Consider the following 288,358-nt stretch of genomic DNA (forward strand, 5'->3'; position numbering starts at 1 on the left):
TGCTCCAGTATTCAAGCCCTACAGAGCGCTTCTGCCAAGCACCAGTATCCTGCTCCAGTACCCAAGCCCTGCAGAGAGCATCTGCCAAGCACCAGTATCCTGCTCTAGTACCCAAGCCCTACAGAGGGCATCTGCCAAGCACCAGTATCCTGCTCCAGTACCCATGCCATGCAGAGGGCATCTGCCAAGCAATAGTATGCTTGACATTTTTTAACTTATGTCTCCAACTTCTTCAGAATTGTCCAAACCTCTTTATTACTAATAACATTAATATAAGGGAAAAAAATGATTTATATATATATATATATATATATATATATCAGCACAGTCAAGAAGGCACTCTCCGTTTAATTCAATCGTTTAATGGTAAACGTTTTCGGGGTCTCCCCCGTCCTCAGACCACTTCACTTCACTCAGACCTTCTTGACTGTGCTGATATTTGATTGTTTGTAAGTGCACCCCGGCAGCTGGATGATAAACAAAGAGTGCTGGTTCCCTGCTTCTGTTTGTATATATATATATATATATATGCAGCCACCAATCAGCAGCTAGAACCTAGATTCTTTGCTGCTGCTGAGCTTAACTAGATAAACTATTCAGCAAAGGATAACAAAAGAAAGAAGCAAATTAAATAATAGAAGTAAATAGTGTTAAAGTAAAATAACGTGAAGACAGCTGGTCCAAATTTTAAAAGGTTATAATTGTACAATTAAACAGGATTACAACAAAAATGACAACAGGTCATTTCACATGGTAATACAAGTGTGGCAAGCCCCCTCAGATAGTAACAGTTTCTTCTTTTATAGCCCATGTGTTGTGCTTCTGAGAATTTTCACACATAGGCACCTTGTGGTCTTTCCTTATCTTATCCATACAGACTTGGGTGTTATTCCTAAAACTTAAAGACTTACGGCTAGATTTAGAGTTTAGCGGCCAAAGGGGTGCGTTAGCTACGCGTGCTTTTAATCTCCCGCACCTTTTAAATACCGCTGGTATTTAGAGTTCACAGAATGGCTGGGTTTTCACTGCGTTAGGCTCCAAAAAGGGAGCGTAGAGCATATTTTAACGCCACTGCAACTCTAGATACCAGCGGTGCTTACGGACGCGGCCAGCTTCAAAAACGTGCTCGTGCACGATATCCCCATAGAAAACAATGGGGCATTTTGAGCTGAAAAAAAACTAACACATGCAAAAAAGCAGCGTTCAGCTCTTAACGCAGCCCCATTGTTTTCTATGGGGAAACACTTCCTACGTCTGCACCTAACATATACCCCGAGTCTAAACACCCCTAACCTTACACTTATTAACCCCTAATCTGCCGCCCCTGCTATCGCTGACACCTGCATATTTTTTTTAAGGCCTAATCTGCCGCTCCGTAAACCGCCGCTACCTACATTATCCCTGTGTACACCTAATCTGCTGCCCCTAACACCGCCGACCCCTATATTATATTTATTAACCCCTAATCTGCCACCCCCGCTATTGCTGACACCTGCATATTTTTTTTAACCCCTAATCTGCCGCTCCATAAACCGCCGCTACCTATATTATCCCTGTGTACCCCTAATCTGCTGCCCCTAACACCGCCGACCCCTATATTATATTTATTAACCCCTAATCTGCCCCCCACAACATCGCCTCCACCTGCCTACACTTATTAACCCCTAATCTGCCAAGCGGACCGCACCGCTACTATAATAAAGTTATTAACCCCTAATCCGCCTCACTCCCTCCTCAATAACCCTATAATAAATAGTATTAAACCCTAATTTGCCCTCCCTAACATCGCCGACACCTAACTTCAATTATTAACCCCTAATCTGCCGACCGAATCTCGCCGCTACTGTAATAAATGGATTAACCCCTAAAGCTAAGTCTAACCCTAACACTAACACCCCCCTAAATTAAATATAATTTTTATCTAACAAAATAAATTAACTCTTATTAAATAAATTTTTCCTATTTAAAGCTAAATACTTACCTGTAAAATAAACCCTAATATAGCTACAATATAAATTATAATGATATTGTAGCTATTTTAGGATTAATATTTATTTTACAGGCAACTTTGTATTTATTTTAACCAGGTACAATAGCTATTAAATAGTTAATAACTATTTAATAGCTAAAATAGTTAAAATAATTACAAAATTACCTGTAAAATAAATCCTAACCTAAGTTACAATTAAACCTAACACTACACTATCAATAAATTAATTAAATACAATACCTACAATTATCTATAATTAAACCTAACACTACACTATCAATAAATAAATTAAATACAATACCTACAAATAAATACAATGAAATAAACTATCTAAAGTACAAAAAATAAAAAAGAACTAAGTTACAAAAAATAAAAAAATATTTACAAACATTAGAAAAATATTACAACAATTTTAAACTAATTACACCTACTCTAAGCCCCCTAATAAAATAACAAAGCCCCCCAAAATAAAAAAATGCCCTACCCTATTCTAAATTAAGCTCTTTTACCTTACCAGCCCTGAAAAGGGCCCTTTGCGGGGCATGCCCCAAAGAATTCACAATCAGCCAATCAGATCCAAGTTCAATCCGATTGGCTGATCCAATCAGCCAATCAGATTGAGCTCGCATTCTATTGGCTGATCGGAACAGCCAATAGAATGCGAGCTCAATCTGATTAGCTGATCCAATCAGCCAATCGGATTGAACTTGAATCTGATTGGCTGATTCCATCAGCCAATCAGAATATTTCTACCTTAATTCCGATTGGCTGATAGAATCCTATCAGCCAATCGGAATTCGAGGGACGCCATCTTGGATGACGTTATTTAAAGGAACCGTCATTCGGCGAGAATGCGTCGGTTGAAGAGGATGTTCCGCGTCCCCTTGGAAGAAGATGGCTCCGCTCCGCTCCGGAAGAAAGAAGATTGAAGATGCGGCTTGAAAGAAGACCTCATCCCGATGATAGACTTCCGACTTCAGCCCGATGATGGATTTCTTCAGACGCCGCTTGGATCCAGACTTCAGCCCGAGGATGGACGTCACTCTTCAGCCCCCCCCTTGGGCTTGGATCAAGACTTCGGACCCTCTTCTGGACAGATCGGGACCCGGTGAGGCGAAAACAAGGTAGGAAGAGCTTCAGGGGATTAGTGTTAGGTTTATTTAAGGGGGGTTTGGGTTAGATTAGGGGTATGTGTGTGGTGGGTTGTAATGTTGGGGGGGGTATTGTATGTGTTTTTTTTACAGGCAAAAGAGCTGAATTCTTTGGGGCATGCCCCGCAAAGGGCCCTTTTCAGGGCTGGAAAGGTAAAAAAGCTTTGAACTTTTTTATTTTAGAATAGGGTAGGGCATTTTTTTATTTTGGGGGGCTTTGTTATTTTATTAGGGGGCTTAGAGTAGGTGTAATTAGTTTAAAATTGTAATATTTTTCTAATGTTTGTAAATATTTTTTTATTTTTTGTAACTTAGTTCTTTTTTATTTTTTGTACTTTAGTTAGTTTATTTAATTGTATTTATTTGTAGGTATTGTATTTAATTAATTTATTGATAGTGTAGTGTTAGGTTTAATTATAGATAATTGTAGGTATTGTATTTAATTAATTTATTGATAGTGTAGTGTTAGGTTTAATTTTAGATAATTGTAGGTATTGTATTTAATTAATTTATTGATAGTGTAGTGTTAGGTTTAATTGTAACTTAGGTTAGGATTTATTTTACAGGTAATTTTGTAATTATTTTAACTATTTTAGTTATTAAATAGTTATTAACTATTTAATAGCTATTTGTACCTGGTTAAAATAAATACAAAGTTGCCTGTAAAATAAATATTAATCCTAAAATAGCTACAATATAATTATAATTTATATTGTAGCTATATTAGGGTTTATTTTACAGGTAAGTATTTAGATTTAAATAGGAATAATTTATTTAATAAGAGTTAATTTATTTCGTTAGAATAAAATTATATTTAACTTAGGGGGATGTTAGGGTTAGGGTTAGCTTTAGGGGTTAAAACATTTATTAGAGTAGCGGTGAGCTCCGATCGGCAGATTAGGGGTTAATACTTGAAGTTAGGTGTCTGCGATGTTAGGGAGGGCAGATTAGGGGTTAATACTATTTATTATAGGGTTATTGAGGCGGGAGTGAGGCGGATTAGGGGTTAATAACTTTATTATAGTAGCGGTGCGGTCCGCTCGGCAGATTAGGGGTTAATAAGTGTAGGCAGGTGGAGGCGACGGTGAGGGGGGCAGATTAGGGGTTAATAAATATAATATAGGGGTTGGCGGTGTTAGGCGCAGCAGATTAGGGGTACATAGCTATAATGTAGGTGGCAGTAAAATAGCTGAACACAAGTGAAATGTAACTGCTATAGTCAGCCCATTCTAACATTTGAGAAATATATACAGAATTAAAAATATTTTTCCTTAACATTTCTCACCCTTTTGATAATTTTATTATCACATGTATTTATCTATTACCTTGCGTTTATTATCACGCCATTATTACTTTGTGTTTCTCATTAGACTAACTAACAGCCTTCCTACCTGGAAATTACCCCTTAAACAGACTGTATATCACTGAGTATACAGATAAGCTGCATAGACAGTGGGATGCTGAGCCTCCATTCCAGATCTGCCTACATAGTTATCATTTTCTCTAAGCATTCACACATCTTTATTGGTAACACACAAACACAAAATATGTAATCTCTATTTAAACAGATAACAACAGCAGCCAGACCTGCATCCCTTCAGAGGCCTAGGTCCAAATCCTGTAGTAGGCCCAAAGCTGATAAGGTGCAATTGTGGGACCCCCTCGCAGAGATGAGATCTTCCACCTGTCTCCTAAAATGCCTGGAGGGTCTGCAGGGGAGGCAGGTAGCTGAACTAGGTTATCAGTCGGTCATCTCTGTGGCTGTTGTATCATCACCCTAAGCAATCGGTGTCTTCATCTATTTGCTGCAACGAGAAACACAAATCATTAACAATTTCCAACCAATTAGGCACATTAGAATTACTCCTATCACAACCACTATGGGTTTTAAAAGATTTGTAAGCATATTGTTAAACCAGGTTCCAATAGAACCCATCCAAGAAAATGGGCTCCATCCCTCCTTAGCTATATCTCTAGATCTCTGTTGTAACTCTTTTACTTTATTCATGTGTTCTTCTATGGGATCATGGGAATCCTCCACCCAGGTACAACATTCTGAACCAATAATCTTACATGTCCCCCCTTCAATGGCAAGTAGGTAATCAAGAGCCGTCCTATTCTGCAGAGCCACGTTTCTAACTTGGGCTAACTCTTCATTAAGGACATGTATAGAACTTGTAATCTCATTAATAATCCCATCCATAATACTAGCATATTTGTTAATTCTATTGGCTAGCTCAATTCCCCAACCTGTCCAGGCAGGGAACCACATCCAGGCTTTATCTGCAGATGAGAATAATTCTCGCTTATACCTTGTTTCCTCTAGGGATGTTTCAAACACTGAAATATTTGAGCGTATTCTGATGGCTGGTACAACTCTTCCTATGGTACAATTACCCCATGCTCCCATGGGAAGCCATGAGTAGGCTTTATTACCACAAATGTAATAGAGTCCTTGTTTCAGGACAATTGGAATAATCTTACCATGCTTTCCCAGCCATAGTTGAAACCATCTCATATTGTTATATAACTGAGTTTGACAGCTCAATTTGTCATTGTCTGTATGTCCAAGACAAGCACACCTAGGGGCACACAAATCTTTTAATGTTGGACAAAAACACAAACTATTACAATCAGCAGTTACTGTATCACATGGTTCTTCGTTAGGTTCCATATTAAATGTAAAGGTAGCATTTCTACAATCTGTTTCCCCCACATATACCTTGGGCAAACTAAATATGCGACCTTTCATGTTTGCTATGTAATTAACATACATTGGCCCTATACACATTGTAGGTGTAGAAACTATAACAGCAAGTTCTAAGTATGTACCTTGATCTGAGATAGCATTATGAACAGAGTGATCTATATCTATTTGAACATCATAGCTGTAATCTGTCACATTTAAATCATTCATTGATATTGGTACACCTATTAAAGGGATTCCTTTATGATTGGCAGGAACATTAGAGCATATCCAACAGTCTGTGGCATTCAGTTGCTTGGCGGTTTGTTGGTGTAAAAGCCAGATGGAATTTGTCCATTTGTCACCCTTCACTGGTGTATAGAGGTAAAAAATACAAAGCAAAGGACAAAGAAAAAAACAGGACAGTATATACATTTTGGCAGTTAGTGAACCCTCTTTGTCCCCAGTGGTCTCACTCTTTTGACACAGGTTTTTATCACCGGCCTGGAAGTTCACTTTATTACAGTGAGAGGCGTGTATCCAGTTTGGTTTCCCTTCCACTTTGACTGAGGTGGGTGTTGTCAGTAACACCTGATATGGGCCGTCAAACCGGGGGTCTAAGTGTCTCCTCACGTATCTTCTTATCACCACCCAGTCTCCAGGGTGCAGGTGATGAGTTCCAGTTATTTGTTCTGGATCTGGTAATGAAGAGAAAACTTTTCCATGCAAATTAGTCAGTTGCTCATGCAGCTGAACAACATAATCAGTTAGAGAAGCATACTGCCCATGTAATTCTTTGTGGAAAGAAAAGTCCTGTTAGTGGTGGCCTACCAAACAAAATTTCAAATGGCGAAAGGCCATGCTTTCCCTTTGGGGTGTGTCTTACTGCAAAGAGGGCTAAAGGTAAGGCTTGTACCCAAGTAAGTTTTGTCTGTTCACAGATTTTAGCTATTTTATTTTTTAAAACACCATTGGCTCTCTCTACTTTCCCAGATGATTGTGGGTGGTAAGGAGTATGGAGATGCTGGTTAATCTGCAACCCTTTCATAATTTCTGCAAACACTTGCCCAGTAAAATGAGTCCCTCTATCAGATTCTACTGTTTCAGGTAAACCATATCTGCACACAATTTCGGTTATCAATTTTTTTGCTGTTACACCTGCTGTTGCCTTGGCAACCAGCCAGGCCTCCACCCAAGAGGAAAACATGTCTACACAGACCAAAACATACTCATACACACCACATTTGGGCAGCTGAATATAGTCTATTTGCAGTCTTTGGAATGGGTAGTCAGGTTTTACAAGGTGTTTCATCTCCACCTTTGTCAATTTACCTGGATTGTATTTAGCAAAAATCATGCATTTCTTGCACCATTCAGTTGCAAATTGTGAGAAACCTGGTGTAAACCAAAATGTATTAACACTTGCAATCATTCCCCCTTTGGAAAGATGGGAAGCGAGATGAGATAAACTGGCTAAAACAGGATATAGCACTGTAGGTGCACATAATCTACCATCACCATGTTTCCAAACCTCATTTTCCAGTGTACAACCAGCGTTTTTCCACTTGCTCTGAGTTAGGGAACCTGTTTGGTTTTGGAGGTTTTTCAAGACATCCATTGTCAAATTCTCCACAGTTTCAGAGGACTGTTGGAGTATCATGAGAGCTGCCTTCTTGGCTGCTTCATCTACCCTATTATTACCCATAGTGATAGGATCTATTGCTCGCTGATGTGCCTGGCATTTCATAACAGCTACAGCTCTAGGTAGCTTCACCTCTTGTAGCAAATCCTGTATGAGGTCTGCATGTTTTACCGTTTTGCCACTAGAGGTCAGAAAACCTCTATGTGCCCACAGAAAGCCAAAATCATGGATAACTCCATAAGCATAACGGGAGTCTGTGTATATGTTCACAGTCTTCCCTTCTGCCAATTCACATGCCTTAGACAAGGCAAGCAACTCAGCGTTTTGTGCTGAATGTAGGCCTGGATCAAGGGACTCAGAGTACAGAATGGAGGCGTCATCTGCTATGGCAAACCCAGCAGCAAAGCCTCCCTCTGGTCTCTGCAGTCTAGAGCCATCTACATAGAGAGTCATTTCAGCATTTGGGATAGGGTAATCCAGGGCAGAACAGGGAGGAACATAGTATAATTCTATTTCTTGCTCACAGTCATGTCCTGAGTGCTGTTCCCAATTGTGATCCTGAAGTGGCAAAAGGGTAGCTGGATTCAAAACATTGCACCTGAGAATGACAATGTTGGACGGTACCAGCAAGGAAATTTCATATTTAGTTAGTCTAGCTGCAGAGAGGTGTCTGGTTGTCAGGCTGTGGAGCACCGCTTGTACAGCATGAGGGACCATAAGAAACAACTGGTTCCCAAGAACAATGTCAGTTGTTTTTTCAACTAGCATTGCTGCTGCCGCAACTGATTTTACACATGCTGCTCCTGCTAGTATTACAGAATCTAGCTTGGCACTGAAGTACCCCACTGGTTTCTGTTTTTCCCCATACTTCTGAGTAAGCACTCCTGAAGCCTGTCCCTCCTGTTCATGACAGAACAAATAGAATGGCTTATTATAGTTTGGGAGTGCCAATGACGGGGCACAGAGTATAGCAGCTTTGAATTGGTCCACAGCCTGTGCTTCCTCTCCAGACAGCTCTATGTGTCCAGTCTGAGTGGTTAGAGCATATAGAGGAGCAGCAATTTGAGACATATTAGGTATCCACTGTCTACAGTACCCAACTAGTCCCAAAAAGGCTCTGATCTGTTTAGCATTCTGGGGGTATGGTGCCCTCTGTATCACGGAGACTCTATCTGTAGTGATATGTTTCGAGCCCCGTGATATACAGTGCCCCAGAAAAATGACTTTTTCCTGGCAGAACTGTAATTTACTAAAGGATACCTTGCATCCCTCATTGTTCAAGTGGGAGAGCAGTGAAGCAGTCGCACTGGCGCACAGCTCTTTCGAGGAGGCTGCCAGCAGAATATCATCAACATACTGCACAATAGTCACCCCAACTAATGCCTGCCACCTATCTAGGACCTGTTTCATAACTTGACTAAATTCAGATGGCGAAGAGACCATCCCCATTGGCAATCTTGACCAAGCATACTGTTGTCCTTCGAAAGTGAAGACAAACAGGTGTTGGGAGTCAGTATGTACAGGAACACAAAAGAAAGCGTCAACCAAATCTTTCACACTGAACCAGGAGGCGTCTGAAGGAATTTCTACTAGAATAGTGTGCGGATTTGGGACAAGTGGGGCATCTTCCTGAAAAATCTTATTCACTGCCCGTAAATCATGAACTAGTCGGAACTGACCTGGTTTCCCTTGCTTAGCCACGGGATTCAGGGGTGTATTTACTGGTGATTTTGTGGGAATCAGGATCCCCTGATTCACAAAGTTTTTAATTTGATCCCTTATGCCATTTATTTGTTTCATACTGAGAGGGTATTGAGGGATCCTGGGTAATTTAGCTCCGGGTCTGAGCTTGATCACCACTGGGTCCGCTTGTTTTATCAGGCCCACTGGACTACCTTTAGTAGCCCAAACATCCAGGGGAACATCCCTCAGGTCAGGTGGAATATCCTGCTCCACAGGAATGTACACTGCCATCAGGGGTACCAGACTCTCCAGAGTGTTGTGATCATCAGATCCCACTCGGGTAGTCACTATTGGTCCATCCTCTGTATATTGGATGTTTGCTTTCAACTTCATCAGTGCATCTCTTCCCAGCAAATTGCAGGTAACAGTATTACTGAGAACAAAGGAGAGGGATGTGTTAACCTGACCTATAGTTACAGGGGTTTCTACAGTTTCCTTTAGCATGATAGTTTTACCCGCTAGTCCTATAGCATCAATTTGTCCAGAAATTTTCAAATTTTGGGCTTCTGATCTTTTGAGAACACTGCGGGCTGCTCCAGTATCCACCAAACACTCCACAGAATGATATGGCATGTCAGAGAGGGTCAGACAAACAAAGGCATCACCCCCTCTGCTCTCAGATATGATTGGTAGTACTGGAAACCTAGCCCGTCAATTGCTCTCTTGTCTTCCCCATTTTGGAGCTTTGCAGTCTCTTGCAAAATGACCCGGTTTGTCACAGTTATAGCATTTGCCTTTTCTGGGTTCCCCCTTATTTGTCCCTTTAAACTGTTTCCATTGGGGTTTCCCAGGAGTACTTACTAGCATTACTCTTTGTGCTTTCTTTTCCTGTACTTCTTCTATGTTCCTTTGTATTGAGCTCGCTAAGCTCATTAGTGCTGGGACTGATTTATCTCGCCAATCAGAATGGGCAGAAACCAATTTATCATGGATTTCTTAATTCAGTCCGGACACCAATGTGGCAGTGAGCATTTTTCCCATACCTTGGTCCTCAAGGTTACCTCCCGCCTCCTCCACAGCTTTCATAAACCTTTCAAAGTAGTCCTCTACAGGTTCTTTAGCCTTTTGTTGGATAGTTGTCACCCTAACCCAAGACTGTGGAGGGAACACCTCCGTGATTTTATGCTTGAGCTGGTCAACATATTCCAATGCCCTCCGTGGGGTATTCTCTACTTCTGATGGGTTAAGTGGCAGAACAAGTTTAGTACATATGGCAGAGGTGTCTATTTGTCCGGCCACAACCCTTATTATCTGCAACAGATCTCTCCATGTGGGATTGTAGCTGACAGTAATATTGTACAGCTCATTTACAAACCCATATGGATTGCTCCGTGGCTTAGGGACAGATGAGAGAAATCCCTTCATTTCTCCAGGTGTCCATGGGACATGCTGGGTAACATTACAGTCTGCCTGACCATCTGTGCCTGGGATAAATTGTTCCCTGACGGGGTAAGCAGAGGCCCGAGGTGTAAAAAGTTCCCCAGTCATTCTGCCCACCTCCTCAGAGTCCACCTTGGGAGTAATTAGGAGTTCTCCCTCCACCCCACAAAATACTTTTCCTCCCCTTGGGGCATACAGTTCTTGCCATGATGTGGTATGAGACACTAATGTTGGGGCAGTGGCCTTAACTCGGGGTTCATCATATAAAGGGGGGTATAAAAGAGGAGATTGCAATCCTCCAGTGGGGGACACCGTGGTTAGGCTAGCAGTCTTTGGTCTGGCCCCTAGTTCTACTAAGACCTCTGCATTGCCCACGGTATGCTCCACCAGAGACACTGCAAGCTGCTCTATCTGTTCTACCTCTTCCCTTTCTGAGTCTGACTGACTTCCCTCTCCTAACTGGTCTTTTCTCCCTGACTTGGTTTCTATGGTAAAAATACCTTGGCTCTGTTGCTGTCTCTGATAGGATTCTACAGTCCATCTACTCCAAGCTGCCTTCTCATTAGGCTATCAATTTTTTCTTAAAATTTTTGTAGAGATTCTGCCAGTGGGATAATTCAAAGGTTCCCCCTTTGGGAATCCCAATATCCATTCCCTTAGTCAGCTTGCACCATTTAGGCAGATGCAGGCTAACCCACGTGCCATATTTTTTATTAATTTCCTCCTGTGGGTTAGAAGGAAATTTTGGACGCCCATTTCTTAAGGATGACCTTGTGTCATCCTTGCTAAGATCGTTGCCCATAATCTTTTTTATGATGGAGGGGACTCTTACCCTTCTCTCTCGACTCTTAGCAATACTGTGACTGTGGCTGCCAGGAAAGGTCTCACTCAAAATCCCACTTTAAAAATCCCTGCTGGTAATCCCACCAAATTTTATACCCAGCCCAAATAATAATCAGTAGGGAGATAAACCCAATAAGTATCTGAACTCTTATATTATTAAAGTCAATGTCAAACATACTGGGGTGCTTATATCAATTGTTTTATATATCAGGAGAGACAAGTCTGCTACAGCTCAGGGATGTGCCCTTCAGTATAGGAGTGTGCAAACTCAAACCAGTGTGTCCAAGGTTTTCAGAAACAAAGCCAAGAGGTGATCAAAAGATCAGAATTCGCCCTTGTTCTCTGGGAATAGCACTATGCCCAATAGCAGCAATGGACTGAAGCTGAACTTAATCAACGATGTCCATAGGCCGAGCATAGGGGGTACCCAGAGACTTTGTACTGACAGACCAAGGTTGACTAGTAAGGAATTCTGCAGCTACCCACACTTAACCTTCTATTGTCCCTTTACTGTACAGACAATATTAGTAACAGTTTACTTGACAAACACAGAACTTTTGTGTCTGAGGACAGTAGGATCCTCTTGCTTAACACACTACTGCTCCCACTTGCTTTCTCCGCAGAGGGGCGTCTTGGAGCAGTACATTCACACGCCATAAAGGACCTCTTACACTCACACATTCATAACAAAAGATGTTAAAACATAAAACATAAAATACAACTGACTCAGAAACTTGGGAGTTTGTACTCACGACAGGACAGAGGGTTTAGGAATTAGAGGATAAGAGAGCAAATTGAGAAACAAAGGTTATCACCTTATTTTGGCGCCTGTGGTCTCCTGTCCTCAGAGTTCTATTCCTGGCTCCGTCCGCAATCGCTTTCAAACTCCCGGGTTTCGGCACCAAATTGTTAAAGTAAAATAACGTGAAGACAGCTGGTCCAAATTTTAAAAGGTTGTAATTGTACAATTAAACAGGATTACAACAAAAATGACAACAGGTCATTTCACATGGTAATACAAGTGTGGCAAGCCCCCTCAGATAGTAACAGTTTCTTCTTTTATAGCCCATGTGTTGTGCTTCTGAGAATTTTCACACATAGGCACCTCGTGGTCTTTCCTTATCTTATCCATACAGACTTGTGTGTTATTCCTAAAACTGAAAGACTAGGGCCTAGATTTGGAGTTTGGCGGTAGCCGTGAAAACCAGCGTTAGAGGCTCCTAACGCTGGTTTTAGGCTACCTCCGGTATTTGGAGTCACTCAAAAAAGGGTCTAACGCTCACTTTTCAGCCGCAACTTTTCCATACCGCAGATCCCCTTACGTAAATTGCGTATCCTATCTTTTCAATGGGATTTTTCTAACTCCGGTATTTAGAGTCGTGTCTGAAGTGAGCGTTAGAATTCTAACGACAAAACTCCAGCAGCAGAAAAAAGTCAGTAGTTAAGAGCTTTCTGGGCTAACGCCGGTTCATAAAGCTCTTAACTACTGTACTCTAAAGTACACTAACACCCATAAACTACCTATGTACCCCTAAACCGAGGTCCCCCCACATCGCCGCCACTCGATTAATTTTTTTTAACCCCTAATCTGCCGACCGCCACCTACGTTATACTTATGTACCCCTAATCTGCTGCCCCTAACACCGCCGACCCCTATATTATATTTATTAACCCCTAACCTGCCCCCCACAACGTCGCAGCCAGCTACCTACAATAATTAACCCCTAATCTGCCGACCGCAAAGCGCCGCCACCTACGTTATACTTATGTACCCCTAATCTGCTGCCCCTAACACCTCCGACCCCTATATTATATTTATTAACCCCTAATCTGCCCCCTCAACGTCGCCTCCACCTGCCTACACTTATTAACCCCTAATCTGCCGAGCGGACCGCACTGCTATTATTATAAAGTTATTAACCCCTAATCCGCCTCACTAACCCTATAATAAATAGTATTAACCCCTAATCTGCCCTCCCTAACATTGCCGACACCTAACTTCAAACATTAACCCCTAATCTGCCGACTGGAGCTCACCGCTATTCTAATAAATGTATTAACCCCTAAAGCTAAGTCTAACCCTAACACTAACACCCCCTAAGTTAAATATAATTTTAATCTAACGAAATTAATTAACTCTTATTAAATAAATTATTCCTATTTAAAGCTAAATACTTACCTGTAAAATAAACCCTAATATAGCTACAATATAAATTATAATTATACTATAGCTATTTTAGGATTAATATTTATTTTACAGGTAACTTTGTATTTATTTTAACCAGGTACAATAGCTATTAAATAGTTAAGAACTATTTAATAGCTAAAATAGTTAAAATAATTACAAATTTACCTGTAAAATAAATCCTAACCTAAGTTACAATTAAACCTAACTCTACACTATCAATAAATTAATTAAATAAAATACCTACAATTACCTACAATTAAACCTAACACTACACTATCAATAAATTAATTAAATACAATACCTACAAATAACTACAATGAAATAAACTAACTAAAGTGCAAAAAATAAAAAAGAACTAAGTTACAAAAAATAAAAAAATATTTACAAACATAAGAAAAATATTACAACAATTTTAAACTAATTACGCCTACTCTAAGCCCCCTAATAAAATAACAAAGCCCCCCAAAATAAAAAAATGCCCTACCCTATTCTAGATTTCTAAAGTTCAAAGCTCTTTTACCTTACCAGCCCTGAACAGGGCCCTTTGCGGGGCATGCCCCAAGAAGTTCAGCTCTTTTGCCTGTAAAAAAAACCATACAATACCCCCCCAACATTACAACCCACCACCCACATACCCCTAATCTAACCCAAACCCCCCTTAAATAAACCTAACACTAAGCCCCTGAAGATCTCCCTACCTTGAGTCGTCTTCACCCAGCCGAGCCAAATTCTTCATCCAAGCGGAGCAAGAAGAGGTCCTCCATCCGGTAGAAGTCTTCATCCAAGCAGGGCAGAAGAGGTCTTCCATCCGATTGAAGTCTTCATCCAAGCGGGATCTTCTATCGTCAACTATCCGATCTGTTCCGATCAGCCAATAGAATGCGAGCTCAATCTGATTGGCTGATTGGATCAGCCAATCGGATTGAACTTGATTCTGATTGGCTGATTCCATCAGCCAATCAGAATATTCCTACCTTAATTCCGATTGGCTGATAGAATCCTATCAGCCAATCGGAATTCGAGGAACGCCATCTTGGATGACGTCATTTAAAGGAACCGTCATTCGTCGTTCAGTCGTCGGCCAGGATGGATGTTCCGCGTCGGAGGTCTTCAGGATCCTGCCGCTCCGCTCCGGATGGATGACTATAGAAGATCCTGCTTGGATGAAGACTTCAATCAGATGGAAGACCTCTTCTGCCCCGCTTGGATGAAGACTTCTACCGGATGGAGGACCTCTTCTTGCTCCGCTTGGATGAAGAATTTGGCTCGGCTGGGTGAAGACGACTCAAGGTAGGGAGATCTTCAGGGGCTTAGTGTTAGGTTTATTTAAGGGGGGCTTGGGTTAGATTAGGGGTATGTGGGTGGTGGGTTGTAATGTTGGGGGGGGGGTATTGTATGTTTTTTTTTACAGGCAAAAGAGCTGAACTTCTTGGGGCATGCCCCGCAAAGGGCCCTGTTCAGGGCTGGTAAGGTAAAAGAGCTTTGAACTTTAGTAATCTAGAATAGGGTAGGGCATTTTTTATTTTGGGGGGCTTTGTTATTTTATTAGGGGGCTTAGAGTAGGTGTAATTAGTTTAAAATTGTTGTAATATTTTTCTTATGTTTGTAAATATTTTTTTATTTTTTGTAACTTAGTTCTTTTTTATTTTTTGTACTTTAGATAGTTTATTTCATTGTAGTTATTTGTAGGTATTGTATTTAATTTATTTATTGATAGTGTAGTGTTAGGTTTAATTGTAGATAATTATAGGTATTTTATTTAATTAATTTATTGATAGTGTAGTGTTAGGTTTAATTGTAACTTAGGTTAGGACTTATTTTACAGGTAATTTTGTAATTATTTTAACTATTTTAGCTATTAAATAGTTCTTAACTATTTAATAGCTATTGTACCTGGTTAAAATAAATACAAAGTTACCTGTAAAATAAATATTAATCCTAAAATAGCTATAATATCATTATAATTTATATTGTAGCTATATTAGGATTTATTTTACAGGTAAGTATTTATCTTTAAATAGGAAAAATGTATTTAATAAGAGTTAATTTATTTCGTTAGATAAAAATTATATTTAACTTAGGGGGGGTGTTAGTGTTAGGGTTGGACTTAGCTTTAGGGGTTAATACATTTATTAGAATAGCGGTGAGCTCCAGTCGGCAGATTAGGGGTTAATAATTGAAGTTAGGTGTCGGCGATGTTAGGGAGGGCAGATTAGGGGTTAATACTATTTATTATAGGGTTAGTGAGGCGGAACTTTATTATGATAGCGGTGCGGTCCGGTCGGCAGATTAGGGGTTAATAAGTGTAGGCAGGTGGAGGCGACGTTGTGGGGGGCAGATTAGGGGTTAATAAATATAATATATGGGTCGGCGGTGTTAGGTAGGTTAGATTAGGGGTACATAGAGATAACGTAGCTGGCGGCGGTGTACGGAGCGGCAGATTAGGGGTTAATAATAATATGCAGGGGTCAGCGATAGCGGGGGCGGCAGATTAGGGGTTAATAAGTATAAGGTTAGTAATGACCACTAGGTCACCAGAGGGCGCTCGTGCGAAACTATTTGTAAATTAAAGTATACATTTTATATACACAACTTGTATTATAACAAAATGTTTCTAATATATCAATGCTGGGTCATATAAAACAATCTTGCAATATTAAAAGAAATGAAAAGTGGAACCTCATTAAATGATGTTCGATTGGAAGTCCGTGATGGAAATGTCCCAGTGTCAAATGATATATATGAAGTCCTGTGGATCCGATTCAACCCCAGGATAGAATCACTTGAACACTTTTTTCCTTTCTTTTTTTCCCTTTTCGGCTGCACTCTCCAAACCGATCCCAAGTGGAACACGTATTTTCTGAAAAACGAAGACAAAAAGAGAGGCGCACAAATGTGTGTATCGATAGAGATAAGGGAAGCACACACTTCAGAGGATTTGTACACAGGGTACTCACACTTTATCACAGCACACCAGTGTGCTTGTGGAAACGTGCTGGCAATCAGAGCTGGCCAGCTTGCTCTCTCCGGCTAATCTTCAGTTGCTGCGGCTCTCCGATAAATGAACTGTCTGGTAGTGGTATGCTCACAATCAATCTCCAGGCTCAAGTTGGTTAAAATAAACTTAAAACTTTTATTGCACAGAGTTGACAGGCATATATAAACAAGTTTAAAATTGCTACGCGTTTCTCGGCCCTCCTGGCCGTTTCATCAGGCATATCAAATCAGTTTTAAAACCGGCTTTTTATTGCCGCCACTACCAAACATTTCCACAAACACACCCCTTTCTTGATGGGTGTGTACAGGTAAGTTGAACAACATAGGTGAATTCTTAAAGGAACATATCCGGACCTCTATTTGTTACAACAGTTTCAAGAATTTACAAAAAATATCTATTTTATTTTGCAAACAAATTTATCCTTACTTGAACTGTGTAATGTGATGTGAACATAATACAAACACTGATAATAACTTATAATGGTAATACCCCTGGTCTCATATCGGAGACCTTCTTTTTGGATGGGACCGAAATCCGACCAATCACAGAGCTGCATTTTGATAACTTCCATATGACACACATAACAGTATAACAGTACCACCAATCTATCTAACATACTAACAACGAGGATATTTCTACTGTAGTCTCCTAACAGTTCTACATATGGATAAACACTTGGTTGTGAATTATAATAACACCACTGGTCTAATATCGGGGACCCTTCTTTTTGGATCGCCCTTCAGTAGATACAGGATCGGACCAATCCCAGGACTATATTCTGATGACTTCCATATAAAGTACATATTTGTGGTTCAGTATTGTAAACTGTACTGCCAATCTATTTTTCATACTTACAACCTGGATATTTCCACTTTGTTCTCCTAACGATTCTGCATGTGGGTAAAACACTTAGTTCTGTGACTCCCTAAATCTTAACTAATACCTCTAATATTGTGACTAACTATGATTATGTGATTCTACTCTGATCTGACGATCTAGTAATATATTAGTGAGGTCATGGTGATGTGTATTATGTTAATGGTTATATGATGTGATGGTGTGCTAATAAATACTTAATGTGAATGATGTGAATATTATTTAGGACATATGTGATTTGAGTGGATAGTCTATATCCATTCATCATATTTGTGATTATTAATATTTTGGAAATTTTAACATTATTGGCATATACGTCAAGTGTTAATGTAATTGTGTTGTGTACTATGTTATAAATTACATCATATAATAGAAAACTAATATATGGTTTGTGAGGGCTTGATAAGTGACTATGTGCTCGTATATGTTAACAAATTCGACATCGATTATGACATAGTTTATGTGATATATATGCTAGTGGAGATGGATTGTGTAAGACTAGGTCTGGTACCAAAGTGGATAGCATTATCAAAGTCTCCTAAGTGTGGAGCCCTTAATGTCCCTTTTGTGTTTCCCTAACCGGACAAGGGGGTTTTTTTAGAGGTGAGTCACCTAAAATGCGGCCGAGTCTATTACCTCATTAAGGCCATTAGGAAAAAGTGTACCAAACCTATATCACATAATCGTAGTTAGTCACAATATTAGAGGTATTAGTTAAGATTTAGGGAGTCACAGAACTAAGTGTTTTACCCACATGCAGAATCGTTAGGAGAACAAAGTGGAAATATCCAGGTTGTAAGTATGAAAAATAGATTGGCAGTACAGTTTACAATACTGAACCACAAATATGTACTTTATATGGAAGTCATCAGAATATAGTCCTGGGATTGGTCCGATCCTGTATCTACTGAAGGGCGATCCAAAAAGAAGGGTCCCCGATATTAGACCAGTGGTGTTATTATAATTCACAACCAAGTGTTTATCCATATGTAGAACTGTTAGGAGACTACAGTAGAAATATCCTCGTTGTTAGTATGTTAGATAGATTGGTGGTACTGTTATACTGTTATGTGTGTCATATGGAAGTTATCAAAATGCAGCTCTGTGATTGGTCGGATTTCGGTCCCATCCAAAAAGAAGGTCTCCGATATGAGACCAGGGGTATTACCATTATAAGTTATTATCAGTGTTTGTATTATGTTCACATCACATTACACAGTTCAAGTAAGGATAAATTTGTTTGCAAAATAAAATAGATATTTTTTGTAAATTCTTGAAACTGTTGTAACAAATAGAGGTCCGGATATGTTCCTTTAAGAATTCACCTATGTTGTTCAACTTACCTGTACACACCCATCAAGAAAGGGGTGTGTTTGTGGAAATGTTTGGTAGTGGCGGCAATAAAAAGCCGGTTTTAAAACTGATTTGATATGCCTGATGAAACGGCCAGGAGGGCCGAGAAACGCGTAGCAATTTTAAACTTGTTTATATATGCCTGTCAACTCTGTGCAATAAAAGTTTTAAGTTTATTTTAACCAACTTGAGCCTGGAGATTGATTGTGAGCATACCACTACCAGACAGTTCATTTATCGGAGAGCCGCAGCAACTGAAGATTAGCCGGAGAGAGCAAGCTGGCCAGCTCTGATTGCCAGCACGTTTCCACAAGCACACTGGTGTGCTGTGATAAAGTGTGAGTACCCTGTGTACAAATCCTCTGAAGTGTGTGCTTCCCTTATCTCTATCGATACACACATTTGTGCGCCTCTCTTTTTGTCTTCGTTTTTAAGTATAAGGTTAGGGGTGTTTAGACTCGGGGTACATGTTAGGGTGTTAGGTGCAGACGTAGGAAGTGTTTCCGCATAGCAAACAATGGGGCTGCGTTAGGAGCTGAACGCGGCTTTTTTGCAGGTGTTAGGTTTTTTTTCAGCTCAAACAGCCCCATTGTTTCCTATGGGGGAATTGTGCACGAGCACGTTTTTGAGGCTGGCCGCGTCCGTAAGCAACTCTGGTATCGAGAGTTGAAGCTGCGTTAAATATGCTGTACGCTCCTTTTTTGGAGCCTAACGCAGCCTTTATGTGGACTCTCAATACCAGAGTTATTTTTATGGTGCGGCCAGAAAAAAGCCGGCGTTAGCTACGCGGGTCCTTACCGACAAAACTCTAAATCTAGCCGTAAATTTGCACACACAGAAGTAAAATAGCTGAACACAAGTGAAATGTAACTGCTATAGTCAGCCCATTCTAACATATGAGAAATATATACAGAATTAAATATATTTTTCCTTAACAATAGGAAAGCTGTTTAAAATTTAATGCTCTTTCTGAATCATGAAATAAAAAAAAATTGGTTTCATATCCCTTTAATACAGGTACATGCCATTATATTGTATTTAAGATCTGTCTAGATTGCCTAGCTATGGGCTGTTTTGAACTACCAGTGTTCAAGGCTACCCTAACAGCAGCTCAATGATTAGCTTAACAAACTATTAGGGTGCTACTTGACACAATGCCATCAAAAGATGTATATCTCCAAAGGTTTTCAAATAAAAAATCTACCTAACATTTAACGGAATAATCCTACCTTCTGTAAGGAATGGTGTGGCATTTTGAATATTTTTTTCCCCCTGATTTTAATGTTATTAGTAATAAAGAGGTTTGGACAATTCTGAAGTAGTTGGAGACTAAAGTTCAAAAATGTCAAGCAAGCTATCTCCCTAAACTTGAAAATTGGCTTGAGAAATAGGCAACAATTTGATGATTATGAAAAAGAGTTAATCAGCTTTAAGGAGTAGAAATGAGAAGCAGTAGTATCTGTTTATGGGGAGAAGTGAGCATACTGTTGGCTGTTAGGCCCAGAAGAGAGGGTATTTCTAGCTAGATCAAGGAGAACAAAATTGTACAAACCACATACACTTACTGCAGATGGAAGCTCAGATAACAGCTCAAATAAGGGTAATAATGTCATTGCTAGTGGTAAACAACCAGCAGGCACCTAAGAAATGATAAAAAGATCAAACAATTAAAAAGGCACAGATCACATAATGGAAGAGTTAGTTTAATGGTTCAGTCACATGTTTTGTATGTGTCTAGGTAAATAACCCTTGTTTGTATCTGTTCCTTTGATTGTTTGATTGAAAGCATGCACTGTGTGATTACAGGTAGGGACCCAGGGATGAAAAGATCTTGCTATGGTTCTAGGCTTAAACCATTTCTTCAAATGCTGTAAATAACTCTTCTATTTGTCTTGCCAAACTTTCTTTGTGTTGTGTTAACACATTGGGGCATATTTATCAAGCTCCGTAAGACCGCTGCTCCATAACTTGTCAAGCCTGCTCTGAGGCCGCGGACAGAAATCAACCCAATCAAATACTATCGGGTTGATTGACACCCCCTGCTAGCGGCCGCGAAACTGCAGGGGGCGGCATTGCACCAGCAGTTTACAAGAACTGCTGGCGCAATGATAAATGCAGAAAGCGTATGCTGTCGGCATTTATCGATGTGCAGTGGACATGATACGCTACTTCATATCATGTCCGCTCGCACATTGATAAATATGCCCCATAAAATATATCAGTATCAGACCTGAGAAAGAGAGGACACTCTTGCAAAAGTTTGTACTTTGCTATGTAATGTTAGTCAAATAAAAAAAAAGTATCACTGCATACTGCAATACTCTTGTTATTTTGATATTTAACTGCTGGACTAATACAGCTACTACAATCTACCTATATATAAAGCAAAGTTTAAATGGGAAGAACAACACTATTTGACCCTTGACTTAGCTCTTGAGCAATAGCCTAAAAGAGGTTTTCAGTGCACCCCCATAGAGGTGTATTATGTGAAGGATTTAGCACACCGGCTCTATCTGACATTCAGATGTCAGTGTGCCCTAAGGTTTTGCTCAATCGCTATTTTACTTTGAGCTTGTAATATGAAAGTAAAAATAGAATCACAATGGAATGCACCATAGCTCTTACATTTTTGAGCTCCACTTGTAATCTTGGCCTATATGTAGAATGCAGTATCACAATATGTATTTCCATTACTTTGTCTATTTCAGTATTTGATATTTATTGGATTAGAAAACCTTACTGGTCATATCCTAACATAATGCTCACAAAGAACAAATTACCCATCTCAAACAATGCACAAAACATGGCTGTGATCAGTCTTAATCCAACGTTAATCTATCTGCAGTGGAGATGGATAAAACAAGGTTAGTATTCTAATGGGGCTGCTAATTCCCATGCAGAAATAAACTAATGCTTTCCAGTTAACACAGCCGTGATGTAGATTATGTTGACAGCAAATATAAATGTTTGGTTTTTCAGTTTGATTTATATTTGTTTCTATTAATGATACATTTATTAGAAAGAAATAGGGAATAAACCCAGTAAGTTGCAGTTTGTTTGCTTCTATCAAATGATGAGTACAGAAGGGTTTATTACCATTAGTTAGTTAAAACTTTCTAAATTGATTTACAAATGTATATCCAATCTACTTTATTTACTGGAGCATATTTTTGTGCTGCTCTTGGCACTAGGAAATCTGGTGCAACCAATAGCATTGCACATATTTGCCTCATATACTTTATATATTTCATTAGGAAGCCAGTGACAACTGGAGGGTCATGTACCTCCGCTAGACTATCAACAAACTATGCATACAGTATAAGAGTGAGAAGGCGTCATACCATAGAACTACCCATGCACATTTTATGGTTTACACCTCACCTGCACTGTTCAGCACAGTAATCTTGACACAGACCTGTACCTTGCCTGTACCTCTAAACTGTATTTCTATCCAGGACCTGTACCCTATTGGCACCTCTGACTTGGAATTGTATCTTACCTTCATCATTGAACGGCTTTCCAACTCAGGACTTGTACCTTGCTGGCATCTTTGAACATAGTGTTCAAAGTAGGTAAACTTCTTATTATGCCTAAGGGGGATAAGACCATGAAGGAAGTTTCTATGCCTCTAGAGACTTCAGTTACTACTGCAAATGAGCTTATACCTACAATAAATGAATCCTAACCTTAAAGTAACTGGGGGGGAGGCAAATAGCTACCAAATTAAGACAATATAATGCTAAACTAGGGGTAATCTAAAACTTAAAATCTAGAGGACGCAATACATTATTGAACACAGTTGTGGTATTTAGTGGGATAGTCAGGGTGGGTCAAGTTATAAGTGTTCATTATGCATGGCTAATAAGTCCATGGGTATGGCTAGGTGGTATGGTACAGGGCTAGACAGTGCCTGTTTTAAAGGGACAGAGGTAAGTAGGGCCATATTTGCCCTTCTTGATGGCTCAGGGTCACCTAATTGAAATTTGTACCTGTTATTTGCTTCTGGAGCACAATGGGACTACCAGTCCTGTTCTGTATGTAGTGTACATAATGGAAGTGCACTTAAAAGACTTGGGGTACTTTGCACCCTATGCACCCCATAGAGTTACCACTGGGCAAGAGAGCTTTGATTTGAGACAATGCAACAGTACAAGGTAAAATTAATATAATTCAAATACATTCTCCCATTACCACAAATGCTCTTCATGATTTCACTTCAGACATCTACCATTTAATAAAAATCATATTTATATCAAGCTACAATGCTTAAAGGGTCACTGCACTGTAAAACATGCTTCCATGTAGGGCTAGATTACGAGTGGAGAGGGTCAGGTAACACACATATTATAAATTGAAATTAAAACGTTTTTTGCTTGCGTACTAATATGACACAAGGAAAAAGGTGTAGTTAGAATTTTGCGTTAATGTATTTCCCAATAGACTTCAATGGAGCACAAAAAGTGGAAAAAACCAACAAGTCACGCAAACTTTATTGCATTTTCTCAAATGCACTAACCCAATGTGAAATATTAATATTTCCCATTCCAATGTGCTTCACATAGCAGAATGTTATATTTATTCATAAATACATATTTTTATATATATATATTTATATATATATATATATATATATATATATATATATATATATATATATATATATATATATAAGTAGATTCAATAATAAGCACTCTCTGGATTTAAACACAGCAAATTTAATAGGCAGTGACGTTTCGGGGCATTCACCCCTTCCTCAGACCAGGGGTGAATGCCCCGAAACGTCACTGCCTATTAAATTTGCTGTGTTTAAATCCAGACAGTGCTTATTATTGGTTCTACTTGAAAATTGTTTGAGAACCCTGTTTATACAGTATATATATATATATATATATATATATATATATATATATATATATATATATATATATATGTGCGTATGTACTACTAGCAGGTGTCCCAGCACTCCAGCCTAGGCAATCTATCAGCCACCTGGGTGCAATCCTCAAAAAGTCATATATAGGGGCCAGCAGCCGTTGGAGCCAGACGTGTTTCACTAGAGCTCCCCGCTTATGGCCAAATTAAATGCATTTATTTAACTAAAGAAAACGCTAGCATGGGATGCTGATCATTAAGGACTACTCTATAAGTAAAGGAGCACTTTTAATTGTAAACTGAAAATTGAAGACTTTTGGAAGATCAGTTACATGATTCAGTTTACACTGAAACTGACTTGTCCTATCTAAAACTGCAATTAAAGATACGTTCTCACTAAGCATGGATGAGATACGGGCATTGCTCTTGGAATTTGCAGGACAGATGCAGGCTAATTATTCTGACCTTATCCTTGGAATTCAAGCACCGTGCGCTCAGACAGAGAGCGATACAGGCAAGATGGCGGAGAGTGAGGATGTCTCGCTACAGGCCCAGGTTATGCAGGGCACACTCCTCAGGTCTGCTAAAAACAAGAACCATGACCCACAGCGTGAGAGAGTAACCCACATTGAAGTGGCAAGTGACCGTAAACCAGGTTCGCCTCTCAATGCTCCACAAGCTCAAGGGCTGCAATCTAATGCTGCTAGCAGAGAAGTTCAAAGTATGACGGAGCGTGAAGTGATGCCTAAACCCCGCCATATTTCTGTAAGTGAAATGGATATTATGGATGCCGGGAGATGTGCTCTATCCTGTGGGATGAAAATTGGGAGCCATATACAGACGGTGCCTATCAAGAACATTGTCACCTTACCGGCACAGGCCTGGCAAAGCGCAGAGGTCCGTCAGTTTCATAAGCCCAAGCCTTTCCTCATGATGGGGGAGACCCAACGTTTGATTCTAGATTCTTTTTTGTTGTTCCCGGTGGATGAATTGAGTGGCCAACAGGTACGGTACATCATAGACTTAGACCCCATAATTACTGGCTCGAGACGGATACACAGGCCCGACGCAATATGTATAGTGCTATTACCCACAACCGGTCCTATAATAACAGCTCCAATGAAGGCAGAGGCTGAGCTGCAGATGAGTCGGGCTGACAATTTCCCACAAAGTGGCAGGGACTTTCTTGGCCAGAATCTGAACTCTGTTAAAATCCCTAGACAGCCATGTCTCAGAGCTGGAGTGGGCTGACATTGTCAAATGTATGTTTAATACCGTTACAGGAGACTATGATAAGAGCCCTAACCTACAGCATATTAGAACTGTTTTGCACTGAAAACACTCTTGTTACTGTTCTCAACTTCCACTGACTATTTTATATGTTATGTGTTCAAAACCCCTTATTTGTGCTTTAGTTTATACATTAAGATTGAAAGAAGCATAGCTATCCATTTACTTGACTAGTGGTGGCTAGGTGGGTATCTTTCACCATGCCTGATTACTTTGTCCATAAGCTAACCTTGGCTATTTGCTAATATTATGGAGTTGTGGCACAAACAATTATAACTCACAGCTTCATAGCTTCAGCTGATTCATGCGCATAGCATGCTTAATGTTATTGTTATGGCTTTTATGCTATTCTTTTGTAAGCCATACATACATGAGTTACCCTAGATCATCTTAAATGTATAACTAAGATAGATGTTCTCTTAAACCTGGGATATAAGTTTCTATTGTTATGTATGTGGTTCATTTTAACTTAATTACTTTATGTCCTGTCATCTGCTTTAACAAGCTCATTGTAATTAAACTGTGTCTCATGGATGTGTATGGGACTATTACCTGTAGCTTGTTCTGAACTGCCTTTTGGGTGTGGTCCCATGTATATGCCTCTTGGGATACAGCCGCTATCCCCCCCATCATCTGTGACATTATTTATACGTATCAGACATGCTGGCTTGTTAACTGTTGACTGTTACCAGTTCTTTGAGTTTTCTTTTTAATGTGCTTTAGTTTTAGCATGGTGTTTATTATTGACTGTTCATAGATATCTCTCAATATGTACACTGAATTTATGACCCTATTAGACTGGGTGGTCAGTTAGTGATACTAAGTATGTAGTCCAGTATATTTAATTAAGAAAAAGTTAGAAAAGATAAAATGTTATTGCCTAACATCACAATCCCTAAGTGCTGGGGGTAACTAAGACACTATCTATTTACAACCACCTGTACTCTTTTGTTAGTGAGGATGCAGGATATGTCTTGCCATGATTATATCTACAATCCAGTTTAGTGTCTTATTTTGATTCTTAGAAAGATGAGAGGCCATAGATGTCTTATAAATGGCCTGTATTATATGCTACTCACTACACGCTCAATAACAAGTATGTATTGCATTATTTCAAACTTGATAGAATCCTATCAGCCAATCGGAATTCGAGGGACGCCATCTTGGATAACGTCCCTTAAAGGAACCGTCATTCGTCGTTAGTCCGTCGGGCCAGCAGGATGTTCCGCGTCGGAGGTCTGCAAGATGGATCCGGAAGAAAGAAGATTGAAGATGCCGTTGAAAGAAGACTTCATCCGGATCATGGACCTCTTCAGCTCCCGCTTGAATGAAGACTTCATCCGGATCATGGACCTCTTCAGCCCCCCGCTTGGGCTTGGATCAGGACATCGGAGGAGCTCTTCTGGACAGATCGTTGAACCCGGTGAGGTGAAGATAAGGTAGGAAGATCTTCAGGGGCTTAGTGTTAGGTTTATTTAAGGGGGGTTTGGGTTAGATTAGGGGTATGTGGGTGGTGGGTTGTAATGTTGGGGGGCTTGGGTATTGTATTTTTTCTTTTACAGGCAAAAGAGCTGAACTTCTTGGGGCATGCCCCGCAAAGGGCCCTGTTCAGGGCTGGTAAGGTAAAAGAGCTTTGAACTTTAGTAATTTAGAATAGGGTAGGGCATTTTTTTTATTTTGGGGGGCTTTGTTATTTTATTAGGGGGCTTAGAGTAGGTGTAATTAGTTTAAAATTGTTGTAATATTTTTCTTATGTTTGTAAATATTTTTTTATTTTTTGTAACTTAGTTCTTTTTTATTTTTTGTACATTAGCAAGTTTATTTAATTGTATTTATTTGTAGGAATTGTATTTAATTAATTTATTGATAGTGTAGTGTTAGGTTAATTGTAGGTAATTGTAGGTAGTTTATTTAATTAATTTATTGATAGTATAGTGTTAGGTTTAATTGTAACTTAGGTTAGGATTTCTTTTACAGGTAAATTTGTAATTATTTTAACTATTTTAGCTATTAAATAGTTCTTAACTATTTAATAGCTATTGTACCTGGTTAAAATAAATACAAAGTTACCTGTAAAATAAATATTAATCCTAAAATAGCTATAATATCATTATAATTTATATTGTAGCTATATTAGGATTTATTTTACAGGTAAGTATTTAGCTTTAAATAGGAATATTTTATTTAATAAGAGATAATTAATTTCGTTAGATTTAAATTATATTTAACTTAGGGGGGTGTTAGTGTTAGGGTTAGACTTAGCTTTAGGGGTTAATACATTTATTAGAATAGCGGTGAGCTCCGGTCGGCAGATTAGGGGTTAATAATTGAAGTTAGGTGTTGGCGATGTTAGGGAGGGCAGATTAGGGGTTAATACTATTTATTATAGGGTTAGTGAGGCGGATTAGGGGTTAATAACTTTATTATAGTAGCGCTCAGGTCCGCTCGGCAGATTAGGGGTTAATAAGTGTAGGCAGGTGGAGGCGACGTTGTGGGGGGCAGATTAGGGGTTAATAAATATAATATAGGGGTTGGCGATGTTAGGGCAGCAGATTAGGGGTACATAGGGATAATGTAAGTAGCGGCGGTTTACGGAGCGGCAGATTAGGGGTTAATAATAATATGCAGGGGTCAGCTATAGCTGGGGAGGCAGATTAGGGGTTAATAAGTGTAAGGCTAGGGGTGTTTAGACTCGGGGTACATGTTAGAGTGTTAGGTGCAGACGTAGAAGTGTTTCCCCATAGCAAACAATGGGGCTGCGTTAAGAGCTGAACGCGGCTTTTTTGCAGGTGTTAGGTTTTTTTTCAGCTCAAACAGCCCCATTGTTTCCTATGGGGGAATCGTGCACGAGCACGTTTTTGAGGCTGGCCGCTTGCGTAAGCAACTCTGGTATCGAGAGTTGAAGCTGCGTTAAAAATGCTCTACGCTCCTTTTTTGGAGCCTAACGCAGCCTTTTTGTGGACTCTCAATACCAGAGTTATTTTTATGGTGCGGCCAGAAAAAAGCCGGCGTTAGTTTTTCGGGTCATTACCGACAAAACTCCAAATCTAGCCGTTAATACTAAAATAACTGAGGGGTTACTTAGCTACCTCCTCTTCCTTACAGATTCTGTAAAGGATTCTCTATATCACATATGCCTTACATTCCCCTACACCAAACACTTAATTCTTCAGGAGGAGCAGAAGAGATTTCTGCTTTCTGATGGGGGATAACCCTTTCCTATACACATTTTTGTGACTAGGGGAAATAATTTTTTATCTTTATAATTAATACTTCTGCATCCCATTCTTTCTGGCTATGATATATTTTACTATTTGGCCGTATAGCCAAAACAACAAGCTGACCATTAGATAATATTCAAGTTGGGAGAATTTACTTTCTAGGGCTAATCCATTCAGTTATTAGTTATGGATTCCCTTCAGTAGTATAATTTATGATCCCTCCAGCCAAAAGTCTACATATATGGTAACAACACCCTGATCATATAATTTTTCTTATATGCCCTTTTATTCATTGCTGCTAAATGTCACATGTTCTTTTTCAACCCTGTGATTTACCCCTAATCTCTCAGAAATCATCTTGTAGGCTCCATTATATTTCTTTTGTAACCCTTACATATGGCTCCGCCCCCCCCCCCCCCCCATACCATCCTATATTTGACAAGCGGTGCTTATCTGCTGAATTTTCTACCCCCCTCCCCTTATATTTTTGAAAATAAAAATTTCAGTTGATAATTTACTCTTTACATTATATGTATGGGACCATAAGTGTCCAATACATTCGCTATCTTTCCTCTAGACAACATTTGCTTTTACTGGTCCAAATGTGGCCGCTTGTGCTTATGAGGAAATAATTGAAGAATATAAGCAATAAAAAATAAAATAGAGGTTCTTAATTTATACCTAGTTTTCTACCACATTGTTATTTCATGTATAAGAATAACTATTGTATATGTGACACTGATGTTGTACTTTTTTTTTCTTATGTTGTATGGTATTTTATACATATTGTACTCACTAACATAACCTCAATAAAAAAAAAATTCAAAAAAAAAAAAAAAAAAGTCATATATAGAGATTTGTGAAGTGAAGGGCACGCTCAGGTTTTTTTAGAGAAACACGAAATGTTTTTATTTAGGACCACAACAAGTCATCAAGGACAAAGTCAACGTTTCGGCTCACATCAGAGCCTTCTTCAAGACAAAGAAAAAAAAAGAAAGTATACTAACATAATAAGCAAAATACAGTGATAACAAACACCCAACACCATTATTAACCTAAATTAAAATCTTTTTGAAAGGATAAACTTTAACTCTGAACCGACAGAGAGGCCGTACTAAACACCCAATCACACTAATATCCATCCCACTCCCAGAGCCAAACTGATATGGAGCCAAAATACTATTAGGGAAATTCACCCGAATCAATGACAACCGTTACACAAAAAGGGGGTATGAACCTACATTGCATGACTCAACACTCAAAACACAAATTCATGCAAAATCTGGGATGTAACTAAACAATTCACTAAATCTCAATCGTAGGTAACACACCGGTATAGCAAATAGTTATCAAACAATATAAAATAACAAGATGTACATATGATACAGTATAACTATTCTGTCCTTTAAACTAGATCCAGCAATACATAAGCGGAAAACAATGTATTAAATACATTATGATCTACCAATATGACCACAGCTGAGATTGAAAAATATTATGTGAACAATCATTAAAATAACAAGCCTTGTATTTAATCAGAACTCAAATATGTTACACATAGAAGCATACATCCAACCATCATTAAACTGTCGACCAATTAGCTCAAAACTTTTAGTGGTTATCCAATACATATGTTAATGTGAAAACGCAACTAGCGATATATACAACATATTTAAAGCCTAACATACAAAGTGCAGTTACATTATATATGGATAACACAGTAAAAAAATATAATAGCTGAGAGGAAACACAAAAAGTCAAAATCTATACTCAAATAGACAGGAACAAAGCCAAAGCTCTTATATGCCCAGGCTAGATTTAAAGGCTGATGCCACTTTGCTAGATAACTAAATCATCATTATACAGGGTACATACAATGCCGGAGCCGTTCACTGGATAGCAGAGCATGAATCAAACATTAGCCGGAACTACACTCGAAGATTAGAAAATCACCAAAGGAAGGCGTCTGTTGTGTATCGCATAAACAGCCTATGCTTTAACAACCACATAACTACATAGCAATTTAAAAAAAAAAACTTAGAATAGAACCAAAGTGTTACAATACTGTAACAAACCACAGCTCCTACCTCAAGTCGGCGCGTAGCCGTGCTCCCAAAACAGGAAATGTGTTCATACAGATTATACACCTGTGCAATCTAATAAGGCTTAGAAAGTTCATCCATTGGTCTAGGCGTGGGGTGTGTAAATACATAGCAAGAACAGCTGATCAATCGGGGCAACACGCAGTCTGGCTACTGACACTTCAATATTTATGTGTTTCGAATGTACCTTTAAAAAAAAAAAAACAGACTACTGCTTAGACCACTACGGTAAAGGGCACCCATAACTTAAAACATAAACTCCAAATGTGCCCATATATCAAACCGATAGACAGTGCCAAAATTACAGGGAACCGCATCATATCAATTATTACACAGAAGGGCCAACAAATCACTTAGACATAACAATCAGAGTGGAAAGGGAATCTACAATTATGCTGAGACCCAGACTGGGGCCCACAGGCAATGCCTTAACCGTAACAAAGTGGTCCAAAAAAGTAATACAGAAAAATGTAAGCATCAGTAATCAAACACATACATATATCAGTAGGCCAAACCTCCAAACTGGGGAAATAATGAATAGCTTAGAATCCTCCAAAAAGCTAAACAGTGGGGAAAGTGTCATCATTAATCTAAGCAGTAGAACTTTAGACAATGATAAGAGTAATGTTCTGAGTAAGGGCTTGAACTTTGTACCTACCCCTAAGGTTAATGTTTTTAATCATTTGGTTGAGCTACATAGACCACAAAGGACTCTAAAGTTGAAAGATTTTTTGAAGCATTCTGTTAACACCAAGTCAAGGTCGGGACCTTCCTAGCTTTGAACCTAAAAATGCACACCCCACCATAAAAACATTTACTAAGATTTTGCCTCAGAGACATTGAACACGTGTGTAAGACCTAAGCCCTGTATAGAACTAAATTGAACAAGAATGAATGGAGTGCTCTAGAAAGACTAAAACAGGATGATATGATCATAATTCGCCCGCTGACAAAGGTGGAGCCATAGTGATTCTAAATTACTCTTATTATAGGATTGAGTTATTGAAACAATTGGAGGATGACTTCACGTACAAGAAACTTGCACATAACCCTACAACCCTGACTATCCCATGTATCCTATAATTTACACCATTCCTAAGATACATAAAGACCTATATATATATATATATATACATATATATATATATATATATATATATATAATGGTATTTTTGGTAAAATATAAATATATATATATATATATATATATATGATTATATAAAAGTATAGATATATATATAGGAATATCTATTTAAATTTATATTCCTCTATGTGAAGAACTTTGGAATTTGCAATATTTAGAGTAAATACACAGTTAAACATTAAATATGAATATTGCATAAATATGATTTTACATGTTTTCAGCTACTTAAAGGGACATAATACTCATATGCTAAATCACTTGAAACTGATGCAGTATAACTGTACAAAGCTGACAGGAAAATGTCACCTGAGCATCTCTATGTAAAAAAGGAAGATATTTTACCTCACAATCTCCTCAGCTCACCAGAGTAAGTTCTGTGTAAAAAGTTATACTCAGCTGCTCCCAGCTGCAGGTAAAAAAAATAAAAAATGAAGAAATGAACAGCAGCCAATCAGCATCAGCAGTGCTGAGGTCATGAACTCTTTTACTGTGATCTCATGAGATTTGACTTAACTCTCATGAGATTTCATAGTAAGCTGAATAGGGAAATAATATGAGAGTGCACGATGCTCATCCCCTAAGCTGTCCCAGGACAGACATACTAATATGCTGCTTAGAAATCCTTTACAATGGGAGGTGGCTACTGAGAAACTTTTGAGGTAAAATATCTTTCTTTTTTACATAGAGATGTTCAGGAGATATTTTCTAGTCAGCTTTTTACAGCTATGCTGCATCAATTTCAAGTGTTTAAACATTTGGGTTTTATGGCCCTTTAACTGAAAAGGTTCCAATGCACAGACACACATATATATATATATATATATATATATATATATATATATATATATATATATATATATATATATATATATGTATATATAGGAGCAAAAAAGAATGCAGACAACTTCTCCAATATCCAAAACTCGATTTTATTTCTTTTAAGAATCCATGTTGTACACGATCATATGAAGTTCACACTGCATACTTGAAAAACGGCTGCTGCTGACATGTTTCGCCACTCAGGGCGTAATCATAGCTGCAGTTTAAAACTCAATCACCCTATTTAAGGTAGATGAGAATATTCTATTGGTTAAAAAAACCTAATTGATTAACAAGATATGCTGTAAGGGTATTTAACCCTGTATATGCCTATAAACATTGATGCCCTATCTAGACTTAAGTTATAAAAAGTTAATAACTTTTTAAAATCATATAGATAGACATAGCCCTAAGTGTTAAAAACTACTAGGCAGAAGTTTGTTAAATGCAAGTAAAGTAAAAGATACGGTAAACATTGAACAATATACTCTAGATTTAGAACAATGTATACTAAAAATAACCATAATTCCAAAGTACAATACCATGTTAGATTAACAGAAGAACATAGTAAATGACAAGGTTCATTTGCTCCAAAAAAACTCTGCTAATAAGTCATCCAATCTTATGTGTTTCATCCATTCTACAGACTTATGAATTACATAAATTTTATAAATTTTAGATGAATTAAATAGAAAGAGCAGAAAAAAGGTTACAAAGAAGAGCTTAAAGGTTATTTTAATCTTATTGTATATAGAAACTTTTAATTATGAATAAAAATGGGTGTATAGATTCATAAATAAGATGTTAGATTATGGATACATGTGCAATTCGTGCACTTAATCAAGAGATCCTATGCTGCATGAGAGGGAGATGTAAGGAATGACCACTTATTTCCAAAAATTTATCAGGTCATATTCTGAATTCAGCCCCAAGGGTACTCTATTTTGAAGCTTAAAAATCCAATACATCTCCCTCTTCTGCAGCAAATTATCCCAATCGCCCCCTCGTGGTGGGCATAACACCTTTTCTATTGCCTGCCATCTTAAACTACTGATGTCTTTGTTATGACAACGCGCAAAGTGTTTAACAAGTGGTGTACTTGCTTCACCTGCTTGAATTGTGGATAGATGGTTACGAATGCGAACCTTTACCTCATTGGTAGTTAAACCTACATATTGTAGGTGACAAAGTATACAGGTAAGAAGATACACCACATAGGTTGAAGTGCACTTCAAACAGCTGTTAATTGGAAACGTGTCACCCGTAACCTCTGATTTGAAGATGTTAGACACCATGATATACTCACAGACTCGACATTTCTGCCTACATTTAAATAGGCCTTTATGTATTAACCAAGAACTGGTCGGTCTATTGGTATCAGGTAGTGATGATGGTGACAAAACGTTTGCCAAAGTTTTGGCTCTCCGGTACGAACACCTAAGGCCAGTTCTGACACAGTCCTCAAGTTTGTCATCCGCTGAAAGGAAATTGAAATGTTTCTTAACAATCTTACATATTTCAGTGTACTGTGTACTGAAATCTGTTACAAAAGTAACACCATGATGTGTATCAGAAACTGTTTATCTAGGGGGTCCCTGTATAAGGGTATCTCTGTCAAGTTTTGAGACCTGTTCCCTAGCCTTGAGGACAACTTGACTTGAATAGCCACGCTTTTTCAGCCGGTTACCTAATTCAAGTGATTGTTCACAGCAGGTATCATTGCGGGTACAATTTCTCCTAACCCTGACAAACTGCCCCTTTGCTACTGCAAACGGTACATGTCGAGGGTGGCAACTGCTAGCGTGTAACAGTGCATTACCTGCTGTCGGTTTCCGATAGATACTGCAGATCATTTTTCCTTGTTTAGTGCCTTCCAAATGATATCCAAAAAATTGATGGTGTTATCACTTAAAACAGAGGTGAATTGTATAACAACTGTGTTGGTGTTTAAGGCATCAGCAAATTCTGAGAATGCTGCGCTCCCACCCTCCCAAATGAGGAGAAGATCATCAATATAGCGTCCATAATAATGGATCTGATGTCTATGGGAGTTCCTATCACCATAGATGTGGGACAGCTCCCACCAACCCATAAATAGGTTGGCATAGGAGGGGGCAAACTTTGCCCCCATAGCTGTCCCACACCCCTGAAGATAGAACTCCCCCTCAAATTTGAAGTAATTGTGGGTAAGCAGGAAGCGCAGCACTCTCAGAATGTAATCTTGAAAGTTCGAATTGAACTCAGAATAATTCCTAAGGAAAAAAGAAATTGCTTGTAAGCCTTCCTCATGGGGGATGGAGGAATACAAAGCAACCACATCAATTGTGGCCCATCTGAAAGTACCAAAGTTCCATTCCTTTGATTCAAGTATCTTTATGACATCTTTCGTGTCACCAAGATAGCTGTTTAGGGACTGTACAAATGGTTGGAGGATTCCATCCATCCATTGGGATACATGTTCAGTTAGTGAGCCAATCCCACTCACAATGGGGCGTCCCTTTACTTCAGTGAGGGATTTGTGTATTTTTATCCAATAATGTTTTGAAAATATCAAAATTGTTAGCAGGGGAGAAATTCAAACCCAAGCTCAATACAGACAATTGTGCTGATGTAAGTACATAACTGGATAGGTTAACAACATTGTCAATTACTTGTATTTGTGTTGTCCCCTGTTCCCTCTGTTGCCTCGGTTGCCCCTCAACTGGTAGCGATTCTGGCCCTGTGTTCCTAGTCCTATCCCTGTTTTCTGAGGAGGAAGACAAAAAACCTGAGCCAAATTTAATTGGTCCTCATGAGAGGCATTAGTGCCTTGTATCTGTGTACTTACAGTATCACTGACATAAATGTATTTGGAATTGGCAGAGGTGGAGCCCTGGTTAAAGGTTTTAGGTTTAACCACCTGTCCCTGTAGTGTGTCCTGCAACTTAGGTTGTGTTTGTGTAAATATAGTTGTAGGTTTAAGGATACCGTTAAGGGGTTCCTCACCACCTGAAGCCCCATTATCCTCTCCAGATTCGAATTCACTATCAGAATAGGTAACTGTTTTCTGATTGGCCTTTAGATTCTGTTCACCTTTATGTGTGTTTCTATTACTTGATGTCTGGTTATGTCGCCTATTTCTAGATCTGCTTCTTCCACGTCTGTTATTAGACCTATCAGAACGTTTCCAGATATATACACAATTATTAGTGTAATCTGATTGATCTCTGATAAACTTGGTGTGTTTGATTTCTAATACATTTTGTTTTGCTTCAGCTACACCACTTTTCAGTATTACATCAAATCTTGGAAAATTGATATCAGTAAGCCTATTATTCATTTCAGCTTGTAAAAGGCCAATTTCCTCTCTAACATTGGTTAACAAATGCAATTTGTAAGAATTCAACAACAACATTAAACAAATAGAACAATCTGAGAGTATATCATTCCAAGAATTAATGAAATCTGTATCAATAACATCAAAAGTAGGAAATTTGTTGATGCGTAGGCCACGTGGAATTATTTTCAATTTAGCATAAGTATCAAGAGTCCAAATGTCCCATTGCAGTTTATGTTCCTTAATTAAAAGTTTCTCCATTTCCTCAAAAAAGGCTGGGAAGTGAGTAGTTAACTTTATCAGTAGAAAAGACTTTGGTTATATCCGTATCAATACTGTCTCTTGCTGAAAGAGGCATCAATGAAAAGAACTGTGAAGCTTCCATGATAAGAATTGGTAAGTTCCTTTAAAGGTGAGCTTAAGCAAAAACTGTGAAAAGGTATTGACAGGCAAATACCCAAAAATATTATCAAAGAAAGGGGATCACAGTAAGAGCTAAAACAACCTTAATGTGCAAGTGCCAATTAGATAGACACAATGAAGTAATGTCCCAAGTTGAACAGAGTTTACAGTTTTAGTAAATTGCTAAATAACTGTAGAGTTAATCAATGTGTGTGTTGTCACTCCGTCACGCCAGCATATTGAAACAAATGTACCACATATTACATATTAAACATGTTGCGGAGACCAGCAGAAGTTGTAAACAGTTAATGTGCCTAATATCCCGGTCAAGTATAATGCCTTCCTGAGTGCAGTAATATTATGCTCAAGGTAAGGTCAAAGAATGACTGACTCACCCATCCAGGCAACTTTAGATCCGGTATGGATATATTCTGGGCACCAAGCAAAGGAGATGAGCTGTCCCCAACAAGAGCTGTAAACTGACGCTCCGACTGTGAATCTCCGGTCGACGATGACGGTAAACTCTGGCATCCTACGTGTGCAGGGGGAGTGACAAACACCACGTGATTCCTGGAACCAATCCGGACTGGGCAACTTTCCAATGTGGCTCAAACCTCCGTGGGAGCCACCGATCGCTTGTGGATCATCTGTGGATGCGGGACTTGAGGAACTTGATGGGGGAAGTGTAGTCTGCTGCCTGAAGGTATGATAGGAGCAAAAAAGAATGCAGACAACTTCTCCAATATCCAAAACTCGATTTTATTTCTTTTAAGAATCCATGTTGTACACGATCATATGAAGTTCACACTGCATACTTGAAAAACGGCTGCTGCTGACATGTTTCGCCACTCAGGGCGTAATCATAGCTGCAGTTTAAAACTCAATCACCCTATTTAAGGTAGATGAGAATATTCTATTGGTTATGCTGTAAGGGTATTTAACCCTGTATATGCCTATAAACATTGATGCCCTATCTAGACTTAAGTTATAAAAAGTTAATAACTTTTTTAAATCATATAGATAGACATAGCCCTAAGTGTTAAAAACTACTAGGCAGAAGTTTGTTAAATGCAAGTAAAGTAAAAGATACGGTAAACATTGAACAATATACTCTAGATTTAGAACAATGTATACTAAAAATAACCATAATTCCAAAGTACAATACCATGTTAGATTAACAGAAGAACATAGTAAATGACAAGGTTCATTTGCTCCAAAAAAACTCTGCTAATAAATCATCCAATCTTATGTGTTTCATCCATTCTACAGACTTATGAATTACATAAATTTTATAAATTTTAGACTGAGAAACTTTTGAGGTAAAATATCATTCTTTTTTACATAGAGATGTTCAGGAGATATTTTCTAGTCAGCTTTTTACAGCTATGCTGCATCACTTTCAAGTGTTTAAAAATTTGGGTTTTATGGCCCTTTAACTGAAAAGGTTCCAATGCACAGACACATATATATATATATATATATATATATATATATATATATATATATATCTACAGTATATATATACATATATGTCTACAGTATATATATATATATATGTCTGTATATGTGTACATATATTTCTATGTGTTTTTATGTGTATATATGTCTGTAGATACATATATACACATATAAATAAACATCTCTCTCTCTCTCTCGTATGTATCTATATGCTAAAGCTCTATGCATGCCTTTTTTGAAACAGCGTCATAATGGCATGAAATGCGTCAGTTGACATAGCACCCCCCTCACTGAAAACGTACTAATATGGATTATTTTTAACCTTTGTTTAAGTAACATACTTATTTTAATACATCCCTAAGGAACTCTGCTATAATTGGTGGAGACTGCTTATTTTTCTTTATACATGTCGGGAAAGGTAAAGTCTATATACAGCTGCAACTGTGAAACAGGTTCAGCAATCATCTTTTGGAATCAGCAACCTTAGTCCCAGAGAGAAAACAAGACAACCCAGACAGGTACATTGTCATTTGGCTAATTTTATTGTCAAATATAAATACATACAAACACATGTAAATACATAAATACATCTGTACGCACATATACACACACACACATATATATATATATATTTATATATATATATATATATATATATATATATATATATATATATATATATATATATACTGTATACATATAGATTTTTAGACATTTATATGTACGTATCTCTTTGTTAAAGGCCTTTGGATGCCTTTTTGTTCCTAACACCTGAGACCTCATATCTTTGAGCCCTTAACTTTTTCTTGCAATTTTAAAAACAATATTTTTTATCAGGCAGTGTTATTATGAATGTAGCTGTATTTTTACATGTAATTTAAATGTTTTTGTACAACTTTTTTGTCTCACGTAGCAGTTAACCAGGCCTCTAAAGTGGCGCTATCCCTATGTGCGTTAAATTCAATTGCGCAGGAGCGAAGGCGTTTTCTTTCTACTTGTAATATGCTAATTACTTCCGATTTAAGCAAAGAACCATGATAAACCCCTTTTTCTTCTGGCACAACAGTTAGCGTGAAAAGTCAGTGTTATCCAGCAATCATGCCCATGGTGTAAGCTTCAGGGAGTAACTACCAACCTCCCATGTATCAATGAAAGAAATAAAGGATTGAAGCTCACCAATATGCCAAAAAGTAATTCACTTTATTGTAGAGACAGGCAGGGTCCAAATGGTATTTGGACCCTGCCTGTCTCTACAACAGTTAGCGTGCCACCCGTAGTCTATTTGACTATTTGATCTGATAGAGTATATTAAATGGTTTACAAATAGTCCTTTTACCTTTAATTGCTATTTAAAACAGCTACATTTGAAATGCCTCCAATACTGAATATATTAATACTGCTCTTTTTATACATAAGATATATATTTTTTAGTACAATGTCCTTTAAGCAAAAAAATATACAAAACATGTACAAAGGCTAATTGATTAAAACAATTGTAATGTGATAGAGGTAACTGTAGCAATGTAAACCTTATTTGAAACCACACTTGTATTATGCCCAGCAGTGAAGGGGTTAATTAGGTAGCTTGAAGGGAGCTTGAAGGGTTCATTTTAGCTTTAGTGTAGAGATCAGCCTCCCACCTGACACATCCCACCCCCTGAGCCCTCCCAAACAGCTCTATTCCCTCCCCCGCCCCACAAATGCCCCCACCATCTTAAGTACTGGCAGGAAGTGTGCCAGTATATATAAAAAAAAAGTCTGTGTTTTTTTTTAATTTTTTTTAATATATTTTCTTCAGAGTAGGATCCCCCCTTACCACCCAACCTCCCTGAGCCCCCCCCCCCCCCCAAACAGCTCTCTAACCCTCTCCCCTCTCACTATTTGGTGCCATTTTGTGTACTGGCAGTTGTCTGTCAGTACCCACTTTTCAAACTAATGTGCATTTTTTTTATATTTTTTTTATTTTTCTGTAGTGTAGCTGGCTCCCCCTCTCCCAGATCCCTTTTATAAATAAAAAAGTCCCCCCCCTCTCCCACTCCCACCCCTACCACCCGCTCCCATCACAACACCACCCGCTCCCACCACAACACATCAAACGGTGTAGATCGCGGGGGCGCCCATTCAGCCCCGCCCCTGTGCATGCTCCCACATGCACTGGGGACTAATCCAGTGGAAGTTTCCCAGCAATGGGCCACCCACCCTCCTCCCTGCAGCTGCTCCCACCCACAGAGTGACCCTTACTGCATCGGTGTGCCAGAAAAGGTATTGCAGGGATGCCTCAATATCGAGGCATCACGGCAATACCTTGAAAGTGGCTGGAAGTGATCAGGATCACTTCCAGCCGCTTTAAACACCTACGTTGTACAGGGTATGTCGCTGGTCTTTAAAGACCAGTTTGTGTAAGACGTACCCTTTACGACATGAGTCATTAAGGGGTTAAACCAGGCTGGGTGGACATGATTTTCTGCATGAACATGTCAGCCAGACCTCACATTGCCACTCCTTGTACACTGGCAGCCAATCAGCCATCAACAGGAGCTGTCAATCATCAAATCGTATCTGGATGATTTCACTCCACCACATTTTAGGTGGCGGAGAGATTAAAGGGACAATCAACACCAGAATTGTTGTTTTAAAAGATAGATGATCCCTTAATTACTAATTCCCCAGTTTTGCATAACTAACACAGTTATAATTATACACGTTTTACCTCTGTAATTACCTTGTATCTAAGCCTCAGCAGACTGTCCCCTTATTTCAAAGCATTTGACAGAATTGCATTTTAGAGCTGACTCCATGGTAAATTGCTGTGCATGAGCTCAATGTTATCTATTTGAAACACATGAACTAATGCCCTCTAGTGGTGAAAAACTATCAAAATGCAATTAGATTAGAGGCGGTCTTCAAGGTCTAAGAAATTAGCATATGAACCTCCTAGGTTTAGCTTTCAACTAAGAATACCAAGAGAACAAAGCAAAATTGGTGATAAAAGTAAATTGGAAAGTTGATTAAAATTACATGCCCTATTTGAATCATGAAAGTTTTTTGGGACTTGACTGTCACTTTAAGCAAAATAGAGAAAACGAGCAAACCAGTCTCTATGGTTCAACAATAATGATGATGTTCTATACACTCTGTGATATGTACAAAATCATCTAAAACCTCTTCAGAGGCTAGTTGGAGGTGTAGAGTAACTCACCAGCTCACAAGGGCTTGTCCGCCATTGAACTTAATCTCCAGCAGTCAGTTTAGCCGTCCTCAGCTGTGAACGAAGCGGGAATACCTTCTCACTCACTTCAACTTGTTCCAGCTCACAGGTTCTTTCCTGCTAGCCCCACAGGGAGTACATCCACTACCTCACGTCGCTCCAACGTCACCGTCATGCAAATCGTCCACCAGCTGATGAGAGAGTGCACATAGGCTCCAAACAAACACTTGCAACAGCCGGCGTAGTCAGGAATACTGGATAAGAAGCGAAGATACAAAAAAAAGTGGAATCCGACTTATCCGTAAAAGCAATACTTTGTTATGTCCACATAGGTAAAAGCATATGGGAAACATAGCACATTCTGATTGGTGTAAAGGGCACAGCACTGACAGGCTTACGCGTTTTGGAAATACATCCGTAGTCACAGGCTGTAAGCCTGTCAGTGCTGCGCCCTTTACACCAAACAGAATGTGCTGTGTTTCCCATATGGTTTTACCTATGTGGACCTATTAAAGTATTGCTTTTACGGATCAGTCGGATTCCACTTTTTTTGTATCTTCTCTTTTTTTGTCCCTTTAAGCAGCCTGAGACGCTGGGGCCCCAGAAGCTGCTTGATAAATGGAGCCCAATTAATTATTTAATCTTAATGCTATTCCAATACATTTTCCAATATTGCTTCAAAATATCCAACATATTAAATTCTCAGCAAGTGATGTATCATGCAAACAGGTAAGTGGAACACTTAACAGATACTAAAAATATGACCAAGAAAATGCAGACGTTCTAATTGCTTGTTTGAAAAAGTTCACTTGAGGACATCTATAAATGCTTCTACAGTGTTTGTGAACTTTTATTCATTCTAATTGCTTCTAAATTCTTAAACTACATTAGTTTTGAAAAAATTGCTGCAATTTAAAAAAAGCAACATTTTTTTTAGAAACATATTAGTTTGCTAATAATAAATCAACCAGTAGGTATCACTATATGTATTTAAAGCTATATATGATTAATATAAAATATAATATAAAAAACACAATCATACTTCAGTCCTAATTATGAAATGTTTGATGTGTGAAGTAATTCTAACAAATCTGTCTCATAGACTTGGCAATTTGTTTGATTCAGTGTGTTTCTCAAATAAAATGAACTGATTTGATTGTATAAGGAAACACAAAGGGCTAGATTACAGTTAGAGAATAAAATAGCATTTACACAAAGCGTTAAAATTGCGCTGGCAAAATGTTTCTATTGCGAACCGATTAACAGCCAATGAGAATTTATAACACATTGTAATAAAAGCATGACAAAAAAATATATAAATTGGACCACTTCCTTAAATCTCATTATTCTGAAAATATTGCCATGATGGCATCACATTTTACCATGGAAGAAAATGAAGTGCTTGTGGCCGCCTTAGAGACACAATGGGGCTGATTTATCAATGTCTGTCCGACATGATACCCTGTAGCGTATAATGCCCGACAGACATCACAGAATGCCTACAGTATACACTGTCGCATTTAACATTGCACAAGCAGTTCTTGTGAACTGCTTGTGCAATGCTGCCCCCTGCAAATTTGCGGCCAATAAGCCGCTAGCAGGGGGTGTCAATCAACCCGATCATATAGTATTAGGCGGATTGATGTCCACAGCCTCAGAGGCAGCGGACCAGTTAAGACCACTGCTTCATAAATGCTGTTTCTGGTGAGCCTGAAGGTTTGCACGGAAACAGGGGCATAAGGGGCCATTCGGCCCTTGATAAATTGGCCCCAATATATGTAACTAATTAGATTGCAGAGGAGGGAGAAGAACCCACATGAAAGGGATGTCATGCAGAGTGACATTGCAGATATTCTCAACTTGATTGCGCAGAATGAGAAATCTGTTCTGCAACGTTGTAAAAGAATTTCCATCATCAAAAGGAAGGTTTTAAAGAAAAGAAAACAATTACGCAAATTTCAAAAACTAAAAGCTCAGAACATAATTGGATACATTAGGCAACCAAAATTTAAAACTGTTTGAAAAAGATTTCCTGAACCTTTTGAGGTCAGAAAATTCAGTTTTTGACATTTCTCAACAAATTAAAATTTGTACTGAGGACCCTTCATATCCCTTTCATTTGGTTCTATGTCCCCCTCCCATAAAAAATGTACATGGCAAAGATGAGCTTTCAGTTGGTAAGAACCTTTTTTTTTAAAAAAATGTCCATTGTCAAATTATTTACAAATTGTTTGGCTACAAAAAAAATGTAATTTATACTTCAGACACTCTGTATTATGGCAATATTTTTCAGGACTCATTTGAGCCAAAAATGCCAGATTTCACTATTCTGATATCTGATTCTTAAAGTAACTTAATAGTTAATTAATTATTTGCAATGTAAAATGTCAGAGATTAAAGAATAAAAATAAAAATGTATTTACAGATAAAGACATATTTATATTTTTATTTGTGAATGCAGATTTTTGGTAATTAAGACTTTGTTTAAAAAAATTATATTTATATAGATGAAAACATATCTGAGCATAAAGAAATAACAAAGAATGAAGGTATGCAAAATACTAACTATTAACAACTATATTGTACTACCTATGAACTACTTACTATTAACTATTTACAAATCTAACTTAATGACTATGAACTATTTCTTATTAACTATGAACTACTTGCTTTTAAGACTTGACTATTTACTAATATCTATTAACTACCTAACCTAATCTTTACTACATATATCCTTCTAATAACATATAATTTAAGGTACTTTTTCATTACTGGACCGCCACTGCCAGCATATTGTGCTATAAATATTTGTCCATTATTGCCAAGATACTGTAGAAGCTGAAATTCCCCCATCTCCACTCCCTGGGGCATTCAAGGGGGAAAAATTGCAAATTCATGAGTTTTACATGGGGGTGAAGCCAGAGGATTAGTGCAGACCACTACCGATCCTCATGAGGATATGGTAGTCATGAGTGGATCCAGGATACTCCACAAATACATTCATAGGGGTATATTTATCAAGCTCGGTATAGAGCTTGAGACTCCTTGTTTCCAGGCTTGCCAGAAACAGAAATTATCAAGAAGTTATGAAGCAGCGGTCTATAGACTGCAGCTCCATAACTTGTCCACCTGCTCTGAGGCGGCGGACAGAAATCAACCCAATCTAATATGATTGGGTTGATTGACACCCCCTGCTGTGAATCTGCAGGGGGTGGCATTTCACCAGCAATTCACAAGAACTGCTGGTGCAATGATACGCTGTCGGCATTTATCAATGGGTAGCGGACATGATACAATACTTTGTATCATGTCAGCTCGCACATTGTTAAATATGCCCCATAATGTGCATGTTGCCATTTCATACAACATGGACATTAGTAGAGTGTTGGTGGATGAAGAATGCCATCTGCTGGTTCTATGGTTGCCACAGAGGAAGATGGGTGCAGTGTATTGTCCCCCAACATGTTAGGTATGCCCTCCAAATAATATTAGTCCCTCTTGAGGTCAGGCCAAGCATCCTCTGTGTGAGGGAATCCTATGACAGGATGTCACTTGTTGAGGATGGCAGTCCTTAACATCCCAATTATGACAGTGAAAGTGCCTTGAGTCATCCTTTATGATGTGGTATAAACTAATAATTTGCTGCGTATAGATGCTGTAGATGTCATAAACCTCAACATCAGTGAATGTACACACCCTGCACGTATGGGCAAGATGGCTGGTACATATGATTGTGTTGAGAAAAAGTTGTTCAAGAGCAAGTGAACAAGCAAACTTGGGATTCATATTTGCATAGCTAAATAGCGAAGCTAATTAGTCAATCAAAAGATCAGTGCTGCACAATGGTGATAAAAAAGGCAAGAATGGCCTGATAAGCCAAGTTGGTCATCTGGGACAAATTGACTGTAATGTTTGTTTTATTTCTAGTACACTAGACCTATGCAAGCACCTTAGTAATGATTCTTGACCATATGCGAATGAAATGTATTAAAAACATAGCAGCCCAATTATTTAACCAGAGGTGGCAGATGTGGTTAAAAATTTTGGAAATGCTCTCAATATCATGGCCGCACACATATTACCCAGCAACTTGTAGTGCAGAATAGCGTTTTCCACGGCCTATTGAAAAGATAGGACATGTAATTTTTCAAAGCTTGTGAAGCGTGGTTTTAGCACCCACTCATAATACAGGTGCTAAAACCACAACCGTGAGCTTGCAAACGCATGCGTAAACCTTGTGCAGTCGATAGCAAGCCACTTGTAAACTAGCCCAAAGTGACTTCCATTTTAAGATCTATATTTCTCAATCTTAGAATATTCAGAGATGTTTAAAGTTGTTAAAAGAGCATTCATATTTATGTTATACTTTTCATAAGTATTTAAAGGGACAGTAAGTACCTTGTAATTACAAACATTTTGCTCTCTTCTTATAGAATAGTAGCCAAGTCTAAACATTTGTTTGGAGGAGCCTATCCAGGCTAAAAGGTTTTTTTGAAGTCAAAATTAAACTTCAATTATTCAGATAAAGCATGCAATTTTAAACAACTTCCTAATTGTTTTCTATTATCACTTGTGATTTGTTCTTTTGATATCCTTTGTTGAAGAGAATACTAGGAAGGCTCAGGAGCAGCAACTAGTTGGTGATTGGTGTATGTTGCCATTAGCTCATAAGATGTGTTTAGCTATCCCGCAGTTGTGAATTTCTGCTCCGGAGCCTACTCTTTAACAAAATGATACAAAGAGAATGAAGCACATTGGCTAATAAAATACATTTTTAAAGTTGTTTAACATTGCATGCTCTATTTAAATATTGATAATTTGATTTTGACATTATACTAACTTAATGACATTGTTCTCAAGGTTAGCCTTGAGAAGTATGATCAGTGCATTCCCAGTTCAGAGAATTTGAAAATACACAATTTTCAGAGCAAAATTAACATGAAGAGGGGTCAAAATAAACAATGAAAGTATATTACAAAGTTGTTTTACTATCTATGGTTAAATATTTCCTCAAAAGTGTTTACTGTCACTTTAATGATCATATTTGTAAGCTGAAAAGATATTATGATTCCCTATATGGAAAATAATACATTAACATTTAAAGTTGTTTCTCTAGTAAAAAAATTATATAGAAGTAGAGAAAAATGTGTGAAGATGTACAAGTCTGGTACTCTAACTTGTTTAGAGAGCAGGATTATTTGTGCACATTTTTCTAAGATACTAGTTACGCCCATTCAATGTCTATTTTTACATTTTCACAATTTGTAGAGAAGAGCATTTGGATCATGTTAAAGAATAATTTAATATGAAATATAGTGTAAATAAATGTGTTCAAGTTTTTTTATGATTACAATGGAAAAACAAAGGGCTCGTTTCCACTGAGGTGGTAAACTTTGGAAACTGATGGTAAAAACATTTATCTCCACTAAAGTCTATAGAGAAGCTTTATGTTACCACCAGTTTCCAAATGTTACCAACTCAATGGAAACTAGGCCAAAGTATGTAAAGAATATTGCTATAACATCACTATTGCTTTAACCAAAAATAACTGTTATAAACAGTTTGCAACATAACATATAGGGGTAGATTTACCAAGCCAGAATCTTAAAGGGACAGTCAAGTCCCAAAAAACTTTCATGATTCAAATAGGGCATGTAATTTTAATCAACTTTCCAATTTACTTTTATCACCAATTTTGCTTTGTTCTCTTGGTATTTAAAGTTGAAAGCTAAACCTAGGAGGTTCATATGCTAATTTCTTAGACCTTGAAGGCCGCCTCTAATCTAAATACATTTTAATAGTTTTTCACCACTAGAGGGCATTAGTTCACATGTTTCATATAGATAACATTGAGCTCATGCACGTGAATTTACCATGGAGTCAGCTCTGATTGGCTAAAATGCAAGTCTGTCAAAAGAACTGAAATAAGGGGCAGTCTGCTGAGGCTTAGATACAAGGTAATTACAGAGGTAAAAAGTGTATTATTATAATTGTGTTGGTTATGCAAAACTGGGTAAGGAGTAATTAAGGGATTATCTATCTTTTAAAACAACAAAAATTGTGGTGTGTACTGTCCCTTTAAGTTAAGAAGCAGTGGTCGCAAATCGGCCCCATAGAAATGATCATAATATATTGTTTAATCATTTCTGGCATGAAAATGACTGCTAAAGAGCACTTTCAATTTTACAATTAGTCATTTTCCATAGTTATCGGTCACCAATAAGTTTTTATCCAATCATTGAGAAATCAATATATATTTAATATGGGACAGTCCTGTTTCAGGGGATTGCAATTCAGTTTTTCATAAACATATTTTCAGGATCAGGACCATTTTTCAATTATTGAATTCAGTTTCCTTAAAGGACTTAATAAAGCCCCAAACTCCCCTTTATAACTTATTGCTGAGTATCTCAAGACAACTTGAAATGTAAAATTTGTTTTGCACATGAGCAAAACAATCTGAAATCACCTGACACCCAATTGGTTAAAATTAGGAACCAATGGTCCATTTTAAGGATAAAAGGGATATGAAACCCATAATTCAGATAGAGCATGCAATTTTAAGCAACTTTGTAATTTAATTCTAGGGGTAGATTTATTATGTAGTGGATGCTGCATTCTATGCCCATTGTTTCAGGCTTGCCTGAATCAGAAGACCGCTGCTCTTTAACTTCTCCGCCACCTTTTAGGTGGCAAACTGAAATCATCCCGATGCAAAACGATTGGGATGATTGACACCCCCTGCTAGTGGCTGATTGTCTGCAAGTGTGCAGGGGGCGGCATTGCACAAGCTTTTCACAAGAAATGCTTGTGCAATGTTAATTTAGCAAGGTCGAGCGGACATAATTCGCTACAGCTCAACCTTTGATAAATCTACCCCTATAATACATTTTCTTTGTACTCTTGGTATCTGTATTTGAAAAGCAGGAATGCATAAGCTTAGAAGCCGCCCATTTTTGGTTCAGCACCTGGGTAGCAATTGATGATTGGTAGTTAAATGTATATACCATCATGCAGTGTGACATGTATAAAAATTATACATTACATCTCCCCCTTACACTTATTCTATTTTTTGCAAACTTGCATAGACATCGACTCATGGGGGGGTGACTGTAAAATTAACTAAATAAAAGACATCCAACTAGTAAACAGTAATATAAATGACAAAACTTACCTAGTTACCACCCCTCAGGCATAATTTATTTATCAATACCAAAACACTGACAAATAACTTCATGTTGGTCTGTATGTACACTAAATATAATACTTCCTAGTACAACATTTAATTTGTTTTAAATCTAAGAATAGTAAAGTATAATTGTACATACAATTCACCATAACATTAATTTTTTCTAAACTGGTATACACAGCAACACATAGGGGACATTACAATAACATAGACTAAATATAAGACATTCAGTAAGTAAACATTTATATAAATTATAAAACTTACCAAGTAGCCAATCCCTCAGGCATTTCACTGGTCTCAAATTTTGTGTGAACTCAGATTGGTGCAGAATATAATATTCATGACGTGATTCTGGAAAACCTGCATGAACACTTTTTGCACACTGAGGAAATAGGAATAATACTTTTGATTGCGTGACATTTCCTCTCTTTCTTTGGGGTCTCAATGCAATATGTGTGCAGTCTATTGCCCCTAACACATTTGGGATACAAGGAATTCGGAAAAAAAAATAATTCTACTGATTGCCATTCCTCTGTGGTTTCTTGGAGACAAACATGATACTTACAAATATTGTACATTGCATCTAAAACAGTTTGTAGGTGCCTGAAGAATTTTGTTAACACTAGTTATGACTTTGATCTAGGGTGACTCATTTCAGACAGACTTCCAGACTACTGTGTTCTATGGCATTGTTTCTCAACCGCGGTCCTCAAGTACCCCCAACAGGCCAGGTTTTCATTATAGCTGAACCAGTGCACAGGTGAAATAATCAGCTGATGGATGAGAACAGGTTAGTAACCTGGCTACTGCTCAACAGATTACTTCACTTGTGCACTAGTTCAGCAATAATTAAAACCTGGCCTGTTGGGGGTATTTGAGTACCGTGGTTGAGAATCACTGTTCTATGGTTTTTGTGATAACAAAAAATGTGTTGAATACACATTTGCTATAAGGGGGGATTGCTAGAAGCAAAATAGGCTAACATTAGATGTTGCTGATCCACATGGTAATTAAGTGATGTATTTAAGTCTTTTACTCCAAGAGGCCTATTTATCAAAGGTCTTTCGGACCTGATCCGACAATGCGGATCAAGTCTGCAAGACCTCGCTGAATGCGGAGAGCAATATGCTCTCTGTATTCAGCATTGCACTAGCAGCTCACAAGAGCTGCTGGTGCAACGCCGCCCCCTGCAGACTCGCGGCCAATCGGCAGCCAGCAGGGAGGTTTCAATCAACCCGATTGTACTCGATCGGGTTGAATTGTGGCGATTCCTGTCCGCCTGCTCAGAGCAGGCGGACAGGGTTATGGAGCAGCGGTCTTTAGACTGCTGCTTCATAACTGCTGTTTCTGGCGAGTCTGAAGACTCACCATAAACACGGGCCCTCAAGCTCCATTTGGAGCTTGATAAATGGGCCTTCAAGTATCAAGTCAAGTCTCTACCTTCAAGTCTCAAGTCCTTACAAGTTACTTTCAAGTGAAGTCTCAAGTTGGGTCTCAAGTCTGGGAGCCAACTTTAACAGAAAAAAAGTGGTGGTGGTGGTGGGGTATTTGTGTGTGGGTGGTTTCAATAACTAAAACAATCAAGAGGAAGTGCACAAAGTTAGGTAAAAGAAAAATATTAAAGGTATATGTATAAGTCTCCAATTTACTTTTATTATCAAATGTTAGGAATTGTTAGCATGACCGGCGCCATTTTGTTCTTAACTGCCATTTTGTCTTAAGGCATCCATCTTGTTTAAGAAACTCTTATTATAGCAGTTATTATGTAGTGAGAAATATGCTGATGTTAGTAAGAATTGTATTAGTTTTATTGTCCTTGCAAATGTTCCTGGCAATGCACCTGGAAGTCCGTTATCTAAGTAAGAGGCCCAAGCGACCTTGCTTTGGGCTGAGCTATGTGCCCAGATGTATTTTTGTTGCCGTTATAAGAAATACCCCTTCATACTCCTCTTTCACTCAATTATTTCAATAAGCTTCTTTTTTTCATGAAATATGGTATGATATGACATGGTTATGAAGTGTCATCATGTTAACCCTATATGCTGTCATGACTGCCTATAAGACATGTTGTTTATCTTTCAATACATAGAATGGTTTTTAGACTCATTGCTGCATGGTCTGAGTTCTGTTCTCTGGATATCCTAATCAAATACATTAATTTCCAGCTGATAGGGTGTGCTCCAGGCCAAGCCCTGACTGACACGCTCCCCCTCTGAAAACAAAACCAATTCTGGTGTCAGCTCGTGGGATTCGCACTGGGTAAGTAGATGAGTGTTTTTTACTCTACTTTTCCCTCTGTGAATCTGAACCTAAACTTATTTTTGGTAATAGGTGTTGGTTATATATGATAAAGGGTAAAGCGGTTCCTGCAGTAAAAAGGATGTGATAACCCCCTCTAGACAGGTTTACAGTCCTGTGCTAGTTTAGACAGGTGTGCAGTCCTGTCTGGTGAAGCGTGCACGAGATAAAAAGTTAGCATGCATTTGACGGGAGGTTTAAGTCCCCCGTGCAAGTTGGCATCTCTATGTTGTGGTGAGTTTGAGTCTCATCTGTGTTGAAGTTTTCCCTATACATTCCTATAGTAGAGTTTTTGTTACCTATCACTGGATTTGAACTGGTATTTGGTGCTTTTTGCTTGCTTGATTGCTTTTATTGCTATATGATTGTATTGTGCTGTGCTGTGCTTAGAATATATTAAGTGACTGTGCATTTTATCATTGCTGCTGTTATTTTGCTGCTATTATTGTGTTGTTAAAAAATGGGGTCTGCTCATGGTAAAATATTGATAATAATGCATAGAGAAAAGGAGAATGTTATTGCATTTTTAATGTCTACTAAGGGGTTAATAGTTTCATTTCAAGTCAGGGAGCTGTGCATGCTGAGTTTTCTCCTGCATTCAGAGAAGTTATGAGTAGAGAAAGGGGGGGGGCAGTGCTGTGTAATGAGTGTTGGTCTGTCGGTTCTCACTGTGTCTTGTATGACGTGTAAAATATTTACTCTAAACCAAAAAATCTGAGGATGTATTATCCTGTTTGAAATCTGTCTCAATCTGTTGGGAAAATGGCCATTCCTTGCAAATTCGGATACTTTCAAATACATTTTAAATTTGGTGGAAAGTTAATCTTATTGTATTTTTAAATGTCTTTGGTATGTTATGAAATATATATTTTCCTGAAAGAAAAGAGACTGTTAATGTGTTTTCTGTGTTACTAAGAGTTTGATGTAAGTTGAAATTGCTTTAGAATAAATGTTGGGAGTGAATGTATGGTAAAAATGACCTTGGTGCATTTTTCTTTCTGAATGGTAATTATTCAGGCTAGTTTCTTAGCTAAGAAATCAAACGTTGTAATGAGGTATTTTGAAATGTTATTGTTGTAACTTTATTTTAAAGTCATATGTATGTTCTTAATTAGGTGTGTTATTAATAGCAGTTTTTAGTTTTAAGTGATATTTGTTGTATGCAAATAAAGACTGTCCACCTGTTGCGGCATATAAATATATTGTTTTTGCAAGTGAACTAATTAAGGGATTTGTGAATGTGCAGATGATTGTGTGATTTTCGGTCACGTTCTGGTAAATGAAAAAAGGTTAACAGGTTGATTCAAGTATGTTGTATTTACAAGATGTGTGCAAGGAGTTAGTGAAAAAGATAAGATAAAGTTATAAGCTGTATATCATTACATATATGTAAAGTATTTGGGTCTGTTTCTGTTGCACGTAAATTAATTCAGTAGACGCTGTGATGGCTCTCATTTAAATATGCAGGTCATGATACAGTAAAGAAGTAGAATTTTTATGGTAAATAATACAAGTTTCCTAATCATGGCTAGGTATTTACATGATAATTGGTTAGTCCTTAAAGGGACAGTACACTGTAACATAGTTTTTATATTAAAGTATTTTCAATGACTTGTTATACAAGCTGAATAGAATGAAATATAGGAGAAATTGCATTTGCAAGTTTATTTGTATATAGGAAGTAGCTGGTTTTGTGCTTTCAAAACACACACCTAGATTTAGAGTTTTGCGTTAGAAGGGGTGCGTTAGCTACGTTTTTTTTTTCCCCGCACCTTTTAAACAACGCTGGTATTTAGAGTTCTCTGAAGGGCTGCGCTAGGCTCCAAAAAGGGAGTGTAGAGCATAATTTACCGCCACTGCAACTCTAAATACCAGCGTTGCTTACGGACGCGGCCAGCTTAAAAAACGTGCTCGTGCACGATATCCCCATAGGAAACAATGGGGCAGTTTGAGCTGAAAAAAACCTAACACCTGCAAAAAAGCAGCGTTCAGCTCCTAACGCAGCCCCATTGTTTCCTATGGGGAAAAACTTCCTAATTCTGCACCTAACACCCTAACATGTACCCCGAGTCTAAACACCCTTAACCTTACACTTATTAACCCCTAATCTGCCGTCCCCGCTATCGCTGACCCCTAAATATTATTATTAACCCCTAATCTGCCACTCCGTACACCGCTGCAACCTACATTATAGCTATGTACCCCTAATCTGCTGCCCCTAACATCGCCGACCCCTATATTATATTTATTAACCCCTAATCTGCCGCCCCCAATGTCGCCGCTACCTACCTACACTTATTAACCCCTAATCTGCCGACCAGACATCGCCTCTACTCTAATAAATGTATTAACCCCTAAAGCTAAGTCTAACCCTAACACTAACACCCCCCTAAGTTAAATTTTATTTAAATCTAACGAAATAAAATAAATCTTATTAAATAAATTAATCCTATTTAAAGCTAAATACTTACCGGTAAAATAAATCCTAATATAGTTACAATATAACTAATAATTATATTGTAGCTATTTTAGCATTTATATTTATTTTACAGCCAACTTTGTATTTATTTTAACTAGGTACAATAGCTATTAAATAGTTAATAACTATTTAATAGCTACCTAGTTAAAATAATTACAAAATTACCTGTAAAATAAATCCTAACCTAAGTTACAATTAAACCTAACACTACACTATCAATAAATTAATTAACTAAACTATCTACAATTATCTACAATTAAACTAAACTAAATTACAAAAAAAAAAACTAAATTACAAAAAATAAAAAAAGATTACAAGAATTTTAAACTAATTACACCTACTCTAAGTCCCCTAAAAAATAACAAAGCCCCCCAAAATAAAAAAATGCCCTACCCTATTATAAAATAAAAAGTTAACAGCTCTTTTACCTTACCAGCCCTTAAAAGGGCCTTTTGCGGGGCATGCCCCAAAGAAAACAGCTCTTTTGCATTAAAAAAACATACAATACCCCCCCAACATTACAACCCACCACCCACATACCCCTAATCTAACCCAAACCCCCCTTAAAAAACCTAACACTAAGCCCCTGAAGATCTCCCTACCTTATCTTATCACCGATCCATCCAGAAGAGGGTCCGAAGTCTTCATCCTATCCGGCAAGAAGAGGTCCAGAAGAGGGTCCAAAGTCAACAGCCTATCCGGCAAGAAGAGGACATCTGGACCGGTAGACATGTTCATCCAGGCGGCGTCTTCTATCTTCATCCATCTGGTGCGGAACGGGACCATCTTGAAGCAGCTGACGCGGATCCATCCTCTTCTTCCGGCGACTCCCGACGAATGAAGGTTCCTTTAAGTGACGTCATCCAAGATGGTGTCCCTCGAATTCCGATTGGCTGATAGGATTCTATCAGCCAATCGGAATTAAGGTAGGAAAAATCTGATTGGCTGATTGAATCAGCCAATCAGATCCAAGTTCAATCCGATTGGCTGATTGGATCAGCCAATCAGATTGAGCTCACATTGAATTGGCTGTTCCGATCAGCCAATAGAATGCAAGCTCTTAAAAGGGCAAAAGGCCCTTTTAAGGGCTGGTAAGGTAATAGAGCTGCTAACTTTTTATTTTAGAATAGGTAAGGGCATTTTTTATTTTGGGGGGCTTTGTTGTTTTTTTAGGGGGCTTAGAGTAGGAGTAATTAGTTTAAAATTCTTGTAATCTTTTTTTATTTTTTGTAATTTAGTGTTTGGTTTTTTTGTAATTTAGTTTAGTTGATTTAATTGTAGATAATTGTAGGTAGTTTAGTTAATTAATTTATTGATAGTGTAGTGTTAGGTTTAATTGTAACTTAGGTTAGGATTTATTTTCCAATCAGATTGAGCTTGCAAAAGGCCCTTTTAAGGGTTGGTAAGGTAATAGAGCTGCTAACTTTTTATTTTAGAATATGTTAGGGCATTTTTTATTTTGGGGGGCTTTGTTGTTTTTTTAGGGGGCTTAGAGTAGGAGTAATTAGTTTAAAATTCTTGTAATCTTTTTTTATTTTTTGTAATTTAGTGTTTGTTTTTTTTGTAATTTAGTTTAGTTGATTTAATTGTAGATAATTGTAGGTAGTTTAGTTAATTAATTTATTGATAGTGTAGTGTTAGGTTTCATTGTAACTTAGGTTAGGATTTATTTTCCAGGTAATTTTGTAATTATTTTAACTAGGTAGCTATTAAATAGTTTTTATATTTATATTAAGTTCTATTATTTATTAAGGGTGGCACCAGAATTTCAATAGTCAGCAATGTTTCCACTCTCTCTAACACCCCCATTTGTACTATTAAATAGTTATTAACTATTTAATAGCTATTGTACCAAGTTAAAATAAATACAAAGTTGCCTGTTAAATAAATATAAATGCTAAAATAGCTACAATATAATTATTCATTATATTGTAGCTATATTAGGGTTTATTTTACAGGTAAGTATTTAGCCTTAAATAGGATTCATTTATTTAATAAGATTTAATTTATTTCATTAGATTTAAATTATATTTAACCTTAGGGGGGTGTTAGTGTTAGGGTTAGACTTAGCTTTAGGGGTTAATACATTTATTAGCGTAGCGGCGAGGTCCGGTCGGCAGATTAGGGGTTAATAAGTGAAGGTAAGGTAGCGACGACGTTGGGGGGGGCAGATTAGGGGTTAATAAATATTATGTAGGTGTCGGCGATGTTAGGGGCAGCAGATTAGGGGTACATAGGGATAATGTAGGTTGCGGCGGTGTGCGGTCGGCAGAATAGGGGTTCAAATTTTTTATTAGAGTGGCGGCGATGTGGGGGGACCTCGGTTTAGGGGTAAATAGGTAGTTTATGGGTGTTAGTGTACTTTAGAGCACAGTAGTTAAGAGCTTTATGAACCGGCGTTAGCCCATAAAGCTCTTAACTCCTGACTTTTTTCTGTGGCTGGAGTTTTGTCGTTAGAGTTCTAACGCTCACTTCAGCCAAGACTCTAAATACCAGCGTTAGAAAGATCCCATTGAAAAGATAGGATACGCAATTGACGTAAGGGGATCTATGGTATGGAAAAGTCGCGGCTGGAAAGTGACAGACCCTTTCCTGACTGACTCTAAATACCAGCGGGCAGAAAAAAACAGCGTTAGGGGCCCTTAACGCTGGTTTGGACGGCTAACACAGAACTCTAAATCTAGGCGATAGTTTATTGCAATGGATTGAATTTCGGATAATAAGCATATCTCATTGTGTTGATTATCTTATATTTGTCTGTAAAACCGGAGCTCAGGGCTTAGACAGAGCAATGGAAAATTGTAATTTTATTACTTAAAGGACCAGTTCACTCATGTGAGAGGAGTTCATGAGCAGAAATAACACTGTATTAACAAGTGAAGGAGATAAAACATAAATGTAGTAGTTTGCAAAATATATATTTTTTTAATTTTGCCGTTTAGATAGCAGACAGTTATGCAGTGTAAATCAATTCCCTTTTTAATGCAAACTGAACTGATCCATTGCCTGCAATCTTTGTGTTTCAATCTGTGAGACTAGCAAAAAAAGAAAAAAGAAAATATTTAAAGGGATACAGGCAAACTGATATAAAATCTGAGATTTTAAAGAAATATTTACAGAGAAAGAAGATTAGGTTTATTGTAAGCCAAACACTAGTATATTTAACTATGTCAGCAGTTTCAATTAAAGATATTTTTTTAAATTTGGGTAAAATGTCCCTTTAACTATCCTGCACCCCATTGTGAGTGTGTTTTTTTATATACTGACTGTGTTTGCTTAGGCTATCCAATGGACGTCAGTATATATTTTTATTATAAGTAAACACAATGGATCATTGGGAACAATTTAAAGGGGAAATTTTTGAACAAACTGTCCTTTTAATCTATTAGTGTAAATTATTATTATTATTATTCTTTTAGAAAGCTCATTTTGTTGCATACAATTGTTATATTTAGTAAGAAAGCTGCAAAATGGTGAATATCAAATTAAAAAAAAAGTTAAATCAAATAATTGTGTATTTAGTAAAATCTTGGTTATGTAAACGTATAGACTGGATTCTAGAGCTTTTCATAAATTATTTGTGCCACACATGAATTATTTAACAGTGGATTTGCACTGTGCATGCGAGCAGGGGCTATATAGAACAGTGGCTGTACTATTATTATCTGATTTTTCCCAAAATATGGTACCTAGGTGTTTGTGTGTTCCTTTGTAAATTTATGGTTAGGGATTTTATTTGTAAATATGCAACTGGAGTTTATTGATCTTCTGAAGTGATTGCATTATTAGTGTGATCTCATAGTATTGTGCATGGTAGAATTTGCAGAATCTAGGGTATAGACGGTTGTTATAGGATTTTAATTATTTGTAATGTTTTGCGAGTGCTGTGTTTCAGTGAATGTAAGTATATGTATTGAATTTCAGGTTAAGTCTGGTTGTTAATAGTTTGTGTAGGATGTTATTGTTTTGTTTTGTGGAATGGACAGTTGGTTTTAAGTGTTTTCTAAGAGAATGTTATGTTTTTATTTTTAGTGAAAGGGTGCTGTATGAATGGAATATTGAATAGTGTTGTGTATTTGATTTTGCCTGATGTTAAGAATAGTATACTACATGCATGAGTGGAGTACATGAATTGTCTTTTAGTTTATTGTTATATTGTGTTTGCGTGACACATAGGGTGTTTCTCGCAAACAAAGGGGGAAGTATTGATGAGTATCTTTATGTGATTTGGGTGATTGTTTTAAGTAAGTAAATGATCCTAAAATGTTTTTATTTTTCTATTTTGTTCTTAACACAATATTTGTATTTACAGGATGAGATCATGAAGCTGTATCCAGAGATTAAAGACACTAACTGAATCATTTTTGAGATTTTCATATTTAGGTAAAATCTGTACAGATAAAATTCCATAGTGCACTCTCCAAAAGATTGAAGATTGAATGCAAGTAAGCCTTTTAAAGAAAGAAACAATGAAGATAAAATACCTTTTGTCAAGCTTGTTTTAACCACCATACGGCAGTAAAAGTTGCTGAACTATCTTTGGATCCATTCTTTGATTTGCATGCTGGTACCAGCCCCAGAACGGGACTCTGGGTAATCTATGACTGTTTCCTATGATGTGTGTCTTCAGAACATAAAGACTATCCTTCTCTGGACAGTGCCTTGCCTCTTACGCTGTTGCAGAGTCAACCACAATTAAATTAGGGGAGTATTGTTTTAACTTGTTTACTTATATTGCTTGTTTTGTATTCTCTTGTATTTGTGTTATTTTTTGTTGATCATATTAGTTATAAGAAGTCATATAGTTTTGTCTGCAGACAAGTATGCCTTATTGGTATTAGATCACATTGTAGTTTATGTACTTAACAAAGTAACCCTTTAAATAAGTGTAACTCTAAACCTTGCAGTATTGTAACCTATTGAATGGCACACTGAGTATAGAAAATATGTTTGCACCTTTATAGTTTAAAGAAAATGCTGCAATTTATCAGAATATTTTGGACCTTCACCCTTGTGGAACACAGTGAGGACAAGTCTCAGCTAGAAATGTATATTAATTATACAGAGAAATATTTGTTTAGGGAGTAGCATAATTATAGTTAAATTGATGGTATATTTTCTACCTACCATGGCTCTTATTGGAGCTGTGTTATGAAAGCAAATATATTTTTCCCTTTTATTAATTGGTATGGTACCTGCAATTTGAATTTGGTAATGTCAGATGTTTGTCAATGAAAGGAATCATCTTACGATAAAGATGTGTTTACATTTAAAAGATTTTGTAGTTTTAATGATGCTATGATTGTATTCCTTCTTCATACAGGAGTGTGAGAGAATTTAGGTTGCATAAAATAATTAGTAAACTAGTAGTGTTTATATCAGACAAGATTGCTGACTATTAATATCATAGTTTGAGAATTATAAACATTACAGATAGTAGCTTTGCAGAATAAAAGCAACACTAGGTTCTTTTATTTTTAATAGTTCTAAGAGAAAGTGTGAAGAAAAATATTTTTATTGACTGTTTAATTTTTCATTTCTGTTGCAGGGCAGGCCTTAGCATAAGTTTCTTAGCATAGCCATTCAGCCTCTTGATGAAGTCTAGCAGTTTTCACTTGCTTAGTATTCATGAAGCATCATTTAAATTGCATAGAGAAGCTGTGAGTTATTCTCTGTAAAAGTTTCAATGTATTCAGTTTGTATTATATATCCATAATGTTTTTCTGGTTTTAAATGACATAGGATAAGTTAAGCTAAAGGAATTGTGATGTTTACAAAAAAGGTGAAAGAAGTTTTATTTGGACATAATTGTGATTGTATCAGGGTGTGTGCTCATCTTGTGCTGTTTTGTTTCCTTCTTAGACACCTTCTGGCTCGAGTGTCTGCTTGCTATGAGTATCCACTGGCTTTCCTTGTCTACCCCATGAACAAACCATCAGACTTCCAGCATCTACCTGCAGAAGAACACTGGATAAGCACCCCTACTGCAAATGGACTATGGTATTGAAGCAGAGTGTCTAAGGAAGGTGGAGCGCTTTAAGAGGACAAAGACTGTTCTTAAAGTGATCAGAGGCCACCTAGAGACATTTGTGCTGTTCCCATGTCATGCTTCACTGTGGAGAATGTACAGGGCAAGGAACTGTTGGAAATATTGGGGGGTGCTAGCAATGCAGGTGGAGAAATAAAGATGCAGCGTTGTTTGGTGGTAGATAGGGGGCTGGTCTTTGTGCAGATAGACAAGTAGTTTGAGGATGCTGGGAGGTAGACAGAGAGAATTGGAGGGGCCGCACCTATGTGCAGTGACAAATTGTGCCCTATTGGCCTATAAAATTATAGCACTACATGTGAATACCTTTCTCTACAGTATTCTCACATAGAGTTAAATTACTGGCGTATTAGGCTTATATTGTTGTTAAAAGGATTTACTAATTTTCTGTGCTTTTTTGTTTTTATGTTATTCTGTTAGAATAAAAGGGTGGTATTGTAGGAATTGTTAGCATGACCGGCACCATTTTGTTCTTAGCTGCCATTTTGTCTTAAGGCATCCATCTTGTCTAAGAGACTCTTATTATAGCAGTTATTATGTAGTGAGAAATATGCTGATGTTAGTAAGAATTGTATTAGTTTTATTGTCCTTGCAAATGTTCCTGGCAATGCGCCTGGAAGTCCGTTATCTAGGTAAGAGGCCCAAACGACCTTGCTTTGGGCTGAGCTATGCGCCCAGATGCATGTTTGTTACTGTTATAAGAAATACTCTTTCACTCAATTATTTCAATAAGCTTCTTTTGTTCATGAAATATGGTATGATATGACGCGGTTATGAAGTGTCATCATGTTAACCCTATATGCTGTCATGACTGCCTATAAGACGTGTTGTTTATCTTTCAATAAACAGAATGGTTTTTAGACTCATTGCTGCATGATCTGAATTCTTTTCTCTGGATATCCTAATTAAATACATTCATTTCCAGCTGATAGGGTGTGCTCCAGGCCAAGCCCTGACTGACACGTTCCCCCTCTGAAAATAACATCTAACATCAAATTTTTTTATTCCCATGATATTTTGTGTTGAAGAAATACCTAGGTAGGCATCTGGAGCACCAAATGACAGGTGATAGTGCTGCCATCTAGTGCTCTTGCAAACAGAAAAGATTCTTGCACAACTGCTGCAATATAATGTTCCAGAAATGGTCAGACTCTTAAGCATATGTCCCTGCTTTTCAACAAAAGATACCAAGAGAACAGAAAAAATTATAATAGAAGTAAATTAGAAAGTTGTTTTTAATCACGTGCTCTGTCTGAATCATCAAATAAAAAAATTGTGTTTCCTGTCCCTTTAATGATCATAAGCAAGTTTAGTAAGGCTTAATTTAAACAAAGTTTGAATATATTTTTCCACAAAATGCAAGTCAGTCGCTAAAAATACACAAGTTGAGTCAGTGCATCATTCATTTCAAGTCAAGTCCAAATAAGTAACGTTAACGTTTGAGTTCTATATATACTCTTAAAGGGATATACACATGAGGATTATGGATACTTAATACATGGGACCAAGACAACTTTAAACTTTTTTCTTTTGGAATATTATCCTTATGGACAATTGTGGATCACTTTTTCTTTCATGTAATTAGCAAGAGTCCATGAGCTAGTGACGTATGGGATATACATTCCTACCAGGAGGGGCAAAGTTTCCCAAACCTTAAAATGCCTATAAATACACCCCTCACCACACCCACAAATCAGTTTTACAAACTTTGCCTCCTATGGAGGTGGTGAAGTAAGTTTGTGCTAGATTCTGCGTTGATATGCGCTCCGCAGCAGGTTGGAGCCCGGTTTTCCTCTCAGCGTGCAGTGAATGTCAGAGGGATGTGAGGAGAGTATTGCCTATTTGAATGCAATGATCTCCTTCTACGGGGTCTATATCATAGGTTCTCTGTTATCGGTCGTAGAGATTCATCTCTTACCTCCCTTTTCAGATCGACGATATACTCTTATATATATACCATTACCTCTGCTGATTTTCGTTTCAGTACTGGTTTGGCTTTCTACAAACATGTAGATGAGTGTCCTGGGGTAAGTAAGTCTTATTTTCTGTGACACTCTAAGCTATGGTTGGGCACTTTTTTATAAAGTTCTAAATATATGTATTCAAACATTTATTTGCCTTGACTCAGGATGTTCAACATTCCTTATTTTCAGACAGTCAGTTTCATATTTGGGATAATGCATTTGAATCAATGATTTTTTCTTACCTTAAAAAATTTGACTTTTTCCCTGTGGGCTGTTAGGTTCGCGGGGCTGAAAATGCTTCATTTTATTGCGTCATTCTTGTCGCGGACTTTTTTGGAGCAAAATTTTTTTCTGTTTCCGGCGTCATACGTGTCGCCGGAAGTTGCGTCATTTTTTGACGTTCTTTTGCGTCAAAAGTGTCAGCGTTCCGGATGTGGCGTCATTTTTGGCGCCAAAAGCATTTAGGAGCCACATAATGTGGGCGTCTTATTTGGCGCTAAAAAAATATGGGCGTCACTTTTGTCTCCACATTATTTAAGTCTCATTATTTTTTGCTTCTGGTTGCTAGAAGCTTGTTCACTGGCATTTTTTTCCCATTCCTGAAACTGTCATTTAAGGAATTTGATCAATTTTGCTTTATATGTTGTTTTTTTCTATTACATATAGCAAGATGTTCCACGTTGCAACTGAGTCAGAAGATACTTCAGGAGAATCGCTGCCCGGTGCTGGAGCTACCAAAGCTAAGTGTATCACTTTGGGGAACTGTTCCTTCAGCTGTTGTTTGTATTAAATGTTATGACAAACTTGTTAATGCAGATAAAATTTCCTTTAGTACTGTTACATTACCTGTTGCTGTTCCGTCAACATCTAATACTCAGAGTGTTCCTGATAACATAAGAGATTTTGTTTCTAAATCCATTAAGAAGGCTATGTCTGTTATTTCTCCTTCTAGTATACATAAAAGTCTTTTAAAACTTCTCTTTTTTCAGATGAATTTTTAAATGAACATCATCATTCTGATACTGATAATGGTTCTTCTGGTTCAGAGGTTTCTGTCTCAGAGGTTGATGCTGATAAATCTTTGTATTTGTTCAAGATGGAATTTATTCGTTCTTTATTTAAAGAAGTATTAATTGCATTAGAAATAGAGGATTCTGGTCCTCTTGATACTAAAACTAAACGTTTAAATAAGGTTTTTAAATCTCCTGTAGTTATTCCAGAAGTGTTTCCTGTCCCTGATGCTATTTCTGAAGTAATTTCCAGGGAATGGAATAATTTGGGTAATTCATTTACTCCTTTTAAAACGTTTTAAGCAATTATATCCTGTGCCATCTGACAGATTAGAGTTTGGGACAAAATCCCTAAGGTTAATGGGGCTGTCTCTACTCCTGCTATATTTTTAGCGGATGTTGCTGCAGCTTCAACTTTTTGGTTAGAAGCTTTAGCGCAACAAGTAACAGATCATAATTCTCATAGCATTATTATTCTATAACATGCTAATTATTTTATTTGTGATGCCATCTTTGAAATCATTAGAATTGATGTCAGGTATATGTCTCTAACTATTTTAGCTAGAAGAGCTTTATGGCTTAAAACTTGGAATGCTGATATGTCTTCTAAGTCAACTTTGCTATCCCTTTCTTTCCAGGGTAATAAATTATTCAGTTCTCAGTTGGATTCTTTTATCTCAACTGTTACTGGAAGGAAGGGAACTATTTTACCACAGGATAAAAAATCTGAGGTAAATTTAGGTCTAATAATTGTTTTCGTTCCTTTCATCACAACAAGGAACAAAAGCCTGATCCTTCATCCTCAGGAGCGGTATCAGTTTGGAAACCTTCTTCACTTTGGAATATATCCAAGCCTTATAGAAACCCAAAGCCAGCTCCTAAGTCCCCATGAAGGTGCGGCCCTCATTCCAGCTCAGCTGGTATGGGGCAGTTTACGTTCTTTTCAAAGAAATTTGGATCAATTCCGTTCACAATCTCTGGTTTCAGAACATTGTTTCAGAAGGGTACAGAATTGGCTTCAAGTTAAGGCCTCCTGCAAAGAGATTTTTTTCTTTCCCATGTCCCAGTAAACCCAGCAAAGGCTCAAGCATTTCTGAAATGTGTTTCAGATCTAGAGTTGGCTGGAGTAATTATGCCAGTTCCAGTTCTGGAACAGGGGCTGGGGTTTTATTCTATCTCTTCATTGTACCAAAGAAGGTCAATTCCTTCAGACCAGTTCCGGATCTATCAATATTGAATCGTTATGTAAGGATACCAACATTCAAGATGGTAGCTGTAAGGACTATCCTGCCTTTTGTTCAGCAAGGGCATTATATGTCTACAATAGATTTACAGGATGCATATCTGCATATTCCGATTCATCCAGATCACTTTTAGTTTCTGAGATTCTCTTTTTTAGACAAGCATTACCAGTTTTGTGGCTCTACCGTTTGGCTTAGCATCAGCTCCAAGAATTTTTACAAAGGTTCTCGGTGCCCTTCTGTCTGTATTCAGAGAACAGGGTATTGGTATTTCCTTATTTGGACGATATCTTGGTACTTGCTCAGTCTTCACATTTAACAGAATCTCATACGAATCGACTTGTGTTGTTTCTTCAAGATCATGGTTGGAGGATCAATTTACCAAAAAGTTCATTGATTCCTCAGACAAGGGTAACCTTTTTAGGTTTCCAGGTAGATTCAGTGTCTATGACTCTGTCTTTGTCAGACAAGAAAAGTCTAACATTGATATCAGCTTGTCAAAACCTTCAGTCACAATCATTCCCTTTGGTAGCCTTATGCATGGAAATTTTAGGTCTTATGACTGCTGCATCGGACGCGATCTCCTTTGCTCATTTTCACATGCGACCTCTTCAGCTCTGTATGCTGAACCAATGGTGCAGGGATTACACAAAGATATCTCAATTAATATCTTTAAACCCGATTGTACGACACTCTCTGACGTGGTGGACAGATCACCATCGTTTAGTTCAGGGGGCTTCTTTTGTTCTTCCGACCTGGACTGTAATTTCAACAGATGCAAGTCTTACAGGTAGGGGAGCTGTGTGGGGGTCTCTGACGGCACAAGGGGTTTGGGAATCTCAGGAGGTGAGATTACCGATCAATATTTTGGAACTCCGTGCAATTTTCAGAGCTCTTCAGTCTTGGCCTCTTCTGAAGAGAGAGTCGTTCATTTGTTTTCAGACAGACAATGTCAAAACTGTGGCATACATCAATCATCAAGGAGGGACTCACAGTCCTCTGGCTATGAAAGAAGTATCTCGAATTCTGGTTTGGGCGGAATCCAGCTCCTGTCAAATCTCTGCGGTTCATTTCCCAGGTATAGACAATTAGGAAGCGGATTATCTCAGTCGTCAAATGTTGTATCCGGGCGAATGGTCTCTTCACCCAGAGGTATTTCTTCAGATTGTTCAAATGTGGGAACTTCCAGAAATAGATCTGATGGTTTCTCATCTAAACAAGAAACTTCCCAGGTATCTGTTCAGACCCCGGGATCCTCAGGCGGAGGCAGTGAATGCATTATCACTTCCTTGGAAGTATCATCCTGCCTATATCTCTCCGCCTCTAGTTCTTCTTCCAAGAGTTATCTCCAAGATTCTGAAGGAATGCTCGTTTGTTCTGCTGGTAGCTCCAGCATGGACGGATTCTTTTTCGGATGGCCTCTTGCCAACCGTGGGCTCTTCCGTTAAGACCAGACCTTCTGTCGCAAGGTCCTTTTTTCCATCAGGATCTCAAATCTTTAAATTTAAGGGTATGGAGATTGAACGCTTGATTCTTGGTCAAAGAGGTTTCTCTGACTCTGTGATTAATACTATGTTACAGGCTCGTAAATCTGTATCTAGAGAGATATATTATAGAGTCTGGAAGACATATTTCTTAGTGTCTTCTCATCATTTTTCCTGGCATTCTTTTAGAATTCCGAGAATTTTTTTTTACAGTTTCTTCAGGATGGTTTAGATAAAGGTTTGTCCGCAAGTTCCTTGACAGGACAAATCTCTGCCCTTTCTGTTCTTTTTCACAGAAAGATTGCTAATCTTCCTGATATTCATTGTTTTGTACAAGACTTGGTTCGTATAAAACCTGTCATTCAGTCAATTTCTCCTCCTTGGAGTTTGAATTTGGTTCTGGGGGCTCTTCTAGCTCCTCCTTTTGAACCCATGCATTCATTTGGACATTAAACTTCTTTCTTGGAAAGTTTTGTTTCTTTTGGCCATCTCTTCTGCCAGAAGAGTCTCTGAATTATCTGCTCTTTCTTGTGAGTCTCCTTTTCTGATTTTTCATCAGGATAAGGCGGTGTTGCGAACTTCTTTTGAATTTTTTCCTAAGGTTGTGTATTCTAACAACATTAGTAGAGAAATTGTGGTTCCTTCATTATGTCCTAATCCTAAGAATTCTAGGAGAAATCATTGCATTCTTTGGATGTTGTTAGAGCTTTGTAATATTATGTTGAAGCTACTAAGTCTTTCCGAAAGACTTCTAGTCTATTTTTCATCTTTTCTGGTTCTAGAAAAAGCCAGAAAGCTTCTGCCATTTCTTTGGCATCTTGGTTGAAATCTTTAATTCATCATGCCTATGTCGAGTCGGGTAAAACTCCGCCTCAAAGGATTACAGCTCATTCTACTAGGTCAGTTTCTACTTCCTGGGCATTTAGGAATGAAGCTTCGGTTGATCAGATTTGCAAAGCAGCAACTTGGTCCTCTTTGCATACTTTTACTAAATTCTACCATTTTGATTTCTTCTTCTGAAGCAGTTTTTGGTAGAAAAGTACTTCAGGCAGCGGTTTCAGTTTGAATCTTCTGCTTATGTTTTCATTAAACTTTATTTTGGGTGTGGATTATTTTCAGCAGGAATTGGCTGTCTTTATTTTATCCCTCCCTCTCTAGTGACTCTTGCGTGGAAAGATCCACATCTTGGGTAGTCATTATCCCATACGTCACTAGCTCATGGACTCTTGCTAATTACATGAAAGAAAACATAATTTATGTAAGAACTTACCTGATAAATTAATTTCTTTCATATTAGCAAGAGTCCATGAGGCCCACCCTTTTTGTGGTGGTTATGATTTTTTGTATAAAGCACAATTATTCCAATTCCTTATTTTATATGCTTTCGCACTTTTTTCTTATCACCCCACTTCTTGGCTATTCGTTAAACTGATTTGTGGGTGTGGTGAGGGGTGTATTTATAGGCATTTTAAGGTTTGGGAAACTTTGCCCCTCCTGGTAGGAATGTATATCCCATACGTCACTAGCTCATGGACTCTTGCTAATATGAAAGAAATGAATTTATCAGGTAAGTTCTTACATAAATTATGTTTTTTTCCATGACACTGACAGCATAATTTTTTCCCTAGGGACACCTAGGGTGTTTTTTTCTTTTTCTTTTCTTTTTATGGTGAGCATGGTCTGTGTGAATGGAGAGTATCTAGAGCCTATATTATCATTTCACTTTTTAGATTATATGATAAATAAACACAAGTTTCTTCATTATAAGAGTGCTGAGAATTAATTTATTTATCAATTGTGGTAATTTGGCAATACCTCTCGTGCACCTGCAATAAAGATATTAGTTATTACGAGTAGGGATGGGCGAATGTGTTTATATCCGAATTCGAATGTTAGAACGAATGTTATTGTAGAAATTTGATTTACATAATAGAATGTTGATAAGAACGAATATTCTTAAAAATTCGATTTTCGAATGTTATTTACAGTTTTCGAATGTCACACAATTGTAGACTAGAAACACTATTTCGAATGTCACATTCGAATCGATTATCACATTCGAATCAAATGTCACATTCGAATTTGAATATTACATTTATAAAACACAGTATTAGACTAGAAATACTATTTCAAATTCGAATGTCACATTCGAATCGAATATCACATTTGAATCGAATATCACATTGAAAACACAGTATTAGACTAGAAATACTATTTCAAATTCAAATGTGACATTCGAATTCGAATATTACATTTATTAAACACAGCTGTAGACTAGAAATACTATTTCAAATTTGAATGTCACATTCAAATTCGAAATGTCACATTCAAATTCGAATATTACATTTCGAAATTGAATGAATACATAGCTAAACATTCTATTATTCAAACAAATATTTTCGAATTTTATTGAAAAATTCGAAAACGAAAATTTGAAAATAGAATGTTAGAATGATATATAAACATTCAAAATTCGATTTGAATGAACGAATGTATCAAAATTCGTTTTAAATTTCAAATTTTTAGAAACATTCGGCCATCCCTAATTACGAGTAGTGCTGTCGTTTTCACTATTGAGTATATTCGAACTTGAGTTTTATTTGCAGTGACATTTCGGGGTGTTCACCCCTTCATTAACAACCATCGTTGGTCTGATGAAGGGGCGAAGACCCCAAAACGTCACTGCAAATAAAATTCAAGTTTCAATATATTTCAAGACCATATATAATATATAGGTATAGATATATACAGATATACAAAGGAATATCTATTTAGAAATAATACACGCTACGGTAATCATTCTAGAGAAAAGTATGATTACGCTCAAGTAACCACATTTACTTTCAACTCGTAATACCAGCGGTAAACCCAGCAAGGGCAAACACCCCGCAATGTACCCCTTATTGCTCACGCACAAACTTTAGTTCTCCACTCGTAATTAGGCCCAATATCAATTGTCATGTAATTCAAAAATATCATACATTTATTCAAAATAAAATGAAAATGTTAAGCATCCATACACTTCAATGAAATAATAATTGAACATCCTGATGTCAGTAAGTAATAGCATTTAAACGTTTGTAGATACTGCAGCTGATAGTTAAGAAGTTATTTAACTCTCTGCCAGCTCAGAGCTAGTGGTTTAAAATTACCCCAGATAGGCTCAGTTTAAACTCACCCTGGATGGGGCAGCATTGCACGAGCAGCCACTTGTGCTATGATAAATACGGGCAGTGCACCGCAATACTGCCTACCAGTCGCCATCATGGGTGGACAGATTTGCCTTTATTAGGAACATGCCTGCACATTAATACATGGAGCCCATATTTGTTAAAGCAGGCATTGATGAGGTTTCAAGATGTCAAGTCTGCTAAATTGGAACGGTTCAAAAATCATGTAAAAAAGTTTTTTTTAATGGAGCCCCTGAGTGGTCAGTTTGGTATTTACTATGGTTAATGGTGTGCACAATTTAGCTAAATGTCCCCACAAAAATGACAAGCACAAATCTGTCACAGAGATGTTGTGACACACTACCCTAGATTGTTTTGTTGCAGATCTCATACAATCACACAATGAGTTCCCTTTCTACACAGAGCCCTGCACTGCCAGATAATACTGAAGTTGCATAATGCAGCATTTCCAGGAAGTCACGTGTGAAAAGCCTGTCGGGACTCTGAGCATGCACTCTCAGCTGATGAGAGCACCATATCGTCAATAGCATGGGAGGCGGTGATAATTTATAAACACAACTTTTTATTTCTGTCACATACAGAGATATAGTCACGTGTAAACATATTGTTACACACAAACACACATTAATTACAGATGCATGCAGGATATTCTTGAACGATACAGACACAATATAATGCTTAGCATCCTAATTTGCAATTAGTTACTTAGATGTGCACCATTATTTTGGCTTTCAGAAATAACAGCATCACAATTTAGCAAAATGCACGAGTAAAGAAATTGTGAGCACATTTTTCTAAACTGTGCATAGGATTTAAAGCAAAATGTGCACAATTAAATAAATCATGGACATTGTGCACGCAATTAATAAAATAAAACTTTGCAAGGCCCCGGGCTTCTTATTATTCTGATAGATAGGGAAACTGCCCTCAAATTCACACATATGGGTATATTTATCATATGCTGAGCAGACAGGATTTGCTATAGCGAATCGTGTCCGCTTGACATTGTTAAATGAGGACAGCATATGCTAGCAGGGGCTTTCGATCATTCCGATCATATCAGGATGATTTCAATCCGACACCTAAAAATGGCGGACATATGTGATGCATTGGAGCCGGCCCATTTTTGGTTGAGAACCTGGGTTATGTTTGCTTATTTGTGGGTAAATGTATCCACCAATAAGCAAGCGCTATCCATGGTGCTGGACCTAAAATGGTCTGGCTGCTAAGATTTACATTTCTGCTTTTAAAATAAAGATAGCTAGTGAACAAAGAAAAATTGATAATATGAGTAAATTAGAAAGTTGCTTAAAAATTCATGCTCTATCTGACTCATGAAAGAAAAAAATTTGGGTTCAGTGTCTCTTTAATATGAACAAAAACATCTAAAACATTACTATAACACCTACATATTTTTTTCATAGGGATATTAAAGAGTGAGTCATTCGATGTCACATTTACTTTATATCTATAATACAAAAGACTGGCAGAGGGCCAGATTTTAAACGATCACCTATTGCTGAAGATTCTGTAAGAGTGTTTGTTGTGATTATGAAATGTGCTGTTACATTTCTCTTTAGTTTTTGTACGTTATACCAATTATAGTTATGCAAGTGGGTGTCCTAGAAAAAAGCAAAATCTTTAGAATAATTTCTACTGCAAATCATATTTGGAGAAATATAATATTTGTATTTATTAGTAACTTATTAAAAGTAAATTAACTTGATGTAAAGAAAAAATATTGATAGTAAATATGTACTCTAAGGGTCCCATTTATTAACGGACGGACAAGGTTCACTACCGCAAACCTGCCCATCTGGCTTCACTGTGAGCGGGCACCAGATGCTGCCCACATTTAAAATTGCACAAGCCATTTTTTATTTTTTATTCACATTTAACATTTCACAAGCCACTGCTTGTACAATGAAACTCCCTGGTTTTCGTACAGTCAATTGCACAATAGCAGGGCTGATTTCACTCTGCCACATTTTAGGTTTTAAGACCGCTGCTACTTTACTAGTGTTTCATGCTCATTCACGCAAGCATGGAAAGTGTGGCCTCGAAGCTTCTTTTGCAGCTTGACAAATGGGGCCTTATGAATTATGGTTGTCATCTGTATTGTAATGGATAACAATATTTGTTAAAAACCATTAACATGTTATATTGAAATTTACTCTTTACTCACTGCTTTTTTCATTGTAGTGACAAAATATTTATGAACACTTATTTTACATAACATTTTATATTAATGGGATAGAAAAGTCACCTGCTGTGAGTGCCCTGTGCACAAGCATTTACACGCCACACCTTCTCAAAGAGTCAGCGGTGGCCTGTATGACACAATAAACACTGCTGAAAGTCCAAACGAAGTACAGCCCACTTCTCCTCCATGCAAGCTGGAATAATGCCACGCCAAGCCTTAAGTGTAGTATACCAAACAGCAAAAGTCAACAGCACCGTCAAGGCTTTATATTTAAAAGAACTTTATTACATAGTACTGGGTCAAAAAGTAACTTTTTGACCCAGTACTATGTAATAACAGTTGTTTAAATATATAGGGGGCGATTTGTCAAATGTCCGGCCGACATCGCTAAATTCCAACAGCATGCTCTGCCAGCATTCAACATTGCACAAGCATTTCTGGTGAAATGCTTGTGCAATACCCCACATTTGTGGCCAATCAGAAGCTAGCTGGGGGTGTCAATCATTCCAATCGGATCGGGATGATTGCAGTCTGCCACCTAAAAGGTGGCAGACGAGTTAAGGAGCAGCGGTCTTATGAGCTGGAAACATCGCGGGTAGAAAGCAGCCGTAAACATTGCGGGTAGAAAGCAGCATCCGCTACTTAATAAATCTACCCCATAGCCGTGATGGTGCTGCTGAATATTGCTGTTTGGTATACAATAAACACTGCTGCCATGATGTTCTAGTCATGCATAGCATATGTGCCTATGCTGCTGGTACAGTAATCCCTTTAACTAGAAGTATCTTTGCTAATGCCAATATATTGCAAACATGTTTTTATTGAAATTAAAATGCTCCAATGCACATGTCAATTTCTACCTTTCTATCCCTTTAAATTCTTTAAAACGATCCAAGTGCTCTTTGCAATACATTCCAGAGTTATACAAGTAGGTGTTCCATGGATGTTCCATGGGTGTTTTAAAACCAGGAAAAAAAAAAAGATGTTAATTTCAAATATTGAATTGTGAATCTATGGGGGAAGTTAATAAAGCTGCAAGATGCATAAGTGAGCCTGCAGTCAATAGTTAAGAAGCAATAGTCATCAAAGATTAAATTCCTTCATATGAGAGAGAAAAATACATTTTTTGTAAAAAAAGTGGGCACCAGAATGCAAATATATTGCATTGTTTCTGGTATTGTTATAAGATAAGAAAGTTTGTGTTCAGAGTCCGTTGCTTGCTAAGTAAAATATATCAGATAAGGATACAATTAGAAATTCAGGGTATCCTCTTTTTAATCGATGGTTCAAGGTATAAAGGATTTACTAGGTTTATAAATGTATCTATATTTACTGGTAGAAAAATCATTTTAAAATGATGGAAATCTCGGAAGGGACCTTCACTGGGGAATCTGATAATTGATCTTCTTGGTCAGGATATAAAAGGACAAGTTCATGCCCTCTTTCATGTTGAAGGATGTATAATTAGTTTTATACAGAAATGGGCAAAATGTTTTTTTTTATCTCAAGAGAGAGGGTGTTAGAAGCAGATTCTGCTCCCTTTCTTTATTTCCAAAATAATGTTGGATTTACGGTGCAGAGGACAATGGACGTTTGTGGATAATTGAGAGGGGGAGGACAGATAATTTGTGTGTGTGTATGTGTGTGTGGGGGGGGTGGGGTTGTTTTTCTCATGCAGCAAGAATTTTATTGTTGCCTAGGTTAACTTTATTGTTGTCTAAGTTAGAGAAAGATTGTCAGGTGTGTCAATGTTTGTATAACATTAGGTCCGAACAATTTGACTATCTGTTTACAAAGATAAATTATATCATTCTGATAATGTAACTCAATATTTATAAAATAGTGGTTACCAGGTTTGCAATTTAATAACACTCTGAATTATATCATTTGCAAAGGATAATACATATACAACTTGAATCCTTTTAGTTTTGATTTGTTTGTTAAATAAACTGAGACCAGATCAATAAACAAATTTACACCAAGATTACAAGTTGTGCGGTAAACTCGTTGCATACAGACCGCGAGAAATGGCGCCACAAGTACAAGTCACCATGAAACTTTCTTTTGTTGTGCGGTATGGTGCGGTAATCTGCATACCGAACAAAATCCAAGTTCCGACTTGGCGTGCTTGTGCACATATTCCCCCATATAGAAAAACGGAGAAAAAAATTAGGAAAAAAACTAACAACTGCAATTGTGAAATCGCTACTACATTTTTTTTATTCCCCATTGAAGTCTATGGAGAAAAGAGAGTTTAACAAAAACCTAACACCCTCACATCAAGCCCTAGTCTAATAACCCTTAAACTGCAGTCCCCCCACATCACCAACACTAAATAAACTTATTAATCTCTAAACAGCCATCCCCCCACATCATCAAAAATAAATAAAGCTATTAACCTCTAAACTGCTGCCCCCCACATTGCCAACACTAAATAAACTGATTAACCTCTAAACTGCCTACCCCCACATCGCGAACACTAAATAAACTGATTGGCCGCTAAACCGCCATCCTCCACATCGCTAGTACTAAAATAAACCTATTAACCCCTAAACCGCCATCCCCCTACATTGCAACTTCCTAAATTAAACTATACCTAAACCTAACAACCCCTAACTTTAAATTAAAAGTACAATATACTAACTTCATTAAAATAAATAAAAACTTACCTGTGAAAAAAATAAAACATAGGCTTAAACTACAAAAAAAAACAAAATAACATTACAGAAAATAATAAAAATCTTAATATTTCACAAAATAAAAAAATCTAACATTACAGAAAAAAACAACCTAACATTACAGAAAAAAAGTAACTTTACAAAAAAAATAGCTAATATTACAAAAAATAAAAAAACTAATATAAGATACTAACATACAGAAATTATCCAACATAAAAAAAGTTATTCCTAATCTAATACCCCCTTAACCCCCTCCCCCTCCCCCCAAAAAAAAAATCTTACCAATATCCCTTAACAGGGCCTTTTGTAGAGCATTGCCCTAAATTTAACAGCTCTTTTGCCCTGAAAAAAATATGTCAATATGATGAGAAGTTGCAACAGTAGAAATAGCCTATGAACAAAAGCTCATGGACAAATATCAATATGGTGTTTGCATTATTTATTTGAGTTAGATTTTACTTTATTTCCATATCAATGTAAATTGATTATTTTTCCTTCTTTTCAAAAAAAGTAATCTATATCTTGAGATAAAATGATGGTATAGATGCAATATAAGTATGTATGGCATGCAGATTGAATGGTCATAAATGGATACATTTTACAAGAATGATTTTGTTGAAGATTTTGGAATGGAGCGATATAACAAATATCATATTTTACTATGCTATAATCATAAAATTATATTGACCAAAGATTAGGTTACATTTTTTATGAAGATTTACAGGAGGCAAAATCAAATGTTAATTAACACCATTAAAATAATTTCAGCACTGTCATTTGTACTCTGGCATAATGTAGAGGAATTATACAGTCACTGACATCAAGATGATGCACCTTACTAAAGCAAATGAAGGATAAGGGATTGGTTTTGTTTCCGCGTGAGCCTTCAGGCCTGCCTGAAACCGCAGTTATGAAGCAGCGGTCTTAAGACCGCTGCTCCATAGCTTGTCCGCCTTGTGCGATCAGGTTGATTGACACCCCTGCTAGCGATCAGTTAGCCGTGAATCTGCAGGGGGCGGCATTGAACCAGCAGTTCACAAGAACTGCTGATACAATAATAAATGCCGACAGCATATGCTGTCGGCATTTATCGATGTGCAGCAATGTGCAGTTGACATGATATGCTACTTTGTATCATGTCCACTCACACATTGATAAATATACCCCTTTGAGTGAAGTGGTAGTTTGCACTTCAGGTCAAGAGTTAGACCCGTGGCTTTTTGTACACATCGGGTTGTACGTGTTTTACAAGTTCAAACTAAAAAGTTTTTGCTCAAGCAAAAAGCTATGAATAGTGCGACCACATTAACCTATTCGCCCAGAGAGTTCAAAGGAGCATGAAAAATTGAAAAATACCCAACACCCTTAATTGTGAGCAAACCTGATCACATTTTCTCAAGTGTGCTAAACCGACATTAAATATTAATATTTCTTTATTTTTTTCCAAGATTTTTTTTTTTATTTTGTAGAAGAAAAGAAATATAACAATGTAGTTTAATACACAGAAACATATTTCCAACAGAAAAGTGGACTTGCAGGTCCCTTATAAACAAATGTAAACAATTTGAAATGATTTTACTTGAGATTTGAAGGTTCTGGTAGGTGAGATAAAGAGTTGGGGGAGATGAAAGGGGGGGTTGTGGTGGGTGGGATAAGGTAATAATGTCTATCTTATTAAGGATGTTGCTAGAGGCAGGGTCAGGAGATTAGATTCAAGGCTGCTAATAAAATGAATTTTATAGATCAGTGTTAGGCAACCATTGGGTATTGTGGCTAGCTTTCCAGTCAGCCCAAATCAGTTCAAAAAGGTCAGAGTTTTTGAGGGAGTAAAACATGTTTTTTTTCATGGTGAAAATATAGTCCATGGTATTTACTATTGTGGTCCATTTGGGGGGAACTCTTTCTTCCAGGCTCTGGCTATTGATAGTTTGACCGCAGATAAAAGGTAAATGCAGAAGTAACTGTGATGTTTAGGTAGATTGTGTGTGCCAATGTGCAGCAGGGCCGTAGCTGGTGTCTTAGGGAGAGAAATCCCCATTTTGGATAGTGTAAGGAAACAGGTGTTCCATAGGGGTGTGAGTTTGGGGCATTCCCTCCAGATATGCTTCAGGTCTCCTCAGTGACCACAGTTTTGCCAACATTTTTGTGAAGTGTTGGGAAATATTTGGGCCAGGCGTGAGGGGACATAGTACCATTGTGTGAGAAATTTGAATTAATTCTCGTATAAGGTAATACAATGAATGGCTTTTATGTGAGCATAATGGTGCATTGCCAGGTTTTAGTGGGGATGAGTATGTTTAAGTTGTCCTCCCACTTCAATGTTTGCGGGGCTTTATCTGGAGGGAAACCTCCTTCCATTAATTTATAATGTGTAGACAAAGGTCTGTATAGTTTTCTGCCTTGCTGCCACCTAGATTCCCAGAGGGTAAGCTGTCTGGGGGCTGAAGGTTTGAATCCCCAGCTGTGCATTAGGCTTGTAACTCTGGCATATTTGAAAGGTAAAAAGGGTGGAATGTGGGAAGAACCCCTTATTTGGTCTTATGTATTGAAGTTACCCTAATGAGAAGTGGACCATAGGTCAGATATTTTCTGAATTCCTAAACGTGTCCAAATGTTAGGGTGGGAATTGGGGAGGCCTGTTAGTAATCCTGCCAAAGAGGTGATAGGAGAAGGGCATGGCGCTACTAACATGTAGTGTCTTATCCTGTCCCAAGCGGAGAGGCATTCTAGTATAATTGGATTGTTGATGGAGAGGTTTCTGCAGTAGTGTAGAGGGGTCCAGATTAAGTCTCTTGTGAATATGGAAGGGTAAGGAGGCCTGTTCGATATCTTTCCTTCTGCTGGGGGACTTTAACACCCCCATTTGGAGATATGGATGAGCATTGCAGCCTCATGATATCTTACTATAGATGGGGAGGCTGCTCTCCCATGTTGTCTGGGGTATTGTAAAGACTTGTGTGCTATCTGTGGGGGTTTGTCTTGCCATATATATTTTGTGCATTTGCTTTGGAACTGCAGTAAGAGTTGTTTGGAGACCTTAAGTGAGAGACATTGGAAGAGATATGTCAATTTGGGTAGGAAGCAAATTTTGAGGGCTGTAAGATTCGTCCTAGCCAAGAGATGGATTCAGAGTGCCATTTTTATTTCAGGGATTTCAATTCAGTTAGTAATGGGTGATAATTATCGTTAATGTTTTGAGGGATATTGTGAGATAGCTTGACTCCTAAGTGTGTTATGTGGTTGTCAGTCCATGTAAAATGGTATCTAGAACGGAGTTGTTGGAAGAGTTCTTGGGGGTGGCCTCATGTGTAAATTTCTGTCTTGGAAGCTTTCCAAACATCTCTAGTATTTCTAATAGTCTGGGTATTGTTTAAGTTGGTGTGATGGAGAAGATTGTGACATCGTCTGCGAAAAGTGCAATTTTATGTACCGTTTTATGTAAAGTTATTCCCTCCATGTTTCCATCTATAACAAACAGAAAGGTTCCGGCTCACCGTAGATCCAATATCACGAATACAAAGTCCAGGATGGTTTAAGGAAAAACAAGTATTTATTGGTGCATTTAAAAATAGAAAGCAACAGACAATGAGGCCTATTTATGGAATTTCTGTCGGACCTGATCTGACAGTGCAGATCAGGTCCAACAGACATAGCTGAATGCGGAGAGCAATACGCTCTCCGCATTCAGGATTGCACCAGCAGCTCACAAGAGCTGCTGGTGCATCGCCGCCCCCTGCAGACTCACAGCCAATCAGCCACCAGCAGGGGGTGTCAATCAACCCGATTGTACTTGATCGGGTTGAATTCCGGCGATTCCTGTCCGCCTCATCAGAGCAGGCGGACAGGGTTATTGAGCAGCGGTCTTTAGACCGCTGCTTCATAACTGCTGTTTCTGGCGAGCCTTCAGGCTCGCCAGAAACACGGGGTGTCAAGCTCTATTCGGAGTTTGATAGATAGGCCACAATATGTCAAAAATAGAAAAAAGATGTTTCTATCTAGTCTGATTTGTGCCATCAGGGTAAAATATTAATATTTCATATTCTAATGTTTTTCAGATAGCAGAATATGTTTCTATTTATTCATAAATACATATTTCTTTAAATATATATTTGTTTTTTTTTTAGTACAATGAATATCTATACATGTGTTGATATGTGTATATATGTCTGTAAATACATATATGCGCATATAAATACATAAATACAGGGAGTGCAGAATTATTAGGCAAGTTGTATTTTTGAGGATTAATTTTATTATTGAACAACAACCATGTTCTCAATGAACCCAAAAAACTCATTAATATCAAAGCTGAATAGTTTTGGAAGTAGTTTTTAGTTTGTTTTTAGTTATAGCTATTTTAGGGGGATATCTGTGTGTGCAGGTGACTATTACTGTGCATAATTATTAGGCAACTTAACAAAAAACAAATATATACCCATTTCAATTATTTATTTTTACCAGTGAAACCAATATAACATCTCAACATTCACAAATATACATTTCTGACATTCAAAAACAAAACAAAAACAAATCAGTGACCAATATAACCACCTTTCTTTGCAAGGACATTCAAAAGCCTGCCATCCATGGATTCTGTTAGTGTTTGATCTGTTCACCATCAACATTGCGTGCAGCAGCAACCACAGCCTCCCAGACACTGTTCAGAGAGGTGTACTGTTTTCCCTCCTTGTAAATCTCACATTTGATGATGGACCACAGGTTCTAAATGGGGTTCAGATCAGGTGAACAAGGAGGCCATGTCATTAGATTTTCTTCTTTTATACCCTTTCTTGCCAGCCACGCTGTGGAGTACTTAGACGCGTGTGATGGAGCATTGTCCTGCATGAAAATCATGTTTTTCTTGAAGGATGCAGGCTTCTTCCTGTACCACTGCTTGAAGAAGGTGTCTTCCAGAAACTGGCAGTAGGACTGGGAGTTGAGCTTGACTCCATCCTCAACCCGAAAAGGCCCAACAAGCTCATCTTTGATGATACCAGCCCAAACCAGTACTCCACCTCCACCTTGCTGGCATCTGAGTCGGACTGGAACTCTCTGCCCTTTACCAATCCAGCCACGGGCCCATCCATCTGGCCCATCAAGACTCACTCTCATTTCATCAGTCCATAAAACCTTAGAAAAATCAGTCTTGAGATATTTCTTGGCCCAGTCTTGACGTTTCAGCTTGTGTGTCTTGTTCAGTGGTGGTCGTCTTTCAGCCTTTTTTACCTTGGCCATGTCTCTGAGTATTGTACACCTTGTGCTTTTGGGCACTCCAGTGATGTTGCAGCTCTGAAATATGGCCAAACTGGTGGCAAGAGGCATCTTGGCAGCTGCACGCTTGACTTTTCTCAGTTCATGGGAAGTTATTTTGCACCTTGGTTTTTCCACACGCTTCTTGCGACCCTGTTGACTATTTTGAATGAAACGCTTGATTGTTCGATGATTACACTTCAGAAGCTTTGCAATTTTAAGAGTGCTGCATCCTTCTGCAAGATATCTCACTATTTTTGACTTTTCTGAGCCTGTCAAGTCCTTCTTTTGACCCATTTTGCCAAAGGAAAGGAAGTTGCCTAATAATTATGCACACCTGATATAGGGTGTTGATGTCATTAGACCACACCCCTTCTCATTACAGAGATGCACATCACCTAATATGCTTAATTGGTAGTAGGCTTTTGAGCCTATACAGCTTGGAGTAAGACAACATGCATAAAGAGGATGATGTGGTCAAAATACTCATTTGCCTAATAATTCTGCACTCCCTGTACATATGTACATTCATATAAACACACACACAGACACATATATATATATATAATATATATATATATATATATATATATATATATATATATATATATATGTGTGTGTGTGTGTGTGTTTGTGTCTGTGTAATTATATATACAGATACACCTGAGACCTCATATCTTTGAGCCCTTTTAACTTTTTTATGCATTTTTTTTAAATTATTTTTATTAGACAGTGTAATTATGAGTGTAACTGTACTTTTAAATGTATATTTGATGTTTTGTGCAACTTTATTGTTGAGTGTAACAGTTAACTAGAGCTCTGAAGTTGCACCATCCCGATGCACCTTAAATTCAATTGCGTGTTTACTTGTAACTTATAATACTGCGCCACTTCCGACGCACACAAAGAGCCTTGATAAACCCCTTTTTGCTAGTGCATAATAGTTAGTGCACCACTCATAATCTAGCTGTCCTTTACAGTAACTAAGTCTAACAGACATTTCAATATGCACCACAAACAAAATCTATGCAGAGTTTACTTGAATCACAAACTGATTATAAACAATGCTGTTAGTTTGTTTATGAACCACAGATATAATATACACAGTGCTTAATAAGATAGAACAGATTTAATAGGATGCTAGGATATTGATCTTTCAAAACATTTTACTTATATAAAGTGAAATAAAATTAAATAATGCTCTAGCAGTATAATAAAATATTCACTGCTATTATTTTATTTTGTCTAAAATGTCTTTGTTTTCTGTAGCATTGATGACCCTTCACTGGAACTAAGGGGCCTAGCCCAAACCAAGCCTAAACAGTCCCATACCATTGTCCCTTTTCCATCAAACATTACAGTAGGCACTATGGGGACAAATTATCAAGCTCCGAATGGAGCTTGATGCCCCTTGTTTCCGGCGAGCCAGAAACAGAAGTTATAAAGCAGCGGTCTAAAGAGCGCTGCTCCATAAATTGTCCGCGAACACGATCGGGTTGATTGACACCCTCTGCTCGTGGCTGATTGGCCATGAATCTGCAGGGGGCGGTTTTGCACAAGCAGTTCTAGTGAACTGCTTGTGCAATGATAAATGCCGACAGCATTTATCGATGTGCAGCGGACATAATACGCTACATCGTATCATGTCCGCTCACACTTTGATAAATATGCCCCAATGCATCCTGGTAGATAGCTTATTCTGGCATCCACTACACCAGTTCTCCAATCAGACTGCCAGATAGTGAAGCGTTTTTCTTCACTCTAGAGAACACATGTCCACTGCTTCAGAGTCCAGTGTCAATTCGCTTCACACCACTAAACCCAATGTATGGTATTGCACGTGGTGATGTGAGGCTTGTGTACATGTGCTTAACCATTGAAACCCATTTCACGAAGTTCCCAATGCACAGTTCTTGTAATGATGTTGCTTCCAGAGACAGTTTGGGACTCTGTTCTGAGACATACATTTTAAGTTTACAACAGGCACCTTATGTATTGAATGGTAACCCACTCACACTCTGATGTCAAAGAAACATTGATGCTACTTTGCAATTGGATGGTTAATATGGCTTCTAATTAGCTGTCATGCTTAGTGCAAGAAGAAATGGGCAACTATATTATTAGGAGGTAAACAGCAACAGGAAGGTTAAAAAGGAATGATACAGGATATTTTTATATATTAAAGACAGACTTTAGTATCTCATTATGAATTACACTCATTTAACTGATATGATCACCCTGGCTTCCAGATTGGACCATAATGCTTTGTGATGCAATGCCTAATAAATGAATATGGGTTTTACACTGTAGAGGCAGTTAAAGAAAGACATAATTACAGCAGTTTTCTGCAGTTAAAGTAAAATATCAGTCTGAATGTTAGTAGAAAAGATAAATAGCTTGTTTATATCTGGAGATAACAGTGTTTGTCACTGTCATGTTAACAAAATCTCCATTGTTTGGAATCAGCAGAAATGATAAGATAACAACCTTCAAATATTGCATACTGTATGTGGCAAGGTTAAGCTTGTGTTAGGACTGTTTGGATGCTCTTTAAAGTGACATGAATCACACATTTTTCTTTCATGATTCAGATAAAGAATACAATTTTAAACAACTTTCCAATTTACTTCTATTATTTAATGTGCTTCATTCTTCAGATATCCTTTGTTGAAAAAATAGCAATGCACATGGGTGAACCATCACACAAGACATCTACGTGCAGCCACCAATCAGCAGATGCTGAGCCTATTTAGATATGCATTTCAACAAAGGATACCAAAAGAACGAAGGAAATGAGATAATAGAAATAAATTGGAAAGTTGTTTAAAGTTGTTTAAAATTGCATACTCTTTCTAAATCATGAATAAAAAAAATATGTGGGTTTCATGTCCCTTTATGTTTTCAGGACTGGAAAATCCATAATTTTCAGGTTTAAATTCCAGAGAAAGGGGCAGAAAAAAACAAACACAAAAGAAACGTGTAAGTATATTGCAAGGTTGTTACTATGCATAATTAAATGAACCTTAAAGTCAAAACTTAAATGGATTGGAGAGCATGAGATGTCAAACTATTTTCCAGTTTACTTCTTTTATCAGTTTTGCTTAGTTCTCTTGGTATTCTTTGTTAAAGCGTAATCCTAGGGGCCAGATTCTTATAAAGTAAGCTCTCTGGGCTGGTGAGATTATATAAGATTCCTTCTATTTTCCTGGTGGAATGAGTTGTCATTCCTTTTCGTTTGGGAAGCAGATGCATACATTACAAAAGTGCACAATGAAAATCATAATTTAAAAATCATTAAAAAAAGAATAATTGAACCATTCACACAAAAATTGTATTGTTAAAGTGCATGAAAAATCATTGCATAATTGTAAATTACATAAAAATAAATTGTATTAAATATGCACAGCGTAATTCATAATTTCGGTACACTGGATGTGGAAAAAAAAAACCCATAGAAATTCTTACTTATTAGTACAAAATATAAGCTTAATTGTTTTTTTCGGAAATGGGCTGGACATGGGTGCTCCATGGGTGCATAGGAAATTTTCTCTCAAATCCGGTGTCTAATTCTATAAACGTTTCCGCCATACAGATCTCACAGCTTTTTCTTGCTACTTAAAAACTGGCAAACTTTTCTCAAAATACTCAAAAAACGAATTGCTCTGAAAGGAAAACCTAGGCATACGAAAATAACTACACAATTAAGGTACAGTGCACTGAAAACAGTGCAATTTGATTTGCATTAGGTGTAATATTAAAGTTTAAACAAAGAGATAGAATCACTGAGCCAAAATGTAAAATAAATGTAAACTAACACATGGATATCTCACCGTATATAATGAGCTCTGGGGCAAAAGAACAGAATCTCAATGGGGATTTGTGCACCTGTGCTGTTTTTGTAGCACTGAAAAAAACAGCCCAAGCAGGCTATATTTTATTGCTCTAGATTTACAGACAGTAAATGATGATTTTGAGGGGCCTATTTATTAATGTGCGAGCGGACATGATCTAATGTAGCGTATTATGTCCGCTGCACATCGATAAATGCAGACAGGATACGCTGTCGGTATTTATCATTGCACCAGCAGTTCTTGCGAACTGCTGGTGCAATGCCGCCCCCTGCTCTGAGGCGGTGGACAGAAATCAACCCGATCGAACACGATCGGGTTGATTGACACCCCCTTCAAACGGCTGATTGGCTGTGAGCAGGGGGTGTCAATCGACCAGATTTTATTCAATCGGGTTGATTTCTGTCTGTGGCCTCAGAGCAGGCGTACAAGTTATGGAGCAGCGGTGTTTAGACCACTGCTTCATAACTTCTGTTTTCGGCGAGCCTGGAGGGTTGTCGGAAACAAGGGGCAACACGCTCCATTCAGAGCTTGATAATTTGGCCCCTATAAATGAAATTTTATTGCCTAGCAGCAATATTGACAATAGTGCAGCAGATCATTGACAGCCTTTCCTAGATAAAATGATATGACTATAAATAACACCCCTTAAAGCTGTACAGAAGCTGAAATCATCTGAGACATTAGACAAACAGGGACGCTCTTTGAGTTTTACTACTGTACATTATGTCTTGACATCAAACCTCTGAAACAACTTACCCTGTTCAGTTAATAGCATCTGAAACACACAAATTAAAATGTAATTTCCTTTGGGACTTTTTTGCACACTGGACTAGCTAATAAATAACTGGACACATAATCAAACAGATTTTATCTGCTCTATTAATGTCTCACTTTTCAATTCCAACACTTACTTAGGAAAAAAAGACTGCAATGCTTTATATTAACTGCAATGCTTTATATTATGTCATTTATGCCAATATAATTATAGTGCAGCTTTTGGAGGATTTGTCCCTACAAACATATTGCTTTATTTTGCTTTTTATTTCCCAAGAGTTCCAATTAAAAGGTGAACCGATTTACTTAATTTCTGTTTATGACGATGCATATAAAAAAAAGTCAACTAGATAAAACGTTATAATTATATAAAAATATCATATCCTTGTAAGGTTTTATTTTTACTAGTTTTTTTTTTAAACATAATATCCGCTAATAAGGAAGAATTTTGATTTAACTGAAAGTATGTTAATAACTTTCGTATAGATTCCAAGGCCAGATTACGAATGGAGTGCTATCGTTAACGTGAGGAATGGAAACGTGATTGCGAGATTGCAGTGGTTTTTTATGCACAAATCCATATTACAAGTTGCGCTGTGTTTAAATTACCCAAACACACAGTAATTTATGCTCCCCATATGTTCTATGGGTGGTGTTGAGCGGCAATGTGCGCTCGTTTTACAAGTTGAAAGTAAATACGCTTGCTCAAACGCAATCACATTTTACGCTCAAACTTTTTACGCAATTTGAAAGTTCATGCAAAGACTTTGGCTGGAGAAAAAAGTTGCACTAAAGTTATACTATTAAATTATACTATTGACCCCTAAACAGCCACACCTTCACATTGCAAACTACCCTGCTACACTATTAACCCCCAAACTGCCACACACCCACATTGCAAACGACTCCACATTCACATTGCAAACTACTCCTAAACCACCCACCCGGACATAGAAAACCACAACACTATTAACCTCTAAACTGCCACAAACCCACAGAGCAAACCACTACACTATTAACTCCTAATATGCCATATCCCCACATAGCAAACCACTATACTATTAACCCTTAAACCACCACACCATCACATCCCAAACTACTCTGCTACATTAACCCCTAAACCACCACACCTCCACATCACAAAATGCTCCTCTACACTATTAACCCCTAAAAAGCTACACCTCCAGTACCGTTCTAACCTCCTAACAGCTACCCCTTCATAACAACCCTAACCTAACACCATCTAAGCAACAATAACAATAAAAGACCTACCATTGCATAAAAAAAAAATACATTAAAAAAAACCCTAACGTTACATTTAAAAAAATAATATTAAGGAAAATAAAAAACCTAACCCCCCTTAAAAAAACACCCCAAAATAAATAAAATGTTTAAATACTATAGTAATAGCCCTAAGAACCCCACTCTACAATAAAAGTAACCCCCTAAAAAAGCTTGTCTAAAAATTGCTCTAATAAGGGCATTTAGTAGGGCATTGCCCTAAAGCGATTTCAATTATCTAAATTATCTAATTTACTAAAGTAAAAAAAAACAACTTATCCTAAAAAAAGATTGTCCTGAAAACAGTTGGTTGACCATTGCCCTTAGAAGGGCGTTTAGTAGGGAAGTGCCTTAATGTAAACTCAGCTCTATTGTAGCCCAATAAAAAACATATGTATTCTAAAAAATTTAAAACTAACAAAAAAAAAATTGTTGCCCTGAAAAGGGCTTTTGGTTGGCATTGTTCTTAAGTGAAGATGGCTCTTTTTATTTAAAAAAAACCCTTACAAAAAAAAACTCACCCAGAAAAACCTACAGCTAAATCCCAAAATGATACTCGTAGAACTTGAATCTGTCTCTTATGTGATCGCCAACTGTTGTGCTCCTTTACATGGTTGGGAACATCTTCATTCTGGGGGACAACGGGAGTCAATCTTCATGGAGGCAGTGGCAGCGCATCTTAATAGAGGTGGCAGTCCTTTTCTATCATTATCCAATGCATCTTCTTATCTTCTTTTGTTCTCATCTTCTGATCTTCCATCAACGATATCCTCCTGATGTGGTCACCTGATGCACACTGAACTTTGAATGTCAGGTACCCCTTATAAAGGGGTACCCTTGCATTCCATTAGGCTGAGTTTAAAATAAAAATAAAAATCAGTCAATAGAAAAAGTTTTCATACTATTGGCTGATTTGAAGTTGGAAATTTAAATCAGCTAACAGCAAGGCAAGAGGGGTACCTTGCATTCATATTTCAGTGTGTAGTTGGTGATCACATGAAGAGGATGTTGTGATGGAAGATCAGAAGATTAAAAGGTGGAAGATGGGTGAAGACTTCCCCAGCAAAAAGGAGGCCAAAGTTGAATGAAGATAGACCACCACAGGCGGGGATGCAAATAGAAAAGGAGCACCGCATCCATGAAGACGGACCGTTGCATCCTTGAAAATTGCCCCCCCCCCACTACCAATATGAGCAGGAGGAAGATGGGCCCCTGCCATGAATAGAAGCACTGCAGTTTGCGATTACATAGGAGCCGGATACAAATTCATTGGGTATCATCTTTAGGGTTTAGCTGTAGGTTTTTTTTATTGTTTTTATTTTTAGTTTGGGGGGGTTATAGAAAAAGAGCTATGTTCAAATGAGGGCATTTCCCTACCAAATATCCTTATCAGGGCAATTTTTAGAGAAGGTTTTTTTAGATAGGCTTGTTTGGGGGGTTACTTTTATTCTAGAATGGGGTTGTATTTTTATGCAAAAAAGGGCTTAATTGCTTTAGAGGAATGCCCTACAAGAAGTTCTTCAAATGGCTATTGCTATAGTAAATTTTAGTGTTAGTATAGGGCATGTTATTTTGGGATGCTTTTTAAGGGGGCTTTAGTTTTAAAATAGGCATACCTGTGGTTTTTTTTATTTTTGGTAATTTTTTTATTTTCTTTAATGTTAGTTTTTTATTTTTCGTAATGTTAGGTTGGTTTTTTTCTGTAATTTTAGATTATTTTTGGTATCTTAAGGGGTTTTAGGTTAGGGGTGTGGGGAGGGTTAGCTGCTAAGAGGTTAGTGGGTACTTTGTAATGGGAATTGTGTCAGTTTGAGGGTTAATAGTGAAGCGGGACAGTTTGCAATGTGGGGTGGTGTTGGTTTAGGGGTCAATAGTATAACTGAGCAGTTTGCGATGTAGGGGTATGACAGTTTAGGGGTTAATAGTGTAGTGGAGTAGTTTGTGATGTGGGGGTGTGCAGTTTAGGGGTTAATAGTGTAGTGTGATATTTTGCATTTGGCTATGTAGCAGTTTAGGGGTTAATAGTGTAGTGGGATACTTTGCATTGGGCTATGTAGCGTTTAGGGGTTTTAGAGGCTTATTGCAATGTGGGTTAGCGTGAAAGTAAGGGTGTTAGTTTTTTTTTGTGCTTTTCAAACTAAATTGAATTCTATGGAGGAATATGTTAACGCAGTCGCGATATTGAAACTTCAGCATTTTGTGACCCGTAATCTAGCCCTGAGTGAGCAGTAGTATTTGCTTTATCACAGCTGCTTATTTTTTATGAAAGTAAAATTAATAAGAAAGGATGCAAGTAAACATTATTTTGACAAATTGTTCTGTAGCCCAGAAACCTGTCTTTAAAGAAAAGCCATGTATAGGTTTTAATGCTCGGGTGTTCACTGTATCAATGGTGATCACCTGGCATGAATAATTGTGGACCTTTTTGAAGCACTAAATGACAGGAAATAGTGCTGAATTCTAGTGTTCTTGCTAATGTGCACACTCATGAACGTATGTTTCTGCTTTGCAGCAAAAAATAACAAGAAAATTAAGAAAAGGTAATTATAGAAGTAAAGTGGAAGGTTGTTTAAAATGATCTGCTCTATCTGAATCATAAAAGATACATCATCTTTATGCCCCTGTAAATGTGAGAGGCATCTATAAACTCCAAAACAGCTCAGCATATGGGTTTGAAATGTCTCAGCATAAAAACCTTCAATATAAAATTATGTGATCTGAACTTGACCCAGAGGAAAGATATTTAATCTTACAAGTAGAAGTGGAGGGAATTATTTTAACTTTATGTAACATTTATGGGCCCAATAAATTGGAAAAAGTATTTTTGGAAAATATACAGGTGAAGCTTCTACCAGTTTATATAAAACAAAATGAATTATTGCTGGTGATTTTAATTTAGCATTGTATCCTACTTTGGGTAGGCTTAAAACCTCTCTGAACAGGAATAGCAAGCAAGAATCTAAATTCTTTAAATTTTTTAGTAATTTACTCAGCATTAAAGACATCTGGCGGGTACAGAACCCAGATCTAAAGAAATGTTCATGTGAGTCACATACACACCAAACAATCGACTAGATTACGAGTTTTGTGGTACAGCTATACAGCTGAAAAATTGGCCATTTAGCGTGGAATGGCCGGGAACACATATTACGAGTTGCATTTTAACCTGTAACGCAACGTCCAGTCCGCACTCAGAAAAATAACATTTGAGCTCGGGCGCCTGTATTACAGGTTGTGCTGGCCAGCTAAAATGCTTGCGTTATAGTCTATACCGACACGATCCATACCGCCATCTGAAAGCAGTAGTTATGGATTTTGTGTAACAAAAATGTTTCACAAAACTCATAATTAAACTATTACAAAGTACACTAACACCCATAAACTACCTATTAACCCCTAAATTGCCCCTCCCGAAAATACTATATAAAATGTATTAAACCCTAATCTGCCGCCCACCTACATTGCGACTATTAAATAAACCTATTAACCCCTAATCCACCGGCCCCCCACATCGGCAACACTAAATAAATCTATTAACCCCTAATCTGCCGCTCCCAGACATACCCGACATCAATAAAAATTATTAACCCCTAATCTACCGCTCCCAGGCATAGCCGACACCTAAATAAATCTATTAATGCCTAAACCGCCGGCCACCCACACTACCAACACTATAATAAAGTATTAACCCCTAAACCTCCAGTCCCCGACATCGTAATACTAAACTAAACCTATTAAACCCTAAACCACCGCCCCCCCCACATCGCAAAACACTAAATTAAATTATTAACACCTAAACCTAACACCCCTCTAACTTTAAATTGAAATTACAATATAACTATTTTTTTTAAAAATAAAACCTTACCTGTAAAATAAAAAACAACTAAGTATAAACTATAAATTAAACTAACATATTTATTTTAATAAAATAAAAAAGTACCAATTAAAAACCTAAATTAAAAATTTTAAAAACCTAACACTACGAAAAAATAATAAATGAAATGATCAAAAATAAAAACATTTACACCTAATCTAATAGCCCTATAAAAATATAAAGCCCCCCAAAATTAAAACACCCCCTAACCGACAATAAACTAACAATAGCCCATAAAAGGGCATTTTTTTATGGCATTGCCCTAAGTTAAAGTTAATCAAAAGGAGCGGACAGTCCGTTGTTAAAATTCATTCCTTTATTGTGTAATAATTAAAAATACAGGAACACACAGGAGTGACAGAGTAGGTGTATTACCTAAACTGGCTTACGCATTTCGGCGTTAGCCGTAGTCATAGCCATAGGTGTAGGGTGTAACCCCTGCCTTATATATTACGTGTTAAGACATCATTGGTTAACAGAAATTCAAATTAAAAGCAAAAAAGCAGAATACACTTACTCATAAATTAGGACTTAATACAGATACAATTGTTACAAGGCTTATACTCAGGAGCAACTATTGTTACCAAGTACACATAAATCGATAAAATCAGTTATATGTTGTATAGAAAAAATCATAGTTGTAATTATGTGTATCTTGGTGGAAACATACTATCTCCACTTGTCAACCATAAGACAATGTTGGAAATTGACAGGGGCCCGAATTATAAAGTAAGGTGTATACCGATATATATATATAAGCCTCATCATATACTGAACATTAATTCTATAAAGAGACAGTTAAACAATATCAGTATATGAATAGTAATGTACACACCAAGACACTTCAAAACCATGAAATAGTTAATAAATTCAATACATCTTAAATGTTCCTAAGTAATATGAAATATAAATTAGAATAGAGATGAACAATAAAACCTGTCAATATTCTATTAGTGTTAAGACTGGATGTGGGCATGGCCACAGGCCTCTTAGTATACTATAAAGATAATATGAAAATATATGCTAAATATTATATATATCTCTTGAGGCTATTTTAGCCCAGACTTTATCCCACACAGTTTTAACTGAGTGACACTAATAATTTGTTCACTTAATGTGACTTAGAGTTATTATAATGCAATATAGACTCGGTTGTAAACCTAGGTTGTAGTGTATAACATATGGGCAGTTATTCTATTGTATATCTGTAGGTAAACATCATAGTTTACCCACATAGCATAGGAACATGTAAGCATGAGAGAGATGTACTGGATTTGGTTATTCCCAAAAATTGATTAGGTCATATTTAGAATTAAGACCTTTGGGGATTCGTGTCTCCAGTTTAAAGATCCAGTACATCTCTCTCTTGGCCAAAATCTGTTCTTTATTGCCTCCTCTTTTTGGAGTTACTATCTTCTCAATAATACACCATCTAAGGGAGTCAACACTTTTATCATGCATGGTAGCAAAATGCTGCACCAAAGGTGTAGCAGCCTTACCTAGTGACAATGTGGACAGGTGTTCTCTGATCCTAGAGTTAGCATCTCTCCCAGTGAGTCCTACATATTGTTTGCAACAAAGAATGCATTCCAAAAGATACACAATGCATTCAGTGGTACAATTGAGACAAGATTTTATATCAAAACCCTCCCCTGTTACACACGATCTAAAATTAGTGGTGATCAGTGCAAAATCACAGGGCCTGCACTTTCTTCGCCCACATCTAAACATACCTTGATGTCTTAACCAAGAAGATTCCGAGTTACTGATTTGTTTCAACTGTGTGGTGCTAATCTTGAACCTAAAGTTTGATTTTTGCGGTAGGAGCATTTAATGCCTAATTTGGCCGTGTCTTGTAAACCATCATCCGCCACTAGTAGTGCAAAATGCTTTTTAATTATTGCACAGATTTGGGAGTATTGGGAACTATACCCTGTTACAAAGTAAACACCTTCCCTAGTTTCAGATTTACTAGGTACCTTATCTCGGGTAATTAATGAAGGGAGGTAGATTCGATTGATAGACAAACATTAATTACCCAAGATAAGGTACCTAGTAAATCTGAAACTAGGGAAGGTGTTTACTTTGTAACAGGGTATAGTTCCCAATACTCCCAAATCTGTGCAATAATTAAAAAGCATTTTGCACTACTAGTGGCGGATGATGGTTTACAAGACACGGCCAAATTAGGCATTAAATGCTCCTACCGCAAAAATCAAACTTTAGGTTCAAGATTAGCACCCACACAGTTGAAACAAATCAGTAACTCGGAATCTTCTTGGTTAAGACATCAAGGTATGTTTAGATGTGGGCGAAGAAAGTGCAGGCCCTGTGATTTTGCACTGATCACCACTAATTTTAGATCGTGTGTAACAGGGGAGGGTTTTGATATAAAATCTTGTCTCAATTGTACCACTGAATGCATTGTGTATCTTTTGGAATGCATTCTTTGTTGCAAACAATATGTAGGACTCACTGGGAGAGATGCTAACTCTAGGATCAGAGAACACCTGTCCACATTGTCACTAGGTAAGGCTGCTACACCTTTGGTTGCAGCATTTTGCTACCATGCATGATAAAAGTGTTGACTCCCTTAGATGGTGTATTATTGAGAAGATAGTAACTCCAAAAAGAGGAGGCAATAAAGAACAGATTTTGGCCAAGAGAGAGATGTACTGGATCTTTAAACTGGAGACACGAATCCCCAAAGGTCTTAATTCTAAATATGACCTAATCAATTTTTGGGAATAACCAAATCCAGTACATCTCTCTCATGCTTACATGTTCCTATGCTATGTGGGGTAAACTATGATGTTTACCTACAGATATACAATAGAATAACTGCCCATATGTTATACACTACAACCTAGGTTTACAACCGAGTCTATATTGCATTATAATAACTCTAAGTCACATTAAGTGAACAAATTATTAGTGTCACTCAGTTAAAACTGTGTGGGATAAAGTCTGGGCTAAAATAGCCTCAAGAGATATATATAATATTTAGCATATATTTTCATATTATCTTTATAGTATACTAAGAGGCCTGTGGCCATGCCCACATCCAGTCTTAACACTAATAGAATATTGACAGGTTTTATTGTTCATCTCTATTCTAATTTATATTCATATTACTTAGGAACATTTAAGATGTATTGAATTTATTAACTATTTCATGGTTTTGAAGTGTCTTGGTGTGTACATTACTATTCATATACTGATATTGTTTAACTGTCTCTTTATAGAATTAATGTTCAGTATATGATGAGGCTTATATATATATCGGTATACACCTTACTTTATAATTCGGGCCCCTGTCAATTTCCAACATTGTCTTATGGTTGACAAGTGGAGATAGTATGTTTCCACCAAGATACACATAATTACAACTATGATTTTTTCTATACAACATATAACTGATTTTATCGATTTATGTGTACTTGGTAACAATAGTTGCTCCTGAGTATAAGCCTTCTAACAATTGTATCTGTATTAAGTCCTAATTTATGAGTAAGTGTATTCTGCTTTTTTGCTTTTAATTTGAATTTCTGTTAACCAATGATGTCTTAACACGTAATATATAAGGCAGGGGTTACACCCTACACCTATGGCTATGACTACGGCTAACGCCAAAACGCGTAAGCCAGTTTAGGTAATACACCTACTCTGTCACTCCTGTGTGTTCCTGTATTTTTAATTATTACACAATAAAGGATTGAATTTTAACAACGGACTGTCCGCTCCTTTTGATTAACTTTATAATTTGCACCAGCGAGGATATTCCGTTACCATATTGAGCAGATATCATCTAGCTTTATCAAGCACTATTACTATCACTTTGGAGATACCGTGGATATACATCCAATCCTATCTGGAGTTGGGCAACACACCTCCATTGGCCGGTCCCGATTGGAAGTTTACAAGCCATCCCGCTGACGTCACCTTCCTCCTTTCCCTCGAAGCGCGGCTTGATTGAAGTATTACATTATCCAGCTAAGCGGCCACGCTGTGTTAGCGTGGGGAGTGGTCACGAGTTTGCAGTGCTGTGACTATCCCTGAGGCCGGCGGATTGATCAGACAACAGCCGCACAAGAGAAGGGTCAGGAGGCCAGCCTGGTTTGGATACGAGGTGAGCGTGTTTACATTTATATATGAACTTTGCTTTGCGGGTTTGATTGGCTTGTCACCGAGGGGGATTGAACGCTAACAGAGGGATCGTTTCTACACATTTGTCAGGATTGTGTGCCCAACAGTGACTTGTGTTTTGATGCGATAAGGCTTTATTTGACGAACATTGCATTAGATGTTTGACCTACTCAGAAGGTAATCGATAGGTCATCAGGGATAGCCCCACTTCTCCACTTTAACATTGCCCTAAGTTAAACAGCTCTTTTACCTTAAAAAATTGCTTAGCCCCCCTAAAAAGTAACCCCCCCCACCCAACCACCCCCTTAAAATAAAAAAACTTAACTCTAAAAAATCCTAAAATACCCATTGCCCCTAAAGGGGCATTTGTATGGGCATTGCCCTTAAAAGGGCATTCAGCTCTTTTACTGCCATTAAAAGGACATTCATCTCTTTTTCGGCCCATTAAAATATAAAAAGCCCTAATCTAGAAAAAAAAACACAACAAAAAAACTAAAACTAACCCCATAAAATCTACTCACGGTTCATGAAATCTGGACATCCATCTTCATCCAGGCGGCGAGAAGTCTTCATCCAGACGGCGAAGCCTTCATCCTTCTTGAGAACGTCTTCTATCTTCATTCCGGTGTCGCGGAGCAGAGCTATCCTGGAGGGCGATAACATCCTGAGCGGAGCGTCTTCTTCATACGATCACCGCCGTACACTGAAGTTGAATGCAAGGTACCCATTTCAAAATGGCGTACCTTTCATTCCTATTGGCTGATTTGAGTCTTCAAAACAGCCAATAGGATGAGAGCTACTGAAATCCTATTGGCTGATTGGTATGAGCTTAACTATCCCCCAATCTTTCTTAAAATAAAACACAACCTGGAAAAATGGGCCAAATTTAAATTAACTCTAACAGACAAAGTCAATTTAATAAAGATGGTGATATTCCCCAAACTTCATCTAATGGAAAATATCCCAATTATGATAAAACAAAGGGATTTAAGTGCATTTAAACAGGTATGTCTACAATTTCTGTGGGGGATTTGCACTACCAAATATTGAAATATATAACCTAGTTGGTATTGGGAAGATTGCTCTGGATTAGTTAACTGGAATTGATTATTATTATGCAGTTCAATCTCTAGAAGAAAACTTAGTTGAGCCATACTCCCTTTCGGCACTCCTTTATTGTACCCCTGATAAGTGGCCCAATGAAGTTAAACAACTACCAGTTATCCAAAACGTGATTGTGGACTGGCATAAAATTCTAAAAATCCTACACATTAATCCTTGTGTCTCTAAATATTTAATTATCACTGGTAACCCCAATTTTACCCCAGCGTTAGAATATAAATTCTTTAAAGACTGGTTTTCTAAGGGACTAATGTATGTATATCAGTTTATAGAAATAGGGTCATGGAGATATAAGACATTTTCTGATTTGAAACTGGAATTCGGTATACCGAATAGATAATTTTTTGCCTTCTTACAGGCCCGACACTTTGTTCAGGCATTTGCACATAATAATATAGGGGAGGAATCATGGCATATTGTAGAACCTGCAAGAAATACTTTCTCCTACTTTTATATAAAATAATTATGAGTTTCCATGGTCAAGTTAATGTACAAGAAATAGCAGATGCTTAGCGGGTTTCACCAGAAATTATTCAAAAAAGTCTCAAATTGGCAGACACTGCAACACTCTCCTCCTCTTGGAGAGAATCACATACTAAACTTATAAATAGAATATATATTACACCAAATATTAAGGCTAGATGGTCTAAGATGAATTACTGGGTTAACAAAATTGACCAAAATTTTACACAATTAACGGGTAACCATGCCCTTTTTTTATTGACATACAAAAAGAAAACTCCTTTAAGAATACTCTGGTAGATTAATGATTCTGAAATATTGGAAATCTAATAAAGCCCCTAGCCTGACAGATTTTCTCCATGTTAGATGATAATGGAGTAACTGGACACCTCGATAAATTCAGAAACTCAAATTAAACGTTTTTTCTATAAATGGAAGAACATAATCTTAAACTACTCTAAAGAAATACAGGTACAACTAATTGCACCTTTTAGGGGCACTGTGTATCTCAAACTGGCCATTGCAAACAATGAATTCCCTAACCGGTGGGCAGGGGGAGGTGCGGGTGAGTGAGGTGGTGTTAAGAGATGGAACTTTTTTTTTTCTGTTTTTTGTTCTATTTATTTCATTTGACATTTGCCAAATCAAGAGTTTTTATAGTTCCATACGGCATTATGGAGTATTAATATATTCTCAAATGTATTCTCTTTGCCGCATTATGTTATTTGTGATGTAAGTAAGCTTCTTAACTCATGTTTCTGGCAAAGGCTCGTGCGGAAACTGCTGCACTCGCAGCATAATAAATCGCCCCCCTTAGGGTCACATGATCTAAAGCTCTCTTCTTCTGTGAGTTTATTTAATATGTTTCACCAGTACTGTAAGGTCCTTTAAAGAATTTTAGAAAATCTAATTTTAGTTTCAGAGTTGTTTATCTAGCTATGCAAGGTTGTCGATGTAAAGAAGAGACAAATACATTGCATTATAATGCAATGTAGGGCTTAAATGTGAGATCATCAATGAACTCCAAAACAGCTCAGCACATAAGGGGTTACAAAGATTTTGCAGGGAAATTCAGAGACTTTGACAGAAAAGACCTGCAGTCAAAGGAATGATGGCTATTTGAATCAATATTGAAAAATACAACCTAATGTGTCTGAATTCTTTTTTTAACCTAAGCAAGTGTATTACTCTGAAATGCATTTAACAAAGTCATGCAAATAAATTATTAAACATTTTTTCAATTGTCCTATGATACCCAAATGCTGAAACATTTGAAAGTAATGCAGCATAGCTGTATAAAGCTCTTGTGCAACTTTTTAGTTTCAAGAGCTCTGAGGACATAGTAAACATTCTAGCGTAAAGCACAATTGAGCTTGCGATCACATTTTATTTTCAATTCGTAATACCAGCAGTAAATCCGACGAGCGCAAACACCTGCGATAAACCCCTTATCGCTCGTGCGCAAATGTTAGAACTCGACTTGGAATCTGGCTCTATTTGTGGTGAGCTGAAGAATTGTTGAGGTAAAATATCTTCCCTTCTTACATAGAGATGCTCAGGTAATATTTTCTTGTCAGCTTTTTACACTTTCAAGGGATGTAGCATATTAGTATTATGTCCCTTTAAGTTGTTTACAAGCTTCTTAAGGGGCCATTATGGTGAAATAAAGGACATGCTCTCATTTATTAAAGCATGAAATGTTATCACAACCCACCCCAAATCTATGTCTTTAACCCCATCAAAAGGGGTAAAAATATAGGTAAGCACTACAGGGGAGCTGCAGAAAATAACTGGTCCTGAGTGGAAACTGCTACAGAGCAAATCAGCAGCGCTCCCACAATCCAGCTGTGTTAACTGATTCAGTGGTAGTTTCCACTCTGGAACAGCCATTCTCTGCATCTCCCAAGAGGTACTTTAACCATGGGATAGATTTATTAAGAGGGGAATGCCCCTAATGGTTGCAGGCTTGCTTATTTGAGCCTGCAACTGTTATATATAAAGAAACAGTTTAAACCTTTACTTCCTAAATCTTCTCCACCTATTTTGAGATGATAGGTGAAAATCACCCCTGACTGATCCAACCAAGGTGATTGACAAGCCCTGCTCTCAAGCAATTGGTTGTGTGGGTGCAGTTGGGGCATTGCATGGGGAATTTGTGAACAGGTTCAGTACATGTGAACCATGTCTGTCTGGAAAATGCTAAATTTGCTCCTTAATTCTTAATCCCATTTGATTGAGACTGGTTTTTTTTTTTTTTTTGCTTTATAATAATCCAGAAGACTACTGTGATTGCCTGTGAACAAAACAAATACTTGATCCTTTAATTAAATCAAGAGTTCATGGATGTTATAAACATTAGTAGAGTAAAAGAGACATTTAAATCAAATTCTGTTATCTATGCATTGAAAATAATTAAATGCATTGTAAAAGATCTGCATGCAAAATAAATTTAAAGCTTTTACAACATAAAAAGCCTCTTAAATGTTTCTTTTAGCTGATTTTTTAATTCCTAGTTAAATCAACCAATATAAAAAGCTTTCATTCTATTGGTTGATTGTACTAAGATTTAAAAAATCTGCCAATAGAAATGCAAGGGCAACCCCTATATAAGGAGGAACCTTGCATTCAAGCTTCAGTGTGTGGTGGTGACCGCATGAAGAGGACCTCTGCAAGAAGAATTGAGACAAGAGGAAAAGAAGGATCGGATGAAGATGGAAGAAGGAAAATTGGAAAAAAAAATTGTATGCAGTATGTTTATTATGAATATAAAAAAGTCTCTTTAAGGTAGTGTGAATTTGACAATTAGCGTGCATGCATGAAAGTGTGGGTATATGGTGAACACTTTCTTTTTTTTTTTACTGTAGCTAAATGCATCCCAAAAAAAGAATATTTTAATGTGAAGTCAAAACCCTCATATGTATAACATATTTGCATTAGAAAATCTTAATCTGTTTCTTCTTTTACTTGGAAATGTAACTGTCTTTTCTACAGATGCAGTATGAACATATTTATCCATTCCTTTACCTTTTAAAATATTACATTCTGTTACTAGGTATTGTAAAGGGACTTCTTAAACAAAAACCTAATTTCTCTAGATAGACATTATTTGAATATAAATGATGTGTAAGTCTTAACTCACACCACAGTGGTTTATGTATCAGGGTTAAGAAGCACTATATAATTATAAAGCATTTCAACACCAGTGACAATTGCTCAGAATTTTGCATCTGTAGTTATGATTTATAAAACAGTATTTCACACATCTTTTTTCCTGCTATGCACATTTTAGAAAAATACATTTGAACACAATTCCATATTTTATACAGTGATTAGTGATTTCAAGTCTGAAAAACATACATTTCACTCCACAAGCAACAGCAAAAAATATTAAGACATTCATCAAGAGTCAACACAAAATATTTGACACCTTTCATATTAGTACACACACATTTTTTTTTAAGAGGAATCACTCATTTAAAAAAATAAAATAAAAAATAAATAAAAAAAAGGATTTTTTTTAGTTTATTCCAATAATTGGTTATGGGATGGTTCTGAAATTGTTTTTTAGTGAAGAACCAATTTTTGTTATTATTATTTTAAATTGAAAGTAAAATGTTTGTGCGCAACTGAAAGCTGATGCGTGCTAACATAAGGATTTCGGTTATCGCAACTGCACTAACTTCTTCTCCACATAGACTTGCATGGAGCACGAAAACTGAAAAAACATTCCATTAGACCAACTGCGCTAACCCAAAGGTTAACATTTTGGGATTGGCTGATTGATGTCACATGATACAGTGGGAAGGAAAAATTAACTTACTTTGAAATTTGTCAGAAAAAAAATTACTCATTTGAAATTCAAATAAAGGGCCAGATTACAAGTGGAACACTATCGTTAGTGTGAGGAGCTTAACACGATTGTGAGATCGCAGTGTTCTTTACGCTTAAATCCATATTACAAGTGGCGCGTTGTAAATTTACTGCAAATTTGTTTGTGCAAACTCTCGGTAATTTACGCTCACCATATTTTCTATAGGTAGCATTGAGCAGTAATATGCTCTCATATTACAAGCTGAAAGTAAATGTGATTGAGCCTTTAGGAACGTCAGAAACACAAGTTAGGAAGCAGCGGTCTAAAGACCGCTGCTCCATAACCTGTCCACCTGCTCTGAGGCGGCAGACAGACATTGCCGGAAATCAACCCGATCCAATACGATCGGGTTGATTGACACCCCCTGCTAGCGGCCAATCTGCAGGGGGGCGGTATTGCACCAGCAGTTCACCAGAACTGATGTTCCAATGATAAATGCAGACACTATATGCTGTTGGCATTTATTGATGTGCAGCAGACATGATCCGCAATATTGGATCATGTCCGCTTGCACAATGTTAAATCGGCCCCATTGTTAACTTCAGTGTATACATTTTGTGCTCAATTTGACACAGAATTACAGCGTATTCACAGTTGAAGCTTTGATAAATTGACCCCTTGATCTCCAGCAGTTTATATCCGTCCGCACATTGTTAAATCGGCCCCATAGTATGAACTCTGTTTGCACATGTTAAGGAAATTCCTTTTTCCTTTTTTGGCTTTTCCTGGCCTGTGAATTCTGGACTGTGTTGCTCGCCTTTGTTACTGCTTTTCAGATTAATCTTTTGTCCGTATCCCTTGTTTTGACCTGTTTCCTGACTTTAGCTTGCTTCTTGACTACTTGACTTGACTTGACTTCTGTACTCTCCTTGAAGTTTGATGCATGGTTCTGGTCCTGCTTTCCTGGTAATAATAAAGGCATTTTCCTGACAGTGACTACTGACTGCAGTACTTGTTCCAGCCTGCAAACAAGGTAACACTCTTTTTTTACCTTAAACATCAGTAGAACAAGGTCCATTTCAAGAGTCTGAAAGACAAATTTTACATTAAGAGCTGTGTATTTCCCAAAGGGACAATCCCTGTATTTCAATATGTTAAAGACACATACTGTATATTACATTATAGTGTTCAATAAAATAAGCAGTTTTAAAATCACATTGAAACTATAAAATACAAATCGTAATTAAAGTTAAGTCAAAATATGTATTTTTAATATTTAATATTCTCCATTCCTTTCAATAACTAATTAATCACAATCTTTCTTAAATAAAAACAGCAGAGATGGATAACTGCCACACGATTACATCTCCTTTTCCCCACAATGGCACCCTGAACAACCAGTAATGGCTGTCGATCAACAAACACCAGAACCAATAAACCACACAAAACAACCACATAAATCTAAAATGGCAAATTCATGATTTTTTTTTTTACCTTAAACCACATCCTTAGCACCTCCACAGTCAGGAACATTGGCAACATGACCAACATATTTTACTTATTTGAATTTAATAGTGTAAGTTGATTTTGCAAAGCAGCATGTTGATGTGGCATTAGAGAACCATGTGCTGCCCTTTTACGAGTGGATGGACTGTAGGAAGTAATTTTCATGTATGTACCAAACACTGGCCAAACAAGGGTCACTTCATGTGGTTAATGGTTATTAGGGTTGCGGCCATTTTGGGATTGAGTAGAATAATAGTGTACTCACATGCATAAGTTACATAAGGAATAGAAGGCTATGTGTATTAATTGTATTATACCTACTGATGTATTATTTATTTATGAACAAAAGAGTTATTTAATTAACAGTGTGGGTCCATATAGTTGGGAATGTGAGCTAACCTTTTAATGTATGGTTACATTAGTGAGAATATGTATTAATACTAGGGGCGGACTGATCAGCTGGGCAAAAAGGGCATCTTCATAGCTCCTGGTATGCTGCTTAAGCTGGGGCTAACAGCTGCCCTATCAATAACTAAGCAGTTAAGTGTGGGTTTAGTGGACTCCAGAGTGGGGGCCTTGTGCCTGGATGTGGGGTTTGTTGCTCTAAGGGCCCTAGAGTGTGGGGGTCCTCTCTGGGGGTCTGTCACTGTGAGGGCCATGGAGTGTGGGGTCTGGCCCTAAAGGTTGGGGCCCTGTCTCTTGCCCTTGACATTGGGGGTCCTGGCCCTTGAGGTTGAGGGGCCTGGTGGGGGCAAGGCATGGAGGTAACCATGTTCTTTTGCATAAATTTAAATACATTTGGGACAGTGTGAGACAGTGGGGACCCTTCCCTAATTTTTGTCCAAGGCCCTGATTGGTCTCAGTCTGCTCCTGATTAATACTTTAAATATAGCCCACCAAGGTGAATTATCTGTATATAGCTATAAGGAGTAAGTAATGTTTGTTTTTAATACATTAGGCATTGCTAGGGATATACCACCTTAATTGTGTTGGAGTATAATCACTGGGAGGAGACAGTTTTGTCATTTTAGTTTTAGCCAATAGAATGTGTTGAATATATTTTTCAAAAAGTGTAAATTGTAGGCTCACAGCTACGATTACACATCAGCTGTAAACGATGACAGAGGGGTCTCTATTTATTGTAATGCATGTATTGTTACCACTTGTGTATTGGAAGCATCTGTAATGAAAATTAATTTTTATATAACTCCCTTAAACTCCAGTGCTCTTCAAATGTTTTTTTTTTAACTTAACATGACAAACATGTCACATGGCCACTGATGCAACATCAGTGAGTTCTTCCTTTTATAGTTTGCTAGTTGGGTTAATCGAGATCATAAGTGTGGGGTTTTTTTTGCAAATGGATGACGTGGAGTTTAGTTTCTATTCAAATAAAACTTTATTGTAATTTACTGATATGTATACATTGATATTTATATATATATATATATATATATTGATTTTTAAACTGGTAATATATTGCAGATATGTTTTAATAATATGTTTTCACATTTACATTTTGATTAAGATGTATTTAGTATAATTATTTGGCACAAATCTATCATCATCAAAAAGAGTTGTTGCTGTTGCTGGCATGTGCTGCACCATCTTGTGTTTTTTTATTCTAAGCACAAACAGATCGTTGATGCAAATGTGTTAATTATTGATCTGAAGATGATAAATATTTATCAAGTGCCTTGGGCTGTTGCACTCAATATGTCTATTGTTGGTCGATATTTAGTCAATAACTTGAAGTTGAAGATGATTTGTGAAAGCAAATAATGATGTTGACTAGGCATCATGTGGGTGAATTGTCAGATAAAAAGTTGAATCCAATGCGCTCTTTTTCAAATACAGAAATAGTGTAATTGTTTGGATTATCATTGCTCCAATGTCAAAAAAGACATATCAAGAACTGTAAAACAACCAATAAACCTGTTCTGAAAGATTTAAATCAAACCCCATGTGTTTAACCCCTGTCAAGGTGTTAAAAACATAGGTAAAGCTCTAGAGCAGCAATGCACTACTGGGACCTAGCTGATCATATCTGTTGAACCAAAGCCAAAAGTCACATGTGCCTAGCCACCAATTACCAGCTAGCGTCCAGTACTGCTAGCTCCCATGTATGCTTTTCAACAAATGATTTCAAGGGAAACAGAAGTAAATTAAAATTAAAAAGTGTTTTTTTTTTTTGCATGCTCTATCTAATCCATTACAGTTTAATTTTGTCTTTTCAGTTTCCTGTAAAAAAAATGTATCAGTTCTATGGAAGGCAGCTTACCACTCACATGGACTTCAATATTTCATTTTTTTTATTTTATTTTTAGAGCGAGGTGAAGATAGCATGATGATTTCACTTCATACCAACAAGTTTTTGAGAATTCGGCACAATATCTTGGAGTGTTATATACATCAGCTTCATTACACAAAAACAAACAAACTTTATTTACTCTCTGTTAATATTGTCAGTACATACAGTACTCCTATGTCATCGCTTTTCTCCATAAGGATGCTGAATATGATCTTTTCAAAACCCTTCCTGCAGAGATAATATTTGTTTGGCTCAAACATAAAATAGCAGCAGCGTAATTATTATTTACCTTGCTGCATTACTAAGGGGAAAAAAATAATCACACTGTGCATTGTACTTAGGTGTATTTGTGAGCACTAAAGCCTGCTTATTTTGTTTCAATTAGTGGTATTATAGACCCCAAGGGGAATGTTAATCTTGCTTTTGCAGTAAGATTAACAGTAATGGTTGTGTACACCACTGATACAGATGTAAAGTAAAGACAATATTTTATAATTCCTCATGTTTTCTCTAAACAATGCTCAACATTTGTATGAATGTACCCAAAGAGATTATATTTTGAAACTAAAATAACAAAAAACTTTAGTTTGGAGACATTTAAAGGGACATGATACGCAAATGTTAAAGCAAGTGAAAGTGATGCAGCATACCTGTAAAAAGTTGACTAAAAATATCACCAGAACATCTCTATGTAAAAAAGTAAAGAGACTTTAAGAAGCCAGTTAGGATGCTTGTCCCAGGACTTGCAAGGGAATGTGCATCTGTCATGTGTAGGCAAAGTCATGTTATTTTCCTATTTAGTTTAAGAAAGTTCTATGAAATATCATGACATTTCAGTGAAATGATATCACAGCAAAGGCAAAGCATTACTTCAGCACTGCTGATGCTGATTGGCTATTTAAAAAAAAAAAAAAAAAATATCTTGCAGCTGGACAGCATCTGAAGTATAACTGTTTACACACGGCACTTAGTGAGCTGAAGACATTTTGAAGTAAAATTTATTTTTTTACATAAAGATGCTCAGGTGATATTTTCTTGTCAGCTTTTTACAATTATGCTACATAACTTTCAAGTGATTTAGCATATCAGTATTATGTCCCTTTAAGTAATATTAAGTAATGCATTTTGAAATCATAAATCTACATTTTGAAACTATTATCACAAAAGTTTAGTTTTTAAAAATGTAAGTAATGTTAAAGGAAATGTTAACTATAACACACCACTATGCAGCATCATAAAAAACATTGAAATTTCTTTAGACTTTCATTCATCATTTATTTACATCTTTACTATTAAAACTAGAAATCTACCTTTTATACCGATAGCTTCTCACGCCATAACTCAGCCTGTGTATAAAAAAAAATTGTTTTCAAATGACGAATATCTTTATAAACGTTTTTGATTGGTCCCCCAGTGGCGTCCCAACAGACTCGCTCTATGCCCACAATGAAAAATACGCATGCATGTCTGACATAATTTACGGACTCTATAGATGCACGCTCATGAGACACGCATGCACATTTTTTCCATGATCAATAATTTTGGATCGTCGTTCTGCTGCAACGATAAACAAGAATGAATCTACTGATTAATTGATTCAATATGTATCACTGCGGAAAAGTTTTTGTCTACGCATGCACAATAAAAGGATGCTTCACAAGAACGTGCAAGGAGGTACACGTAAGAGTGGGTGGGACCACTCTTACGTGTAAAGGAGATAAAGCAGGAAATGAGCGGGTGGGTGGAGGAAGGACAGAAAACTATATGGTATTTATAATATAAATGTCTACAAAAGATGAAAGATTAAAAAAAATTAGCGACTGTACTAATCTAGATAAGATTACTGAATGGCATTGCCTGATGACACGACCTCAACATCGTCTCCTACGCCGAAGACACCCAACTAATCATCTCACTCACCAGGGACCCCACCACCGCCAAGAGAAGGGGTGACAGCAGTCGCCACCTGGATGAGCTACAACTGCCTAAAGCTGAACGCAGACAAGACCGAAGTCCTCCTCCTTGGTCCCACCACATCCACCTGGAATAACTCCTGATGGACCACAGCCCTGGAACACCCTCCAACCCCCACCAACCATGCACGAAATCTAGGCGTCAATCTGGACTCATCGCTCCCATGGACCTACAAATCAACGCCGTCTCCTCTGAATGCTTCCACACCACGCTTCACCTGCTGCAAAAGATCTTCAATGGATCCCAATCGAGACCAGTAAGACTGTAACCCACGCCCTCATTAGCAGCCGACTGGACTACGGCAACGCACTCTACACCAGCTCCACCATCAAGCTCCAAAAGAGACTACAGCGCATCCAAACTGCCTTGGCCAGACTAATCCTTAACATCCTTTGTCAATGCCACATCACAAAACACCTGCGGGACCTGCACTGGCTCCCCATCAACAAAAGAATAATTTTCAAGCTTCTCACCCATGCATTCAAGGCCCTCCACAACCATTGGTCCTGAATACTTGAACCACCGCGTTACCCTTCTACACCCCCACCAGACAACTTTGATTAGCCAACCAAGCCCCTCGCAGTCATCCCCCGCATCAGAAAGACCACAGCGGGAGGCAGATCCTTCTCTCATCTGGCAGCCAAGACTTGGAACGCCCTCCCGCTACACCTCAGACAAGCTACCGCCCTAACTAAGTTCAGGAAAGGACCTCAAGACCTGGCCTCTTCGACTGAACTGCAACCCTCAGTGCCTTGAGACCCTTACGGGTGAATAGCCGTGCTTTGCATGAACCCAATAGATAGATAGATAGATAGATAGATAGATAGAAGATTAATATGGAGATAGAAAAAATGTACTTTCATTTTATGTAACACATTTTGAAATTGTAAATCTACATTGTTAAACTAATTATAACGCTTTATTTTTTATTTCAAATTATATGGAAGAATAATTTATAAAATTACTTCTTACCAGCTTTTACATCCTCACTAACCTTTGGTGTTATGTAGTGTACTTAGATAAATAAGCGCACCCAACAGCTCATAAACAGAAAAAATGTCATTGTATGAAAAATTTAGAAAAGCAGAGTTGTTTAGGGTATTGATTAGGTTTAATGTTTATATATCGTGGATGATTATAATTAGGGTTACCATATTGCCAGCCTTAAAAAAGGGACACATATGAAAAAAACATATGTCAGGGACTGTTTTTAGGGCTGTGTTTAAAGAAATGTTTTGGTATAAAACACTACATGATGTATTTCTTTTTCATCTAATTGGCAAGAGTCCATGAGCTAGTGACATATGGAATATACAATCCTACCAGGAGGGGCAAAGTTTCCCAAACCTCAAAATGCCTATAAATACACCCCTCACCACACCCACAATTCATTTTTTACAAACTTTGCCTCCTATGGAGGTGGTGAAGGTAAGTTTGTGCTAAGATTTCTACGTTGATATGCGCTTCTCAGGCATTGTTGAAGCCCGATTCCTCTCAGAGTACAGCTGATGTCAGAGGGACGTGAAGGGAAGTATCACTATTTCATAGGTTCTCTGTTTATCGGTCTTAGAGATTCATCTCCTACCTCCTTTTCAGATCGACGATAAACTCTCAATTTACCATTAACTCTACTAATAATCGTTTTAGTACTGGTTTGGCTATCTGCTATATGTGGATGTGGTGTCTTTTGGTAAGTATGTTTTTTATTACTTAAGACACCTCAGTCTATGGTTTGGCACTTTATTGCATTTATATAAAGTTCTAAATATATGTATTTGTACTTATATTTGCCAAGAGTCAGGTTCAGTGTATTTCCTTCAGCAGACTGTCAGTTTCATATTTGGGGAATTTAAACTTTTTAAGAAATGTATTTCTTACCTGGGGTGTTAGTCTTTTTTTCAATTGACTACTTCTTGCTATTTGCGTGTATAAGGCCCGCGGGTGCGTTCAAATGCTAAACCTTATTGCGTCATTCTTGGCGCGAAATTTTTTTTGGCGCAGAAAAAGACGTTTATGACGCAACTACGTCATTTCCGGCGTCATACGTGATGCCGAGACCTTTCACATGGCGGTGTCATTAGTGACGCGAGTGTGTCATTTCCAGTTATTTTTTGCGCCAAAAAAGTTTACATTACGTTGTGCATCATATTTGGCGCCAATTTTTTTTTCCCATTATTTCAATACCCCATTGATGTTTGCATCTTGCTTTTTTCTCTATCAGAGGCCTATGTTTTTGCATTTTTTCCCATTCCTGAAACTGTCATATAAGGAAATAGATAATTTTGCTTTATATGTTGTTTTTTCTTTTACATTGAACACGATGTCTCAATCTGATCCTGCCTCAGAAGTTTCTGCTGGAACATTGCTGCCTGACATCGGTTCTACCAAAGCTAAGTGCATTTGTTGTAAAAGTGTAGCAATTATTCCACCAAATGTCATCTGTAATAGTTGTCATGATAAAACTTTTACAATGCAGATAGTGTTTCCATCAGTAATAGTACATTGCCAGTTGCAGTTCCTTCAACTTCTAATGTTCATGATATACCTGTAATTTTAAAGAATTTGTTTCTGATTCTATTTTTGAAGGCTTTGTCTGCAATTTCAAACCTTCTAATAAACGTAAAAGGACTTTTTAAAACTTCTCATTTAGCTGATGAAATTTTCAAATGACCAGCAACATAATAATTTATCCTCTTCTGATGAGGATCTATCTGATTCAGAAGATCCTTCCTCAGACATTGACACTGACAAATCTACTTATTTATTTAAAGTAGAAAGAGAAGAGAGGCGCCCAAAACCATAAAACAGTATCGTGATGTGATGAAATATGAGCCCCTCGCTACCAAGATATCCCCCGCTGATCCTGATAACTCACAAGAATGGCGGCGACGGATGACGTGCCTCAAAGCGCAGGTCGGGACTATTGAGTCGTCGCCCGACTGACACACCTCCGTGGGCGGTACGTCACTCCCTGTCCGCCAATCGGGTAAAACACCTCTGTTGGCCTCGTGTGTTTTCAATAAACCCGAACACAGTCACAGAGGATGTCAGGTATACCGCTTCGAGCTCAGGCTGCAGATCTTGGCTTGCAAAGGGGGATATTACGTAGTGGTAAAAACAACAGGATCCGACAGGTATATAAAATCGTCTGTATTTATTTTAAAAGAAAACAACATTCCATACATCTATCACTTGTCATCACCTGCGCACCCTCTGAGGATTTTTTTCCTCCATCTACTTATTTATTTAAAATAGAGTATATGCGTTCATTATTAAAAGAAGTGTTAATTACTTTGGATATTGAGGTAACCAGTCCTATTAACGTTCAGTCTAATAAACATTTAAATGCTGTTTTTAAACCTCCTGTGGTTTCTCCAGGGGTTTTTCCTATTCCTGAGGCTATTTCTGATATGATTTCTAGGGAATGGAATAAGCCAGGTACTTATTTTATTCCTTCTTCAAGGTTTAAAAAATTGTATCCTTTACCAGCAAAATCTATAGAGTTTTGGGAAAAAATCCCCAAAGTTGATGCGGCTATTTCTACTCTTGCTAAACGTACCACTATTCCTATGGAAGATAGTACTTCCTTTAAGGATCCTTTAGATAGGAAGCTTGAATCCTATCTAAGGAAGGCCTATTTATATTCAGGTCATCTTCTCAGACCTATTTCTTTGGCTGATGTTGCGGCTGCCTCAACTTTTTGGTTGGAGAATTTAGCGCAACGAGAATTGGATCCTGACATATCTAGCATTACTCACTTACTGCAACATGCTAATAATTTTATTTGTGATGCCATTTTGATATTATCAAAACTGATGTTAGATCCATGTCTTTGGCTGTATTAGCTAGAAGAGCTTTGTGGCTTAAATCTTGGAATGCTGATATGACATCTAAAACTAGATTACTATCACTTTCTTTCCAAGGTAATAATTTATTTGGTTCTCAGTTGGATTCTATTATTTCAACTATCACTGGAGGAAAAGGATTTTTTTTGCCTCAGGATAAAAAACCTAAGGGTAAATCTAAGGCTTCTAACGGTTTTTGTTCCTTTCGTCAGAATAAGGAACAAAAACTCAATCCTCCTCCCAAGGAATCTGCTTCCAGTTGGAAGCCTTCCTCTAATTGGAATAAATCCAAGCCATTTAGGAAACCAAAGTCTGCCCCTAAGTCCGCATGAAGGTGCGGCCCTCATTCCAGCTCAGCTGGTAGGGGGCAGATTAAGCTTTTTCAAGGATTTTTGGATAAAATCTGTCCAAAATCATTGGATTCAGAGCATTGTCTCTCAAGAGTATCGAATAGGATTCAAAGTAAGACCTCCTGTGAGAAGATTTTTTCTCTCACGCATCCCTGTAAATCCAGTAAAAGCTCAGGCTTTTCTGAAGTGTGTTTCAGACCTGGAGTCTTCAGGGGTAATCATGCAAGTTCCTCCTCAGGAACAAGGTTTGGGGTTTTATTCAAACCTATTCATTTTACCAAAGAAAGAAAATTTGTTCAGACCAGTTCTGGATCTGAAAATTTTGAATTGTTATGTAAGAGTACCCACTTTCAAGATGGTGACTATAAGGACTATTCTGCCTTTTGTTCAGCAAGGACATTATATGTCCACAATAGACTTGAAGGATGCATACCTTCATATTCCGATTCATCCAGAACACTCTCAGTTTCTGAGATTCTCTTTTCTAGACAAGCATTACCAATTTGTTGCTCTTCCATTTGGCCTAGCAACAGCTCCAAGAATCTTTTCAAAGGTTCTGGGTGCCCTACTATCTGTTATCAGAGAACAGGGTATTGCGGTGTTTCCTTATTTGGATGATATCTTGGTACTAGCTCAGTCTTTACATACTGCAGAATCTCACACGAATCAACTAGTGTTGTTTCTTCGGAAACATGGTTGGAGGATCAATTTACCGAAAAGTTTCTTGATTCCTCAGACAAGGGTCACCTTTTTAGGTTTCCAGATAGATTCAGTGTCCATGACTCTGTCTCTAACAGACAAGAGACGTTTAAAATTAGTCGCAGCATGCCGGCACCTTCAGTCTCAGTCATTCCCTTCAGTGGCTATGTGCATGGAAGTTTTAGGTCTCATGACTGCAGCATCGGACGCGATCCCCTTTGCTCATTTTCCCATGAGACCTCTACAGCTTTGCATGCTGAATCATTGGTGCAGGGATTATACAAAGATATCACAATTAATATCCTTGAATCCCAATGTACGACACTCTCTGACATGGTGGATAGATCACCATCGTTTGGTTCAAGGGGCCTCTTTTTTTCGGCCAACCTGGACTGTGATCTCAACAGATGCGAGTCTTTCAGGTTGGGGAGATTTTTGGGGATCTCTGACAGCACAAGGGGTTTAGAAATCTCAAGAGGCGAGATTACCAATAAATATTTTAGAACTCCGTGCAATTCTCAGGGCTCTTCAGTTTTGGCCTCTGCTAAAGAGAGAACCGTTCATTTGTTTTCAGACAGACAATATCACAACTGTGGCTTATGTCAATCATCAGGGTGGGACTCACAGTCCCCAAGCTATGAAAGAAGTATCTCGAATACTTGCTTGGGTGGAATAAAGCTGCTGTCTAATCTCTGCGGTGCATATCCCAGGTGTAGACAATTGGGAGGCAGATTATCTCAGCCGCCAGACTTTTCATCCAGGGGAGTGGTCTCTCCATCCAGATGTGTTTTCTCAGATTGTTCAGATGTGGAGTCTTCCAGAGATAGATCTCATGGCCTCTCATCTAAACAAGAAACTTCCCAGATACCTGTCCAGGTCCAGGGATGTTCAGGCGGAAGCAGTGGTTGCACTGACACTTCCTTGGTGTTATCATCCTGCTTACATCTTCCCGCCTCTAGTTCTCCTTCCAAGAGTGATCTCCAAAATCATCATGGAACAGTCTTTTGTGTTGCTGGTGGCTCCAGCATGGCCACACAGGTTTTGGTATGCGGATCTGGTGCGGTTGTCCAGTTGCCCGCCTTGGCCACTTCCATTACGACCAGACCTACTATCTTAAGGTCCATTTTTCCATCAGGATCTCAAATCATTAAATTTGAAGGTGTGGAAATTGAACGCTTAGTTCTAAGTCATAGAGGTTTCACTGACTCAGTGATTAATACTATGTTACAAGCTTGTAAATCTGTCTCTAGAAAGATTTATTAAAGAGTTTGGAAGACTTACATTTCATGGTGTTCTTCTCATAAATTCTCCTGGCATTCTTTTAGAATTCATAGAATTTTACAGTTCCTTCAGGATGGTTTGGATAAGGGTTTGTCTGCAAGTTCCTTGAACGGACAAATCTCTGCTCTTTCTGTTTTATTTCACAGAAAGATTGCTATACTTCCTGATATTCACTGTTTTGTACAGGATTTAGTTCGTATTAAGCCTGTCATTAAATCAATTTCTCCTCCTTGGAGTCTTAATTTGGTTCTGAAGGCGTTACAGGCTCCTCCATTTGAGCGTATGCATTCTTTGGACATTAAACTACTTTCTTGGAAAGTGTTGTTTCTTTTGGCTATCTCTTCTGCTAGAAGAGTTTCTGAGCTATCTGCTCTTTCTTGTGAGTCTCATTTTCTGATTTTTTATCAGGATAAGGCAGTTTTTCAGACTTCTTTTCAATTTTTACCTAAGGTTGTGAATTCTAACAACATTAGTAGAGAAATTGTTGTCCCTTTTAAGTGTCCTAATCCTAAGAATTCTTTGGAGAGATCCTTACATTCTTTGGATGTGGTAAGAGCTTTGAAATATTATGTGGAAGCTACTAAAGATTTCAGAAAGACTTCTAGTCTATTTGTTTTATTTTCTGGTCCTAGGAAAGGTCAGAAGGCTTCTGCTATTTCCTTGGCTTCTTGGTTGAAACTTTTGATTCATCAAGCTTATTTGGAGTCGGGTCAGGCCCCACCTCAGAGAATTACAGCTCATTCTACTAGATCAGTTTCCACTTTGTGGGCTTTTAAGAATGAAGCTTCAGTTGATCAGATTTGCAAAGCGGCGACTTGGTCCTCTTTGTATACATTTACTAAATTCTACCGTTTTGATGTATTTGCTTCTTCGGAAGCAGTTTTTGGTAGAAAAGTTCTTCAGGCAGATGTTTCAGTTTGATTCTTCTGCTTTTGATTTAAGTTTTTTTCTTTCAAAGATGAAATAAACTTATTTTTGTTTTGGGTTGTGGATTCATTTTTTCAGCGGAATATGGCTGTTTTTATATTTTATTCCCTCCCTCTCTAGTGACTCTTGAGTGGAAGACTCCACATCTTGGGTATTGATATCCCATATGTCACTAGCTCATGTAATTTATGTAAGAACTTACCTGATAAATTAATTTCTTTCATATTGGCAAGAGTCCATGAGGCCCACCGTTTTTATGGTGGTTATGATTTTTTGTATAAAGCCCAATTATTTCCAAATTTCCTTTGTTGATGCTTTCTACTCCTTTCTTTATCACCCCACTGCTTGGCTATTCGTTAAACTGAATTGTGGGTGTGGTGAGGGGTGTATTTATAGGCATTTTGAGGTTTGGGAAACTTTGCCCCTCCTGGTAGGATTGTGTATCCCATATGTCACTAGCTCATGGACTCTTGCCAATATGAAAGAAATTAATTTATCAGGTAAGTTCTTACATAAATTATGTTTTTTCATATGTTTCTTTTTTTTTTTTAAAGCGGCAATATGGTAACCTTATTTATATTGATATCATAAATATGGTTTTAAACAATTCCAGTAAACAATTCTTTGGATGTGGTAAGAGCTTTGAAATATTATGTGGAAGCTACTAAAGATTTCAGAAAGACTTCTAGTCTATTTGTTTTATTTTCTGGTCCTAGGAAAGGTCAGAAGGCTTCTGCTATTTCCTTGGCTTCTTGGTTGAAACTTTTGATTCATCAAGCTTATTTGGAGTCGGGTCAGGCCCCACCTCAGAGAATTACAGCTCATTCTACTAGATCAGTTTCCACTTTGTGGGCTTTTAAGAATGAAGCTTCAGTTGATCAGATTTGCAAAGCGGCGACTTGGTCCTCTTTGTATACATTTACTAAATTCTACCGTTTTGATGTATTTGCTTCTTCGGAAGCAGTTTTTGGTAGAAAAGTTCTTCAGGCAGGTGTTTCAGTTTGATTCTTCTGCTTTTGATTTAAGTTTTTTTCTTTCAAAGATGAAATAAACTTATTTTTGTTTTGGGTTGTGGATTCATTTTTTCAGCGGAATATGGCTGTTTTTATATTTTATTCCCTCCCTCTCTAGTGACTCTTGAGTGGAAGACTCCACATCTTGGGTATTGATATCCCATATGTCACTAGCTCATGTAATTTATGTAAGAACTTACCTGATAAATTAATTTCTTTCATATTGGCAAGAGTCCATGAGGCCCACCGTTTTTATGGTGGTTATGATTTTTTGTATAAAGCCCAATTATTTCCAAATTTCCTTTGTTGATGCTTTCTACTCCTTTCTTTATCACCCCACTGCTTGGCTATTCGTTAAACTGAATTGTGGGTGTGGTGAGGGGTGTATTTATAGGCATTTTGAGGTTTGGGAAACTTTGCCCCTCCTGGTAGGATTGTGTATCCCATATGTCACTAGCTCATGGACTCTTGCCAATATGAAAGAAATTAATTTATCAGGTAAGTTCTTACATAAATTATGTTTTTTCATATGTTTCTTTTTTTTTTTAAAGCGGCAATATGGTAACCTTATTTATATTGATATCATAAATATGGTTTTAAACAATTCCAGTAAACAATGCATCACTACACTCGCAAATGTACATGCACAGTAGATCCTCTGGCAGAGTTTAGTATCAAGAGTGGGATTTAGTTTTCAGTAGACTGTGCCATGTGGTTTTACCTTGGCCATATATCCTGTTACGTTTAGTCATAAAAAAACAAAAACAAAATTTAAAGGTATTTTTTTATATACAAACTATGGATTTCTGAAGTTGTGTTTTTTAAAATAAAACATCAGGAAGAGCCCTTAATAACTATTTACTGTCTTTTTAATCTGACTGTATTAACATCTTTCAGCATTATATTCTATGCAGTGCTGTTTATTATCTATCATTTGGACAGAATTAATTGTTTTCAGAAGGAAAGGGATTTCCCAAAATGTCAATAAATTGGTAATGTGATTTATCATGGAATCCCTTGAGTGCTCCTGTTTGGAGTATTTATGTTTGTGGGAGGAAGCACCCAGGTCATTATCTGGCTTCACTGTAGCCTTTAACTATAGATAGATAGATAGATAGATAGATAGATAGATAGATAGATAATCACATCATATCAAGAACCTGTCTTTTTACTGTTAAAGAAGCAGAAGATGAATTATAGTGTTCTGCGCCTCGTCACAAGACCGCACAGACTCACTGAAGTTGAACGATAACCCAACACAATCGTTCCTAATATAATTATACAAAGTGCAAAGTAGGAGCGCCGTCGTCATAAGAAGAGTGGTTAAAGTGTGGCATAGAAATGTATTATATATGCAAGTGTAACTTTATATAGAACATGCATACAGTACCTGGCAAAAAGTTATACACAATTCAACAGAAGGTGCAAAATCAAAAAATTAAAAAAATAAAACAATAGAGAAATGAATCATAAAGGCTTCACTGTGTGCGATCTTGCACAGTGTGCTAAAAAATAAGTCGTTTGTGAAATAAATGTGACTAATCTAGAAGTCAAAATATTATAGCTACTTGTATATAAAAAAGTAACATATATAAAAAGGAAAGAAAAAGAATGCCTTAGGGCTACTTTGTAGCAATGTGAAAAATGCAACACTGTCTATTGTAGATCACTGCATGTGCTAACAAACATATAATGTTATAAGAAATATAATGTTATAAGAAATATGTTATTGCAAATAGTGGCTAATAAGAGCTGAGATGAGAATAGAAAGTTGAAAAATAAATTAAGCGTGATGTCTAAAAGAGTGTAATGTCTCTTGATCTAATATTGAATAATTGAGTCACAGCCGGAAGAAGCCCCATTCCGTTAGGGGTGAAACGTGCGTAGCAAGGAAAGGCAGCTACACGTTTCCTACTACAGATGCTTGAAATTTAGAAAGAACTCCAGCAAGGGACCCTAAAAAGTATTGAGGTGAATATTGTCTGCGCAGTCCGAGTAGCAGCATTGGATCTTCACGGTAATCGTATACAGCGACTGGCAACCGGCCACCCAGTCATCGGAGCAAGTTGTTATATCGTCAGGAGGGTTTGGTGAGTAACTTACTCAACATTCACTATGGTGATAAGGATCATGAGCCCTGAACAACTGTGGGTGAGAATAACATGCCTATGTGACTAATCCTGCCTATGCTAGCTTCTGCTTAAAACGGACAGTATTGTGAATTACTGGGGGAGACTGCTATTAATCGCTGCTACCTTACCGCAACAATTGCTAATTTACTAACCTGGGCTTACTGCTGTTGCCATAGACACTTATATTGACCACTGAAGGCTTTATTTACCATCTTGGGAGCTCCTAAGTAATTCTCTTAAACACCCGCAATAAAACTCTTTTAGCTCACGCTTAACTATTAGATTGCCACTCGTAATCTGACTCTTAGTGTTAAATGTCCCTTTAATATTTTCTACTCCTATTACAGCTGCTGCACAATGAATTAAAGCAGCACAGATGTGTCAAGATAGCCATGAAACTTATAGGTCTCTGCAGGTTTGCTAATCATTCATAAGTAATATTGGGACTTTTTCATTGGAAACTAATATGTTTCAAAATCTAAATAATTAAAGATGTAGACACACAAATCTGTTACAAAGGTAAGTATAAGTTTATCTTAAAGCAAATGTTGATTTATTTGTTGTAAACCCTATTTACAACTACCTAAAGCAGAACAAATAGAAGCAAGTAAATTAATTATAGATAGATTAAATTTAGTGCAAATGTCGTAAAAGATTAATTGCTTGAGATATACTAATGAAATTCCTGCCATGATAAATTTCTAATTTAAATTATTTTTAGAATCTTTGTGTGGTTGGAGACAAAGGCTGATTACCTTAAAAAGCTTCTATGTTAAATTTGTATATAACTTGTTTAGTCAGCACAGAGGAATGAACTAGTGCTATAAATAATACAATTCCATTGTATTTTTTTAAATAGAAACTGTGGATGCCAGAAATTTCATTATTCATAATTTTGATAAAAGAAAATGAATCTATTGTACTTTCATTATTATAAATTACAATTAGGTATTTAAATTATTTTTGTAATCCTGGTATATATCATCTGATATAATGATGGACATATTTATATTCAAATATCTACCCAGCAGGTTGAATTTTAACAAGCTCAGTGGAATAAAGAAAAATATTCTTTATAAAGTCAGGAATAATATGAGAAATTTAAAAATGCTTTTTGTTCATCATACATTTTACATGGATTATAACAATACAAAAGTGTATATGGAACAAGAATGTTTTAGAAGCATAGCAAGATGAATTTAAGAATAATTTGTAAACATTTTACATTTAAAACTTTTGGCTAGATTACGAGTCTTGCATTATCCTTAAAAAGCAGCATTGAGAGGTCCCAACGCTGCTTTTTAACTCCCGCTGGTATTACGAGTCTGGCAGGTACAGGTCTACTGCTCACTTTTCTTCCGCGGCTCGAGCTTACCGTAAATCCCCTTACATCAATTGCATATCCTATCTTTTTAATGGGACTTGCCTAATGCCAGTATTACGAGTCTTGGAAGAAGTGAGCGGTACAGCCTCTCCTGTCAAGACTCCTACCGCATTTAAAACTCAGTAGTTAAGAGTAACATAAAACTCTTAACTAAAGTGCTAAAAAGTACACTAACACCCATAAACTACCTATTAACCTCTAAACCGAGCCCCTCCCCCACATAGGAAACACTTAAGTAAATTTTTTAACCCCTAATTTGCTGACCGGACATCGCCGCCACTGTAATAAATATATTAACCCCCAAACCACCACTCCCGCCTCGCAAACACTAGTTAAATTTTATTAACCCCTAATCTGCCATCCCTAACATCGCCGACACCTATCTACATTTATTAACCCCTAATCTGCCGCCCCCAATATCGCCGCTACTATATTAAATTTATTAACCCCTAAAACTAAGTCTAAACCAAAGTCTAACCCCCCTAACTTAAATATAATTTAAATAAAACGAAATAAAATTACTACAATTAAATAAATTAATCCTATTTAAAACTAAATACTTACCTATAAAATAAACCCTAAGCTAGATACAATATAACTAATAGTTACATTGTAGCTAGCTTAGGGTTTATTTTTATTTTACAGGCAACTGTGTATTTATTTAACTATGTAGAATAGTTATTAAATAATTATTAACTATTTTAATAGCTACCTAGTTAAAATAAGTACAAATTTACCTGTAAAATAAATCCTAACCTAAAAATCCTAACCTAAATTACAATTACACCTAACACTACACTATCATTAAATTAATTACATAACCTAACTATGATTAACTACAATTAAATTAAATAAACTAAAGTACAAAAAACAACAAACACTAAATTACAGAAAATAAAAAAATAATTGTAAGAATTTTAAACTAATTACACCTAATCTAATCCCCCTAATAAAAAAAAGCCCCCCAAAATAATAAAATTCCCTACCCTATACTAAATTACAAATAGTCCTTAAAAGGGTCTTTTGTGGGGCGTTGCCCCAAAGTAATCAGCTCTTTTACCTGTAAAAAAAAAAATCCATACCCCCCCAACATTAAAACCCACCACCAACACACTCAACCCTACTCTAAAACCCACCAAATCCCCCCTTAAAAAAACCTAACACTACCCCCTTGAAGATCACCCTACCTTGAGCCGTCTCCACCCAGCCAGGCTCAAGTGGACCTCCAGAGGGGCAGAAGTCTTCATCCGATCCGGGCAGAAGAGGTCCTCCAAGTGGCAGAAGTCTTCATCCAGACAGCATCTTCTATCTTCATCCATCCGGAGCGGAGTGGGTCCATCTTAAATCCAGCCGACGCGGAGCATCCTCTTCAAACGAAGTCCAAGCGAAGAATGAAGGTTCCTTTAAATGACATCATCCAAGATGGCATCCCTTGAATTCCGATTGGCTGATAGGATTCTATCAGCCAATCGGAATTAAGGTAGGAAAAATCCTATTGGCTGATGCAATCAGCCAATAGGATTGAGGTTGCATTCTATTGGCTGATTGGAACAGCCAATAGAATGCAAGCTCAATCCTATTGGCTGATTGGATCAGCCAATAGGATTGAATTTCAATCCTATTGGCTGATTGGATCAGCTAATAGGATTTTTCCTACCTTAATTCCGAATGGCTGATCGAATCCTATCAGTCAATCGGAATTCAAGGGACGCCATCTTGGATGACGTCATTTGAAGGAACCTTCATTCTTTGCTTGAACTTCGTTTGAAGAGGATGCACCGCGTCGGCTGGATTGAAGATGGACCAGCTCCACTCCAGATGGATTAAGATAGAAGATGCCATCTGGATGAAGACTTCTGCCGCTTGGAGGAGCTCTTCTGCCCGGATCGGATGAAGACTTCTGCCCCTCCTGAGGTCCACTTGTGCCCCGCTGGGTGAAGACGGCTCAAGGTAGGGTGATATTCAAGGGGGTAGTGTAAGGTTTTATTAAGGGGAGATTGGGTGGGTTTTAGAGTAGGGTTGGGTGTGTGGGTGGTGGGTTTTAATGTTGGGGGTTATTGTATTTTTATTTACAGGTGAAAGAGCTGATAACTTTGGGGCAATGCCCCGCAAAGGGCCCTTTTAAGGGCTATTTGTAATTTAGTATAGGGTAGGGAATTTTATTATTTTGGGGGGCTTTTTTATTTTATTATGGGGATTAGATTAGGTGTAATTAGTTTAAAAAATGTGTAATTATTTTTTTATTTTCTGTAATTTAATGTTTGTTGTTTTTCGTACTTTAGTTTATTTAATTTAATTGTAATTAATTGTAGGTAGTTTAGGCAATTAATTTAATTGTAGTGTAGTGTTAGGTGTAATTGTATCTTAGGTTAGGATTTATTTTACAGGTAAATTTGTACTTATTTTAACTAGGTAACTATTAAATAGTTAATAACTATTTAATGACTATTTTACCAAGTTAAAATAAATACAAAGTTGCCTGTAAAATAAATATAAACCCTAAGCTAGCTACAATGTAATTATTAGTTATATTGTAGCTATCTTAGGGTTTATTTTATAGGTAAGTATTAAGTTTTAAATAGGATTAATTTATTTAATTGTAGTTATTTTATTTAGATTTATTTAAATTATATTTAAATTAGGGGGGTGTTAGGGTTAGGGTTAGACTTAGTTTGAGGGGTTAATAACTTTATTATAGTGGCGGCGACGTTGGCGGCGGCAGATTAGGGGTTAACAAGTGTAGGTAGGTTGCGGCGACATTGGGTGGGCAGATTGGGGTTAATAAATAAAAAGTAGGTATCGGCAATGTTGGGGGCAGCAGATTAGGGGTTTATAGGGATAATGTAGGTGGCGGCGGTGTCCGGAGCGGCAGAGTATGGGTTAATAATTATAATGTAGGTGTCTACGATGTCGGGGACGGCAGATTAGGGGTTAATAAGTGTAAGATTAGGGGTGTTTAGACTCAGGGTTCATGTTAGGGTGTTAGGTGTAGACATAAAATTCCTTTCCCATTAGGAATCAATGGGACTGCGTTAGGAGCTGAACGCTGTTTCTTTGCAGGTGATTGTGCACGAGCATGTTTAGCCAGCTTACCTCTACCGTAAGCAACGCTGGTATTGAGGTGAGATGTGGAGCTAAAATTTGCTCTACGCTCACCTTTTTGCGGCTAACGGCATGTTTAAAAAAAAATGTAATACCAGCATTGTCTTAAGGGAACGTTAAAAAAAAAAAAGGCTCGTTAGCAACGCACCCCTGTAATCTCGGTGTTTGTTTGTAAACCAAATCTCTCACCACAACTCACCACAACTTTGCTGCTTGGAAATTGCTGAATTCATAAAAATTTGTAACCATCCCTTAACAGAGCAGTGAGTTAAAGGTTCTGCTCTACATACTGTACACGTTCCACTAAAAGGATACCGGCATCACAAAAATGCATTCAAAATCTTATGAAACAAATAAATGTAAACAAGAAAGAAAATACACCCTCTATAAAAAAGTAGCCGGTGTTGGTTAAATATTATTATGTTTTACATTTTTATATTAAAGGGATACTAAACCTAATTTTTTTCTTTAATGATTCAGATAGAGCATGCAATTTTAAGCACATTTTTCTATTTTCTCTTGCTATCTTTATTTGAAAATTCAGGAATCTGACCTAAGGAGCCGTCCCATTTTTGATTCAACACCCTGAATAGCGCTCGTGATTGGTGGCTACATATATCTCCCAATCAGCAAGCACAACCCAGGTGCTGAACCATAAATGGGCTGGCTCCTAAGCTTACATTTTTTCTTTTTAAATAAAGATAGCAAGAGTACGAAGAAAAATTGATAATAGGAGTAAAATAGAAAATTGCTTAGAATTGCATGCTCTATCTGAATCATGACAGGAAAAAAAAATGGGTTTAGTGTCCCTTTAAATAAAGAATTCTATTTTACACAATTAGTGCTCCTGTTTAGCCTTTTTGTGCAGCAACAAGCTTATGGATGTCAAGGAATTTTAACAGCACATATAGATACACTTTAATTTCAGAGTTGGGCAATCCCAATGGAAATTTGTATATCCTGCTGGGGAGATGGCAAAATATGCAGTTGATACTTGACCCCCCAATGATGAGGTATTAGCTGTTATTTATTTTTCATTCAATCCATTCTAACATATGCAGAAGAAGTTTAAAGATATAAAATAAAAATATAAACAACCATGCTAACACAAGTTTGAGGCAAAAAAGCCTCAACCACACCATTAGAATGCACACCGCACTACCCAAGGTAGGTCATTTGCTTGCATCTGTGGTTTCAGAGCCAATCCTCACTTGTTAAAGTAATAATTCACTACTCAAATTGTATAATCCATGTAGATTTGTAATTATCTGTCATCAGAGCAGTGAGTGGTGATTTCAGCTCTACATAGAACAAGTTCTACCGTAAGGATACCGGCATCACACAAACGCATTGCAAAATCTTACAACACAACTCTATAAAGCAGTCCATTCTAACATATGCACAAACTTTGAAGAAGCTCAAACGTTATAAAAGCTTTGAAATAGTGAACCACTACACAGAGAGGAAATACTTCACAGGTAAATAGAGTCTTTGTGGTCAATTTATTAAACCCCGGATGGACATGATTCGCTATAGTCAATCATGTCCGCCCTGTTGCTAAGTGATGACATCATATGCTGTCTGTATTTAACATTGCACAAGCATTTACCATGCTGCCCCCTGCACATTCACGGCAAATCAGTTGATGATTGCAGTCTGCCACCTAAAAGGTGATGGAGAAGTTAAGGAGAAGCGGTCTTAACTTTGTCGAAAACTTTGGGTGGATTTAGCAGCATCTGCTGCTTGTTAAATCCGGCCCAGAATGGATTCTGTTTGCTTAAATAAAACAAAATGTTTATCACAGTGCTTTGTTTGTATTTAAAAACTAGATTTTCCTGTGCTAAATAAACTTACCTATTCTATCAGTCAGTGAGTAATAGATTTATAGGTATCCTGCACATCTTGTTGTCTATAGTGGGATCTAAGGTAGTGTTTTGGGGAGAAGCCATTGGGAGACCCCACCTACTAACTATGGCTGTTCTCCTGTAGGTTGTCTAGTATTTTTGTGGACAGCACCTGCTATCCTTAGGGGCCTATCTATCAAGCTCTGAATGGAGCTTGATGCCCCATGTTTCTGGCAAGCCTGCAGGCTCACCAGAAACAGCAGTTTTGAAGCAGCAGTCACAAAGACTGCTGCTCCATAACCCTGTCTGCCTGCTCTGAGCAGGCGGACAGACATCGCCGGAATTCAACTCGATCGAGTACGATCGGGTTGATTGACACCCCCCTGCTGACGGCCCATTGGCCATGAGTCTGCAGGGGGTGGTGTTGCACCAGCAGATTTTGTGAGCTGCTGGTGCAATGCTGAATACGGAGAGTGTATTGCTGTCCGTATTCAGCGAGGTCTGGCGGACCTGATTCACACTGTCGGATCAGGTCTGCCAGACTTTGTTAAATAGAGGCCTTAGTCTCTACCTGCATCTGTGTGTCTGTTTTTGTGTATTTGTGTCTCTATCTCTGACTACCTCAGCTTGATGCCATCTGAGAAACAAACTACTCTTTATAGGTAAAAGAATAAGTTGAAATTAGTTTTAACTTTATAAGCATCTACAAATAGTGTTTGTCATGTAATATAATTGTGAAATAGAAGAGATTAAAAATAATTTAAAAAAAAACCAGCACCTGGCCTTAATTACCCTAAATACAGCTCTTCTCTACAAACAGCAAAAGATAAAATACATCCCCTTGCCTTCAAAACTCTACAATAAGCAAAGCATAGCATGCAGACATCCTCCTTCCCTCTAAAACTATACAAGAAACAAAGCATGCAGACATCCTCCTTCCCTGTAAAACTCTACAAGCAGCAAAGTATAACATGCAGTCATCCTCCTTCCCTGTAAAACTCTACAAGCAGCAAAGCATAACATGCAGTCATTATCCTTCCCTGTAAAACTCTACAAGCAGCAAAGCATAACATGCAGTCATCCTCCTTCCCTGTAAAACTCTACAAGCAGCAAAGCATAACATGCAGACACCCCCCTTCCCCGTAAAACTCTACAAGCAGCAAAGCATAACATGCAGACATCCTCCTTCCTTATAAAACTCTACAAGAAGCAAAGCATAACATGCAGACATCCTCCATCCTTTTATAACTCTACAAGCAGCAAAGCATAACATGCAGTCATCCTCCATCCTTGTATAACTCTACAAGCAGCAAAGCAAAATATGCAGACATCCCCCATCCTTGTATAACTCTACAAGCAGCAAAGCATAATATGCAGACATCCTCCATCCTTGTAAAGCTCTACAAGATGCAAAGCATAACATGCAGACATCCTCCATCCCTGTAAAACTCTACAATCAGCAAAGCATAATATGAAGTCATCCTCCTTCCCTGTAAAACTCTACAAGCAGCAAAGCATAATATGAAGTCATCCCCCTTCCCTGTAAACCTCTACAAGCAGCAAACCATAATATGAAGTCATCATCCTTCCCTGTAAAACTCTACAAGCAGCAAAGCATAACATGCAGTCATCCTTCTTCCCTGTAAAACTCTACAAGCAGCAAAGCATAGCATGCAGACATCCTCCTTCCCTGTAAAACTCTACAAGCAGCAAAGCATAATATGAAGTCATCCTCCTTCCCTGTAAAACTTTACAAGAAACAAAGCATAATATGCAGACATCCTTCATCCTTTTAAAGCTCTACAAGCAGCAAAGCATAACATGCAGACATCCTCCATCCCTGTAAAATTCTACAATCAGCAAAGCATGCTTTTCCATAGTTCTCAGTGTGCTGAACTGTATTTGCTAAATAGTAGCTACACAAAACCATATTTTCAAAAAGGTTGTTGCCATATAACCATCAGATCACTAGGATTCTGTATAAGTGTTGCAGTTTCATCAAGCCAAAAGGTATCACAGTTGGATTTAAATGACTAAACATATATCTACTTTAACACAGAAAGTGAAATACTTAACTCAATGTTTAAGGGAAGTGCAGGATGAGAATTTATCCCTAAAAACATAAATAAATTATCTGCTTTTCTTTAAATCTGCTTATTCCCCAGAACCAAACATTAATCCACATACTCCCTTCTCAGGAATTAATAGTGAATACAGAGATTTTAAGAATGCCTGCATGCTGCTATTCACACTAAAACCCAGAACATACTCTACTAATAGAATAAAAGTGTGTACAGCCATTTCCTACTTAAAGGGACAACCAAGAGCCTGGGCTAACACATATTTTGAAAATAAAGATGACATTATTAAGTCATTGGATGCATTTTTTCTCGGCCATGTCAGCCCTATATTAAGATCCCAATAAGCAGATTACTTCTGAGACAAATCTGAGAGGTTTAAAACAAGGCAGGCATCCTGTTGAGGACTATGTGGTAGAATTCAAAATATAGTCATCTGACTCACAATGGAATCAAATCAGTCTCAAAAATCAATTTCACCTAGGCCTCTCTGAAGAGCTTAAAGATGAGTTATCACTAATGGATCTTCCAAATACTTTAGATTCACACATCAAATTTTCTATTATCATGGATCGTCATCTGAGTGAAGGACGTGCTGAAAGTATGCACCTGAATTCTACACAAGAAGGCAATCTAATGTTATAGTTGAAAAGACTAGTACCCCATCTGAACCTATGGAAATAGGAACTGTAAAATGACCTCTCTCCAAAGAGGAGAAAATCATACGAAGATTGAAAAATGTGTGCCTATATTGTACCAGCAAGTACCATACAGTTTCTACCTGTCCCAGCCTAATCCATCAGAAGCAGGGTAAAATTTTCTCTGTTCAAGTCTCTAACAGAAGTAAGCACACATCTTACTGTTCTCTTTTGCTATCTTTGCAATGGGATCAAGTCCAGGTCAAAGCCGAAGCTATAAATGATTCTGGAGCTTTTGGTTTGTTCATTGATGCTAATGTTGTCAAAATACATAAAATACCTTGTGTGAAAAAAATGACTACTATTCCTGTGAAAGTAATTAATGTTTCATACATCCTTAAAGGGCCAATCACACATCACACTATTCCCATTCAGGTAACAACTAATACTGGACACTCAGAATATATATCATTTAATGTTATTCCATCCTCTATCCATCCAATAATTCTGGGTTTCCCTTGGCTAAACAAGCATAACCCTATAATTAATTGTCCACATATACCAAATTTGCACATTGTTAACTCCATTCCTACTGCTTATCAAGATTTTGCTGAGGTTTTTGATCTTAAAGAAGCTGAAAATTTACCTCCCCATAGGTCATAAGACTGTCCTATAGATATTAAACCGGGTTCAACAATCCCTTTTGGAAGAATATATCTTCCATCACAATCTGAACTTCAGCATCTTAGACAGTATCTGGATGGTAATCTCAGAAAATGATTCATCCATCTATCCACATCATCAGCTGGAGATGGAATATTTTTTGTGAGAAACAAAGACAGAACTCTCAGACCCATAATTGGTTACAGAGAATTAAACAACATAACCATAAAATATCATTATCCTCTACCACTGATTCCAGAGCTCCTGGAATGCTTACATGAGGCAAACATTTTCAACAAACTAGATCTCAAAGGGGCTTATAACCTCATAGGTATCAAGGAGGGGCATGATTGGAAATCAGCATTCAGAACTCGCTACGGATTCTTATTATTATGCAATTCCCAGGCCAATTTTCAATTTTCCATAAACGACATCTTCAAAGATCTACTTGATATCTGCATTGTTATCTATCAGGATGACATACTAATATACTCCAAAACTCTTCAAGATCATCAAAAGCATGTTAGATGGGTACTAGCTAGACTTCAAGATCATCGTCTGTATGTTAAACTGAAAAAATATCAGTAACATGTAGATACCATCCACTTCTTGGGCTATGTCATCTCACCACAGGGTGTACAAATGGATGCAGGAAACATTTCAGTAATTACCACTTGGCCTGAACCTACCACATGCAAGGCACTACAACGTTTCCTGTGATTTGCTATCTTTTACTGCAAATTTATAAAACATTTCTTCAGCATTGTTAGACCCTTGACTAGATAAACAGGAACCAATACCAAGTTTAAATGGGATGCAGATGCACAACTTGCATTTGATCATCTTAAAACTCAATTCATCTCCGCACCCATCCTTCAACTACTCAACCCAGAACTACAGTATATTCTAGAAGTCGACACATCCAGTTGTGGCATTGAGGCAGTTCTCTCTCAAAGATTGAATTCTTCATCAGCACTACACCCAATAGCTTACTACTCAAGAACTTTGAATCTTGCAAAACTGAATCATTCCATCAGAGATACGGAGCTATTAGCAATTAAGTCTGCCCTGGAATGTTGGCTTCATCTTCTTGAAGGCACTAAATAACCTTTTATTATTTTCACAGATCATAAACATTTGCAATATCTTAAAAGCAACAAAACTCTGTTATCTAGACAAGTGTGATGGACTCTTATATTTAACAGATTAAATTTTCTTACGTACTGGCCTGGAGCAAAAAATGTAAAGGCTGACTCTCTCTCACAGCAATATAAAATTCCATTAGGTTCAGAAATTCCTACAGCTATAATACCACCTGAGAAAATAATTGGGGGTCTAACATCATTTGAAGAAGAGATCCTAACAGCTCAGCAAACAGATCCAGAGTTATCCCAACTTAACGTACAGGATAATGACCCAGGATTGTAATACCACAGTGATCTTCTATACATTTCTTCTTAATTACACAACCCAATTCTCAAACAAGCAGCTAGATGACTTCCGGTGGGAGGGCTGAAGAGATAGCAGCTTGGAAGGAGAGCTCCGGAGCTCAACTCATCTTAAAAGTATTTTTCCTAAAGTATTTCCAACTGCATTAGTGGTATTTCTGCCTCCTAAAAGCCCAAGTGCACCTTAGCCTTGGTACATCTGGTGCTCGGCAACTCTAGCACTGGTTAATAACACCTGACCCCTGCCGCAAGTCTGATAGCACATGGAAGTGCGCTTGTAAATAGTTAAATTGGATAGAGACCTACTGCATGGACGTTCTAACACTATGGCTATCCTAACTGAATATTGTCAAATGCAAGACATGTTGCCTGCCTTGAGAGCCCTGCTGCTTCCAGTGATCACTAAATTGGACACAACCATGCAGCGACTGCTAGCAGAGACGCAAGCCCACATGTCCCCATTTCTGTCTGCTGAGCGCCATCTTTGGCGGAGACGCCGTACCATGAGGCGGCTAATTTGCCCGCGACACCTATAATCCCTAGCCAAGGAGTGGAGCGGGGAGTGGTGGAGGCCACGGAGCTATCTGAGACAACAGGCTCATCTGCAGCTCCTGACTCACAAGGAACAGCTAGCACATTCGCGCAAGGACCACCTAGGAGAGCTGTGGCTGGTGATTGTGGAGGTGTGCTGACCAGGGATCACAATCATTGCCTTCCGAAACACCCGAGACAGAGCCGCTCCTCTCTGAGAGATCAGACTGCCCAATATCGCTCCGTGAGGTACGGTTACTTGTTTACAGTCCGTGCTGGAATAGGCTGATCTATTTTTTGATGACTTTAATAGCGGCAGATACTGAGCCGGCATCTAACACTGGAGCTGCACTATTATAAATGGCCACTCCAGGACTAAGACTTATCGGCTGATTGATACTCCATTATGGGTCTCACTGATTCTCAGAACCAAGTGGGGGTATATAATGTTGATTGGGTCCCTCTGCCTGGTAATGATCAATGCTTTCCCGATGACTGTACAAGACTGACAACTTATGTATGCGCCCAAAAGCAAATGCTGAGATTTAAACTATCCTGAATTCTGAGGGCTGTGCCTTACTGGATTTATAGTCTGGTCTGATCATATTACACTCTTACATGAATATAGATGCCAATAAGCTATGGCACAGTGAAGTCTGACATTATACCTGAACGTTTCAAATGTCTACAGTAATGCCCAGTATGCATGCACTCCCTTGGGTTAAATGTGAATGTACTCCGCATAGAGTGTAAACGCTTTACTTCTGAGATTGGCACTGTGTCTCACTCCCCTCCCATCGTTATAGATGTCTGCATGTATTATAGTTATTTGTTTTATTTTTGTGTGTGATCAATTCGTGTGGATGGTGTTCTAACATCTATCACGTATCTTATTAAGGCTTAATTTGAATGCGCTGCTCATGTCAGGCTTAACCCCCTTATTACTTTGCCAGCACAACTACATGCTACATGTCACAGGTTGCTTTACAAGTTTAATGGAGAGGATTCTGGCTGATATCGTGAATTAAGTACTGCCTGCATACCCACCTGAACACTTTAGCCTTCTCTGCCAACAGCTTTTGAAACATTTAGGAGTAGCTATAGAAGTAGTTTACCAATATATATATCGGTCTTCTCACTCGGAGATATAAATCTTTGTAAATTATAGTTGGGATGACAGGTTTGATCCCATCTGTTGATCATGCATTGTAATATTGGTTAGCAGGGCTCTAAGTATGTTTCACTGCCCCTCTGCATTCTATGTGTTCATTTTGGTCTGGGCTGATGCTCCACACCCTCAGTTCACTATACATACTTCATTAAGAATCAACACATAGCTGACATTGGAGCCGTGACATGGGGCTAAGCGTTTCATTCGCAACCTACTTAAACCCTTATCTATGCTATTTCTTTTGAATATCAAGTAGTTTTATTTGCTGGACATATTTATAGCTTAATTAACTGCATATGCAGATAGTGGGAGCCTCAATGTTGTAGATCTCGGGGGCCGTCCATGTATGAGCAGGTGGGGAGATTCCCTGGTCAGAACGGCCGTAAGTGTAACAAATTCCTTTTCAAGATTGCTGCAACGTTAATATCCTACTGCACTTTGAACAGGTCATACCGAGTTTATCTCTGCTTTAATTTATGTTCTTTTTTTTTTTTTTTCCCACTTCTCTGCTGGTGTGGGGGGTTGGACATTATCCTGTCCTTTGCAATAGTGAGGTATTCTGCTCGACCCCCTCATGTTTTGGAATTCCACAAGGCTCTTCTATAGAGGAACGGCACTGGTATTTCTCTGTGACAGGTTGCCTGCAGTTTTGATGAATGTATGCCTGCACTATCTCCTAAACAAGCACCATGTAACAACATTGCCTATGTTAATTCTCTCTCAATACTGTCACTTTGCACAATGCAATTTACATCTCACATATAAGTACCTCTTACATTATCTTTTGTGCAAAAACATGCTGTTTCACTTTATTAATCTGATATGACACGCTATACATAATATGGGTCTCTACACAAAAACTGTCTAGTATCTTGAATTGTAGGCCCCCTTGCAGTCCCCACAAAGTGTTTATGCCTCGTGGATTCTGTCCTCTACCCCACTTTTTTACATTATAGGTGGTATTATTTACTCAAATAAGTGGGAAACTGCATTAAAAAGCCCCCAGAATAGTGTTGTAGTACTTGTATGCATACTTTGGATGATATCTCAGACACCACAGACATAGTACAGCATTGCCTGATCCAATAGCCCCTACCTGGATATAATTATTACCCTGTCAACCCTCTGACACTATTTTTTTTTTTGTTCACCTGCCCCTATTGTTTCTAAGACCATGGCCTAAGTTTACTCCTACGAACACTTCACTGATGTAAATTGGGAACACTTTATAAACCTTCCTTTGTCATACTGCTATCTAATCACATATATTCCTATTGCTTGTAAGTTAGCTATATGATATTATAATAACACTGCACATATGACCAAGAAGATTAAGTAATAAATCATGGGCTTGACGTTAGAGATTGAGCCTCAGGGACAATCTGGACGCCTGCAGCACATTTCTCCCTTGCCTACACTTGAAACACCCTGATTTAAGCAGAGGATTTACGTAAAATTCATCAAAATATTCTCAGCATTAGACTAATGATATAAACTTTCAGGCCGCTACTCATGCCAAGTCTCTCGGTAGCTAGGTGGAGGGGCGCAGCCTATGCTCATTTTTCGTTTTTGTTTTTGTTTTGTTTGTTTGTCTGGGATTGTTTGTTTGTTTAGTTTGTGTGTATGTAGTGTATGTTAGATTTAAAATTACTTAAAAAACAATATTGTGGTACACGCATATACCGTATTTATTTGAACATGTGTAGAATCATTGAAAATATTCAGTTATACATTGTGTCGCTACAATTTAATGTATTGAATTCACTGTATTGAATTTTCTACCTTTTACTAATCCACCCTGCGAGGTGGACTACGAACTTACTTTGTATTACTGTACCCATTATTGGCTATAAATAAAAGTTTAAAAAAAAAAACAAGCAGCTAGATTACAAGTTTTACGTTATGAGTCAAATAGCATAGGTATGGCTCATAACGCTGCTTTGTCCCTAACGCTGCTATTACAAGTGTTGTTGGTATCAGTGTGCACACCTTTTTGGCCGTCACGCAACGTCAGTACCGCACTTTTTAAAAAGTCCTTTTTCAATGGGACTTCCATGGCGCCGGTATTACGAGTTTTGCTGGGGGCTAAAAAGTGAGCGGTACACCCTATAACCACCGCCATCTAAAGTCAGTAGTTATTAGTTTTACATTACAAATCTGTACCATAAAACTCATATTTAAAGTGTTAAAAAGTACACTAACACCCATAAACTACCTATTAACCCCTAAACCGAGGCCCTTCCGCATCGCAAACACTATAATAAATTTATTAACCTCTAATCTGCCACTCCGGACCTCGCCGCCACTATTAAAATGTATTAACCACTATTCCGCCACTCCCCGACATCGTTGCCACTATAATAAACCTATTAACCCCCGCCCTCCCGCATCGCACAAACTATTTAAATATTATTAACCCCTAATCTGCTGTCCATCCACATCGCTGCTATAATAAACCTATTAACCACTAAACTGCAAGCCCCCCACAATGAAATATACTAAAATAGATTATTAACCCCTAAACCTCTGACCTCCCACATCACTAACTCTACATAAATATATTAACCCCTAATCCTAACTCTAACGTAACCCTAACCCTAAGTCTAACCCTAACCCTAACGTAACCCTAAGCCTAATACCCCCTAACTTAAATATAATTAAAATAAATCTAAATAAACCTTACAATTATTAACTAAATAATTCCAATTTAAAACTAAATGCATACTTACCTGTAAAAAAAAACCTAAGCTAGCTACAAAATAACTAATAGTTATATTGTAGCTATCTTAGGTTTTATTTTTATTTCACAGGTAAGTTTGTATTTATTTTAACTTGGATGACGTCACTTAAAGGGAACCTTCAGTTTACGCAACGACCGTAAGAAGAGAATGCTCCACGGCGGATGTCTTGAAGATGGACCCGCTTCGCGCCGGATGGATGAAGATAGAATATGCCGTCTGGATAAAGACTTCTTGCCGCTTGGATAAGGACTTCGCCAGCTGGATGAGGATGGATGTCCGGTCTTCGATAACTGTAAGTGGATCGTTGGGGGTTAGTGTTAGGATTATTTAAGGGTTTTTTGGGTGTTTTTTTTTAGGTTAGGGTTTTGGGCAATTCGTAAAAGAGCTAAATGCCCGTTTCAGGGCAATGTTTAGCTTAGGTTTATTTAGATTTTGGTTTTTATCTGTGGGGGGTTTGGTTGGGTGGGTGGTGGGTTTTACTGTTTGGGGTTGTTTGTATTTTTATTGCAATGTAAAAGAGCTGGTATCTTTAGGGCAATGCCCAGCAAAAGGCCCTTTTAAGGGCCATTGTCAGTTTAATGTAGGCTAGGGTTTTTTTTTATTTTGGGAGGCTTTTTTATTTTGATAGGGCTATTAGATTAGGACTAATTCGTTTTTAATTTTGATAATTTCCTTTTTTATTTTTTGTAATTTAGTCTTTATTTTTTTTGTAAGTTAGTAAATTGTATTTTATTAATTTAATTTATTTAATTTAATTGTAACGTTAGGTTTTAGTGTAAGGCGGGTTAGGTTTTATTTTACAGGTAACTTTGTATTTATTTTAACTAGTTAGCTAGTAAATAGTAAATAACTATTTAATAACTAGTCTACGTAGTTAAAATAAATACAAACTTACCTGTGAAAAAAATAAAACCTAGCGGCTAAATTACGAGTTTTGCGTTATGAGGGGTGCGGTGCTAACTTGCACGTTATTGTCACCGCTCACTTACCTACAGCTATATAATAAACATATTAACCCCTAAACCGCCGCACTCCTGCATCACAAACATTAGTTAAATTTTATTAACACGTAATCTGCCACCCCTAACATCGCCGCCACCTACCTACATTTATTAACCTCTAATCTGCCGCACCCAGCGATAAAGGGAGTGGCAGATTAGGGGTTAATAATTGTATTTTAGTGTTTGCGATGCGGGAGGGCCTCGGTTTAGGGGTTAATATGTAGTATATGGGTGTTAGTGTACTTTTTAGCACTTTAGTTATGAGTTTTATGCTACAGCTATGTAGTGTAAAACTCATAACTACTGACTTTAGAATGCGATACGAATCTTGCGGGATAGGCTGTATCGCTCACTTTTTTTTTTCCAAAAAAAGCTTGTAATACCGGCGCTATGGAAGTCCCATTGAAAAAAGACTTTATGAAAATTGCGTAAATTAATTTGCGGTACGGCCAAAAACGTGTGCTGGACAGCTGTACCTATAAGACTTGTAATAGCAGTGATTGTGAAAAAGCAGCGTTATGAGCCTTAACAGTGCTTTTTTTCTCATAACGCAAAACTCGTAATCTAGCCATAAGATAGCTACAATGGAACTATTAGTTATTTTGTAGCTAGCTTATTTATTTTTTTTACATGTAAGTATGTATTTTTTTTTTAAAATAGGAATTATTAAGTTATTAATTGTAAGGTTCATTTAGCTTTATTTTAATTATATTAAAGTTAGGGGGTGTTAGGGTTAGGCTTACGTTAGGGTTAGGGCTAGGTTTAAGGGTTAATAACATTAGTATAGTGGCGGCGACATTGGGGGTGTCAGATTAGGGGTTAATAAATGTAATGTAGGTGGCGGCGATGTTAGGGGCAGCAGATTAGGGGTTAATAACTGTAATGTAAGTGGCAGAGATATTAGGGGCAGCAGATTAGGGGTTAATAACTGTAATGTAATGTAGGTGGCGGCGATGTTAGGGGCAGCAGATTAGGGGTTAATAACTGTAATGTAGGTGGTGGCGATTGTTAGGGGGCAGCAGATGTTTAAGACGTGGGGTTTATGCTAAGGTCTTAGGTTTTAATGTTACTTTTTCTTTTCCCCATAGAAATCAATGGGGCTGCATTACAGAGCTTTTCATTCCGCGATCGCAGGGGTTAGGCTTTTTTTTGCTGGCTCTCCCTATTGATGTCTATGGGGAAATCGTGCACGAGCATGTCAAAGCATCGCTTGTTTTCGGTGCGATATGGAGCTTAACGCCACCATATCGCCCGCACAAGGCCTGCTTTTTTGTAAACCTGTAATAGCAGCGCTATATGGAGGTAAAATAATGCCGGAAATGTTGCGGTTGTTAATTTCCCTATAACGCTCAAAACTCGTAATCTGGCTGATAGTCATGATTCTCTGTTATCAGGACATCCTGGAATCACCAAAACTTTGGAACGTGTGAGAAGAAATTATTGGTGGCCAAAGATGAATGAAAGTATTTATGAATATGTATCAACCTTAACACAGTTTTGTGCCAGAATAAGATTGAAAATTGAAAGCCTTTAGGGTTTCTTACACCACTTCCTATTACAGATCATCCATGGACTGTCATCTCTATGGACTTCATAGTTGAACTCCCTCAATCAAACCAATACAACACCATTTTTGTTATTGTGGACAATCTTACTAAAATGGCACACGTGATACCCTTGCATCAATTACCTGAAGCTATGAAAACAGCTGAAGTTTTAATTTCTCACATAGTTAAACTTCATGGTTTAACCATCTTACAATTATAACTGACCATGGTACGCAGTTCACATCAAAATTTTGGAAGGAGCTATGCAAAATGTTAAAAATAGACTCCCATTTAACAAGCGTATATCATCCCCAATCAAACAACTTAACAGAAAGGGCAAACCATATCTTGGAACAATATATTCATTGCTACACCACCCATCTCAAGGATGACTGGTTCCATCTTCTACCCATGATGGAATTCGCTTACAATAATTCTGTTAATTCTTCATCAAAGACAACTCCATTTTTTGCAAATTATGGATACCACCCAAATTCACTTACTCTGATTTCCTCTACAAGCAACTCTCTGTCAGTGACTCAACTGTTAAAGTCCATCATTCAACGTATCAATACACTCCATAGCAATCTAAAATAAGCACAAAGCAAACAGAAACATTATGATGACCTATGTTGCACACCTTCCCCCAAATATCAAGAAGGAGATTTAGTTTGGTTATCAACAAAAAATGTAAATATAAATGTACCATCTAAAAACTAGCAAATCAATTTACAGGTCCATTTCCTATAAAAAATTATTATAAATTCTAATGAGGTTATTCTTGACTTACCACCCTCCTATAGACTACATCCAACCTTTTATGTCTCCTTGCATAAACCATCCAAAGAAGATATCTGTCCAGCACGTCAACTCATTCCAGCACTCCCACTCCTAGTTAACAACCAAGTGGAGTATGAAGTAGAAAGGATTCTCGACTCCAGGATAACAAATTTAAGTCTTAATTACCTTGTACATTGGCGAGGTTATGGTCCAGAAGAGGATTCCTGGGTCCATCATACTGAAGTCAATGCTCCTAGACTTACATCCCAATTCCATTGTTTACATCCTGATAAACCTAAACCTGAATCTTCATAGAAGATTCCATGAGGAGGGGATACTGTAATAAACAGAAAATAGTCTACTACACCTTTAAGAAAAGAGGAAGTTCAAAGTATCCGGACAGGTACTTATTCACCAGCAAGCAACCTATTTCATTGCTTGATGAATGCAAGTTTGTGGCAAGCTAGCCACCTATACTCTGAAGTACTGAAGACTCCCAGTTTCAGTTATATACTGATTCATTGCTACTGTAAGAAAAATAACTGTCAGTCTAGGAATGCTCTGTTTCTTGTTAACAGTTCACAGCCTTTTGGAACTATTTTTGCATGCTTCACAATGATATCTTTTGAATCTCTTCAATCATTCCTAATAGGCAATCCTGAGATCCCTCCTCCAGCTTTGATTCAGAATTCAGCAGCACAGACCTAAGAGAAATTCACCTAAAATTGCAAGTATCAAAAAAACCACTGCATAAAACCTTTTGCTGGTATAAAGGATTATTTTACTTTTCCCTTTAATGTACAAGTAATTATTGCATTAAGGTTTATTTATTTTTTCCTTAGTGTACAAGTCATTATTGCATTAAAGGGACAGTCAAGTAAAAAAAAACCCATTAATGTTTCAAATAGCGCATGTAATTTTAAACAAATTTCCAATCTACTTTTATCACCAATTTTGCTTTGTTCTCTTGATATTCTAAGTTCAAAACTAAACCTAGGAGGTTCATATGCTTATTTCTTAGACCTTGAAGGCTCCCTCTAATCTAAATGCATTTTGACAGTTTTTCTCCACTAGAGGGTGCTAGTTCATGTGATTCATATAGATAACATTGAGCTCATGCATGTGAATTTACCGAGGAGTGAGCACTAATTGGCTAAAATGCAAGTCTGTCAAAAGAACTGAAATAAGGGGGCAGTCTGCAGAGGATTAGATACAAGGTAATTACAAAGGTAAAACAGGTATTATTATAACTGTGTTGATTATGCAAAACTGGGAAATGGATAATTAAGGGATTATTTATCTTTTAAAACAACAACAATTCTGGTGTTGACTGTCCCTTTAAGGATATTTACTTTTTCCGTAAAGTGAATTTATTATTTGAGCTGCATAGTAGCTTTCCATAGTTATCAGTGTGTTGAACTGTATTTGCTACATAGTAGCTACGCAAAATCAATATATATTCAAAAGGGTTGTTGCCATATAACTATCAGATCACTAGGAACTTGTATAAGTGTTGCAACAAGCAGCAAAACATAACATGCAGTCATCTCCCTTCCCTGTAAAATTCTACAAGCAGCAAAGCATAAGATGCAGTCATCCTCCTTCCCTGTAAAACTCTACAAGAAGTAAAGCATAACATGCAGACATCCTCCTTCCTTATAAAACTCTACAAGAAGTAAAGCATAACATGCAGTCATCCTCCTTCCCTGTAAACCTCTACAAGAAGTAAAGCATAACATGCAGACATCCTCCTTCCTTATAAAACTCTACAAGAAGTAAAGCATAACATGCAGACATCCTCCTTCCCTATAAAACTCTACAAGAAGTAAAGCATAACATGCAGTCATCCTCCTTCCCTGTAAACCTCTACAAGAAGTAAAGCATAACATGCAGACATCCTCCTTCCCTGTAAACCTCTACAAGAAGTAAAGCATAACATGCAGTCATCCTCCTTCCCTGTAAACCTCTACAAGAAGTAAAGCATAACAAGCAGACATCCTCCTTCCTATATAAACTCTACAAGAAGCTTAATAACGTGCAGTCATCCTCCTATCCCTGTAAAACTCTACAAGAAGTAAAGGCATAACATGCAGAACAACCTCCTTCCCTGTAAAAACTCTACAAGAAGTAAAGTATAACATGCAGTCATCCTCCTTCCCTGTAAAACTCTACAAGAAGTAAAGCATAACATGCAGTCATCCTCCTTCCCTGGAAAACTCTACAAGCAGCAAAGCATAACATTGAGACATCCTCCTTCCCTGTAAAACTCTACAAGAAGCTTAATAACGTGCAGTCATCCTCCTTCCCTGTAAAACTCTACAAGAAGTAAAGCATAACATGCAGACATCCTCCTTCCCTGTAAAACTCTACAAGAAGTAAAGTATAACATGCAGTCATCCTCCTTCCCTGTAAAACTCTACAAGAAGTAAAGCATAACATGCAGTCATCCTCCTTCCCTGGAAAACTCTACAAGCAGCAAAGCATAACATTGAGACATCCTCCTTCCCTGTAAAACTCTACAAGCAGCAAAGCATAACATTGAGACATCCTCCTTCCCTGTAAAACTCTACAAGCAGCAAAGCATAACATGCAGACATCCTCCTTCCCTTTAAAACTCTACAAGCAGCAAAGAATAACATGCAGACATCCTCCTTCCCTTTGAAACTCTACAAGCAGCAATGCATAACATGCAGATATACTCCTTCCCTGTAAAACTATACAAGAAGCAAAGCATAAGATGCAGTCATCCTCCTTCCCTTTAAAACTCTACAAGCAGCAAAGCATAACATGCAGTCACCCCCCTTCGCTGTAAAACTATACAAGAAGCAAAGCATAATATGCAGACATCCTCCTTCCCTGTAAAACTATACAAGCAACAAAGCATAACATGCAGACATCCTCCTTCCCTGTAAAACTCTACAAGCAGCAAGGCATAACATGCAGACATCCTCTTTCCCTGTAAAACTATACAAGCAGCAAAGCATAACATGCAGACATCCTCCTTGAGATGTGAGGAAAAAGGAGAGGCGCTTGTGTGTACCAGTATAGAACAGGTTAATCAACCTAAAGTCCCCAAATCAGGGTACTCACATTTTTGTGGAGCACTGAGACAGTGCTATCAGGTGCAGGTATTTAGCAGCAACCTAGCTTACTCAGACCCCCACGTCAAGAGCAGGAACATTGGATCAGGAAAGCTGGAACACTGGAGCTCTGCAGCCCCAAGGCTGGGAGTAGGGGATAGTCCTCAGCTGACAGCTCCCAATGGAAGTGATTGGTAAGTGGTGAATCATAATCAAACAGCAAAAGGTTCCAGTATATATAAAAATATTTATTTAAAATCATACACAAATAAAAACAGGAACCATAGGTAGGGTATGTGGATAGCCCTCCTTATATATGCAACGCATTTCTCAGCGCTTCACAATGCTGTTTCATCAGGCATAAAGTACAAACAATTCATAGCCTTTAAATACACCAACCTTACCAATTACATACACCTGGGGACCGCCACCTCAGGGGTAGGTTCCCAACAGCTTAACCCTTCGTTTAAAGTGTATATTTCATTACCCTAATAATTACAATTCTAAACCTTATATATAACTATATGATCTATAATTTGGTTTAAAAATCTGTGTGTATTAAATTAAAATGTATATGTTTATTAAAGATACAACACATAAATCATGCTCCTTAGGAGTATTATAAAACCATTTATCTTTTCATACCTGTTTATTTGGTGCATGTGTATAAACATAAAAACTATTAATTTTTTTGCTAATGATTATCGTCAGTATTAGGCATGAAAGTGAGACAGGGATTATCATCATTAAATGAATGGCCAATTGTCTGGCCTGTAAGAAAAGTATTTTGCCAATTTCCAATAGTAGGAACAGGATAATAGGTGATGATAGAGTTATTGGTCATGTGACTATAGACGTAGTCATACAAGCTATGGTGGAGGTGCCAGAGGGCGTCCCTGTATGTGCGTCAGATAAGGAGCACTGATGTAAATGTGAGACACTCATTGCTCTACTTCCATAAGCCCTCCCACACATGTCACTAGGAGGTGTGGGAGCTTATGTGATGCTATGATTGGATAGCAAGGGGACTTCTATTTATCATAATAATGGGGATATTTAAGAAAGAGCTTGTATTCAAAGGAGTAAAATATTTACTAAAGAGTCTCTGTCTTTCTGAATACACGTTCTTAAGCTGTTTATGTCATCCTAAGATGTAACCTAAGTGTTAATCGTGAATGTGGTGAAGGTTCTATATTCCTGACATAAAATGGGAATAAAGCCAAACATACATACACAACCCTACTGATAGTTGACATATTGTTGGATCTATATTAGACTGACAGATATTGGCAGTAGTTATAAGTGTGGTATAGAAAAAAAGTTGAAGTACAAATCTCGCCTCCAGAACCCCAATAGAAATAGATATCTAGAAATTCTATTTGCTGAGGTTGAATATTGATTGTGAATGCCAGACCCATCTCATTATCATTTAGAATTCCCTAAATTAATACCACTATAGTATCCTCTTAACATTATATACACACATAGAATATACACATTCCCCAAAAAATGTCCCAGCCTAGTTTCACACCTTTTTATTATGGTATTCCCACTTATACTTTTTTTTATGACATCCTCACTCTAAATAAGTCAGATTTAGGGTGATCCAACACCACAGTAATTATCACAATAAATGTTCCCCCACTAATTTAGAATTATATATTGAGAACTTTATATGACTTGGTCCGATACTTTTTGTGCATTAGTAGATGTTAGACCACACACTAATCATGTTATATAATTTACACTTATTTAGGTCACAATCATGAGAGCAATTTATTAGTATTGCCATTTTACACTTTGAATCCATGCTTATGGCTTGACTACATAGGACAAATATCGTCATCCTCACACTACATAAGATTAATGGTTTTGATTATGTCCATCATCATTTCAAATTACTATTTTATTCCCATTAGTTATTATATATGCTAGTGCTATCCAAGTTTCCTTAGCCCTACGGTCGATATTTTACTAATATATTTATGATCTAATGGACTCCATCAATTGGAGCATCATGACCGACGTAGCATTATATTTATTATTGATCTATTAACATTACTAATTATTCAATAGATCGATTGCAGCCTGCACATATTAGTACACACTTTGTATGTTTAACATCACACCCATCACTTAGAGCATCTATTTTTATACCACAATTATAACTAGTGCCAATATCTGTCAGTCTAATATAGATCCAACAATATGTCCACTATCAGTAGGTTTGTGTATGTATGTTTGGCTTTATTCCCATTTTATGTCAGGAATATAGAACCTTCACCACATTCACGATTAACACTTAGGTTACATCTTAGGATGACATAAACAGCTTAAGAGAGTGTATTCAGAAATACAGATACTCTTTAGTAAATATTTTACTCCTATGAATATAAGCACTTTCTTAAATATCCCCATTATTATGATAAATATAAGTCACCTTGCTATCCAGTCATAGCGTCACATAAGCTCCCACACCTCCTAGTGACATGTGAGGGAGGGATTATGGAAGTAGAGCAATGAGTGTCTCACATTTACATCAGTGCTCCTGATCTGACGTACCTACAGGGACGCCCTCTGGCACCTCCCCCATAGCTTGTATGACTACGTCTATAGTCACATGACCAATCGCTCTATCGTCACCTATTATCCTGTTCCTACTATTGGAAATTGGCAAAATATTTTTCTTACAGGCCAGACAATTGGGCATTCATTTAATGATGATAATCCCCACCTCACTTTCATGCCTACTACTGACGATAATCATTAGGAAAAAATGAATCGTTTTTATGTTTATACACATGCACCAAATAAACAGGTATGAAAAGATAACATTTTGTAATAATTTATATTGTTTAGATGACAATTGTATAATACTACTAAGGAGCATGATTTGTTTGTTGTATCTTTAATAAACATTTACATTTTAATTTATTACACACAGAGTTTTAAACCAAATTATAGATCATATAGTAATATATAAGGTTTAGACTTATTAGGGTAATGAAATATACACTTTAAACGAAGGGTTAAGCTGTTGGGAACCTACCCCTGAGGGGGCGGTCCCCAGATGTATGTATTTTTCCACATGATTGATTGGTAAGGTTGATGTATTTGATAGTGATTGCCTATTCAGTCGGGCAGAACTATGCTCACCTTAAAAAACTATCCCAACGGTTTTGTGTACAATAGGTCAAAACAATAGGTGGCGCAAGTGAATGCTGTTCTGACTAATAATGGTTTAAAATGTATTTCAGATTCCTTATGTGTCTGATAATGTTCTCACCTTACATAGGCTGTATTGAAATTTCAAGTGTAAATGGTATCTCTCCAGGACAATAAAGCTTCTAGATTCAAATTCTATAGTTTAAATATATATATATTTATTGAATAAAAGATTCTTGTTTCTTAAATGAACGATTCTTATATATGAGATCAAAATAGTGATGATCTATTCACAAGTGATAATCAGTTGACAATTTAAAACATTTGGTAAAATATAAAATATGATAGTACAATATTAAAAACACCGGTGTTCTTCATAAACAAAAAACTATAAAAACTCAAATTGAGATAATATAAGCAAGCAGGTGTACTCAGAAGATAAAACCAGAAAATAAACAGAGGAGACTCATGTACCTCTAAGCGTATGACTATCAAAAAACATATATAAATGCATATATGAGTATATGAACCATATGTCTGGTATCCGTTAAACTAGCGTATATATATACTTCACAGATGTATAAGGGTTAAGCAAATATTATACAGTTCCTTATTGCTTAATGTTCTGGCAAAACATGGGGTGGTTATCCTTCCGTCAAAAATATATTTGAGCCAATGTATATTGAAACAAAATGTGGCAAAATGTAGCCAGTAATATGTAGCAGCAGTGTTATTTCTTAGATTTCAGCGTCTCTGTTTTTTGATCAGAGGTAGGTTTACATACGGTTTTGAGCTTGGTGTAGCGATTCCTTCCTTAAAAACAGTGCACTGTTGACGTCTTCCCTCTGCTGTGCAGAAAAAGCCGGTGGAGTACTAAGTCCCTTAGCCTCCGTTTACCAGCTGTGTTGGTAGTTGTTTTCCTTAGATTCGTTGTTTACCCAGTAATGGGCCTTGATGGTATTCTTATGAGCTCCGGTCACAACTTGCTTCTTTCTTTGTGAGTGTATAACCCAGACCCGGTCTTTATTTTCACCGGTCTCCTTGCTGTTATCACAGCTGACAAAGTTCTCCTCTGGAGCTGAGTTGTTTTGGCTCACTTCTTAATTTCAAGTGATCAGGTTTCTACGCATTTCGGCGTTCTGCCTTTCTCAAGATACCTTTGTGAATCTACCGTTTGTTAGCCTTATAGATCATATAGTAATATATAAGGTTTAGACTTATTAGGGTAATGAAATATACACTTTAAACGAAGGGTTAAGCTGTTGGGAACCTACCCCTGAGGGGGCGGTCCCCAGATGTATGTATTTTTCCACATGATTGATTGGTAAGGTTGATGTATTTAAAGGCTATGAATTTTTTGTACTTTATGCCTGATGAAACAGCGTTGTGAAGCACTGAGAAATGCGTTGCATCTATAAGGAGGGCTATCCACATACCCTACCTTATGGTTCCTGTTTTTATTTGTGTATGATTTTAAATAAATATTTTATATACACTGGAACCTTTTGCTGTTTGATTACGATTCACCACTTACCAATCACTCCCATTGGGAGCTGTCAGCTGTGGACTATCCTCTACTCCCAGCCTTGGGGCTGCAGAGCTCCAGTGTTCCAGCTTTCCTGATCCAATGTTCCTGCTCTTAACATGGGAGTCCGAGTAAGCTAGGTTGCTGCTAAATACCCAGCCTGCACCTGATAGCACTGTCTGAGTGCTCCACAAAAATGTGAGTACCCTGATTTGGGGACTTTAGGTTGATTAACCTGTTCTATACTGGTACACACAAGCGCCTCTCCTTTTTCCTCACTTCTCTAGACTCCATGACACTTTGCTGTGAGGAGAGTGCAGCCTGTTCCTGCTACATCTTGTACATCTAAGCCACAGACACGTCATCTTAGAAATTTCTGGGTCATCTACCTAAAGTGGAATACAACTATAGAGACTCATTTGTACTCTGTCTCTCTATTCATATTTTGCCGTATATCTTGTTTTTGTATATCTTGTTGTGTATATTTACATTTTGTTTTTAATTTTCTCAGATGTGGTGGAGAGATACACACCTGCAAATAGTCTGTATTATACTACTATATTGTGCTATATATGCATAGAGTTGTATGTGAATTACATTTCATTATCTTATCAACAGAATCAAATAAGATAAGACACAACTTCTATGATAGATTTGATTTTGGGAAGCATCTTTGTCTAACAAATTTGTTTATAAGACACATACCAGAGCCCCCTATTAGGATTTCTTGTATTAGTAACACCTCTGTTTTATAGACATCCTCCTTCCCTGTATAACTCTACATGCAGCAAAGCAAAACATGCAGTCATCCTCCTTCCCTGCAAAGCTATGCAAGAGGCAAAGCATAATATGCAGACATCCTCCTTCCCTATAACACTCTACAAGCAGCAAACCATAACACACAGTCATAATCCTTACCTGTAAAACTCTACAAGCAGCAAAGCATAACATGCAGTCATCCTCCTTCCCTGTAAAATCTACATGAAGCAAAGCATAATATGTAGTTATCCTCCATCTCTGTTAAACCCTTCAAGCAGCAAAGCATAGCATGCAGATATACTCCTTCCCTATAAAACTCTACAAGCAGCAAAACATAACATGCACACATCCTACTTCCCTGTAAAACTCAACAAGAAGCTTAATAACATGCAGTCATTCTCCTTCCCTGTAAAACTCTACAAGCAGCAAAACATAACATTCAGTCATCCTTCTTCCCTGTAAAACTCTATAAATAGCAAAGCATAACATGCAGATATACTCCTTCCCTGTAAATCTCTACAAGCAGCTAAAACATAACATGCAGAAATCCTGCTTCACTGTAAAACTCAACAAGAAGCTAAATAACATGAGGTCATAATCATTCCCTGTAAAACTCTACAAGCAGCAAAGCATAACATGCAGACATCCTCCATCCCTTTAAAATGCTACAAGCAGCAAAACATAACATGCAGACATCCTCCTTCCCTGTAAAACACAACAAGAAGCTAAATAACATGCAGTCATAATCCTTCTGTGTAAAACTCTACAAGCAGCAAATCATAACATGCAGACATCCTCCTTCCCTGTAAAACTCTACAAGCAGCAAAGCATAACATGCAGTCATCCTCCTTCCCTTTAAAACTCTACAAGCAGCAAAGCATAACATGCAGACATCCTTCTTCCCTGTAAAACTCAACAAGAAGCTAAATAACATGCAGTCATCCTCCTTCCCTGCAAAACTCTACAAGCAGCAAAACATAACATTCAGTCATCCTTCTTCCCTGTAAAACTCTACAAACAGCAAAGAATAACATGCAGATATACTCCTCCTTCCCTGTAAAAATCTACAAGCAGCAAAACATAACATACAGTCATCCTTCTTCCCTGTAAAACTCTGCAAACAGCAAAGAATAGCATGCATTCATCCTCCTTCCCTGTTTAACTCTACAAGCAGCAAAGCAAAACATGCAGTCATCCTCCTTCCCTGCAAAGCTATGCAAAAGGCAAAGCATAATATGCAGACATCCTCCTTCCCTATAAAACTCTACAAGCAGCAAACCATAACACACAGTCATAATCCTTACCTGTAAAACTCTAGAAGCAGCAAAGCATAACATGCAGTCATCCTCCTTCCCTGTAAAATCTACATGAAGCAAAGCATAATATGTAGTTATCCTCCATCTCTGTTAAACCCTTCAAGCAGCAAAGCATAGCATGCAGATATACTCCTTCCCTGTAAAACTCTATAAGCAGCAAAACATAACATACAGTCATTCTTCTTCCCTGTATAACTCTGCAAACAGCAAAGAATAACATGCAGATATACTCCTTCCCTGTAAATGTCTACAAGCAGCTAAAACATAACATGCAGACATCCTGCTTCACTGTAAAACTCAACAAGAAGCTAAATAACATGCAGTCATAATCCTTCCCTGTAAAACTCTACAAGCAGCAAAGCATAACATGCAGACATCCTCCTTCCCTGTAAAACTCTACAAGCAACAAAGCATAACATGCAGACATCCTCCATCCCTTTAAAACTCTACAAGCAGCAAAACATAACATGCAGACATCCTCTTTCCCTGTAAAATGCAACAAGAAGCTAAATAACATGCAGTCATAACCCTTCCCTGTAAAACTCTACAAGCAGCAAAGCATAACATGCAGACATCTTCCTTCCCTGTAAAACTCTACAAGCAGCAACGCATAACATGCAGTCATCCTCCTTCCCTGTAAAACTCTACAAGCAGCAAACATGACATGCAGTCATCCTCCTTCCCTGTAAAATCTACATGAAGCAAAGCATAATAATATGTAGTTATCCTCCCTCTCTGTACAACTCTAAAAGCAGCAAAACATAGCATGCAGTCATCCTCCTTCCCTGTAAAATCTACTCGAAGCAAAGCATAATATGTAGTTATCCTTCATCTCTGTACAACCCTTCAAGCAGCAAAGCATAACATGCAGGCATCCTCTTTCCTTGTAAAACTCTACAAGCAGCAAAGCATAACATGCAGATATCCTCCTTCTGTGTAAAATTCTACAAGCAGCAAAACATAACATGCAGACATCCTGCTTCACTGTAAAACTTAACAAGAAGCTAAATAACATGCAGTCATAATCCTTCCCTGTAAAACTCTACAAGCAGCAAAGCATAACATGCAGATATCCTCCTTCCCTTTAAAACTCTACAAGCAGCAAAGCATAACATGCATTCATCCTCCATCCTTGTAAAACTCTACAAGCAGCAAAGCATAACATGCAGGCATCCTCCTTCCCTATAAAACTCTGCAAGCAGAAAAGCATATCATGCTGTCATCCTCCTTCCCTGTAAAACTCTACAAGCAGCAATAAATAACATGCAGTCATCCTCCTTTGCTGTAAAACTCTACAAGCAGCAAAACATAACAGACCAACATCCTTCTTCCCTATATAATTCAAACTTTTCTATCCAGCACACTATGTCCCCTCCAACCAATATACTGAATCAGATAACCAACCCTTTGAATTACAATAAGGTGCAGTTGTGACACACCATTTAAGTGCAAGATAATATAAACACTTTACTTTCTGTCACACAACTAGTTTTTGTGCTCCAGGAATCACACATTCTCACATGACTTTATCCCGATGACCATGTTCTGACTTCTCTCTACTCTCTCCTATTGTGTCATATATTTTCCCGTTTAGTGTAAGCTTGAGAGTCTCATGACCTGTAGCTCACTTTATATAAACCACAACACACTAAGCAAAGAGTTTCACAAAACACATGTAAAATACATTAAAATAAAGGCTATGGGGTATATTTATAAATGTGATTTGCCGCGCAACTTGTAATCTTGCCCTTGGCAAGTAAAAACAGTAGATAAAAGTGTATTCTCAATTCACAAAAGTGTTTATTACATATATTTTCAAACAATAAAAATTGCACTTACTAGACATCCTCAAAGATCATCTCTTTTTGTTTAACCCTTTAACTGCTGAACCATTTTAACCCACGTGCTGAACAGTTTTGGATTTTTTTAGATGCTTCTCACATTTAAGCCAGCTGTAGGCCATTTTTTCAGAACCCCAGATATATTATATATTGATTTATGTATATGTCATGATATGCAAATACCTTTTGTGTGTTTTTTTTTATAAACACACAAGGTAAAAGAAGAGGTGGTTGTCCTCAAATAAACACAGGCCTTTGGGAAGAGTTATATAACTTTGACAAACACATAGGAGCTATATAGGGGCTTCAGTGTTTTAAAATATGGGGCCTTTTGGTGGCCTATTATAAGTGCTTAGAGACGCCCTTATTAAAAAAATGGTTATTACAATTTTAATAAAAACAATATTCAAAACAAGAAGGTGTTATCCTCATATAAATTAGTTCCTTTGAGTACATTTATTTAACTTTTATTTGCACATAGGGGCTTGCATGAGCCTCTAGTCAAATAATTGCACATTTACTCATATTAGGTGATCATTGATACCACAGCGATCAACTGAAAATTAAAACTTATATAGGATTTTAAGAGGGGCAAAGACTTTAATTTAAAGGAAAAGTAGACAAAATAATAAAAGTATATTGCAAAGTTGTTTACTTTAGGGCTCAATGTACTATGTCACATATGCTGCTATTGAGCCCTTACGGAGTAGGCTTGCATATACTAACATGCTTTCTGCAATGTAAAAAGCAGTGGTCCCCAGACTGCTGCTTTTTGCTATTTCTGCCAAATCTGAGTTGGGGATATAAATCACCCTTAACACATTTTTGGGGGGTGATTGACAGGTCCTTCTCTCATACAATGTGTTGAGTTAGAGAAATGGGCAGCATTGCACAATCAAGTGAGTGTTTTATGATACATCGGGGAATGCAGTGTCTGTTGCCCATTCAACAAGAAGCTAGATGGACAGGTTCCCAAGTCGGGTATCTTGTCCACAGCAGGCTTAGTACACAAGCCCTTTATGGGGACTACATTTTTTACTTTGCTATCCCTTTACATTTTTAATATGTTTTGTAATTTACTTTTGTTTATTTTGTTAAAATAACCATTGCAATGTATGGAGCATACACCTGTTTAATCTGCCATTTTAAGTATTGTATCCACATGAATGTAATGTACCTTTGTAAAGATCTGCCTAAAATTATATTGCTTAATACATAACTATGGCTGATAATAAAATAAGAATATGTCACCAGGAAGGGATTTCATATGACCACTGCAACATTCTGAGAAACTCTCACCTCTTTATACTTGGTTTCTGTGAGCTATTGAGCTTTTGAACCCTGTTTCTATTGTTGTATTAGGTTACTTTTGGTGTCAATATTTGTGCCCTGAGAGACTTATTTTTTTAAATTGTGGAATAAATATATATTTGATCATCAGCTCCTGTTTTGTCGGTGCACTTCTAGTGACTCTCCAGCAGCAGATATAGAGGACTTGGCTCTAGTGCGCATGTGCGCATGCATGCACCTGACAGCATTACATAAACCCTGAAGGATTTCCCAATCGATGCACTGCGCATGCCTCAGTTACGTCACTGACATTTTTAGAAAACTTGTTGAGTTCTCCAACAGCTGCCAGTGTGCATACACAGCATTGTTGAGTTTTCCAATAGCTGAATGCACTTAGATGTCACCTTTAAAGGTAAACTCTATTAGCAAAACGTAATGTCTGATTGGCTGTCTATGCCTTGCCATGATTGGCTAATCCTTAACTGATAACTTTCTTTTACATATCTTTATTTCAGTTCTCATTTGAATTCTCCCCGGTGACAATGTGTTTTTGCTTCATTGATCAGCTTTCAAACAAGAACTGAAATAAAGATATGTAAAAGAAAGTTATCAGTTAAGGATTAGCCAATCCTGGCAAGGCATAAGCAGCCAATCGGACAGCATATTTTGCTAATTACCTTTAAAGGGGATGTCTAAGCTCATGCGCCTATTGGAAAACTCAACAGGCTTTATGACAGTGCTGCATGCATGTGCACTGGCAGCTGTTGTAGAACTCTACAAGTTTTCCAAAATGGACAGTGACGTAACAGAAGCAGGCGCAGTGCGACAATTGGAAAATCCAACGGGTTTTGTGTAATGCTGTTGGATGCGAGTGCACAAATGCACACTAAAGCCAACTTGTCGAAATCCGCTGCTGGATAGTCAACGGAAGTGACATAATTAGATATTTTGACGAGTTGGCTGTTTCGATAGAACACTGGAGTGATTTATAAAGAGTGCAATTCTTTGAGCTAGTGTAGTTCAAGGCCACGTGAGTGTGTTTTAAAAAGAGTATTTAATTTGGGCTCTATTTGAAACTGTGTTGCACTATTAGTTGTCATTTCTCTTTAAGGTTAACTACAAGCCAGTTGCAACTATTGGATACAAATTTTCTCTACAATTGAGTCCTGTTTTAGCACAGCAGTAAGTCTTAGGTTAAAAATATGGAGACAAGGGTTTAATCCTCAGAATATAACTACAAGCAAGTTGCAACTATTGGATACACTCACTTAAAAGTCTTTGGAAGTTTTCTAATAATATCAGAGGCATTTAAATGTTTCTTTATCTTTATGTGCACAGTTTTTTCTTCATTTTTCATAATAATAAAATAATAATTGTAATAATAAAAGCAATCCCAGGAATAGTCCTTGCTTATGTCTCAATTGCCCCCCTCAAAGGTGCATACAACACAGGTTGAGAAACTAGGATCTATTATTCTACAGTACGCAGAAACTAACAAAACAGCCTATTGCTAAAGATTCATAAAGTTCCAACTGAGGCATTTCTCTAGAGACCAGAATTGCCTGTTCTTATGTTATATTGTACTAATTGATAGAGATCTTGCAACAATTGGCATGCTTACTCCATTGCATTATGTAGAAACTGGATAAATGTTCCTCATAGAAAATGTGAGCTGAGGTCACTTGTAACTGCAAATGGCAAAGTATATTGACAAACAAGTATGATAATTATAAAACACAATAATGTTTCTTAAAATAAAAGCATGCCTTTCTTTTTCCTTCTTTCATTTCTTTTCAGTCTGAGAATAATTTCTATTTTTTTTTATGTTCTCTGAAATACTTAAAATGATTATCCGCAGTTATATCAAAGCAGCTTTTAGTAAGAGTTTTCTGATATGCTTGGAGAGCAATTATAGCTACAAAATCCCTACTGTTGCTGTGTTACCAGATATACATTTTCTTTATTTGTGCCAGTTTTATTTAACTAAAATTGTTATACTTTAAAAGATTGAAAGCTTTCAATAGATATTACAAATACTAGTTTGTGTCTTGAAATGTACACACTACACTTACCCCAAAAGCTGATTTCTAACCCTTTTCACACTAAGGGGTAAAATAGCACGACTCTCGCCGACAATGACAGACCCTCGCTATTTCCAAATGCCTCCGGGATCATGTTGTAAATGCACACCTTTACATTTTTGGTGAGACATGTGCTATTAAAGAGCTGAAAAATCCTAAAAGATATACAACAGACACAGTATATCCACATCCTTAAGGGGTTAATTATGTATTTTAGCTTAATCAATCTAAGAAACTGCAATAGATGGTCAAATATACAACGTAGATAACATTAATTAAAGTAAATATTTCTACTATTTCACTATATACAACCATTTAGAATACTATTTATGAAATAATTGAAATAATTTTGATATATTAAACATCTTGTAAGAACAGGTGTAGCTCAAAGATATGAAGATATTTATTGCATTCCAATTTCCGTAATGATTCTCAGAAAATAAATATAATTTTATTAATTGATGTCATACAAACTAAGGTGACCAGGTTTCCCAAACCCTTATTCAGGATACCTCATAAATATTTAGGAGGTGTTAATAAAATGATGAAAATGTTAATTATCTTCAATGAATACCAGTAGTAAAAATTATTGCTAAGATAAAACTGCTTTTATCCTTACTATAAAATAAAGTTGAAGGACTGTTGTATTTTTCAGAGCTATGTATATTTCTAAGAAGGACTTTCTTCATTAGAAACACCTAAAAAACGAAAGTTTAACTTAGTCATTAACATTGCCTTTAGAATGTTCACACCAACCTGAGTTTTGATACTGGTCCACAGGGAAAATATCCTTTTAGTGGCATCATTGATTCTACTAGTTATCATTGGTTGTCATCTGCCTCTATAAGCCAACCCATGCTGTAGCTGCAAATGCTCCTGCCCAAAACACATATCATCTGCCTCTGTATGCCTGCACATGCTGTAAGTGTACTTACATATCTGATTTAGGTAAAAGGATACAACAATATTACTTAGTTTATTTTATGGTTCTGCACATAGATTGCTATACTTCCTGCTCTGCATAACTTAAAAATGATATGACATGTAGGGTGCAGTCAGAATACTGAGGAGCTACATACACAATTTTATAAGCCAGATAACAAATTTACATATATAACTAATTATATACGTAATAGCCAGGAACTCATTATTATGAGAATATGAGAAATGTGGCTATGAAATTTGTAATATCCTTCTATAAATTGTATATAAGTTCTGAAAATGAACAAATAACAAAAAATGTGCGTACCGTTCTAAGTGCCCATTTAATAAGAAACGATAAGTGCATATAAAATAACTACTCACATAAAAAACATTAGTAGGCACTGAATAAAAACAACATCCTCTCAGTAATGCATCCGTGGAGTCAAAAGCAATCCGTTCCAATGTGATCCGCCAAGCCTTGCAGCTATGCTGGATTGGGGAATTCTGGACTTCTTCAATTATACGGTGCTCCTGAGCGACAAGGTTCCTCAACGCGTTTCATCTTGTCACGGCCAGAGTTTCTAAAAGTACATTAGTAATGACTTTGAAAATTGTTTTGTTAAATTTAAAAGAGGATATTTCAAAATGTATTTTGTTATTCATGACATGTTCCGGTCATGAATAATTGCTTTGGGCATACTTCAAAGGCAACTCTCTCTCCACCAGTAATAAAGAAACAGTTGTCCTGATTAGCCAGTGGGTTTAGTGGGAATGAAAAAAAAAAAAAAACAATACTGCATGATTACTTTCATACGAAATTGAAACAGCTTTTACCTAAACAAAATGAGTGTTATGGCTACATCCTAACCTTAAAGGTACAGTAAGCTCCTTTGTAATTACAATACATTTCTGTTGTGATGCTATAGAATAATGTATCAGCTAAGTCTTAACAGTTTTAAAATAAATTTACATTATGTTTACTGTATTTTATGTTCTGAGATTTATAAAATTGTCAATGTTCAGAAATAAATTGCATTGAAAGAGGGCAAAGGATTAATGATATTACAAATGTATTCCATTGCGCATAACTAAACATTTTATTTAAAAAAAAAAAAAATCTTAATGTGTTTAAAATCCCTTTAAGAGATAGAGGAAGTTGGTGGTAAATGAAGATAGAACCAATAGAAGGTTAGATAGTTCCAGAGCAGCCCCACAGTGTAATATAAACATTTTCTACATTTCTTGATTTAAGAGCATAGTCACTGGAATTGCCTTGTTGGATTTGTTTTAAAAGTAGCTAATGACTGGTGTAACAAACTTATGAGCTAAAAAGAGCCATGTGTTGATTGATCTGATGCTTCTTATATTTGATTGTACAATGTATTATGATACCATATAATGCAGTAATTTCACCTAAATCATATTCTGCTATTTATAAATGGGAGATGTGTTGTGCTCTACAGGAGTCACAATTTATTTTATGTGTATTTCCTTCCTGGAAATAATTATTTTTGTTCTGGGCCAATCTTGACCCCATTAAAAAAATATTTTACACTGCTGCTGGCTTATAGCAGTAGCACTAGCTACTACTTTAACTTTATTTAAGATTACACTGCTATCTAGATGCTCCTCTGCTTTCCTGAAGATGTTTACCATAGGAAAATAGAGGTTGAACATGTTTTTGCCCTCTAACTAATTCCAATGAACCCATGAGGGAATAGCAAACAAAACCTACAAATTGTATTCTTTATGACCAACTATTCATTTGTCTTTGTACATCTATACTATTTATATACATAACATAAACAAGTTTATTTCTTATTCAGATCTCAACAGGTAACAAAGTAAATGAAAGCCTATGCCCCTCCCTGCAAAAAGGGCTCACGGTTTAAGAAAAGTGCATGGATGTGCCTTTTACAGTATGGCTGCAGGGTTTTCAAGATGGCTATTACAGTGTTCTTGTGCAGAAAATCCTGCCTCTGTCTTTCTACAGGAATGCTATGTAAGTGCATATAGCCGGGCACGGATTAACTAAAGGGAAAGGATGACTGGCAGTCACAGAGGAGCAACTCCTCTTTGTCCCACATGACTGCAGGCTCATCTTGTGCTGATTGCAAACTGCCAGAAATGGCACTGTTGAAATGGGGGCCCCGACACACCTTTGTCCTGGGGCACAGTGAGATCTAGTCATGCTCCGGATTGCAAGGTAAAGGCAAATTGTATCTTTAGAGCTGTTTGTCTCATTATGCAGGCTTCTGTATGTGAAGGAGACTGCCCACATTTCAAGAAAATGTTCAAAAAAGCCTGCAAAGATTTCTCTCCATTTCAATAAGTTTTTGATCAAAAGGCCCTAAGTTCTGAGATCTTTTGGTCAGTGGTACCATAGGAAACCACAAAGTGTGCATTAATCAGGTGAACATCAGACATGTACAAATATATATATTTAATGAATGGTCCCCATATCATATTCCAATGTTTCAATAGAATAAATGTGATGTTTATAATAACTTCCTTTACCTCTATGAAGGTTAAAGGGTAACAAGATGCTGGTAGTTGGGAAATCCAGTGGACGTACAGTACATAGTTAGAAAGTCCACTAAGCAAGGAAAAACACTGGGTACACATACACACATATTCTGCAATTATGGAAATTTGTATTAAATAATTATGACATTTAGGGCTAAATTACAAGTGGAGCGCTAATTTATTGCACACCCCTAAACGGGCAAATTCATTCTAAAATGACAGTTGTAAACTTTTCTTTAACAGTAAGAAGTTCAGATTGGTATCTATAAATAAGGCAATAAAGCTTTTAAAAGATTCTGATTACAAACATAATGAAATTGTTCCATAAAATGTTTTAATATTCATATTACAACAAACTTTGCAATATACACAATAGGCTAGATTGCAAGTGGTGCACTATTTAGCAATCCAGCATGAGCATTAAATTCTCTATAGGTTAACATTTTGTGTCCGTCGGGTAGAGCTTGAATTACAATTTGAAAGTAAAAATTTGTGCGCAAGAGAAACCCAATTCACGCAAAGGGGTCAATTTATCAAAGTGTCAATCTCAGTGCATTCGCTGGCGTCAATACGCTTGCGAGACATCGCTGATGCGGATCTGAATACGATACCCTCATTTATCAAAAAAGCTGTTAAAAACACGCGTCAAGTACAGTGCGAAGAGCTTCGGACTTTTGTTAACTAACAGTCATCAATGATGCGGTTATTCTGGTTTTTCCCAACTTTATTTATACCATTTAATTACTGTTCATGAACAAGCACATTTCTCTAAAGCTAATCTTTTATTTTTTAACTGTTAATGTCCAAGAAATATCTAGATTTATACACCAACAAACAATCTCTCATAGAAAGTTATTGTTATATTGATTTGTTATACAAACACATCTGTTATATGATACTTTCACATAAATTAATGTGTATTTTGATTTCTATATATGTGTGTGTTATGTCAGAAATCTTTTGCAAACATATTTACATGTCCCTAAATTCCTTTTTTTGTTCTAAACAATGTTGTCTTTCATATCGCTGTGTTTATTTATACCACTATATGTATATAGTGTACATATATTATTATTCTAAGCAGGAATAAATGCAAACATAACATGTAATCAGGGTATCATATGTATTTATTTGCAATCAATGGATATTTTAAGAGCTGGCCCAGTTTTCTCTCTGTACCTGTGTAACCCCTCCTGTTTACAATCTAGTTTTAAAAACCACCCCTTCACAGGTGTTATAAAATGAGCTGGCATATAAGATGACATTTCTTACTGAAAAAGAAATTCAAGAGAAGGAAGAAATACACTGAAAATAGCATGACAGTAAAGAAGTGATTTTAATTAATGCTGTATCTGAATAATGACAGTTTAATGTTAGGTGGGCTATCCCTTTGAGCTATCAACTTAAGATTATATTCAAATTTTAAAATCCTTGTCCTTGTGTCCTAATGCCAGCATCAATGTTTATCTTTAATACTAATTTCACATATACATACTTTCAAAGTATAATACACAATGTAACAAATGGCACTTACAAGTTCTGATGAGTGATCAATGACACAAGTATCGAGCAATTTGATTATTTAGTGATAGTTTAAAATGTATATTTGAATCAGATTGGCTGATATCATAAATCATGTGATTATGCATATTCCAATCAAAAGTGGTTGAATAATTTACTAGTGTGTGGGCTGTTTTGGAGTTTGCGTAATAATTGGTGCGAAGTGGATAGTGGGACTTGTATTACGTCTTAAACATAGTGCACATAGATTTTTCACAAAAAATAAAAAGGAAGTTAGCTATATTGTAAAGCAAAAAGAAGAGGGCGCCACGTAGTGTAAACCAGTCTAATCAAGACCGAGATGTGCAAATTGTAAAGGCTTACCGAATGTAGATGCACCGTACTGTGACCAGTGCCCTCTGGCAGACTAACACTTGCAGTGGTTAGCACACTGATTGAAGCGTAGTTCCGCTGTGTCCCTTGGTAGATAGGTAGACTTCTGTGGTCAGAAAACCCTTAGGATGCACAATGGATCAAATTCTTTAAGCCCTTCAGATGCAAGAAAAGGCAAGAAACAAAAAGACAACTTCCGTGGAGTAAAAAATTAGAAGTCTTTAATCCATAAAAACACTGCTACGCGTTTCTCGACCGTAGGCTGGTCGTTTCCTCAGGCATTAACAATTGATAATTCGGCCCCCTATACAGAAATATAAAACTTAAATTTATTTCTATGTGACGAACATTGGAATGTACAATATGCAAATCACTATTTCGGTTTAGCGCTGTAGGTCTAAGTGTCGGGTTTGCACACTATGTAGATATTAAAAATAAAATAATACAAAAATATTAATAATAATTATTGAAAATTATTGAAGAGGTTCTAAAAAATTCTAAAAAATCATTAGAACACATATATACTATTTATAATTTTTTAGAACCTCAATAATAATTATTAATAATAATTAATTTTTTACATTTTGTTTATATCTACATAATGTGCCTCAAGATAACTGTCTTATAGAGCGCTAACCCGACACCACCTTAGACTTACACAATAAACCCAAATCACAATTTGCATATTTTACATTCCAATGTTTTTCACATACAAGAAAATATTGATATCAAAATAACAAGAGTATTGCATTGAGCAATGATACTTTTTTATTGGACTAACTATAGATTTATCAGATGGCAAGCTTTCGGAAGAGTGTCTTCCTTTTTCAAGTCTGAAGCAATACTGACAAATTTGATGGGATTTACACATTATATCTTACTTAAAGGGACAGTCAACACCAGCATTTTGTTGTTTAAAAAGATAGATAATCCCTTTATTACCCATTCCCCAGTTTTGCAAAACAAACACTGTTATATTAATACACTTTTTATTTCTGTGACAAACTTGTATCTAAGCATCTTCTGACTGCCCCTAATCACATGACTTTTAGTTATTATCTATTGACTTGCATTTTAGCCAATTAGTGCAGTGTCTGCCACTAGCCACGGGCGTGATCACAATGCTATCTATATGGCCTACATGAGCTTGCTCTCCCCTGCTGTGAAGTAAATAAAATAGAGGCGGCCTTCAAGGGCTTAGAAATTATCATATGCACCTTCCTAGGTTTGCTTTCAACTAGAATAACAAGAGAACAAAGCAAAAGTGTTGATAAAAGTAAATTGGAAAGTTGTTTAAAATTACATTCCATATTTTTGGACTTGACTGTCTCTTTAAAACACAGGCTAAAAAGACAAAATGTTACAGAGGTCTGAATGCAGGAGGAGGAGGGAATGTCGTAAAAATCATGATGGGGGTTTAGAAGACAGGCAGATAGTGTCAGTAAAAGATAACAGGCAGGGGAAATATATGTTATACACAAAGCATATACTGACATAAAACTATATATCAACATAGAATCAATATGAATAAAGATGGGAAATTAGGTATACAGGGGAATATAAGATAGTTAAAAAAAGAGAAAGGAAAGAAAGATGAAAAAGGGGAATATTAATAATGACAAAAGTGTGGACATAGGCTTACCTGCATACCTATGCATAGAGAGTGTGGAATATACAATGTAATTGACTACAGTATATGAAAGAACATTACAAAAAAAATTGATAATGGGTTAAGAAACCAGAGTCCACATGTAGAGGCCCATTTATCAAGCTCTGAATGGAGCTTGAGGGCCAGTGTTTCTGGCGAGTCTTCAGACTCGCCAGAAACACCAGTTATGAAGCAGTGGTCTAAAGACTGCTGCTCCATAACCCTGCTCTGATGAGGCGGACAGGAATCGCCACAATTCACCTCCCTGACTAACACCTCCCTGCTGGCAGCCGATTGGCCGCGAGTCTGCAAGGGGCGGCGTTGCACCAGCAGCTCTTATGAGCTGCTGGTGCAACACTGAATATGGAGAGCGTATTTCTCTCCACATTCAGCAATGTCTGTCGGACCTGATAAGCATTGTCGGATCAGGTCAGACAGACATTTGATAATTAGGCCACTTAGTCCAGAATTTAGCAAGTTGAAGTGCATTATCATTTTTATTTCAAAGGTTTTTCTTTCCATGGTGTTTTTGAAGTTGCCTCTGATAATCTTGATTTTGAGGTTTTGGATGCAGTGGTCAGGTTGGGTGAAATGGTGACCAATAGGGGAACAGTATTTTGTTTCACAGTGGTGTCCAATATAACATCCCACTTCACATGCAGTGCAATGTATCATGTAGGATTTAGTCTTGTGATTAGCTAGGCTGCTTTCACAAATGTGTTGACATAGTTTTCAGAGAGCTTTGTTGCAGCGCTTGGTTCCATTCTGGGTGTTCTTTTTATCAAGGGGTAGCTTTCTTTGGACCAGTTTCTGTTTTAGGTTGGGTGGTGGTCTGAGTGCCAGGATAAGGGGTTTTGAAAAGATTTTTTTGAGTGTAGGATCCTTTAAGAGTAGTGGCTGTATTTATTTTATGATGTTTTGTATTCCTTCTACAGTAGGGTTATATTTGACAACTAGTGGGATACACTATATGTTTTTCTTCTCCCTGTATTTTAGCAAGTGTTCATGTGGGGTATTAAGGGCAGAGTTAATTTGTTTGATTTTAACCCTTGTTTTGTAACCTTTTTCTCTGAATGATTGGGACAGTGTGATCAGGTGTTTGTCACGGTCCTTGGTGTCTGAACAAATTCTGTGATATCTGGTGGCCTGACTGTAGATATGGATTTTTTTAATGTAATTGGGGTGGGAGATGGAGCTGTGGCTGTAGCTGCATCTATCTGTTGGTTTCCTATGTACAGATGAGTGTAATTTGCCATTTGTGATGGATATTGTTGTATCCAGGAAGCTGACACAGTTTCTAGAAAAGTCCATTGTAAGCTTGATTAATGCATGAAATAGATTAAATGATTTATGAAAATGTTCTAGGCTTTTTTCTCCTTCTGTCCATATGATGAAAATATCATCTATGTAGCGAAAGTATTTGAAGGGTTTGTGAGGGGGAGTAGCTAGGAATCTCTGTTCTAAACCAGCCATGAAGAGGTTTGCATACTGTGGTGCCATTTTGGTGCCCATGGCTGTTCCCATGGTTTGTAAATAGATGGAGCTATTGAAGATGAAATAATTGTGGGTGACTGTAGAAGCACTATATGCCTGGTGAGAGCTGTCTGAGCAAAGAACGTTTAAGCAGGCATCAATACCATCTTTATGTGGAATATTGCTGTAGAGGAATTCCACATCCATTGCCACAAGTATAGTATCATCTGGCAATTCTGTTAATTCTGTTTTCTTTTGTTAAAAAAATTAGTGGTGTCTTTTATAAAGCTAGTGGTGTTAATAACTAAGGGATTAAGAATATTCTCCACTAGGCCCAATATTTGCTCAGTGTCCATGCCAGCTATTATTGGTCTCCCTGGGTTCCCTGGTTTGTGGATTTTTGGGAGCATGTAAAACATCCCTATGCTAGGGTTAGAGGGCACCAGTTTATGTTGCGTGTGTTTAGGAAATGTTTTTATTAGTTTTCTAAGTTGCAAAGTGTATTCTTGGGTGGGGTCCTTGTCCAGTTTATTGTAATAAGTTTGATCTGATAATTGTCTATTCCCCTCTGTGATGTAGTCCTGTGTATTTATGATCACCACTGCTCCTCCCTTGTCCGCAGGCTTAATGGTAATATTTTCATTGTTTTTTAAGTTTTTTATAGTGTTTTTTTCTAAATGTGAGAGGTTATTCATATTTTTTTTCTGCCTTGTGTTAAGCAGGGATGCTGTTCTCAACCGGAAGCTTTCAATATAGCTGTCCAATTTTGTGTTGCGTCCTGGTGCAGGTGTGAAGATTGTGTTCTTTTTGCTTCCATTGTAGTCATCCATAGCGCTGGTATTTTCTTTGTCATAAAAAAAAAATATTTTAGCCGCAATCTCCTGAAAAATTCTTCTGAGTACAGTTGTATGTTGTCTAGATTTGTACTTGGACAGAATGATACTCCTTTAGACATTACTGATATCTCTTGTTCTGATAAGTGGTAGTTTGAAAGGTTCACAATCCCTGAGTTTTCTGTATGGTTTTCTTGGTTAGTGACAGTTTGTGTTTTGAAAGAGGTACTGTTATTGTCAGTGGATGTTTGGTCATTTGTTGTAGTTGATCTGTCACTTGGATCTCTATTATCTTGCATTTGGTGTTTGCTTTTGTTTTATGACAGGCATGCAAGTTTTTCTTTTTCTTCTTGATACGATTTTGTTGTTGTGTTTTGTAGAAGTGTTGCATTTCTTTTTTAATTTCTTCATTAAATCCATTATTTTCTTGTAGTTTTTGTAGTAGAAGCTGCTTATGGTCTTTTATTTTTTGCTTTTTGCTGTACAGGGAGCGCAGAATTATTAGGCAAGTTGTATTTTTGAGGATTAATTTTATTATTTAACAACAACCATGTTCTCAATGAACCCAAAAAACTCATTAATATCAAAGCTGAATAGTTTTGGAAGTAGTTTTTAGTTTGTTTTTAGTTATAGCTATTTTAGGGGGATATCTGTGTGTGCAGGTGACTATTACTGTGCATAATTATTAGGCAACTTAACAAAAAACAAATATATACCCATTTCAATTATTTATTTTTACCATTGAAACCAATATAACATCTCAATATTCACAAATATACATTTCTGACATTCAAAAACAAAACAAAAACAAATCAGTGACCAATATAGCCACCTTTCTTTGCAAGGACACTCAAAAGCCTGCCATCCATGGATTCTGTCAGTGTTTTGATCTGTTCACCATCAGCATTGCGTGCAGCAGCAACCACAGCCTCCCAGACACTGTTCAGAGAGGTGTACTGTTTTCCCTCCTTGTAAATCTCACATTTGATGATGGACCACAAGTTCTCAATGGGGTTCAGATCAGGTGAACAAGGAGGCCATGTCATTAGATTTTCTTCTTTTATACCCTTTCTTGCCAGCCACGCTGTGGAGTACTTGGACGCATGTGATGGAGCATTGTCCTGCATGAAAATCATGTTTTTCTTGAAGGATGCAGACTTCTTCCTGTACCACTGCTTGAAGAAGGTGTCTTCCAGAAACTGGCAGTAGGACTGGGAGTTGAGCTTGACTCCATCCTCAACCCGAAAAGGCCCCACAAGCTCATCTTTGATGATACCAGCCCAAACCAGTACTCCACCTCCACCTTGCTGGCGTCTGAGTCGGACTGGAGCTCTCTGCCCTTTACCAATCCAGCCACGGGCCCATCCATCTGGCCCATCAAGACTCACTCTCATTTCATCAGTCCATAAAACCTTAGAAAAATCAGTCTTGAGATATTTTTTGGCCCAGTCTTAACGTTTCAGCTTGTGTGTCTTGTTCAGTGGTGGTCGTCTTTCAGCCTTTCTTACCTTGGCCATGTCTCTGAGTATTGCACACCTTGTGCTTTTGGGCACTCCAGTGATGTTGCAGCTCTGAAATATGGCCAAACTGGTGGCAAGTGGCATCTTGGCAGCTGCACGCTTGACTTTTCTCAGTTCATGGGCAGTTATTTTGCGCCTTGGTTTTTCCACACGCTTCTTGCGACCCTGTTGACTATTTTGAATGAAACGCTTGATTGTTCGATGATCACGCTTCAGAAGCTTTGCAATTTTAAGAGTGCTGCATCCCTCTGCAAGATATCTCACTATTTTTTACTTTTCTGAGCCTGTCAAGTCCTTCTTTTGACCCATTTTGCCAAAGGAAAGGAAGTTGCCTAATAATTATGCACACCTGATATAGGGTGTTGATGTCATTAGACCACACCCCTTCTCATTACAGAGATGCACATCACCTAATATGCTTAATTGGTAGTAGGCAATCGAGCCTATACAGCTTGGAGTAAGACAACATGCATAAAGAGGATGATGTGGTCAAAATACTAATTTGCCTAATAATTCTGCACTCCCTGTATAGTTGATGAATTAGGTTTCGGTTTCTCACTGGTACATCTGCAAAGTTTTTCAGCATACTCAGAGTTATGAGTGGTTGCAAGTGGATTCTTAATTTTCAGTCCATTAGGAATGAGATTCCTTTTTTTGCAGGATGATAAGAAGAAAATATCACTGTTGATCTGTGTTTCTTTTGTGATCAGTTTCATTGTTTGCTTCTTATTACGGCTGTATTCAGTATCTTCCATAGTCACATTGATTGGAGTAGCCGTGTTAGTCCAGAGATTTAGATATCAAAATAATAAGAGTATTGCATTGAGCAATAATACTTTTTTATTGGACTAACTATACATTTATAAGATGACAAGCTTTTGGAAGAGTGTCTTCCTTTTTCAAGTCTTAAACAATACTGACCAATTTGATGGAATTTAGAGATTATATCTTAAAACACAGGCTAAAAAGACAAAATGTTACAGAGGTCTGAATGCAGGGGGAGGAGGGGGTGTCGTAAAAATCATGATGTGGGTTTAGGAGACAGGCATATAGTGTCAGTAAAAGATAGCAGGCAGGGGAAATATATGGTTATACACAAAGCATATACTGACATAAAGTTATATATCAACATAGAATCAATATGAATAAATATGGGAAATTAGGTATACAGGGGAATATAAGATAGTCAAATAAGCAGAAAGGAAAGAAAGAAAAAAAAAAAGGGGAATAATAATAATGACAAAAGTGTGGACATAGGCTTACCTTCGTACCTATGCATAGAGAGTGTTTAATATACAATGTAATTGACTACAGTATATGAAAAGTACATTAAAAAAAAATGATAATGGGTTAGGAAACCAGAGTCCACATTTAGTCAATAATTTAGCAAGTTGAAGTGCATTTTCATTTTCATTTCAAAAGTTTTTCTTTCCATGGTGTTTTTGAAGTTGTCTCTGAGAATCTTGATTTTGAGGTTTTAGATGGAGTAGTCAGGTTGGGTGAAATGGTGACCAACATGGGTACAGTATTTTGTTTCACAGTGGTTTTTGATTGAGTATCTGTGTAAGTGTCTGTGTCTAAAGGATTATCATTCTGTCCAAGTACAAATCTAGACAACATACAACTGTACTCAGACTTAGAAGAATTCATCAGGAGATTGCGGCTAAAATAATTTTTTTCATGACAAAGAAAATACCAGCACTATGGAGGACTACAATGGAAGCAAAAAAGAACACAATATTCACACCTGCACCAGGACGCAAAATTGGACAGCTATATTAAAAGCTTCCGGTTGAGAACAGCATCCCTGCTTAATACACAGTAGAAAAAAAATTATGTATAACCTCTCACATTTAGAAAAAAAACGCTATAAAAAACTTAAAAAACAATGAAAATATTACCATTAAGCCTGCGGACAAGGGAGGAGCAGTGGTGATCATGAATACACAGGACTACATCATAGAGGGAAATAGACAATTATCAGATCAAACTTATTACAATAAACTGGAAAAGGACCCCACCCATGAATACACTTTGCAACTTAGAAAACTAATAAAAACATTCCTTAACCCCTTAATGACCGGACCATTTTTCAATTTTCTTACCCTTAATGACAATGGCTATTTTTACATTTCTGCAGTGTTTGTGTTTAGCTGTAATTTTCCTCTTACTCATTTACTGTAACCACACATATTATATACCTTTTTTCTCGCCATTAAATGGACTTTCTAAAGATACCATTATTTTCATCATGTCTTATAATTTACTCAAAAAAATAAAATATGAGGAAAAAATGGAAAAAACACACTTTTTCTAACTTTGACCCCCAAACTATGTTACACATCTACAATCACCAAAAAACACCCATGCTAAATAGTTTCTAAATTTTGTCCTGAGTTTAGAAATAGCCAATGTTTACATGTTCTTTGCTTTTTTTGCAATTTATGGGGCAATAAATACAAGTAGCACTTCGCTATTTCCAAACCACTTTTTTTCAAAATTAGCGCTAGTTACATTGGAACCCTGATATCTGTCAGGAATACCTGAATATCCCTTGACATGTATATATTTTTTTTTAGAAGACAACCCAAAGTATTGATCTAGGCCCATTTTGGTATATTTCATGCCACCATTTCACCGCCAAATGCGATAAAAAAAAAAAAGTTCACTTTTTCACAAAATTTGTCACAAACTTTAGGTTTCCCACTGAAATTATTTACAAACAGCTTCTGCAATTATGGCACAAATGGTTGTAAATGCTTCTCTGGGATCCCCTTTTTTCAGAAATAACAGACTTATATGGCTTTGGGGTTGCTTTCTGGTAATTAGAAGGCCTCTAAATGCTGCTGCGCACCACACGTGTTTTATGCCCAGGAGTGAAGGGGTTAATTAGGGAGCTTGTAGGGAGCTTGTAGGGTTAATTTTAGCTTTAGTGTAGTGTAGTAGACAACCCTAAGTATTGATCTAGGCCCATTTTGGTATATTTTATGCCACCATTTCACCGCCAAATGCGAGCAAATAAAAAAACAAACTTTACATTTTTCTCAATTTTAGGTTTCTCACTGAAATTATTTACAACCAGCTTGTGCTATTATGGCAGAAATTGTTGTAAAAGCTTCTCTGGGATCCCCTTTGTTCATAAATAGCAGACTTATATGGCTTTGGCGTTGCTTTTTGGTAATTAGAAGGCTGCTAAATGCTGCTGCGCACCACACGTTAATTATGCCCAGCAGTGAAGGGGTTAAATTAGGTAGCTTGTAGGGAGCTTGCAGGGTTAATTTTAGAGATCAGCCTCCCACCTTACACATCCCACCCCCTGATCCCTCCCAAACAGCTCTCTTCCCTCCCCCACCCCACAATTGTTCCCGCCATCTTAAGTACTGGCAGAAAGTCTGCCAGTACTAAATAAAAGAGTTTTTTTTTTTTTTTTTTAAATAAAAATAATAAAACATTTTAGCTGTGATGGACCCCTGCCTTAGCCCCAACCTCCCTGATCCCCCCTCCAGCTCTCTAACCCTCTCCCCTACCTAATTACCGCCATCTTGGGTACTGGCAGCTGTCTGCCAGTACCCAGTTTGGCCCCAAAAACCAAAGTATTTTTATTTTATTTTTAACTTAAAAACTCTTTCTGTAGTGTAGCAGCCCCCCCACAATACCCCACCCCCTCCCCCTCCCAGATCCTTTTATATTTAAAAAATTTTTTTTACCTTTTTCTCCCTTTCTGCCCTCATTCATTGGTGTCAGTGTGGCTAATGTGCGCACGTGCACGTTCACGCGCATGTGCCCCATGCACGCGCCCATGTATGTTCACGTGCACACGCACCCCTCGTGCTCGCGCACGTGCATCGTGCATGCGCACACACGCTCCCTCACACCCAGACAACAGCACCATAGCTACCGGTGCAGAGAGGGCCACAGAGTGGCTCTCTCTGCATCGGAGGCTTGTAAAGTGGTATTGCAGGATGCCTCCATATCGAGGCATCACTGCAATACCCTCAGAGCTGCTGGAAGCATTTGTGATCGCTTCCAGCACTCTGTTAGACAACTGACGTACCAGGTACGTCTATTGTCATTAACTGTTAGTTTTTGCATGACGTACCTGGTACGTCAGTTGTCATTAAGGGGTTAAACACACGCAACATAAACTGGACAAACTGGTGCCCTCTAACCCTAGCATAGGGACATTCTACATGCTCCCAAAAATCCACAAACCAGGGAACCCAGGGAGACCAATAATAACTGGCATTGACACTCTTGCTGAGCAAATATCGGGTCTAGAGGAGAATATTCTTAATCCCTTAATTATTAGCATAATTAGCTTTATAAAAGAAACCACTGATTTTCTTAACAAAATCAGCCAGATAACAGAATTGCCAGAGGATATTATACTGACAATGGATGTGGAATCTCTGTACAGCAATATTCCACATAAAGATGGTATTGAAGCTTGCTTAAACTTTCTTTCCTCAGACAGCTCTAACCAGGCATATAGTGCTTCTATAGTCAGTAAATTTACAGAATTTATACATTTATACTCAGCCACAATTATTTCATCTTCAATAGCTCCATCTATTTACAAACCATAGGATCAGCCATGGGCACCAAAATGGCACCACAGTATGCAAACCTCTTCATGGCTGGTTTAGAACAGAGATTCCTAGCTACTCACCCTCACAAACCCTTCAAATACTTTCGCTACATAGATGATATTTTCATCATATGGACAGAAGGAGAAAAAACCTAGAACATTTTCATAAATATTTTTATCTATTTCATGCATCAATCAAGCTTAAAATGGACTTTTCTAGAAACTGTGTCAGCTTCCTGGATACAACAATATCCATCACAAATGGCAAATTACACTCATCTGTGTACATGAAACCAACAGATAGATGCAGCTACCTCCACAGCTCCAGCTCTCACCCCAATCACATTAAAAAATCCATAATCTACAGCAAGGCCACCAGATATCACAGAATTTGCAGACACCAAGGACCGTGACAAAAACCTCATCACACTGTCCCAATCATTCAGAGAAAAAGATTACAAAGCAAGGGTTATAAACAAACAAATTAACTCTGCCCTTAATACCCCATGTGAACACTTGCTACAATACAGGGAGAAGAAAAATATATTGCGTATCCCACTAGTTATCAAATATAACCCTGCTGTAGAAGGAATACGAAAAATCATAAAAGACTTACAGCCACTGCTCTTAGAGGATCCCACACTCAAAAAAATATTTTCAAAACCCCCTATCCTGGCATTTAGACAACCATCCAACCTAAAACAGAAACTAGTCCTCAGAAAGCTACCACTTGATTAAAAGAACACCCAGAATGGAACCAAGCGCTGCAACGAAGCTCTCTGCAAACTATGTCAACACATTTGTGAAAGCAGCCTAGCTAATCACAAGAGTAAATCCTATAACATTAAAGGGACATATTCATGTATATCTGCAAATGTGGTATACATGATACATTGCACTGCATGTGAAGTGGGATGTTATATTGGAGAAACAAGCCAAAAACTGCACCTTCTGATGAACTTACACAGACACTCAATCAAAAACCACTGTGAAACAAAATACTGTACCCCTGTTGGTCAACATTTCACCCAACCTGACCACTCTATCCAAAACCTCAAAATCAAGATTCTCAGAGGCAACTTCAAAAATACCATGGAAATGAAAAACCTTTAAAATGAAAATGATAATGCACTTCAACTTGGTAAATTCTGGACTAAATGTGGACTCTGGTTTCTTAACCCATTATCAAAAAAAAAAAAAAAATGTAATGCACTTTCATTTACTGTAGTCAATTACATTGTATATTCCACACTCTCTATGCATAGGTACGTAGGTAAGCCTATGTCCACACTTTTGTCAATATTATTATTCCCTTTTTTTCTTTCTTTCTTTCCTTTCTCATTTTTTGACTATCTTATATTCCCCTGTATACCTAATTTCCCATCTTTATTCATATTGATTCTATGTTGATCTATAACTTTATGTCAGTATATGCTTTGTGTATAACCATATATTTCCCCTGCCTGTTATCTTTTACTGACACTATCTGCCTGTCTCCTAAACCCCCATCATGATTTTTACGACACCCCCTCCTCCCCCTGCATTCAGACCTCCTTTGACAGCAATAACCTCAACATAGTATTTCCGGTAGCTGCAGATTAGACCTGAACAATGTTCAGGAGGATTCTGGACCACTCTTCCTAACAGAACTGCTTCAGCTCAGCCATATTCTTAGGATGTCTGGTGTGAACATCTCTATTGAGGTCATTACACAGTATCTATATGGGGTTAATGTCTAGGCTCTGACTGTGCCTCTCAAAAAGGTTGATTTCCTTTTTTTTTAAGCCATTCTGTAGTGGATTCACTTTAATGTTTAGGATCACCCAACTTCTACAAAGCATCAGCTGGCACACAGTCACCCTGATATTATCTTGTAGGATATCTTGATAAACTTGGGAATTCATTTTTCTCCTTGATGATTGCAAGTTGTCCAGGTCCCTATTCAAGCAGCAAAGCATCCCCAAATCATAATGCTCCACCGTACTTAACCATTGGGATGATGTTTTCATTTTCATACACCACATATAGTGCTTCGTGTTCTTCAATACAACTCTACTTTAGTGTCATCAGTCCACAATTGTGGAATGTCAAGATGGTGTTTGGCAAACTTCAGGCATCCAGCAATGTTTTTTTCTTCAAGATAGCAGCGGTGTAAGTTTTCTGTTTTAGCAGTCTGGATATCAGCTTGCAGTAGAGTAATACACACTCCACACACAGCCTGCTTTTTATAAGAGGTTGAGCAGCCTATATTACTGGCTGTTTACTAAGGCAAGGATAAGTATTTGCCAGTCCCTCTTCTCCCCCTCCCAACCTTGCGATGCTGATGCTCCACGGCTTGTATAAATAATAAATTAGGACCTGCAGACACACAAGCAGCTGAAATGGACACTATGCTCTGTGATGTTAACCCTATATGCTCTGCACAACATGTATTCACGTTATTTGCAGGAATTATAGGTTTACATTCACAAAGCAGCAATTGTAAATTTCAGCAGATGGTGTGTCTGCAGCTCCTAATTTACTACCTATACAAGTTTAAGAATCATCACCATCCAGTATTTACAAGGGCATCCAGCAGGTGCAAAACTAAAATATTTCTATAGTGTATTACAAAGTTGTCATCTTACCTTCTGCAATTGAAGTGTTTACCTTCTGCAGACACACTAGCAGCTGTAATTTACATTCTCGTTCTGTGAATGTAACCCATAAGCTCTGCATATAGTTAATTTATGTTATGTGCAGAGCTTATAGGGTTTAATTCAAGGAGCAGAGAGTATACATTTCAGCTGCCGGTGTGTCTGCAGCTTCTAATTTAATTACTTAAACAAGGCACCAGAAGTTGCCGCCCACCTACTCCTTCTTCCCCTCCAGCGATGTAACAGCTCGCTGCCCTGCCCTTCCACCTACTCCTAGTTACTCCGTGAGCAGCATTCATATTTGTTTTCAAAAATAAAAGTAATTTAAAAAAATATATAAACAAAAATATAACTAATCTGTTTGGCTTGCCCCCCTCAAAATCTGCCGCCCCAGGCAAGTGCCTTTTTTTTTTTTTACCTAGGCCATGATACGCCCCTGGCACTAACTAAATATAATAAAGCATACAAATGTCATAAGACTATTCTACACATAAATCACAAGCTCACATATGTTACAGACTAAATAGAAATTGTATTTCAATATACTAGTTTTTCTTTTATAGGGATCAGGGACAAATGAAATTGCTTATGCAATTGACTTTGAAATGATGGGAAGCATGTAGGATATTTCTAAGTAGCAGGTCTCTGATGTTGCTGCATTTTATGATCATTACAAATGACTTTAACATTTAAAGTTTTATCTGATTTGTCATTTGAGAAAGTTTCAGTGCTGAATGAACGTAATGAGCTCCTGGGAAATAAAGGTGCAGAGCAGAAAGTCTGACAACAAGGAGCTCAGCGCTACAGTAGAAAGGAAAGACACAAACTGAGATAAATGACTCATAGCTAAAGAAATAATCCTGGTTAAAGTTAATGAGGAAACTAATGGAAAACATTTATCTCCACAGCAGGTTTATTAACATGCTGAGCTTTTTAATTGTGTCAACAGATTCAAACATTCCTTTTTTTTTTCTTAAGGATAGCTTTTGGCACATCCAAAATTATGTTAAATGTCTGCTATTTTAACCACTCTGGTACAGCCATATAATCTAAGTAATGAGTAGATGATACAAAGAGATGGAATAAAGCATTTTAACTTATTATTATTATCATCTTCAGAGGTTATAGCCATTTGGTTCTGAAAAATAACTAATTAGAACAGTGGAAACTTTGGGGCCGATTTAACAATGGCCCCTAATCGCCCTGTTTCTGTGCGAGCCTTCAGGCTCACCGGAAACAGGAGTTAAAAGGCAGTGGTGATAAGACAGCTGCTTCTTAACTCATAGGCCTCCTCTGAGGCTGCGGTCTGCAATCCGCTCGATCGTGTACGATCGGGTTGATTCACACCCCCTGCTAGAGGCAGATTGGCTGCAAATATGCAGGAGGAGGCATTGCACAAGCAGTTCACCAGAACTACTTGTGCAATGTTAAATGCTGACAGCGTATGCTGTCGGCATTCAGCAATGTCTGGAATCGACCCCTTTGAATATTATGCATATTTTTTTGAAACCCCATATTTAATATGAATGCAAAGATCAGCGATCAGCTGATAACTTTGAAGGAATAATTGTCACTGGAGATGACATTCTCATGCAGTACAATTTGTATAAACAAAATGAGTGTCCATTAAAAATTCCTTTTCTGACTTTGGCGAAGAAGCTACTTTTGCTGTTCATATTGTTAGCATCATTTATTAGTTACGGACAGGCCTTATACTAGAAAGTTTGGGGCCCCTGACAAAACCATTGATTGGGTCCCACCCCACCCCCCTTTGACCGGTGCAATTTTCACCCCAACAAATTTGTATTTCTGAAATATCTTCAAAGAAGTTTTAGGCAATTTGTATTATACAAATATTAATGTCCCTCAAGACACAAATAAATATTTCCCACAATAAGTCTGCCATTGACATTTTTACAATTATCAGCAAGTGACTGGATTGCTAGGGTTAGTATGGGTATAATTGTTTTGTTTCAGTAAAGTACAGCTAATTGTCATGTTACCCCAACCAGTTGCCTAAAATTTTTTAAAATAATGATAATAAAAATGTCCAGTTCCTATAGTATATTTATATTCCATCAAAAAGCTTTTGTTTAGCACACTCTCCAATTGAAAACAAATAAATTTTTAACCTGAAATTAAAAATGGGAAGTTCAAATGGCTGACCTAATTTACACAAACATAGCTAAATACTTGATTTATAAAAATATTCAGATTTTTTTTTTTTATTAAAATCCAAACATGAGGATATCACTTTCAAAATCCTAATATTTGCTGACTCTTTGAATCAGGATATTTTAAAATGAAGAGTTGGGGATAATTCAGTAGCAAAACAAAAAGAAGCAAGAGCACCGGACTGCTGATAAAGAACAAAAAACTTTATTTGATCTCCTTTAAAACATGGACAATGGCCCGGTTCCAACAGATACCGGACAGGTGTGACTTTGCGGTGTGGGTAATCACGTACCCCCTGGCTGACACGTTTTGGCTGTTGCCGTAGTCGTAGCTAATGGGTACCTGTATCCACACCCTTTAATTACCATATAAAAAGTGCTAATAGGTTAAAATAAAACACGTGACTTTCACTCCACACCTGTGTTCTAAACACATACGGCTAGATTTAGAGTTTTGTCGGTAACGACCCGAAAAGCTAACGCCGGCTTTTTTCTGGCCGCACCATAAAAATAACTCTGGTATTGAGAGTCCACATAAAGGCTGCGTTAGGCTCCAAAAAAGGAGCGTAGAGCATATTTAACGCAGCTTCAACTCTCGATACCAGAGTTGCTTACGCAAGCGGCCAGCCTCAAAAACGTGCTCATGCACGATTCGCCCATAGGAAACAATGGTGCTGTTTGAGCTGAAAAAAAACCTAACACCTGCAAAAAAGCCGTGTTCAGCTCCTAACGCAGCACCATTGTTTCCTATGGGGAAACACTTCCTACGTCTGCACCTAACACTCTAACATGTACCCCGAGTCTAAACACCCCTAACCTTACACTTATTAGCCCCTAATCTGCCGCCCCCGCTATCACTGACCCCTGCATATTATTATTAACCCCTAATCTGCCGCTCCGTAAACCGCCGCTACTTACATTATCCCTATGTACCCCTAATCTGCTGCCGTAACATCGCCGACCCCTATATTATATTTATTAACCCCTAATCTGCCCCCCCACAACGTCGCCTCCACCTGCCTATACTTATTAACCCCTAATCTGCCGACCGGACCTGAGCGCTACTATAATAAAGTTATTAACCCCTAATCAGCCTCACTAACCCTATAATAAATAGTATTAACCCCTAATCTGCCCTCCCTAACATCGCCGACACCTAACTTCAATTATTAACCCCTAATCTGCCGACTGGAGCTCACCGCTATTCTAATAAATGTATTAACCCCTAAAACTAAGTCTAACCCTAACACTAACACCCCCCTAAATTAAATATAATTTTAATCTAACGAAATTAATTAACTCTTATTAAATAAATTATTCCTATTTAAAGCCTAAATACTTACCTGTAAAATAAATCCTAATATAGCTACAATATAAATTATAATTAATTATAGCTATTTTAGGATTAATATTTATTTTACAGGTAACTTTGTATTTATTTTAACCCAGGTACAATAGCTATTAAATAGTTAAAATAATTTACAAAATTAAACTGTTAAATATAAATCCTAACCTAAGTTACAATTAACCTAACACTACACTATCAATAAATGAATTAAATAAAATACCCTATAATTTCTACAATTAAACCTAACACTACACTATCAATAAATAAATTAAATACAATACCTACAAATAACTACAATGAAAATAAACTATCTAAAGTACAAAAATAAAAAAAAGAACTAAGTTACAAAAAATAAAAAAATATTTACAAAACATAAGAAAATATTACAACAATTTTAAACTAATTACACTACTCTCAAGCCCCTTAATAAAATAACAAAGCCCCCCAAAATAAAAAAAATGCCCAACCCTATTCAAAATTACTAAAGTTCAAAGCTCTTTTTACCTTACCAGCCCTGAACAGGGCCCTTTTGCGGGGCATGCCCCAAGAAGTTCAGCTCTTTTGCCTGTAAAAAAAAACATACAATACCCCCCCCCCAACATTACAACCCACCACCCACATACCCCTAATCTAATCCAAACCCCCCTTAAATAAACCTAACAATAAGCCCCTGAAGATCTTCCTACCTTATCTTCACCATACCAGGTTCACCGATCGATCCAGAAGAGCTCCTCCGATGTCCTGATCCAAGCCCAAGCGGGGGGCTGAAGAGGTCCATGATCCGGCTGAAGTCTTCATCCAAGTGGGGCAGAAGAGGTCTTCCATCCGATTGAAGTCTTCATCCAAGCGGGATCTTCTATTGTCATCCATCCGGAGCGGAGCGGCAGGATTCTGAAGACCTCCGACGCGGAATATCCATCCTGGCTGACGACTGAACGACGAATGATGATGATAGGATTCTATCAGCCAATCGGAATTAAGGTAGGAATATTCTGATTGGCTGATTCCATCAGCCAATCAGAATCAAGTTCAATCCGATTGGCTGATTGGATCAGCCAATCGGATTGAACTTGATTCTGATTGGCTGATTCCAATGATTTTGGATTCTTATTATGCTGGAGTTTGAAATGTTGTATCAATGGGGTAGTGAGCTCACCCTGTTTAATGTTACTAATATGTTCACGGATTCTAGTTCTTACCTCACGTGTGGTTAAGCCTATATATTGAATATTACATAATTGACACTTTAAAAGGTAGACTGCATATGTAGACCTGCAATTATAACAAGCCCTGTGCTCAAAAGACTCCCCTGTATAAGAACTCCTAAATCCATTTCCTACTCTCACGTGCTCACATGCTATACAATTTGTATATCTATACATGTAGACTCCCTTGACACTCAGCCAAGAGGATTCACTTCTATCCTGATCCAACTTTTTCAATTGAGCTAGCTGATTGCCCAGAGTTTTGCCCCTCTTGTAGGCAAAACGACAACCTCTGGAGACAAGCTCCATCAAATCATCATCAGCCCTTAACATCATCAAATGCTTACGCACAATGTTGCAGACCTGATGGTACTGCCTGCTGTATTGTGTTGCAAATGTAATCTTATTTTGTCACTCTCACTTTTTCCACTCCTGGTCCTCTGTTTTTCCTTCAGGACGTCAGATCTATTAAATTTTCTACCTCCTCATGAACACCCAGTATGGCATTCTTCTGAATATCCCCTTTCAATAAATCTATCAGTGAGTCCTTTGCATGTTTTGTCTGAAATCTGTTTTCTTTTAGAACAATTTCGCTTAACCCTGATATACTGGCCTTTCAACAATGATCTAATACACTTGTTTCGGATGACCACTCCGGGCGGTGCAAAAGGGTGTTTCCTGTGGTGGTCTTCCTATAAAGTTCTACCATCACTTTCTTATCCTTTTCGCTCTTCATATCACATCCAAGTAATTAATATTGTCTCTCCAAAATCAATTGTAAACTGAGTCCCAACATCGTTGGCGTTCAGACTCTGAACAAACTCAATCGCTCTATCCCTTCCTCCCCTCCAGATGATCAAAAGGTCATCAATGAAGCGTGGTGGTAATTGATCAAGTCTGGTGACTGGAATAAATTTCTATCTCAAAGATGTGACACAGCTCCCACCAAAACCCATGTACAGGTCTGCCATAGGACAGAGGAAAATGTAGCCTCCATAGCTGTGCCACACTTTGGAGATAGAATTCCCCCTCAAAACTGAAATAATATTGTGGGTGAGAAGATATTTTGTCACCCTTAAAACAAAACTGTATATAATGTTCTATCGTAGATAGATTCCATATTTAGGAAGAAGGCAATGGCACTCTAACCCCAAATTGTGTGGGATAGATGAGTAAAGGCCTTGACATCTATAGTAAGCATCGCCATTGTCTCCCCCACCAAGTAACCTTCTCAATATAATTCAGTAATTGTTTTTGTGTCACGCAAAAAACTCATTAATTTAATTCAACAAAGAGCCTATCCCACTGATGATGGGTCTTCCCTCTATATTCTCCAAGGTTTTATGAACCTTTGGTAAGTGGTTAAAAATTAGCAATTCTCGGATGAGAGGGATATAGAAATTCAAAGTGTTTTGGTCAAAAAATCCAAATTTCAGGGGCAGAGCCTGGCCAAGAGGGTAATGGCCGCACATTTAACTAGGTCATGTAGCCAACTTTCTCCCTAATGGGGTAAATATCAAGTTCCCGGCGATTTACACAGCTCTCAGGCCATCCAGATTGCCACCTGACCATCTGGGGTGGGTCTGTGTCAGTACCTGACAAGGAAGTGTGAGCTTTGGGTGAGGAAACTTTTGCAGTGGCCCGGATCGGCTCATGCCACACGCAACAACTGGGATACCGCTGACCGCACGGCTCCTTACAGAGCTCCGGCTCGGCTCTGGACATGGACTGTCCTCCGACTGGGTAATCCCTAGGGTCACCGTTCTTGGAGCGCTCCACAAACACCTCACGGCGGCACTACTCCCGGTGTGTCAGGCCCTCCAAGTAAAACTTGAGCCCCAAACACAAAGGTGTGATCGTCTCTTTCTGGTAAGGGTCAGTATACTGTCAATAAATATTACATACCGGGGTGCCGAAAGTACAAATTGAAGGATCACCGCTTTCTTTTTCTAAACTTTTTACAGCCCTGTGAGACCTGCAGAGGGAGCAGGGAAGGCCCTGTAAAACTGTCACGCACTCTAATTACTACTAGACGCAGCCTATATCTGCCACTAAAAGTACTTTTAATCTAAGTCAAACCATCTGAATCCTGCTCTAATATTTATATCAGGAACTTTTGGGATAAAACAAGGGGTGCTCTGGGATGCCCTGTAAACGAGCAGTTAGAATGGAGAAGCCATTGAAAAATACCACCCTCAATCAATACCTTAAAGCTGTGGCGCCTCAGACAGAAAAAGGGCCTGATCCTACTGAGACACAACCCCATGCCTCACTGAATGAACCCACACCTAATATTGGCTCTTTTATAACAAGAGAAGACCTAAAAAATTTGTCATCCAAAGATGATATTAAGGAAGTTCTCAAGGAGGTCAGGGCGCTTATTTGGTGAATTGCGAAAGGACATTTCTCAAGTCAAGCAAAAAAGTGGCCAAGCTGGAAAATATACAAACAATGCTATGTGATGATCTACAACACTCCAAAAAACAGTTGCATAACCATGAAGAAACTATTAACTTTTTATTGGACAAAGTCGAAGATCTCGACAAATCGTAACAGACGAATACAATCTGAGGGTCAGGGGGATCCCTGAATCTATCATTACCATCTGTCCTTCCGGGCTGTCTGCAGGACCTTTTTCGCTCTATTTAAGGGTGCCCCGTCTGCACCAGAGGTGATTATAGAGAGGGCACACAGGGCCCTTAGGCCGAAACACAGTGGGGAAAGCACCTCCACGAGACGTCATAGTCCGTTTCCCGAACTTCCTTGATAAAGAAGAAGTACTAAAGAACGCAAGAATTAAGGTCCCCTATCACCCATGCAGGCGTCAGTATTCAAATATTCTTGGACATAAAGTTCAACCACCCTCCAGAAGCGACGAGAACTAAGATTTATTACTTGACACACTTCGAGCAGCGGGGTTCCAATACCGCTGGGGGTTCCAGTAAGTATAATCACTACAAAAAACAGGGGAAGCGATAATATACCGTGGCCCTGCATGATACTCACATAGGCTTAATGAAAAGCTGGGCTTTAAATCACCTTCCCAGACACAGAAGCAAGATAAACATGAGACTCACTCCCTCTTCTCACCCACGATGGTACATCTACCTCCTAACTTCCCACGCCCAGGATGAGTTTTTGTATAATCATTTAATAAGATTGTTTTACCAACACCACTACCACTCTTGGAAGAGACTTTACAGCTTATGCCTTAGAAGGCATCATAAAAACTGAGACTAGACTGTGCTGTTTTGGGCTTGTCCCTAAGAGACTAATGGGACATGTTTGTGATACATCAGGATGTGTTCTTACACTGATACCCATCACAGATTCATAGTAAATAATAATATATCCAGTGCTATGTATAACTTGGAACAATAGGACATTTTTGGTTAAAAAAACAGTCTACCAGATAGTTATGTTTATGCTGTTAATACAAATTGTTCTAACCACCTGGCTATCTTATAATATATAGGAGCTATTCACAACCACACTATGTTATTGTTTGTTGCAATTACAAGTTTTTTCATATAGTTATATTAATTGTATGTCCATATGTGATTTGTTTGTTAGTTTAAAATTGATATCACCTCACTCTCTCTGGTTTGTAGGCCCACTTACATCTCATAAGATCTTAGGGTGTGATCTGACACAGACTGAACCATCGCCAATAACAACTAACTTACAACCTAAGCAGCCACCACAACCCTAGAGTCAACACTACAAATAAAGGCCCACATCTCTAAGGCTTGCATACATGGAAGCCGGCTGCTCCATTACTTTACAATTAAGGACATAGTTATCATAAGCCAGACCGACTTCAACCACACAGACCTTATTGACCGGGAACTAAACTGTATATAAAATACGACTCATACATTCAAAAGACCCTTAGGGGAAAAGGCTCTTTTCCTCTTCCTCCTCGAAGTAACCCGCAATCTCTTCTTAGCTGACAGGTTACAAAATCTTTATTCAATTATTGAAATTTTCAACAGCCTTATCTTTCTGACTTTCCTCAGACTTCTCTACAAATCCCTAGCCCTTTTATCTCACATACACTCAACTACTCTTAAACTTCTCTACTTTCTCTAATCATTTTTATCTAGCCTTCCCCCCTCTCCCACCCCCCCCTTTTTTTTCCCCCTTTCTCATTCCTACAAATTAGGCTCTAATCATGTCATGTAAAACCCTCAAATTTATAACTATTAATGTTAAGGGCTTGAATAGCCCTATGAAACGCAGTATTGTTCTGAAAGACCCTCAATAGGCTGGGTGGAGATGTTGTCCTTATACAGGAAACCCATTCAAGAAGGGGCAATGACCAGAAAGTGGTACATATAGGGGACTATCCTACTGCTTTTTTCGCCTCGGGACCAAACAAAAGAACGGGGTGGAGAGTCCTAATTAAACGCACAATCCCATTCCAAGCAGTTCAAACAGATAAAGATCAGGAGGGCAGATTCATTATTGTTCACGGGCTACTTACGGACGCCCTATTACAATTGTCAATACCTACTTCCCTAATAAAGACCAAAAGACATTTATGAGACATCTCTCTAACCATATTCTAGATCATAGGAAAGGCCCACTCATCATGGGAGGGGACTTTAATACCCCTATGGACCCCAAATTAGACACATTGGGGGGTATCTCCACAATCCCCAAAAGAGACCTCAAGAGTATTAACCACCTCCTCAGAGATTTAGCTGTCCACAATGTTTGGAGACTCTCAAACCCGACTAGGAGAGATTATTCATTTTTCTCTCATCCTCACAAAGTCTACTCCCGATTAGACTACTTCTTTGTAGTTCCTCTAATTTTATCCATAGTAAAAATGTCTAAAATATTACCCATTACCTGGTCATACCACGCACCAGTACTGTGCACGATGGAATGGTCCGAGACACCTCATCGCCCCCATTCCAGTGGCGATTGGATGATCACTTATTAGATGATCCTCTGGTCAGAGCAGAACTAGAGAAAGCCATCCCAGAATATTTCCAAATTAACACGATAAATGAGACCTCAGAAATGACAAGATGGGAAGCACACAAATGTGTGATCAGGGGGACATTGATCAAACACAAGGCAAGAATACACAAACTACACAGGGAAAACTATAATGATTTATTACAAACACTGTCGGAGGCAGAAAAAGCTCATAAACAGTGCCCAGAAGATATAAACCTTTCAGACCTTTTAACACAAGCACGCACAAAGGTGAGGGGACTTTCTCCATCTAGGACCAACAAAAGCAGACTCTAGCACTTAAATAGCATTACTATACTTATGGGAATAAAGCAGGCCGTTTTACTGGCCAGATCTCTTAGCACAAATAATATAAAATCATATATTCTCACATTGACAGACAAAAAGGGACACTCTAAAACAGATAGTTTTAGTATTGCAGAAACGTTCAGAAAATATTATGAAACCCTTTATAATATCACACAACCAATAGCCGATAGCAATCAAAGCCACCAATCTCAGGGCCCCCTCAATGTACATAAGTACATTTCTGACTTGGACCTGCCCCCCCTAGACTCAACAGATTCAGCATTACTTGACCATCCTATCACATGTGAGGAAGTCTCATTAGCTATCAAACACACCCCGGTGGGTAAGAGCCCAGGACCAGATGGTTTTGGAGGCAAATATTACAGAATGTTTTCCCACTGACTTGACTCCCCATCTCACACAATTATTTAATGTTATCCGACGAAGTCGGGCGGCTTCTCCAGGCAAATGCTGGAAGCATATATCACAGTCCTTCCTAAACCAGGTAAACCCCCCCACAAAACCCGAAATTTTTAGGCAAATATCTCTACTTAACATAGACGTGGAAAATATACGCTAAAATTCTTTCGTATAGACTTAATAAGATTTTACCCAAATTAGTAAGCCCGGATCAGGTGGGTTTTGTGCCAGGCCGTGAGGCAAAGGACAATACGCTGCGGATACTTCAGCTAATCTCTATACCCGGCAATAACCAGATTACTATGATATTGGTCTCCACAGATGCTCAGAAGGCCTTTGACGGGGGTCATCTGGGGGCTTTTCTCGGATTCGTTCCTACAACAAATGAATATTAGAGCACTTTTATTCCAAAATTTTTGCTTTGTACTCCAATCCCACGGCTAAGGTGAGGGTTAACCGACCATCCTGTCCGAACCGTTCAATATCACCAACGGAACGAGACAGGGTTGTCCTCTGTCCCCAATCCTATTTGCCTTGTCTGTGGAGGCATTTGGCACATAAAAATTCGACAGAACCCCCTGGTCTGTGCATTAAAACATTGACTCAGAACACAAAATGCATTATATGCCTATGATATTTTGTTTGATGCTAACCAACCCAGAGAACTCTTTGACAACACTACTGGACAATTTGAAGTATACGGTTAGATTCTCATAATTTCCACTAAATGCATCTAAATCGGAAATCTTAAATATTACTTGCACCCCCTGACACTATACTCAGAATAAAATCCACAAGTCCCACTCACTTGTTTCATAGCCAACTCAAACCCTTACAAGACCAAATCACAGCTGATCTCTCCAGCTGGAGCAACAAACAGATTTCATGGCTGGGCAGAGTCCAAGTCATTAAAATGAATATTATACCGTGCAATCTTATATATATTGCAATCATTACCTACTCCATTACCCAGACATTACATTCGAACCTCCAGGAAATCATTGGACAGTATATCTGTCAAAAAATTAGACCACGCATCCCAAATTGACTTTGTTCCTCCCTAGACTTAGAGGGGGTTTGGGGGTACCTGTAAAGCAGTTTAACAGACTTTCTGGCTTGTGGAACTCAGCTGCAGAACTGATAGGTAAATGTTTAGAATGTCTCCACCCTCTTGGTATAATATCACTATAGATGTAAGTGATATCAATTGATCATATGAGAGTGATTTAATATGAAGAAGTATATCTGAATACGTTGGCAAGGGTAGTTGTACAGAGAGAGACAAATGAACTAAAGTTCCAAATTGAGATTTCAATGTAAGATACAAATGTAACAAATTGGAAGTTATCACAGAGTATTATAAGTAACAATGTTTCCCAATAGTGGATGCTTGCCTGAGGTAACAGATCTTGTTACCTGACACATGTGTTGCAGCTAGCAGCGTTCTGAGGTCTAGCGTGGACAGCTTGGGAGGAGTCTCACGCTGACGTGTAGGTTGATTGACAGCGCTGGAGAACAGACGGCCCCGGTCTTTAGCGGGGGGAGCAGATAGCGGCTCCACTTCATCTTCACGGCAAGTGAGTATAAACCTGGCTGTGCACTATAGATGACTCGAGTAAGGCGTAAGAGGTTTTGAAGAGGAAAGGTGAAAAACGTGATGTTATTCCTCACACAGTTAATCGGCTAAGTGCCGCAAGTTGAGAAAAATAGAAAACAACCAGCTTGAAGTAATCAAAGTCTTTTCAGTAGTAGGGACTTGATTTGTATTGTAATCCAAAATAAGCGGTATGAGTATATCCCTCAGGGAGGATACGGAGGAGACTCGTATGAGCAGAACTTGCTAAAACAACAAAATAACTAAGCACCTGTCGTTGGGCGAACAGGTGATTTTAAAGTCCTCTGTAGGCAGGGCTAAGGAAAAGCTAGGTTGCTGCTTAAAGGTACATACATGTTGTGAGAGAATCCTCACATCACCCCCTCCTCAAAGAAGCAGCCCCACAGCTTGATGGACGAGGTTTATCCGGGAAGCGACTGTGGAAAACTGAGATGAGTCTATCAGCATCAACCCCCGAGGCTTCCTACCCAGGAATCGTCTTCTGAAGGATAACCTTCCAGTGGATGAGGTATTGCAGTACAGAATTCTTGTAATCGGGATTGCTTAATGGACTGTACTTCGTAAACTTGAGTATCACTTATGACTGAGGTAGGTCAGCTGCGGTGGTCTCCTGTTGTCTAGATCCAGTGTAGGGTTTCAGAAGAGAGACGTGGAAGGTAGGATGCACCCGCATTCCAAGGGAAGTTGTAGGGTCACAGCATTAGGAGTTTACTATCCGGGAAATCTTATTATGGTCCAATTAAACCCTCTACTAGCGAGTTTCCTGCTTGGAACTTGAAGTTTCAAGTTTTTGGTGGAGAGCCAGACCCAGTCCCCAATAGAGTATTCGGGGGGAGTTCTTCTTCTGAGATCATAATGTCTTTTCTGCGTAGCTTGAGCTTTTTGGATATTCAGTTTGATGAAATCAAAATTATCTAGAATCTTGATGGTGAAATCATCCACCTTTGGTGAATCAGTGCTAGAGGCAAGGTTGAGAAGAGAGAGGGGTGGAATCCGGTAATTTGCGAAAAAGGGTGAACAGTTTGTAGAAGAGCTGGTTAAGTTGTTGTAGGCATACTCAGCCATGGGTAGATAGATGATCCACTGGTCTTGCTGGAAAGAACAGAAACAACGGAGGTATTCCTCAAGCCATTGATTCAACCGTTCCGTCTGCCTGTTGGTTTGGGGATGATATGCTGTTGTGAATCTATGATCAACTTGAAGGAGTTTAGACAATGTAGACCAGAAACGCGAGGTGAATTGCGATCCCCTATCTGTGATTATCCTAGCAGGCTACTCCATGTAGTGTTGACAATGTTATCCAAGAAAAGGCGAGCTGTTTCAGAAGATGAGCGGACCTTAAGGTAGGGAAGGAAGTGCCCCATCTTTGTGAAAATATCTATTACAACAAGAATGGTGTTTCTGTTTTTGGGATGTAGGCATCTCAACGATAATGTCCCATACTTATTTGTTCCCAGGGACGGCTAGGAATGGGTAAGGACATTAAAGTCCTTAGGGTCTTACCTCTCTTTCTTTGAGGTAATACAGGTGGAAACAGGTACCAACATAATCACAAACCGTTTGCTTCATCTTGGGCCACCAGTAGTTACGGTTTAGTAAGTCCATAGTTTCGCCTGACGCCTGGATGACCTGAGGGTAGGTATGTTGTGATGATTATTTTTGGACCTGGTACCTTAGCCGCTAGAGGTACTTATAGCTTATCCTGGTGATAGAGGAAACCATTTTTTGTTCTCTAGATGATATGTATACGTGTCGTCGTCTTGTCGTTGATATCTCTTGATCTCAGATAGAAAAGGGGCAGTGAAACCTATGAAACGTTTCTTGGGGAATCACAGATTGGACTCTTGGTTTATGGGTGGTCTAGTGTCTCTCCTAGAGAGAGCATCGGCCCTTCCCCGTTCTTGTTGGCTGGTCTGTATTGAATAATGAAGTCGAACCTGGAGAAGTAAAGACTCCAACGGACCTGTACGTGCAGATTAGGTTTTGATTATCTGGAGGAATTGGAGATTTTTGTGATCTGTATAAATCGTGACAAGGAACTTTGCTCCCTACAGTAAATGTCTCCAGTTCTCTAAGGCTCTACGAATGGCGAGGAGTTCCTTATCTCCAATAGTATAATTCATCTCAGCAGAAGACATAGTTTTGGAGAAGAAGGAAACCAGGTGCAAGGGTTCCAATATGGACAGACGTTGTGAGAGTACCGCCCCTATGGCAAAGTCAGAGGAGTCAACTTCAAGGATGTAGGGCAGACAGGCATCAGGGAATCGGAGTATAGGTGCTGTAGAGAAACTTTTCTTGAGGTATTCAAAAGCTGTGGAAGCTTCTGTGGTCCAATGGAATGGTTTGGTCTGGGATGTGAGTTGGGTTAATGGTTTTACTATCTTGGAGAATCCCTTAATGAATTTTCGATAGTAGTTGGAAAAACCAAGGAAGCGTTGGAGATCCTTTCTGTTGGCTGGTTGAGGCCAATCCATCACAGTATCTACCTTCTTATGCTGCATCTTTATACCATCTGGGGAGATGTCATAACCCAGGAACGATATTTCTGTACAATGGAATTGACACTTCTCTGCCTTGGCGTAGAGCTTGTGTGTATGAAGCCTGGTGAGTACCCAGCGGAGATGTTTGATGTGATCCTTCAAGTTTTTGGAATAGATTAGAATGTCGTCAAGGTATACGACCATACAAACATCTAGCAAATCTCTGAAAATGTCGTTTATAAAATGTTGGAAAGTCGCCGGAGGCGTTGCACAATCCAAAAGGCATCACCAGGTACTCAAACAGCCCATATCTAGTGTGGAAGGCTGTTAACCACTCATGACCCTCCTGTATCTGTTACCAGATTGTATGCACCTCTGAGGTCAAGCTTGGAGAATATGGTAGCATCAGATAACGTTCAATCATCTCAGGAATCAGAGGCAAACGGATAGCGATTCTTTTATGGTCCTCTTGTTAAGCTCTCGATAGTCGATGATAGTCTAAGTGATTCATCCTTATTCCTCACGAGAAGATGCCTGCTCCCGCGGGGGGGAAGTGGAAGGTCTTTATAATCCCCTCTTGAGGTTTTCCTCGAGGATAATTTTTGAGATGTGCAAGTTCGGTTTCATTCAATGGCTAGATATGTCCAAATGGTTTGCTTGCTCCTGGTTGGAGTTGGATGGCAATCTTATGGACGATGGGGGTGGAAGGGTATCAACCTTCTGTTCTTACTGAATACGTCAGTGAAATCTTTGTAACAATCTTGGTAGAACCTGTGGATCAGAAAGAGTGGTGTAGAAGTGCTGATGTGGGAAGCAGGTATTATGACAATATGAAGAATTGAAAGATATCTTTCGAGGAGGTCCAGACTATGGAAGGCTCCATGTACCTTTTAACCATGTGATACCTAAAACTATACGGGAAATGAGGAGAAGGCAATACATCATAGGATATGAACTCGGTATGGCCCCTTTTCTGTAACAACTCTCAAAGGCAACCGTTATGGTGTGTTATGGGGCCATTACTAATGGTGAACCAATCAATAACTCGATGTACAAGTGGTATTGCTTTTAACACAAGTGGTATTTTATTTAATTTTACAAGCTGGAGTCGGTTAAAGTTTCCGAAAGCCCCGGAGTCGATAATGCTTCAGCTGGTAGTCTTTTCTGGTCCCACTGCAAGATAGTTAAGAGGTTACAGAAAGTGGATTGATTATGTATCCTCATGGGAGGAACAAATAAATAGAGGACTTACTTTTCTTATTCTTCTGGAGGATAGGACATTGGTAGACTGAATGGGTTGGATCTCCACAGTACATGCAGAGGTTCCTAGTTTTCCGCCTCATCCTCTCTTCGCTTGATATAGGTCCACTTATTACCCCTATCTCCATCGGAACAGACGTTGGTAGTGAAAGTTTATTTTGGCTTGAGGAAGTTGTGGCAGTATGCTTAGTGTATACATCAGTATGTAACTTCTCTCCACGTCTCTCTCTAAGTCTTCTATCAATTTGAGAGGAGATCTTCATCAAAGCTTCTAGGGTAGGAGGTAGTTCGACTCCTTGCCCAATTCATCCTTCAGGTTCTCCGCCAAACCTAATCGGAATTGGTTCGGAGTGCTATGGGACCTTCAGAGGGAATCAGCGCGTAGAGTTTGAACTCAATATATTCTTCTACTAAACGTGCTCTTACCCTGTTTGAGGTCTCTCATGTAAGCCTCAGTGGTCAATTGAGTGTCTTTGTCTGAATATAAGTTTCATCCATATGACTGAAGAATGATTCTAAAGTGGCAAGGGCAGAATCCTCATGTTCACATAGATTATCTGCCCATACCCTGGGCTCCCCTCTGAGGGAATGTGATAACAGTCAGAACTCGTATTTTCTCTGTGGTATAGGTTTTAGGACGCAGAGTAAAAAGTAAGTGACAGGCGTTTTTGAATTGTTTGTAATTGCGTCTATTTCCGCTGAATAGTGTCAGGGAGAGAAATTTGGGGGTTCAGGTGCAGAATCATGAGCTGATCTAGCAGCTATTGAGTCCTTGAATAATCTTTTAGAGTTTTATTTTCAATCTGTAATTCTCTTATTGCATGAGCTATTTGATCTACCTTCTGAGATAAGTTGTAGACCACTTGGGGTAAGTTCTGCTGGTTCCATGCTCTGGGGGGCTTAGTTTTATGTAAAGCAGTTAAACAGGACTTTCTGGCTTGTGGAACTCAGCTGCAGAACTGATAGGTAAATGTTTAGAATGTCTCACCCTCTTGGTATAATATCACTATAGCTGTAAGTGATATCAATTGATCATATGAGAGTGATTTATTATGAAGAAGTATATCTGAATACGTTGGCAAGGTTAGTTGTACAGAGAGAGACAAATGAACTAAAGTTTCCCAATTGAGATTTCAATGTAAGATACAAATGTAACAAATTGGAAAGTATCACAGAGTATTATAAAGTAACGATGTTTCCCAATAGTGGATGCTTTGCCTGAGGTAACAGATCTTGTTACCTGACACATGTGTTGCCGCTAGCAGCGGTTCTGAGGTCTAGCGCGGACAGCTTGGGAGGAATCTCACGCTGACGTGATGTTTGATTGACAGCGCTGGAGAACAGACGGCCCCGGTCTTTTAGCGGGGGGAGCAGATAGCGGCTCCGCTTCATATCTTCACGGCAAGTGAGTATAACCCTGGCTATGCACTATAGATGACTCGAGTAAGGCGTAAGAGGTTTTGAAGAGGAAGGTGAAAAACGTGATGTTAATCCTCACACAGTTAATCGTCAAGTGCCGCGAGTTGAGAAAAATAGAAGACAACCAGCTTGAAGTAATCAAAGTCTTTTCAGTAGTAGGGACTTGATTTGTATTGTAATCCAAATAAGCGGTATGAGTATATCCCTCAGGAGGATACAGAGGAGCTCTGTATGAGCAGAACTCTGTCTAAAACAACAAAATACTAAGCACCTGTCGTTGGGCGAACAGGTGATTTAAAGTCTCTGTCAGGGCTAAGGAAAAGCAGGTTGCTGCTTAAAGGTACATACATGTTGTGAGAGAATCCTCACAGTACCAAACATAGAAGTTTACAGACAAGCATCAATATTGCAACGCCTGGTGGAGTGGTGCTATAACTCAATAGATAAGAGGTGGATCCAGCTCGACAGAACAATTTTAAACTCAGATAATATAGGAGTATGGGCTTGGATTTCCCCCAAAATCAAGACCCACCGAAATTTCACGTTATCCACTGTGGAACGAAACTGTTTTCTAGTGTGGGACAAAATCCTTAAAACGTCCACCCACCTCTCCGCCATGCTCTCCCCAATGACTCCATACAGAAGCAACCCTAACCTACTGACCGCGGGCCTTCCCTACCCAGTGACTTGCCCTCTTTCCACATATACAGGAATTCACTTTTAAAAAGTATATTGGAGGGAGGTAGATTGATACAAAGGGAGACCCCTGACTGGGAGTGAGGGGGGTTCCCCTCCGCCATGGTTCGCATATACACAATTAGCACACTTTGTCCAGACACACAAGAAAGAGAGGGACTTTAACCACCCCTTGACTAGATTTGAAATTTTGTGCTCACAGCAAACCCAACCCAGACTTATCATATCCCAAACTAGATAACATGTTTAAAGACTAATAGTGGTACAGTGTATCCTTCTTTTACCCTCAAATGGGCTAAAGACCTAGAAAGAGAAATCAGCCCAGGAGGAATGGGATCGTGCTCTCCGCATGTCATAAGGAAGCCACAATTTCCTCTAATATTATGGAGATTAACTTATAACTGTTGGCGAGGTGGTACCTTACACCAGCCAGGACTACGCCATATCTATAAAAAAGTAGCGGAAAATGCTGGAGGGGATGTGGGGAAGAAGCGGATTTAATACTTATTTGGTGGTCATGTAGGGAAATAGATGTTTTTTTGAGTCAGGGATAATTTCTGAAATAAACACCAACTTAACATACAAATACAAAAAGATCCAGGCATCTCTTGTCTTTCTGGACATGCCTAAAATTCGAAATAAACCCCAAAAGCTTTATTATATATTATGTTAACATGGCGCCAAACTCCTTATCCCGCAAAGAATGGAAATCGAGTGAGGTTCCCTCACTTGCGACATGGAAAGGGCAGGTTCTCCTCTTTTGCTTCAAATAGAAAGATATCATATATGAAAACTGGTACAATGGAATTATATGAGGCGGTGATGGAACCTATGGAATCCCTCCGTGGCCACCATATCCTAGTTTAAACGAGGCCCTTAACAGATATTACGTAGGTCTTCTACTCGCAACATTACTCATCCCTCCTCAGCCCCCCAATTGACATAAATACCTCCCTAGCCATGGCCCTATTTCCCCTCCCCCCCCCCCTTTTTTTTTTTCTCTCTCTCTCTCCCCCCTCTCTCCTTTTCTTCTTCTCTTTCTTCTCAACCTCTTGTCTTTGCCACTACTTCTCTTATATATTTCTAATGTTTTCTCTACACCTGAGACCTGTCAGGGTAGAGGTACAAGAATTGTTTCATGAATCACTAATGGATAGATCGTTTATTATGTTATTACTTACTACCATGTTGTTGTTAACAATAAAAAATTGAAAAACTGAAGTACGGTACTCCTGAGAGAGAGACAGAAATACGGACTAATTAATTACCCTCGACGGGAGGTTTGCGAGGATTCCAACCTCCCAGAGTGCTGAAAATCTTCATTGTAAGTGTTATATATGCAAACCTGGAACATTTTATAGCTCTGTATGCTCTCTTACTGCTTGTTGTATTTTCTTTTATGCTCAATAAAAACCCTTAAAATTAAAAAATCCAAATTTACTGCCATCATTCAATGAGATCAGAAAGTTCTTTCTGAAATTTCTTTGTGGGATCAAAATTCTAATTTAGTGTATTTAATAGGATTCTCTAGCTGTCTATGAGCTTCCTGTATGAAATACTCTCTGCTCATGACAACTATAGAACCACCCTTATCTGCTGCTCTAATGACCAGGTTGCGGTTGCTTTCCAAATTGGTCAGATCAGCTTTCTCTCTAGCTGTCAAATTGCCTCTCAAATCTCTTAATATTGTATAGGCTAGTTTTGTTAAATCATGCTCTACCCTTTTCTGAAATTTTTCCAGAGTTGAACCCCTGGATTGTATTGTTGTTAATTATTTCAGTGACATGAAATTTTTACAATTGCTTAGAACTATTTTTTTTTTTACTTTAGCAAATTCTGTTGCTACAAAAGGCACTCAGTACTAGTGTCACAATCATAAAGCACATTATCCTGCTACTGTGCCCATACACAAACTGACCCTGTCCTTTTTAATGACACACTGTAACCTGATCCTGCAGATTCTCTGCAGTGTGCTGTTTTATGTTTTATAAGTTTAAAGCAGCAGCCAGCAGATCTAGTAAAATTCCAAGGGGGGGGGTCGTCTTGCTCATCCCCCATGTGTCAAACAACAGTTAAATCACATGGAGACCAGCAACTTTATGGGCTGTGTAGTTTCCTTCTACTTATGAACTCTCTGCCTACCTGACCACTGCTGTGACAAAATCCTGTCCAGGGCATTATGGAACATGTAGTTTCTTTCCAGCCCTGCAGCCTAAGAAAGGGCCCAGCCACTTTGCATTAAATTACTTTCTGGCCATGGGACCCCTGAATGGAGTCACCCCAGTCACCCCCTGATGGAGGTCCTGGTTACAGATATAACGTGAAAGTACATTTCCTTCTCGTTTGCACTCTCCTACTCCTTTGCCAGGCTTTTTTTTTGTTCCTACCATCTCTGACATCTTAATAGAATTGTTTGACCAAATAGAGAAACCACCACTTTTTAATTACAATTAGTCGCAGAATCAACAAATTCCCATAGCTTTGAATATGGGATAAAAATCTCGACAAATAAAAAACTTGTGGCCCAGATTATGAGTTTTGCGTTAGAGGCTATGCGGTGCTAATGAGCAGTTTTGTCTCACCGCTCACATACCTGCAGCGCTGGTATTACGAGTTTTCAGAAACACCTGTCGTTAAAAGACAAGATGTGAGCGTTGAGAAAATTTTGCTCATTACCGCACTCCAATACCAGCGCTGCTTAAGTCAGCAGCGAGCTGGTCGTACGTGCTCGTGCACGATTTCCCCATAGGAATCAACGGGGAGAGCGGCTGAGAAAAAGTCTAACACCTGCCAAAAAGCAGCGTAAAGCTCCTTAACGCAGCCCCATTGATTTCTAATGGGGTAATAAAATTTATGTCTAAACCTAACCCCCTAACATGAACCCTGAGTCTAAACATCCCTAATCTTACACTTATTAACCCTAATCTGCCACCTCCGACATCGCAGACACCTACATTATAATTATTAACCCCTAATCTGCCCCTCCGGAAACCACCGCCACCTACATTATATGTATTAACCCCTAATCTGCTGCCCCCAACATCGCCGACACCTACATACTATTTATTAACCCCTAATCTGCCGCCCCCAATGTCGCCGCAACCTACCTACATTTATTAACCCCCTAATCTTGCCGCCCCCCCCCAACATCGCCACCACTATATTAACTTTATTAACCCATAAACCTAAGTCTAACCCTAACCCTAACACCCCCTAACTTAAATATTATTTAAATAAATATAAATAAATATTACTATCACTTAACTAAATTATTCTTTATTTAAAACTAAATACTTACCTGTAAAATTAAAACCCTAATATAGCTACAATATAACTAATAGTTACATTGTAGCTATCTTAGGGTTTATTTTTATTTTTACAGGCAAGTTGTATTTATTTTAACTAGGTAGAATAGTTAATGAATAGTTATTAACTATTTAATAACTACCTAGCCAAAATAAATACAAAAGTACCTGTAAAATAAAACCTATCCTAAGTTACACGAACACCTAACACTTACCTAAATTAAATTAAATTAGCTAAAGTACAAAATCCCCCACTAAAATACAGAAAATAATAAACAAATTACAGATATTTAAACTAATTAAACCTAATCTAATAGCCCTATTAAAATAAAAAAGCCCCCGAAAATAAAAAAAAAAACCTAGGCCTAAACTAAACTACCATAGCCCTTAAAAGGGCCTTTTGCGGGGCATTGCCCCAAAGTAATCAGCTCTTTTACCTGTAAAACAAATACAACAAACCCCCGCAACAGTAAAACCCACCACCCACGCAACCAACCCCCCAAAATAAAATACTATCTACAAAAACATAAACTCCCCATCGCCCTGAAGGGCATTTGGATGGGCATTGCCCCTTAAAAGGGCAGTTAGCTCTTTTGCAGCCCAAAGTCCCTAACCTAAAAATAAAACCCACCCAATATTACCCTTAAAAAAAACTAACACTAACCCCCTGAAGATCAACTTACGGGAGAAGTCTTCATCCAAGCCAGGCCAAAGTCCTCAAAGAATCCGGGAGAAGTCTTCATCCAAGCCGGGCAAAGTGGTCCTCCAGAGGGGCAGAAGTCTTCATCCAGACTGTATCTTCTTTCTTCATCCATCCGGCGAGGAGCGGGTCATCTTCAAGACATCCGACGCGGAGAATCCTCTTCATCAACGACTAAAGCTGAAGGAAGGTACCTTTAAGTGACGGCATCCAAGATGGCGTCCCTTAAATTCCGATTTGAAGTTCAATACTATTGGCTGATCCAATCAGCCAATAGGATTGAGCTTGCATTCTATTGGCTGATTGGATCAGCCAATAGGATTGAACTTCAATCCTATTGGCTGATTGCATCAGCCCAATAGGATTTTTTCTACCTTAATTCCAATTCCGGCTTGGATAAAGACTTCTCCCGGCTTCTTTGAGGACTTCGGCCCGACTTGGATGAAGACCTTCTCCCGGTAAGTTGATCTTCAAGGGGTTAGTGTTAGGTTTTTCTAAGGGTGTATTGGGTGGGTTTTATTTTCAGGTTAGGGACATTGTAGCTATCTTAGGGTTTATTTTTATTTTACAGGCAAGTTTGTATTTATTTTAGCTAGGTAGTTAGTAAATAGTTAATAAACTATTTAGTAAACTATTCTACCTAGCTAAAATAAAATACAAACGTGCCTGTAAAATAAAATAAACCCTAAGATAGCTACAATGTAATTATTAGTTATATTGTAGCTAGCTTAGGGTTTATTTTACAGGTAAGTATTTAGTTTTATATAGGAATAATTTAGTTAATGATAGTAATATTTATTTATATTTTTTTTAATTATATTTGAGTTAGGGGGTTTTAGGGTTAGGGTTAGACTTAAGTTTAGGGGTTAATAAATTTAATATAGTGGCGGCGATGTTGGGTGCGGCAGATTAGGGGTTAATAAATGTAGGTAGGTTGCGGCGACATTGGGGGCGGCAGATTAGGGGTTAATAAATAGTATGTAGTTGTCGGTGATGTTGGGGCAGCAGATTAGGGGTTAATACATATAATGTAGGTGGCGGCGGTGTCTGGAGCGGCAGATTTGGGGTTAATAATTATAATGTAGGTGTCGGCGATGTTGGGGGCAGCAGAAATTATTTTGATTTATTGTAGATTTATATTTAAGTTAGTGGGTGTTAGGGTTAGGGTTAGACTTAGGTTTAGGGGTTAATAACTTTAATATAGTGGTTGTGACGTTGCGCTCGGCAGATTAGGGGTTAATAAATAGTATGTAGGTGTCGGTGATGTTGGGGGCAGCAGATTAGGGGTTAATACATATAATATAGGTGGCGGTGGTGTCCGGAGCGGCAGATTAGGGGTTAATAATTATAATATAGGTGTCGGCGATGTTGGGGGCAGCAGATTAGTGGTTCATATATATAATGTAGGTGTCGGTGGTGTCCAGAGCGGCAGATTAGGGATTAATAATTTTATTATAGTGTTTGAGATGCGGGAGGGCCTCGGTTTAGGGGTTAATAGGTAGTTTATGGGTGTTAGTGTACTTTTTAGCACTTTAGTTATGAGTTTTATGTTGCGGCGTTGTACCATAAAACTCATAACTACTGACTTTTCAATGCGGTAGAACTCTTGACGGGGTAGGGTGTACCGCTCATTTTTTGGCTTTACAGGACAGACTTGTAATATCAGCGCTATGTAAGTCCCATAGAAAAAAGACTTTACGAAGTTTACGTAAGTCGTTTTGCGGTAAGGCTAAAGAAGTGTGCGGTCACCCTAAACCTTCAAGACTCGTAATACCAGCGGGCATAAAAAAGCAGCTGTTTTTTTACCCTAACGCACAACTCGTAATCTAGCCATGTGTTTTCTCAACAAATAAGGAAGAAAGAAAAAATACATTAAAAGTGGCCATATCCAGTATACACATAGGCCTCTAGTTATCAAGCTCCATAAGGAGCTTGATGGCCTCTGTTTCTGGCGAGTCTTCAGACTCGCCAGAAACAGCAGTTATGAAGCAGCGGTCACAAAGACCGCTCTGCTCCATAACCTGTCCTCCTGCTCTGAGCAGGCGGACAGACATTGCCGGAAATCAACCCGATCGAGTACGATCGGGTTGATTGATACCCCCCTGCTGGCGGCCCATTGGCCGCGAGTCTGCAGGGGGTGGCGTTGCACCAGCAGCTCTTGTGAGCTGCTGGTGCAATGCTGAATACAGCGAGTGTATTGCTCGCCGTATTCAGCGATGTCTGTCGGACCTGATCCGCACTGTCGGATCAGGACCGACAGACAATGATAACTAGAGGCCATAATGTCCATATACAAATGGATTTTATATTGTTTAACATTTATCAGGATTGTTAATTTTACACATGTAACATTTATTTACCATTCTCTTACCGTTCTTTTAACATTTTTTACACCATTTTACCCGAAGCTTGTGCCTATTGTCTCGTTTTGTAATATTTAAGTTGTGGTAAAAGTTCAGCAATGGTAAAAGAATAATTTGGGTAGTGTATACATTGTTAATTTTTATTCTTTTTGGATCTATAAAACATTAATTTGCACAGTAAATGGCCACTGATAATTCATAATCGGCCACTATGTTAATACAGCCTAAATAACACTTGAGAGAAGTATAAATCCAAGGCAATGATTATCCTGATAATTATATGCAGATGTATTTTGTTTTATTATAATAGGTGTTTAAATATTGAAAAAATAAGTGTAACCTTTTTAATGTCCATAAAGCAACAGGCACCACCATGTTGTAACTTAGTTTTTCTTCTCTGTGGAGGTCAATTAGAAACAGCTATACATGTGTCACAATTGTGTGCAGCCAATGACTGTGAAATATACTATAGCAGAAGTATACTGAAACTAACAAGAAATTAATGTTTTAGGACAATTCATTATAGGAATGCAGCTATTTAAAAATAAAATAGAGCTATCTAGGTCATTTCAATGTAAGCACCAACAATTCCCTGCTAAGGATACTCTGCATAGGGAACTTGTTTATTAATACATATTACCCGTGTCTATGATGGAACAATAATCTTCTTTTCTATTTGATGTGAATGAGGTAAATTGTAATTGATGATTATTTTGTTAAAACTAAAGTAGGCAATATGGGTAATACATTTAAGGATAGAGAGTTTCCTAGTTCTTAAATCAATAAAGAGATCTAAAATGCTGATAATATCTTAAGGGTGAATCCTCAAAAATCGGTTAAAATTGCATGCTCTTTCTGAATCATTAAATAAAAAAATTGGGTTTAGTATAACTTTAAGAATTTTATTTATGGTATTAAGACTTTAGAGGATAGTTATATTACTATTAAAAGCATTGATTATTATCTCTTTCCGGGATGTTATAATTATCATTCCAAAATAGCACTTACATTTTAGATATTTAGAGTCAGATTACAAGTGGCGCACTATTTAGCTTTTTCATTCAACGCAAACACCACCAGAAGTTAATATTTAACGTGCTCAGGTTAGTTTGTGCGCGTATTACAAGTTGAAAGTAAAATGTTTGCATGTGACTTCTCCCCATAGACTTCAATGGAGAGCACAAATTAAAAAATAAAACAAAAAACTAACACCTATCACTACCTAAGTGCTCTATACCCAACATGCATTATGCATATTTTATGTTCCAATATTCTTCACATTGAAGAAAATTTTATTTTTAAATAGTTATTTCTATATAAATCTGATGTATATATCGTTATGAATATATATAGGTATATATATATACAGTATGCATTTATTGTTTATATGCATACAAGTCTGTAAATAGCTATGTACACATATATAAACACACACACATATATATATATATATATATATATATATATATATATATATATATATAACACACACACATGTATATGTCTGTACCTCTAAAGCCCTTTGTCTGCCTTTTTCTTTTTTTCTTTACACCTGAGACCTTGTATCTTTGAGCCCTTATTACTTTTTTGTGCTATTTTTTTAATAATTTCAATCAGATAGTGTTATTATGCGTGTAACCAGAGTTCTCAGAACACACTATCCCAATGCGCGTTAACTTGCTCAGGAGATTGTGTTTACTTTCAACTTGTAATACAAGTGATAACCCCGATGCATGCAAACACCCGCAAAAAAGCCCCTTTATGATAGCGCCTAACTGTTAGAGATTCACACGTAATCTGGTTCAAAATGTAATATTTTTGTTCCTTTGCATACGTCAACAAAATAAAAAATGACAGCAAAGAGCAATAAAACCCCAATATTCTTAAAACATACTGGCCCCAATTTATCAAAGGTCTTGCGGACCTGATCCGACATTTAACATTGCACCAGCAGCTCACAAGAGCTGCTGGTGCAACGCGGCCCCCCTGCTGACTCGCGGCCGCCAGCAGGGGGGTGTCAATCAAACCCGATCGTATTCGATCAGGTTGATTTCCGCCGATTCCTGTCCGCCTGCTCAGAGCAGGCGGACAGGGTTATGGAGCAGCGGGTCTTTAGATTGCTGCTTCATAAGTTGTGTTTCTGGCAAGTCTGAAGACTCGCCAGAAACACGGCCCTTCAAGCTCCGTACGGAGCTTGATAAATGGGCCTGTTTATGTTTACATAGATAATACAGCACATGTATAGTATACAGTATATGTCGTGAAACGGCAATACCTTTTACAAGAAGCATTTTATAATCCTATAATGAATATAATCAAAATATGTTTCAATATAATTTCCATCTTAAAGCCTAAATCATACAGAACATTATTTGTGCATTTTTGGTCTCCATGGAAACAATTAGAATGAGATAAGAAAATGTCATGCCTGAATGAGCTTTTATTTTCTGCTTCATTGCAGAACTACTCAAGACAGGTAAATCATCAGAATCAAAATTGTATTGTTGTCTCTATTGACATGAAACTAATAAAGTCCCATTTAAAGTTGTATTCATTGGAATGATCATTATTGTCTATTTAAAAAAAAAGTAAAGAACTAATTTGTAAAATGATCATTTATGCTGTGCTTTTTTCCAATTAAAAGTATGTTTCCTAAATGCTGAATTACTTAAAAGTGATGCAGCATATCAGAAAAAAAAGCTGACTAGAAAATATCACATGGACATCTATATGTTAAAAAATATATATTTTCCTCAATATTTCTTTAGTAGCCACATCCTATTGTAAAGAGACAGTAAGCATCCAATCAGGATGCTTATCACATGACATGCAAGGGAGCATGCATTTGGCATGTGCAGGGCCGATCTCTTTAATCAGGAAGCTGATTGAGAAATTTCATGAGATCATGTGGAAATCTACAGTAAAGCAAAGTGTGAACCTGGCACTGATGATGTTGATTGACTGTTTGACTGTTTTGTCCACCATGCAGATGACACTAAAAAAGATTAACTGAAGTTTAACTGCTCATAGAGCACTTACTCTGGGGATCTGAAGCAATTTTGAGATAAAGAGGCCCATTTATCAAGGTCTGTTTAGAGCTTGAGGGCCCGTGTTTTTGGGGAGTCTTCAGACTCGCCAGAAACAGCAGTTATGAAGCAGCGGTCTAAAGAACGCTGCTCCATAACCCTGTCCACCTGCTCAGAGCAGGCAGACAGGAATTGCCACAATTCAACCCAATCGAGTACGATCGGGTTGATTGACACCTCCCTGCTGGCGGCCGATTGGCCGTGAGTCTGCAGGGGGCGGCGTTGCACCAGCAGCTCTTGTGAGCTGCTGGTGCAATGCTGAATACGGAGAGCGTATTGCTCTCCACATTCAGCGAAGGTCTTGTGGACCTGATCCGCACTGTCGGATCAGGTACGCAAGATCTATGATAAATAGGCCTCAAAATATCTTCCTTTTTTCATTTTAATAGTCTTTTATTGAGGTTTTTAATAACACATTTATAATGTACATATACAAATACAACAATAATAAGCTGGGCTATTATTCTAGGTAATGTCAATGAATTAACAAATAACAATCTTTTAGTTGTAGAAGAAAATATCCACTGAAGATATAGATGAAAAGACAGTATACCTTGCTTATTAGCAAATCTCCGCTTCTAAGTCATATCAATATGAGCAACGCCCAAGGCTTAAGTTGAATATAAACTACAGTATAGTCTCTAAATGAACTAGAAGTCTACACAATAAACAAATATACATAAGTGAAACTTCATTTTCTCTAGCATATGTTCCTCAAGTTATTAGAGGGTCATACTTGGACCTTGCTATAGTATTGTTATAGGCAAGAGGAATTATAATATTGACATTGGCCACTCTTGGGCCTTAGCATGCGTATAATACAGAAACAAACCTGATACGTAATGTGAAATCATGGACAACTAGCAAAGAAAACAAGCTCAGTAATGTCAGGTAATATGAACAAATATAAGCAAGAAACTTGTAGATTCTCATTATGGCTAGATGGTAGAAGCTGAACTATTAATGGGTGGGTGAATATGTTTGAGAGCCTATTTTAAGAGCCCTGGCTCAATGTTGTGATACTTGTTTCTTTTACCTAGGTTTCTTTTATTTTGGTATTTAGCTAAGATGACCCTACATGTTGGGGTTGTCCTGTCTCAGGGTATACCAGGATAAAAGTTGTTTTTACACAATAATGGAGGCAGGTACACCCAATTAGAACAGTAGGAAAAATCTGATGGATAATAAGGCTAATATATTTTAGATTAAAGATAGGAGCTAAATTAGTTTCATATTAATATATTTCCTTGCATGGGTGCCCTAGCACTACAGTATAGTGCTGGTTATTTTACTTGTGATCTCAACCATCTTACTTTATATGGGATGTAGTATGAGAGAGAACCCTCAGTGTTATAAAGAGGTGCATACCCTAAGCTTAATCTGGTCAGCCATCAACCCAGTGGTTTTCCTCTCTTAGTAATGTATTAGAAATACTATGAATATATAGAGTCCTCAACTGACCCTCTTAAATTGAAAAGGTGAATTATTTTAGGTTATTGATGGTTCAAACAAATGTGGTTTTATCATCTTGGAATGGGGAAGAAACTGTGAGACTTAGTCGTTGCATACAGTGAAGAAGTATATGTCCTTGACACATGAAACAGGGCTACTGGAGAGGGAAATAAGAGGCTAGGGATATATAAATAGGAACTGCAAGTATACAAAACTATTTTTATTTCAATAAGACTGTAGCCTGAAAATCGCCCTATAAGTGAAACATTTCTTCCCACCGACTATGTAGGTTAGCTTATTCCCAGACATATAAATCAGACTTAAAAGTCCTCATTAGTACATACATATCCAGTGTGAGAAAGTTGCATGTTCCCATCATATAGGTTCAGGTGGATGATCAATATCAGGGTTACCCTCCTATGCTAATCCTAGCAACCCTGAGCTCAGAGCCAGTACAGTAAAAATGGTGGTTTGGGTATTGAGGGAGAGGACATCCACAGGGGTAGCATCCTGACCACATCAAACTCACCAGATTTAATAAGCAGTAAGAATTTAAGAAATGCAATTCTCCAGCTGCACACATATCTGGACTCCTGTGTTCAAAGAGGAGGGTGCAAAGGTGCTGTAAACTAATGGGTCATTGTGTACGCTCATCTTTTGTCCTAAGCATAACTGCCCGGACTATTGGGGATCCGTCCTCCATGACGCCCTGGTGCACAGACAGACTAATCATAGTTGCTGGGCTAGGGTTCTTTAGTATCCGATGTTCCCGGTCAGTAGCTGATGGCCTCATATGTGGGTCCTCCGTAAGTAGCGTGTGGTGTTGGGCTGGTTCGATCGTTGAAGTTGATGGCGGCATGGTACTGTGCACCTGTTCTTGCTCTGCTAGAGCCGTCATACTGGGTTCTATGCCCTTTGTCTTGCATGATCGAGCTAAAGCTTTTAGATGAGCAAAGTTACTATCCATCTGGAGAGCCAGGGCAGTCAGAAGGTCTTGGATCATTTTATGTGGCATCTCACCCATGTTCACATATATTCTACTATCCAAAATCAGCAGTTAAGTAGACCTGCTTTACCCATCAAACCGGGGGGGGTTTGGATGCTAGGATTGATGATGTAAGGCCGCCGCCTTGCATAGCAAACTGCCCAGATTAGTGTTCCTTAGTGTGTTATCCGTACAAAAGTAGTATCTATTGACTCAGGAATGCTTCACGTTGTGGCTTCTACATGTTAGGATTCTGATTTCTCAATAGTTGTTTAGATAATCGGCAGATTGTCTGTTAGGTTACAGGAGCTTCTAATTTTGTGACCAGTTATGGCCCCGGCCATGACACGCCCCTCAATATCTTCCTTTATTAAAGAGAGATGTGTATTTGATATTTTCTAAGCAGATTTTTTTTACAGATATGGTGCATCCCTTTCAAGTAATTTGTATATATTAACATGTCCTATCAAAACAAAATTTATTTTAGGATCTTTCCATCCCCTTATGTTATATCATCCACAGCAGCCTCTCTAACTTTACATTGTCCTTTGTTATTCTATACAGCTAATATGCCAAAACATATTTATTTTAGTGATTTCTTTTTTGTGAACCTGCAATGAATAATGTAGGTGTAGAAGGAGAAGCTCAGAGCAGACGGACAGGTTATGGAGCCGCGGTCTTTAGACCGCTGCTTCGTAACGTCTGTTACTGGCAAGCCTGAAGGCTCACCAGAAACACGGGGCTTCAAGCTCCATACGGAGCTTGATAAATATGCCCCAATGTCTTAGACCATTTATTATTAAAGGGATACCAAACCCATTTTTTTTTTATTTCATGATTCAGATAGAGCATGCAATTTTAAGCAACTTTGCATTTTATTCTTATTATCAATTTTTCTTCATTCTCTTGATATATTTATTTGAAAAAGCAGGAATCTATGCTTAGGAGCTGCCACATTTTTGGTTTAGCACCCTGGCTAACACTTACTGATTTACCCACCAATCAGCAAGCGCTACCCAGGTGCTGAACCAAAAATGTTCCTGCTCCTAAGCTTAGGTTCCTGAATTTACAAATACAGATAGCAAGAGAACTGAGAAAAAAGTGATAATAGGAGTAAATTACAAAGTTTCTTAAAATAACATGCTGGATCCATTTATTACTGGGCACTTATCTGAAAGCTAATAAAGCACCATGCTGTGTGAGTACTAGTCCAAGTTAAGCATTTCAATAATATTTACACAATGACAGTTTCTCTTTGCTTTTTTGAGGTTATATTGCAGAATCGTATGGACATTCATCTGCTCTTTAAATAATGCAGTGCACATGTTGTATACTTTAATTTCTTTTTTCTTTTTATGATTAAGGACAGTTGCTAAATGCTTATGTAGCTCATTTAGAGAGCCTTGATTAAAAGCTCAATTATTTAACAGAAATGCTAAAAAATTCACTCCTGTGCCTTCTCCTTCAGTTGCACCTCCAACTGTGTGTGGTCCGGTACCTAACTCCTCCAGAAAAGAGATTTTGTAAACCAATGCCATCTACAGTTCAGAAATTATCCTACTACATTCTTCACCTCTGATTCTCAAGTCACATTCATAACCGTGCTGCTCAACAGCAAAGTTCTCTCCTGGCTTTCCCCTCTTCTGGAAAAGAATTATCTGGTACTACAGAACTCCAAATTATTTCTATCAGCCTTGCAGGCTGACAAACTGGGGAGAGTAGCCACTGCAGAAATTATTTGCTCCAACTTCGGCAATGGTCACACTCAGTGGCCCAAATAGTGGTAGAATTCTGCTCCATAGCTGAGACTAATTGCAATGCAGGGGCCTTAAAGGTGACATTTTGGAGGGGTTTTAGTGACCAAATGAAGGATAAGCTGGCATATCATGACTTCTTGACTCTTTTGGAAGTTTAATTCTCTTTGCATTAAGTTGGATACCAGACATCAAGAAAGGAAAGTGTAAAAGGAGTGCAGTAGAAAAGGTATTTAAACCCACTATTCAACTAGCTGCCAGATTCTCTCCTCCTCTCACTACAGTTCCATCTCCTACAACTGAGGAACCTACCAAAATTGGCTTTATACAGCAGAGAAAATACGTAAGCGTACTCTGGGACTCTGTTTGCATTGCGGTCTAAAAGGCCATCTGCTGAAGGAATGCCCTATTTGGCCCAGGAAAAGCAGGGCTTAATTTTGTTTGGAAGACAAAATTAGGCCAAAATCAGAAACCTTTCTGCAACAAATCTAATCTTCTAGCACCTATCTGTCTTGGTTACAACAACATTCACCTGAACACTTCAGTTTTAATTGATTCTAGAGCTGCAGGAATCGTAATTGAGGAAGATTTTGCCAAGGCTTAAGGCCTAACCATTCTGCCTAAGTGCCAGCTGTCACAGATTACTAATGTCTCAGGACAACCTCTGGGATCAGGACTTCTCAAACTAAACCTCTTACTTCCACTTTTGTGATTCTTTATTTAGAGGCCCTGTCTTTTGATCTGGCTTCTTCTCCTCTGGTACCAGTGATTTTATGTCTTCCATGGCTTCAATCAGATAACCCAGTCTTCTCCAGGTCTACCCAAGAGTTAACTTCTTGGGGAGTGGCTTGCTCTAAACACTTGTCTTTTAAGCCCCATTTGGCATACTCCTAATATTCTTGTTGTTTCAGTCTTCTTATCTACTTTACCTGAGCAGTACTGTGACTTTAACAATGTTTCCTCTAAACAAAATGCCGAGACTCTTACACCACATTGTGAATTCAACTGCTCTTTAAATCTGTTTCCTGGAGCCACGATTCCCAAGGGGTAAACCCACCTCATTTCAAAATCAGAGTTTAAGGCATTAGCTGAATACATAAAAGAGAATCTTGAACAGAGCTTTATTCGTCCATTAGCTTCTCCTGCTGGTGCTGAATTCTTCTTTGTGGAAAAAAAGGATGGCCCGACCGCGCCATAGCACTAAGTGCAGCTCGCTCCTGTCACAGGAGCGAGCTGCACTTAGTCTTATGGCGCGGTCGGGCCGGGCTGTGACTATACAGCTGGCCCGATGCGCTGACTAAAAATAACAGACCCGCTCAGCAGAGAGCAGAGAGCGGGTCTGTAAAAGCGCCGTATTTTAGCAAATTAAATGGGTAAAAAATGCTTTTATGGCTATAGCACCTAAATAATGTTATATAATTCTGCACTATGTGCAGAATTATATAACATTATTTTTAAGGTTTGCTGTCCCTTTAAATAAATTTGTTATCATCCTTATAAAGTTGAAAGAAATATCAGAATACAAGCTGCATGTTTGACTTGTACTGCTCAGACTACAAGGAAATGGTCTGTACATCAGACCTCCATTCTTTTTCTGAGCTATATTATCTCCTCCTCTGGTTTTACTGTGGACCCCAACAAATTAACTGCCATTAGCCACAACCTACCACCTTAAAGGGTCATGAAACCCTAAATTTTTCTTCTATTATTCAGATAGAGAACAATTATTTATAAAGTTTCTATCATCAAATTTGCTTTGTTCTCATGTTTTTTTTGTTGTTGAAGTGACATCTATATAGGTATCATGCACATGTCTGGAGCACAGGAAATAGTGCTGCCATTTAGTGCTCTTGCTAATTATAACATTGTTGCAAAACCGCTGCAATATAGTGCTGCAGACATCTGCACACTCCTGAATTTACCTTCCTGTTTTTTAACAGGATAACAAAAAAAGAATATTTGATAATAAAAGTAAATTAGAAAGTTGTTCTTTCTGAATCAATAAATATTTTTTTGTCTCTTTAAAATGAATACAGAGGTTCCTTGGCTTTGCAAATTATTATTGATGTGGCTTCTCTTCCGTAGCTGCTTCTATTGTTGCTCTTACTGCTAAATCTACATACCGTAAAAATTGGTCCAAAGAAGCGGGGTCAGCTTTCCAGAAGTTAAAACAACTCTTCAGTACTGCTCCAATCCTTCAACATCCAGATCCTACTCTACAGTACATCCTTGAAGAAATTCTCGTAAGGGGAATACAATCTAAAAGTCTCAATGATAGATAGCTTGACCACATAAAGGGCTAGATTATGGGGCTTGATGCCCCTGTTTCCGTGAGAGCCTTCAGGCTCACCAGAAACAGTAGTTATGAAGCAGCGTTCTAAAGACTGCTGCTCCATAACTTGTCCGCTGCCTCCAAGGCTGCGGTCTTCAATCCGCCCGATCCTATACCATCGGGCTGATTGACACCCCCTGCTAGCGGCTGATTGGCCCGCGAATCTACAGGAGGCGGCATTGCACAAGCAGTTTACCAGAAATGCTTGTACAATGATAAATGTAGACAGCGTATGCTGTCGGCATTTATCGATGTGTGGCGTACATGATACTCTACATTGTATCACACTTTGGTACATTGGCCCCTATGAGTGGCACGCTAACTGTTGCAAGCAAGTGATAAGGTGTATATTTTATAGTATGTTTAATCACTGTTAATCATTTGTATATTTTATATGTAATATTTCAATAATACATCTTAAGAATATTACAATTTCATGTGCGCTAACCCGACCACATTAAACGTTAAATAATGTACTTTTTATTATTTAATATATATTTCTATATGTATCTGACACTTTTCATGTAAAATACATATCTATATCTATATAACATATTTAAAGGGACACTTAATTCAGAATTAAACTTTCATGATTCTGATAGAGCATGCAATTTTAAACAAATTTCCAATTTACTTCCATTAACAAAATGTGCACAGTCTTTTTATGTTTTGAGTCACCGATGCCCATTTATCAAGCTCTGAATGGAGCTTGAGGGCCCGTGTTTCTGGCGAGCCTGCAGGCTACATCGTATCATGTCCGTCCGCACTGTAATAAATTGGCCCCTACACCTTCCCAGAGAGTCCCAGAGAGTCGGCAGTGGCTTGTATGGCACAAATTAAGTCTATTGAAGCAATACATACAACTGCCACCATGAGCATGCATGGTGTTTGTATACTGGTGCATGGGCCCTCACAGGATATGTGTATATGACACATAAAAACAGTAAAAACGTTTATTAAAAGCATTTTTGCTAATGGAAGTATATTGCAAATATTCTTATATTTCAAAATGAAATGCTCCTATGCATGTTTCAATTTTAACTTTCTAGTCCTTTAAAATAGTTCAAATTACGTTTTTCTCTTTGTGCTTAAAGGGAAAGGAAACCCACATTTTTTCTTTCATGGTTTAAAAAGAACATACAATTTCGAACAACTTTCTAATTTGATTCTATTATCTAATTTGCTTCATTCTCTTGATATACTTTGCTGGAAAGCATATCTAGATAGGCTCAATAGCTGCTGATTGGTTGCTGCACATAGATACCTTGTGTGATTGGCTCACTTATGTGCATTGCTATTTCTTCAACAAAGGATATCTAAAGAATTTGTTGAAGAAATAAAGAAGAAATTAGCTAATAGAAGTAAATTGGAATGTTGTTTAAAATTGTATTCTCTACCTGAATCATAAAATATTTTTTTTTTAGTTTAGTGTCCCTTTAAATGGATATGACACAAATCTAAACTCTCTATCAAATGCTAGGCTGTTGCATTAAACATTCTGGATCGTTATGGTGAGATTATACTTTCTGCTGACTTTAATGTATGACACCCTGCTGTAAAACAGCTGTGTTTGACGCTCATTGACTTGGTCTAACGTCTGGCAGCCTATAATAGTTAACTTCAGCTTTGCAGTATGATTTTTTCCAATATCTTGTTTATCATTTTCTGGACTGAACTTATATAATCTGATCTAATTATTGCAGTTCCTCATGTTGAAAAAAAAATACATTCCATTACCTGGACTGAGCTTATACGACAAGATTACTCCAGCCTTACAGTTTTTCTTGCTCCAGCTACCATATTTGCCATTTACTCTAATTTGGCTATATACTTGTATATTCCAGCACTGCAGTACCTCTTGTTCCCCTCACTCTGTTTGCCATTTACGTAGTTGAGTTTATGGAATCTGATTGCTGTGTAAATCTGCACCTTCATACATTAACCTACTAGTATGAGTTGATATGTTTTCTTAACTAGCGGTTGTAGGCTTACATTAAGGAGTTTGCAGCACAAGACCTATTTTACTGATTCATAAATAGTGCTCTATATCTCCAGAAGGATATAAATAAAATCTAAACTGTTTAAAGTTAATAAACATATGTATTCTACAGGGGAGAGCAAAAGAGAGAAGATGGTACAAAACAATATATTCTATAATCTATATAATAAAGATGAGGCTGAGAGCATTTTTTTTTTAAATCAGCAATATAAGTTTTCATTAACTCAATTTGAAGAGTAATAGGTTCATTTATTATTTTATATTTCCCCCAGAAAATGTGATTCAATGTCGTGGAATAGACTTATAATAAAGGGGGCATTGTCTGTAAGGACATGCAATGTATTAGACTATCCTAACAATTAGGTGCAATTTATTTTCAAAAAGGAACTATGGGCCTTTTGGGTACTATCTGGCATCATAATCTATGTATGATATTTTGAAAATTTATGTTTGATTTGTAAATTTGTCAATGAAAAGTAAAATGTTTGTACAACCAGATGTAAAATACAGAAATATCATCTCTAATTAGCATATGTGAAGGTATTCTAGATTTTAGTAGGCTTGGATGTTAGAGTAATTTTATGAAATTATCCAGTATCAGAACATAAAAATGCCATGGTATTATGACATTAATTATACTTGTTTATAGTCTGTAACACTAGCTGCTAAAAAACTTCACCCTTCACTATGAGTTCTGTGAAAATGTCTATAGATCTGAGCAAAGATACAGTCTGCCACAACTGAACACAAACTGCTAAAACACTTTTCCTGGTACTCTGAGCTTTGATAATTACTATAGATAAGAGAGACTATTCACATACACAAACACACATACACATATTTAGGATTTTCAAAGTTACCATTTAATGTAACATTTTGGGGTGTTACCCCCTTCATCAGACAATACAAAATAACAATGTATTGTCTGACGAAGGGGGTAGCTCCCCGAAATGTTACATTAAATGGTAACTTTAAAAATCCTGGCGAGTGCATCCCTTTTCTTCACTACTATCAATACTTTGGAAGCACCCTGGGTGGATGAAATGTTAACCCCTTGAGTGCTGGCCAGCCTGCTGTTTATATATATATATATATATATATATATATATATATATATATATATATATATATATATATATATATAAAAAAAAGCAGAGTTGAGTTTACTACACAGCGCTAGTCTCACGGTCTAAAGTGTACCATTTCTAATAACCTTAGAATTGAATTATTATTATAAAATGCAAAAACGATATTATAACGTAAGTGATAAATGATTGTGTAATAAAGTAGCTAAAATGTTTTTGGTAATTGTATACCTATTGGTACACCTAGTATGACAGGATTTCTATATAAATAAAACGAGCAATGGTTACTATAAAGAGCACGCTGCTACAATGTATACATTTAATTAAATAAGGAAGTAAGGAAATCAGCTGTATTTTTCAATATAGCAATGAGTTGTATATAGAGAATGTGACGTTCCAAAATATGTTAGTAAAGTCTTAAATGAGCAAAGGTGTTCTATGTTCAGATTAAACGCTCAATATTGTATACAGTTTTGCTCATTTAAGACTTTACTAACATATTTTGGAACGTCACATTCTCTATATACAACTCATTGCTATATTGAAAAAAACAGCTGATTTCCTTACTTCCTTACGGCTAGATTTAGAGTTTTGTCGGTAACGACCCGCGTAGCTAACGCTGGCTTTTTTCTGGCCGCACCTTTTAAATAACTCTGGTATTGAGAGTCCACAGAATGGCTGCGTTAGGCTCCAAAAAAGGAGCTTAGAGCATATTTAACGCAACTTCAACTCTCGATACCAGAGTTGCTTACGGACGCGGCCAACTTAAAAAACGTGCTCGTGCACGATTCCCCCATAGGAAACAATGGGGCTGTTTGAGCTGAAAAAAAACCTAACACCTGCAAAAAAGCCGCGTTCAGCTCCTAACGCAGCCCCATTGTTTGCTATGGGGAAACACTTCCTACGTCTGCACCTAACACTCTAACATGTACCCCGAGTCTAAACACCCCTAACCTTACACTTATTAACCCCTAATCTGCCGCCCCCGCTATCGCTGACCCCTGCATATTATTATTAACCCCTAATCTGCCGCTCCGTAAACCGCCGCTACTTACATTATCCCTATGTACCCCTAATCTGCTGCCCTAACATCGCCGACCCCTATATTATATTTATTAACCCCTAATCTGCCCCCCACAACGTCGCCTCCACCTGCCTACACTTATTAACCCCCTAATCTGCCGAGCGGACCGCACCGCTATTATAATAAAGTTATTAACCCCTAATCCGCCTCACTTACCCTATAATAAATAGTATTAACCCCTAATCTGCCCTCCCTAACATCGCCGACACCTAACCATTAACCCCTAATCTGCCGACTGGAGCTCACCGCTATTCTAATAAATGTATTAACCCCTAAAGCTAAGTCTAACCCTAACACTAACACCCCCCTAAGTTAAATATAATTTAAATCTAACGAAATAAATTAACTCTTATTAAATAAATTATTCCTATTTAAAGCTAAATACTTACCTGTAAAATAAATCCTAATATAGCTACAATATAAATAATAATTATATTATAGCTATTTTAGGATTTATATTTATTTTACAGGTAACTTTGTATTTATTTTAACCAGGTACAATAGCTATTAAATAGTTAAGAACTATTTAATAGCTAAAATAGTTAAAATAATTACAAAATTACCTGTAAAATAAATCCTAACCTAAGTTACAATTAAACCTAACACTAGACTATCAATAAATTAATTAAATACAATACCTAAAATTACCTACAATTAAACCTAACACTAAACTATCAATAAATAAATTAAATACAATATCTACAAATAAATACAATTAAATAAACTAACTAAAGTATAAAAAATAATAAGAACTAAGTTACAAAAAATAAAAAAATATTTACAAACATTAGAAAAATATTAATATAACTAATTACACCTACTCTAAGCCCCCTAATAAAATAACAAAGCCCCCCAAAATAAAAAAATGCCCTACCCTATTCTAAATTACAAAAGTTCAAAGCTCTTTTACCTTACCAGCCCTGAACAGGGCCCTTTGCGGGGCATGCCCCAAAGAATTCAGCTCTTTTGCCTGTAAAAAAAACACATACAATACCCCCCCCCCAACATTACAACCCACCACCCACATACCCCTAATCTAACCCAAACCCCCCTTAAATAAACCTAACACTAAGCCCCCTTAAATAAACCTAACACTAAGCCAATCAGAATCAAGTTTAATCCGATTGGCTGATTCGATCAGCCAATCAGATTGAGCTTGCATTCTATTGGCTGATCGGAACAGCCAATAGAATGCAAGCTCAATCTGATTGGCTGATCGGATCAGCCAATCGGATTGAACTTGATTCTGATTGGCTGATTCCATCAGCCAATCAGAATTTTCCTACCTTAATTCCGATTGGCTGATAGAATCCTATCAGCCAATCGGAATTCGAGGGACGCCATCTTGGATGACGTACCTTAAAGGAACCATCATTCTTCAGTTGGACGTCTCCGGAAGAAGATGGGTCCGCGCTGGAGGTCTTCACGATGGAGCCGGTCCTCATCGGATGAAGATAGAAGATGCCGCTTGGAAGAAGATGGTTGCCGGTCCGGATCTACTCTTCTTCCCGGATAGGATGAAGGCTTTGGACCCTCTTCTGGACTTCTTCAGCCGTCGGATGATGGATGTCTAGCCCCTGCTTGGGCTTGGATGAAGATTTTGGAGCCAGGACGGATCGGTGTACCCGGTGAGGTGAAGATAAGGTAGGAACATCTTCAGGGGCTTAGTGTTAGGTTTATTTAAGGGGGGTTTGGGTTAGATTAGGGGTATTTGGGTGGTGGGTTGTAATGTTGGGGGGGGTATTGTATGTGTTTTTTTTAAAGGCAAAAGAGCTGAATTCTTTGGGGCATGCCCCGCAAAGGGCCCTGTTCAGGGCTGGTAAGGTAAAGGAGCTTTGAACTTTTGTAATTTAGAATAGGGTAGGGCATTTTTTTATTTTGGGGGGCTTTGTTATTTTATTAGGGGGCTTAGAGTAGGTGTAATTAGTTTAAAATTGTTGTAATATTTTTCTAATGTTTGTAAATATTTTTTTATTTTTTGTAACTTAGTTCTTATTATTTTTTGTACTTTAGTTAGTTTATTTAATTGTATTTATTTGTAGATAATGTATTTAATTCATTTATTGATAGTGTAGTGTTAGGTTTAATTGTAGATAATTGTAGGTATTGTATTTAATAAATTTATTGATAGTCTAGTGTTAGGTTTAATTGTAACTTAGGTTAGGATATATTTTACAGGTAATTTTGTAATTATTTTAACTATTTTAGCTATTAAATAGTTCTTAACTATTTAATAGCTATTGTACCTGGTTAAAATAAATACAAAGTTACCTGTAAAATAAATATAAATCCTAAAATAGCTATAATATAATTATTATTTATATTGTAGCTATATTAGGGTTTATTTTACAGGTAAGTATTTTGCTTTAAATAGGAATAATTTATTTAATAAGAGTTAATTTATTTCGTTAGATTTAAATTATATTTAATTTAGGGGGGTGTTAGGGTTAGGGTTAGACTTAGCTTTAGGGGTTAATCCATTTATTACAGTAGCGGCGAGATTCGGTCGGCAGATTAGGGGTTAATAATTGAAGTTAGGTGCCGGCGATGTTAGGGAGGGCAGATTAGGGGTTAATACTATTTATTATAGGGTTATTGAGGTGGGAGTGAGGCGGATTAGGGGTTAATAACTTGATTATAGTAGCGGTGCGGTCCGCTCGGCAGATTAGGGGTTAATAAGTGTAGGCAGGTGGAGGCGACGTTGAGGGGGGCAGATTAGGGGTTAATAAATATAATATAGGGGTCGGCGGTGTTAGGGGCAGCAGATTAGGGGTACATAAGTATAACATAGGTGGCGGTCGGCAGATTAGGGGTTAATTATTGTAGGTAGCTGGCGGCGACGTTGTGGGGGGCAGGTTAGGGGTTAATAAATATAATATAGGGGTCGACGGTGTTAGGGGCAGCAGATTAGGGGTACATAAGTATAACGTAGGTGGCGGTCGGCAGATTAGGGGTTAAAAAAATTTAATTGAGTGGCGGCAATGTGGGGGGACCTCAGTTTAGGGGTACATAGGTAGTTTATGGGTGTTAGTGTACTTTAGAGCACAGTAGTTAAGAGCCTTATGAGCCCAGAAAGCTCTTAACTACTGACTTTTTTCTGTGGCTGGAGTTTTGTCGTTAGAATTCTAACGCTCACTTCAGACACGACTCTAAATACCGGAGTTAGAAAGATCCCATTGAAAAGATAGGATACGCAATTGACGTAAGGGGATCTGCGGTATGGAAAAGTCGCGACTGAAAAGTGAGCGTTAGACCCTTTCCTGACTGACTCCAAATACCGGCGGTAGCCTAAAACCAGCGTTAGGAGCCTCTAACGCTGGTTTTCATGGCTACCGCCAAACTCCAAATCTAGGCCTTATTTAATTATATGTATACATTGTAGCAGCGTGCTCTTTATAGTAACCATTGTTCGTTTTATTTATATAGAAATCCTGTCATACTAGATGTACCAATAGGTATACAATTACCAAAAACATTTTAGCTACTTTATTACACAATCATTTATCACTTACGTTATAATATCATTTTTGCATTTTATAATAATAATTCAATTCTAAGGTTATTAGAAATAGTACACTTTAGACCGTGAGACTAGCGCTGTGTAGTGAACTCAACTCTGCTTTTTTTTTTTAATACTAATACGGTGTGATCACCTGTAAGGGTAGTGTGACCACACTCTTTAGTTCACTCCAGCAGCTTATGTCGTATTGGTGTTAATAATAAGTTTTTGCGCCTCCAGTGTGGCCCACACCTAGGTGTGGCTCACATCACAAAAACCCTTTTCTTTTGAATATGTAATTTCCCCTATGGTTCTTGCTCCCAGACCTGTCTGGGGTTAACTGCCTGTGACTCTGGGGACAGCACAGCTTCTTGTGAGTGCCACTGAGCAGACAAGGGCTGAGGATGTTGCAGGGTCATGGAATGTGTACCCAGTCCGGTATAGGAGTGTAGTCCCCTTCCACGTTTTGTATATGACTGGGGTGATTACATAAGCCTGTGCACCCTTCACTTGTTCTCAGTTTGTTTGGATTGAAAGTTTGCATTGTGTGGCTGTTTTAGGGTTCCGTGTTTTTGGAAAGGACCTTAACGTGGTACCTGGGCTTGTCCCATTTGGCCAGATGCGGTAACTAACCTTTTCATTTTTGCTTTTAATCTTAGCTGAGAGCTTGCTAGTGAGTTCAGGGTTTTCTATGTGTGTTGTATTAATTTGTTTTGTAATTTCCCCTATGGTTCTTGCACCCAGACCTGTCTGGGGTTAACTGCCTATGACTCTTGGGACAGCACAGTTTCTTGTGAGTGCCACTGAGCACCCAAGGCTGAGCATGTTGTATGGTCAGGGGATGTGTACCCTTTTCTTTTGAATATGTAATTTCCCCTATGGTTCTTGCTCCCAGACCTGTCTGGGGTTAACTGCCTGTGACTCTGGGGACAGCACAGCTTCTTGTGAGTGCCACTGAGCAGACAAGGGCTGAGCATGTTGTAGGGTCATGGACTGTGTACCCGGTCCGGTCTAGGAGTGCAGTCCCTTTCCGTGTTTTGTATATGACTGGGATGATTACATAAGCCTGTGCACTCTTCACTTGTTCCCAGTTTGTTTGGATTTGCCTAGGCTTCTCCCATTTGTAACTAACCTTTCCATTTTAGCTTTTAATCTTAGCTGAGAGCTTGCTAGTGAGTGCAGGGTTTTATCGGTGTGTTATATATATATACTGTATATATGTAATTGAAGGTGGATTACCAGCGCTAAAAACTTCAATACTTATTGGCCAATATGCAATAAAGCTTATTGGTATAATATTACTTTATAGATATTTATACGGGTGAGAGGGGCGAATATCCCAATAAATGGATGGTATTGGTGTATGTTTAAAAAAGAAAAAAAAATTCTGAAACAAAAAAAAAGAGACTGCATTTTTTATTGGGACATTTTAATCCTTGGTTAAGGGTTTATTTGGGCAGAGTGCAGGCATGTTTGTATGTTTGTATGTGAGGGGAGACTTTGGTAACTTCCCTTATGTGTGATGTGACTGTTTCTTTAGGCTGAATGGTGTCTTTTTTATTTTTGAGGGAGACATTTAGATATTTATATATTGCTGCCTGTTGGAAATTTGTCCAGATCAGTTAGTTTAGTAAGGCTGAGAGACGCTTGCACGCTTTCTGTTAGTATGCAGTTTCTTTGTGTGTCGGTCACGTGACAACCGCTCTTCTGCTGCTGAAGCGGAGCAGTGTCATTCTCTGTAGGCTATCGGCTGTAACGGCTGTTGGAGCTTCTCTCTTATTTGGCTACTAACAGTTATGGTAGGGCACCTCAGTCTGATTTTGCTTATTTTGGGGGACATATTAACGCTTTGTAGTATCCCAGTTTTCCTTGTTAAAAAGGCAATTACTGCGCTTTGAAGAAGTTCAGTTTCTTTTAAAGTGACAGTAAACTTTTTGTTGTCTCATTCACTTTTTTTTTTTTTATCTTAGCTATGGACACTGAACAGGAGTCTATTTCATTTGATAAATGTTTATTATATTTAGTGGCCCAAATTGTTTTACCTATGCAATTTTGCTGCTCGTGTTTAGCTAAGACCCTAAAGCTTAAAGATAACTTACTCTCTTCTGAGCCTATTCTCTCTCAGGATAATGCTGTTTAGGATATGCCACATCTTTCTCCTCAAACATCCCAAGCCTCAATGACATCACATACAGTGCCCTGCGATTCCCCTCAGCCTCCTGGAGAGGTATATTTGCCAATAGATTTTGCTGCACAGATATCTTCTGTGGTATCTGCGGCTTTATCTGCTTTTCCCATGAAGCGCAAGAGGAAATCTAAACATTTCTCTGATAATAAGGTGTCTGTTCCATCTGCTGCTGCGAAGGTTGACCTCCCTCATAAGTGTGATGAGGAGGATACCTTGGTAGCTTTTGAGGGTGAAATCTCAGACTCTGACAGTATAAATCATTTGTCTGATTCTGAAGAAGTAAACTTCAGATTTAAGCTTGAACACCTTTGGTTACTTTTAAAGGAGTCATTGGCTACTTTGGACGACTCAGATTCTTCTGTCGCTGTCAACCCTAAGAAATCTAGTAAGCTTAATAAATAATATTATGTTCCTTTCTCTGTGGAAGTGTTTCCTGTTCCAGACCGTGTGTCGGAGATCATTACACAGGAATGGGATAAGCCAGGGATTGCTTTTTCCTCGTCTCCTGTCTTTAAAAAGATGTTTCCTGTTGCTGACTCCATTTGAAACTCATGGCGCACGATGCCTAAGGTAGAAGGGGCTATTTCTACGCTGGCCAAGAGAACCACAATTCCTATAGAGGATAGCTTTTCTTTTAAGAATCCCATGGACAAAAAACTGGAGACTTAATTAAAGAAAATGTATGTTCATCAGGGTCTTCAATGGCAACCTGCTGTTTGTATTGCTACTGTAACAAGCACAGCATTTTATTGGTGTGATGCTTTGTCCAAGTTGATTTTAGAGGAGACTTCACTAGAGGAGATCCAAGATAGGATCAAGACTCTCAAACTGGCCAATTCCAATTTGGTCCTGGTCTTGCGGAGATAATTTCTGACATTACGGGTGGAAAGGGGTCCTTTCTACCTCAAGAAAAAAAGAATAGGCCTAAGGGGCGCCAAAATTCTAATTTTCATTCCTTTCGTAGCTTCAAAGGTCAAAAATCTTCCTCCTCTTCCAAGCCGGAGCAGTCCAAGTCCTCTTGGTGATCCAATCAGACTTGGAACAAGGGGAAGAAATCAAAGAAGCCTTCATCTGAGACTAAGTCTCAGATGAAGAGTCTGCCCCCGGTCCGGGATTGGAACAAGTGAAGGGCAGACTTTCCTTGTTTCGTCAAACATGGATACGCGATGTTCCAGACCCTTGGGCTGTAGACATAGTATCTCATGGTTACAAAATAGAATTATAAATCTCATCCTCCCAGGGGCAGGTACCTCCTCTCAAAGTTATCTGTGGATCAGGTAAAAAGAGAGGCATTCTTAAGCTGCATTCAGGACATTTCCTCCCTGGGAGTGATTGCTCCAGTTCCAGTAAGAGAACAGGGTCTAGAATTCGATTCAAATCTGTTTGTGGTTCCCAAAAAAGAGAGGACTTTTCGACCAATCTTAGACCTAAAGTGTCTCAGCAAATTTCTCAGGGTACCTTCCTTCAAAATGGAAACCATTCGTTCCATTCTTCCTTTGGTCCAAGAGGGTCAATCCATGATGACCATAGACCTGAAGGAAGTGTATCTTCATGTTCCTATCCACAGAGCTCATCACCAGTTCCTGAGATTCAATTTTCTAGACAAGCACTTTCAATTTGTTGCTCTTCCGTTTGGCCTTGCCACAGCTCCCAAAATTTTTACAAAGGTTCTGGGGGCTCTCTTGGCAGTTGTCAGGTCTCAGTGAATTGCGGTGGATGACCTGGATGACATATTGGTTAAGGTGCCATCTTTTCAAATAGCAAACTCTTATACAGAGATCTTGTTGTCGTTTCCACATTCCCACAGATGGAAACTGAATCTGGAGAAGAGTTACAGCTACAAGGGTATGTTTCTTAGGGACCATCATAGATTCCCTATCTATGAAGATTTTTCTGACGGAGATCAGAAAATCCAAACTTCTCTCCTCTTGCCTCTCTCTACAGTCTACTTTTCAGCCATCAGTGGCTCAATGCATGGAGGTAATTGGTCTGATGGTCACTTCCATGGACATTATTCCCTTTGCTCGATTCCATTTGAGAGCTCTGCCATTATGCATGCTCAGACAATGGAACAGACACAGTTCGGATCTGTCTCAGAGGATAAATCTGGATTAGTTGACAAGAGACTCTCTCTCGTGGTGGATTTTTCAGGATCATCTGTCTCAGGGCACATGCTTCCTGAGACCGTTCTGGGTGATTGTGACCACGGACACCAGCCTACTAGGCTAGGGACCAGCCTGGGACTCGTTAAAGGCTCTACCCATAAACATCTTGGAGTTGAGAGCAATCTTCAATGCTCTGATGGCTTGGCCTCAGTTGTCCCAGTTTATCAGATTCCAGTCCGACAACATCACCTCAGTGGCTTATATCAACCACCAGGGAGAAACTCAGAGTTCCTTGGCCATGAAGGAGGTGGCTCGGATTATTCAGTGGGCATAAGCTCACAATTGTCTTCTATCTGCCATCCATATTTCAGGGGTGGACAACTAAGAAGTGGATTTTCTGAGCAGACAGACCTTTCATCCAGGGGAATGGGCTCTCCATGTTCTCCAGGTTAACCCCCGAGTGGGGGATGCCAGAGTTGGATCTGATGTCATCTCGTCAGAACGCCAAGCTTACAATGTATAGTTCAAGGTCAAGAGATCCTCAGGCCACTCTGATAGATGCTCAGGCGGTTCCTTTGGATTTCAGTCTAGCATAACTGTGTCCATTTGCACTCCTTCCACGAGTCATTGCTCGTATCAAACAGGAGAGAGCATCTGTTATTCTAATAGCTCCTGCATGGCCTGGCAGGATCTGGTTTGCAGACCTAGTGAGGATGTCATCTATTCCTTCTTGGAGGTTACCTCTGAGGAAGGACTTTCTAACTCAGGGTCCTTTCCACCATCCTAATCTCATTTCTCTGAAGCTCACTGCATGGAGATTGAACGCATAGTTCTAGCTAAGCGTGGGTTTTCTGAGTCAATCATTGATACAATGCTTCAGACTCGCAAGCCTGTTTTACTCATAAAATTACCATAAGGTATGGCCCAAATACCTATAACGGTTTCTCTTGGAGTAGGGTCAGGATTCCTAGAATGTTGTCTTTCTCCAGTAAGGTCTGAAGAAAGGGTTGTCAGTCAGTTCTCTGAAAGGTCATATTTATGCATTATCTATTCTTTTACATAAGCGTCTGGTGGATGTGCCAGATGTTCAAACTTTTTGAAGGCCCTGGCCAGAATCAGGCCTGTGTTTAAACTTGTTGCTCCTCCTTGGAGCCTTAACCTAGTTCTTATAGTTTTGCAACAGGCTCTGTTTGAGCCTATGCATTCTGTAAATATTAAGTTGTTATCTTGGAAAGTTTTGTTTCTTATTGCTATTTCTTCTGCTCTCAGATTTTCTGAACTCTCGGCCCTGCAGTGCGATTCACCTTACCTTATTTTTCATGCGGATAAGGCTGTCCTTTATACTAAATTGGGGTTTCTCCCTAAGGTGGTTTCGGATAGAACTATTAATCAGGAAATTGTTGTTCCTTTTCTTTGTCCTAATCCTCCTTCTCATAAGGAATGTCTGTTCCATAACTTGGATGTTGTGTGCGCTTTAAAATTCTACCTACAGGCTACTAAGGACTGTTTGTTTGTTTCTCAGGAAAGCGTAAGGGTCAGAAGGACATCTCTACTTCTCTTTCCCGCTGGTCGAGAAGTATGATTCCTTTTGCATATGAGACTGCTGGACAGCAGCCTCCTGAGAGAATTACGGCTCATTCCACTAGGACTGTGGAACATGGTCCCCCCTGAATACTTTTTCCAAAGTTTCAAATTTGATACTTTTGGTGAGGCTGAAGCCTCTTTTGGGAGAAAGGTTCTTCAAGCGGTGGTGCCTTCTGTGTAAGTCTGCCTGTCTTGTTATCCCTCCCTGTTCATTCTGTATCCTCTAGCTTGGATATTGGTTCCCACTAGTAATCGGAATGACATTGTGGACTCTTCATGCCTTAGGAAAGAAAATAAAATTTATGCTTACCTGATATATTTCTTTCTTTCTGGACATGGAGAGTCCACAGCCCCACCATTTTGATTAGACAGTATTTTTTGCTAAACCTCGGGCACCTCTACACCTTTGTGTTATATTCTTTTTCCATTTTCCTTCAGCTGAATTATTGGGGGTTATGGGTAAATGAAGAGACACTTAACAGCTCTGCTGGAGTGCTCTTTGCCTCCTCCTGCTGGTCAAGAGTGAATATCCCACTAGTAATTGGAATGACATTGTGGACTCTCCATGTCCGGAAAGAAAGAAATTTATCAGGTAAGCATACATTTTTTTTCTGCTTGTGCGTAACTGTTAACGCTCCACTCGTAATCTGGTCCTTTTTCTGCTCATATTCAAAAATACTCAAGTTAGAACATTTCCCCTCATTCCTCTCATTGCTAATCATTTTACCCTACAGAACCTCTCCTACTAAAACACTGCACATTATTATTCCCCTTTATATTGTCAGATTGGGAGTTTGTCTGTAGCCCAGATTATATGAAGATTAATTAACAAGTATTGCTGCTCAAGCCTTGTTTAACTTGTATTTTCATTTATCTATGTATGTACTGAAAGACAAAAAGAAAAACAAGAAAGAAAGAAAAATGAAGAAAAGAATAAAAGGTATGCCAATCCTATTAGTGACACATATGAAGTCCACTGAGTGATTATTGCTTAATAAAATAAATGCATTTTAAAGTGTTCATGGACAGTTAGACTAATATAATCCCCTGGTGAAAATATTTAGAAGGAAAGATTTATACTGAAGAAAAAGAAGGGACGCCTCATAGTGAATTCCATTACAAATAATGAGAAACAAAGAATAAAAAACTACTCACAATGGTAGTGGCACTTGTGTGAAACAAAGGTCTATATAGACAGGGTAACACTTGCAGTGGTCAGCTCACTGGTCACCCTTGTGACGATGAGTGGTCTCTCCATGGGAATTTTTGCATTAAGTCCCGGATCTGTAGAGGGGAGCCGAATCTGGATGCTGGTTAAACAGCCACGATAGGCATAAAATGAAAAATGCAGGTTTTTTCATGAACACTTTGGCAATAAGTCAGGCTGAATCTGTCAGCAAATTTCATATGCCTGATGAAACAACCAGTAATCAGGTCGAGAAACGCGTTGCAGCATTAAAGTTTGTTTGCTTTTATCTCACATGGCTTGAATCTTCTTAATTTGCTGACAGATTCAGTCTGACTTATTGCCAAAGTGTTCACAAAAAAAATGTTATGCCATTCGCGGCTGTTAAACCAGCATCCAGATTTGGCTCCCCTCTACAGATCCGGGACTTACTGCAAAAATTCCCATGGAGAGACCACTCGTCGTCACAAGGGTGACCACCAGTGAGCTGACTACTGCAAGTGTTAGCCTGTCTATATAGACCTTTGTTTCACACAACTGCCACTACCATTGTGAGACGTTTTTTATTCTTTGTTTCTCATTATTTGTAACGGAATTCACTATGAGGCGCCCCTTCTCTTTCTTCTAATTTCTAGCGGTTTTCAATCTCATCTTGTTACCCAAGCAGAGCAAGCCTCATTATTGTATTCAACAGCAACACTGGACTATCCTTTTGTTAACTTCAGCTTTTGGATACGCTATTACGCCAACACAGATCACCTTACAACGCCAGCATAGAGAAACTATCACTGGACTTTTGATTTCATCCCTGCACTTTGGAACTACCGTCTGCAAAGGTTTTTTACTGTGTTGACTTCCACTAATAACAATATAGATATATATATATGTTCACATTTTGAAGTATTAATTATTATTTTTTACGTCAAATGCCAGTTTCAATGTATATGTATTAATATCCACGATTGTCACTTTTTTCACTACAGTCGTACACTGTTGCACATTACCATTATAAGGAATTTTTATGTGAATGCGCAGCCTTCAGGTTTCCCCTTGGTTATCTGAACAATCAAGATCTATACTGAAGAAGTCAAAAATAATTTGTGAAAGACACACAGCACTATTTTGTTGATCCCAGAAATAACAAATCTTCATAGTAAAAAAATTCATCATTATTATTTTTGTTATTTCATAGTAGAGGCTATCTATAAAATCATCACAAGAGAGGATTGTTGACAGAAGTGTTTTATTTAATGTAAGCGTTGATACATATTGTGGTTCATTTATGACAGACAGATGAATATTAATCCTTGAGTTCTAACAATTGCAGAAATCCATACTAACACAAAGAGATGAATTGCGAGCCCCTGGGAAATATTTCCTTCAGAAAGGAATCAATAAGCTATAAAGGTTAGCTATAGGAAGATGTCAAGTCTCAGAAATAAAGACAGAGGACATAGTAATATTATGATACCTACATCTGTTTATTGTAAGCTTTTTGCACTTTGAGAACCACAATACAAAGCAACTCCCTCCAAAAAATAAAACAAAAACACAAAACACATTTGGAAGAGAATTGTATGTATGAAAAAAGAATAATCATGTTTTATTCATTAAAATAACATTTAGCTAATTGTCTCCAAGCACATAAAGGAACATCAAATAACAAAATTGTTGGATATTGTTGCAGTTGTGCTTAAATTAGTAATGATAAATGTAATATAAGTTAAAAGTATAATATAATTTAAAATACATTTTCTGTATCCAAGCAATCTGTGAACAGAACACAACATAGCTTCACATAAAACTCCTACATCCAATTAATTACCACTTAAACATGCATGTCAATGAGATAAACACAATTGTGAGTTATTCAGATTGTGATGGGGGTTAGGATGTGTAGAACTCAGAATGAAGTAACAGATACCCAGAACAATAAAAGTCTTTTTGTAAGCTTTATTGATTGATAAACAAAAGAACAGTTGGTATTTCAGATTGAAGATCATAGAAACAGCTAGTTTGAACATAGGCCTTATGCAAAACACTTAAGTCCAATAAAAGGTTCAGAATACTTTAAGTAGTTTGCAGTAACTATGTCCAATAGACACTGGTGCCTAACTTGGACAGTAAAGGGTGAGGTTGTCACAGAATACCTGGTAGGTACATAGATCACAGGATACCAGATAGGTGCAGCAGGTAAAGCTGGTTTGAGGAAGGCTGTCACTGGTATGGTAGACACAGGTTTCTCAGCATGCCCATGATACCCTGCAGTTACTGTTGGTGAGACTGACACAGGATACCAGATAGATACAACAAGCACAGCTGTTTTGAAGAAGGCTTTCACTGGTATGGTAGACACAGGTTTCTCAGCAGGCACAGGATTCCCAGTGGGTACTGTTGGTGAGACTGTCACAGTATACCAGATAGGTACAGCAGGCACAGCTGGTTTGAAGAAGGCTGTCACTGGTATGGTAGACACAGGTTACTCAGGAGACACAGTGTACCCAGTGGGTACTGTTGGTGAGATACCCGATAGGTACAGCTTCAGAAACAAGGTGATCAGTCTGCTTGGCTATCAGGGACCAGGTGACCATACGCAGATGCAAGGTAATTATGCTTGGTCTCTGGAACAAGGTGAGCATACACAGGTATCAGGGAAGTATGTGTGGTGTCTGGAGCAAGGTGAGCATACACAGGTACAAGGTAAGTGTGCTTGGTTCCTGGAGCTAGGGGAGCATATGCAGATTCAAGGTGAGTATGTTTGGTCTCTGGAGCAAGGTGAGCATACAAATGTATCAGATAAGTATGCTTGGTCTCAGGAGCAAGGTGAGCAAATGCAGGTATAACGTTCGTATGCTTGGTCTCTGGAGTAAGGAGAGCATACACAGGTATCATGTAAGTATGTTTGGTCTCTGGAGCCAGGAACAAGATAGATAAGGCAATAACTCAGCCCAGAGTGATGGGCTTGCTGAGCTTTTATAGGATCTCCCACATCTGAGTACTCCAGATTAGAGTTCCTGTAACTGAGGTGCGGCCCCTTTAAATCTAGGCAGCGCACAGCCACACGCATCTAGAGAGCTGCATCTGCAGCAATGCCAGAGTCTCTGTGTCTCTCCACGTGGACGCCAAGATGGAAGACTATGTCGGCCTTTGCCAACACCTCCCGGTCTTGCATGGTAAGTACCCTCACACAGATACACAGAACATTAATCTGAAGAATCATATTATACTGAAAAATATCACTACTGTTATGCTTTCATACACTTAGTGAAAACTAAATAAATTTCTGTAGCTTTTCTAATGTATGAGCAGTTCACTATGATCAAAGTGAACTAATTCAAAAGATAAGCAGTTGGTATTTTAAATAAGTTAACCACAATTAAAGTGGTTTTCATACTGAAGACTTGCTGCAAAAACTTTATACTGTAAAAGAAAGGATTTGAAAATCTTCCCTCAATAAGCTTGGTTATAAATCTGAAACTTAAAAGTAAAAGATCTAATGTATTTGACAAGTTCAGTGTTGCCAACTAGACAAACTAGTTGTAACTGAGAGTACAACAAAGTTTAAAGAGAGAATAATTCCACTGAGTATTATCAGACTAACTCTACTAATATCAAAAAGTGTTCAAAATAATTAAATCGTTCCCAATCATTCATACATTAAAGTTTATTAAATTAACTAAGGAACTCACACTCATTCAGTAGCAAAGGCTGTGAATTAAAACCACTTGAACTCTGTGGTTTGCGTAATAGCTATTAAATATATCAGTCCACTATTCAATATCCCCAATCCGTTTTTGAATTAGAATTAACTAAGCCCTTACAATCCGAGGGCTGTATTAATATTAATATATGATAATAAAGGATTGGAGGACATAAATTAAACCACTTCTTAATCTATTTTCCACAAGAGTAAGCACATTAAAAACAGTGTGAGTTCCTTAGTTAATTTAATAAACTTTAATGTATGAATGATTGGGAACGATTTAATTATTTTGAACACTTTTTGATATTAGTAGAGTTAGTCTGATAATACTCAGTGGAATTATTCTCTCTTTAAACTTTGTTGTACTCTCAGTTACAACTAGTTTGTCTAGTTGTTGTCAGTTGCCCTATTGAATAATCCACTCCAGGTCTCGCTGTTGTTATATACAAACTCAAATTCTAGTAATTAGAATACTATTATTACAAATTAATATAGGCTAAAACCTGGTACCATTCTTGTAACTCTACTCCCTTTTACTCCCCCCCCTCTTTTCCTCTAAACAAGTTCAGTGTTGCATTTAGAATTGAGGCTTGTACATAGCTTACTGTGGTTTAAGAGCAGATAAATTGTCACACTTAATACAATTAGGCCTCAATGTGTTTAATCAGGTTGTGTCTAAGTGGATTAGCTTGTTAGTCCGATATAGTGTTAGTTTTAGCTTTGAGTCAGTATGTTTATGCATAAGACATTTAACAATTCACTGCAGTAAAATGTACTTGAAATAAATCTCCAGATAGGAGTTATGCTTACTTTTTTGGTGTGTCCAGTAGCGTCTCTAGGAGTTCATGGTGCTCTGATGAGCGGAGTATCAGAAAGAGGCTGGTGACATAAGAGCAGGGAGAAGCGGTATCCTTAAAGTTTCTAGTAATGCCGCTACAGACAAGTAAGGTAAGTGCAAACATTATCCGGCTTCAGTTTTGGCAAGTTCAGGCAAGTAGTAGAGTCCTATGTAGCAGGGAGAGAGATAACCGGATTAGACTTGAGGAAATTAGTTTAGGCCTGACAGCATAGGTCAGCAGGTTCATAGGAACTGATATCTTACACAATCTTCAGGCAAATGTGTATGGTAGGACTCACCGTTAATAAGAGGTACTAATAGGCGGGGAGTAATACTTAAAGGAACAGGTGTATATGACAACTACATTTGTAAAACCTGCTCTGCCTAAGTTTCTAATCTTTGGCTTAACAATTTGGTACTCTGTAGATCGTTCTGTTGCTGAACCTGGTTCTGCCTAGAGACCTTCTATACTACTTAACTCTAAAGTTCTGCTTGGCTTTCTGCTGCTGTCTCCTGCTTTTCCATGTCGTTTACTCATTTGCCTTGCCTCTTATTTCTATAAGGTTTGAGCAACCTATTTGCTGCTGTGCCTGTCTGACCTAATTCCTTTTACCTGCTAAATTTAGTTCTAGGATTTTTCTTTATCTTTCCACTTGACGCCGGGATAAGAAGACTCCTGGCTATGATTGGTCTGATAAAGAAAATTACCACAAACGTTACACTTACAGCTTAATAAATGGAGTCCTTTAAGTAAAATAAAATTGTACCTTTTTTTCAGATTTTTCTTCTTTGAAAATATATAAAACCACTGACCTTTTAGTGAAAAAATGCAAATATTTCTCATTGAATTATGATGTTTAATGCTGCATTTTTAATTATATATTTTCAACTTTATTGTACCTGACAAGTCTCATAGAACCTTGGAAAATAATCCTCTTAGTAAAATCCTCTTCACACCATTCATTTGTCACAAGTTTGTTTTGGTAAATATCCTGACAATATTTGCAATGTCAAAGTGATTTAACTATGGAAAATAATATTGTATGGTAATTAAAATTCTTTATAGCTATATGGATGGAGGAACTTTAAAATATATCTGTATATAGAAGGATGAACTATTATATTCTATACTGCACAATATGTGCTGAATAAGAGAAAGGGGAAAATTATTGAACTAATGCAGACAAAATGCACAGAATCACTTTAATTGTACATTTATTTTATTAATAACGTATCATTTAGATTAAAATAGCTAAAACAATTGTATTTGTTAGCAATATATTTTTTTTTTACCATTGGTAACTTTAATTGCATTATATCTAAAAATATATTTAGGGCTATATATTACAAGTGAACGCACTAGCGTGCAATATTGAAATATTACACCAGAGCTAACTTGTGCATATATTACAAGTTGAAATTAAATGCAACCTCACGAAAGCAAACACAATTTGTGCTCGCCAGGTTAACGCTACTGAAGTCCTCACGTAAAGGGTTAGGGTTACATAAAAAGTAGAACCAAACACAATCTTTTTTTTGTTTTTTTAAAAAGTGTTACACTTATATAAACACTATTGAATAAAAATTATTAATATAATATTAAAAAAATAACAATTATAAGGGTTAAAATGTAATGGTATATGACAAGGTATTTGAAGAGAAGGGGATACAATAAATATATACATACATATATCCACTCAAAAACCTGAAATCATAAAAAATATATATATTTATTTATTTTTTATAATATTTTATTGAGATTTATGAGGAACAAACAAGGGTTTTTTAAGGGATATACATGAACAGAGAGATAATTGTCACTTGGTTATTATTATACAAATACTAATAAAGTCTTATACCTTATCTCATGTAAAATTATATGTTACCATTTAAACAGTAATTTGAGAACCTCATTTTAGAATATATATAATTATTAGCTTAAGACGTAGGTTAATACAATGGTTACTCATGAACCAACTACAATCAAAATGAGATAATATCATGGGTCTCATAACCACATAAATGATATATTACTATACAAATATGTATGTCTAGTAGATTTTACAGTAAAGTGTGAAAGGTACCATTAATTCAGATGAAGGGGTAGAATAGTTGTGTAACTACATTAATGCTAAATAACTGAAAATGTACTGACTAAAGTAATAAAGAACAAATACTGTCTATTCCCAGACCAGGTGTCATCTGTCTGAGAAAGGGAAGGAAAGGGGAGAGGAGAACAACAAAAATACGGGGGGGAGGGGAAATAGGTGGGGGGCTGGCATCTAGGGAGAGTGCGGGGTAGGGGACTTGTTATTATCAAGGGAGTCCCAGGCCTGCAATATATTATGATAAAGATCAAGTTTGTTTGTCATCCTAAATGCATAATGTTCCATAGCTTTGAGGTATTCCATAATGTCCATGATTTTTTAAAAGGAGGGAGAAGAAGGCTGTTTCCAGTCTCTTGCTATCGCAAATTTTGTTGCCATAAAGAGATATATCATTAGGGATCTGTCAACCTCTTTTAAGTTTGACCACCTATGGTGGAGGAGACTCAAAGCCGGACACATTTGACCATCCATATGTAAGTCTTGAAGAGTTTTGAATATCATTCTCCATAAACATTTAACCTTAGGGCAATCCCACCAAATATGCATGACTGTGCCTAGATTATCACAATCTCTCCAACACAGAGGGAAGGATTTATAAAATGTATGCAGCGTAGAGAGGACAAAATGCCATCGTACAGTTATTTTATAGTATATTTTATTGTATAACTCCCACAGTATTGCATAGTGGAACAATTTATTAGCTACCACCAACTCCCTTAACCACACGTCAGTTTCAGTAACTGTATGCAGATCTCTTTCCCAAGCAGTATATTGGTTGTGTTTGGTAAGTTCCGGAGGTGTGATTAAATTGTAATAGTGGAAAGAGAGTAAACTCTTAACCTGTTTACCTTAAGCCCATATATGTTACCATTTAGTCGGTTTTCTGGAGTTGTGTCCATCTAGACCCCAGGAGGCTAATAAGCTTGCCAGGTGGAGGTAGTCAAAGTGTAGTGATTGGGGGAGTGTGAATTGCTCACAAGCGGATGGAAAGTCAATTAGTTTATCTGCTCTAAATAGATCTGTGATGTAAAGGTCAGCTGCAGCAGACCATTTATAAAGGTGAATCTCTGGGAAGGAGACTAAGATGGTACAAGGTTTGTACATGGGAGAAGGATGAGGGGCCTAGTGTTTAAGAGTGTCTAAGATAAGGGGTAATCAATTTTTAAGCTACTATGCATATGATGGAATCCAAGGGAGATCTGATAAAAGAATGCCTCTAGGTAGCATAGCTTGTTCAACTTCTTGCCAACGAAAAGTGGCTGCCGGCGTACACCAGTTCGTCAGCTGAGATAGACGTGCAGCATCATAGTATAATATGATGCTTGGATAGGACACATAGTTAGAAATTAGACTGTGAAATCTATTTAAAATAGCTCTAAGTATAGTAAGGGGGATTCACCTAAACAAATAGGTAAGCTTAGGCAGAAAAGCCATTTTAACCGCAGCTATCCTACCCGTCCAGGATAATTCCCTAAGCTCCCAGCTACTTAACAATCTCTCAAACTCTCTAAAGTGAGCAGTGAAGTTTTTGGTTATAACTAAGTTTAAATCAGGACTTAACTGTACTCCAAGGTGTCGAATCATGTGTGGGGACAATTGGAAAGGGTATGTGCGTTGTAACTCTATAAGATCCTTCTGAGGTACATTAATATGAAGAACTTCAGTTTTCATTATGTTGAACTTATATAGGCTGAGGTTACTGTAATTTTTTTATGCTTTCAAAGACTGCTGGCATGGATGTCACAGGTGATGTCAGAAGGAGAGTGATATCATTGGCGAATAGTGCAACCTTATGTTGGGGATCACCAAACGGCATTCCTGTGATATTTAGGTCTAATCACTTGGGCTAGGGGTTCAATAGCAAATAAAAGAGGCGACAAAGGACAGCCCTGCCTCGTACCATTAGTAATGGTAAAGGATTCTGTATTGAACCCCACTCCCCTAACTCTGGCAGTCTGATGGGAATAGAGGGCTTGGACAGCCATCACAAATTGATACAGAAGGTTGAAGTTTCTCAGGATCTCCCACATGAAATCCCACCTGACCCTGTAAAATGCTTTCTCAGCATCAAGAGACAGGGCCAGGAGATTAACCTTCTTCTTGTCTGCCTCATATAGGATATATAGGATGCGTTGAGTATTGTCTCAGCTCTCTCTGCCTGGGATGAACCCTACCTGGTCTTTATGAATTATTTTAGGGATTACTCCAGCTAGTCTATTAGCTAAAATTTTTGAGTACAGTTTAATATCAGAGTTAATGAGTGAAATAGGTCTATAAATCTGACATAATTGGGATTTTTGTCTGGTTTAAGAATTGTTATAATTTTGGCCTCTAAAAATTCACTGAGAGAGTTACCTGTTATAGCAAATTCATTAAAGGCCTTCAACATTAAGACAGTAATTGTGCCTGCAAAAGTCTTATAGAACTGTCCTGTGAAGCCATCTGGGCCTGGACTTTACTTTTTTCACTTGTCTAATCACTACCTTAAGTTCTTCCAGAGTAATAGGAGACTTGAGAAGTTCCATTTGGTCTTCTGCCAGGGTTGGGAGATCCAAAGATCCAAGATACGAACGGATAGCTAATGCGTCTATACTATGTTCAGTTTGCTCTTCATTCAGGTTATATAAGGAAGAGTAATAAGAATGAAATGATTCCCCTATATATGCGGGAGAGATTGCAAGGCTTCCTCCATTTTTAATGGAGGAGATTTGTTGTTGGGCTTGCCTATGCCTGAGTTTAGCAGCGAGTAGGGAACTTGATTTATTGCTATGGGAATAAAATATTTGTTTAAATTTACTTAACATGTTTTGAGTTCTGGAGATCTCCAGATTTCCAATGTCAGTGTGGATTTTCTCAAGATGTAGCACCTCAAGCCTAGTAGTGTTTGTTTTTTTGACAGAGGAGAAGGATCTGTAAAGGCAAGTGAGTTCTGCTAGAGATTCCCCTACCTTATTTCTAGTTAAGGCGGTCTGCTTTATACATAGGCCTCTAACAAAGGCCTTTAAAGATACCCATACATACTGTATAGGTGTTTGGCCTGTGTCGTTGAAGCCTTGAAGTCTTTGATCTGTGTTTCAAATTTTTTGAAAAGTTCTGGGTCTTTTAATAACCAGTCATCATATCTCCATTTTGGACTGGGTCTCTTATGGGGAGAATTGAAAGATACCCAAACGGGATCATCGTCCAACCAAGCTGTTAGTGATATTGAAGAACAGTTTTACGGAGTTTAGTGTCCACAGGTCTGAGAACAGGTAATCTAGTCTAGAGAACATCTTGTGTGGATTAGAATAAAAGGTATAATCCCTATACATGGGGTGCAAGGCTCTCCAGATATGGTACAGCCCGTACTGTGACATCAAGGATCTGAAAGCACTAGCTAGAAAGCTGGTGGAGTGGTCTTGTACACATACTTTAAGACCCTTTTTGTCTATAGATGGAACCCACACTAGATTGAAGTAACCTCTCAGCACTAAAGTGCCTTGTTTAATCTCTATCACCAATTTAAGAATCTTTTTTAGAAATGGAATGTGATGGGTGTTAGGTGCATATATGTTTGCAAATATATTCGGTTGCTAAGCTTACTTATCGCTATTATATATCTCGCCTCAGGTTCTCGCTCCACATGAAGCGTCTCCACAGCTAAATTATCCCCAATTAGAATAGCTAATACTCTGGCTTTAGAACTATATGAGGAGTCATAAACTTTAGAGCAATATTTGTATGTAAAAGAAGTGTCCGAATTCGCTATCCAATGTGTCTCTTTTATAAATGCAACATTAGCTTTGATGCATCTTAAATTGTTCAATAGGAGACTTCTTTTTGTTGGGGAGTTGAGGCCCTGAAAATTATGAGTACTTACTGTTAGGTCCATGACTAAAGTGAATGGAGAGCCAAAGGGTAACAGAGGAGGGGGTGCAAAAAAAAAAAAAAAGGAAAAGGAAGGGTAGTAATGGGGTTAAAGGGGGACAGTCAATGACATCAATCATGAAACAAACAATAGCTATATCCTCTTCAGAACACTTATCTTGTCATAAGATTGAGCTATTCTGGATCAGACATGTCCAGTCCATTTACCCCTCTGAATGGGATTTATGGCAAATTAGTCATAAAATCAAATTAGGTATATAAGGTACCTAATTATCGAAGTTAGGTGTTTGTAATACAACAAATAGAATAAGATAGGTAAATAAAAAGAAGGGCATACAGAAGCATGCCTGCTGCTGATGACTATGTGAGAAACTCAGCAGGTAAACACTGCTTCTTCCTTAAAGTAAATAAAACCTGTGTTGGGGGAAACAAATGTGTGGAGGTAATTAATATATGAGGGAGGGAGGACAGATGTACTACCCTCCAAATCATTTAAAAATTTGAAGTGGAGTTGGAAGTTGGGAGAAGCTTCCGCGGCCTAGTGGTTTCACCATACAATCAAAGTTGTATGGTTCCAGAGTTTCAGCTCAGGGTGCACGCTAAATCCTGTCTATGTGCAGCTTCAGATCCCTGTTTTTTTATATTAAATAGTTTTTATTAAGTTTTTGAAACAAGTATACAGAGATAACAATCTTATATAAAATTACCTACATACAGTAAATGCAATGTTAACCCAAACATTTACTGTTGCATCTTAGAACAGGTGAGCACAAAGTATGTAAATTAACCATAAGGTTCCAAATATCAGTGAACCAGACAACTATTTCTCAATGCAGTTTACATATTTCTATGCATAATAAAAGATGTTTTTTAGTTTGTTAATGTCTCCACATTTACCTTTGTTCCCAAATAAATAACAAATCAGCAAGAAAATCTTGTTTTACCACATAGGTATAGTGGATTTTTTCTAAGGCTAGAACATGATTTACCTCTCTTTCCCACGTCATAAAATCAGGGGTTTGACATTTCTTCCAAAATCTTGGTATCAAGCGTTTAGCGCAATTAAGCATACACTGTAAAAGTTTTTTTCCGATATATACAGGGAATGTTTGGAATGTTATTCAGTAATACCATGGTAGGGGAAAGCGTGACTGAAACACCTAAGGTTGTATCTATGGCCTCTAGTTATCAAGCCGTCAACCTCAAATATGCTGGAATTCTGCAGCGTATTTGTGGCGAGGCTGATTCGCCTTAGTTATCAAGCCCTAGACACCGGCAAAAGTAGAATATAGTGACGTAAGCTTCGATCCGCCGGATTCAGTCCGACACAGATCGATTCTTACGTCACTCCAGATGTTCCCCACACAAGTTCGGCACAATCTGACTACTTTTGCTAGTTATCAAAAAACTAGCAGGTACGCTCGGCACTTTTACGGCCCAGCGTACCTGGTTTTCAAACCGCCGCCCTGGAGGAGGCGGATCCCATAGGAATCAATGGGAGTCTGACCATAGCGAAAGTTCATGTTCTCTGCTGCCAGACATCCCATTGATTCCTATGGGAGCTGTCTACACCTAACACCCTAACATGTTCCCCTGAGTCTAACACCCCTAATCTGTCCCCCCTACACCGCCGCAAATAACTACATTTATTACCCCCTAAACCGCCACTCCCGGTCCCCGCCGCAACTATAATATATGTATTAACCCCTAAACCGCCACTCCCGAACCCCGCCACCACCTACATAATACCTATTAACCCCTATCCTGCCCCTCTACACCGTAGCCACCTATAATAAAGTTATTAACCCCTATCCTGCTGATCCCGGACCCCGCCGCAACTAAATAAATTGTTTAACCACTAAACCGCCGCTCCCGGACCTGGCCGCCACCTATATTAAACTTATTAATCCCTAATCTGCCCCCCCTACACCGTCGCCACCTATAATAAATTTATTAACCCCTATCCTGCCCCCCCTACACCGCCGCCACTGTAATAAAATTATTAACCCCTAAACCTAAGTCTAACACTAACCCTAACACCCCCCTAACTTAAATATTAATTAAATAAATCTAAATAATATTTCTCTTATTAACTAACTTATTCCTATTTAAAACTAAATACTTACCTGTAAAATAAACCCTAAGATAGCTACAATGTAAATAATAATTACATGGTAGCTATTTTAGGATTTATATTTATTTTACAGATAACTTTGTATTTATTTTAACTAGTTAGAATAGTTATTAAATAGTTATTAACTATTTAATAACTACCTAGCTAAAAGAAATACACAATTACCTATAAAATAAATCCTAACCGAAGTTACAATTAAACCTAACACTACACTATCATTAAATTAATTAAATAAATTAGCTACAAATAACTACAATTAAATTGAATTAAATAAACTAACTAAAGTACAAAAAGTAAAAAAGTTAAGTTACAAAATATAAAATAAATAAGTTACAAACATTTCAAAAATATTACAATTTTAAGCTACTTACACCTAATCTAAGCCCCCTAATAAAATAACAAAGCCCCCCAAAATAAAAAAATTCCCTACCCTATTCAACATTAAAAAGTTACCAGCTCTATTACCTTACCAGCCCTTAAAAGGGCCTTTTGTGGGGCATGCCCCAAAGAAAACAGCTTTTTTGCCTGTAAAATAAAAATACAACCCCTCCCAACATTAAAACCCACCACCCACATACCCCTACTCTAACCCAAACCCCCCTTAAATAAACCTAACACTACCCCCCTGAAGATCATACTACCTTTAGCCGTCTTCAGCCAGCCGACTCACCGATGGAACTGAAGAAGAGATCCGGAGCGGCAGACATCCAAGGGGCACTGAAGAAGTCTTCCATCCGATTGAAGTCATCATCCAAGGGGCGCTGAAAAGGTCTTCCATCCGACTGAAGTCTTCATCCAAGCGGCGTCTTCAATCCTCATCCATCCGGAGTCGAGCCATCTTCAGAAGAGCGGATGCGGAGCCATGCTCTTATTCCCGACGACTAACGATGAATGGCGGTACCTTTAAGTGACGTCATCCAAGATGGCGTCCCTTCAATTCCGATTGGCTGATAGGATTCTATCAGCCAATCGGAATTAAGGTAGGAAAAATCGGATTGGCTGATTTAATCTGCCAATCAGATTGAAGTTCAATCCGATTGGCTGATCCAATCAGCCAATCAGATTGAGCTTGCATTCTATTGGCTGATCGGAACAGCCAATAGAATGCAAGCTCAATCTGATTGGCTGATTAAATCAGCCAATAAGATTTTACCTACCTTAATTCCGATTGGCTGATAGAATCCTATAAGCCAATCAGAATTGAAGGGACGCCATCTTGGATGACGTCACTTAAAGGTACCGTCATTCGTCATTAGTCGTCGGGAAGAAGAGGATGGCTCCGCGTCGGCTCGTCTGAAGATGGCTCTGCTCCGCTCCGGATGGACGAAGATTGAAGACGCCGTTTGGATGAAGACTTCAATCGGATGGAAGACCTCTTCAGCGCCCCTTAGATGATGACTTCAATCAGATGGAAGACTTCTTCAGCGCCCCTTGGATGATGACTTCTGCCGCTCCGGATCTCTTCTTCAGTTCCATCAGTGGTCGGCTGGCTGAAGACGGCTAAAGGTAGGATGATCTTCAGGGGGGTAGTGTTAGGTTTATTTAAGGGGGGGGGGTTGGGTTAGAATAGGGGTATGTGGGTGGTGGGTTTTAATGGTGGGGGCTTGTATTTTTATTTTACAGGCAAAAGAGCTGTTTTCTTTGGGGCATGCCACGCAAAAGGCACTTTTAAGGGCTGGTAAGGTAATAGAGCTGGTAACCTTTTAATGTAGAATAGGGTAGGGCATTTTTTTATTTTGGGGGGCTTTGTTATTTTATTAGGGGGCTTAGATTAGATGTAAGTAGCTTAAAATTGTTGTAATGTTTTTGAAATGTTTGTAACTTATTTTTTTTATTTTTTGTAACTTAGCTTTTTTATTTTTTGTACTTTAGTTAGTTTATTTAAATTAATTTAATTGTAGTTATTTGTAGGTAATTTATTTAATTAATTTAATGATAGTGTAGTGTTCGGTTTAATTGTAACTTAGGTTAGGATTTATTTTACAGGTAATTTTGTATTTCTTTTAGCTAGGTAGTTATTAAATAGTTAATAACTATTTAATAACTATTCTAACTAGCTAAAATAAATGCAAAGTTACCTGTAAAATAAATATAAATCCTAAAATAGCTACAATGTAATTATTAATTACACTGTAGCTATCTTAGGGTTTATTTTACAGGTAAGTATTTAGTTTTAAATAGGAATAATTTATTAAAGTATAGTGTAGTGTTAGGTGTAATTGTATCTTAGGTTAGTTTTTATTTTACAAGTAAATTTCTCTTTATTTTAACTAGGTAGCTATTAAATAGATATTAACTATTTAATAGCTATTGTACCTAGTTAAAATAAATTGAAAGTTGCCTGTAAAATAAAAATAAATCCTAAGATAGCTACAAAATAATTTTCATTTATATTGTAGCTATATTAGGGTTTATTTTAAAGGTAAGTATTTAGTTTTAAATAGGATTAATTTAGTTAATAAGAGAAATATTATTTAGATTTATTGTATTAATATTTAAGTTAGGGGGGTGTTAGGGTTAGTGTTAGACTTAGGTTTAGGGGTTAATAAGTTTATTACAGTGGCGGCGGTGTAGGGGCGGCAGAATAGGGGTTAATAAATTTTTTATAGGTGGCGACAGTGTATTGGGGGCAGATTAGGGGTTAATAAGTTTCATATAGGTGGAGGCGGGGTCCGGGAGCAGCGGTTTAGGGGTTAAACTATTTATTTAGTTGCGGCGAGGTCTTGGATCCACAGGATAGGGGTTAATAACTTTATTATAGGTGGCGGCGGCGTTACTAAGCAATTTGAATGATGCACAATCTCTTCTCTACTCACTATTGTATTGTAAAAATAGAAATAATTTACCATACAAGTTTTACACAAAGGACAAGTTATCAATACTGCCAACACAGCTGCTGCAATATGGTGTTCAAGAAACGCACGTGCACATCCCACTTAGGTATGCTCTTCAACAAAGGACACCAAAGGATACCAAAATAATGAAGTATATAATAATAAAAGTAAAATAGAAAGTTTTCTTTCTTTTTTGTGTGCAATTTCTATCTGAATGATGGAAATGTAATTATGACTTTCATGTTCCTTTCATAAACTAATTTGATTTGCTGACATGGGGCCAGTTACAGTTTATGCTAATTCTCAAAATATAAATATCTAGAAAAGTCTATTAAAATAGCATGCTCTACCTCAATCATGCAAGTTTAATTGTAAATGTCTCCCTTTGACTATGTGTTTAACCAGTTACTTTACAGTGGCATTTTTCTAAAAACATGTAACAACTGCAATAATTACATATATTTTTTAAATGACTCATTATCTCCTTTTTATTAATATAAACTTGTATAAAAGCAGCACATATTAAAAACACAATGCAACAGCTTTCAATTGATTTGTGAATAACAGCAGTCTTTAAATAAATGGAGACACAGAGAAAAATAAAAAGAGATACTGCATCCTCTGACTGAACAGACATAACATATATGGAGTTTGTACCTAATTAAATCAAATAACCATGAAAATGGGAGGCTTAGCAATATACAATGTCAAAAACTTTAATTTAAATAATGTGGACACTGCACACTTAACTTCAAACTCTGAGTTTTAAATTATGAATTTAAATTTGAATTGACCCTTTGACTTCCTGTCAGTATTGGGTTATGCTCACTTACTGCCCCCCCCCCCCCTGTTAATGAGCTGTATCTGAACACAATTTGTGAATCACAAGAAATGTAGAATACTACTTTACTTGCTAGGAGGCATCAAGAGGGGTGCCTCCTATTAGTCCCAATTTTTGCTGCTAATATATTGACAGAACACAGGTGGCACTGCAGCACAGCTTTTCCTTTGACCCATGTACTGCAATGGAGAGAAGCGTTCCTGTACCTGCCTCTCCATAGCATTATATGGTGGAAAATATTTTTTTGCAGACTTTTTTTTTTGTTTTAATTAAAATTTAATTAAGCTTTGGACACATATGGCAGGGTAGGCACTGCCTCCCCTGCCTCCTATGAGTGCACGTCCCTGGTATAGGGGGTAGAACAGTATAGTTAGTGTGGGTGCTTAGTGACAGCTTGTCAATAAAGCTGTCAAAAAGCCGAAGAGCAGCGAGATAGGATGAGTGATAACTATCACAGTCCGCTGCTCATCGCCCCATACTTGGTGCACGGCTTTTTGACAGATTTATTGATAACTTTGGCGAGATTTTTCAGGTCCGCGGCGGCGATGGTAGGCGAGCTTAGGCGGGCGTATTGGGCCGGCGAAGGCAGGTAAAGTAGACACATTGATAACTAGAGGCCTATACATTTAGCTATATCTTTCCAGTAATTTTGTAAAAGAGGGCAAAACCACCAAATATGGGACAAGGTTCCTCTTCCTCCACAATGTCTCCAACACTGGGGGGAGGAATTTGGGAATATGCTGTGAAGACAGTGTGGGGTCATGTACCACCTAGAAAGCAGCTTATAATTCATCTCGACGATTGCAAATGACAGAGATGACTTTTTAGTCTCAAAGAATATATGACTCCATTGAGTGTCTGATATATTGATGTCTAGCTCTTTTTCCCATTTAGCTATAAAAGATGTTTTTTTTGGAAGGAAAAGAACCTCTGAGTAGTTTATAAATTATAAAGATATGAGATCTAGATATAGAGGGGGTATTACAAAGTGTCTCAAAGGGGGTGAGGGGTCTGGTAAGTGCTGCTTTGTGGGGGCTGGTGGCTATGGCATGTCTCGCTTGCAGATAAGGAAACCAGAGGTGTAATTGAGGCCAAAGGAACAGTGAGACCTCTGTCTGAGGACGTACCAGCCCTTTATTTAAGATCATGTGTACTGGGACATTAGAGGTGGAGTCGGCTATAACCGGGGTAGGTATACTACATGATTGCAAAAGGATAGCGTTATTTAGAAGAGGTGTTAGAGGGCATACTTGGCTCAAAATCATTTTATCCGTGGTCAGAACTCTATTCCATGTCCGTAGTGTAGCTGCGACAAAGTAGTTTGTATATACCTTGGGTGGCCTATGCTTGGGTGGAGTCCAGCACAGATCACCAAGATTATTGTTTCCCGTTAGGTGAGTTTCTAGGTGTACCCAAGGTTTATTAGGTTGTGCATGTTTCCATGCAGTGATGTGCGCAAGGTGAGCTGCATAATAATAGGTAAGCAGATTTGGGGATCCCAAACCGCCATCCTCTTTGTTAAGGTATAAGGTATGTTTAGATACCCTAGATCTTTTCTGCGCCCAGACAAAAGACTCTAACAATCTTTGATGCTTTGTGAAGAACACAGAGGGCAGATCTAGAGGAAGGGTTTGAAATAGATATAGGAATTCAGGAAGGATAGACATTTTTATTGTATTAATCCGCCCTAACCAGGAGAGATGTCCCTGTTTCTGCCAAGTCTCTAGTGTAATCCAGGATTGTTCCTGGAGAGGTATGTAATTAAGATCATATAAGTCTGAGAGTTTGGGGGTAATGTCTAATCCTAAGTAGCGTAATTTATTTGTAATCAGGAAAGTGGTGTGGGTAGAGATAAAGCAGAGGTCGTCGTTTGACAGGTTCAATTGTAACAACATGGATTTCTCCATATTAATAGAGAAGTTTGAGACTCTTATAATTCTCTAATTATGTGAGGAGGGCAGGTAGGGAGATAGTCGGAGATAGTCGGGGAGCGGATAGTAAATATGATATTGTCTGCGTAAAGTAGACACTTCTGCTGAGTCTCAGCAAAAGTGATCCTTTGTATTTGAATGTTATTCTCTTTGAAAAGGCCTCCACCACCATGGCAAAGAGCAGGGGGGAGAGTGGGCATCCCTGTCGTGTACCATTTCTAATAGTTATTTGTGGGATAGTGTACTGTTGGCGTTGATACTAGCAGATGGGTTATAATATAGAGCTTGTATGCGGGTTATTAGAGTGTCAGAGAATACAAACCTTGACAGTGTGGCCCAAAGAAAATCGCAGTCCACCCTGTCAAAGGCCTTCTCAGCGTCTGTGGAGAGTATAATTAGGGGTGTTTTGAGAGTATTAGCAGTAAACATGGTCTGTATGACTCGAATAGTGTTATCCTTGGCTTTTCTTTCAGGGATAAAGCCATCTTGATTGGTGTGGATAAGGGTGGAGAGAATTTTATTTAATCTGATTGCTCATAGTTTCACATACAATTGAATGTCAATGTTTATCAGGGATATTGGGCGGTAGCTAGTGACCTGTTCTACATTTTTACCTGATTTTGGTATAACCGATATTGTGGCCTCTAGGAGGGATTCCGAGAAATTATACCCTTTATCTATGGAATAGTACATCAGCAGCAGATGAGGACTTAGTTGGGTTTTGAGCAGGTGATAGAATTTTGGAGAAAATCCATCCAGACCGGGGGCTTTACCCTGAGGAAGGTTTTTTATGGCTAGAAGCAGCTCCCATAAGGTGAACTGGGAATCCAAGGACAAGCTTGCTTCCTCTGAAAGAGTGGGCAAGTGGGCTTGCGAGAGATATTCTTGTATTAGTTGAAGTTTTGTGTTTATGTTAGGGGTCGGAAGATTATATAGGGAAGAGTAATATTTTGTAAACTGATTAGCAATATCTGTATTAGCTGTAAAAGAGGCACCTGTGGCGTCTGATATTTTAGCAATGAAGGACTTATATCTTTTCTTTTTAAGGGATCGGGCTAGGAGGCATCCGGCTTTATTGCTTTCAACAAAAAATCTAGATTTCTGTGTGAGGGCTCGCATGTGTGCATTTTTAACCAAGTATTGGTTGAGGGTCTCCCTAGCCTGTTGTGATTGTGTTAGGAGTTGGAGAGATTGAGGGTTTTGTTTTAGTGCTTTTCACTGTTTTGGAAGTCCGTGGTAAGTGATAAGTACTGTGCCGCTCTGCTACCGTATTTTATGTGTGTGACTCATGATCAGTCCCTTTATGAAGCATTTGTATGTCTCCCAATTATTGACAGCAGAGGTGGAGGAAGGGTCATTGAAGGAGAAGAACTCCTCTGTTTTTTTCAATTATGTCAGTAGTGATTAACGGGTCGGAAAAATGTGGTCGTTGAGTTTCCAGTATTGTTGGAAATGTGATTTTGAAGACCATTTAAATGTGGAACTTACCATACTGTGATCAGACCAAGTAGTGTGGTGCAGTCTGGAGTCTATTAAATTAGTCAGAGTGCTTTGGTCACAAAAGATATAATCTAAGCGGGTATAGGAACGCTGAGGGTTAGAGAAAAATGTGTAGTCTTTTGTCTTGGGATGGGTTTTTCTCCAGGTATCAAGGAGAGGTATTGCACTAATTCCTGCCAGTTAGCTTTTATTTGTATGCTATGTAAATAAGATCTACCAGTAGATGTATCAAGCACAGGACAGATGGGGTAGTTAAAGTCTCCTCCGAGAAATATAGGGCCCTTGGATATGTCTATGATTTGGTTAGTGACTTTACCAAAAAAGGAGGGAGAGAGGCAATTAGGAGCATAAATATTTGCAAATGTTAAAGGTTTACCATAGTAGAGTCCTACTAAGATCAACACTCTACCCTCTTGATCTTGGAACTTTTGTAGGAGTTTAAAGAATGTACCCTTTCTGAAGGAGATACATACCCCATTATGCCTGGATGGGCCAGAACATAAGAAATGTTGGTCATAGTAAAAGTGGGACAAAGTAGGTTCGCTGTTCTTTTTAGAATGCATTTCTTGGATCATTACAACGTCCAAGTGTTTCTTATGGATGTCATGAAAAGCTATGGAGCGCTTCTGTGGGGCTAGAAAGCCCTTGAAATTTTGTGTAGCTATTTTAAAACGACTAACTGTTGTTTGAGGATCCATGAATATCTAGTTGAAGTGTGGTTATATTAGAGATGAGACTGGTTAGGTTGGTGTAGGTTACAATTGTTATGAGTAGGCAAAAAGAAAATTATTCTGTACGCAACTTTAACACTCTTTAAACAGAGTTAATAACAGCAAAAATTAGGAAAACAGGGGAAACAAGGTAAGAGAAGATGGGAGAGAAAAGGGGTCTTTAGAAAGGGCAAAAGTTGAGAACAGGAAAGTAGGGAGAGTGCCTGACAACAGTTCAGCCTGTCAGGGATTTTAAGAAAGAAACAAAAGGGGGAAAACAACAATAGGGGAAAGATCAGCTCGACGGAGCTCATTCTAAAAGGCTTCATAAACAATAACATTTTGCTTAAACATGTCTAGTATATGGGCATTGAATTATGCAACAGTTTTCATAACTACTTGCTAAAGTTAGATTAAATAGATCTAAACTACAATAAACTTAATGAACAGTTCTAGGTTGACATAATACTGCATTAGTATTGTCCGGTGGTGTCTTTAATCAGCTGCAAGGCCCACCTCAGAAGTCCCTCCCAAGAGGGGGCCTCACTGTCACAGCAAAGCATTTTTTTAAAAAAATTTACTCAACTATTGACAACAAAGTTCCTTTCCAGATGACATGTGGGGTTTTGAGCTAAGTGGGAATAAACTGAAAAAGCAGAGATTCTTCCCAAAAACATTATACATTAACCGGACCATATTTAAAAGGGAGGAGGACATCAGTTTCTGACAATGTAAAGTCAATATCTGAGGAAAAGTTATATCTCCACGTTGGGCATGACCTTATGTTTTGTACTTACAAACTCCAGGATTCACAGAAAGCATCTCCATGAATCAGGTAGCGTCCATTAGATTTGACGACTCGACACACTGTTTCTTCTTGTTCTGTTTGCTGATCACCTCAGACCAAACTCTTCTCTGTGGTTTAGGAGGTGTTGATGTTTCTTTCGGTGAGGGGTTATTAGTGGGCTCTGGGAGGGGAATATCCAGTTGATTGCAGAAATCATTTACCATAGTTGGATTGGTGCATTCATAGTGTTTCCCATTCTTGACAACCAGCAGAGAGCCAGGGAAGCCCCATCTGTAAGGAATCTTTAAGGAGCGCAGGTGGGCAGTAAAGAATGCAAATTCCCTTCTCATTTAAAGTGTCCTTATTGAAACGTCCTGGTATATTTGTATTTTGGCTCCCAGGAATGTGAAAGATGGGTGCGCTCTTGCGAGCTGGAAGATTTTCTCCCTGTCTTTCTAACTTTGGAAGCATATGATGATATCTCTGGGAGGTTGATTATCAGTAGGTTTGGATCATAGAGCACGATCAGCCCTCTCAAGAGGGACCTCTTCTATTACACGTTGGTTGGTGATAGCCAGAGACTGGAACAAATTTTGCAATTGGTCAGGTATGTCTTCTCCTTTTACCGTTTCTGGAACCCCACGGATTCTGAGGTTGTTTCTTTTTGTCCGATTCTCAATATCATCCATTTTGTTCTCCAGTTCAGTGATCTGTAGTTGTTGCTTTTCAATGGAGTGGGACATATTATTCATTTCTTTGACCAGCTCTTCTCTGTCATCTTCCGAAGTCTCAACCCGAAAGCTTAATTCATTTATTTCTCTTTTCAGATCAGCGCACTCTGATTTGATGCATGATTTCACCTGATTTATTAGAGCTTCCATAGCTTTGAGTGTCACCGGGCCATCCGTGGCCTGCTGAGATCTACTGAGTGATGCAGGAGGATCCAGGGGGTTATCGGGATTGTCAGATAAAAATTCTTCATCGCTGCATATCTGGGGGATATCCATCTTTTTCTTCTTATTTGCACTTTTAAAGAAGGTGCTTACTGTGTTGGGAGTACTGTTAGATTTTAAGTTCTTATCCCCCTTCATATTCCTTTTTTGTGCCATAATTGAAGCCAGAGTGCTCAAGGGGTATCAATTAGGGGTCTTCAGTATCTCAGTACCCCACCCACTTTCTTATTGCTATTCAGTGTGAGAGATACGTCTGGACTATCTGTAAAATGTCACATGTACTGTGAGTCCAATCGTGCTCTCTTTTGAAAGGGCTATATATCAGTGTTTATATTGCTTTCATAATTGAGCAAGGTATGAAACTGACCACGTGACTCCTGTCTGCAGTGAGGTTGCACATTTTTATGTAAAAGTTGCTGAGGTGCTATATTAGGCACCCAAATTTCAGTGCAGCTTTGAATAATACTTGTTAGGCTAACAATCATTGGTAGCTATATTCAATTGCACTGGACACCCTGCAGCTAGCATAAGATGCGTTTTTCCCAGTTAAATTGTATTATATCATGTTTTGTAGTTTAAGAGTGATTCATGTTCTTCATTGATTATCATTATCATTTGTTGGCTGGCTGTGATGCATTCTATCAAGTCCACCTATAGTGTAGTGTGCACTTATGGTCTCACCTCCAAGATGGTTGCCATCCAGAATGCAGGGTTCTAAAGTGTGTTGCAGAGAATTGCTATCTGGTTGGGTTGCACTTTGTAGCTGGATCCAACTTGCAGCAATGAAATCCGCTGTTGTATGTGCTCCGGTGCTATTATCTGAACGCGCTCCAGCCTCACATTTCTCAGCACAGGTACTCAAGGCAGGCTTCTGGTTTGGCCTAGGGCGCAATATATCCGAGGTTCAGATGTGGGCTTAGGAGGCAGATTAAACACTATAGGCTATCCAGTGTCCGTTCCCAAGCTGATACGCACTGTTTTTATAGTGCTTGGACAATACTAGAGTGGCCTGAGAGAAGTCTCCGTCTCGGCTGATGCAGGAGCTCTAATGTGGCGCGGCCATCTCAGACGCCTGCAAGCTCCGCCCCCCAGAGATCCCTGTTTAATTAGAAGTATAGAGCAACCACTCCCAGACGTTGCGTGTGGCAGCCCTGAAAGCTAGAACAAGAGGAAAACATGGCTATCTACATAATACATAGGGAATGAAACCATGTTAATATGCCACTATTAATGCGGCAACTATTAAAACATCAAAACATTTGTAAACCAGTGTAGATTACTAACCCTCAACAGTGAGTATTTGAATCAAAATGACATATGACATATGTAACAAGTCTTCTAATATACAAAAGTACAGATCTACAATAGGACTCATGATCACATACCTGCATTCTCTGCAGAGACAATGGAAAACTGGAAAAAAAAATCCTAACCATTGTTAGGGAGAGGTATGTAAGTATCTATCTAAAGGGGTCGTTCCAAACATTGAGAATTTAAGTGTGATTATGCGTAGCTTTAATGCTGTATTTGTTTTCATAGGCGACATCAAGCATAAGGCTGTGAAGAAGCACCTTAGGCTAAATCTGATATTTTAACTATATGATATTTAGAGTGTCATCTTAAATATAGGTGTAGAGCATCTAAACCTAAATGTTATAAGTGACAACCCCTGAGCTAAAACCAACCGCCACTTGGCTATTTTCAAGAATGAGTAAAGACATTTATGGTCAATAGTCGATATCCCTCAGCACCAACCAGTGTACCCAGAGCGCAGTGGATACATATTATCAGGTTGGGACTAACCCATGTTAGAATTCTGTACTCCCGGTAAAAAGCAAGCACATAGGGGACATCTCCATGTGAGATTACCCCTTCTAAAGCGGTAACCCAAGAGTACCAATATATCTGTAAAACAATATTTATATACTGGTGCAGTCAAATTACTAGCTATCGACAAGACATATATGAGATTAGAGGGTATATGATACGTGTAACAAATCCTCCAATATGTAGTACAGAGCCATGGTCGGGCCCATGACCATGAAAAATATTTTTTTATTTAAATTGTGATATTTAATATGATTTTTTTTTTTTTTTTTTTTTTATTAAATATTTCTTTATTGAGATCAAAAGAAAAATAGCATACAGCCATAAAACATGTAATTGAAAACATATAGGAAGGATAACAGAAAAATAAATATATATACATTAAATGGCATGCACACATGTAAATAATAGTTGTTCAATATTGATCTTGGTGAGATAAAGTATATAGATCCAACTTTAACGTGGATGTTATACCCATGCAATCGATTTTTTAGAGCGTTCCATAAAGTCTAGTCTATCTTGTCTGGTCAAAAGTGTAGTAAGAGAAGGAAAGAGGGTGAAGGAGTCATATTAAGGAGGGGAGCGGAAGGATTAGGAAAGGAGAAGAAAAAAGAAAAAAAGGGGGGATGGAGGGGGAAGAGATAATTTTAGATAGTATTTGTTATCTCTGGTCACTATGTTTTGGGCTGAGAGGTGATCTTACTGTGCTGGCCTATTGAATCTGTAACCAATCTGTCCATATAATCCAATAGTCCTCCGAACGCTCCAGGGCACAGTATGCAAATTTTTCCATATTAGCCATATACTGTATTACGTCACAGACGTCCAACAATGTGGGTGGGTTAATTTGTTTCCAGGCCCTGGCAATGCAGAGCTTGGTGGCGGCCACAATATAGATCATAAGTTGTCTAGTATATTTAGATAGCTCGTCATCAAACACATGAAACAGAGCAGATCTTGGAGATAGTCGTACATTTATGTTCATGGAGTGCAAAAGTATTTCAACATCCTTCCAAAGGTTCTGAATTTTCGGGCAAGTCCACCATACATGTGAATCTGAGCCCTCACCTCCACATAACCTCCAACATCTTGAGGAAGAGCCAGCAAACATTTTGGATAATCTAGTGGGTACCCTATACCATCGTAACATGAGTTTCATGTACCCTTCAAAGACATTTACACAATTAAATGTTTTTTGTCAAAACTATTGCAGTGCTGAGCTCCAAGTCTGTTATTCTCAAATCTAGCTCTTTGCACCACATTTTAATTTGCCCCAGTAGAACAACAGTAGCATGGCCCTGTAATGAAATGTAAGAGGTTTGTACGATCTCATTCCGTTCACCCAACTCTACTCCCATTTTGAGCAAGGTCTGAGTCCTTGGGTGCTAAATTTCCAGGAGTGTAGTAAACTGAGTATTCTATAGCATTCAAAATGGAACCACAGTGGAGGTCCCACAAGGGAATCAAGGATTTGGGTGACCGTCAATAGCTTATTATTGAAGAATAGTTGAGCAATCTCGGTGAAATTATGTTCAATCCAGAACTCTACATGGATATTAGGGAGGCCCCACAGCAGGCCTCTTAGTTGGTGAATTGGTGAGGGGTGCGGGGCAATCTCTGAATGGTATCTCCCCAAGCCTTTGGGGAGGTACAATTCCTCTAGTCTGAACCACCCAGGCCTCTCAGTGCCAGGACCCCAAAATGTAATCTGTGATAATCTAGTAGCTTCATGATAGAGGAATATGTTGGGGAAGGAAATTTCCCCTCTAGAGAATTGTCTCTGCAAGATTTTGTGACTGATGCGTGGGGTTTTCTGTAACCAGACATATCTAGAAAAGATCCGGTGAATCTGTTGTAAAACAGCATGTGGGATATTTAAAGGTATGCACATAAACAAATACAATACCTTAGGGAGCAGTGACATTTTAACCATGGCCACGCGTCCCATCAGTGAAATTTCTCTGAAGTCCCATCTATGCGTTAAGAGTTGCAACTCAGCTATCAAAGCATTAAAATTTAGTGTTATTATTTTATCTAGTTCAGCACTCAACTGAATACCTAGGTGTCTTATAGACTCCGTAGACCATTGAAAGCCATAGCTTGCTTGTAGATCTAGAAGCTGTTCCAGAGAAAAGTTGATACAATATGCCTCAGTTTTTGTCATGTTTATTTTGTAGTGGCTAAATGCACTAAACTGCTTCAGTAAAGTAAAAACCGCCGAGACTGATGAGGTAGGGTTTGTGAGGAGCAGGGTAACGTCATCAGCATATAGAAGAATTTTTTCTTGACTGTGACCCATTAGCAAACCTTCAATATCGGGGGCAGAACAAATCGCTTTCGCAAGTGGCTCCATAGCCAGGGCGAAGAGCAGGGGGGATAGTGGGCACCCTTGTCTGGTACCATTTGAGATGGTAATTGTCGGTGAGCAGAAGCCCATCCCTCTCACCCTGGCTGTCGGGTTATGGTATAAAACCCTGATCATGTCAATGGCCTTAGATGGGAATCCAAAGGTCTCCAAGACCTTCCATAAGTAATCCCATCTGACCCTGTCAAATGCTTTTTCAGCATCCAATGACAGGGCCATCAGGGGAGAACCAGATTTCCTTGCCTCCGTAAATATTGTCATTAGGCGCCGTTTATTATCCGGGCCCTGTCGACCCTTCACGAAACCCACTTGATCTACCTCTATCAAGGGTGGTAATAGATATGCTAGCCTGTCTGCTAATAATTTGGAATATAATTTTGTATCAATATTTATCAATGAGATAGGGCGAAAGTTGCAACAGTGGGAGGGATCTTTACCCGGCTTGGGTATAGCGATGATGGTCGCCTCAATACATTCCTCCAGCATCTCGCCACCCAATCTAATTTCATTATAAACTTGGCATGGTAGGGGCTTTAACTGTGTCTGCAGTGTTTTATAGAATTTTCCCGGGAATCCGTCTGGGCCAGGGGCTTTGCCATTTTTTAATTGTTTGACTGCTAGACCTATCTCTATATTAGTAAATGGCTCTATAAGTCATTCCCTATCGTCCTCCGGGAATGAAGGCAAGTTTAGACTTTCCAAAAAGGAGGATATATATGAGGTTGTTGATGTGGCAGGTTTTTCATAAGATTCAATGTTATAAAGCCGCCTGTAAAAGTCAGCAAAGGATTTCCCCACATCCTCAGGGGCGTATAACTTACGTCCCTCATGATTAATATATGGGATTCTGGAGTTAGCCATCCTCTGCCTTAGCTTATTTGCCAGCATCGAGCCCGCTTTGTTACTCTTGGAATACATAACCATCCTAAACCTGGAAAGTGCCAATTTAACCTTTTCCAATTCAAGCTTTTTAATTTGTGATTTTAAGCTCAAGATCTCATCAGACAAGCCGGCAGCAGGAGCTAATTTATTTTGTCCTTATTTTGTTTTGTCTTTCTTTGATTCTCTGATCTGATGTGGAGTTTGACTGGGTTGGTTCGTCTCCAGAAATTCATCCACTTTCTCCATCAGCTCGGGGGTAAAGGTTGCGTCTTCCCATAAAAATTTAGGGAGCCTCCAGGACGGTCTGACCAAGTCACACCCCTCTGTTTTTATTGACATTGATACCGCATCGTGGTCTGACCACGGGCAGCTGCATAAAGTAGAGTTTGTGACTAGATTCATAGTCCAGGAATCTACAAAAAAGTAATCTAATCTCGAGTATGAGCGATGAGGAGGCGAGAAATACGTATAGTCCCTGGAGTCTGGGTGACACGCCCTCCATACATCATACAGCGAGTCCTGAAAAATAAGGTTTTGGAATTTAGGGGCCACTGACAATGAGTAATTATCAAGTGTCCTACCCTTGGGAGTCTCTTGTCTATCTGCGGGTCCCAAATTAGATTAAAGTCTCCACCTAGCACTAACGTGCCCTGCCTCAGGCCTTCAATGAAGTGCAACATTTTGCGCAAAAATTGTATCTGTCCCTGGTTAGGGGCATATATATTTACAAGAGTGTAGAGATCTGAGTTTAGTCTACAGACCAGCAGCAAGAACCTCCCTTCCGGATCTGTCTCTACATGTATCTGCTGGAAATCCACCGTCTTATTGATGCATATTGTTACTCCCCTGCTTTTCTCATGGTAGAGCGAACTGAGTACCACCGGATAATACTTGAACTTAAAGACTGGAGTTTTAGTAGAAGTCCAGTGTGTCTCCTGTAGAAAGGATATATCACACCACTGCTTTCTCAAGAATGATTGTAATAAACTTCTTTTAGAAGGGGAGTTAAGTCCTTTTGTGTTCAGAGAAACAAATTTAAGACTAGAGTCCATTTGTTAGGGGAGAGAGAAAAAAAAAGGGGGGGTAAGCAGGGGGAGGAAGAGGAGGAGGGGGGTCAACAGAGGAGAGGATATGAAAAGAAATGGAAAAAGAAGGAATGAGAAGAAATAAAGTATAGATGACCAGACCCGAGAGGTCAGGGAATCTTACACATGTACTAGGATCACTATCGTCTAGGTCTCACTTGTGAGTGAATGGGTACACTGTTATATGTATTGAGCATCTGGATTGCGAGTGAATCTGTGTTCTCATGCTTACTTTTAGTAATCCTCGGTTTTACCCTTGGGGGGGGAGTATGTCCTACAGACTGTAGGAATGAATATCCAAAAAATAAAAGGGGGAAATGGGTCTAGGCCGGGGCACAGCCTATCTGTAGAAAGGTTTTGTGTAATTGTTATGACTCTTAGTATTTCCCAGATATGTTAGAGTAGCGATGGGTTTCTACCTTATGTATCTAAATACTAAATCTAAGATCAGTATCCATAGAGTAACCATGTGTTGCATATGTGTTCAGGGACTTGAATCTAGTTCGTGTCTAGTTGTGTCACTGAGTCATCTATCGTTTATGGGTCGGGGGAGTGCATAATTATGACTGGGTCTAGTCACGTTTTAAGTTTGCAGCAGTTCTATTCAGGATTCAGGTTTGTGCCTGTGTTCTCTATTTGGTTAATCTAGAGCTTACGTCACGCCAAATTCTGTCTCTGGCAAAGGTGAAACCAGTGGGAGGTAAATTCCGTCACATATGCAATAGCAGTATCTAAGCAATGGGTAGAACATATCACAATTTGTAAACATAGCCTGTTATAGGTCCTAGAACATCAATAGTGTTTATTAATGGCGCATGAAGGCACAATCTTGTAACTTACCCATTTCTGTGGGTCAACATTCTTATATATTTTATGAAACATATCAAACTATAAATTTAGAACAACATCTGAGTATATCTGTGGTGGCTATAAACCATGTTGAAGTAACAATTTTAATATGACAATTGAAATATTAACAGTCTAACAATCTAAATTAGGGCAATTGTATTGGACATGTCTGGAATTTTCCCAATCGAATTATCGCCTTAGGGCAATGTTCCTCATTGCCATATACATCCCAAATGTGCTCTATTATGTTAAATTTAGAGGCCTTAAGTATGAGTGTTTGACGTCTGTATGAGGGGACGTCTAGCACATCAATCTTGAGTAAGGGGAGTAATGTCATAGAGATTTTGCTGGGATAGATTAACCAGTTTCGGGGTTAAAATATGATTGAGACAACCATTTAATGTGACCAGAACCCGCCTCTCACTAATAGATAAAGTGAAACTATACATTCTAGCTAACATCTCAATAGAATATCTTAGCTTCCAGCGATAGGCGCCTTGCTTATGTTAAGCTTGTCCTTACCTTAACTGTAAGTTACTGTTAACCAAAGTGCAAACTTTAGAATAGGGTGACAAACATACCTAATTGCTCAGACGCCATTAACTATGTATTCGCTAACATAGGTCTAGCTACTTTAATAGAGCAACCTTCATAGTTACCACATGAGACATAATACATTATAAATTGAGGAATATCATCTATCTATGTCTATTATGGCTAGAGGCTGTACTAATATAATGATAAGAGCTTAAGCGGGTACGCCGGATATATCTTCATTATTCCTACTTATATGTAGCTCGCTAAGGGGCCACAACCTGTTATGATACACATCAGGTATCATTCAATATACATACATTAACATATGAAAAAATAACCCGTTGAACCGTAAAATGATTTAGAAACAGGAAATATAAAATGTCTTCTTTGATGCACACATAATAACCATAAACCTTTGTAAACAAAATAAAAAAAACTGGAGCATGTGTGTTGGATATGTCTGGGTTATTCCAACTGATATATAGCTTGTTGAGGAGCCTTTACCCATTATCGCATGTCTCAGACATCATTAAGTATACATTCATTAACGTATGAGAAAAAAACTATGAAACCATGGAAGAAAGTTTAGAAACAAATAATGTAAAATGTCTTCTTTGATGTATGCAGAAACCATGAACCTTTACAGGCAAAATCAACTGTCACTAGGCCCAAATAACATTGGAAGTAAATTATGAGACTAAGTAGGTGAGGATAGTTACCATGTGTTCTATTGTCATTCCTTAGAGGCTTAGTCTGTGTTATATTTATAAACCATAGTAGTCCTCAAAACTATATTATAGGAGAGATGTGATGATGGATGTGCTGGTAGAAATCCCTTTATACATCCTCCTGTTTCTGAGAGTTACATCTAGAATATAACTGGGGGAAGCATAAAGAAGCCTCCTTCAAAATTACAAATTAATTTAAGATCAATTTAAATTAACTGTGTACTTATCAATCCTCATCCCCCGAGGGGTTCTCTGTCTGGCCTGATGACTACTGGTCCATAGCGAAACTTTGTCGTTTGGAGGGAGCAGGTCTCTGCGGGAGAGGTCTCCATTCAAATGCTGTGGGTCGCAGAATAGAAGATGATGTAGCACCTTGGTCTGTATCCTTAGGAGTGGGGGAACCAGGGTCCCTGCGCTGACTGTTTTGCCTGGACCATCCTTTAAGAAGAAGTTGTCCCTTATCAGGAGTATCAGCTATGTAGAAGCGACCATCCTTTTGTATCAGCAACTTAGTGAGATAACCCCACCTATACTTCACACCCATCTGTCTCAGTGACTTAGTGACTTCGCGGAAAGTACCTCTCTTTTGAACAGTGAACTGGGACAGATCAGGAAAAATCTGTATGGATTCAAACTTCTTAGGTAGAGAGGGACGTTGAAACATAGCCCTTAGGATTTGTTCTATATATGTGAAAAAATGGAATCTGTCGATCACATCCCTTGGTTTATCTGCAGGAACATTTTTCCCTCTGGGAAGTCGATGTACTCTGTCTATTAAGGTCTCATTCGGGAACTCTGGGTGATGTAGGAGTTCGCATAACTCAGGGAGGAATTTACAGAGTTCTGTCGGGGGGACCTCTTCAGATATACCCCTGAATCTCAGATTGTTTCTGCCGGAACGGTCTTCCATGTCTGCCATTTTAGACTCCATAGTGTCCATCATGTTCACCAGAATTTGAGAGTGATTGGCTAGGTTCGCTTGTTCTACTGTTAAATCTTCCTGTTTTCTTTCTAAATCATCAATACGCTCACTGATGGTGCCAATGTCCTTTCTGAGATCAGCTGCAGAACCCTTGATAGCCTTTGTAAGAGTCTCTTGTAGGGAATTTATCCTCTGAGTGAGGGTGGTTACAATATCGGAGGCCATAGAAACAGGCTATTTTCCTCTCCAAGGGTTTCTGTCATTCTAGTACTGTTGGCAACAAACTGTTGGGAAGCACTAGGATCAGTTATAAGTTTCTCTGCAGCCGGTTTAGATTTAAAATGATCCGCCACAGATTTTTTGTATTCTGAAGGATTAGTTTTCCTCCTAGAACCCTGTGGCATGGTAGAAGCTGAGAATATTTAGTTAAGGACCAATGAAAATGGCAAGTAATATAGAGCAGAGACCCCTCAGTAGGTTGTCATAGACATATGCCTTTATTATCAGCAATTTATCATTCAGATTTAAGCCCCAGCCCCAGAGACCCAACTCCTCAGCACATGTTCACATAGCGCCAGGACCACATCAGAGATCCTATATCTTCCATTTTAACCTGAGGAGCAAGCAGGACTATGATGATATTATAGGACAGGGTATATCTCGATTATGCAGGCAATATGGGTCTTATCTGGGGTGCTCCTATCAGTAATCAGGCTGTTATAGAGCAGCCGGCAACTGCAGGAACCTGTTTAATATTGTACAGTCAGTAATTGTTACATTCTGCTTTTGTGTATTGCAGATCAGTGCAAAGGAGCTGCTGCTTATGTGATGGAGGCAGATGATAAACAATCTTTCCGGATGTGACCCGGTCTTGTAGTAATAAAGGTGTAATAAGTCCTCAGCAAACTAAAAGTTGTGGTATAGGTGTGGGGCTTGAATACAGTTTAGGTTTTTATAGATCTCCAGTATTTGGTGCCGGGGAATTGTTGTATACCCAGGGGAAGTGGGGCTTATCAGTATTAGTGGCTGAGTCCCCTGTGTTGTAGATTCCCACTGACAGCAAGCCGTCTCTATTTTTCGTTATGGGGAATAGGAAAGATGGCCGACTTTCGCGCCACTTGTTCTACACTTGTCTTGTTGTAATTACTGCAAGTGTACCCTGTGCCGGTGTGATGGGTTTATATACACCCCTCAGCGCTTATTTTCCAGTATCCCCAGGTGTGAGGGTCAAACCCCCGCTACTCTTGCTTAGCTGGCTGTGTTATCGGACTTAGGTTTTTGTGTGGAGCCGATTTCTCCTCTTACCTCCACTTGTCGTTACGAGTCTGGCTGTGAGTTGAGCCTCTCTTGGTCACATGCACCGAGTATCCTGTGTGTCTGGAGCAGAGCCCCGACCCTCCAGACCCAGGGGGTGATGCTTTACCGGTAACTACTCGGAAAGTGCGACGCTGCGCCGAGCCAGGCCTCAGTCTCTTCTCACTGTATCAGGCTCAAGCGGCACTTCTCTGCCCAGCCTCACACCTTCTGCCTGCTTCTTTAGCCAGTATCTGAGATCACAGTATCTCTCTGTGGCAAAGGGTAGTAGATGACCACAGGATAGTGATGGCCCAATAGGTTTTAGTAAATTTAAAATTAAAATTTGTCTCGGAGCTCACTAAGGCTGCGACCGTTCGTCTCTGTGGCTAACTCCGCCCCCCCTTAATATGGTGTTTTAATGTGTATGTACTGTAAATATTTTACATTCCAATGTTGTTCACATGGGGGAGTTCTTAGTATTTTAAGTAGATATTCCTATATTTATCTCTATTACCATATATATATCTCAATATCTGAAGTCCTGAAGTTAGCGCATCGGCTTTCGCTCACATGTAAAATTTTATTTTTAACTTGTAATAACCACGCTAACCCGAGCGTGTCGAAAGTTTACTTCTGGCTGTGATTGTGCGCATCACTTGTAATCTGGCCCATAATATTTATATATACGGTATTTATATTTGTGTGAATGTGCTTGTGCTTATGTAAAGATATTTCTCTTTTGTTATAATGTTTTTATATTTACTGTACCTTTAACCACTTAATGACTGAGGATGTTCTAGGTACGTCCTACAAAAAATGTCCCTTAAGGACTAAGGATGTACCTAGCACGTCCTTGTGAAAATGAAGGCTGGAAGCGATTGCAATCTCTTCCAACCGCTCTAAGGGTTTTGCAGCAATGCCTCGATATTGAGGTATTGTGCAATACCCTCTCTGGAGTGGCCAGCAGTGGTGCCAATCTTTGGTGGAGTGGGAGGGTTAGGAGGGGGGCTAGGGAGCAGCTGGAACCGCTACGCTACAGAAAAAAAAATAGAGCAGAGTGGCAGTGAGGGGGAAGAGGGAAAATAATGGAGAGGGGTTCTATTATGATGGAAAGGGGTGGGAAAGCAATCTGGAAGGGGGGAGTGGTAAGGTAATGAGGGGGGCAGCTACACTACAGAAAAAAATTATATTGATATTTTTAATAAAAAAATCATTATAAATTAGAGCAAACTGGGTACTGGCAGACAGCTGCCAATACATAAGATGGCAGCTAATAGGTAGAGGGGGGAGCTTTAGAGAACTGTTTGGGGGGGATCAGGGAGGTTGGGGGGTAAGGGGGATCCTACACTGCAGAAATTATATTAAAAGAAAAAAAAAGGCTTTTATTTTGCTACTGGCAGACTTTCTGCCAGTAGTTTAGATGGGGGTAACCATTGGGGGTGTGGGAGGGAAGAGCGCTGTTTGAAAGAGATCAGGGAAGGATCAGGGGGTGGGATGTGTCAGGTGGGAGGGTAATCTATACACTACAGCTAAAATTAACCTTACAAGCTACCTAATTAACACCCTCACTGCTGGGCATAATACAAGTGTAATACAACTATTTCTGAACAAAGGGGATCCCAGAGAAGCATTTACAACCATTTGTGCAATGATTGCACAAACTGTTTGTAAATAATTTCAGTGAGAAACCTAAAGTTTGTGAAAAAGCTTACAATTTTTTTTTTATTTGATCACATTTGGCAGTGAAATAGTGGCATGAAATATACCAAAATGGGCCTAGATCAGTACTTTGTGTTGTCTACTAAATAAATATATAGTTTTGATAGGTAAATATATGAAAAGGCTCTATTTCTATTTAAATGGAGTCATAGCAAAAATGTAAAAAATACTCTGCTCTTTTGGGGAAATTTTAGTCTGAAATGCCCAGTCCTTTAAGGAGTTAAGGGGGTAAACATTGGGTATTTCTAAACTCAGGACAAAATTTAAAAACTATTTAGCATGGGTGTTTTTTGGTGGTTGTAGATGTGTAACAGATTGTGGGGGTCAATTTAGAAAAAAATAGATTTTTTTTCATTTTTTTATCATTTGCTATAAAAAAATTATAGTAAATTATATGATATGATGAACATAATGGTATCTTTAGAAAGACACAAAGTAGGTCCTCATCATATACCAACCGATTACAATTGGACACACCAGAACAGATATTCCCCCCTCCAAATAGACAGACAACCCAATTATCCCCCACATCAATCAGACAGGTCCAACCAAAGAAAAAGGGAAAGGACACCAGATCTCACAGGGGAGGGCAAGGAGGTAGAAGAAAGACACAGGAGGAGGCGAAAAACAGAATAGAAATCAATAATATATCCTCCCAAACAATTACTGAACAAGAAAGTAAAGTTTTGTACCTACACAAGGGGTGAACACGTTCCAACTATTTATAGATGCTCAAAAATTTATTAGAAACATCACAGTTAAAGGTTTTTCACACAAAAAAGACACACATTGTTATATTCCTAATGAACACAACCCAAGATCTAAGTTCAAAAACCCCTCCAAGTTTTACCCAAGCCATTGTAAGGGTTCCAGCAATGATGTTTTTGGAAAATTGATCCTAAAGGACATAGAAAACATACAACAGCAACCTAACGCCTAGATTTGGAGTTTTGTCGGTAAAGACCTGCGGTGCTAACGAGCCTTTTTTTCCAGCGCACCCTTAAGACAACTCTGGTATTACGAGTTGTCTGAATGGCTGTGTTAGCCTCAGAAAAGGGAGCGTTGAGCCAAATTTAGCTTCACTTCAACCCTCAATACCAGCATTGCTTACGGTAGCGGTAAGTTGGAAAAACGTGCTTGTGCATGATTTCCCCATAGGAAACAATGGGGCTGAGCTGGCTGAAAAAAATCCTAACACCTGCAAAAAAGCAGCGTTCAGCTCCTAACACAGCCCCATTGTTTCCTATGGGGAAACACTTTCTAAGTCTACACCTAACACCCTAACATGAACCCCGAGTCTAAACACCCCTAACCTTACACTTATTAACCCTTAATCTGCCGCCCCCGCTATCGCTGACACCTGCATTATACTATTAACCCCTAATCTGCCGATCCGGACACCGCCGCAACCTACATTATCCCTATGGACCCCTAATCTGCTGCCCCTAACATCACCGACACCTATATTATCTTTATTACGCCCTAATCTGTCCCCCCCAACGTCGTCGCCACCTACCTACACATATTAACCCCTAATCTGCCGACCGGACATCGCCGCCACTATAATAAATGTATTAACCCCTAAACCGCGGCACTCCCAGCTTGCAAATACTGTAATAAATTGTATTAACCCCTAATCTGCCCTCCCTAACATCGCCGCCACCTACCTACAATTATTAACTCCTAATCTCCCGCCCCCAACGTCGCCACTACTATAACAAAGTTATTAACCCCTAAACTTAAGTCTAACCCTAACCCTAACACCCCCCTAAGTTAAATATAATTTAAATAAAACAAACTAAAATTACTATCATTAAATAAATTAATCCTATTTAAAACTAAATACTTACCTATAAAATAAACCCTAATATAGCTACAATATAACTAATAGTTACATTGTAGCTATTTAAGGATTTATATTTATTTTACAGGCAACTTTGTATTTGTTTTAACTAGGTACAATAGCTATTAAATAGTTAATAACTATTTAATAGCTACCTAGTTAAAATAATTAACGTATTGAACTTCAATCCAATTGGCTGATTAAATCAACCAATCTGATTTTTTTTTGGATAACGTCATTTAAAGGAACCTTCATTCGGCCTTAGGACATTGTAAGAAGAGGATGGCTCCGTGTCGGATGGATTCAAGATGGCTCCGCTCCGGTTGATTGAAGATAGAAGATGCTGCTTGTATGAAGACATCTGCCACTTGGAGGAACTCTTCTGCCCCGATCAGATCAAGAATTCTGCCGCTCCGGATGTCCTCTTCTGTCCCATCGGTGGCCGGCTGGCTGAGGACGACTCAAGGTAGGGTGATCTTCGGGGGGGTAGTATTAGGCTTTTTTAAAGGGGGGTTAGGTGGGTTTTAGAGTAGGGGTGTGTGGGTGGTGGGTTGTAATGTTGGGGGGGATTGTATTTTTTTTTAAAGTTAAAAGAGCTAATTACTTTGGGGCAATGCCCTGCAAAAAGCCCTTTTAAGGGCTGGTAAAAGAGCTGATTACTTTGTAATTTAGTATAGGGTAGGGAATTTTATTATTTTGGGGGGCTTTTTTATTTTATTAGGGGGCTTAGATTAGGTGTAATAAGATTAAAATTCTTGTAATATTTTTTAATTTTTTTTAATTTAGTGTTTGTTTTTTTTGTAATATAGTTTAGTTTATTTAATTGTATTTTAGTTTAGATCATTGTAGTTTATTTAATTAATTTATTGATAGTATAGTTTTATGTGTATTTGTAACTTAGGTTAGGATTTATTTTACAGGTAATTTTGTAATTATTTTAACTAGGTAGCTATTAAATAGTTATTAACTATTTAACAGCTATTGTACCTAGTTAAAATAAATACAAAGTTGCCTGTAAAATAAATATTAATCCTAAAATAGCTACAATGTAACTAATTAAGTAATAAGTATTTATTTTTAAATAGGAATAATTTATTTAATTATAGTAAATTTATTTAGATATATTTAAATTATATTGGGTTAGGGTTAGGGTTAGACTTAGGTTTAGGGGTTAATAACTTTATTATAGTAGCGGCGACGTTAGGGGGCGGGAGATTAGGGGTTAATAATTGTAGGTAGGTGGCGGCGATGTTAGGGAGAGCAGATTAGGGGTTAATACAATTTATTATAATGTTTGCGAGGTGGGAGTACAGCGGTTTAGGGGTTAATACATTTATTATAGTGGCGGCGATGTCCGGTCGGCAGATTAGGGGTTAATAAGTGTAGGTAGGTGGCGGCGAGGTTGGGGGGGCAGATTAGGGGGTAATAAATATAATATAGGTGTCGGCGATGTTAGGGACAGCAGATTAGGGGTTCATAGGGATAATGTAGGTGGCGGCGATGTCCGGTCGGAAGATTAGGGGTTAAACATTTTTATTATAGGGTTTGCGATGTGGGGGGGCCTCGGTTTAGGGGTTCATAGGTACTTCATGGGTGTTAGTGTACTTTTTAGCACTGTAGTTAAGAGCTTTATGTTCCGGCGTTAGCCCATAAAACTCTTAACTACTGACTTTTTTTTTGCGGTTGGAGTCTTGGCGGTAGAGGCTGTACCGCTCACTTCTTTCAAGACTCGTAATACCGGCATTAGCCAAATCCCATAGAAAAGATAGAATACGCAATTGACGTAAGGGGATTTGCGGTAGCCTCGAGTCGCAGAAGAAAAGTGAGCGGTAGATCCTTTCCTGCCTGACTCGTAATACCAGCGTTAGATAAAAAGCAGCGTTAGGACCCCTTAACGCTGCTTTTTAAGGCTAAAGCAGAACTCCAAATCTAGGCGTAAGTTTTTTAATATGACCAGATCAGAATCTGAAATCCTGAAGAATTTAAATAAAAGAGAAGATATTCGGCTAGATTACGAGTTTTGTGGGTAAGGCCGTGCGGTGCTAACGCTCAGTTTCAGCTCACCGCTCACCTACAAACAGTGCTGGTCTTACAGGTTTTTTTCAAACAAAAAGCAAAATTTAGCTCCACATCTCACCTCAATACCAGCGCTGCTCACGGTAGCAGTGAGCTGGCAAAACGTGCTTGTGCACGATTTCCCCATAGGAATCAATGGGGCAGAATCTGCTGAAAAAAAACACCTGCAAAAAAGCAGCGTTCAGCTCCTAACGCAGCCCCTTGATTCCTATGGGGAAATAAAAATTATGTCTACACGTAGCACCCTTACATGAACCCGAGTCTAAACACCCTTAATCTTACACTTATTAATCCCTAATCTGCCGTCCCCGCTATCGCTGACACCTACATTATATTATTAAACCCTAATCTGCTGCTCTGGACACTGCCGCCACCTACATTATACTTATGAACCCCTAATCTGCTGCCCACAACATCACCGAACCCTACATTATATTTATTAACCCATAATCTGCCCCCCCCAACGTCGCCGCAACTATATATAACCCCTAATCTGCCGCCGCCAATGTCGCCGCCACTATAATAAAGTTATTAACCCCTAAACCTAAGTCTAACCCTAACCCTAACACCCCCCTATCTTAAATATAATTTAAATAAATCTAACCAAAATAACTACAATTAAATACATTATTCCTATTTAACTAAATACTTAGCTATAAAATAAACCCTAAACTAGCTACAATATAACTAATAGTTACATTATCGCTAGCTTAGGGTTTATTTTTAAATTACAGGCAACTTTTTATTTGTTTTAACTAGGTACAATAGTTATTAAATAGTTATTAACTATTTAATAATTACCTAGTTAAAATATAGACAAATTTACCTGCAAAATAAATCCTAACCTAAATTACAATTACAACTAACACTACACTATAATTAAAATAATTTCCTAAATTAACTACAATTAACTACAGTTAAATTAAATAAACTAAAGTACAAAAAAACCCCCACTAAATTACAAAAAATAATAATACAAGAATTTTAAACTAATTACACCTAGTCTAATCCCCCTAATAAAATAAAAAAGCCCCCCAAAATAATAATAATCCCAACCCTATACTAAATTACAAATAGCCCTTAAAAGGGCTTTTTGCAGGGCATTGCCCCAATGTAATCAGCTCTTTTACCTGTAAAAAAAATACAATACCCCCCAATATTAAAACCCACACACCCAACCCTACTCTAAAACCCACCCAATACCCCCTTAATAAAACCTAACACTAATCCAGTGAAGATCAGCCTACCTTGAGACGTCTTCACCCAGCCGGGCACAAGTGGTCCTCCAGAGGGGCAGAAGTCTTCATCCGATCCGGGCAGAAGAGGACCTCCAGACGGGCAGAAGTCTTCATCCAGGCGGCATCTTCTATCTTCATCCATCTGGAGCGGATGCGGGTCCATCTTCAAGCCTGCCGACACAGAGCATCCTCTTCTTCCGACGACTTCCGATAAATGAAGGTTCCTTTAAATTACGTCATCCAAGATAGCGTCCCTTAAAATCTGATTGGCTGATAGGATTCTATCAGCCAATCGGAATTAAGGTAGGAAAAATCGTATTGGCTGATGCAATCAGCCAATAGAATTGAGCTTGCCTTCTATTGGCTGATTGCAACAGCCAATAGAATGCAAGCTCAATCCTATTGGCTGATTGGATAAGCCAATAGGATTGAACTTCAATTATATTGGCTGATTGGATCAGCCACTAGGATTTTTCCTACCTTAATTCCGATTGGCTGATAGAATCCTATCAGCCAATCGGAATTCAAGGGACGCCATCTTGGATGATGTCATTTAAAGGAACCTTCATTCGTCGGGAGTCGTCTGAAGAAGAGGATGCTCTGCGTCGGCTGGCTTGAAGATGGACCCGCTCCGCTCCGGATGGATGAAGATAGAAGATGCCGCCTGGATGAAGACTTCTGCCCATCTGGAGGTCCTCTTCTGCCCGGATCTGATGAAGACTTCTGCCCCTCTGGAAGACCACTTGTGTCCGGCTGGGTGAAAATGTCTCAAGGTAGGCTGATCTTCAAGGGGTTAGTGTTAGGTTTTATTAAGGGGGGATTGGCTGGGTTTTAGAGTAGGGTTGGGTGTGTGGGTGGTGGGTTTTAATGTTGGGGGGTATTGTTGTTTTTTTTTTACAGGTAAAAGAGCTGATTACTTTGGGGCAATGCCCTGCAAAAAGCCCTTTTAAGGACTATTTGTAATTTAGTATAGGGTAGGGATTTTTATTATTTTGGGGGGCTTTTTTATTTTATTAGGGTGATTAGATTAGGTGTAATTAGTTTAAAATTCTTGTAATTTTATTTTTTTATGTAATTTAGTGTTTTTTTTCTCGTACTTTATTTAATTTAATTTAATTTAATTGTAGTTAATTGTAGTTAATTTAGGAAATTATTTTAATTATAGTGTAGTGTTAGGTGCAATTGTAATTTAGGTTAGGATTTATTTTACAGGTAAATTTGTCTATATTTTAACTAGGTAGTTATTAAATAGTTAATAACTATTTAATAACTATTGTACCTAGTTAAAATAAATACAAAGTTGCCTGTAAAATAAAAATAAACCCTAAGATTGCTACAATGTAACTATTAGTTATATTATAGCTAGCTTAGAGTTTATTTTATAGTTAAGTATTCAGTTTTAAATAGGAATGATCTAGTTAATTGTAGTAATTTTATTTAATTTTATTTAAATTATATTTAAGTTATGGGGTGTTAGGGATAGATTTAGGATTAGGGGTTAATAACTTTAGTATAGTGGCGGCGATGTTGGGGGTGGCAGATTAGGGGTTAATAAATGTAGGTAGGTGTCGGCGATGTTAGGGACGGCATATTAGGGGTTAATAAAATTTAACTAGTGTTTGCGAGGCGGGAGTACTGCGGTTTAGGGGTTAATATATTAATTGAAGTGGCGGCGATGTCCGGTCGGCAGATTAGGGGTTAAAAACTAGTTAACTGCTTCCGATGTGGGGGGGCCTCAGTTTTGGGGTTAATAGGTAGTTTATGGGTGTTTGTGTACTTTTTAGCACTTTAGTTAAGAGTTTTATGTTACCGTGTAAGCCCATAAAACTCTTAACTACTGACTTTTAAATGAGTAAGGAGTCTTAACAGGAGAGGGTGTACTGCTCACTTTTTCCAAGACTCGTTATACTGGCGTTAGGAAAATCCCATTAAAAAGATAGGATACGCAATTGACGCAAGGGGATTTGCGGTATGCTTGAGTCGCGGAAAAAAAGTGAGTGGTACACCTGTACCTGCAAGACTCGTAATACCAGCGGGTGTTAAAAAGCAGCATTTGGACCTATCAACGCTGCTTATTAAAACTAACGCAAGAATCGTAATCTAGGTGATTGTAATTAAAGAAGCTGACAAGGGTGGCAGTATTTTAGTTATGGATAGAGAGTTTTACCTACAGGAGGCTAATAGAATACTGTCTGATGAAAATATATACAAAGTCCTAAATCACCATCCCAAAAAAGAATTCTGTCAAGAATTATGTGAAATGTTGACTCAGGCATTAGACAGAGAGATCATATCTGAGCAAGAGTATTGTTTTTTGTATAAAACTGATTAAAAAACGCCAATCTTTTTTTTTTGTGCCCAAATTACATAAAAATCCCAAAAATCCACAAGGGCGCCCCATCATTCGTGGGATTGACTCTCTGACTTCAAACCTGTCCGCCTTTGTTGATTTTCTTTTACAGCCATATGCTCAAAATTCAAAATCATATTTAAAGGATACTTCTTATGTACTCAATACAATCAATAAGATTAAATGGGAATCAAGTTTCCTCTGGGCCACCATGGATGTGACATCTTTGTACTCCATAATAGATCATAAGAAGGGCATATCATCAGTCAGATGGAAGTTGGAACAGGATCCTAATCTGTCAGACTTTCTTCTTCAGTTCATCATTTTGGCTATTGAGTTTATGTTAACCCATAATATGTGGTACCGCCATGGGCACAAGGTTCGCCCCGAGTTATGCCAATATTTATATGGACCACTGTGAACATCTACATGTATGGTCCAATTATGTATTTGGGGCGAGCCTGGTGACATGGCGGAGATATATCAATGACGTATTATGTATTTGGAAAGGTGACTTCGATTCTCTTCAATTTTTTATTTCTCAGCTGAATAATAATGACATGAACATCATACTAACACCAGGAATACACAAAACAGAAGCCACTTTTTTGGATTTATCAATTTTAGTTGTAGATTGAATTACACACTAAAACTCATTTTAAAAAATGTGATGTAAATACCTATATCAAACATGACAGTCAACATCACCCCTCATGGCTTAAAGCCATACCAAAGGGGTAATTTCAACGCATAAGATGCAACTGCGATAGGTTAGAAGATTATAAAGAACAGTCCAAAATGTTAAAAACAAGATTTTTACAAAAGGGATATAAATCAAAAGAACTTGAATCAGATAGGCAAGAAGTGAGAAAAAGATTGGGAACAACTGTTAAAAATTTGTAAGCGAGAATTATTAATCCAACAATCTTTTTCAAGGTTCATAACTACCTATAATTCTGGATATAATCAGATTAAGACCATCATTAAAAGACACTGGCATGTCTTACAAAGTGATGAAGTCTTGGAAAAAATTATACCCTCCAGAACACATATTACATTTAGAAGGGGTACCAATTCTAAACAAAAGCTGGCCCCCTCTTTCATAAAAGGTATGACTCCTAAAACTCCATTACCAATTTCAAATTTACAAGGTTTCTATACTTATGGCTGTTGTAAAGGCTGCAACTACACTAAAAGGGTACATAAATCGTTTAAATCGTACATTACAGGCAAAACATTTATGATTAAATATTTTATTACTTGCAAGACCCCCAATGTCATATACCTCCTTCAATACAATTGCAAAATTCAATATTCAGGCCAGACAACCAGATTTTTGAAAAAACGTATTCTGGAATAGCTCAACAAAATAGACAAATACATGAATATCATCGGGTACCCTTACACTGTAATACATGCCCAAAAATGTTATATTAAAAATTTCCTTTGGATGGGGGAATAGAAAAAGTATCTACACATTGGAGGGAAGGAAAATTAGAAGATGAATTGGATAAGAGAGAACTCTGGTGCATGCACACATTAAGAACATATTAAATCCCCAGTGATTATAAGGATATTAGAATAGCAACTTTTGTTTAATATTGATCACTTTTATTATATGCGTAGTTTATCCATTTTTGGAACTAATTACATATGAATATATGTTAAACACACATTGCTTAGCATCTCATATATAACTTATACACATAGTACACTAGAATATTTATGTATCACTGAATAAAACTACTCAATTATTTGAAAGTTATTTCACATTCGGGTCTTATCTAATCTGCTTTTTTTAAAATACACATTGGGTTATGTGAATATTATTATGTAATATAAATTTGTTCAATACAAATGCAAATGTAAATGTGTTAAATACAACTGTTCCTTTAATAACATTTATATGAGCATTATAATGCAATGACATATTTGTTCATTTAAGAACATTTACTGTTAATTTGCTCTTTTTCATATAAACTGCAGTAAGAATATAATCATGTCACTTAAATGTAACCTTTGTTCCTTTAAGAACATTTACTGTTCACTTGTTATTTATAGAACAATCATAAGCACGGCTGTGTATCCCTAATGTTAGTGGTTGAGGCCCCTCACATAACAATAAAACATCTCCTTAAGTAACACATTCTACGTTTACGTCATCCTGGACGCTCTCTTCTTTTGACATGGTCCGTAATATCATGTAACAGAAGAAGACCTGAAATGAAACTATCTGCATAATACCACCTGATTGAGGACTATGCATTATGATCCTTTCCATTGGTTTACACCATCTCGAATGTTCTTCCCTCCTGATAGGTCCGTAACATCATGTGACAAAAGCGGACCTGAAACGGAACTATTTGCACAATACTACTTGATTGAGGACTATTCATTGTGAACTCCCTCATTGGCTATCATATAACAATTCATATTTTCATTGGTTGATACATATATTCACACCTAACCATTTGACATTGCACCGAAATTTTAACTTATTTAGTGGCATAATTGGAAATTCAACTTTGTAATTATGTATACATTTGGTTAGGGATGTTATATCAGATGTTTGCAATTTAACTATTTGTGAGTCCGATTTCCTATTTAACACAGGAAGTTGGAACATAGATCACCTGTATTTAAACCGACCATAATTGTCACAGAGGGTTACAAGTCTTTCAACTGTTTTTACCTGTTTGATATTTGCTCTTGAAAACGACGTTTGCATACATTGAAACACATTGAGCTAATAAATATTTTTTTATCTATATTGGAATATATTTTTGTTCCTTTGCTGTGACATCGCCGGAAGTCCAATTTCGATGGAGTAAGTTACTACTTATTTAATTAGAACAGATTCTACATATTTTTCACTGGAGTTTTTTTTCTTGCTTTCAGTTTGTTAAACCATTATTGTTACAAGACATCTGTGGATCACTGCTACTAGACTTCTGTGTGGCATACTCCAGACAAGCGGATATCATGCAACTTATGGAGTGAGTATATTGCACTCTAATTAATTGGCTTTTACATACACACCAAGCCCTTTTCTCTTTATCATCAGAAGGATTACTATACATCCAGCCTGAGTTTAATATTAAAGATCTACCACTGAAATTCTACCTTAACCACAGTCCCTGGGGATAGACTGAAAGAAGGCAGCAGTCTAACCATAAGGAGAGTATTAGTTCTCAGTCCATTTGTAACAGATTATTGTTTTTACCACCTTACAATATCTGTACATTGTTTCCTTTGTATTATATATCTATCTTTATTTAGTCAAAATACAATTTATAATGATAATTTTTTAACTTAAAAGCAAAACGATAAATGGGTGAATATGGCTATGATAGACTGATTAGTTGAAGAAGTTATAAAGCATTGAATAAGGATTCATGTACAAGCTAAGTTATATCAAAATAAAGTAGCATTGCAGATATTCATAGCTCAAACGGGAGGTGGATGAGCAGTGCTGAGCGATGCTGATGTATAATACAGGGTTATATATATATTTTATTATTATCTGGTTAATTTGTATTTCGAAAAGAATCGCAAGTTAGATAAACAGCACTTCAAACTTTTTTGTCACTGAAAAACAACAAAGTTTTGATGAAGTACTGTTTAATTTATACGTGATTGGTGTGACAACTTATTTACATAGGTTATATTATAGTGACCAGCACTATAGCTCTTTTTGCGCTAAATAAGTACACAATACCATCAGTACTGTGCTAAACATATCAGCAGTTGTGCTCATGTACACGGGATTTCTAATTACACCGATGAATATTATAAATCGCATGCTAATTGGAAATTGCTCGGACATCCTCTTTTTGGAGCTGTCTTGCTCAAAGATTTTGCCACAACTTTTATATAATATTTTATTCATTTTGAAGCTTTGTTTTAGAAAAAAGAAATAGATGGGTTTTAATGTTTACAGTGTATTAAAATGGAATATGATATTTTATTACATATTTTAAAGCAGTGTTTTATAATCCTTTAACTAACTACCCAAATAGCTTTTTATTTTTTTAATAGTGATGGCAGTTTTTTTTTTTTAAAAGGAAAAATTAGATTTATATATTTTACTTTTACTGGTAAGATTTTATTTTTTTATTGTTAATTTTTTTTTCTTGTTAAAGGTATGGTTAGTCTATTTTGGATAACTTTGGGGGTATTAGGTTAAGGGATTTAGAGGTTAGTGGGTTGTTTTGCGTTGGGGGCTGGTGGTTTAGGGGTTAATAGTATAGTTGGTTACTTTGCATTAGGGGCTGGTGGTTTAGGGGCTAATAGTGTAGTCAGGATTTTGTGGTGGGCTATGTTAGTGGGTTATTTTGTGTTGGGGGGCTAGCAGTTTAGGTGTTACTAGTGTAGTGGGCTACTTTGTGTTGGGGGGCTGGCGGTTTAGGGGTTAATAGTGTAGTGGGTTACTTTGCATTGGGAGCTGGTGGTTTGGGGGTTAATAGTTTAGTGGGACTTTGTGATGGGCTATGTGGCAATTAAGCGGTTATTAGAGTAAGGGCTTATGGTTATTCAGATTAGCGCGCGAGTAGGGTGTTAGATTTTTTCCGCACTTTTTTCTCTCCATTGACTTCAATGGGGGAATAGGTTATTGCACGTGCGATAGTGTGAGTTCAGCTTTTTGCACTCGTCAGGTTAGCACTGGAGCATTAACTTTTTAATTTCAACTCGTAATACCAGCGCAACCCAACGAGTGCAAGAGATTTATTGCTAGAGCATTTACTATTCTAGCAAAAGTGCTTATTAGCACTCCACTTGTAAATCTAGCCCAGAATTGTGTAATCACAAAATATATGATTGTCAATGCCCACTCATATCAAATTAAGCAAACATTATATCTTCTTAATGTCATATTCTGGGGTGCAAAGAATAAAATACAAAAAAATTATCTAGACTATAACCCTTAAATTAACAAATCTGCAAATACAAAATGATATATAAATATATATCTGTTAAAAATAACAGAAATAATGTATTATTTGTAGTATCTATTCTAATCAAGTAGTATACATAAAGCTAATGATCATACCTGTGCTAGAATAATGGATAGAAGAGAAAACTACTCCTCTCTATCACGGTGACTACAGTATGTACTACATAATCCAGTCCATATTTTCAGTTTGGATTTTACCAGTGGAATCAATATTTAAACTCACCTGTTACAATTTGTGCTAAGCTATTTATAGACCATACAAAGCAAAACAGAAATACTGATATTGAGAAACTGACAAGCTTTTGTATGATTCTCTTTTGTTTATTTGCTTGTTGGTAAGCAGAGAAACTGCTCACCAGTAGTTAGTACTTACTATTCCGAAAGAGCTCAAATGAGCAAGGGAGTTTGTTTTTGCTAGATTTAGTTAAGGGAAAATGGTCCCTTAAATATTTCTATCATACATACATAATGCACTTTTAAACATTTTATATTTTTTATTTTAATATAAAATACAAGCTGTCCAGTTCACAACTAAGTACCATCACAGTCAAATTGAGTTTCTTGACACAGTGGTTATGCGTGCTGATGATCACTTTGATACAGATATTTATAGAAAGCCTACTGACAATAATACCCTTCTATTCCATCAGAGTCATCATCCCCCTAGAGTATTTAAGAGTTTGCCCAAGTTACAGCTCTTGAGGGTAAAAAGAATAGTCTCCGATCCTTTGCCCTGTGAAATGCGCTTAAATGAGATGTGCAACAGGTTTCAAGAAAGAGGTTATTCCTCAGAGGAATTACCACAAGAATTGAACCACAAGAGAAAACTTCTGTTACTAAAAAAATTGCATTTGTTTCTAATTTTAAATTGGACTAGTATGAAATTACATAAGATTATTTGTAAACACTGGCTCATGTTAGGTCATTCTATGCCTGAAAATTGAGGAATTTCAACAACCCCCTTTAACAGCATTTAGATCAGGAATTTTGCTTGGTAGGCAGTTAGTAAGGGCTAAGATGATGCCCTCTAAATCTAAACAAAGAGTCTTTAGACCTGTGGAAAATGGCACATTCCCATGTTTGAATTGTAACAGTATTATTAAGGGTACTTTTTATTAGTCACCCCTTTTCTGGAAAGAAATTTCAGATTAGAGGTCACTATACATGTCAGTCGATATATGTGATATATACGCTCAAATGTTCATGTGGTTTATTATATATAGGGGAGACTTCCCAGACAATAAAGGATCGCATAACTCAACATAAGTCGACCATTAGAAACCCTAAGATGAGACACTTACCAGTTCCCTCTCATTTTTATGAGAAGAAGCATCAGGTTAACCAACTGCTCTTTATGATTTTGGATCATGTTCCTAGGGGCAATATTGGCTTTGACAGGGGTAGGATGTTACTTAGAAAAGAGGCTATGTGGATGCATAGGCTAAATACTATGCATCCTAAGGGCCTTAATAGGGAATCTAATTTAGCTATCTTATTATAATAAATTGCATTTTTTTAAAAATTAAAATAGTATCAGGAATGTATACAAATGATAACAGTTATTAGGAAACTCTTGGGTATTTAAAACTGTTCAAAAAACTGTAAGGACTTGCAAAACTGATAAACTGATAAATAATTTAGGGTTTAGACTATGTACTAGGATGCATAATTCATGTTTTCCTAAGTATAACCATCTAATGTCTAGTGAAATTTGGATGTTTTATATGTACATACTAAAAACAAGGTCCATTTATGAAGTAGGGAAGCTGTCAAGCCTTAGATAAATATTGATCTAAAAAGTCATATGTATAGAGAACGTTGAATACATTTTAATATCTAAATGTATTACTGAATTTCCTTATGTTTAGCTCCAATTCCCAGCATTGTACAAAGACTGTCATCTCAGACCTTTATAAGAAACTCCATAGCAAGGTAAAACACAGGTTTGCTGCTTAACTCCATAATAGGCATGATAGATTAAATAAGTTACTTAAAATGCTTATTCTGGGCAACTCAAAAGCAAATTAATGGCTAGATTATGAGTCTTGTGTTAGCCTTAAAAAGCAGCGTTGAGGGGTTCCAACGCTGCATTTTAACGACCGCTGGTATTACGAGTCAGGCAGGAAAGGGTCTACCGCTCACTTTTTCTTCCCATGATTTTTAGCATACCGCAAATCCCCTTACGTCAATTGCGTATCCTATCTTTTTAATGGGATTTGCCTAACACTTGTATTACGATCGCCTGAAAAAGTGAGCGGTAGACCCTCTCCTGGCAAGACTCCTACCACATTTAAAAGTCAGTAGTTAGGAGTTTTATGGGCTAACGCCGGAACATAAAGCTCTTAACTAAAGTGCTAAAAAGTACAATAACACCCATAAACTACCTATTAACCCCTAAACCGAGCCCCCCCCACATCGGAAAACACTTAACTAAAATGTTTAACCCCTAATCTGCCGACCGGACATCGCCGCCACTTTAATAAATTTATTAACCCCTAAACCGCCGCACTCCGGCCTCGCAAACACTAATTACATTTTATTAACCCCTAATCTGACATCCCTAACATCGCCGAAACCTACCTACATTTATTAACCCCTAATCTGCCGCCCCCAAGGTCATTGCTACTATATTAAATGTATTAACCCCTAAACATAAGTCTAACCCTAACACCCCCCTAACTTAAATATTATTTAAATACTTCTAAAAAAAATTACTACAATTAAATAAATTATTCCTATTTAAAACTAAATACTTACCTATAAAATAAACCATAAGATAGCTACAATATAACTAATAGTTACATTGTCGCTAGCTTAGGGTTTATTTTTAATTTACAGGCAACTTTGTATTTATTTTAACTAGGTACAATATTTATTAAATAGTTATTAACTATTTAATAACTTCCTAGTTAAAATAAATACAAAAGTACTTGTAAAATAAATCCTAACCTAAATTAGAATTACACCTAACACTACACTATCATTAAACTAATTACCTAAACTACCTACAATTAATTACAATTAAATTAAATAAACTAAAGTACGAAAAAAACAGTAAATTACAGAAAATAAAAAGAGAATTACAAGAATTTTAAACTAATTACACCTACTCTAAACCCCCTAATAAAATAAAAAAAGCCCTCCAAAATAATAAAAATCCCTGCCCTATACTAAATTACAAATAGCCCTTAAAAGGGCCTTTTGCAGGGCATTGCCCCAAAGTAATCTGCTCTTTCGCCTGTAAAAAAAAATACAATACCCCCCAACATTAAAACCCACTACCCACACACCCAACCATACTCTAAAACCCACCCAATCCCCCCTTAAAAAAACCTAACACTACCCCCTTGAAGATCTCCCTACCTTGAGACTTCTTCACCCAGCTGGGCACAAGTGGTCCTCCAGAGGGTCCGAAGTCTTCATCCTATCCGGACAGAAGAGGACCTCCAGACCAGCAAAAGGCTTCATCCAGGCGGCATCTTCTATCTTCATCATTCCGGAGCAGAGCGGGTCCATCTTCAAGACATCCGATGCAGAGCATCCTCTTCAACCGACAGCCGACTACTGAATGACTGGTCCTTTAAGTGACGTTATCCAATATGGCGTCCCTTGAATTCCGAATGGCTGATAGAATCCTATCAGCCAATCGGAATTCGAGGGACGTCATCTTGGATGACGTCATTTAAAGGAATATTCATTCGTCATTAGTCCATCGGCCGAGAAGGATGTTCCGCGCCGGAGGTCTTCAAGATGGAGCAGTTCCTCGTCGGATGGTTAAAGATAGAAGATGCCGCTTGGATGAAGATATCTGCCAGTCCAGATGTCCTCTTCTGCCCGGATAGAATGAAGACTTCTGCCGGTCTGGATGTTCTCTTCTGCACCATCGGTGCCCAGCTGGGTGAAGACGGCTCAAGGTAGGGTGATCTTCAATGGGGTAGTGTTAGGTTTTTTTTAAGGGGGGATCGGGTGGGTTTTAGAGTAGGGGTGTGTTGGTGGTGGGTTGTAATGTTGGGGGGGTATTGTATTTCTTTTTTTACAGGTAAAAGAGCTGATTACTTTGGGGCAATGCCCCGCAAAAAGCCCTTTTAAGGGCTGGTAAAAGAGCTGATTACTTTGGGGGCAATGCCCCGCAAAAGGCCCTTTTAAGAACTATTTGTAATTTAGTTTAGGATAGGGAATTTTATTATTTTTGGGGGGCTTTTTTATTTTATTAGGGGGATTAGTTTAGGTGTAATTAGATTAAACTTTTTGTAATATTTTCTTATTTTTTGTAATTTAGTGGGGGGTTGTAATATAGTTTAGTTTATTTAATTGTATTTTATTTGGGATAATTGTAGTTAATTTATTTAATTAATTTATTGATAGTGTAGTGTTAGGTGTATTTGTAACTTAGGTTAGGATTTATTTTACAGGTAATTTTGTAATTATTTTAACTAGGTAGCTATTAAATAGTTATTAACTATTTAATAACTATTCTACCTAGTTAAAATAAATACAAAGTTGCCTGTAAAATAAATATAAATCCTAAAATAGCTACAATGTAACTATTAGTTATATTGTAGCTATCTTATGATTTATTTTATAGATAAGTATTTAGTTTTAAATAGGAATAATTTATTTAATTATAGTAATTTTAATTACATTTATTAAAAATTGATTTAAGTTAGGGGGTGTTAGGGTTAGGGTTAGACTTAGGTTTAGGGGTTAATACATTTAATATAATAGCGGCGACGTTGGGGGCGGCAGATTAGGGGTTAATAATTGTAGGTAGGTGGCGGGGACATTGGGGGACAGCAGATTAGGGGTTAATAAATATAATGTAGGTGTTGGCGATGTTAGGGTCAGCAGATTAGGGGTTCATAGATATAATGTAGGTGGCGGCGGTTTCCGGAGCGGCATATTAGGGGTTAATAATATAATGCAGGTGGCGACGATGTCGGGGGCGGCATATTAGGGGTTAATAAGTGTAAGATTAGGGGTGTTTAGACTCAGGGTTCATGTTAGGGTGTTAGGTGTAGAACATAGAAAGTATTTCCCCATAGGAAACAATAAGGCTGCATTAGGAGCTGAACGCTGCTTTTTTGCAGGTGTTAGGTTTTTTTTCAGCCATCTCAGCCCCATTGTTTCCTATGGGGAAATCGTGCACGAGCACGTTTTAGCTAGCTTACCGCTACCGTAAGCAACGCTGGTATTACAGGGAGAAGTGGCGCTAAATTTGCTCAACTCTCACTTTTCTGAGGCTAACGCAGCCATTCAGAAAACTTGTAATACCAGTGTTGTTTAAAGTGAGCGCTGGAAAAAAAAGGCTTGTTAGCAACGCACGGCTTTACCGACAAAACTCCTAATCTAGCCATATGTTAATACAAGTTAAATCTAGAATAAACCTTTTTTTGCTATGGGTAAATACATTTTTACTTTAATTTAACCACAAAAAAAATATTGGCAACACCTACTTATTACAAAACAATGTGAAATAAATTATATATCATTATATTAAAAGTAACATTCAATTTAACACTCTTTCAAAAACAATCAAATGTTACATTTAGTATAATAAAAATATTAATAAGGTAGATCAAATGTAAAGGTGAACATGCATTCTACATTGAAATATCAAAATTTGCACATATGCTTAGTTCATTTTATTTTAAATTAATGATGCTTTCTTTGTCTGGTTCATACCTATTTCTTTAATCCTCTTTTAGAGATATTGGATAAGCGGAGATCTGTTTCTGAAAACAAAGACATAATAAAATAATTACAGGAATTTTCCTACTCCCGCTATCATTATATTAATTAATAGGTTGGTTAAATTATATACGTTCTCTAAACTTCCCAAAATAATAATTATGAATGCTAACATGTTATATCAATGTGAATCAATTGTTTACTAAAGCATATGTTACACTTAATAATTAAAGTTAATGTTTACCTATTTTTCTGCCAGCCAGTATTTTCATATTCCTGGCTGGCCAGTGAAACACATGAATGTATGCAAAAGCCAAGCACTTTCATAAAAGATTCATAATTACCAATGATTGAAGATAATACTACTAAATACTGTCTTTGATAGCAAATAACAAGGATATTTTAATTCTTTACTATTGCTATTTTTAATGAAAAAGACTATGCTAATATTGAAATCCTTTATATCACACTTTCATTTCAATGTGTGTGTGGCTAAATGGCACTAAAGATAATATAATCACATAATTTATGAGCTTAAAAGAAGGATCATTCCCAATTATCCTGTGATTTTATATTTATAAAGATTAGTGAATATGACAAAATATTGTTGCTACCTTATTCCAATAGCTACTATAATCACGAGTAACCTACTTATTTAATCTTTTTTTTTTTTTTGTAGTTAGCCAATGAATCTCTTCCCCATTTTCTCCCCATAGAGACCCAGATTACAAGTCAAGTGCTTTTGGTGGTGCAGGGTGCTATCGATGTTTAGCACGGTCAGCATCACTTTAGCACACCCTATACTTTGGTTGGATATTACAACCACACTAAACGCATATTTCAAGTTGAAAGTTATGGTTTGCACTCAAGCACATCCAAAAGTAGCGCTAGAAGAATTAGCTCAACTAAAAGTGTTGAGGCTATAATAAATATTTCACAAAACACATGCAAACATATTAAAATAAAATATTACAAGCATTTGTAGACAAATTTAATATAAAATATAAGTTTATTATTTTAAAAAAATGGTTAAAAAGGGATATTGTAAATGTCACGATGTTTGACTGGTAAGACAATTTGCTTCCAAGTAAAGAACTATCACTAAGATTACAAGTTGTGCACTAGACCCGGTGAGTAAATAACGCAAGTTATTAATAAAATAATGCAAAACACTTAGCGCTACTGCACTTTCCATAACGCTGCCATTACAAGTTACACAAAAACCTTCTTTTGCTGTGTGGTATAATGCGCTAAGCTCTTACAGTTCTCCTAACAAACCTTTAGGTTAGTGCTCGAGGGAAAGACAGAACAGGGTTTTGTAGAACACCCCATAGAAACCTATGGGTAAAGGGATTTTGCTCAGTAGCGTTATCCAACCTCCAAATTTTAGCACTCCTAATTCTTTCACTTGCACATTAACTTTATAATTTTAACTTGTAATACCAGCACAAAGATACGAAGCTGCAAGCGCAATTAGTGCTCAACAGCACTAACATTTTTGCACTCCACTTGAAATCTACCATAGCTTTTCTTTAAAACTTGGGAGTTGATCTTTTGTTATAATTGATTTCTTTATTATGAAGAGTGACCCTGCCAATTCCTTATATGGACCCTGAACATATTTATATATGATAATCACTTTCTTAAGTTTCTGATTGGGCTAACCTCTGACTGGTATAACTTTTGTGTGTATACCCACACACAATTTTCTTCCCTGTGTCTTTTTATCCATGTTAATATCTAATTATCCTTTGTATTATGTACTGTTCCAGTTTAGTGTCATTAACATAAATTTAAATATTGCTTTTAAATCCTGCATTGTTGTTGAGATTCTTATTGAAAATAAATATAACTGAGACCCCATTGGGGAAACCTGAGGAACCTCTAAGCTGCTGGTGACTGATTTTAAGAGGGATTTGGGCTCCAGCAACCTCAAAGTGGGGCAAGTGACCCTAATTTTGAAATAAGAAAGACCCCTTATTGAAAGGGAGTTTCATATGCTCAGGTAGCTATTAGGTGATCACCATAGCAACTATATACACATAAGAAAACACATAGATACACACACACATACATTATATACACACATACACACACACACACATACATATATATACACACACATACAGTATATACACACACATATATATATATATATATATATATATATATATATATATATATATATACACACATTTGAAAATGTGTTTTACTGTGTATGTACTGTAAATATTTAACATCCCAATGTTCTTCATATAGGTGTTCTTAATATTTTGAAATATATATTTTGACATATATACTGTATGTATATTTAAATATATATATATACATATATATATATATATATATATATATATATATATATTTATTATTATTATATGTAAAATATGCATAACTTTCTTCGGACTGGTCCTTATGATACAGACAGTTAAGATGTTTCCATAGCATTACTTTTTAAACTAGGTTTAGAAGCATAACACATTTACTACTCAAATTCTTCTGATTTATGATAAAACATGGTCAGCTACCGTGTCTTTCATCAAATGGAATGCAATGCTCACTGTTTTATAAGCATTATTTTTTTGTTCTCTTAATTTTTTTATAATTATTTATAATTTTTTTATGAAATTAACAAGCACACGTTTGATGTCTGTAATGATACTTTATTTTTCAAAGAAACCATATTTTATATTAATTTAATACAGATATTCTATCCAGAAGTCATTTCTCAGATTACAGTCACAAAACACAAAAGAATTAAAAAGTAAAATGAAATTGCAAAGATGAATCAGAGTAGTAATTGTTTCAGCAATAATGTCCTCTCTTTCAGATAAGATACAGAAGAAATCTGAAAAAAAATTACACAGTTTACAGTAACAACTTCCAACATCAATCTCAGTAAAAACTGAATTATTTCATTTGAAAGCAGACACAGAAGATCATTTGTTTATTGAATTTACAAAGCTGAATTAAATATTATATCATACAATAATAACAATTAGTAATAATCAACTAATTTTGAAGATTTGAAAAACAATTATATAGTTCAATTAATGGCTTTTGGAACTTTAAAAGGTGTATTCACTGCACAATTTATTTTTTAAGATTTTTAATATTGTTTATAACAAAGATTCAGGAAATAAGGAGAGGATGACAGGAAGAAGGATATCTAGAGTTTTTTTTCCACCCATGGAGAAAAGAAAGAACTTGGTGTATTATCAAACACATGAACATCAGGGGGCAGTAGCCACAAAACTAGGAGCTATGTGATACATTTAGATAATACACCGGTTATCCAGGATTAAGTGCACCATCTAACCTGTAGAACTCCACTTAGCAATATAATACCTCAAATTCCATCAACTGACACCATTCTCTGTTAACTTACCTTCTGTAAATCCCTAGGGGCTGATTTATTATCGGCCGTATTGTGCCTAATTGCCCTGTTTCTGTACGAGCCTTCAGGCTCGCCGGAAACAGGAGTTAAGAAGCAGTGATCTTAAGACCCGATTGGATATGTTTGGGTTGATTGACACCCCCTGCTTTCGACCAATTGGCTGCAAATCTGTAGAGGGTGGTATTGCACAAGCAGTTTACCAGAATTGCTTGTCAATGTTAAGTGCCCAAATAAATCCAAAATGAGTAGCAACAAAAAAGTGTATTTATTATTTAACACAACAAAACCAGCAGCGACGTTTCGGTATTGCTACCTTAATCATGCTACATATAACACTGAATTGATTCTATTTATACCTGTCCACTACTAGGTGGCACTATAGTGTACATATCATATTAACCCTTTCTATACCATTTTAGAAAATCATTTCAACCAGACATAACTATTTTTTTTAAAAACACCATATATACACATAAACCTAGAATATATCTAGAGACATAGTAGAAAACGTCCTTATACAGATATTTTATACATTTTTCAAATAAATCATTTTATAAGAATACAGACATATCCCAATCTTTATTTAACCCATTAGGCTCCATTGTACCTAATTTCCATATCCAAAAACATTCACGTTGCTTTAACAAAAGTTCCCTGTCACCTAATCTGCGTGGCATTAGCACTTTTTCTATTATTTGAAACCTCAACTGTCCTATTGCATGCCCTCTTTCAATAAAGTGATGAGCTACTGGAGCTTTAATATTCTTAGTTCTAATATTACTTTTGTGTTCAATTATCCTGTCCTTGATGACCCTAGTTGTCTCTCCTACATAACTCCGCCCACAAGGGCATTTAATTAAATAGATCACAAATGATGTATGACAATGTGTGATAACCTTTCATTTTAAACTTTTTTCCAGTGATTGGGTGGAAAAAATTAGGCCCTTTAATCATGTTATTGCAACATGAACAATTAAGACAAGGATAATACCCCTCATTTTTACAGGTGATATAATTTTGTTTAGATTTTATATTAGAACCAACATCAGCTTTAACCAATTGCTGTTTCAAATAAAAATTGGGATATGTCTGTATTCTTATAAAATGATTTATTTGAAAACTGTATAAAAATATCTGTGTAAGGAAGTTTTCTACTAAGATTCTATGTCTCTAGATATATTCTAGGGTTATGTATATATATATGGTGTTTTTTAAAAAAATAATTATGTCTGGTTGAAATGATTTTCTAAAAGGGTATAGAAAGGGTTAATATGATATGTACACTATAGTGCCACCTAGTGGTGGACAAGTATAAATAGAATCAATTCAATGTTATATGTAGCATGATTAAGGTAGCAATACCGAAACGTCGCTGCTGGTTTTGTTGTGTTAAATAATAAATACACTTTTTTGCTGCTACTCATTTTGGATTTATTTGAGTATTCAGAGACTTGAGTGGGCCTCTGGAGTAGCGTGCAAGGGTCGGTGTGCTGGAGTAATGTTATTGGTTTTGGCAATGTTAAGTGCCGACAGTGTATGCTGTCAGCATTTAGCTATGTCGGGCAGACATGAACGCTACAGCGTATCATGTCCGTCTAACAGATTGTTAATTGGCCTCCTAGTCTTTACTGTTGGAGAATCAGGTGGCCCCATATAGCTTTTTCTCTAACAACCCCCCCGTAACTTTCATATTCACATATCCTAAAGCAAACATTTTATTCCTGCAAAAGATTTAATTGGAGATCTGAGCTATGTATACAACTTCTACTATGTCAGCTTTAGATTCATCGGAGCAGAAAGTACAGTTACTATTTGACAGTATTTTCCAGGACTTGAAGAAAGATCTCCTGATGGTATTAAGCTATTGTTTGATAACAACAAAATTGTAGACAGGAGATCTCATCGTGCCCCCATAGAAGGTCCCTGGGAAACTTGAGGCTGATGTACCGGTAATAATGGTGATCTTATTTTTCCCCACAGCGATAGATCCCCTATAACATTGTCATAACTATTTCATGCTGGCTTTGGTCACAAATGTATCTCTCCTGCCCTAAAATTTGAGGACCAAACCCCAGGGTCTTACATTACATTTGCAGAAGAACCCCCAAGTACCTTGCAATATCATGATCTTGATAAAAAATGTGACATTTTGAGGCCATGAAGCTTTTTAAAGGAACAATGTGATGGCTGGGAAAAGAGACAAGGAAGAAAACATCTGAGAGGGAACACTTATATAGTCAGCTTCTCTACCCAGGGACAGAGATCTCAGGTTATGAAATCCCAGCAAGTTGGTGTAGGCAGAGAGGTTTGTCCTAATATATTACTCTAAATAAAAAGATGCTCAGGACATTCCACTTAATGCACTTTGTTTGTGACACTAACTTTCTCCATAAAACAAGGACATTACACTAACTCCTTATCACCTCTTAACAATACAGTTGTAATATGCTTTTGTGCACAGACATCAGTTTGCCTATTTTATTTTATCTAAATTGTTTAGGTGGAGGAGTACAAATTATCTTAAATTATTGCTGATCCTTTAAAGGGGCAGTATACTATAAAATAGTTTTTCCCTTAATGTGTTTACAATTGCTTTTTTACCAGCTGCAGAGTATAAAATGTATGAGATTTGCTTTTTAAGGCTTTTTTGTGTATATTAAAGCTCTGATTTTGTGTTTTGAAGCCACAACCTAATAAAATGGGTTGAGCTTGTAGGTATAATTAGATCTCATTACTGTATCACATTGTGCACATATACCTGCTTCTTTATCTTATATCTGTCCTTAAAACAATCACTAGTACTTTGAGAGAACAATGGAAAATCAACATTTTATTACCTTATCTCTGCTATATCCCACTGGGATTGTAATTTCTTCTGCTGGCTGTGTTTATGAAGCTTATCTATAGCTGGTACGCTCGGCCACAAACTTTCAGAATAGGTGGGGATACCACATGCTAAATCAACAATTTCAAATGCCAATATAAGGGTAAAGGAGCTACTTGTAAACAATTTAATACACTCCAGCAGGTAAAGTGGATCATTGGGAACAAATTAAAGGGGAGAAAATTTTTGAGTAAACTGTCCCTTTAAGCTTGTCATGTTTTGTTGTTATCACTGTTTAGATATTTAAAACAGAGCAGACACTTGAACTACCACTGTGGATGTGTTGATGTCTAGTACAACTAAAGCTTAGTTAGTGGATATCTATGGTTTGTGAAATCTTGTAATTTTTTTATCAATCATTAGTGGAGAGCTTATTAGCCTGTGTGTAACTTAGATATATTGGTTGATTGTCAAATGTATGCTTGTATCTATGTAATTAATTTAAGATATGGGGCCATATTACAAGTGGAGCGCTAATTAAAGCTCACACTCAAACGTTTATTACGCTTGAAGTAAGCTTTTTTCATGCGTCGGGTTGCACTCATATTAGGAGTTGAATGTAAACTGTTTTCGCTAGAGCGCTAACCCATTGAGCGCAAAAAGACGAACTTATAATATTACGCGCATGTTCACGTATTCCCCCATAGAAGTCTATAGAGAAAAAAGTGGAAAAAATAACCTGTTCAGAAATTCTCATGTACTCTAACACGACTTAAAAATATGAATATTTAACATACACACATTGTATATATATATATATATATATATATATATATATATATATATATACACATATCCAAACATACATATACACACACACATATATAAACAAACACACACATATATATATATATATATATATATACACACACACAAAAACTATATATATTTAAAAATACATAGAACATATTCTTCTATGTGCAGAAAACCATTGTGACAATTCTGTTCTCATATACTATGATATTGGTGTTATTTATGCGCTTCTTTTTATATTATGCTCCTTGGACTCTGATTGCAGTCTCTTTTTTTGTAACTGAGGCTTGAAAACATGGAGTCATTATATGAGGCTGCAGCAGAAGCCAATGGAAGTATTGTTTTTTAAGGGATAGTAAACACCAAAAATGTTATTGTTTAAAAAGATAGAGAATCCCTTTATTTGCCGTTCCCCAGTTTTGCATAACCAACACTGTTATAGAAATAACATAATTTATGTAATTACTTACCTGATAAATTCATTTCTTTCATAGTGACAAGAGTCCATGAGCTAGTGACGTATGGGATATACAATCCTACCAGGAGGGACAAAGTTTCCCAAACTTTAAAATGCCTATAAATACACCTCTCACCACACCCACAATTCAGTTTAATGAATAGCCAAGTAGTGGGGTGATAAAGAAAGCAGTACAAAGCATCAACAAAGGAATTTGGAAATAATTGTGCTTTGTACAGAAAAAGCATAGCCACCATAAATAAGGGGTGGGCCTCATGGACTCTTGCCAATATTAAATAAATTAATTTATCAGGTAAGTTCTTACATAAATTATGTTTTCTTTCATGTAATTGGCAAGAGTCCATGAACTAGTGATGTATGGGATAGCAATACCCAAGAAGTGGAACTCAACGCAAGAGTTACTAGAGAGGAAGGGATAAAATAAAAACAGCCATTTTGCTGAAAAAAATTAATCCACAACCCAAATATAAGTTTATTCTTATAAATAAAAGGAAAAACTTAAATCATAAGCAGAAGAATCAAACTGAAACAACTGCCTGAAGAACTTTTCTACCAAAAACTGCTTTTGAAGAAGCAAATACATCAAAATGGTAGAATTTAGTAAATGTATGCAAAGAAGACTAAGTTGCTGCTTTGAAAATCTGATCAACTGAAGCTTGATTCTTAGAAGTCCAAAAAAGTCGAAACTGATCTAGTAGAATAAGCTGTATTTCTGTGAGGCGGGGCCTTACCCGACTCCAAATAAGCTTGATGAATGAAAAGCTTTAACAATGATGCCAAAGAAATGGCAGAAGACTTCTGACCTTTCCTGGAACCAGAAAAGATAACAAATAGACTAAAAGTCTTCCTTAAATCTTTAGTAGCTTCGACATAATATTTCAGAGCTCTCACCACATCCAAAGAATGTAAAGATCTCTCCAAATAATCACCCTGTCCCACCCTGATGATTGACATATGCCACAGTTGTGATATTGTCTATCTGAAAACAAATGAATGGTTATCTCTTTAATAGAGGCCAAAACCGAAAAACCCTGAGAATCGCAGGGTTTCAAAATATGTATTGGTAATCTCACCTCTTGAGATTTCCAAACCCCTTCTGCTGTCAGAGGATCTCAAACAGCTCCCCAACCTGAAAGACTCGCATCTGTTGTGATCACAGTCCAGGTTGAACGAACGAAAGAGGCCCCTAGAACAATACAATGGTGATCTAACCACCAAGTCAGAGATAGTCGAACATTGGGATTTAAGGATATTAATTGTGATATCCTTGTATAATCCCTGCACCATTGGTTCAGCATACAAAGCTGGAGAGGTCTCATATGAAAACGAGCAAAGGGGATCGCGTCCGATGCTGCAGTCATGAGACCTAAAACTTCCATGCACATATCTACTGAAGGGACTGACTGAGACTGAAGGTTCCAACAGGCTGCAACCAATTTCAAATGTCTCTTGTCCGTTAGAGACAAAGTCATGGACACTGAATCTATCTGGAAACCTAAAAAGGTTACCCTTGACTGAGGAATCAAAGAACTTTTTGGTAAATTGATCCTCCAACCATGTTTTTGAAAAACAACACTAGTTGATTAGTGTGAGATTCTGCAGAACGTAAAGACTGAGCAAGTACCAAGATATCGCTCAAATAAGGAAACACGGCAATACACCGCTCTCTGATTACAGAGAGTAGGGCACCGAGAACCTTTGAATAGATTCTTGGAGCTGTCACTAGGCCAAAAGGAAGAGCAACAAATTGGTAATGCTTGTCTAGAAAAGAGAATTTTAGGAACTGATAGTGATCTGGATGAATCAGAATATGAAGATATGCATCCTGTAAGTCTATTGTGGACATATAATGTCCTTGCTGAACAAAAGGCAGCATAGTCCTTATAGTCACCATTTTGAAAGTTGGTACTCTTACATATTGATTCAAAATTTTTAGATCCAAAACGTGTCTGAATGAATTTTCTTTCTTTGGGACAAGGAATAGATTTGAATAAAACCCCAGACCCTGTTCCTGAAACGGAACTGGCATGATTACCCCTGATAACACCAGGTCTAAAACACACTTCAGGAAAGCCTGAGTCTTTACTGGGTTTGCAGGGATGCGTGAGAGAAAAAATCTTCTCACAGGCGGTCTTACTCTGAATGCTATTCTGTACCCCTGAGAGACAATACTCTGAATCCATTGATTTTGGACCGAATTTATCCAAACATCTTTGAAAAATCTTAATCTGCCCTCTACCAGCTGAGCTGGAATGAGGGCCGTACCTTCATGCAGACTTGGGGGCTGGCTTTGATCTCTTAAATGGCTTGGATTTATTCCAATTCGAGGAAGGCTTCCTATTGGAAACAGATTCCTTGGGGGAGGGGTTAGGTTTCTGTTCCTTATTTTGTCAAAAGGAATGAAAATGGTTAGAAACTTTATATTTACCCTTAGGTCTGTTATCCTAAGGCAGAAAAACTCCCTTCCCCCCAGTAACAGTTGAAATTATTGAATCCAACTGAGAACCAAATAACGTATTACCTTGGAAAGAAAGAGATAGCAATCTGGACTTGGAAGTCAGGTCAGCATTTCAAGATTTAAGCCACAAAGCTCTTCTAGCTAAAAGCATAGATTTAACATCAATTTTGATGATATCAAAAATGGCAACACAAATAAAATTATTAGCATGTTGAATCAAGTTAACAATGCTAGACAAATGATGATCCGATGCTTGCTGTGCTAAAGTTTCCAATCAAAAAGTTGAAGCAACTATAACATCAGTGAGAGAAATTGCAGGCCTGAGAAGATGACCTGAATATAAATAGGCTTTCCTTAGATAAGATTCAAGTTTCCTATCTAAAGGATCTTTAAAAGAAGTACTATCTTCTGTAGGAATAGTAGTACGTTTAGCAAGAGTAGAGATAGAAAACCTCTGGAATAACCACAGGAGGTTTATAAACAGTATTTAAATGTTTACTAGTTTTAATATCAAGAGGACTAGTTTATCCATATCCAATGTTATCAATACTTCTTTTAACAAAGAATGAATATACTTCATTTTAAATAAATAAGAAGATTTGTCAGTGTCAGTATCTGAGGCAGGATCTTCTAAACCAGATAGATCCCCATCAGAGAAGGTTAATTCAGCATGTTGCCGGTCATTTGAAATTTCATCAACTTTATGGGAAGTTTTAAAAGACCTTTAAAGTTTATTAGAAGGTGGGATGGCAGACAAAGCCTTCTGAATGGAATCAGAAATAAATTATTTTAAATTTACAGGTGCATTAGATGTTGAAGGAACAGCAACAGGTAATGAACTACTACTGATGGATACATTCTCAGCATGTAAAAAGTTTATCATGACAACTATTACAAAACCACAGCAGGAGATAAAACCTCCACAAGTTTACAATAAATGCACTTAGCTTTGGTAGAACTGTTATCAGGCAGCAGGGTTCCAACAGTGATTTCTGAGACAGGATCAGATTTAGACATCTTGCAAATGTAAGAGAGAAAAACAACATATAAAGCAAAATTATCAATTTCCTTATATGGCAGTTTCAGGAATGGGAAAAAAATGCAAACAGCCTAGCCCTCTGATAGAGAAAAAAGGCAAGAGGCATATAGGAATGGGGTCTTAAATAATGAAAATATTTGGCGCCAAGTATGACGCACAACAAACAGAAAAATATTTTTTGGCGCCCAAAACGTCCGGAAATTACAAATTCGCGTCACAGATGACGAAACCTTGTGAAGAACTTGGCGTCGACTAAGACGCCGCAATTGATGATTTGACGTCAAAGAACGTAGCTTCGGCAAAAAAAATCTTGCGCCAAGAATGATGCAATAAACTTTGGCATTTTGCGCCCTTGCGAGCCTAATTCGAATTTAAAAGACAGTCAATTTGAAAAAGAGACTAAACCCCAGGAAAGAAATAATTTTCCTAAATAAAGCATTTCCCAGATATGAAACTGACAGTCTGCAAAAGGAAATATACTGAAAACCTGAATCATGGCAAATATAAGTACAATACATATATTTAGAACTTTATATAAATACATAAAGTGCTAAACCATAGCTGAGACTGCCTTAAATAATGAAAACATACCAAAAGACATCCATCCACATATAGCAGATAGCCAAACCAGTACTGAAATGGTTATCAGTAGAGGTAATGGAATATGAGAGTATATCGTCGATCTGAAAAGGGAGGTAGGAGATGAATCTCTACGACCGATAACAGAGAACCTATGAAATAGATCCCCGTTAGGAGGACCATTGCATTCAAATGGTGATACTCCCTTCACATCCCTCTGACATTCACTGTACTATGAGAGGAATCGGGCTTCAAAATACTGAGAAGCTCATATCAACGTAGAAATCTTAGCACAAACTTACTTCACCACCTCCATAGGAGTCAAAGTTTGTAAAACTGAATTGTGGGTGTGGTGAGGGGTGTATTTATAGGCATTTTGAGGTTTGGGAAACTTTGCCCCTCCTGGTAAGATTGTATATCCCATACATCACTAGCTCATGGACTCTTGCCAATAACATGAAATAAATACTTTTTACCTCTATAATTACCTTGTATCTAAGCTTCTGCAGACTGCCTCCTTATCTCAGATCTTTTGACAGACTTGCATTTCAGGCAATTAGTTAATATTATTTATATAAAACACATGAACAGCCTCTAGCTGTGAAAAACTGACAAATGCATTCAGATAAGAGGCGTCCTTCAAGGACTTAGACATTAGCATATGAGCCTATCTAGGCTTAGCTTTCAACTAAGAATACCAAGAGAACAAAGCAAATTTGATGATTAAAGCAAACCAGAAAGTTGTTTAAAAAGATATGCCCTATCTGAATCATGAAAGTCAAATGTGGACTTTACTATCCCTTTAAGCCACTGATTTATATATCTTCACATACAAAATAAATCAGCGCTAAAATATCTATGGAATAGGATATGCTAGAAATTTTCTAAAAATATAGACCTATATACAAATAAGATTGTCAGTGTATAAATAAAAATTCCCAATGTATAAAATAAAAACACAATTATTAACACATGAAAACCACAATTGCCATAGAGCATAAAGTGTCCATCTATATAGGTTGAAATTACCCCAAACAAAGTCCAACGGGGAAAAGATAGCAGCACAGTTCAAGTTTACAATGAAACGTCTGTTGTTTCCCAGGTGCAGCCTCCTTTCAGCGGTATTTCCAGGCTACCGCAATCAACACAAGGCTAATACAGAGGACATATAGAGGAGAAGCGCAACCCAGGTTAACACTTTTATTACAAGTATACAAATACAAACAATGTAGTAACTTACATATAAAATTGACAAGTCCGGTATAGACAGATATAGGCCCTGCACCCCTCTGCGGGCTGTATTCTGACTCCTCTACTAAGATGTTCAGACACTTGGTTTAGTTGTAGATCCTGTGAGCGCCGCTTAGAAGTTTGGCGTCTGATGTCACCAAGGAGAAGGGAACTGGAGCGTCCCCCAGCAAATAACGGCAACACAGTCCGAATTAGGGTCAGAGTACCCGTAACAAAGAAATCCTTAGCTGAACCACCCTACGCGTTTCGTCTGGATCCCGGCCAGACTTTCTCAAGGGATTTACAAATTCAAGTGAGTAGCTGAATGTTACCAGAAAGTCCTTGTGCTATTTATGTAAAAGCCACTCATTAGAAGTTAACTCTTGTGGTGCCAGTTCATACCCTATGTCATATTGATTAGTAATAAACGAAAAAAAACACCAAAATAAAAATTCAACTTCACAATTAACACTGACAATAATAGAAAATCAACAGAAAATATAAACAAAAAATATAAAAATGCATTATTTAAAAGTACTAACTATAATAAACCTAGTTTATGTCATATAAATACATATTATTCACATTACAAATCTCAGCGTGACCAATACAGATGATTATATCTTTATCTAGTTCATTTATTATAACATTATTTAGTTCATATATTATAACAAATGCCCAATCCATATATTATATTATAACAATTAATAAACCCTAAAACAATATATATATATATTAAAAACTATTTTAAAAAATATGAAATATTAAATTATTACTCTTAATATACATATGCATAAGGGCATGCCAAAACATCACCAAATGCTAACATATGTATATATACACAACTGACACTCACATACATACATATTCTCACACCTGAACACACTTACACATCCACACATACATTCAAGTGACACATACACACATTTATATGCATATGTGCAAATCCTATAAAAACGTGAACACTGTAAAATTATTGAAAAATTCTAAAAAATGTTAAAAAATTCCTGATAAAGATATACAATTAAACATTACATATAAGCTGCTAAATCTAGATCAACATTAAGCCCATTGGGTTGTAGACTTCCTATCTTATAGATCCAATAGGTCTCTTGTTGCTAAGGCTTAATAATCTATTGTGTATATTAGGAGCTACCCAGTCAATTACTTTAACTTTTAGGGAGGTTTGACTACAGTTGTGTATTTCTTTAAAATGATTAGGAACACTATGTTTGATATTCTTATCTTTCTCTTTTGCCATTTTGATGTTATATATATGTTCATTAACTCTTGCTTTAATTTTTCTTTTTGTACGTCCCACATATAAAAGGCCACACCCACAGGTAAGTAGATAAACTACAAACGTTGAATCACATGTTGCCCTATGTTTAATTTCAAATTCTTCAATACCGTCATAGTTATCCACATGTTCACACATATTACATCTCTTCTTCTTACATGTGTAAGTCCCCTTGGGCATAGATAACCAGCTCGATCCCCCGTTGGATTTCTTATTGGCATTTATTAATTTACTTGGTGCCAACAGATTTTTAAATTTTTTCCCTTTTTTAAAGGTCACCAGGGGTTTCTCTGTTAGTTGTGACCCCAATATTGGATCTGTTTTTAAAACATTCCAATGTTTGTTTAAAATCTTTTTGATAGTTGAAGCACCCTCATTGTAGGTAGTAATAAAGTGTGGGGTTATATTCCTATTTTGTTGAGTATGCTGATATTGGGTATTGTCTTTATTTAGGATGCTATCCCTGTCAACTTTACTGGCTCTATCCTTGGCTCTTTCTAGTAAATCTTTTTTATACCCTTTCTCCATAAATTTAGTATCCAGAATAGCTGATTCCTCCACAAACTTGGATCTATGGGTACAATTACGTCTCATACAGAGATATTGGCCATAGGGTATATTTTCTATCCAGCTGCGTTTATGCCCACTAGATGCCTCAATATAGCTATTTCTTTCTGTGCTCTTCCTATAATTGGTAACTGCTATTAAATGCTATTAAATAGCAGTTACCAATTATAGGAAGAGCACAGAAAGAAATAGCTATATTGAGGCATCTAGTGGGCATAAACGCAGCTGGATAGAAAATATACCCTATGGCCAATATCTCTGTATGAGACGTAATTGTACCCATAGATCCAAGTTTGTGGAGGAATCAGCTATTCTGGATACTAAATTTATGGAGAAAGGGTATAAAAAAGATTTACTAGAAAGAGCCAAGGATAGAGCCAGTAAAGTTGACAGGGAAAGCATCCTAAATAAAGACAATACCCAATATCAGCATACTCAACAAAATAGGAATATAACCCCACGCTTTATTACTACCTACAATGAGGGTGCTTCAACTATCAAAAAGATTTTAAACAAACATTGGAATGTTTTAAAAACAGATCCAATATTGGGGTCACAACTAACAGAGAAACCCCTGGTGACCTTTAAAAAAGGGAAAAATTTAAAAAATCTGTTGGCACCAAGTAAATTAAGAAATGCCAATAAGAAATCCAACTGGGGATCGAGCTGGTTATCTATGCCCAAGGGGACTTACACATGTAAGAAGAAGAGATGTAATATGTGTGAACATGTGGATAAACATCCTAAGTTCTCTAACTATGACGGTACTGAAGAATTTGAAATTAAACATAGGGCAACATGTGATTCAACATTTGTAGTTTATCTACTTACCTGTGGGTGTGGCCTTTTATATGTGGGACGTACGAAAAGAAAAATTAAAACAAGAGTTAATGAACATATATATAACATCAAAATGGCAAAAGAGAAAGATAAGAATATCAAACATAGTGTTCCTAATCATTTTAAAGAAATACACAACTGTAGTCAAACCTCCCTAAAAGTTAAAGCAATTGACTGGGTAGCTCCTAATATACACAATAGATTATTAAGCCTTAGACAACAAGAGACTTATTGGATCTATAAGATAGGAAGTCTACAACCCAATGGGCTTAATGTTGATCTAGATTTAGCAGCTTATATGTAATGTTTAATTGTATATCTTTATCAGGAATTTTTTACCATTTTTTAGAATTTTTCAATAATTTTACAGTGTTCAAGTTTTTATAGGATTTGCACATATGCATATATATGTGTGTTTGTGTCACTTGAATGTATGTGTGGATGTGTAAGTGTGTTCAGGTGTGAGAATATGTATGTATGTGAGTGTCAGTTGTGTATATATACATATGTTAGCATTTGGTCATGTTTTGGCATGCCCTTATGCATATGTATATTAAGAGTAATAATTTAATATTTCATATTTTTTAAAATAGTTTTTAATATATATATATATATATATATATTGTTTTAGGGTTTATTAATTGTTATAATATAATATATGAATATAATTTATGAATTGGGCATTTGTTATAATATATGAACTAGATAATGTTATAATAAATGAACTAGATAAAGATATAATCATCTGTATTGGTCACGCTGAGATTTGTAATGTGAATAATATGTATTTATATGACATAAATTAGGTTTATTATAGTTAGTACTTTTAAATAATGCATTTTTATATTTTTTGTTTATATTTTCTGTTGATTTGCTATTATTGTCAGTGTTAATTGTGAAGTTGAATTTTTATTTTGGTGTTTTTTTTCGTTTGTTTGTTATTAATCAATATGACATAGGGTATGAACTGGCACCACAAGAGTTAACTTCTAATGAGTGGCTTTTACATAAATAGCACAAGGACTTTCTGGTAGCATTCAGCTACTCACTTGAATTTGTAAATCCCTTGAGAAAGTCTGGTCAGGATCCAGACGAAACACGTAGGGTGGTACAGCTAAGGATTTCTTTGTTACGGGTACTCTGACCCTAATTCGGACTGTGTTGCCATTATTTGCTGGGGGACGCTCCAGTTCCCTCCTCCTTGGTGACGTCAGACGCCGAACTTCTAAGCGGCGCTCACAGGATCTACAACTAAACCAAGTGTCTGAACATCTTAGTAGAGGAGTCGGAATACAGCCCGCAGAGGGGTGCAGGGCCTATATCTGTCTATACCGGACTTGTCAATTTTATATGTAAGTTACTACGTTGTTTGTATTTGTATACTTGTAATAAAAGTGTTAACCTGGGTTGCGCTTCTCCTCTATATGTCCTCTGTATTAGATTTATATATCTTGTTTACATGTAAGGCACAATAAAGTCAAAATTAAATTTTCACGGCTCAGGTAGAATCTGCAGTTTTAAATAACTTTCCAATTTACTTTTATTATCTACTTTGCTTAGTTCTCTTGTTATCTATGATAACAAAAAGCATACCTAGGTTGGCTCAGGAGTAGCAATTCACTACTGGGACCTAGCTGCTGACTTCTGGCTGCACACATATGCCTCTTGTCATTTGCTCATCAGATGTTTTCAACTAGCTGAAGAAATTTAGAAAATAGAAATAAATTGGAAAGTGTTTTATCTGACTCATGAAACTTAAATTGTGACTGTCAAAGTTTATTAACATGGTCATAGCATTCTAGATTGTAAGTTCCCAGAGGAATAGGGCCCTCAATTCCTCCTGTATTTGTTTGATCAATTTTGTCCTGTCTCTTAAAAATATTGCATCATCATCATTGTACTTATATCTTTTGTAATCATGGACAGTGCTGCAAAATTTGCTGTCACTTTTAAGGATGGGCAAATGTTTTGCAACATTCGAAAAATGAAATTAATTTTAACATGTTTGTTTGTTCGGATTGAATTTTGAAAGTTTACATAACATTCTAACATTTGATTACATTTGAATACATTCAAATACATTCGAAAATATTCGTTTCGAAAAATTTGAATTTATATATTTTTAATAATGCTTTCTTTAAATGTAATATTCAAATTATGCATTATTCGATCGAAATAGAAACATTTGAATTGATATATTTGTATCTATTATGTATCTATTTACTAGATTCCCTACCACATGAACTATTGAACTTCTGAATATTTTTTGTTAAATAGAATGTTAAATTTGAAATTTTGAATGTGGACATTCAATCTATTATAAACATTCGGATTTGAAAGTGACATTTGAAAACTGTAAATAGCATTTGATTATAGAATTTTTAAGAATATTCGTTCGTATAAACATACGGATTTGTAATTCGAATTTCTGTAATAACATTCGTTCTAACATTCGAATCCGGAAATTTACACATTCGCCCATCCCTAGTCACTTCATAAAATATAATAATAATCATGTTAAAAATGGCAGAAAAACAAACATTTTCAAAAGATCAAGGATGCTAATTTACAAAAATTAAAAATCATGCAAAAAAGTACATGTACAGTATTTTCTGATAGTCTGGAAATTGATGTTGTTTTCTCAGTGCAAACTAGTAGAAGTTACCTGATCTCTGGTAGATTCTCAAAAACAGCTTGGAGTGAAATAATCTCACAGGCAGTGTTCCCTCTAAGGCAAGTTGTGTGAGAAGTCCTTCAATGAAACAGTTAGAAAAGGAAACTGCACCTTGCAGTCTGCATTGTGCAGTGTTTGCTAATTGTTGTAATTGCTGGGCCGCAAAGTAATGAATGAAGCTCTCTGAAATTTAGAAACGCACTGTGGAGAGTTAGGCTAAAATGGGAGAAACAGAAGAAGCAGGTCATTAACCCCTTAAGGACCAGCGACGTACCCTGTATGTCGCTAGCCTTTTTTTGGGACTTGATTGTTTTATAGCGTGGTCTTGCCACCAGCGTTGAAACTGCTCTATTCCACAAAGCCTTCTGGAGGGAGGGCATTAATAGCGTGTTCTTGCTAGACTTGTGCTATTATGTCCTGATAAAACGCTTAACGACCAGTGATATACAGGGTACATTGTGGTCATTAAGGGGTTAAAACTGTGTCAAAATCAATGGAAAATTAGTTGATAAATGGTTCCTGATGTTTTTTTAAAAAAAATATAGGACACAGCATATGACACATGAATCTATGACAAATGATGCTTTTGTCACCTGCCTACATAGCACTTCATTAGAGTTATCAGGTAACTAAAATGACAGAATTTGAAGATCCAACTTAAATAAATAATCACCTTATACCTAAATAAAATAGTAAATTCTCAGTCGCACCCAGTTTAAAATAAAAATAAAGGGCTAGATTACAAGTGGGGTGGTATTTTCCATTTTCACTATAGCAAAAACCCTTCTGGGATTTTCATTTTTGCACTAGTCGGGATGCGCTGGAATTACAAGTTGAAAGAAAACTTTGGCAGTAACCCAAATCTCATTTAAAGTCTAAATTAGAAAACTGCAATCACATTTTCACATTCCCCCATAGAAGTCAATGGAGACCCACTCTCTTGCGGAAACACTACAGCATTTTTGCAATTGTGCTAATCCGACATGAAAATATGAATATTTAGTATTCCAATAATCTTAACATAATGGAGTATGCTCTATTCATTCATAAATACATATTTCTACATATATCTGATGGTTTTTCAAATATATATATATATATTTATATAGGTGAATATATACAGATATATATATAGGAATATCTATTTACAAATACATAGAACATAGGCTTCTATTTGCAGAACATTGAAATGTAAAATATTTACAGTAAATACATACATAAACATATCCGATTTCGCTGCTCTTCGGCTGTTTGACAGCTTTCTTGCTAGCCTGTCACTAAGCACTCACGCTAAACTAAACTGTTCTACCCCTATACCGGCACCCCCGGAGCCTCCCGCAACTAAATAAAGTTACTAACCCCTAAACCGCCACTCCTAGACCCCGCCGCAAGTCTTATAAATGTATTAACCCCTAAACGGCTGCTCCCAGACACCGCTGCCACCTACATTATACCTAGTAACCCCTATCCTGCCCCCCCTATACCGTCGCCCTCTATAATAAAGTTATTAACCCCTATCCTGCTGATCCCGCACCTCGCCGCAAATAAATAAATAGTTTATCCCTTAAACCACCGCTCCCTGAACCCACCGCAACCTATATTAAATTTATTAACCCCTATCCTGCCCCCCCTACACCGTCGCCACCTATGATAAATTTATTAACCCCTATCCTGCCCCCCACTACTAACCGCAAAACCTAAGTCTAACACTAACCCTAACACCCCCCCCTAACTTAAATATTAATTAAATAAATCTAAATAATATTTCTATTATTAACTAAGTTAATCCTATTTAAAAATAAATTCTTACCTATTAAATAAACCCTAATATAGCTACAATATAAATAATAATTATATTGTAGCTATCTTAGGATTTATTTTTATTTTACAGGTACCTTTCAATTTATTTTAACTAGGTACAATAGCTATTAAATAGTTATTAACTATTTAATAGCTTACCTAGCTAAAATAAAGAGAAATGTACCTGTAAACTAAAAACTAACCTAAGTTACAATTACACCTAACACTACACTATACTTTAATAAATTATTCCTATTTAAAACTAAATACTTACCTGTAAAATAAACCCTAAGATAGCTACAATATAATTAATAATTACATTGTAGCTATCTTAGGATTTATATTTATTTTACAGGTAACTTTGTATTTATTTTAGCTAGTTAGAATAGTTATTAAATAGTTATTAACTATTTAATAACTACCTAGCTAAAAGAAATACAAAATTACCTGTAAAATAAATCCTAACCTAAGTTACAATTAAACCTAACACTACACTATCATTAAATAAATTAAATAAATTAACTACAAATAACTACAATTAAATACAATTAAATAAACTAACAAAAAATAAAAAAGCTAAGTTACAAAAAATAAAAAAAATAAGTTATAAACATTTAAAAAAATATTACAACAATTTGAAGCTACTTCCACCTAATCTAAGCCCCCTAATAAAATAACAACCCCCCCCAAAATAAAAAAAATGCCCTACCCTATTCTACATTAAAAAAGTTCAAAGCTCTTTTACCTTACCAGCCCTTAAAAGTGCCTTTTGTGGGGGCATGCCCCAAAGAATTCAGCTCTTTTGCCTGTAAAAGAAAAATACAACCCCCCCAACATTAAAACCCACCACCCACATACCCCTAATCTAACCCAAACCCCCCTTAAAATAACCTAACACTAATCCCCTGAAGATCATCCTACCTTTAGTCGTCTTCACTCAGCCGAGCCACCGATGGAACTTAAGAGGACACCCGGACCGGCAGAAGTGACCATCCAAGGAGCGCTGAAGAAATCTTCCATCCGATGAAGTGATCCTCCAAGCGGCGCTGAAGAAATCTTCCATCCGGGCGATGTCATCTTCCAAGAGGAGCTAAAGAAGTCTTCTATCCGGGCGAGGTCATCTTCGAAGCCGGGTCTTGAATCTTCATCCCGCCGACGCAGAACATCCTTCTTTCCCGACGGACTACCAACGAATGAAGGCTCCTTTAAGGGACGTCATCCAAGATGGCGTCCCTTCAATTCCGGTTGGCTGATAGGATTCTATCAGCCAATCGGAATTAAGGTAGGAAAAATCTGATTGGCTGATTGAATCAGCGGATGCTCCAGAGAAGGCTACGCTAAAGGAACAGTTAGATAGATCAGAAGAGAACCACGAGAGAGCTGTGGCACAGATTCCAAAGGATTGGAGGGTTTGGAGCAAAAGAAGGTGGTCGACAGTGTAAAAGGTTGCAGACAGATCAAGGGGGATTAGCAGAGAGAAGTGGCCTTTGGATTTTGCTGTAAGTAGGTAGATGGCAACTCTGACAATTGCTGTCTCTGTGGAGTGATGGATGGAATCTAGATTGCAGTGGGTCAAGAAGAGAGTTTATTGTAAGGAAATGGGATAGACATGCATATACTAGCTTTTCAAGGATATTTGAGGCAAGAGGGAGTAGGGAAACAGGGCAGTAGTTGAATGGGGAGGTTGGATCAAGGGAAGGTTTTTTGAGGATAGGTGTGACCAGTGCCTGTTTTAGAGATGAGGGAAATATACTAGTGCTGAGGGAGAGGTTGAAAATGTGTGTGAGTATAGGGTTGAGGGTAGAAGAGAGAGAGGATAGTAGCTGTGAGGGGATGGGGTCAAGGGGACAGGTAGTGAGGTGGGGGGACAGTATAAAGGTCAGAAACTTCTTCCTCTGTAAGAGGGGCAAAAGAGCTACATTTATGATTATTTGGGTTTTGGACAATTGTTAGCTTTTGAAGGGGGTGGGAGATTGGTAATATGTTGAGAGCTGATTTCATTTTTGATGGAGTAAACTTTGTTATTGAAGTGGCTGGGAAAATCTTGAGCTGGGAGAGAAGTTGTATTAAGAGGTGGGGTTGGGCAGAAAAAG

The sequence above is a fragment of the Bombina bombina genome, chromosome 7 (assembly GCF_027579735.1).
Source record: "Bombina bombina isolate aBomBom1 chromosome 7, aBomBom1.pri, whole genome shotgun sequence".
Taxonomy (NCBI): domain Eukaryota; kingdom Metazoa; phylum Chordata; class Amphibia; order Anura; family Bombinatoridae; genus Bombina; species Bombina bombina.